Raw genomic sequence first — 255,518 nt, forward strand, 5'->3', positions numbered from 1 at the left:
TTTACAAAATTAGCAAGAATATGTCAATCCACATAATAGGGATTTTACACAGGTCTCCTAGCAATTAATAACTCAAGAAAAAAAATACTGGTAAAGATACAGAACAGCATAATTAACAAATTACGTCATATAAGAAGTTGCATCTTATAATTACAGAATGTGCATGAAATTTTAAAACTGGACAGACAATTTAGAATTCAAAGCATATTTAAGCAAAGAAAAATCATTGCCATAATGTAGAACATGATATTGAATTTAAAATTCATAACAAAAAATAATGTGAGAAAATGTAAAACATTTTGAAATTACAAAACATAATTACACAAATTTTGAGTTGAGGAGAGTCATAGTAGCATTTATAAAATACTTCATAATGAAAAAAGTGAAAGTATTCTCAACAAAATTTGTGGAATTTAGGTAACTCAGGTCTTAGAAATGTATAATAATAAGTTTTTATAAAAATACAGAAAATTATCAACAAAACAATTGAAGAGATTAGAAAAAGAAGAACATGGAAAACTTAAATAAGTGTAAGAGCATAATTTCTTAAAAAATACAGAAGGAAAATAAGATCAATTCAGTAAACATTCCCAAACACTGTTTGTTTGAAACAGCTATTTTAATAAATATACTTCTAACAAAACTTCCTAAGAAAACAAAAACAAAGACACAAATAAACAATGAGGACTAAAAATAAAACATTGAAAAAATAATACATTCAGCAATTTTATACTAATATATTGAAAATTTAAGTGAATTGTAATATTTCCTAAAAAATAAAACCTGTCAAATCTGGTTGATCACTTAAATAAATTATATCTTATCACTGTCAGCTTGAGTAGTAAGACAAGATGAAGAAATAATGATTAAATGAGAAAAAATCAAATCTCACAAAGATATGAATAGCTACATAGAAAAATATAAGACAAATAGAAAAATTGTTAGAAATAATAAGAATCAGTGAGTTTGCTGAAAATAAAAAATCTAACAAAAATTACTTGCCTCTCAGTTAATAACCAATACACATGAAAAAAATACTTCTCATATTTGTAACAAATAATATAAGTTTTCTGGGAATAAGTGTAACAAACTCTTGAGTAGAGCAATATAGAAAATACTACAAAATTTTATTGAAAACATTTTTAAAACCTTGTAGATTAAACGGAAACATACAGTTGTGGAAATAAGATGCAATATTGGATAAATTGAATACAGTTACAATAAATATTGTACAATTACTATTGTAATATAGTTACAATAAAAATTATAATAGGATTTTATATGATTTTTTAATCAGGTCAAATTTATACCATATGATACTGAAGAAATACTAATTTTGACTGGTCGAGAGGTGATTCCCTACTGAATAGCAAGGCTCACAGTGAAACTGTAGTTACTAGTATAGTATTGATATAATAATAAACAAATAGACTGATTGTACAAAATGAAAAAAATTGAGACTCACATAAATATTAATATTTAATGTAAGCCAGAGATGATATTAAAATGAGAAATGAAGAGGATGTAATGTGACCATTCAATATATGGTGTCTGGACAACAGATTATTGAAATGGAGCAAAATAAATTCCTATAATAGTTTACACAAATGCATGCATGGATATGCATGCTTCCCTAATGGCTCAGAAGGTAAAGAATCTGCCTGCAATGTGGCAGACCTGGGTTTGATCCCTGGGTGGGGAAGATCCCCTGGAGAAGGGAATGGCTACCCATTTCAGTATTCTTGCCTGAAGAATTCCATGGACAGAGGAGTCTGGCGGGCTGCCGTCCATGGGGTTGCAAAGAGTTGGACATAACTGAACAACTAACACACACATGCATGAATATTCACAATGCCCTTCCAGATGGATTAAGATTTAAAGTGAAAAACCAAGGTATGAAAATGTCTTAAAATATAAAAGAAGCCAAGATATGAGTGGATTATTTTTAAAAATGTGAAAAGACAAATTGTGAACTGTAAGGGATAAATTAGACTACATTAAAATTAAAATCTTCTATATATCAAAAGATGCCATTTAAAAAGCAAACCTGCAAGCCCACGACATATTTGCAATGCATATAAATGACAAAAGTATTTAAATATAGTGTATCAAAAATTGAAAAATTAGTAAGAAAAGTACAAACAACCCATCAGAAAAAAATAGCTAAGCATGTGAAAAGAATATTCTGAAGTATGTGCTTGAAATTACGCTTAATTTTACAAAACTTTGAAAAACAAATTTGAGCAAGATTGAGATAACATGTGTGCTGATCAGATAAGCAAACTTGAAAAAAGAAAAATAATTACAAATACCTTGTGAGCTCACTTACATGTAGAATCTAAAAATTTTAGAAAAAAGAAAAAAGCTCATTGATAGAATAGATTGGTGGTTGACAGAGACTGGTAGTAGGGTGTGGGTGAAATTGGTGAAGGTAATCAAAGTTAAATATTTCCAGTTATAAAATAAATAAGTTATGGAAATCTAGTATGCAGCATAGTAGCTGATAATAATACTAATACAATACTGTATTGAATCTTTGAAATTTGCTAAGAGAGCAAATTTAAAAATTCTCATCATAAGAAAAGAAGTTATGTAAGTACACAGATGATGGAAACTAACGACTTATTGTGGTAATCATTTTACAATACACACAAATATTGAATCATTATTTTTTACACCCCAAATTCATAAGCTGTTGTATGTCAATTATACCTTAATTTTTTAAATGTTAAAGAAAATAAAAAGAAAAAAAATGTAATCATTGCAGCTATGCCAGACTGTGGAGAAACTGGGATCCTCATACACTCTTGATGGGAGACCAAATAGCCTCAGACAGCTTGGCAAGCATTTTGGCAATATTTTATAATATGAAACATGTATATACCCTGCCCTATAGTCTAGCAATTCTACCTTAGGTTATATGACCTAGAGAAAGTGTGACACCTATGCATAAGGATTATGAAATTGTTCATTGTGTCACCGTTTCTAGCAAGCAAACAGAAACTAGAACTCAATATTTCACCAGCAGATAAATTAATAAATAGGATGTGTTCACACAATAAAATAAAGTAAAATAGCAATTAAAAACACATGAACTGTAATGATAACTACTGATGCAGGTCACTGTCAAAAGGTAATCACACCCTCCTAGGGAGAAGGCAATGGCACCCCACTCCAGTACTCTTGCCTGGAAAATCCCATGGACGGAGGAGCCTGGTAAGCCCCAGTCCATGGGGTCCCTAGGAGTCGGACACGACTGAGTGACTTCTCTTTCATGGATTGGAGAAGGAAATGGCAACCCACTCCAGTATTCTTGCCTGGAGAATCCCAGGGACGGAGGAGCCTGGTGGGCTGCCATCTATGGGGTCGCACAGAGTTGGACATGACTGAAGCGACTTAGCAGCAACAGCAGCAAAGTTAATAATCATTATTTCAAGGTTAGTATTTTGTGAGATATTATTTCACCACTTCTGAACCTAATAACAACGTGGGTTGGTATCAGCCAAATATATTGAACTGGTGATTTACCTCTAAGAATGAGGCAGAAAGGAAAATTCCACATGCATACGTTCTACTTTTCAATTTTATTTTGAAGTCTTAAATATCAAAGTCCCCTAACAGAGCATTACTAAAACTTTGGCATGCAGTTGAATGCTTACTGATAAAATTTTAACAGGAGATGATCTGAATTACTTCCATGTCATTAGCATTCTCTTTGCTTCTGTAATGATTCTGCATAATTTTATGTGCAGTAGCGCAATTGCATAGACTATAAATACAAATTGATAAGGAAATGCACTATAGAAAAAGTCTGCTATTTCCAATGAACAAGACTATGGTTATTTTTCAAGCTGAAAACACACTTATTAAAAATGTAGCATATAAAGTAATGATTTTTCTTTTCTGTTATACAATATCATATTCAGAAACAATGAAAAACTAAAATGATTATTTAAGATGGAAAAAGCAGGATAATTGGCACAGCGTCTTCCTTCTAGGGGTTTCTACTGCCAGATGTACTTTTAGCTTGGAGCTTTAACAAGCATGAAAGGTCATTAATCCAAGGTCATAATAGCAAACTTCCATGGGAGAATAATCAGTCATGTAGAAATTATTTAAATGACCACAGAAGCACACGCCAATTTAGCTTGGTGTTTTGCATGATCCCTGTTGACCACTTTTCTACACATGACAGCAATATTTTCAGAAAGTTCACCTTTGGAGGAAGGGAGAAATATTTTATTTTTCAAACTCTTGTTAGGTAAAAACAATAATGAGGGAATCACCAAGATTATCGCTAGCCACACACAACTCCTGAAAGTTGTGAGCCTCCCTTAGTTTAAAAAGCTTAAGCTTGAGATTGTTTTACTCCATTTAGTGTTATATTGTGGAGAATTTGGCTCTGTATATATTTTAAAATTGTCCCTTATTCAGTTCAGTTCAGTTGCTCAGTTGTGTCCAACTCTTTGCGACCCCATGAATTGCAGCATGCCAGGCCTCCCTGTCCATCACCAACTCCCGGAGTTCACTAAAACTCACGTCCATCAAGTCGGTGATGCTATCCAGCCATCTCATCCTCTGTCGTCCCCTTCTCCTCCTGCCCCCAATCCCTCCCAGCATCAGAGTCTTTTCCAATGAGTCAACTCTTCTCATGAGATGGCCAAAGTACTGGAGTTTCAGCTTTAGCATCATTCCTTCCAAAGAACACCCAGGACTGATTTCCTTTAGAATGGACTGGTTAGATCTCCTTGCAGTCCAAGGGACTCTCAAGAGTCTTCTCCAACACCACAGTTCAAAAGCATCAGTTAGCTTTCTTCACAGTCCAACTCTCACATCCATATATGACTACTGGAAAAACCATAGCCTTGACTAGATGGACCTTTGTTGGCAAAGTAATGTCTCTGCTTTTCAATATGCTATCTAGGTTGGTCATAACTTTCCTTCCAAGGAGTAAGCATCTTTTAATTTCATGGCTGCAGTCACCATCTGCAGTGATTTTGGATTCCCAAAAATAAACTCTGACACTGTTTGCACTGTTTCCCCATCTATTTCCCATGAAGTGATGGGACCAGATTCCGTGATCTTAGTTTTCTGAATGTTGAGCTTTAAGCCAACTTTTTCACTCTCTTCTTTCACTTTCATCAAGAGGCTCTTTAGTTCTTCATTTTCTGCCATAAGGGTGGTGTCATCTGCATATCTTAGGTTATTGATATTTCTCCCGGCAATCTTGATTCCAGCTTGTGCTTCATCCAGCCCACCATTTCTCATGATGTACTCTGCATATAAGTTAAATAAGTAGGGTTATTTAAACAATATACAGCTTTGACATACTCCTTTTCCTATTTGGAACCAGTCTGTTGTTCCACGTCCAGTTCTAACTGTTGCTTCCTGGCCTGCATACAGGTTTCTCAAGAGGCAGGTCAGGTGGTCTGGTATTCCCATCTTTTTCAGAATTTTCCACAGTTTATTGTGATCCACACAATCAAAGGCTTTGGCATAGTCAATAAAGCAGAAATAGATGTTTTTCTGGAACTCTCTTGCTTTTTCCACCATCCAGCAGATGATGGCAATTTGACCTCTGGTTCCTCTGCCTTTTCTAAAACCAGCTTGAACATTTGGAAGTTCACGGTTCATGTACTGTTGAAGCCTGGCTTGGAGAATTTTGAGCATTACTTACTAGTGTGTGAGATAAGTGCAACTGTGTGGTAGTTTGAACATTCTTTGGCACTGTCTTTCTTTGGGACTGGAATGAAAATTGACCTTTTCCAGTCCTGTGGCCACTGCTGCATTTTCCAAGTTTGTTGACATATTGAGTGTAGCACTTTCACAGTATCATCTCTTACAATTTGAAATAGCTCAACTGAAATTCCATCACCACCACTAACTTTGTTCCTAGTAATGCTTCCTAAGGCCTACTTGACTTCACATTCCAGGATGTCTGGCTCTAGGTAAGTGATCAAACCATCGTGATTTAAAAAAACAAACAAACAAACAAACATTGTGATTATCTGGGTTGTGAAGAACTTTTTTGTACTTTATCTAACAAAGTGATACATTGAAGATTTCAGAAAGTAATACTTTGCTGAGTATTGAGGGATAAATTAAAATACGCCAGATATTTTTTAAATTGAGAAAGATATTCCAGGCAGAGAAAACAGGTTGAACATACATGTTTGAGAAGTATAAATTCTTTTGTTGGGTAACAAGTGCAAATAGTAAAACCTCAGGTATAGATAAAGGGATCAAATCTGTTGAGATGGGCAAGGACCAGGTCAAAGTGACCTTACGTGATAGGGGTAGAAAAAGAACATTCTTAGAAAATAATTTTTAAAGGTCAGATTTATTTGGGAGAGCTTTTTCTGGTGGGTGGACAGATTTCAAAAAGCCCAATCCTGAAAAATGGGGGACCAGTCAAGGAGTTATCATGAAAGTTCAGGTGAGAGGGACAATGAGAGTTCCAAAGAGATGTTCAGGAAGAACAAGAGTTTAGAAATCTTTAGGAAGTCAAATTGGGAGGACTTGGATGAGTGGATTAAAAGAGAAAATAAATCTAAAATGACTCTCAGATTTCATGCTTGGTGGCTGGAGATTTCTTAAGCATAGATCTGGAGCGCAGATGAGAGAGAGAGAGATAAGGGGTTGATTTGGGCAGAGATGATGATGAAGTTTTAGGAGCCTGCAGAGAATCAGATGGCAGAGTCTGAAGAAAAACAAAGAAAGAAAAATGGATGCAGTACTTACAAAAAGAGCTCAGAGTTAGAAAAGAAACAATTTTGAACAGAACTCTCTGTCTGTGCTGAGAAGAGATAAAACATGAAAATGGATGAAGACAAAACAAGAAGTTCTCTTATAAATTCTGAGGAAGAAGAATTTTAAGAACGCAACAGCCGTATGTTAATTTCACCCTAAAGCAATTAACATCCACGCCCTACCACTGGGCTTCCCTGGTGGCTCAGACGGTAAAGAATCTACTGGCAGTGCGGGAGACCTGGGTTCCATCCCTGGGTTGGGGAGATCCCCAGGAGGACGGCATAGCAAACCACTCCACTATTTTAGCCTGGAGAATCTTCATGAACAGAGGAGCCTGGCGGGCGATAGTCCATGCCATCAAAAAGAGTCAGACATGACTGAGTGATTAAGTACAGCACTCCTACCATATACTTTTTCTTTAAGATTTTCTAAAGTCATTTTAATTTACCTGAAGACAAACTGTACTTAGTTGTCCTTTAATGCATCTCTCCCACCGCATATATAGTGCCATATTAAAAGTGTGAGGAGATCAAACTAGTTAATTCTGCAGGAAATCAACCCTGAATATGCATTGGAAGGACTGATGCTGAAGCTGAAGCTCCAATACTCTGGCCACCTGAGGAAGAGTGGACTCATTGGAAAAGATCCTGATGCTGGGAAAGATTGAAGGCAAAAGGAGAAAGGGGCAGCAGACAATAACATAGTTAGAGATGGGAAGGGCCTAGGTCACTGACTAGCATCACCGACTCAGTAGACGTAAATTTGAGCAAACTCCAGGAGATAATGGAAGAGAGTGAGCCTGGCGTGCTGCAGTCCAACGGGTTGCAAAGAGTCAGACATAACTTTGTGACTAAATGACAAAAATAAAAGTGTAAAGGATATTTTCTGTACTCCCAAGATAGCTTTTTGCTTTTGATTTCTTTTTACTAGCTTTAAATTTCTTACAGAAGTAAAACTTAAATGAAATGTTCTCTTTATTACCTTTCCAATCCCTGAAATATTGTAGGAATTATAGGCAGTCTCACTTGGCAGGTAAATTCATTCTGTAAATAAGGAAAGAAACTGGGAGTTCAAGGTGCACATTCAACTGAACACCAGAAACAAGCATTTTAAAAAGAGCTTTCAAAAAAATCAGAAAGTAAGAATTCACCGAATCTTCAGTACATGACTTGATTCATGTTCATCCAATAAAGACTGAGAGCCCCTACCCCCACCGTCCATTTTCCGGGTACTGTGCAAGTGTTCTGGGGACAGAAGGTCAGTGAGAACACAGGCCCAACATCTCACAGGAAGGAGGACACATAAATAAGGAAGCCAGTCATTACCATCATGGGCCAGTGGGCTAAGACGTGTACAAGACACTATGAGGGAGAAAATGCTCAGTGATATTTTTCTTTTGAAATATTTACTTATTTTCTTTATTTGGCTGCATCAGGTCTATTGTGGCACACAGTTGGGGCTGAGTTTCCCGCATTGCAAGGTGGATTCTTAACCACTGGACCACAGGGACATCCCTTGGTAATATTTTTATATTAATCAAAAGGGACAACATGGTAAAAGTTAACATTTCATAAATTAAAGTAGAATGCTGTATGAAAACAATCAAGGAAAGGTATTTTTCTCTCTCTCAAATTGGTCATCAGTGTCTTCATAATGGAAGAAAGAGGTTTCATTTGGGTAGGTTTGGTTCTGAGTTTTGATCTCATTTTCCTAAGTGATACAACCTGGGGTACAAAACAAAGAAAAGTTGGTGTTTGTTTATGGAAGCAAATAACAGGACATCTGTTATTGCTGTAAAATTTAAAGAAAAAAATGTTATTGAGAAAATTTAATTCAGTGTATGCTATAATTTTTGTAAACTAACATCAAATTAACATGTTTGAATATTATTTATGCAGTGTTTTCACATAAATGCTGTTAAAAAGCAGAAAAATAATTTTCAAACTTCTTATGCTTTTTCTCCTTTTACTTCATGTGCACAGCAAGCACGAAAAGTTATTTTTATGAATATTCTCCATTCAGTGTGTAAATACATTCTTTTCCTTGAAAATGCCGATGTCTTATCTCCATATTTCTACTTTGCTATGAAAAAAGATGACTGCCCTACAGATTTACATGCCTTGTTCTGCTGCCCTAGAGATGCATATTCAACAAGGAACAAAAAGGTTTAAAGAACAAGAAACAGCCTTAACTCATGGGCAGTCAGAACCAGAACGTAGCTAACATCAGTTTCATCGGGATGCATAAAGCCAGTCTCCATAGCAACATCAGTTTCACAAGGCGCAGAAATGCTGCATTTTATTTTATTTTTTAATGGAAAAGCCGAAGGTCAGATTATCATTTTTTTTTCATATCCCATTTATCCTCTACCCTCAAACAGGTACGGCTGCATTCAAAATGAGCTTTATGGACATAAAAGATGGCTCCATATATAAGTGGAATAATACGCCTAACAGAATTTCTTATAGAAATATAGTATTAGAGGATTGGGGATACATATGAAGGGAACTACTCCTGAAATTAAGAACATATTTCTTGACTCTGACTCTAAGAGCTTGGGAGCTGGTTATTTAAATCTGACTTTGTCAACCCGACAAAGGAACTGCTTTGAGTCAAATAAAATCCAACGCGTATGACTAAACAGCTTAGAGAAACATTTGGCTCTTTTTGTTGTTCCACTTACTTTGAGGATTAAGTTTAGAAGGAGAATGATTGTGGCTTTAATAATTTTCATTAATAAAAACGTATTTATATTATCCTTCCCAGTATTGTTGCTTTTAGAGTGCATATCTTTTTTTTTTTTTCTTCATGGAAGATAATGGAGGAAGAAAAAAATGGAGAGAATATTTGGCGAAATTCATTTGCAGGCTCTTTAAGGGATTATTTCTAGAAAAAAATACAATTCTTTATTAATTTAAGATGGTCTCTTTATAGTATTCAAACACTAAACAGCTAACATCTCTTTAGTTTCAATGCGAAACTGCATTATAAGATTACAACTGTATTACAATTTTACAAGTACATTTCAAAACTGTTTTTTGGACAATTCTAAAACAAACTTTCACTCAAGAGACAGGAATAACTCCATCATGAATAAATACCTATTTACTCAATAAACTAGAATGAGTCTCTTTGGAGCTTTCATGGTCCACTGACTAAATGCATAATTAGGTGAAAGTTTTCTGGTTTTTAAGCTATTCACGCCTTGCATCAGGCAAACCACAGTGATGCTCGTGAAAATATTTTACACTAGCATATTAACAACTAATTTGAGTGCTATCCTTATTTGAATATGGAGTATTCATATATAGCAACACTTGTTATGTTATTAAAGGATCAAAAGTAATCAACTATTATCTATCTTAATGTATCCATTGAATGAGTGTGATCTGTGTACTGCTTATATCATTGTAGTATAATTTTACCAGTGTAGCCTAAAAATTCTAATTTTTCTTATGCCTTTATACGTGTTTGCTATTTAAAACCCTCTAAGCACTTTCTTATCTTTCTTGGCAAGGAATCAAAGAAAAACCTTTTTTGTATCAAAGAGAAACTTTTTATTGCATTTACTTTTCTCTGCTGGTATTTCTCACCTTATCTGTCTGTTCCAACATCTATCATTTTCTAACCCCCAGACACCGTCAGTACCAGCCCAGTTTGCTGTGGGTCCTCTGCACACATTTCTCTGTCCTCCACTTATCAGCTTCTGTGTCCCTCTGAGCCCCATATGACTTGAAACAGTATTTTTCATCCTGTCATTAACATCCCTCTCTTCCTTTCAACAGTAATGTACATCTATGTCTTCTGAAAAACTTTTCCCAAATAACCTTACTCATTCTTAAATCTAGCAGCAGAGCATCCATCTATGGGACTCTTGTAATTTTTGTTCATCTGTATTTCTTAAGCCTTCATACACGCCTTCTCCTTCCTTTAATATTGCTAATTCTTGAGGACAGGGAGAATAAATCTATCTTGGACAGGATATGACCTCTGACAAATTTAATGTATTTAAATCACCATGGAAATTACTAATTTATAAAGTATTTCTAAATTTCCTGCAAAAGGCTGATTACTATGATTTATATTCTATATAATTTTATAAATCAATTTTACCTAGAGGTTATATTCAATGAACAATGTGAATAGGCAAAAATTATCACTGGTGAAAGCTCAAGCTTATGTTTGACTGGCACATGAATTATGAATCAAAATCTTTTGTTGCTTGTATATCCCAAAGATAAGTTCTCTTACCCATTTTTCCACACAGATGAAAAGGAGAAAAAATAAAAACAACTTTATTAGACTGGAAATGATGTAAAAAACAGGGACAAAAGAGAGAAAGAAAACTCTACTGATGTTGTATATAGCTGAAAAAAGGAAGTTCAGGAACAAAAAATTCTTAGGATAGCCCAAAATAGAAAGTATTTTTTGATGAAACAATGTAGATAAATAGTTAGATGCATGTCTAAAAGAAATATGAATATATCTTTCTTAAATTAGTGATATTAATCACTAAGTGATAAAACATTTAATATTTGCTATCATGGTAGTCCTCTTGTGAAGAATTGTCTTCAGATATCCAACTGAATCTTCAGAATTTATCTAGGATTACTTAACCGAGGGATTTGTGTATAGAATTCAGAGGTCATTGACTTTGGAAGGGTAAAAATAAATTTTTATTTTCACTAACTTCTAACTATACAAATTAGCATTCCTTTTGATTATGAATATAGTTAACAAACCACAATAGTTTTATCAATACTTATGCTTGTGTCACCAAGAAATTACTGATATTTTTTTATACTACAACTGTTTACAGTTGCTTAAAAGTAACTTCAGATTACAGCAAGCAACACACCGCTAGAACATATATTTTATGCGTTTGGAAGCACATTGGGCTTCCCTGAGAGTTCAGTTGATAAAGAATCCACGTGCAATGGGAGAGACCTGGGTTTGATCCCTGTTTGGGAAGATCCCCTGGAGAAGGGAACGGCTACCCACTCCAGCATTCTGGGCCTGGAGAATTCCATGGACTGTATGGTCCATGGGGTTACAAAGAGTCGGACATGACTGAGCGACTTTCACTTTCAGAAAGCACAAATATCACTATCTCAAAATACTAAAAGCTGATTATTTTGATAATTGCATTGTAAGTGGTTGATCCTCTTTGTGATTCTATTTATTTTTATTTTGTGAAGTTTGAAAAAATACTGAGCAGGGTTTCATAGGTTTCACCAGAGAGTCAAAGATGTTCATGGCCTACGAAAGGCCGAGGGCCCCTGAATTCAACCTAATATGCAGAAGCCTGCCTTATAGTCGGTTACATGAGCATGAAAGAATCAAACTGTGACATACACTCAGGGACATTCACTTCCCTGTGTTCTTTCCGAAGCCCACTCAATCTATTTAGGTGAAGTCTTTTTGTGATGAAGTGATTCTGATGCTTCCGTGAGAGTGAACAGGATACAATGAGAATATGCCCTACACTAGATGTGGTGTTCTGAGCAGAACACAGTGTACAGGAGACCAGGCAAAGAGCCTCCACAGTCTTGTCCAGGAGACACCAATGGTTATGTAGTTATAAAATGTAAATAGGTGATGCCTGGTCATCACAACACAACTTGTAGATAATGGAGCAGATGGCACTGGAGGCATAGTTAGAGATCATACTTGGAACCTGACTGCTAGAGCCCAGCAACCTGGCTTAGTAAATGCAGGTTTGCATCCATATTAAGCTAGTTATTTAAATGTGACTTGGTGAGGGTGATGAGCGGCTTGGTAGGCCCCAACTCAACCTCTGGCAATCTGGCAGAAATTCACTGTGGTCAGACAGAATGTTGTAACCAGCTCTTCTCAAATGAAGATCAGGGAAGGCTCAAGAGGCCCTGATCACCAAGCATCTCCAGCCCAACAGCCACTTTTATGCTTTGCTTCAAATCTGTCCTTTGAACTTATCAGCCAAGACTGTAAATGTGTCACAGTTATTATTGGCACCAAACCCAGTCATCTGCAAGATTGCTATTTTTCTCCAGCTCTGTCAGGATTCTATTCTGATATTTTCTATTTTTTAATTTTTATTTTTTTGCCACCCCAAGGGCTTCCCTGGTGGCTCAGAAGGTAAAGCATCTGCCTGCAAAGTGGGAGACCCGGGTTCAATTCCTGGGTCAGGAAGATCCCCTAGAGAAGGAAATGGCAATCCACTCCAGCACTCTTGCCTGGAAAATCCCATGGATGGAGGAGCCTGATAGGCTACAGTCCATGGGGTCTCAAAGAGTCAGACACATGAGCGACTTCACTTTCTTTGCTTTGTTAAGCAGCGTGCAGGATTTTAGTTCCCCAACCAGGGATTAAATTCGTGCACCCTGCAGTAGAAGCCTGGAGTCTTAACCACTCGACCACCAAGGAACTCCCTTTTCTCTTTTTATAAGGACACTATTTTCATCATGAAGGCTCCACTTCTGTGAACTAATTACCCCCAAAAAGCCTTACCACCAAACAAAATTACCTTAGTATTTCAACATTAAAGTTTGGAAGGGACATAAAGTCCATGAAAGTGAAAGTGTTAGCTGCTCAGTCATGTCCAACTCTGTGACTCCAGGTACTACAGCCCCCCAAGCTCCTCTCTGTCCATGGGATTCTCCAGGCAAGAATACTGGAGTGAGCTGCCATGTTCTCCTCCAGGGGATCTTCCCGACCCAGGGATCAAACCCAGGTCTTCTGCATTGCAGGAAGGCAGATTCTTTACCCCTCAGCCACCAGAGAAGCCTGGATCAATTAGTACCTGACTCCATATATGCCACTTCCATTTGATGGCACAGTGGTGCTGGGCAGGTCTTACTTTTTAGATATGTGGATCAGATAAAACCCAGCTCATGAAGAGCAAAATGGTCCTCTGGTATTAACCATCAGGGACCTTGTCACCACTTTCCGTTCCAGTACCAAGCCAAAAGCTGTTTCTTGAAACAAGTTATCTAACCAAGCAGGCATGACTTTGCTCAAATATTTAGAGAAGCAGCCTCCAAAAACTGTGGCCATATGATTCAGTAAGAAATGCATTTTAATTTGTAATCCAGTACAATGCACTCAAATTAAAAGACGCTTGCTCCTTGGAAGAAAAGCTATGACCAACCAAGCCAGCATATTAAAAAGCAGAGACATTACCAACAAAGGTCCATCTAGTCAAAGGTATGGTTTTTTCAGTAATCATGTATGGATGTGAGAGTTGGACTATAAAGAAAGCTAAGTGCCGAAGAATTGATGCTTTTGAACTGCGATGTTGGAGAAGACTCTTGAGAGTCCCTTGGACTGCAAGGTGATCCAGCCAGTCTATCCTAAAGGAAATCAGTCTTGAATATTAATTGGAAGGACTGATGTTGAAGCTGAAACTCCAGTCCTTTGGCCACCTGATGCGAAGAGCTGACTCATTTGAAGAGACCCGGATGCTGGGAAAGAAGATTGAAGGCATGAGGAGAAGGGGAGGACAGAGGATGAGATGGTTAGATGGCATCACTGACTCAATGGACATGAGTTTCAGCATGCTCTTGGAGTTGGTGATGGACAAGGAGGCCTGGCATGCTGCAGTCCATGGGGTTGCAAAGAGTCGGACATGACTGAGCAACTGAACTGAACTGAACAATGCACTCAGAAGACCCTGAACAAAAATAAAGAAGTTTCAATAAATGTTGCCTTACTATAGGCTATGTACTCTGATATTTTCCTTTCTATTCTACCCTCTTTCATATCTTTTCAAACGCTGCTCAAGACCTGTTGAACGGATCTTGCATAACTCACTAAAGGGTCACAACACACAGTGTGAAACATGCTGCCTTAGAGGGCTCAGTTATCCCCCTCCTGGGATCTGTTATAGGAACCACAGAACAAAGCAATCAGCTAAAAGAAGTTCAAATAAGATTGATTCTGCTGATTCAAAATGCCCAAACAGCAGAGTTGCTTGCCCTACTGAAGAAGCTTCCCTGGACCACAGGGAAGCCCAGTAGCCCACAGGGTCACCCAGTAAGTGGATCAGAGCAGTACCCCAGAGTGATATCCATTGCCATCAACACTAAAGGGGCCCATGAAGCATTTTTTCTTCTCCTTAATACAAGATGCAGCAACTGGTCTTTCCGTTTTGAGGGGATTTAACTTCATGCAGTGAGAATGATATGTTTGTTTTCAATACTACCTAAAGTACCATTCCTATTGGTAACCATCTTACCTCCAGGGCAGATGGGAAATGAATCCCACTTTGGATAGTTAGAGGACAGAACTGACACAAGAGAAGTTGCTACCAGACAAAAAAAGGAAGTGAGACAAACTTTCTAGGTCCCGGGAAGGGCCTAGGAAAGAGGAGGGGGGAAAAAATGTACAGAAGGTCAGACGTTCATGTTCAGGCTTATGTAATAGATTTGCTAAAATTTGCTAAAAGCATCCAGATAAGTTGAGGAACCCTAGAGCAGTGTGATTTTGCCCCCAGTGGGTCCCGGGATATTTTCAAGGTAACTTAAGATGAGGGCCATATATGTCAGTGTGCCTTCCAGGCTGAAAATGGCTGATTGGAATAATGAGCTGGAAGAAGATAAAAATCATCAAACTGATTCCTCTTAGATTTGAGATCAGAGTGGCAGAAATTGCTGGTGTTACATGGGCCTGGAGAAGGAGATGGCAGCCCACTCCAATGTTCTTGCCTGGAGAATCCCAGGGGCAGGAGAGCCTGGTGGGCTGACGTCTATGGGGTCACACAGAGTCGGACACGACTGAAGTGACTTAGCAGCAGAGAAGGAAGCAAGGGATTGCTCACAAAGAGGCTAACTCTCCGGACTCTCAAAAAAAATCCCCCAGGAAAGCCAAAGAATGCCACAGAGGGGCAATTTTTGATTCACTTTCAAATGATTGGGAAGAACAGGTAGAAATCACACTCCACTGCATCCTCAGCTTCAAGATGCTGCAGAGAAAAAGCCTGAAGACTGTCCTGAAGAAAAAGCCTGAAGTTACACCTCACAAGGGACCAGCGACCAGAAGTCATAGTGCAGAAACCAGAAGGATGGATGGAGCCCACAGAGAAACTTCCCCATGGCAGACATCAGCAGAGGAGAAAACACAGTTCACCACATAACCAGAGAAACCAGCTGGACTGTCGCAGACACAGAGTAGGTACCCAGCTAGACGAGAGACCCATGAGAGTTCTGACGACACACAGCAATCCACACGTGGGTCTGGGACCCGCCCCCTTCCTCATGGAAACATGTGAACTATCTTCTCACTCGCAACCTAAGATGGGGAACAGAGAAACAGTTCTGAAAGGGTATTTGAATTTTTCTCATACTCAGGGACAATGGAAGGTTGTTACGAATTTTTTATCAGTTATTAAAATAATGAAGCTATTGCATCTTTTATACCATAGGAGTTTATAGCTATAGATTGAACCTACTACAGCTTTGGATAGATTTGAGTTTAGAAAACCAAGTGAAAGTATGTTTGGAATTTAATTGTGCACCAAAATGATCTGTGGAACTAGAGCTATAGTGAATATGGCAAGATTCATTTTCTTTGAGAAAAAATTGAACATTGTGAATAGATAGAAAAATTCTGTCTATCCATTAAACGGACAGTGAAATGAGAGTGAGCAGTGTCATTAAAAACAATTGAATGGGTGGGAGAACAAGGCTTCAGAGGGAAGGGATATATATATATATATATATATATATATATATATAAGTAAATATTTATATATATATATAAAAAACTATGACTGAGTTGCACTGATGTGTGACAGAGACAGTTGAATGGGTGGGAGAACAAGGCTTAAGAGGGAAGGGATATATATATATATATAAATAAATATTTTTATATATATATATATATATATATAACCATGACTGAGTTGTACTGATGTGTGACAGAGACCACCACACATTGTAAAGTAATTACTCTGAGAAAATCGTAATTGAAAATGACATATCTACCTCAATCTTCACAGCAGACTGTTTACAATAGATAGGACATGGAAGCAACCTAGATGTCCATCGACAAAGGAGCGGATAAAGAAGATGTGCTACATATATACAATGGAATATTACTCAGCCATAAAATGAATGAATTTGACTCAGTTCTAGTGAGATGGATGAACCTAGAGTGTGTTATACTGAGTGAAGTAAGTCAGAAAGGGAAAAAAATATAGTATATTGACACATATATATGGAATCTAGAAAAATATTGATGAACCCACTTGCGATGGGGGGGTGCTGAAGAATGAGGATGCAGATTTAGATAATGGACTTGTGGACATGGTGGGGGAGGCAGAGAGTGGGACAGATGGAGAAGGTAGCATCAACATATGTACACTATCAGGGGTAAGTTGGATATTGGTGAGAAGTTGCTGTGTAATACAGGGAGCCCAGTCTGGAGCTCTATGATGACCTGGAGAGATGGGAAGCAGGGAGGGGAGGGAGTCTAGGGAGGGAGGGGATGTATGTATAATTATGGCTAAATTGCATTGTTGTATGGCAGAAACCAACACAGCACTGTAAAAAAATTTTAAATAGTTAAATAAAAGATAGAAAGAAACAAATAAAAGCAAAAAACAACGGAAAAAATAAATAAAAATAATGCAATCTGAAACTGTCCTTTGCAAATACTAAATGAGATCAAGAGAGATAAAACTGTGTGGATCACGTCCCACACATAGTTAATAGCAGAACAAACACCAGAATCCAATTTAGTTTATTGTTTATTTCAAAAATTAGCCAACTCCCTTAAACTCTCTTTTCTGTACACAAACCTAGATTTGCAATTGGGGCATAAAAGATGGGAAGAAACACCTGTATATTAAATCTCTACTCAATACACATCAGCTGCAAAAGTGATGGCAGGAGATAAGTGAAATACTTCAATAACCTAGTTCTGTATTATTCATGCATTATGCATGAGCAAAAAGGATGTATAATTGCCACATAACCTCCAAGAGGAGAATAGAGGGTAAAGAAAATTTTTCATTAAGAATCCGTGATACACAAATAAAACATGCCTTGGAAGTATAGATAATTATCATAATAATAGCTACAAGTATAAAAGCTGAAAGTTACATTAAAGTAATAGATTTTATATAAAATGGCATTTGTTTCAAAAACAGTGATAAGTTGTGTTCATAACATATATTGAACCACACAGGTGAAACAAAGATCTTAGACTAACACCACAATTTGAAATAAGGCCATGCATATGAACTCTCATTGGGGAAAACTTGTCAAACATAGAAATACAGTGCCAGATTCCAACCCACTTATGTTCTGTGAAAGAGCATACCTACCTACCTCTGCTTCATCTAATTTCCTATCTCACTTCCTGCATCCCTTTGATCCCCGGATAGGGCTTCCCAGGTGGCGCTAGTACTAAAGAACCCACCTGTCAATGGAGGAGACATAAGAGACTTGGGTTCAATTCCTGGGTAAGGAAGATCTGAAGGAGGGCATGGCAACCCACTCCAGTATTCTTGCTTGGAGAATCCCACTGACAGAGGAGCCTGGAGGGCTTTAGCCCGTAATGTCTCGCAGAGCCCGACATGACTGAAGAGACTTAGCACGCATGCACAGCCTGTCTTGACCTAACTGTCTCCCTCTAGTGGGCGCTCTGGTTTGGGTCATGGATCCCTCTCCTGGATTGATGTGCTCCTTTCCCAATACTGAGCTTTCCTTCCCCCATCCCTCTAGGTGATTACCCTCTACAGAAGAGAGCCACCTTGATGTAAGTCACAACCCCTTTAAGGGAGTGGCCTGTTTTGCCTCTTGAGTATCACTCGTAGATTTTTGCTTCAGTTGGATCCGACTGGACCCCATGGTAGTTTTGAGGGGCTGCTGCTGCTGCTAAGTCACTTCAGTCGTGTCCGACTCTGTGCGACCCCATGGACTGCAGCCCACCAGGCTTCTCCGTCCATGGGATTCTCCAGGTAAGAACACTGGAGTGGGTTGCCATTTCCTTCTCCAATACATGAAAGTGGAAAGTGAAAGTGAAGTCGCTGTCGTGTCTGACTCTTAGCGACCCCATGGACTGCAGCCTACCAGGCTCCTCCATCCATGGGATTTTCTGGGCAACAGTACTGGAGTGGGGTGCCATTGCCTTTTTTACTGCTTTCAATTTTGGTCATACCCCGTGTAATGTATACTCATATTAGGCCATTCATTAAAGGAAGAAGCATAAGAAATAACCATTTTGAATTGAAGATAATAGTGATAAAGAATGTCCCTTTCGATTTTGATGATGCAAGAGATGCAAGAGACCTGGATTTAATCTTTCGGCTAGGAAGATCTCCTGGTGTGGAAATGGCAATCCACTCGGTATTCTTGTCTGGAAATTTCTATGGACAGAGGAGCCTGGTGGGCTACAGTCCATGGGGCTGCAAAGAGTCCAACACACCTGAGCACCAAAGCACACAAGAGGCATACAAAGGATGAAGTCTAAGCTTTCACTTCAGGGTAATCTTTACTAGGTCAAAATTCTTAACTAACATCTTAAAGCGATTTTTTGAAGTTAAAAATCAACGCCCAAAGACAGAACACAGAAATGGAATCTCTCTATTTTGACTCTCAGTTGTTTGGAAATAGGTTCCTTAAACTAGCAAAGTGTATTGACCATGCATAATTCAATAATTTTAAATGGCAGCTCCTATGTGTTCATCTAAAAACAAACACAAAATTACAAAAAAAAAAAAAATTACAAATAGCAAGATTTCCCAGCAGCAGATAATAAAACCTGCTTTTATATGTTTTCAGTACCATAGTTCTTAATGCTCCACATGTATTTGACTTCAAATATAAATTACATCTCTTTTATTATTTATTTTTAAATCACATTTTTCCTATGTAATCAATTTAAAATAAATTAACCAGTGAATGTCACTTATCACTTGAAAAAAAAGCTAAAACTTTCTTCTGTGTCTTAAGAATAGTCATAAAAGTGTACTAAAATTTGACCTATTATGCCTGTGTGTCTCAGGAGACACTGTTAGCTGGTATATCTCAGCAAAGAGAAGAAATTTAGATGAAGCACCAGTGTGATATCGAAGAGAAATTGGAAGGCAATTTAAATTTTTATTGCTGCTTTGGGAAAACAAAGAGAGACTATATTTTGAACTCTGAGCAAAATGTGTTAAAATCTCTTTATCAAGAATCTCTTTCATTATCTTTCAAAATGTGGCAAGGTAGTTGCTCCCAGTCTCCTTCTCCTTCCAACCCACACCCTCAAATTTTTCTCCCTAAATCTCTGCAGTTGCTTCCATTGTCCTGATTAAGTTATAGATTTAAAATAATAATAAAACAAGAAGGCAACCCTGAATGCTGCTCAAGCAGCAAAGGAGTCTTTCTCTCAATGTGGAGATGGGGAAAAGGCTGTGAATTCTCAAAGTCAATATTTTTTCTTTTATCCTGAAACTTCTGTTTTCTTCCAGTATTCTTAAAAATGATGGACAATTTACATTCTATAAAATGTACATATCTTAAATGTACAGTTGGATGAATTTTGACAAATATATACACTTGTGTAACCAATACTCAATGCTCAAACTATATGGAACATCTCCATTAGCCCAGAAAGTTCCTTTGCACTCTTGTGAACAAATAATTTCCCTGTAATTAATAGAGCTATCCAATATGATAATTTCTATTTTTGTTTTGTGATTTATGCATATTTTTGATGTAGCTGTACTGCATTCCTTTTTATTGTTTTTTTATCCATTCTCTTTTTGAGGTATATTTGGTTATTCTGGTTTTTGTCTTTACTGCTATACTGTGTTTAGTAATATACAGATCTAATACGTATCTACTTAAAACCAGTTTGTTAACTTCCCATCCATCATACTAGCCAACATTGAAATCTAACAAGAACACATTTATGGGAGATTATGGAGTAGCTAGAACTCATATATTCTGCTGGATGAAATGTAAATTATTATAATTACTTTGGAGAGCAATTTGGCAATATTTAAGAAAGTTATAGAGATGCATTTTCCATTATCCAGTAATTCCACTTATACTTACATGTTCTAAAGAAACTCTCAAAAAAAAATTAAAAAATAAAAAATAAAGAAACTCTCAGATATGTGCATAAGTAGACACTGACAAAAATGTTCACAGCAGCATTTTTTATAAAACCCATAATGTCAAAACAGCATAGATGTGTTGTCAGCAGAATGGATAGATTTTAATTTATATATATACATATATATATATCCTTAAACCAAATACTATTGGCAATGAAAATAACTAAAATAACTTGGACAATTCTCACAAATATAATATTGAGCAAAAAAAGTTTCAAAGAATGTTATGATACCTTAAATATATATTTAAAACAATAAAATAGCACATATGTATAAAATTTATCAAGAAATATGTAAAAATGTTGATCATCATACAGACAATAGCAGTTACCTCTGCAGAAACTAGAGTGAGATAAGAGACAGGAAACTTCTTATTCTACAAAGGAATATTATATAGCAGTGCAAAAGAATGAACTATAGCCAAACAGAATAATACGCGGCATTTACAAACATAATGTAGAGTAAAAAAAGCAAATCCCAGAGTATTATATACAGTCTAATATTTGTATAAAGTTCAAAAAAGAAAAAACAATATACTGATTATGTATAAGAAAAAGACAGGAAGCTTCAACTAATTTCATTTAAGCTTGACTGTGGATACCTGGTCACTATAATATTCCTCGTATCTTCTATAAGGTTTAAAATATTTAAGTAATAACAGATTTTCTTTTATGATACTGAACCACTCAGAAGTGAACACATGATTCAACACATTCTTAAGAGGACCTTTCAGAAAGTATGTTAAAGAGTTTATGCAAGAATCTTTGGGAAACACTGAAGGGGCTGAACTTCCTTGGTACTGATTCTTCAAATCAGCATTGAAAACAGTCCAACATAAGGTGTTGGTAGCTACTGAAGACGATCTGGTATCTTCTCAGGATTTGAAGGGTGCTTTGAAAAGACATTTTCAGATGGATGCTTTTTGCTATCTATTCTAAAGCATAGCAGAATATATCTGCACATATAGATAATTTGGGAACAGTGGTATGCTGGTAAATGTTGAACCACCAGCTTAGAGAAAAGAGGGCTGATTTGTAGCAGTGGTTAGTCCCAAAGCTGTAAACATTCCCACCATTGTTGATTTACACTACCAACTTGCCTATGATGAATGCAAAGTTGGGAAGAGATATGCACATCAACTGGTATGAGCTAGCCCTGGCACTTCATGGTGGGAGACAGGTGTCAGAGAAGACTTCCTCTGAGATGGGAGAACTCATATATATTACTCTGGAGAGCAATTTGGCAATATTGACAATAACACATTGGGAGTTACCACCCCTGACTTAAATGACACTGGGATTTTCCCAATGATCAAACTAATGCTAAGTGATCCAAAAATACATTGAAGAAAGAGTAAAAGTGGAAAAGAGAACTTATTAGGAAAAGTAAACAGTATTTCTCACGTGAACCTAAAAGTAAAAATTTGCAACCTTTGCTACATTTCAGAGGCTAAGTCTTAATCTTCTGGAAAGCAGATCTATTTCTAATAAAATACTCCAATGTCTTGAATACTCTGAGTTGGTGGTAGTGCATTGATACCACAATGAAATGATGGTGTCTGAGTTTTGGAGAAGGCAACGGCACCCCACCCCAGTACTCTTGCCTGGAAAATCCCATGGACGGAGAAGCCTGGTAGGCTGCAGTCCATGGAGTCGCTAGAGTTGAACACGACTGAGTGACTTCACTTTCACTTTTCACTTTCATGCATTGGAGAAGGAAATGGCAACCCACTCCAGCGTTCTTGTCTGGAGAATCCCAGGGATGGGGGAGCCTGGTGGGCTGCCGTCTGTGGGGTCGCACAGAGTCAGACATGACTGAAGCAACTTAGCAGCAGCAACAGCAGTGATGGAAAAACTAGTCAACAAGAGCAAGTACAAGAGCTCAGCTGAGGAGAAAAGATATCAAAATGTGTGGACTTAGTTACATAAAGAGATTACACAGTTTGTCAATTCCCAGAACTATGGTGGAAGGAGGTAGTATGTACAGCTGTGTGTGATTCCATCCAGGAGGAGAAAGAATAAAAGCAGGCGAGAGAAGCTTCTGGTGTACTCACTGACTGATTTTAGGTCCTCGTGCCCTGCTTCTCACCACTAGACTGTGGTAAAGAATCCGACTACAACTGCACCTCCTTAACAGGTGTGTGAGTTACCTGCAAGGCAAGCCCCAGCATGTTCTAAACACTTTCTGAGAAGCAGAAGTCAGTTTTCCAGGCTATTCCCTAAGCCCATCCAGACGTCAGGCCTCCCAGAGGTTCACTCCTGGAGGCAGATTAAGAAGTACTTTGTGATAAAATTAAAATCTCAAATAATGCAGGAAATTCTGTGATTAAATCCTATGTTCTTTGGCCTTCAATACCTTCAGCTCAGCACATTAGACACCTTAAATGATTAAGTCATTAAATGATTCAATATGCAGTTTTTTCTTTAACCCTCGACTAAAACTAGAAAGATGATCGAATCTCAAAAGTTTCTTTTTTTAAAAATGAAACAGGATGAAAGCCTGAACAATGTGATTTTCCTAGAGGGACTGAAGAATATGACTATACCAGCTACTTGGTTAAAGATTTAACATCAGATAAAATTTCTAAAATTTTCAGTTGGGAATGTTCTGTAGGTGGAACTGACTTAAAGTAAATATTGTTACACATACGGATTTTTAAAAGCACTTCCATTATTTCCAGAGAGCCATAAAAATAAATTTTGCTCTTCTCACTGTTTAATAATAGATTTTTAATTACTGCTTGTTTTCCTTGGGAATTGGGAGGTTTGTTTCATTTTCTGTCTACTTTACAAAAAATAATATATTCAAGAATTTATTTTTTCAAGGATTTGTGAAAGCATTCAAGAACTTGTTTCTTGTGTTTACGGGAAGGTCTCTCCAGCTATCAAGGCTTTATTGAAGGAGTGCATAACACAAATAGTAATTCAAAAGAGATCTACTTTAGTCATTTTTCACAGTTGAGTGTTGGGTTATTTTCTTAATCTGTCTTAATGCCTTCAACTGAAATATGTTTAAGAATGCATTTTTTTTTTCATAAATTTGAACAGATGCCTAAAATTTTGGGAAAAAAAAGAGAAGCGTTCCCCCCATATCTTTTGGTGTGGAAACACTACTTGAAATGTCATCAAGACTAATCAACTAAAAAGTAGCCCCAGTGTAAAAATTACTGACTTAAAAAAAAAAAAAGCACTCCTTTAAATGATCCTTTTTTGATTCACTCAGTAGTTTATCTGCAATGGGAAATTTTGATTAATATCATAACAGCTACTTGAATCTCAAAGAGGACCAGTTGTCTGAATTGACCCAGGTTAATTAGACAGATGGAGATAGTTTCTCCCAAAGCAACTGGATCAGCCTAAACCTTCCATCAAGATTTATTTATTCTGCGGTAGTCTAAAGGGGGAGGTTTTGGTCTTTCAGACCCTCATTTAAAAGAAATTTTGTTCTTTGTATCCTTTTGTATTGTTTTTCTCAATGCAAAGAGAACATGTTGTTTCTGGAACAGGAAATATATATATAATGTTCCCACCTAGGCTAAACTTTAAGCTACTGTCAGCTAATATCTTGATGGTGGTAAATTTACAGCTGGTTGAGAACTTTATAGGTACCTTTCAAGGCATAAGTGAGATAGAAATAAAGGAGGAAGATTGTAGGGAGAAAGGCAGAGAGCACTTCACTCAAAACACTGTCTCAGGGACATCTATTTCAGATACATTTTCTCATGCTGCCTTCAAGAATCTAACCAAAATGACAGTAAAGAGAGAAAAAAGGTAAAAGTCATTATCCCATAAGGATAAAAAGAGTTGTAGAAGAAGAAAGAGTGAATAGGTCCAAAAAATCTTGAAAAAAATGGAAAAACGGACAGATGAGTGATAAAGGATTTAGCTGGTTGGGGACAGCTGAAAGTCACCTCCCTTCCCAAAAAGCAAATCTGTTGGCTCTACAAAACAAATAGGCTGATTCAATATCTTGTAATAATCTATAATGGAAAAGAATCTAAAAAAGAATACATACATTTTTGCTGTACACCTGAAGCTAACACAACATTGTAAATCAATTATAATTTTTAAAAAAAATGCTTGAGGAATTGAGTGTGATTGAAACAAAAGGGATAACTGACATTCCCTAGAAGAAGCTGTTCAATAATAGCTCCTTCTCCTACCCTGCAGCTAGACAAACCTAGACAGTGTATTAAAAAGCAAAGACATCACTTCATTGACAAAGGCCCATATAGTCAAAGCTATGGTTTTTCCAGTAGTCATGGGTGGATGTGAGAGCTGGACCATAAAGACGGCTGAGTGCTGAAGAACTAATGATTCTTTTGAATTGTGCTGCTGGAGAAGACTCTTGAGAGTCCCTTGGACAGCAAGGAGATCAAACCAGTCAATCCTAAAGGAAATCAAGCTTGAATATTCATTGCAAGACTGATGCTGAAGCTGAAGTTCCAATCCTTTGGCCACCCGATGTGAAGAATTGACTCACTGGAAAAGACCCTGATGCTGGGAAGGATTGAGGGCAAGAGGAGAAGGGGATGACAGAGGGTGAGATGGTTGGATGTCATCACTGACTCAATGGACATGAGTTTGAGCAAACTCCAGGACACAGTGGAGAACAGGGAAGCCTGGTGTACTGTAGTCCATGGGGTTACAAAGAGTCAGACATGACTGAGCAGCTGAATAACAAAAGTATTGGATTGAGAATGAATGTTGGATTGAGAATGAATGTTGGATTGAGAATTCTTACCATAACCCATCCCCAGTTCAGTTCAGTTCAGTCACTCAGTCGTGTCCGCTTCTTACCATAATCCATCCTCACACCCAGACAAGAAAGAAGGAAGGAGAGTAGGCAAAACAATTTTACTTCCTTTTACACCCACACAAGGTGTAATGATGAAGTACTGAGCCCTGCACTTGGATTGAAACAGACATCTCTCTTGGGAAGCAATGGCACATAACTCAGATGAGCCCATCATTAAAACATCATTTCTCTTTAGCTTTGAACTGCATTATGAGGATAGCAGCTTTTTAATTTTTTATACATTTTCTTAATTATGTTTGCTTTGTGCAATATTAAAATTAGTTTTAATTTCCTACTGATTTTCCAGCAGAGAGTGGGGAGATAAACAGTCTGAAAGTGGAATGGATGCTTAAAAATGTGCAGGCACAGAAATGGTTACCTGGTAAGCACATTTCCTTCCCAAAAAAGCCAGTTACTCTCAATTTATACTGGATATTGAAGACTAACTAATAAAATCCCAGCCATCTTAAGAATCAATAACAAACAGCAGTAGTTCTAGGAATCAAGATGGTCACTTAGGGTATATTTATTCCAAGTGAATAAAACCACTTGAATTGAGTCCACAGGAAAATAGTCACAGACAAACTTAAATGCAAGGAATGATGTCATCTAAACCAGCTTCTTTGCCTCGATTAGTGGCAAAACTCAGGAGTTTAATCAGCAATATATACAAAATGTACTAAATTCTTTATCCCTAGTCTCATCACTTGACAGATTAAAAGATGCACATCCCCACACATATGGCTCCATAGGTCTGATGTGATTTTTCATTATTAAAAAGCAAACAAACAAAAAAGCAGGCTGCCAAATTTTACAAAATTATCTGTAATGGTTATCTGTCCCAAGTGGATTTTCATCTGTTACTGTGAACTGCCAGATGTGGTTGGCCATTTGCATGTTTCCATGAGCTCTTTCTCACAAAGATTTCTAAAATGTATGATTTCAAAAATAATTTTATCCCAAACCAGCTTATTTCAAGAGAGAAATCATTTATCCCCCTCTCAAACACCTTTCTCTCTGTGTGTGTCTTAGATGTTCCTAGTGTGCATGCGTGCATTAGTCACTCAATCATGTCTGACTCTTTCCAATCCCATGGACTGTAGCCTGTCAGGCTCCTCTGTCCATACTGGATACTGGAATGGATTGTCATTCCCTTCTCCAGAGGCTCTTCCTGACCCAGGGACTGAACCCAGGTCTCCCGCATCGTGGGGAGATTCTTTACCATCTGAGCCACCACGGAATCCCCTTTAGATATAAGTAAAGAGCAATACTGCATAGAAACTTGGAATGTCAGGTCCATGAATCAAGGCAAATTGGAAGCGGTCAAACAGGAGATGGCAAGAGTGAATGTCGACATTCTAGGAATCAGCCAACTAACATGGACTGAAAGGGGTGAATTTAACTCAGATGACTATTATATCTACTACTGTGGGCAGCAATCCCTTAGGAGAAATGGAGTAGCCATCATGGTCAACAAAAGAGTCCGAAATGCAGTACTTGGATGCAATCTCAAAAACGACAGAATGATCTCTGTTCGTTTCCAAGGCAAACCATTCAATATCACAGTAATCCAAATCTATGCCCCAACTAGTAACAGTGAAGAAGCTGAAGTTGAACGGTTCTATGAAGACCTACAAGACCTTTTAAAACTAACATCCAAAATAGATGTCCGTTTCATTATATGGGACTGGAATGCAAAAGTAGGAAGTCAAGAAACACCTGGAGTAACAGGCAAATTTAGCCTTGGAGTACGGAATTAAGCAGGGCAAAGGCTAATAGAGTTTTGCCAAGAGAACACACTGGTCGTAGCAAACACCCTCTGCCAACAACACAAGAGAAGACTCTACATATGGACATCACCAGATGGTCAACACTGAAATCAGATTGATTATATTCTTTGCAACCAAAGATGGAGAAGCTCTATACAGTCAGCAAAAACAAGACCAGGAGCTGACTGTGACTCAGATCATGAACTCCTTATTGCCAAATTCAGGCTGAAATTGAAGAAAGTAGGGAAAACCACTAGACCATTCAGGTATGACCTAAATCAAATCCCTTATGATTATACAGTGGAAGTGAGAAATAGATTTAAGGGACTAGATCTGATACACAGAGTGCCTGATGAGCTATGGAATGAGGCTCGTGACATTATACAGGAGACAAGGATCAAGACCATCCGCATGGAAAAGAAATGCAAAGAAGCAAAATGGCTTTCTGGGGAGGCCTTACAAATAGCTGCAAAAAGGAAAGAAGTGAAAAGCAAAGGAGAAAAGGAAAGATATAAGCATCTGAATGCAGAGTTCCAAAGAATAACAAGGAGAGATAAGAAAGCCTTCCTCAGCGATCAATGCAAAGAAACAGAGGAAAACAACAGAATGGAAAGACTAGAGATCTCTTCAAGAAAATTAGAGATACCAAGGGAACATTTCATGCAAAGATTGGCTCAATAAAGGACAGAAATGGTATGGACCTAACAGAAGCAGAAGGTATCAAGAAGAGGTGGCAAGAATACACAGAAGAACTATACAAAAAAGAGCTTCACGACCAAGATAATCATGATGATGTGATCACTCACCTAGAGCCAGACAGCCTGGAATGTCAAGTCAAGTGGGCCTTAGAAACATCACTACAAAAAAGCTAGTGGAGGTGATGGAATTCCAGTGGAGCTATTTCAAATCCTGAAAGATGATGCTGTGAAAGTGCTGCACTCAATATGCCAGAAAATTTGGAAAACTCAACAGTGGCTGCAGGACTGGAAAAGGTCAGTTCTCATTCCAATCTCAAAGAAAGGCAATGCCAAAGAATGCTCAAACTACTACCCAATTGCACTCATCTCACATGCTAACAAAGTAATGCTCAAAATTCTCCAAAACAGGCTTCAGCAAGACATGAACCATGAACTTCCAGATATTCAAGCTGGTTTTAGAAAAGGCAGACGAACCAGAGATCAAATTGCCAACATCTGCTGGATCATCAAAGAAGCAAGAGAGTTCCAGAAAAACATCTATTTCTGCTTTATTGACTATGCCAAAGCCTTTGATTGTGTGGATCACAATAAACTATGGAAAATTCTGAAAGAAATGGGAATACCAGACTACCTGACCTGCCTCTTGAAAAATCTATATGCAGGTCAGGAAGCAACAGTTAGAACTGGACATGGAACAACAGACTAGTTCCAAATAGGAAAAGGAGTTCGTCAAGGCTGTCTATTGTCACCCTGCTTATTTAACTTATATGCAGAGTATATCATGAGAAATGCTGGGCTGGAAGAAGCACAAGCTGGAATCAAGATTGCCGGGAGAAATATCAATAACCTCAGATATGCAGATGACACCACCCTTATGGCAGAAAGTGAAGAGGAACTAAAAAGCCTCTTGATAAAAGTGAAAGAGAAGAGTGGAAAAGTTGGCTTAAAGCTCAACATTCAGAAAACGAAGATCATGGCATCCGGTCCCATCACTTCATGGGAAATAGATGGGGAAACAGTGGAAACAGTGTCAGACTTTATTTTGGGGGGCTCCAAAATCACTGCAGATGGCGACTGCAGCCATGAAATTAAAAGACGCTTACTCCTTGGAAGGAAAGTTATGACCGACCTAGATAGCATATTCAAAAGCAGAGACATTACTTTGCCAACAAAGGTTCATCTAGTCAAGATGGTTTTTCCTGTGGTCATGTATGGATGTGAGAGTTGGACTGTGAAGAAGGCTGAGCACCGAAAAATTGATGCTTTTGAACTGTGGTGTTAGAGAAGACTCTTGAGAGTCCAAGGGACTCTCCAACCCAGTCCAAGGAGATCCAACCAGTCCATTCTGACAGAAATCAGCCCTGGGATTTCTTTGGAAGGAATGATGCTAAAGCTGAAACTCCAGTACTTTGGCCACCTCATGCAAAGAATTGACTCATTGGAAAAGACCCTGATCCTGGGAGGGATTGGGGGCAGGAGGAGAAGGGGATGACAGAGGATGAGATGGCTGGATGGCATCACCGACTCAATGCACCTGAGTTTGAGTGAATTCTGATAGTTGATGATGTACAGGGAGGCCTGGCGTGCTGTGATTCATGGGGTCGCAAAGAGTTGGACACGACTGAGAGACTGAACTGAACTGAACTGTTAAGGAAGTCAGTTCTCTAAGAAGACCTAACAATCTTTATTGTGTATGTGCCTAACAACAGGGTGTCAAACTCCAAGAAGCTGAAATTGATAGAACTGCAAGGAGAAATAGATAGATGCATGTACTTTCACAGTTGGAAACTTCAAAACTCCTCTATTGGAAACAGACAGTAGCAGGCAGAAAATTAGGAATAACATAGTTGAATTAAGCAACAGCATCATCAATCAATTAAATACAATTGATATCTATAGGCTACTTTAAAACAGCAGAATACTCATTCCTCTCAAGCTCATGTGGAATATTCTCCAAGACAGACCACATGCCTGGCCATAAAACACACCTTCTTAAATTTAAAAATTAGAAAACATACGTATCTGCTTTCGGAGCACAGTGGAATTAAACCAGAAGTCAGTAACAGAAAGACAACTGCAAAATCCCAACATACATGGGCAATAAGCAGCACACTGCTGAATAACACGTGGGTCAAATAAGAATGCTCAGGGAAGTTTTAAAATATTTTAAACTAAGTGAACATAAAAATCCATGTATCAATAGTTGGAGAGTATAAATAGAGCAGTGCTTAGAGAGAAAATATAAAATTCAATGCAGAGAAGAGAAAAAAAGATGCAAAATCAATCATCTAAGTTTCCACCTTAGGAAATTAGAAAGGAAAAAAAGAGCTAATTAAGCCCAAAGTAAGCAGAAGGAAAGTAATAATGAGAATTAGAGCAGAAATCAATGAAACTGAATAGAAGAAATCAATAAAGAAAACCAATGAAATCAAAAGCTGGTCATTTGAAATACTGCAATTAAAAAAGTCAATAAGCCTCTAGTTAGGCTTAGAGATCTGAATCTGAATCTTACCACTGGAAAAAAAGAGACCCAAAGGGCACTAGTCCAGGCTTTCATGGAGATGGTTAGACCCATCCCTAAGTAGAAAAGGTGCCAAGGGACTTTCTCAGTTTATCTCAAAGGTGGTCCAGTGGTTAAGATTTCAAGCTTCCATTTAGTTCCCTGGTCAGGACTGGAACACTAAAACTCCTACCTGTCGTGTGGCCATAAAATGCATATTATGTGTGCTCAGTTGTTTTGACTCTTTGTGATCCCATGGACTGTAACCCGCCAGGCTCCTCTGTCCATGGGATTCTCCAGGCAAGAATACTGAAGTGGGTTTGCCGTTTCCTGTGCCAGGGAATCTTCCTGACACAGGGATTGAACCCATGTCTCCTGTATTGGCAGGTGAATTCTTTATCACTGTGCCACTTGGTAAGCCCTCTATTATGTATGTGTGTGTGTATGTGTGTGTACATATACATATCTATTATTGATTGTTGATATAGTTGGATTAATATTATGTATCTATATAGGGCTTCCCTCATAGCTCAGTGGGTAAAGAATCTACCTGCAATGCAGGAGAACTGGGTTCGATTCCTGGATCGGGAAGATCCCCTGGAGAAGGAAATGGCAACCCACTCCAGTGTTCTTGCGTGGAGAATCCCATGGACAGAGGAGCCTGGTGGGCTACAGTCCATGGAGTTGCAGGAGTCGGACACGACTGAGTGACTAAACCACCACCACCATATCTATATATCTCAGGGGAGAAGAAGAAAAAGAATAGAGCAGGATGAAGACACTCTTTCTGGGGGCATGGATCTGCTTCAACACACCTCTTTCTGCCACTGGGAACAAGGGGCAGATGAGAGAGCCGTATTCCTTTGTGTAGCCACTAAATGCAATTTCACCTGCCCACTCCAAAGAGTGTCTCAGTTATGGTCATATAATCTGACCAATCACATGAATAACCCATCTTCCTTGAGCAGGGAAGGAGAGTGTCTTTAAGAGCTTTCTTTCCATCCTATCCCCAACACCCTCAACTTCACCAAACCACTCACCCTCTCATCCTGAACCAGCAGCCAGCAGAGAACCATTTATGCTTTAAAGATAGAAAGGAATTTGGTCTTTGCTAATGTAACTCCTTCATTTTGCCACTGTGGATGCTGAGGGTCAAATAGACAAAGCAACCTCCCCAACCAGCAGTTTGCTGCCGATATCACCTTTGCTTATTAACACTGAGGTAGCTGTCTGTATTATTCTTTGTATCCCAATTAGAGAATCCCTTGAGGCTTCCCTGGTGGCTCAGTGGTAAAGAATCCACCTGCCAGTGCAGGAGACATGAGTTCGATCCCTGATCTGGGAAGGTACCACATGCTGTGGAGCAACTAAGCCCATGTACCACAACGACTGAGCCTGTACTCTAGAGCCCAGAGACCACGGCTACTGAGGCCCGTGTGCCTGGAGCCTGCGTGCCACAGTAAGAGAGATCCCCCACAATGAGAAGCCCATGTACAGCAAATGGATAGTAGCTCCTGCTTGCCACAATTAGAGAAAAGCTGCACAGCAAAGGACCCACTACAGCCAAAAATAAATCAATAAAATAATATTTTTACAAAAGAAAATTCCTTACATGACCTCTGTTTATATGGGTTCATATAAAATCTTGAACCTTGATAAAAATAAATGAGGCAATGTTTAATAATATGACTTATGGTTTTATTCTAGGTAATTAATCACAGTCCACACTTTTATATCTGGGATTGAAACACAGAGTATTTTTTATAAATCAATAATTTTCTGTAATTAAGCCACATCCAGAAAGAAAATAAATGAACCAGTTAACTAATCTTTTTATTGTCATTAGCCTGGACTGGGATTTTAATTTGCCACTATATACTGCTAATATACTTTAGATTTTGCTGATTTTCATTAGTTTTAGGAAAATGTCTTATGATAGTGTTGTGGTCTGAATTGTATACCCTCAAAGTTCAGATGTTGAAACCATATCCCACAACATGACTGTGTATGGAGATAAGGCCTTTATGGAGGTAATTAAGGTTCCCTGGGTCGGGAAGATCCCCTGGAGAAGGAAATGGCAACCCACTCCAGTGTTCTTGCCTGGAGAATCCCAGGAAGGGGGAGCTTGGTGGGTTGCCGTCTATGGGGTCACACAGAGTCGGACATAACTGAAGCGACTTAGCAGCAGCAGCAGCAAGGTTCTATGAGGTCATAAGGGTGGGGCCGTAATCCCAAAACAACTGGTGTCCTTGTAAGAAAAGGAAGAGTCACCAGAGATGTGTGTTCAGTGCAAAGGCCATGTGAGGACACTCACAGCAGGAAGGTGGCTGTCTGAAAGTCAAGGAGAAAGGCCACAGGAGAAACCAACTCTGCCAACACTTTGATCTTGGATTTCTGACATCCAGAAGAGTGAGAAAATAACATTTTGTTGTGTAAGCTGCCCAGTCTGTGGTATTTTGGTACAGCAGCCCAGGAAGACTAATACAAAGAACTATTTTTATGCACTTAAAAGCACTTCCTGGGCTTCCCAGGTGGCTCAGTGGTAAAGAATTCACTTGCCAATGCAGGAGTTGTGCGTTTGATCCCTGCTTCAGGAAGATCCCCTGGAGAAGGAAATGGCAACCCACTCCAGGATTCTTGCCTGCAGAATCCCATGGACAGAGGAGCCTGGTGGGCAGATTAGAGTCCGTAAACACACACACACACTTGCAAGAGTTCATCACATGGTACAAATAATAACTTAGGAGTGTATGTTTCTATGTCTTATATATGTCATTTTATTTTACTCCTACTATCGTATAAGTAATCAGAGAAGGTAAGAGTGCTCCTACTGCATTGTCCAGAAAATGAGAGCTCAGAGTGATAAAGGCTTAGCTACAAGGACTCACTGCAAGTGACATTATTCAGAATTAGAATACTGTTGCTGTTTTTGTATACTCTGCTGTTTTTCCTACCACAACCTACTGACTTTCATTTCACTCTGCTTTATTTCTAACAAAAATATTTACCTAAAATTATTTTCCAAATATAGTTAAGTATAGACATCCAATTTATAGTCTCTGGAGTTATTCATTAATTAAATGCTATATTTCTTCATCTTTTCTCTGGTAAATTCATCATTCCCCATGGGTCACTAAGAGCACAACCATTATGTTTCATTGCATATTCTCAGGATTAGAGGAAAGACATTTGTTTTTGCAGTGGAGGAGGGGAAGTGAAGAAATATGAAGATAATGTTTTATTATCTAGTCTTGAAGGTCACTTTTCCATGAATGCCCCCAAAGTGCCATGACTCTGAGCCTGTATATACTCTTCTAGATACTTAATCAGATTCACTGAGGGACTATCTTCTCCCTTAAAGAGAAACCCCCTCCCCACCCTCACAGAGATGTAGCCTTTTCCACTGATCCCCAGAGAAACATCTTATCTGAACACAGTAATTCTGTATCAAGTCATTTCTCAGCAGCCTTGTCATTCACTTAGACAACACCACTGATTAGAAATCAAAGACGTTTACACTCAGAAACAAATGTCTTTCCTTTTTCTAATTTCTTTCCAGTATGTCTAAAATTATGTCTGTGTCTTTCCTGAAATCCTTTACATCTGAGATCCTCATTCCAGAAAGCAGCTGCTCAAGCAGGAATATACACAATCTCAGGGAATAAATTACAGTATACAAGCAGACTACTTTATAAATATATTCATAAAGCAGAAGCACATCTCTCAAAGAAGCAGCAAAATCTGTAGAGACACGGGTTTGCCAAAAACTTATGCACGCCAGTTAAAATCACCAAAGAGACTACAGAGCTTCTCAGTTTATAACATCTGCAGTTATGTTTACACACTGAGGAAAAGAACTAGGAAGAAAGAAAGAGATGCTAAAATGCAGAATAAGAGACCCAAGCAGGAAAATATTCTCTTAGGACTATAACTAGGAGATGGAAGTCAGAACACAAGTCGATGGAATAACCTCAGATAGGAAGAGATGCTGGTTAAGCCTTGGGAATAGAGGTCTGGGGAAAGACTCGAAACCAAAAAATGAAGCCTCTAATATGATCTTGTGATGGATAGGCTAAAACACTAGATTTATTTAATTCATCTTTAGCTCTTAAGCAGTTAATAAAGAAACTTCTTTAGTTTCCTAAGTTTGAATTAACCTTATAAAAGAGAGATATTGTTGTACCCCTGCTTACTTCTCAAATTAAGAAACAAATAGAAAATCTGTGATCATAGAGAAAGGGAAAATGGCAGACCTTCAGTAAAGTATATAATATCTTGTTCATAATCAAGAGGGAATATATATAAGAAACCTGCTATGATAGCTGGATAATTATAGATCCTAATTATAAAAATATTGGGTCATTCATTCCAGTAGACAGAAGGTAGGACTTCCTCCTCATCAGGTTTAATGTCTCATCTGGTCTATGATATGGAACATTCAGATGTAGTGTAGGAGGGTCTGTGCATCCACTGAAGGAGAGCATCACCATGTCCATAATGTCAAGGCTGCCTGCTCTCAGGATTGAGATAACAGGTGATAATGAAAAGAGAATCAGTTCTGAAATCTTCGGAGCCTAGTATTCTGGATCCTTTGCTTATTAGCAGTGAATTCGACACATCCATAAACTCCTTTAACATATGGTAATAAATGTGGCACTTTACAAGGTTGCCAGCTTTTCTGTCTCTTGTCTTAGTAAGGCAGCACTGGTATGAGTCACTCTAAAAGACAGAACCACAAAATCAAGGGAAACCATGATCAAAATGTCTGGAGGGCCTAGATAGGATATCTTAAGCTTGTCTACGTGGGAGGAAGCACTTGGTTACCACTGGAATTAGAAATCAGTCAGAAACTGGGACGATGACATAGAACCTCTCACTTGGAGTGCCTCATGACTCAGTTCTTCGCCCTCTAGTCTATGTATTTTTTTCTCCCTGAATGTTTTTATTTAAGTCCTTGACTTAAAATTCCATCTTATTAGTTTCCTGGGGCTACAATAGCCAAGTACCACCAGCTAGGCAACTTAACAGCAGTTTGTTGTCTCACAGTTCTGGAGGCTAGAAGTTCAAAGTCAGGGTGTCAGCAGGGCCACGTTCCCCCTGAATCCTGTAGGGGAATGCTTCCCTGCCTCTCCCCAGCTTCTGATGGTTTGCTGGCCATTCTTGGCTTTCCTTGGTTTACAGCTGCATCACTCCAGTCTCTGCCTTTGTCCTCCCACGGTCCTCTCTTCTTGTGTGCCTGTATCTCTGAGTCTCTTGTTGGATTTAGGGCGCCACCCACTTCATTATGATCTCATCTTAACTTGACTAATTATACCTGCTGCTGCTGCTGCTGCTAAGTCTCTTCAGTCGTGTCCGACTGTGCGACCCCATAGATGGCAGCCCACCAGGCTTCCCCGTCCCTGGAATTCTCCAGGCAAGAACACTGGAGTGGGTTGCCATTTCCTTCTCCAATGACCATATTTCCAAAAAAAGTTTACATTCTAAGGTACTGAAGGTTAAAACATCAAATTATCTTTTTTAAAGGGCACAGTTCAACCTATAACACCACTAATGTACAAGTGATTCCCAAATTCATTGCTTTAATATTGACCCTGAGCAATCTCTCAGTTGCCTACTTGGTATTTCCATTTGGATATCTAAATAGGCATCTAACATAGGCGAACCTTATCAACTGTCCCAATGCCCCCTGTCCCAATGCCCCCTGTCCCAGCCCTAAACCTTTCCTTTCTCAGCCTTCTTCATCTCAGTGAATGGGGCTAACATCTACCTCATTGTTCAACATAAAAATCTAAAAGTCATCTCTTGTTCCTTCCTTATCCTTATCTCTTACATGTATTCTATCAACAGTTCTTTCTCACTCTTTAACCTCCATGGTGAAAGTAGGGTCATCCACTTCTCTAATCTATTCTGCTACCACACAGGTCCAAATCACCATGAAATACAAATCTATTCTCCAAAATTATTTCCTTATATCATTGTTTTTCTAGAAGCCATTTCCCATACTAGCAATCAGAGTAATTTTCTTAAAAGGTAAATCAAATCATGACAACTCTCGACTTGAAATTCTCCAAGTCTTCCTGCCATATTTAGAAATACTTTGAACTTGCTACGGTCTACCAGGACTAAAAAGACTTGAGTCCAACACCATATTCTCATACCACTACCCACTTGCTTGGGGGACATTGATTCCAGAAACTCTCTTGTTCAGATTGTCCAGGGTCCAAATATGGGTAGACAGGAATGAGGATGGGCACGGTGGTTGGAGGGAGTGAAGCAGAAGGGAGAGGAAAAGGAAAGTGTAGTAACTGGCATTTCATGGTTGCAGAAAAGACATGAAGTCTAACCAGTTTTAAACTTTAAACCAGTCCTTCTGGTCTCATTCTTCTCCCTACTGGTACTTTCCAAGTTACCTGATACTTCCAACTTCTGAGTATTGCAATTGGATTATCTGTTGCTGATACTAAAGCTGAGGTACCTTTTCCCTTTACTAGGCCAGGTACTTCTCCTCAACTGACTTTCTGGCTTCCAAAATTCATAGCCATCTCTTGCCCACGTGGGTCTTGTCTCTTATTCTCTTTGACCTTATCAACTGCTACACTTTTAATTCTTCTTTCGTGAAGTTTGAGAGAGAGGGTACATACATGTGTGTAATCGATCTACCTGGTTAATGGGAAGTATCCTTAATGGTGATTTCTCTATTTCAACTCTTCTATTAAGTGACAGAAAACTCTTCAATTTGGGACAAAGTAAACATGTAAACACTATATCATCTATATAAGATAAATGAATGGGATGATCATTTACAGCAATGTTTCTCAACCTCAGCACTGTTCTAGTTTGGGAATAGATAACTCTTACTTGTGGGGAGCTGTCCTGTGCATTGGTAGGATATTTACAGTATCCCTGGTGGCTACTGACCCTCCCAGTCATGACAACAAAATGTCTCCAGAGGTTATCAGATGTCTTCTGTGGTGGAAGGAAATAGGGGAGATTTCTCCTGGTTGAGGACCTCTTATTTAGAGATAAATTAAACTTCTATTACCAGGGTAAGGAAGAGGGGGTTAAGTACAAGAAAGATACCCTATTCTTTAATCTAAAACACAAAAAACTTGGAAAATGTTACAGAAAGACATATCCCAATATTTTGACCCTGCCAAAAATTACAAACTTTCAGCTATAAAATAAATAAGCCTTGCTGATGCCATATACAGGAGCTTCCCTGGTGGCTCATTGGTAAAGAACCCACCTGCCAGTACAGGAGACATGGGTTCAATCTCTGGGTTGGAAAGATCCCCTGGAGAAGGAAACAGCAAGCCATTCCAGTATTCCTGCCTGTGAAATCCCATGGACAGAGAAGCCTGCCAGGCTACAGTCTGTGGGGTTGCAAAGAGTCGGACATGACTTAGGGACTAAACAACAATGCCACCTAAAGAATGATGACTACAGTTAATAATACTTATTGCATATCTGAAAGTTGCTATTAAAGTGAATCTTAAAAGTTCCCATCACAAGCAAAACATGTTTGTATTTATGTAGGGTGACAGACATCACTTGATTTATTGTGGTGATCATTTTCCAATATACACAAACACTGAATTATTATGCTATACACCTGAAACTAACATGATGTTACGTGTCAATCACACCTCAATTTAAAAAATACTTTTCAGTACCATTTTTCTAGATTTGCAGGGCAGGAATAGAGACACAGACACAGAGAATGGACATGTGGACCCAGAGGTGGGGAAGGGAAGGGTAGAATGAATTGAGAGAGTAGCACTGACATATATACCATGTGTAAAATAGATAGCTAGTGGGAAGCTACTGCATAACACAGGGAGCTCAGCTCAGTGCTCTGTGCTGACCTAGGTGGGTGGGATGGGGGAGGGAGTGAGACTCAAAGGGTAGGGGACATACGTATACATGTAGCTGATTCATGCAATTATGCAGCAGAAACTAACATAACATTGTAAAGCAATTATACTCCAATTAAAAAAAATACTTCTGACCCTAAATTACACTATGGTCTCAGGAGAAACAAATCAGACTTCAGGAGAGGTGAGAAATGGAAGGAGCCAAGGAGGCTGTGAGGAACTCAGTGGTAAAAGCCCTTGATCTTCACACAAGTATTTCACTATTTACAGCATTCACTCTCTCTCCAGCAATCACATTATTATTACATGTTATTATCAATTTATACTTACTGCATTTTTTTGACAAATATCTATATCTCACCCACAACATGTGAGGAGTCACTGGGGACATGGTGCATACAATAGCGTATGTGATATTTAGGGTCTTTACCGTCATGGCATTTGTATTCACATGGAGTAGTTGACAGAAAACAGTAAACCAATCAATGAATAAGTTAACTTTGGTGGTGAAATGTGTTAGAAATGAATGGTGGGGTGGGGGGAAGAAGCACAGAAGGCAAGATTTCACTGGCAAGTCAGGGAAATTCCACTGTAGAGATGACCCTCACTCAAAACCCAAAAGATAATTAGACATTAAACCTAAGTTAAGGTTAACGGTTTCTCTTATGAAGTTCTGAAAGGATGACTCATGGAGAAGAAAAGAGCCAGCACCATATATATATATGTGTGTGTGTGTGTGTGTGTGTGTGGGTGTGTGTGCATGCTCAGTTGTGTCTGACTCTTTGCACTCCCATGAACTATATAGTTCACCAGGCTCCTCTGTCCCTGGGATTGCCCAGGTAAGAATACTGGAGTGGGTTGCCAACTCTTTCTCCAGGAGATTTTCCCACCTCAGGGATAAAGCCTGCATCTCTGGCATTCTCCTGCACCGGCAGGTGGAGTGACTCTTTACCACTGAGCCACCAGGAAAGGTCTGTGTTTCTCTGTGCTATGGTCTAAATGATTGTGTTCCCCCAAACTACCTATGTTGAAATCCTAATCCCTAAAAGAAATGGTATTAAGAGGTGGGGTCTCTTGGGGTGATTAGGTCATCTGGATGGAGCCTTCATGACTGGTATTAATGCCCTCATAAAAGAGACTCCATGTATAAGGAATGCCATATGATATTTATCCATGCCTTGGCTATTATAAATAGTCTCACCTTATATGCAGAATCTAAAAAGAAATGATACAAGTGAACTTTTTACAAAACAGAGACTCACAGACTTAGAGAACAAACTTATGGTTGCCAAGGTGAAGGATGAGGGGAGGGGATAGTTAGGGAGTTTGGGATGGGCATGTGCATACTGCTGTATTTAAAATGGATAACCAGCAACGACCTACTGTATAGCACATGGAACTCTGCTCAATGTTATGAGGCAGTCTGGATGGGAGGGGAGTTTGGGATAGAACGAATATATGTATATGTAGGGCTGTCTTTGACTTCCCAGCCTCCAGGACCCTGAGAAATAAATTTGTTTTTTTTAGAAACCACTCAGTATCATATTTTTGTTATAGCAATCTGCACAGACTAAGACATATGTACACACCTGTACAATTAAGTTCAGTTTTTCTCTACCTCCTTCCTCCTGTTGATTCATAATTATTTATTCATAATTGTTTCTTACTTAGGCCAGTAAATGGTTCATTCTGCTGCTGCTGCTGCTATCTCCTAGCATCACCCTCCTCCATTTTCAGCTCCCACTATTACCTGTCTCATTATTTTGGAATTTCCTAATTTGAATTCATCTAGTGGGCTAAAATTACCTTTTGGTTCCAAGTAATGCCATACACTGCTTGCTAATATAAGGACTCACTACTTTTGGTTTAGATGCCCTTTCTTAATCAATCAAAAAGTCTATGGTGGGAAAATGTCAGTGAGTACTAAAATACTTGCCTGCAGTTTCCCTTGAGCAGTATTGCAGTCAAGTCAGTTTCTCTTTAAAAAGTCTGTGGGCTGGCAAGCTTCCTGACGGACATATCTTCCCAAATCACCAGGTAAATCACTCTTTGGTGTGTACTCAAGGTCATTCTGCCCTTCAGCTCTGCTATCATCCATGTTCCATTTATAATTTATCATCTGGAGAAATCCCTGGAAGATATCAGAAAAATGATCCTAGCAGTAACAGAGGTTAAAAGCAAATACATAAGTATATATCTCCCTCACAAGAGTGTAACATTAAAACTGATTTTCCCCAGACACAGAAATGAACTTGTGTTTTACATTCCTTAATTGACATTTGCTGATATGAATCAAATGATTGAACAGCCATGTGAGCCAAATCGTGTTTAAAGCTTTGGATAAAATAGCCATGAATGGAATAGATGCTGCTCCTACCTTTGAGAGCTTACATTCTAGTGGGGCCATGCAGCGGCTATTTACCATACCTCTCTGACTGCCCAGCACCCTCTTAGTGCTTCTCCAGTGTTTGCAAATTTTCCACCTAAGCACACCTACCTCCTCAAGGAAGATCCCCCAAACTCAATATGCTAGTCTCTCTTGCAATGAAATCACAGGCCTATGACTATAGCTCTACTGATCACATACACAGTTGATATTAAATACAAAAGAAAATGCCATGAAGATAAAGTCAGACACAGAACTTACTTTTTCTGAGGGTGGCATATACATTGCAAAGTCATCCAGGCCAGAAAAGGATCATTAATATAATATTTGGTGCCCAAGGTGTAGAGTCAGTTAACCAGCCTCATGTTATCATTCAGGTATTTTCTACATTTGTGAGATCCAATATGGTAGCCAATAGCCATCTGTATCTATCGGATCTTTGTACTGTGGCTAGTGCAACTGATAAACTACCTTTTTAAATTAAAATTTCAAAACAGCTGTTTCATTCACTTATTGGAAAACTTTTAAGTACATTTGGAACAACTTTGTTACGTATATTTACTTTTTCAGCTGGAAATTTTATGAAGTCAAAAATCAGATCAGGTTTTCTGATGGAAATTTAGTACACAAATTGAGATGGATTGCTATATAAAATACGCACAAGATTTTGAAGACCTCAAATAAAAAGTAATGTAAAATATCTCATTAATGATATCTTCATTACATGTTCTAGTTATATTTTTGAGTGATCAAGGTAAATACAATATATCCTTAAATTAATTCCACTTCTTTCATTGTACTTTCTAAACGTGGCTATGGAAAATTTTACATATGTGGCTCATGTTATATTTTTTTGGACAGCAATTTTCTAGACCAGTGGTCCTCAAATTTTAATATACATACAAATTAACTCAAAGGCATGTTAATTAGTGTTTTAATTGACAGGAACAGAGGGTGAATCAAGGAAGGAGTCTGAAGAAATAACTTTTCAGGTGAGGTCTGAAGGTGAAGGTGTGGGGAGAAACCTGCTACAGAGTGAGGGACTAGCATGAGCTAGGATTCTGACTCAGGAAACTGACTGGTACTTCTGGGAAGATCCAAGAGGCTCTTCCGCAAATCACAGTGAGAAAGAATGAAAAGGTGGTAAGAAGTGAGAAAAACAGGTGTGTGGTTCTGCAGGTGTTGGTAAGGAATCTGAATTTTATTCAAAGTGCAAAGGAAACAGATGAAATACTTTCAGGGGGATCTGATACAATTTCTAAAAGATTACTCAGGCCAGTGTCCGAAAAACTGATTGTATATGAGTCAAGTGGAAATGAAGAGACCAGTACGAGGGCTATGAGAACAATACGGCGAGGTCTAAGTAAAATATGCTAAACTCAGCTAATGGAATTCTAAATGGTTACTGACAACAATGATGATGAAGACTGTACAAATACTAAAAAAAAGTTTAGGATACAATGTTAACTGAAAAGAGAAGAATATAACATTGAACAGATATTATGATTCACCTATGTGAGGTTTTGTATGCATACAAAGACTTAAATGAGATTACACCCCAACTACCTCAAAAAAGAAAAATAAACAGTGGAAATATGGATATTTTTTCTTTTTTATTGATATTTTCCTCCAAAATTTTAAAATAATGTAATATTATTTTACAACATAAATTGGGAAATTTTATTTAGTTAATTGAAAGATTTCTCTTGCTTTTTCTCTTAGTAGGGTGACATATTTTTATCAGCCCAGAAGATAAAATTGTTGACAATATAAGTCACATTTGCATTTGTGTTTATCACTGAAGAGTGAGTTTCAGTTTTTTTTTAATACAAAGAGGCATTCTATTAGTTTTCCTATATCATTCTTTGCATTGCAAGCACAAAAAAGATATCTGCTTGAAGAATTTCTAATTATGTTAAAATAAATGCATCAGATCTCCAACTGGAAAACAATGGTGGCTATCTGATTTCAAACCTCCCCATATAATATCTCAGCAACAACAACAAAAAACATATCTTCCAAATCGTTAAATGTTAACAATCGTTAAATAGTTAAATGCTTAATGATTTTTGCATGCTAAATCTATATCCTGTTACCTTTTATCCTACAAAACGAGCTCTAAATGTATAGAAACTATACAAGTATTATTATTAAAAGTGAATTTCTCTATAACCTTGGAATAGGAAAAAGGCTTTCTAATGATGACTCCCAAATCCGGATCTGAAATCTATCTGAAATCTATCATCTTCACTGATTTTTTTTGTCTCTCTCCCTCAACTAGAAGGTAAACTCCATAAGATCAGCTGGCCTCTCATTCGTTTTCTTCATTATTAACTATTGGTTTATAGTAGATGTTCAATAAATGTCTGATGAGGAAAGGGAAAAAAATCCAATTACCAAAAAATAAAATTTAAAAATCTGACTTCTGACAAATTAAAATCATTTGCACAGCATAAGCACATAGCAAAGTCAGAAGGGAAATGAAAAACTGGGAGAAAATAGTTGAAATATATAACACTTTTTTGAAAAAGCCAGCTTTAATCTCAACATTCAAAAAACCTATATCATGGCATCTGAGCCCATCATTTCATTGCAAATAGATGGGGAAAAAGTGGAAGCAGTGATATGTTTTTTCTTGGTCTTCAAAGTCACTGCAGATGATGACTGCAGCCATGAAATTAAAAGATGCTTGATCCTTGGAAGGAAAGCTATTACAAACCTAGACAGCATATTAGAAAGCAGAGACATCACTTTGCTGACAAAGGTCGTATAGTCAAAACTATGGTTTTTCCAGTGAAACGTGAAAGTGTAAGTTGCTCAGCAGTGTCCAACTTTTTGTGACCCCATCGATTGTAGCACACCAGGCTCCTCTGTTCATGGAATTCTCCAGGCAAGATTACTGGGGTGTAGCCATTCCCTTCTCCAGGGAATCTCCCTGACCCAGGGAATAAACCCAGGTCTCCTGCATTGCAGGAGAATTCTTTACTGTCTGAACCACCCAGTGTCTGAAGCCCAGTGTTTTTTCCAGGAGTCACGTATGGATGTGAGAGTTGGACCATAAATAAAGAAGACGGCTGAATGCCAAAGAATTGATGTTTTTGCATTGTGGTGCTGGAGAAGACTCTTGAGAGTCCTGTGGACTGCAAGGAGATCACACCAGTTAATCCCAAAGGAAATCAACCTCGAATACTCATTGGAAGGACTGATGCTGAAACTGAAGCTCCAAAACTTTGACCACCTAATGTGAAGAGCCGATTCACTGAAAAAGACCCTGATGCTGGGAAAGACTGAGGGCAGGAGGAGAAGGGGGCAACAGAGGATGAGATGGTTATATAGCATCACTGATTCAATGTACACGATTTTGAGCAAACTCTGGGAGACAGTGAAGGACAGAGTGTAAGATACATTTTGGGCTGAGGCAGAAAAGGAGAGACGACCTCCACAGAGGTAGGTTACCTTTGTTTAGCCAAGGAGAGGCGACAGTCAGCCTAACCAGGCTGAACGTAAGAGGGATCAGGGAGGCTTCATATTGAAAGGGAGGTTTGTGGAAGCGATAAGGAAACTTTAGTCAGGTGGAATGTTTTGGGTAATCTTTAGTTGAGACGGCATTTGTAGTTGAACAGTGGATGGGAGGTTTCTGGGCAGGGGGTGATAAGTCCCAGGTAGATGCAACTGGTCCAGAGCATCAGGACAGGACTTAAAGTTCGGTTTTGTTTTCCCTGAAGTTAGATGATTCAGTAAGGGCCTTTGAGACCATTGTTTTCTTTTCTAGGCCCCAGGACTCCTTCATTCCAGACCCTGAAATCATAAAAAATGGGGAAAAGGGCACCGTATCTCTCTGGCTACTTCCTGCTGGATAGGGGCAACATTCTGGGTCTGGAACAGAGGATCATCCTAGGGCCCAGGGTCTCCTTTTCCTGAGGTTGGGGTGAGGCTCTCAAGAATAATGGTCTTGACCTGGTCTCAAGAGATGGCCCAAATCCGTTCTTGGAGAAACCTTTAAAAGAGAGTGAAGAGACAGGGTCCAAATAAGAGAAATAAAGTGATAAGTACCAACGGTCCCAAGAAAGAGAGCAACCAAGGGAGGGCCTGTTGGAACAGGTTTTGGGGACTGTAAAGGTTTTGTAACTCTTTTTTTTTTTTTTGGTAACTCTTTTCTACGGAGTTCAATTCTGTCTCTAAGTTCTTTGACTCTGCCCTGGACTATGCCTGTTTCATTAACAAAAGAGCAGCAGTCCTCTCCTAGGAAAAGGCAGGTCCCTCCTTTTTCCACGGTGAGAAGGTCCAGGGCTCGCCTACTTTGTAGGGCTACAGAAGCTAATGAGTTACTTTGTCTTTGAACCGAAACGAAGGACTCCACTACCTGCTCCATATCCTCATGAAATTCTTGGGACAGCTTGTAGTAGAAATAAGCCGAGGTCGAGATGCCCCCAGTCCTGGTGCCTAGGGCTGCTGCTATGCTCGTCCCAATCAGGAGTGCAGCTACGACAGCTCGTTTTTTTTTTTTTTTTTTTTGGTGGGAAAGTTCCCTTTGTGGATAGACTATTTGTTCTATCTCTTCTTCTTTGAGGAATGTTAGACCTGGGGTCAGGAAGACCAAGATGCAAGGTCCAGGGGGGTCAAAGGGGAGACATGAATATGCGTAGGTCCTGCAGAGAATGAAGATTCCCAGGTTGGTGCAATTATTTGTGTTGTGAACAACACAAATAGAGTAGTTGATACAGGTTAGGTTTGAAAAGGCTGAGAGAAGGACACTGTCAGAGACTGGCCCAGTGAGTTGTGTCGGGGAGGGGAGGTTTTTGTAGGGGAGGGGAGGTATAGTTGCCCTGTGACAACCAGGTTGAGGGTAAGGGAATTGCTATGTGTGGTGAGGGAGACAGCGACACGCGTATCCAACACTGGGATGTGTTGCGTGTACTGGAAGAATTGGAAGGAGAGTTGAGAAGGCGGATAAGGTGTTGGTTGTCAGAGGGAGGTTTTAGGAGAGGCTGTAATTGGGAAAAGAGGTCTATAAGGCTCAAGGTTGCCTGTAACTGGGAAATTATGTTCTTTATGACTTGTTCTTGTTTCTTTTCCCTATATTGATCTAGTACCCACCGCCCCATCTGAGTACCCACAGTGAGTAATAGGATGGAAACATGTTTCTTCCATTTGGCTTATGGCAGATGCTCACAAAACTCCTTCTCTTTTGTACTTTAACAGAGTAGGGATTTAGACTCCACCACCCCCACCCCGCCCCAAGGTTCATGGTCCATGGTCTTGGAGCCGTGTTGTAACATGAGGAATGAACATAGGAATAAATGTCTGAGCAGGGGCAGGGACTAGCCAGAAGGCAGGGGAATTCAGCAAGGACTAGGAACAGGGGAGTCATGGATCTGTCCGTTAGTGCAGAGGAAATAGCACCCTAGGAGTAGAACACAGCTAACAGCGTAGGTGATACCGATGAAGAGACGAAGGAGAGGTGACCAGTCCTGAGGGGAGACAGTTACTAGCCCTATAGCAAGGACTAAGGTTAAGAGTACAGTTATAGTTAGAGAGATGGGCAGGTGCCAGTCAGGGAGAGGGGTGGAGGGCCCCAAGTTGGTGGTTGCTTGAATCTGAGGAGCAACAGTGTTCATTAGGATGTAGAATGATGTAGAGAATGAGAGTAAAGAAATCAATTTCGTCTGGACTTAGGTTATAGAGGAGCCACAGATGAGACACCAGCATGGTCAGATCTTTGAAGGAGGTTCCTACTGGGGCGCTGGTCCAGAGGTCTTGTAGTAGTTGGGGCAGGAAGAGTTGTAGGTTGAGGAGTGTCCAGGTCATTCAGTGTCCTCTCAGATGGTTGACAGGAGATGTCACCGGGTGATTTTTAAGGAGGTGGTCCTTGAGAGGGAGACCTGATCGGTGTCAGTTAAGGAGGGCAGCCCAGGATCCTAGGTGACCCGTTTTAGCCGAGAGAGGTGTACCCAGGAGGTGACCTTCTTGAGTTTAGGTGCAGTCGGGGTAAGGAGGATGATTTTGAATGGTCCCTGCCATTTAAGTTACCCTGGGGATTATCAGACAGGTAGAGCATGTACCAAATTTGTAAAGGGGGCAAGGGGGCTTGGGGGTCAGGGGTGGGCAAGTTGTGGTTGACGTGTTTCCAGAGGGCATTGTGGAGTTCCGTCAGCAGAGAGGCATGTAGGAAGCTTGGTATGGGAGGAGACTCACGGGGAGTCCAGGAGGGAGCATGGGCCTTCTGTACATCATGCCAAAGGGGCTCAGCCCCAGGATGAGGGATAAAAGAGTGAGTGTAGATAAGAGAGAATTTCTCTGGTGGTGGGAGGGTTGGATGGAGTCAGGGCTAAGATGACAGGGGACTGGAGGAAGGGAAGGGACAGGGCTATCTCCTTTGCCTTCTGGTCTGCAGCATTGTTATATAGGTTGGTATGAGACTTCCCTTTTGATGTCCCCTTCAGTGGAAGATGGTGGCTTTGTTTGGTAAGAGTGCTGCCTCTAGAAGTTTGTGGATCAGGTCTGAATTAATAATGGGGATCCCTTTTGGGTTAGGAAACCTCTTTCTCTCCATATTAGGGTGTTTGAGTGAAGTATGTTATAGGCATATATGGAGTCTGTGTGGATATTAACCCTTAGATTTTTAGCCAGAGTCAAAGCTCTAGTGAGAGCTATCAGTTCTGCCTGTTGGAAGGTGGTGTGAGGTGGCAAAGATGAAGCTTTTGATTGTGACGAAGGTCCCCCTGGATGATGGTATATCCTGCCATAAAGGGTGGGGATTTTTGAGAGCTGCCATTAGTGAACCAGTGTGGGCTGTCTGGGACTAGGATGGGCTGATCTGTTAAATGTTGGAAGGGGTTTGGGTAAGATCTACTGTTAGGCTGCAGCTATGTAAGAGGGGGTCTGTTGTAGAGGACATGGGTAATAAGCTGGCGGGGTTAAGAAGAGAGCAGGGGGAGAATGAGAGCAGAGGGTCGAGAAGAAAGGCATGTGGGACCTGTACCCTGGAAGGGGGACGAGAAAGGAAAGCCTGATGTGATAGTAAGTCTCGGAAGGTGTGTGGAGAACAGACTGTTAAAGGGGCACGCCTAGAGAGTTTATTTGCTTCAGGTATGAAGGCTGCGATCGCAGCCATGGCCTGTATGCAGGGAGGCCACCCTTTGGTCACCATGTCAAGCTGTTTTGACAGATAGGCTACAGGACCCCAGGTGTCCCCGGCCCGCTGACAGAGAAGTCCCAGGGCCTGTCCTTGGTTGGAATGGGCAAAGAGAAAGAATGGTCTGGTGTGATCTGTCAGGTAGGGAGTTGGCACTCGGAGGAGGCTCTGGGTGAGCTGGCAAAGAAGATTGGCCAGCGAGGAGGGGTTAAAAAGGAGCTCATCCAGACATCTTTTAGTTGCCTCATAGAGCGGCTTTGCATTAGGAATCCAGATACGGAAAAAGTTGAGGAGGCCAAGGATAGACAGGAGCTCCCTTTTCATTTTTGTAAGTGGACAGTTAATTAAGGCCTGGATTCTATCTGGGGCAATAGTTCTTTGTTGGTGGGATATGGAGAGCCCCAGGAAGGTGACATTTGTCTGGGCTATTTGGGCCTTAGATTGGGATGCTAGATAACCACAGGATCCCAGGGCCCTGGGGAGTTTGGCAGTATGTTGGAGGCAGAGTTTTTGGGTTGGGCTACAAAGGAGGAGGTCATCTATGTATTGGAGGAGATGACTCGAGGCTAGATTGAGTGTCTGTAGGTCCTTTTGTAAAGCCTGTCCAAAAAAGTGGGGGCTGTCTCTGAACCCCTGGGGGAGAACTGTCCATGTTAGTTGTTGGCAAACATGAGTCTCTGGGTCTTGCCAGGTGAAGGTGAAAAGGGGTTGGGAGAGGGGGTTGAGGGGGATGGTGAAAAAGGCGTCTTTGAGATCTAATATGGTGAAGTGGGTTGCAGTCACGGGTATGGCAGACAGAAGGGTGTAAGTGTTAGGGACTACTGGGAATGTCGACATGATGTCCTCATTGATTTTTCGCAGATCCTGGACCAGTCTCCAAGAGTTTGGTCCCTTCCTTACTGCCAGAATAGGCATGTTGTGTGGTGAATGGGTAGGAATTAAGATGGAGGCTTGAAGAAGATGGTCTATGATAGGCTTAAGTCCCTTGTGGGCCTCCGGGGTGAGAGAGTACTATTGTTGGGTGATTACAGTCGAGGGGTCTTTTAGGGTAATGTGGACTGGGGGATGATGTTTGGCTATGAATGGGTGATCAGTGTCCCAGACGTGGGAGTCTAAGGCAGGTAGATCCAAGGGAAGGCCAGGGGTGGAGGGAGAGGGACAGTCCAGGGGCCATCTGCATGCAGAATATAGAGAGTGTATTGAGAGAAGGTATGGTAATAAAGGCCCCCAAATTGGATAACAAATCTCTCCCTAGGAGTGCCATTGGGCACTGAGGGATTATGAGGAATGAGTGTATGAGGGTTGATTTTCCAAATTGACAGAGTAATGGAGGGCTGAATTTTGGCCTTAAGGGAACTCTAGAGACCCCCCTTGATTGTGAGTTCTGACTCTTGAGTTGGGCCAGAGCAGGAAGTTAAGAGAGAGAAAGTGTCTCCAGTGTCTACTATAAAGGAGGTCTTTTTCCCGGCCGCTACCCAGTCTACCCCTAAGTTCTGAGCTCATGTCCAGGACACGGGCCGGGGGGCTGGAACCCGGGTGCCATCATTAGAACAACTCTCATAGGGTTGGGCTGGGGTTCTGGGGAGAAGTGAGGATCTCTCCAAGAGTGCCAGGGCATCCCTGTGGACATTCCACTCTCCAGGTCTGGGAGGTGGGGACCTCCCCAGGGGTGCCAGGGCATCCCTGGGGACAGTCCATCTTCCGGTGTCCCCATTGACCATAGATTGGACATGCTTTTGTGGCGGGCTGTGGGTTCAGGGACTCCTTTGCCCAGTGTCCTGATTGGTTGCATTGGAAGCAGGGTCCAGGGGGTAGGGGAGCAGTCTTAAGCCCCGGTCTGGGATGACTTGGGCCGGGCTGATCTCTTCCCTTAATCGCTGCCACCAAAAAGGCATATTTAGCTTCCCTCTCACAGTCTTTTTCTCTCTTAGCCTCCTCCTCTCTATTATTGAACACTTTGAAGGCTACTTCTTGAAGGCCTCTTTGGGGGGTCTCAGGGCCTTTCTCTAGTTGTCGAAGCTTGCGTCTAATGTCAGGGGCAGACTGGCTGATGAACTGAACATGAAGGTAGAGTAACCCAGCAGGGGTGGTGATATCTAGGTTGGTCTACTTCTGGGCTGCCTCTGTGGGGCGTGCCAAGAATAAGGCTGGATTTTCATCCTCCCCTTGGGTGATTTCTCTGACTTTATCATAATTGACATGGATATGAGTATTTTTCTGCATTCCTTCTAGAATGCAGGTAATCATATGATTGAGTCTCCTGATACCTGGGTCACCAGGCTGGTATGTCCAGCGGGGATCTAACCGAGGCACCGCCTCATCAGTAAATGGGCTATCCCGCTCTTGGTTATGCAAGTGATCGGCGTGCGCTTTTGCCGCTTGCCAGATACGGTCTTCTTCATCTGGGATGAGAGTGGCATTTAGGATATACTATACGTGACTCCATGAGAGGTTACAGTCCTGGGAGAGTCTCAGGAATTCTTTTCTCTATCTGGTAGGATTTTCAGAAAATGATCCTAACTTTTCGTCTATCTGGCTCATGTCTGACAATGAAAATGGCACGTGGACTCGGGTGGGGCCCTCTGATCCTGCCACCTCTCTCAGGGGAAACATGTGTTGGGTAGATGATTGTGTGGCAGGGGTGGCGGGGGAGTCAAGAGAGGTTTCAGGGCCAGGAGGTGAGTTGGATGAGGGGGAAGGAGAGGGTTGGTGGGGTGGCGAGTAGGGTTGAACTTTAGGGATGTGGAAGGTCGCGGTCTGCGGTTAGTTGAACAAGAAGAGCCCTTTTGCTTGGGAGGCAAGGTACATAAAAGGACCTCGTGGGTGGAGCAGGCCTTGCATTGGGAGGGCCTGCTCCAAAGGGCCCCAAAGGCTTGGGCATATGGGACCTCCGACCATTTGCCATTCCATTTAAGGAAGTCAGTGAGATTTTGAAGAATGTTCAAGTCAAATGTGCTGAACTCAGGTCAGCGGTCTTGATTGTCCAATTGGTATTGAGGCCAGATCTGTACACACAGTTGTTTTAAGCAGTTAACTTTGAGTTCAGTGAGTAAGAGTGGGTTGAGATTTTTGAGATCACAGGCCAGAGGGGAATCCTTTGGGACAGATTGGCCAGACCCAATAATGAAAAGGCAACAGAGGCTCTTATTGGGAGTTCGAGTCATCACCCGTACTCACAATAGGGGTTATGAGAAGAGAGCTCTGTGTCGAGGTGAAGTGTCCCCCACCATCGCTTACAGGGTGGCCTTAGGCCGGGGGTTCCTGGGATCTGGAGAGGACTGTTTTAGGGCATCTCTAGAACACCGTCTGGATCTTACCTTAATCTAGGGGCCAGCTTGAGTGGAGTGTTGCACATAGAGTGGTCGAATGGCAAGAGTTCTCTATTCCGGAGGTCGTCAGAGAGAAAGAGGGAAAGGGGGTACAGCCGGAGGCCTGGGGGTACACAAAGCACCAATAAAGCCTTAGCACAAGGCTTGCACCGCTCACAAAGGCACTAGGCATGCCCAAGGGGAGCGTATGAGCCCTGGCAGAAAGGGAGCTCGGCGGGTGTTCAGGAGTTCACGTTCCCAGATTCCAGGCAAAGGGAAAATAATGAGAGGGAGAAAAAGCGAGAGCGAGAGCGAGAGACACGAGTGCCTCGCCCTCTCCCAGGTTTCAGCACCAAGAATGTAAGGTATAGTTCAGGCCTAGGCAGAAATGCAGGAGAGACGACCTCAACGGAGGTGGGTCACCTTTATTTAGGCAAGGAGTGGCGACAGTCAGCCTAACGGCCAGGCTGAGCTCTACAGGAGGCTTCATATTGAAAGGGAGGTTTGTGGAAGCGATAAGGGAAACGTTAGTCAGGCGGAACGTTTTGGGTAATCTTTAGTTGAGATGGCATTTGTCGTTGAACCCAGGGCGATAAGTCCTGGGCAGATGTAGGGGGTGAGAGGTTTCTGGGCAGGGGGTGATAAGTCCCAGGTAGATGCAACCGGCCCGGAGCATCAGGGCAGAACTTAAAGTTCGGTTTTATTTTCCCGAAGTTAGATGATTCAGCAAGGGCCTTTGACACCATTGTTTTCTTTTCTAGGCCCAAGAACTCCTTCACAGAGGAGCCTGGAGTGCTGCAGTCTGTGGGGTTGCAAAGAGACAGACATGACTTAGTGACTGAAAAACAGCAATATAACTTTAAAAGATCTCATATATTATACACAAAAACCTTTAATTTTAAAAACAAAACCACCAAAATCCTACAGATTTGAACATACAATTCACAGAAAGATGAAAAATTATAGCTTATGAGTAGATGCTCAATTTCATGATAAGAGAAATGCAAGAGATACTTCCTGTCCCATCAAATTTGACAGGGGCTTCCCTCGTAGCTGTTGGTAAAAAAATCTGCCTGCAATGCAAGAGACCTGGGTTCAATCCCTCGGTTGGGACGATCCCCTGGAGAAGGAAATGGCAACCCATTCCAGTATTCTTGTCTGAGAACCCCATGGACAGAGGAGCCTGGCAGGCTACAGTCCATGAGGTCTCAAGAGCTGACTCTCACGGCTTAGTAACTAAACTACCACCATCTAATTGACAAAACTGATAAAAATCAAATACTTGACAATATGTTTTGTTGGTAGAGATGTGGGAAACAGGCATTAACATGCACTTCTGGTGGGAGTACACAGTGGTATATTCCCTTTATAAGAGAATTTGACAGTATTTAACAACCTAGCAATTTCACTTCTTCTAATTTACCCTGAAAATACAGTGCCAACAATACATATTCTCAATCTATCACCCCAGATTTCTCCCTTTCCATATCCAATTCAACAGTCCTATAATACATTTAAAATTTCTTTGCCCACTACAAAAAAGAAACTGCTCCTCTTTGCAAACAAAAAGAAACACTCAAGAGACAACCTAGGGAAAAATGAAGCTGGTTCCATTCAAGACATGGGGAGACTGGGATGAAAGGCATATGGGAAGGATCAACCTTCTCTGAATATATCTTTCTGTTTGTTTTTGACTTCGAGAAGCTCTACATATTCAAAAAACAAAATTAAATCAACAAAGATGGGGGAGGGGAACCCAAAACAACAGGGACAACAGTAACAACCTCAAAAAACTAACACTGGAACAAGTGACAATAAATGAATCCAACTACACAATTAAAGTTGGGGCTGGAGAGGGAAAGTTTGACTAATTCAAGTATATTGCGTGCAAAGTCACTTCAGTTGTGTCCGATTCTGCTGAAAAGCAGGATGTTTGTGAGATTTGACATATTCCCACAGATTGCATATTTCTAGGGAAGGAAAAAACAGCAACTGTATAATAGAAATTTCCAATAAATGGACCTACACAATGAAGTCTTTAGGGAGAGAGAGATATGGTATGTGCAAATTTCAATGGTTCAGAAAAACAATAATGCACACACGTATATAGGAAAAGAGCAAATGATAAATGGGGCAAAATGTTAACAATGGGTGAATCTGGGTAAAGGGTACATGGATGTTTTTGTGCTACTCTTACAGATTTTCTGTTTGACATTATTTCCAAATAGAAAACAAAACAAAAACTAAATTGTACACAAATGTCACTTTTCCACCATCCTCTGAGTAAATGCAAGTGCCACAAATGATTAACAGAAAAATATCCAAACAGCAACGTTTCCATCTTTCTTTGAATTGGGGGCAGATTGTTGGGTATTTTACACAAACTTAAAGAAACGATGAAACATCTTATTTAAATAGTTAAATAAAATAGGTACATTATGTACTTAGTAGCAATACTAGTATATTTCCTCTAAAATGTGAATTTCTTACAATGCAGTCTTTTAAGAACCAAGCATTTAATGCCACACAAGATAGATTATAAGAATAAAATTACTTCCTAATGGATACACTTTTAAGACTAAATTGATATTTCAAAGCATATGGCTATTACATGAATTTCTCCCAAATTTCTTTTGAAAAGCTGGTATGGTCATATTGAGAGGGGAAAAATTCATCAAACTCAAATCTCACTTTTAATCAGAAATTCTTGTGAGGCAAGAAAATGAGAATGTTTAAAAGGTGATTTGTAGGGCTGCTAATAATCAACCATGGTGAAAAGGAGAAGATGAGAAAGAATAGTATCTTAAAATGGGCATGAGAGCTAGAAAACAGAAACCTGGATTTAAAGCCTGCTTCTTCCTCTTAGAAGTCATTAAGCTTTATTGATGCTAACTGAAATAAGTCCAGTTGAAAAAGGTCATTGGCAAGGGGCGAAATTCTCTAAGTTAGGATTTTCTAAATCAGTGGTTTGGTTCTCATTGTGGTACCTGACCAATACCATCCTCATTAACCAGGAACTTGTTATAAATGCAAATTCTCAGGTACCACCCACAGCCTATGGAGTTGAGGTATATCTACTGACCTGTGTTTTTAAAAGGCCCTGCAAGTTTTTCTGATACTAAACTTTTCAGAACCATAAGTGTAAACTACAATGAAATCATAGTAATAAAAAACCAACAATAGTAATAGAGTCCATCCTGGGATTATGATGATGATTAGATGACATATTACCCATGAGGAAGTGATTTCTAAACTGTTACAAAAACTCTCATCATTAATGGCAGATTATTACTGTGTGACATAAAATTGTGGGAGAAAAATCTTAAAACCAATAGTATTGGGGGCTTTTATCAAACTGCCCTTTTACAAAGCTTCAAAAAAGCTTAATCCCTAAAACTTCCTACACTTGGTGCTAGGTCTTGCACAGACGATTGCTCATTAAGCTTTATTGATGCTAACTGAAGTAAGTCCAGTTGAAAAAGGTCATTGGCAAGAATTTAATCTCTTGTTTTTGACATGGTCAAACTGGGAATTTTAAACTTAACCAAATCAACCAAGTTATTAATTTTGAAAAAATTTAGCTTCTGTGTTTAGAAGCACATGCTGTCTTTGGAGTTATGCTATTGGGTACCACTCAGTGCTGTGTGACTTTGGCAAAGCTATTTACTCACACCGGGCCTCCTGACTTTGCTCATAGGACAAGAGTGATAATAATAATATTCCTCTCATTGGGACTTTAAGAGTCTTAATTAAAATTTTAAAGAACTTAAAAATGGCCTAGTACACAACATTAAAGATTCTTCCTGTACCCTGAATGCCATACTTACTTCATTCCCTTTTTATTTCATTTTTTCTTTTTTCTTTTTTTTAATTTAATTTTATTTTTAAACTTTACATAATTGTATTAGTTTTGCCAAATATCAAAATGAATCCATCACAGGTATACATGTGCTCCCCATCCTGAACCCTCCTCCCTCCTCCCTCCCCATACCATCCCTCTGGGTCGTCCCAGTGCACTAGCCCCAAGCATCCAGTATCGTGCATTGAACCTGGACTGGCATCTCATTTCATACATGATATTTTACATGTTTCAATGCCATTCTCCCAAATCTTCCCACCCTCTCCCTCTCCCACAGAGTCCATAAGACTGTTCCATACATCAGTGTCTCTTTTGCTGTCTTGTATACAGGGTTATTGTTATCATCTTTCTAAATTCATTTTTTCCCAACTCGCTTTCTTCGGAGTTTTATGCCCCACTGCCTGAACACTTTCTCTTCTTGGTATCTGCACATTTTCTAATGAAGATGAAGACAGGCACATATATCAATAGACATCGTAAATGTTTTTTATTTATGAATGAGTAACTATTTGAGATTCATTATACTGTTCTGCTTGACCACATAGTGAAATAAATTATTTTAAGAAAGTGTGGATCAGGAGAACTCCAAGGTAATCATCCTCAAATTCAGGCCTACTCTACCATTTCAGGGCTTCCCTGGTGCCTCAGACAGTAAAGAATCTACCTGCAGTGCAGGAGACCCAGGTTCAATCCCTGGGTTAGGAAGATCCCCTGGAGAAGGAAAAAGCTACCCATTCCAGAATTCCATGGACAGAGAAGCCTAGTGGGCTACATACCATCCATGGAGTTGCAAAGAGTGGGACATGACTGAGAGACTAACACTTTCATTTTTTTCCTACCATATCAGAGCAAAATCTAACATGTGATCTCTCAGCATGGGAACCTACCTTGCCTCTAGCTGACTTGATAATTTGGCCTTAGCTTTCTCAGCTATGAAACTGGGAAGTTGATCTAGACAATCCATGAAGTCCTGTCCTATACTAACTCTTTGGTCCTAAATAAAACCAAAAGGTAAAATTACTCAACTGTCATATATCACCTATTGCTTTTTTTTTAAAAATCATCTTCAGGCGTTTAAAATGTAGGTGTCGGGACTTCCCTGGTAGTCCAGTGGTTAAGAATCTGCCTTCCAATGTAGAAGATGCAAGTTTGATTCCTAGTCTGGGAACTAGATTCCATCCCAGCAGGTCATCTAAGCCCATGCACCACCAATGAAAGATCCTGCATGCATCAGGATTACAACTAAAATTCGACACAGCCAAATAAATAAATGTTTTAAAAATAAAATGTAGATGTATACATGATCCTAAGTAGAACTATAAATACACACAACACCAAATTATACACAATGTACTCATTAATGCCCATTGATGAACATGTATCTTCAAATTTCAGAACTTAGGCTGAATTAATATACCTCCAAAAGTGAAACCATTCAATTTTCAAAATGCAATAGTATTTAAAAGTTTTCATATTAATTGTTGGCAAATGTCCACTCTAATTGGCATGATCAGACCAAAAGATTTTTTAAAAAAACATTATTCTAATTATAAAGCAATATGGCTTTTCTGAAAAATGTATAAACAAGCATAAAGAAGTACTGTGTATTTACTAAATTAGGATCTTAAATACAATTTTACTTCCTCTTAGAGAGAACAAGAGCATTTTCCTGTATTTTTAAATATTTTCCAGACATGAGTCAATGACAGAATGATACTGCAAATGATGGACTTACCGTTGCTTTAAAACTATCATTTATCATATTTTAAGAGCTATGTAGAGCAATATGTGAATGTTTGGGGAAATTATGAAATAATCAGTAGTTAAAATTTCAGTAGTCAAAAGGAGCTTTTTAAAAAGCATGTATATGCTCTTATCCCCCATTATGAAGTAGCAAAGCTTTTGAAAAACCAACTTCTCTGGGGTAAAATTTACATACACTAAAACATACACATTTTAAGTGTACCATTAAGTGTACACTTCCATGACTTCTGCACATGTGTACACCTGTAGAAGAGCAACCATTATCAAGATATAGAAGATGTCCATCACCCCCCAAAAGTTCCCTCTTAACCTTCTGCCACCAATTTCCTCTTCCTGCGCTGCTAAGTCACTTCAGTCGTGTCCGACTCTGTGCGACCCCATAGACGGCAGCCCACCAGGCTCCCCCGTCCCTGGGATTCTCCAGGCAAGAACACTGGAGTGGGTTGCCAGTGCCTTCTCCAATGCATGAAAGTGAAAAGTGAAAGTGAAGTCACTCAGTCGTGTCCGACTCTTCGCGACCCCATGGACTTCAGCCTACCAGGCTCCTCGGTCCATGGGATTCTCCAGGCAAGAGTACTGGAGTGGGGTGCCATTGCCTTCTCGGTTCCTCTTCCTACCCCAGGCAATCTTTGATCTGCCTTCTGTCACTAGGATTAATCATGCCTTTCTAGAATTTCCTATAAACAAAATAAAACAGTGATTTATTTGTGCCTGGCTTCTTTGCTCAGCATATTCTTAACAGACATTTATCCATGTTGTTGCATACACTTCAAACTTTCCTTTGTTGCTGAGGAATATTTCATTGTATGGATAGATACAGTACAATTTGTTTATCCATGGATTACTTCCAGTTTTCCTTTTCCAGTTTTCAACTACAAATCTTATGGATTTTTCCCATCATTTTAAAGTTTGGCTATAACGTGCACATATCCTAATTTATTTAAATATTCTACCTCTGTTGGACATGCAAGCACTTTACCATGTTTTAAAATAATAACAAACACTGTTATAAATATCTTCATAAATTCAAATATTAACAGAATCTGATCTGGGATAGGATTCTTTTAATCTTTTAATGGTTTGGAAATATTTTCACTTTTTTTTTAGATTTCAAGGGTACAAATAAGAAGTTTGATGTCTGCCTGCTTCTTTTTCTTTTAAAAGTAAAATCTTTTTAAAATTATATATAAAAATTTATATGATTTTAAATTAATGCAAGTTCAAATACATCTCTGGGATATGTATGGTACATGATTCTTTTTTTAAAAAAAGTTATTGGAACCTGCTCACCATTTAAAACTTTTTTTATTGGAGTATAATTGCTTTATAATGTTGTGTTACTTTTTGCTGTACAGTGAGGTGAATCAGCTATATGTAAACATGTAGCCCCTTCCTCTTGAACTTCCCTCCCTCCCCACCCTATTCATCTAGTCATCACGGAGCACACAGCTGAGCTCCCTGTGCTGTAGAGTAGGTTCCCACTAGCTACCTATTTTACACAGGATGGAAGTTCCTTAAAAAACCAAAAATAGAACTACCATATGACCCAGTAAACCCACCCTTGGCCATATAGCATGAGAAAATCATAATATAAAAAGACACGTACCCCAATGTTCATTGCAGCACTATCTACAATAGTCAGGACAAGACGGCAACTTAAACGCCCACCAACAGATGAATGGATAAAGAAGATGTACATATACATAATGGAATATTACTCAGCCGTGAAAGACAACAAAATTGGGTCATTTGTAGAGATGTGAATGGATGTAAAGTCTGTCTTTAGAGTAAAGTAAGTCAGAAAGAGAAAAACAAATACCATACATTAACACACATGCCAAATCTAGAAAAATGGTGCAGATGAACCAATTCACAGGGCAGGAATAGAGATGCAGACATAGAGAACAGATATGTGGACATAGGGTCAGGGAAGGGGAGCATGAGATGAACTGGGAGATTAGGACTACATATATACACTCTCCATTTAAATCTGAAAATTCAAATATTATAGCTCAGAATTTTTTTAAAAAAATCTCTTTACTGTTTGTTTCTTCTAAAACTGCTTCAAGCCTGCATATTATTCTCATATTGGACCTCCTCGATGTGCATTGATATTTTAAAATATTTTTATTCATGATTTCCATATCTTTGTATTCATTCTCTATACTATCAATATGTTCTCTATTGATTGAATGGTCTAAGCTGTTTTTGAAAGTGAGCATTTTATAATTTTTATGTGATTAAAAAAAAAATCTCAAGCCAAATTTCCAGGAACTCTTCTATGCCTTCCAACGCCATGCTCTTAAGGTTTCTTATTTCATATAAATTTGTGTATCCATGTGTGTGTGTATATATATATATACACACACACACACATATATATATCTACTTTTAAAGTTTTTCCTTCAAATCCTTTTTTTAAGCTACTATATTTCTTTAAATGGCTTGATATCACTCTGTATCTTTGAATGTCAATTGAGTAGAGCCTCCTAAGCACCTGAGTATTTTAAGGCAGAATTTCTTTTGCAGTAGTGAACCAGTTGCTGCTGCTGCTGCTGCTAAGTCACTTCAGTCTTGTCGGACTCTGTGTGACCCCATAGACGGCAACCCACCAGGCTCCCCCGTCCTTGGGATTCTCCAGGCAAGAACACTGGAGTGGGTTGCCATTTCCTTCTCCAATGCATGAAAGTGAAAAGTGAAAGTGAAGTCGCTCAGTCATGTCCGACTCTTCGTGATCCCATGGACTGCAGCCTACCAGGCTCCTCTGCCCATGGGATTTTGCAGGCAAGAGTACTGGAGTGGGGTGCCATAAGCATTATTTGGTCAGTTGGTTGAACTGTATGAGGAGAAAGCTCTTTCTTCTCAAAAGTAAGCTGGGAAAGGCTATTCTGACCTTCTGGCCGCAATGCAAAACCAGCCCCTTCCAGAGCTGTATGCAGCAACCAGGCAGGAGTAGGTGCATCTTCCATCACCAGCTGCCCATTCCCACTCCAGAGCTCTGGGTCAGCCTCATCTGCAGAATTAAGCATCTTTCAATTCCAAGAATCCTCATACCATCTCCAACTCTGCAAGCACTGACATACACCTGTATTTTCTTTTATTAGAACTCAACATCTTGTATATCTGGATTTCCTCTAGGCTCCAACCATTCACACAGTTATTTAAATATTGTGCTCTTTGGCAGAATGTGGAGACCATGTAGACCCCTACTGGACCAAGAGATGAAGTTTCTCAAAAACCAGGGACTAAATGTTTGAATTTTAACTTAAGAGCAAGAGGAATCCACTGAATTTTAAACAGGTGAATGAATGTGATTAAATCTGTAGTTTAAGAAGAAATAATCTATTCAGTCTGTTCATATCCCTGGGGGCAGGAAGAGTGGATATAATGGAGACTATAAGAGCCTAGATTAGGGCAGAAATGGAGGCTTAAATACAAATACAGCTGAGTGGGGATTTAGGTGTACAGTCAGTGGTACCTGGTTGTAGACTGGTTATTGGGGCTGACGGAAAAGAAGACGTTGACCAGGTTTTTTGGTGAAACTGGTGGATGATTTAACTCTGCAATGATGCATAAAACACAGCGGGCCATATTTATTTTGGAGATGATGTATCCTTGCATGCTCTAATACCCATGTAGCAGTATATTTATAAATTCCTAGAGGACTGACTAAAGAGTGTGTGCATTTGAATTTTGATACATATGGCTACAGTGATCTGCTTTTCATCCCTCTGGGTCATCCCAGTGCGCCAGCCCCAGGCATCCTGTGTCGTGCATCAAACCTGGACTGGCGATTCGATTCTTATATAATATTATACATGTTTCAATGGCAGATTCATGTTGACGTATGGCAAAACCAATACAATATTGTAAAGTAATTAACCTCCAATTAAAATAAATAAATTTAAATTAAAAAAATAAAAATAAAACAGAGATAATCACAAAATAAAAAAGATTTTAAACATTATTAAATTCTGATAGAGTAATCATACAACTAGATAAATTATTTATGTTTACATAAATCATTGTTGTTGGTTTTTAGTTGCTAAGTCAAAAAAAAACTGATTTGGGGGTGGAGGTTACCTAACACATGAAAAATGATGGCTTGCTGTCAGTTTGATTTTTACTTTTTAAAAAAATTTTTGAGAGTAAGAATGAACCTCTTCTAAATGTTTGGAAGACTAGAAGACAGTTATCCATTAATCTCCCTGCTCAATGTTCTATTGGTGGTTTTCTTTTCCTTATAATTTTTAAAGCTTTTCACCTAGTGAGGACATCAGGTCTCTGTGGCCTAAGCATTGCAAATATTTTTATCAGTTATCGACAGAATGTTTTGTTATCTACAGAATGTTTTAATTCTTATGTAATCAAATTGCTCAATTTTTTCTTCTGTGATTTCTGAGTTTTTAAATAATGTTTAGAAAATCTTTCTCTATTCCATAGTTATTTAAATGTCATCCTCTCATTCTTTTACCTAGTATTTTCATAATTGTATCTTTAAGCTTAAATATTTAATTCATATAGAACTGATTTTGATGAAAGGAGATAAGACTTCACACATTCCTACTCATGACCCTAAAACATTCACTGAATAGCCCATAATTTCCTCCTTTACTATTTTAAAATAATACTTTTTTTAAAGCCATGAATTAAATTTCTGCATGTATATCTCTATTTTTGAAATCTCCACTCTGATCCATTGAACCTATCTATTTTTGTGTTGATCGAAACTGTTTCAGTTATTGTGATGTTATATTTATTATCTTTTGAGGCTTATTCCATTCACCACTCTTGAGAAACCTATATGCAGGTCAGTAAGCAACAGTTAGAACTGGACATGGAACAACAGACTGGTGCCAAATAAGAAAAGGAGTTCGTCAAGGCTGTATATTGTCACCCTGCTTATTTAACTTATATGCAGAGTACATCATGAGAGACGCTGGGCTGGAAGAAGCACAAGCTGGAATCAAGATTGCCAGGAGAAATATCAATAACCTCAGATATGCAGATGACACCACCCTTATGGCAGAAAGTGAAGAGGAACTAAAAAGCCTCTTGATGAAAGTGAAAGAGGAGAGTGAGAAAGTTGGCTTAAAGCTCAACATTCAGAAAACGAAGATCATGGCATCCAGTCCCATCACTTCATGGGAAATATATGGGGAAAGAGTGGAAACAGTGTCAGACTTTATTTTGGGGGGGCTCCAAAATCACTGCAGATGGTGACTGCAGCCATGAAATTAAAAGACACTTACTCCTTGGAAGGAAAGTTATGACCAACCTAGATAGCAATATTGAAAAGCAGAGATATACTTTGCCATCAAAGGTTCGTCTAGCCAAGGCCATGGTTTTTCCAGTAGTCATGTATGGATGTGAGAGTTGGACTGTGAAGAAAGCTGAGCGTCGAAGAATTGATGCTTCTCAACTGTGGTGTTGGAGAAGACTCTTGAGAGTCCCTTGGACTGCAAGGAGATCCAACCAGTCCATTCTGAAGGAGATCAGTCCTGGGTGTTCACTGGAAGGACTGATGCTGAAGCTGAAACTCCAATACTTTGGCCACCTCATGTGAAGAGTTGACTCATTGGAAAAGACCCTGATGCTGGGAGGGATTGGGGGCAGGAGGAGAGGGGACGACAGAGGATGAAATGGTTGGATGGCATCACCGACTCTATGGATGTGAGTCTGAGTGAACTCCGGGAGTTGGTGATGGACAGGGAGGCCTGGCATGCTGCGGTTCATGGGGTCACAGAGTCGGACAGGACTGAGCGACTGAACTGAACTGAACTGAACTCTTTTTTTAACTGATAGTCTTACTTGGTTATTTTCTAAATAGACTATAATTAAACTGTTTTGAAAAAAAAATTTGATATTTATATTAAGTGAAAGTGAAAGTTGCTCAGTCCTGTCTGACTCCTTGGGATGCCCGACTCTTTGCGACCCCATGGTCTGCAGCTCACCAGGCTTCTGTGTCCATGAGATTTTCCAGTCAAGGATACTAGAGTGGGTTGCCATTTCCTTCTCCAACGGACTATATAGTCCATGGAATTTTCCAGGCCAGAATACTGGAGTGGGTAGCCAGTTTCCTTCTCCAGGGGATCTTCCCAACCCAGGGATCTGATCCAGATCTCCCACATTGTAAGCAGATTCTTTACCAGCTGAACCGCCAGTTTAATTTCCAGATTTATAGATTAATTTGGGAGGAAATTCTTACCTTTATTATGTTTAATTTTCTTAGTCAAAAGAATCTCTATTCACTTATTTGTGTCTTCTCCTTTGTGTATAAAATTGATAACTTTCTGATTTTTATTTGCATGAGAAAAAACTATTGATTGTTTAGTCACCTCTAGTTAAGAGCTTTATAGGTGACTGTCTTTGACTTTCCACATATAAAAGCATATCATTTGCAAATGATAATTTTCCTTCCAATTTTTATGATTTTTTCCCTCTTTGTCTTATCTAATTGCATAGGCCAGTAACTCCAGAACAGTATCAAATAACAGTGATGACAGTATGCAATCTTGTTTTGTTTTCTCTGACTTTACTGGAAATGTTTTAGGTGTTTAACAAATAAGAAAAGTTTTACCAGCTTTCGGCAGAAAAAAACCATACACTGTTTCTGTATTTTCCAGTTCTCCTAAGGTTTTTTCCTCGTTGGCTTTCGTCTAACATCTTCAAAGTTGGAAACTCCCTCCATTTGTGTAAAGATAAATTACAAAGTATTGGGAGCATCCATTACTCCAAAGGAAAAACTGTGGAGTGCGGACAGTCAGAACAAAAGGTTAGGAAAAGTTCCTTTAGGACAGGGCCAAGCTCTGAGAGTCACTTTATAGAAGGAAGAACTGGAGCGTGGGGAGGAGTCGGGGCCACCCCCGCCCCCAGCCTCGCGTAGGTGCCACCCGCGGAGATGAAATGTGAGCCCGGGTGGCCGAGGACGCTGGATCTGCTGCTCAGCCTGCCGCCAGACCGCCCCGGGGACAGACAAAGAGACCTCGGCCACAACGCAGCCCCGCGCGGCCGCCCGGGCTCCCCACGAAAGCTCCCAGCGCGATGGCCTGGTCACCGCGCCACCCCGCTTTCCAGAGCGCTACCCGCTCCATCTGATCGCCCTCCGGCGCCCCCATCCTCTCCCGGTGCTGGGGTCGCCTTTGGCTCCCAGCTTTCTCTACAGACCGGTTCTGCTTGTCCTTCTGTCCTGGCGCGCCACCTCCGGCCACCGGTTTGGATGGACGCGCGGAGGGTGCCCGGGTGTCCAGGGGTCTTGCTTCCGAAGTTGGTCCTACTCTTTGTCTGCGCAGGTCGGTGACCTAGGGCTGCGGGAGCGGGGGGACTAGGGCTCCGGGCGGCGCTGGGGTCACTGTCCGGGCAGCGCGGGTTGAGCGGGGCGCGGTGGGAGGTCAGAGGCCGGGTGGTCCCCGCCGGCAGGGGAGAACCCCGCGCGCGCCCGCCCGGGGCTCGACCTCCACGCGGTTCTGTTTTGTCCCTTTCCTTCCACGTGTCCTGTTCGCTCTCTCTCTCTCTCTTTTCCTTTCTCTCCGTGGAACAGATATTTATAACCCCAACCCCACATTTAAGGGATTTTCTTTTTATTTTCTGGATAGGGTGAGAGTGGAGACTGAGCAGTGGAAGGAAAGCTTTTTTTTTTCTTTAAGCACCTGAAGTTCAGAGATATCACTAAGATTTTCAGATAAACTGGCGACTTTTCAGTAAAGGCTACCGCTACCTTATTCCACCTTCACATGCTGAATATTCCAGGTTTTTCTTTTCAGAAACCAACCCCAAAAAAGCCATAGACTGGTGTTTTCATTCTTTAGAAGATGATTCTCACGTGTGGTGAACAGGGCAACTGGAAGCTTTGAGTTGAAATATACAGTTTTCAAGAGGCATATTTGTTTTTGTTGAGCTTGTTAAGCCCTTGTTTATAGATGAAGAGTATCTCATTTCCCTCATCCTAATTTTTCTTGGCTAGAATTGCTAGCTAATATTCGATGTAGCGAAGCGGTTTTCTTGTTTTGTGACTGATGTGAAGCCCAAAATGGTCTTTCCTTAGTTATTCAAGTATAAAGTTAATTGCACATGCAGTTTTCCATCTGCTTCATATTTTTAAAAAACAGGATAAAAGCAGAGTTTTTGTAAAATTTTTCATGTCTCTGACTTCCTGTAATAAAAGCCACAGGCTTACCTATGACCTTGCAATACTAAATTTATATATAGTACTGTGATTTACCTTTTGATATTTGCAAAAATAATGGCACCTGAAATGAAGATGGTCTTCACTATTCCTACCTGAACATCAACAGAATTGAATTTCTCATTCCACCTTGGGAGAAATGAGTCACAATGATAACTCCTATATAAATTTACAGTCTATTTTTAAAAATGTAAATTAGTGGCCGTCTGTGAGTTGTTTCAAAGATATTTTATTGTAGGGAAAATGCTGACCTTCGAATACAAAATGCATAAAATAGGGAAAGTACTTTCTATTTAATGAGAGTCCACGTCGTAATGTGTTTCCAGCACTTACTTCTTTTACTTAAGTCCTATAAAGTTTGCAGAATTTGAGAGTCTAACAGAATCAATTGCATTAATATCCATTTTATATTCAAATCTTTTCACTAAGTGATTCGGAGCGATGACAATTCACTTCCACTGTTTACCAAAAGAAAACAAGAATGAGAAAATAGAATATAGCAAGTGAAATTTTAATACCTTCACTCATCTTCAACCACATCATTGAATGACTTTTTCTTGTTCTTTTGTCTATTTTATTCTCTTTGGTGAGGTGAAGCTTCTGATTTTCCTTCCCTTCTTCCTGTTCCCCCAATGTTAACTGTACACCACCCCCGCCAACCCCCAGGATTCAGGGAACCCAAGCAGCTGGCCAGCAGGGAGCTTGATCAGTGTAGAAGTTTTTACTCCATTCATTCCTTCTCCATCTGCATCCCTCCTCAGTACATTACAAAGTCATAACTCACCAGTGCTAGGTCAGCTTATCACCTTTGATACATGATTAGCTAATGCATTTCTGATATTAATTCCTGAGCTCTTTATTTCAGAGGCTTCTTTATGCTTGCAGCATTTACTCAACTACTGTTTATTGAGTGAGGTATGCTGAGTGATGCCTAGGACAGAAGTCATACTTTGAGTCTTGTCTGGAAGATAAACTGTGCCCATTACTCGACGTTATAAAAAGCTGTATTATGGAAGAGAGACAACAGTGTACTTTAGGTATTCAAAGGAGGAGACTTTACTGCTGACTTAGGAGTATATGCTCCATAAAAATGATGTCTGTTTCATTTAGCATAATATTCTCAGAGACTAACAAAATGCCTGGCCCATAAGAGGAGCGCAATAAATATTTGCTCAGAGAATTTGAATTGAGGAGGGTTTTTAGGACCTAAACCTTTGAAGTATAGGGAAGCCTTGGACATAAGAAGATGAAGTAGGATAATGTGTAAACAAAGGCAGAAATCATGAGAAGTGTAAAAACAGACAATATAGTTGGGTTGGAACTAAGAGATAAGGCTGGAAGTGAGGATGGGGATGAGATGAGGGAACACTACAGAAACAGAATTAATCCAGAAGTGAAGTGAAGTCGCTCAGACGTGTCCGACTCTGGGACCCCATGGACGGTAACCTACCAGGCTCCTCTGTCCATGGCATTTTCCAGGCAAGAATACTGGAATGGGTTGCTATTTCCTTCTCCAGGAGATCTTCCCGACCCAGGGATTGAACCAATGTCTCCTGTATTGTAGGCAGACACTTTACCGTCTGAGCCACCAGGGAAGTCCGGAATTAATCCAGACACCCTGTTAAATGGATTGCCAGCTTTAACGGGACAAAAACTTGTCGATGCACTGTGTGTGTGTGTGTGTGTGTGTGTGTGTGTGTGTGTGCGTGTGCGTGCATGCGCACACATACTCAGTTATGTCCACCTCTTTGCGACTCCATGGACTGTAGCCCACCAGTCTCCACTGTCCAAAGAGTTTTCTAGATAAGAAAACTGGAATGGGTTGCCATTTCCTTCTCCAGGGGATTTTCCCAACCCAGGAATCAGACCCATGTCTCTTAAGTCTCTGACACTGGCACACAGATTCTTTACTGCTGAGCCACCTGGGAAGCAGTCCATAACCTGAATTATTTTCCCCAAAGAAAATATATTAATACAAGATCCATTTGTTAGCGAAATAAAAGCAAGGTTTCTATACCTGAAGCATTGTGTTTGACTTTGGAGTCACTTTTGGAAAGAAATCCAACGGAGTGTTTATATTATTATCTAACTCCCACTGCAGGCTACAAAGACAGGATTTGGCCAAGGTTTTAACCTTCCTGGCCTGTGCCAGTGATTTCTGTCCCCTCCCTTTCCTTCCTTTCTGATCCTTAGCTGTGGATTACAAGAGCCAATTCTGAGCAAGTGCTTGGAGCCAGATGCTTTCCTGTTCTACACATTCCTTGAGAAGGGAGTGGGGAGGCTTCTTCCAGATCCTGCCTTAAAGTCACTGAAGAAAATTGGAGCTGGCTAATTTTCAGGAATATTAACTTGAGTATCAGTAGTAATATTATTTATCTTCTGAGGGCCATTGGGATGTTCCATGCTTTCGCAAGTGAGAAGTTATCTCCGTATTGTCCAAACTGTGATATTTATAGGAGTATTTTCAAATGAACCGGAGAAAGCAACTAACCTCTCAAGAGAAGTTTGAGGTGTGATTGACATCCACATTTGGAAATGTTGTGATAGTGAGTGTATTTGTCATGCTAGTAAAACTTCCCTTTTTAGTTATTTTAGATCCCTGGGTCAGGAGGATCCCCTGGAGAAGGAAATGGCATCCCCCTCCAGTATTCTTGCCTGGAGAATTCCATGGACAGGGGAGCCTGGCGGGCTACAGTCCATGGGGTCGCAAAGAGTCAGACACAACTGAGCGATTAACACACACTTTCAGTTGTTTAATTCTGGGAAGCAGACAAAAGTGCTGGAAAATGCCATAAAGATAATAAACAGTGTGTGACAGGATCTAGATATTTGCTGCAGGTATAATCCGGCTTCTTGGCGACAAGACTTGGGGTTTGGTTTCCTGAAACGTTGGTTCAAAATATTTTGATAACACTGTGACCTTATAATAATAGTAATTGAATCTTTGATAATCTTGGAGAGCTTAATAAGATGTCACTGTCTTGGGTGTTGTTCAAAAAGGATCCCGTGAAGCTACTGAAACATTACTTGTCGTGCTCCACCAGAGTAAGGCGGGGTGTCAGCTCTCCCACTATCTGAATGGCTTTTAAGTGCACAAAGCAGAACATCCCAGCTAAGTGCTTGAGATAACTGAGCAGTCTAAATATTTGAATTAAACAGTACTAAAAATGAGAGCTATGGAAATTCCCTGGGAAAATGGTAAAATAAATTGCAAAAAGCATACACAGAATATTAATGCAAAAAGCATTAATGTCAATAAATCATTAAATCACGTTTCTGTCTTCAGAATTTTAAAGTGGATTTAAGTAGAGTTACTGAATCTTACAAAAGTAATTATTTTCCCTTTTCATGCCTTCTTACCACATCCTTGAAGAAAACATTAACATTTTTTCATTTATGAAGTAGAAATAAAATTGAGGGAAAGAAAACATGAACTTTTCACTTGTTCCACAAAGGTCATGCATTATTGATAGAGGTGAATGAACTTTGCTAGTTTTGTGATCACATCAATTTGTAAAGAATTATTTTGTCAGGGAGGTGATTTAAAAGCCAAATCTATATTTTCCTCTCTAGACAAATCAATTACATGGACTTGCAGGCATAAATATAACATTTACACTTTTATATTATGACTTTGACAGGAAAACAAAAGTCTTGTATAATTTTGATAAGAATTATTGCCTTCAGAGATTGAGTTGGAAATGACCTATTTTGTGATTCTTCAATGTGTAACTCAAATTATCAGACTATATGTACACGTTTTCTTACATGTACCTGAAACTCACATATCCATTATAATTTATACCACTGATTATAACTGATTGTAACTAAAAGATGGGGCTTCCCAGGTGGTGCTAGTGGTCAAAAACCCACTTGCCAATGCAGGAGACATAAGAGACTCAGTTTTGATCCCTTGGTCGGGAAATCCCCTGGAGAAGGAAATGGCAACCCACTCCAGTATTCTTGGCTGGAGAATCCCATGGGCAGAAAAGCCTGGTGGGCTACAGTCCATGGAGTTGCAAAGAGTTGGACATGACTGAAGTGACTTAGCACACACATAACTAAAAGATAGCCTTCACTTGTTAAACATAAATCATTTAGATGAAATAAAGAATTTTTTTGACAGGTAGGGTAACTTTTATTCAACATTTGGTATATTTTTCCTTGCCAAAAACATGGAAAAAAGAATAATTTGGTTTTGTCAGCTCTGGTATGTCTTTTTTAATCAGAAAATACTTTCTCCCTTCACATAGTGCTGTTTCATATCTTATTGATTCTTAAATCTGACATTAAATAAACTCTTAATTATTCACCCATTAATTATCTATAGGAACTTTTTCCCACAGCTGACTCCAAATGGATTGACAGGATGCGCAGACTCGTATGTGTTACCTTATGTATGCACGCTGTAGTTATGAAGACAAAAATGGTAGAGAAAAGCCTATAATGCAGTCATGAAAAACATTCATTATTTTAAAATGATTTCCAGTTGTTATTATTCATGTCAACACTTTCCGTCAAATATATTTAGGATTAACACTCTGAAGTCAAAAGACTTTATCATTTAAAATTTATCATAAGAACTCTGTTGACAAATTGAATGTCTGATTGTTTGGATCACTCATTCCTCCCTTCTTTGTCTCTTTCAACTCACTCTGACTACCCATTATGGTGCTTGATGCAGGAGGTTCCAAGAATGGTCTTTGCCTTTTCTAGATTTATGTTTGATAAAGAGTAAGAGAGCTTCCCAGGTGACTCCGTGGTAAAAAAATCTACCCACCAGTACAGGAGACTTAGGTTCGATCCCTGAGTCAGGAAGATCCTCTGGAGAAGGAAATGGCAACCTCCTCCAGTATTCTTGCCTGGGGAATCCCATGGACAGAGGAGCCTGGCAGGCTATAGTCCATGGGGTCACAAAAGACTCAGACATGACTTAGCAACTACAGAACAACAAGGAAGCAAGACTAGTTTAAATGTTTACAAATGTTTTAGAATTCTGAGCACTTTGAAAATCTAAAAGCACTAAAGAGTGGTCATTGATCAATTAAGATGTAAAATAATTTTTTTGTAAAGCTGCGATTTTAGAATAGTAACTATGTGGATGTGGTTTTTATTTTGTAGAGGATTGCCTTGCTCAGTGTGGCAAAGACTGCAAATCTTACTGCTGTGATGGAACCACACCTTACTGTTGCTCCTACTATGCCTATATTGGGAATATTCTTTCGTGAGTATTAATCACATTTGGCAATATTGGTACTCTTTCCTTTGCCCAGTTATGTTTTGAAAAAGTGCTAAGTTATCTTTTGAATAGAAGATTTTTAAGATTGGCTGTTGATATAAAATCCTTACTGGAGATTCTAAACACTCATGACAGTCTAATGTGTCATATTTTTTTCACTAAATGTGTAAATTAATATACAACATAAATTGCTTTTATTAGAAGTTTAAAAGATATTCTTTTATTGCTTAGTTTGTATCTATGATAATAGTAATAATAATGTCCTAAGTAGATCATATTCATAGTATCAATCCATTTTTTAACATTGTAAATGATATATTTTTGTCTGCTTTGTTAAAAGATTAAAGTTTGTCATTTAATGATAGCCAGTTTATTTTGCCACCCATGTATTTGTCAGACTCATCCAGTAGATACCAGGGGAAAGAAACTTTATAAATAAAAAACAATTGAGACATGAAAGGTCAGTTTTTACCTAAGCAACTTCAGGCAACAAGATTAGAGCCTAAGAAAAGCTAGGTGGCAACAATGTAACCTGATAACCAACTACAAAATCAGTGAAACATAACACAGAGAATATGTTAAGCATTTGTCTATAACTAATTAATTTATTTTAGAAATGCTTCTGGGCAAGGGAAATGGACAAGCAGAAGCTGCCTGCAGGGTTATATGTCTGAGAACTGTGCAACTCTGTCCTTCTACACACACCTTCAAGTTGAGAAATAGAAGTCAGAGAATTAAGAACATATGAATTTCACCCATGGGTGACCATCACTCAAGGCTTTCAGGAGTCTGCTTCTGTCCTCTTTACTTTGTATTTTTCAAGTGACAATCAGGATGATTTGAAAACTGTTCTGTTGTGACTTAGTCTGTGTTCTATGAAGACTTAAGTAGAGCCAGGAAAGATTCCTCACCGAGTGATACATGCCTGTCCATTTTAGGCAGCTGTCCAGTGAGAAGGTCTGTAAATCATCCTCTGTTTCCTGAGAACAGAAAACCTGGCGTAGCATACACTTTCTAGACACAAAGTGGGGTTGATCTTAGAGGTTATGTCTCGCTGAATAAGGCCAGAAAGAATGAATCAGAGTTCAGGATATTTTTGAAGATTGTCATGGAGATGGAAGAAATGTCAGGTTGTCATAAATACTGATGAATAGAATCTAAACATTCTTTGAGATACGTATAAATTCTAAATAAAATGTTTGAATTTTTCCTCATTGAAGACTTGGTAGAAAAACGTTAAGTCCCCTTACATTTAGAGAAAGGTAAGAATCAGTTCAGAATACCTTAAGTAAAAAGACAAATAATGATGTTTCGCATTTGTATATCATTTCGTGCTTTTTAAGTAAATTAAAGTTCTTGATTACTAAATTCAAATTTTATTTTTGGGTGGTCTTCACAGTCCAGAGGCTGCTTGTTCCAGGCAGATGTGTGAGTGGGCCTCATAGGTGGTATAGGTTGGAGCAGCCTGGGGTCAGATTGCCTCTGTGACTCTTTGGTCCTCTGGCACCTGTTCCAGGTCTCTGCCCACTAACTGCATCATAGCATGCACTGTACTACCGTTTCTCACCTCGTAGATACCTCCACCCTGATCAATACATATAGAAGACATGAATACTTATTAATCAAAGTACTTAAATATTTTTAAATTTACCATTGGGCTTTACATGCTTTATATCTACCATCAGATTGTTCTCTCTCTCTTTTTTTTAATGGTACCTGTCCTTTGAACTAATTTCATCACTTGGTAAAGAATTCATTGAGTTATATATTTATCTAGGTTTTTAGGGCCATGTACTTGTTATGTTTGAAAAACAGAATTGTGTTCTGTGGATAGCGGAAATAAACACAGATGGCATAATATTTCAGGCAGTTAAACTGAATTTTCTCTTCAAAATAGAAGCCACCAAGTAATTCCCTTGCTAAACAATTCTTAGAGAAAAAAAGAGCTTTAAAGTGTTTTCCCCACTGGATAAAGAATACATTTTCAGGATTTCCAGTTATTGTTTAAGATTTGAAAAGAGTTAACTCCACCCAAAGCTTTCCTTTTTTTTTTTTTTAATTAAGGTGGGGGGAATAGAAAAAGAGCAAATAATTCCGAGAATGCTTACAGAAGTTCTTTCATGCGCATGTTTTCAAATATTACTATTTTGGAACTCATAAACTCTGCTTCCTCTCTTGCAAACATCTAGGCACACTCTTAGTAAAATCAGTTTTTTCATCCTAACAAAAAATTTAATCTTCGTGGTCATCAGTAAGGTAATAGGGAAGAAAGCAGTAAACATACTGGAATGTTATATATCCTAAATGAATAATTTTATAAATTGGTTTTAATTTGGTTTCTAGTCTTATTTATTTTTAAAATAGAAAATGTCTTGGCTTAGCTTAAAATGAGCTAAAGAGAATATAAACTACAATTTGGGCCATTGAAGACTGTGTATAAATTGGTAAGGTAAGGCACACTTGATCCTTCTTGCTGAGTCCTCTCTCCAAAATAATCAGAGTAGAAATATTTAGCCCTTAATTCTGCTTATTTCAGCTACCCTTTCTAAACTTTTTAAAATTAACCATTAAGAATTGTTTTCAAATACATCCCAAAAGCTAGCATTCAATTTACCTTTTAGTTTGAAAGTATTATTTGACTTAGATCTCTCCCTTTTACATATTTTATATTCTAAATGAGTTAATTTTGACAAATAAATTCAGATCTACCCCCTTTTTCAGTTAGAAAATTTTAAATTCATATCTTGTGAGAACAATTTAAAAATTAAACTTTAAAAATACTTTTAACAATCAAAATATAATTGATATGTAACATTATATTGATTTCAGACATACAACATAATGATTTAATATTTGTATATACTGCAAAATGATCACTACAATAAGTCTATTTGACATAAATCTATTTAAAATGTCATGCCTGCTTTTGCTCATTATGGTCACAGATATTCACTTCCATATAGAAAAGTAACAATATTAGTTTTTAGAATTTAAGGATAATTTTTGCAAAAGTCAACATATACTGTAAATCAATTATTTACAGATATATATTGCATGTCTGTTACCATAGCAGCATAGGATCCAAAGATGAATAAATGATGTTCCCTGACCTTTATGATCTCTCAATCTAATAAGAGAAAAAGATGTACACAAATAATTCTAATTCAGTGAATTAACTTATGAAGTGTTATTGAAGGGCCGAGAAGAGAGAAAGCAATTAAGTGTGTGTATGTGTGTGTGTGTCTAGAAAGAGATGTTTAGAAAAAGCCTCATAAATGTGAAATTTGAACAGTTTTAAAGAAAGTAGATTTTTACATAAGTTAACAGTGAAGAAAAGGAAGTGTATTCCAGACAGAGTCTCTGCTATAAATGCAGAGATTTAATAAAGGAAATGGTCAGTTTGGGAAAACCCATGTTGATCAGTGTTGCTAGAAAAGGAAGGTTAAACTTTAGGTAAGACAAAAGGTAGATACTTACTTTTATAGACTTTTATTGGTAGATTACATAATCTTATTGGTCATGTTTAACAAAACTAAAATAAAATAATTCGGTGTTTTTCTGGAAATAAGATAGCTGGTTTCATGTAGAAAGGACACATTCTTAGATCCCACTAAGTGAAACTGTTAGTTGCTCAGTTGTGTCTGACTCTTTGTGACCCCATGGACTGCAGCCCACAGGGCTCCTCTGTCCACAGAGTTTTCCAGGCAAGAATACCAAAGTGGGTTGCCATTGCCTTCTCCAGGGGATCTTCATGACCCAGGGATTGAACTGGGTTTCCAGCATCACAGGCAAATTCTTTACCATATGAGCCACAGGGAAGCCCCTTAGATATCACTAACATGAGGGACAAAGGTGAGAAGCCACCAAATGAAGATTATTATTTATTCCATAGAGAACAAACTTAGAATGAACACTTTGAGATATTACACTTTTTAGTACCATTTATGATAGAAAGTATGACTTGGGAACTATTGGTCCATTTTTTACATTTTTAAAAAATTTATTTACTTTTTATTGAAGGATGCTTTACAGAATTTTGTTGTTTCATGTCAGACCTCAACATGAATCAGCCATAGGTATATAGATATCCCCTCCCTTTTGAACCTCCCTCCCGAATCCCTCCCCAACCCCATCCCTCTAGGTTGATACAGAGCCCCTGTTTGAGTTTCCTGAGCCATACAGCAAATTCCCATTGGCTACCTGTTTTACATATGGTAATGTAAGTTTCCGTGTTACTCTTTCCACACATCTCACCCTCTCCTCCCCTCTCCCCATCCATAAGTCTGTTCTCTATGTCTGTTTCTCCACTGTTGCCCTGCAAATAAATTCTTCAGTACCATTTTTCTATATTCTGTATATGTGGGTTATAATATGTTTATCTTTCTCTTTCTAATTTACTTCACTCTATATAATAAGTTCTGGGTTCATCCACCTCATTAGAACTGACTCAAATGTGTTCTTTTTTATGGCTGAGTAATATTCCATTGTGTATATGTACCACAACTTCTTCATCCTTTCCTCTGTTGATGGACATCTAGGTTGCTTCCATGTTCCAGCTATTGTAAATAGTACTGCAATGAACAATGGGATACATGTGTCTCTTTCAATTTTGGTTTCCTCACAGGATATGCATAGGAGTCAGATTGCTGGGTCATATGGTGGTTTTATTCCTAGTTTTTTAAGGAATTGCCATTTCAGCCATGAAATTAAAAGATGCTTACTCCTTGGAAGAAAAGTTATGACCAACCTAGATAGTATATTCAAAAGCAGAGACATTACTTTGCCAACAAAGGTCCGTCTAGTCAAGGCTATGGTTTTTCCAGTGGTCATGTATGGATGTGAGAGTTGGACTGTGAAGAAAGCTGAGCGCCGAAGAATTGATGCTTTTGAACTGTGGTGTTGGAGAAGACTCTTGAGTGTCCCTTGGACTGCAAAGAGATCCAACCAGTCTATTCTGAAGGAGATCAGCCCTGGGTGTTCTTTGGAAGGAATCATGCTAAAGCTGAAACTCCAATACTTTGGCCACCTCAAGCGAAGAGTTGACTCATTGGAAAAGACTCTGATGCTGGGAGGGATTGGGGGCAGGGGGAAAAGGGGACGACAGAGGATGAGATGGCTGGATGGCATCACCGACTCGATGGACATGAGTTTGCATGATCTCCGGGAGTTGGTGATGGACAGGGAGGCCTGGTATGCTGCGATTCATGGGGTCGCAAAGAGTTGGACATGACTGAGCGACTGAACTGAACTGAACTGATAACCATCTTCCATAGTGGCTGTGTCAATTTACATTCCCACAAACAGTGCAAAAGCATTCCTTTTTCTCCATAACCTCTCCAGCATGTATTGTTTGTAGAGTTTTTGATGATGGCCTTTCTGACCACTGTGAGGTGATATCCCATTGTAGATTTGATTTACATTTCTCTGATAATGAGTGATGTTGAGCATCTTTTCATGTGTTTGTTAGCCATCTGTATGTCTTCTTTGGAGAAATGTCTGTTTAGGTCTTTTTCCCACTTTTTGATTGGGTTGTTTGTTTTTCTGGTATTCAGTTGTATGAGCTGCTTGTATATTTTGGAAATTAATCTTTTGTCAGTTGTTTCATTTGCTATTATTTTCTCCCATTCTGAGGATTGTCTTTTCACCTTGCTTATAGTGTCCTTTGCTGTGCAAAAGCCTTTAAGTTTAATCAGGTCCCACTTGTTTACTTTTGTTTTTATTTCCATTACTTTAGGAGGTAGGTCATAGAGGATCTTCTTTGATTTATGTCATTGAGTATTCTGCCTATGCTTTCCTCTAAGAGTTTTATAGTTTCCGGTCTTACATTTAGGTCTTTAATTCATTTTGAGTTTATCTTTGTGTATGGTGTTAGGAAGTGTTCTAATTTCATCCTTTTAGTGTAGCTGTCCAGTTTTCCCAGCACCATTTATTGAAGAGGCTGTCTTTGCCGCATTGTATATTCTTTCCTCCTTTGTCAAAAATAAGGTAACCTATAGGGGCATGGGTTTATTTCTGGGATTTCTATCTTGTTCCATTAGTCTTTATTTCTGTTTTTGTGCCAGTACGATACTGTTGATGACTGTAGCTTTGTAGCATAGTCTGAAGTCAGGAAGGTTGATTCTTCCAGTTCCATTCTTCTTTCTCAAGACTGCTTTGGCTATTCAGGGTCTTTTGTGTTTCCCATATGAATTGTGAGTTTTTTGTTCTGGTTCTGTGAAAAATGCCATTGGTAATTTGATAGGGATCGCAATGAATCTGTAGATTGCATTTGGTAGTATAGTCATTTTCACAATATTGATTCTCCCTACCCAGGAACATGGAGCATCTCTCCATCTGTTTATATCATATTTGATTTCTTTCATTAGTGTCTTATAATTTTCTATGTACAGTTCTTTTGCCTCCTTAGGTAAGTTTATTCCTAGATATTTAATTCTTTTTGTTGCAATGGTAAATGGGATTGATTCCTTAATTTCTCTTTCTGATTTTTCATTGTTAATACATAGAAATTCAAGTGATTTCTGTGTATTGATTTTGTATGCTGCAACTTTGCTAAATTCACTGATTAGCTCTAGTAACTTTCTGATACTATCTTTAGGGTTTTCTATGTACAGTATCATGTCATCTGCAAACAGTGAGAGCTTTACTTCTTTTCTAATCTGGATTTATTTTATTTCTTTTTTTTCTCTGATTGCAGTAGCTAGGACTTCCAGAACTATGTTGAATAATAGTGGTAAGAGTGGACATCCTTGTCTTGTTCCTGATCTTAGGGGGAATGCTTTCAGTTTTTCACCATTGAGAGTAATGTTTGCTGTAGGCCATGTCGAGGCAGATTCCTTTGATATCCATTTTAATCATAAATGGGTGCTGAATTTTGTCAAAGGCTTTTTCTGCATCTATTGAGATTATCATATGGTTTTTATCTTTCAATTTGTTAATATGGTGTATCACATTGATTTGTGTATATTGAAGAATTCTTGCATCCCTGGAATAAACCCAACTTGATCATGGTGTATGAGCCTTTTGATGTGTTGCTGAATTCTGTTTGCTAAAATTTTGTTGAGGATTTTTGCATCCATGTTCATCAGTGATGTTGGCCTATAGTTTTCTTTTTTGTGTGTTGTCTTTCTCTGGTTTTGGTATCAGGGTTACGGTGGCTTTATAGAATGAGTTTGAAAGTGTTCCTTCCTCTGCAATTTTTTGAAAGAGTTTTAGAAGGATAGGCATTAGCTCTTCTCTAAATGTTCGATAGAATTCTCCTGTGATGCCATCTGGTCCTGGGTTTTGTTTTTGGGGAGATTTTTGATCACAGCTTCAATTTCAGTGCTTGTAATTGGGTTGTTTATGATTTCTAGTTCTTCCTGGTTCAGTCTTGGAAGATTGAACTTTTCTAAGAATCTGTCCATTTCTTTCAGACTATCTATTTTATTGCCATATAGTTGTTCATAATAGTCTCCTATAATCCTTTGTATTTATGCATTGTCTATTATAACCTCTCCTTTTTCATTTCTGATTTTGGTGATTGGTTTCTTCTGTCTTTTTTCCTTGATGAGTCTGGCTAAATGTCAATTTTGTTTGTCTTCTCAAAGAACAAGCTTTTAGTTTTATTCATCTTTACTATTGTTTATTTCATTTCTTTTCCATTTATTTCTGCTCGGATCTTTATAATTTATTTCCTTCTAATAATTTTGTGGGCTTTTTTTTCCTTTTTCCTGTTGTTTTAGGTGTAAAGTTAGGTTGTCTATTCGATGTTTTTCTTGTTTCTTGATAAATGATTGTATTGCTACAAACTTCCCTCTTAGGAGTCCTTTTGCTGTATCCCATAGGCTCTGAGTTATTGTGTTTTCATTGTTATTTGTTTCTAGAATTTTTTTGATTTTTCTTTTGACTTCTTCAGTAACCTGTTGGTTATTTGGAAAGGTGTTGTTTAATCTCCATGTGTTTGTGTTTCTTACAGTTTTTTTTCTTGTAATTGCTATCTAGTCTCATAACATTGTGATCGGAGAAGACGCTTGAAACAATTGCAATTTTCTTAAATTTACTGAGGTTTGATTTGTGACCCAAGATGTGGTTTGTCCTGGAGAATGTTCCATGTGCACTCTAGAAGAAAGTGTATTATTCTTCATTTGGATGGAATGTCCTGAAGATATCAATGAGATCCATCTCATCTAATGTATCATTTAAGACCTGTGTTTCCGTATTAATTTTCTGTTTTGATGATCTGTCCATTGGTGTGAGTGGGATGTTAAAGTCTCCTACTATTACTGTGTTACTGTCAATTTCTCCTTTTATGTCTGTTAGTATTTGTCTCATGTATTGAGGTGCTCCTATGTTGGGTGTCTAGATATTTATAATGTTATGTCTTCCTCTTGGTAATCCGTTGATCTTTATGTATTGTGCTTCTTTATGTCTTGCAATCTTCTTTATTTTAAGATCTGTTTTGTCTGATACTAGGATTGCTACTACAGTTTTCTTTTGCTTCCTATTTGTATGGAATATATTTTCCCATCCTCTCAATTTCAGTCTATATGTGTCTTTAGGTCTGAAGTGGGTTTCTTGTAGACAACATATATATGGGTCTTCTTTTTGTATCCATTCAGCCAATCTGTGTCTTTTGGTTGGAGCATTTAATCCATTTACATTTAAAGTAATTATTGATATATATATATATATATATATAACTTCCCTTTGCCATTTTCTTAATTGTTTGGGGTTGATTTTGTAGATCCTTCTTCTCTTGTATTTCTTGACTATATAAGTCCCTTTAACATTTGTTGTAAAGCTGGTTTTGTGGTACTAAATTCTCTTAACTTTTGCTTGTCTGAAAAGCTTTTTATTTCTCCAACAATTTTGAATGAGATCCTTGCTGGGTACAGTAATCTTGGTTGTAGATTTTTCCCTTTCAGTACTTTAAATATATCCTGCCATTCCCTTCTGGCCTGCAGAGTTTCTGCTGAAAGATCAGCTGTTAAGCATATGGGATTTCCCTTGTATTTGTGTTTAGTCTTTGTTAGTTTGATTAGTATGTGTCTTGGTGTGTCTCTTCTTGGCTTTATCCTGAATGGGACTCTCTGTGCCTCTTGGACTTGATTGACTATTTCCTTTTCCATGTTGGGGAAAGTTTCAACTATAATCTCTTCAAAAATTTTCTCATACCCTTTCTTTTTCTCTTCTTTTTCTGGGACCCCTATAATTCAAATATTCGTGTGTTTGATATTGTCCCAGAGGTCTCTGAGACTGTCCTCAGTTCTTTTAATTCTTTTTACTTTATTCTGCTCTTCAGAAGTTATTTCTACTATTTTATCTTCCAGCCCACTGATTCATTCTTCTGCTTCAGATATTCTGCTACTGATTCCTTCTAGATTTTTAATCTCAGTAATTGTGTTGTTTGTCTCTGTATGTTTATTCTTTCATTCTTCTAAGTCATTGTTAGTTGATTCTTGCATTTTCTCCATTTTGTTTTCAAGGCTTTTGATCATCTTTACTATCATTATTCTGAATTCTGTTTTAAATAGTTTGCCTGTTTCCTCTTCATTTATTTGGACTTCTGTGTTTCTAGTTTGTTCCTTCATTTGTGTAATATTTCTCTGCTTTTTCTTTTTTTTTTTTTTTTTGACTTACTGTGTTTGAGGTCTCCCTTTCCCAGGCTTCAAGGAAGGTTGAATTCTTTCCTTGAAGAAGGTTGAATTCTTTCTTCCTTTTGGTTTCTGCCCTCATAAGGTTGGTCCAGTGGTTTGTGTAAGCTTTTTATAGGGTGAGATTTATGCTGAGTTTTGTTTGTTTGTTTGTTTTTCCTCTAATGGGCAAAGCCAAGTGAGGTGGTAATCCTGTCTGTTGATGATTGGGCTTGTATTTTTGTTTTGTTTGTTGTTTAGATGAGGCATCCTGCACAGGCTGCTACTGGTGGTTGGGTGATGCCAGGTCTTGTATTCAGGTGGTTTCCTTTGTGTGAGTTCTCACTATTTGATACTCTCTAGGGTTAGTTCTTTGGTAGTCTAGGGTCTTGGAGTCAGTGCTCCCACTCCAAAGGCTCGGGGCTTGATCTCCTGGACAGGAACGCTGGTCCACTGGAAAGTACATGGCTGGGAGCTGGAGTTTAGGGATTGTGGAGCAATCCCAGAGCAAGGACTGCTGTTGATGATTTTTGCATGGTTCTATATATTCTTTTCCACTGGTCAGGTACTCCTGTCCACTCTCAGCTGGTGTTCTGCATGCACTTCTGTACCTGAGGTGAATGCCTGATGTGTCCATGGAGAGAGATGTACTCCACATGCACCTACTGCTCCAACATCTTGTTCTCCCATTCCTACCTCCATTTGTGACATTTTTGATCAGGGAGTTAAGTACTTGACAGTTAGAAACCTCACTATGTTTCAAAATGAGAACTGGGCCAATTTTCAAAGTAAACAATTTCTCATCATACTTGACTCTCAAACATTTCATCCAGCCACTTTTCTCCATGGAAAATAAACATTCTGTGATGAATATGGAAAGCAGTGTTTCAATTTTGCTGCTGGTGAAATTGGACTGACATTTCCTGGAGGTAGAATCCAACATAAAGATGTGGTTTATTGAGTGTTACTTAAAATTAGTAGAATTTGAAGGATCAGAGGATGCAAGTGAGTAGCTAATTACTGTTAATAATGAGGCAGACTAAAAGCAGGACTGTATTGAAAATAAAGGAAAACTGCTATGTGAGTAAGAGGATAACTGTATGATATTGAACATAAACCAAATGACTGGGTTAGACAATGGGTTGGACATAGTGAACCAGGTGGTAGAAGATGGAGGAAGAACTAATAATGGAGATCTTGGTGGGATTCAGTTTCTTTTCTTCTCAATAAAATGTGAAAGATATATTGCCCCAAGTTTTGCAAAGACAGCTAATAAATATCAAAGCTGTGGTTTTAGAAAAGGCAGAGGAACCAGAGATCAAATTGCCAACATCCGCTGGATCATGGAAAAAGCAAGAGAGTTCTAGAAAAACATCTATTTCTGCTTTATTGACTATGCCAAAGCCTTTGACTGTGTGGATCACAATAAACTGTGGAAAATTCTGAAAGAGATGGGAATACCAGACCACCTGATCTGCCTCTTGAGAAATCTGTATGCAGGTCAGGAAGCAACAGTTAGAACTGGACATGGAACAACAGACTGGTTCCAAATAGGAAAAGGAGTATGTCAAGGCTGTATATTGTCACCCTGTTTATTTAACTTATATGCAGAGTACATCATGAGAAATGCTGGATTGGAAGAAACACAAGCTAGAATCAAGATTGTCGAGAGAAATATCAATAACCTCAGATATGCAGATGACAACACCCTTATGGCAGAAAGTGAAGAGGAACTCAAAAGCCTCTTGATGAAGGTGAAAGTGGAGAGTGAAAAAGTTGGCTTAAAGCTCAACATTCAGAAAACGAAGATCATGGCATCTGGTCCCATCACTTCATGGGAAATAGATGGGGAAAAAGTGGAAACAGTGTCAGACTTTATTTTTCTGGGCTCCAAAATCACTGCAGATGGTGACTGCAGCCATGAAATTAAAAGACGCTTACTCCTTGGAAGGAAGGTCATGACCAACCTAGATAGCATATTCAAAAGCAGAGACATTACTTTGCCAACAAAGGTTCGTCTAGTCAAGACTTTGGTTTTTCCTGTGGTCATGTATGGATGTGAGAGTTGGACCTTGAAGAAGGCTGAGCGCCGAAGAATTGATGCTTTTGAACTGTGGTGTTGGAGAAAACTCTTGAGAGTCCCTTGGACTGCAAGGAGATCCAACCAGTCCATTGTATACCTGTGGCGGATTCATTTTGATATTTGGCAAAACTAATACAATTATGTAAAGTTTAAAAATAAAATAAAATTAGAAAAAAAATTTTTAAAAATAAAATCAAATCAATCAATAAATAAATAAATAAAGGAAATCAGCCCTGGGATTTCTTTGGAAGGAATGATGCTAAAGCTGAAACTCCAGTACTTTGGCCACCTGATGCGAAGAGTTGACTCATTGGAAAAGACTCTGATGCTGGGAGGGATTGGGGGCAGGAGGAGAAGGGGACGACAGAGGATGAGATGGTGGGTGGCATCACCAACTCGATGGATGTGAGTCTGAGTGGACTTCGGGAGTTGGTGATGGACAGGGAGGCCTGGCATGCTGCAATTCATGGGGTCACAAAGAGTCAGACACGACTGAGCAATTGATCTGATCTGATCTGTGGTGTTATAGCCATGTTATGCATGAAAGCAAAACTGAGTTAAAAGATAGAGGTTTCACATTTCCAAATGGCATTTGAGGTCCTGTACTCATGGAGTAGCTGAGCATTCTGAATAAAACTTGAGGCTGTTCAAATAAGGACAGAAACATAATACAGCTTGAAACCCCTTTGTCATTGGCAAGAACATCATTTGAATTAAATGAATCAAAATGTTCTGAGCACTTAGATATGAAAGGAAAAAACCACCTATGAAAGGTACATACTGAGCAAATCAAAGTCCCTAGGAGTCTTGTTTTTGTTTTAATGATGATAGAAAGCTAAATAACTAATATAATGTTAAAATAAATATAAACTTGATTTTCATGTTAACAAGGTGACTTTTGGAAAGCACTTGAGGGTGGGGGCTGGTTGTCAGGGAAACCAACCCTATGATTAGGGAGGTGGAACTTTCATTCCCAAACCCTGAACCTGTGAGGAGGAAAGAGGGAATGGAGACTGAGCTCAGTATCATTGACCAGTGATTTAATCAATCATGCCTTTCTAATGAAACGTCCATGAAAATGCAAAAGAACAGGCTTTGGAGAGCTCCCAGGTCAGTGAACAAGTGGAGATTTGCAGAGAATGTCATGCTCAGAGAACTTTTTTTTTTTAGTTTAAGTAATTGAATTTTTTTTTTTTTAATGTAGTAACAAATTATGTTTGGCCTTCCCAGGTCACACAGAATCTGCCTGCCAATGCAGGAAAACCAGGTTCAATCTCTTGGTCATGAAGATCCCCCAGGGGAGGAAATGGCAACCCACTCCATCGTTCTTGCCTGGAAAATCCCTTGATTTTCTGATCAAGAGCCTGGCAAGCTACAGTCCACAGGATCTCAAAGAATCAGTCAAGACTGAGTACACACACAGAAAATAATGTTTGCTGTAAGAAGGTAGCCATTGTTTCTCAGAAGACCTGTGTTATATGTTTTACGTAAGCACATTTTATGTATTATTAAGAGCAAATATAAATATGTAGATATCTAAAACTTCTTTGAGTCAACTCTATTCAATCATAATTGCCTATGTAAATTAAGCTTCATTGTAAAAAACATTGTTTTTATGAAGGGCTACATGAAGTTTTTAGAACATGTTCCCAGCAATTTATTTTTATAATATGTACAGAGATATTCTGTCTTCTATACCAGGTATTAGAGGACATAGCTGTGAATCAAACACAGTTCCTGCTCCTGAATGGCTTATAAGCTACTGGAAAATGCATTTTTTACGTTTGTGCATGCTTACGTCTGACTCTTTGAGACCCCATGGACTGTAGTCCATCAGGCTCCTCTGTCCATAGGACTCTCCAGGCAGGAATACTGGAGTGGGTTGCCATTTCCTCCTCCAGGGGATCTTCGCGACCAATTGATCAAACTCCTGTCTCCTGAAGCTCCTGCACTGGCAGGCAGGTTCTTTATCTCTGAGCTACTGGGAAAGCCCAAGCTGGCATCTAACACCTCTCTTTTCAGCATCCTGCTGTCTTCGTCAACAAGACAAATGAAAAAGAGATGATACAAATTGGAAAGGAAGGAACTAAACTGTTATTATTTACAAGTGATGTGATTACCTATATTCCTCAGACTATAAAAGTGAATGAGAAAGTTCATTAAGATGGCAGGACGTAAGATCAATATATGAAACTTAGTGCATCCCTGTACATCAACAACACTCAGAAAATGTGATAAGCGTGTGTGTGTACACAAATCTCATTTACAACACCAAAGACTGAGTACCTACTAAGAAATCCAATAATTTATGCATGGCACTTATGGAGTAATATAAATATATAAAAGTTTCAAGAGATGAAAGGGAGACCTATAGAAATTGAGATATACCAAATTGCAGATGGGAGTACAAGGATGTCAATGATCGGATATGTCAGTTCTTCCTGAACTATGTATAAATTTGGTGAAATTCTAATCAAAACCCACAAGACAATTTTTTTTGTTGAGTTTGACCGTTCACAGATAAACTGATAAGGATATAGAGCTTAGAAATTGACTAATGTGTCTGTGGGACTTGTTAGGTGACAGAGATGGCATTACAAACCAGTAGAGGTGGATATATTATTTAATAAATGCTTCCCTGGTGGCTCAGAGGTTAAAGCCTCTGCTTGCAATGTGGGAGACCTGGGTTCAGTCCCTGGGTCAGGAAGATCCCCTGGAGAAGAAAATGGCAACCCACTCCAGTGTTCTTGCCTGGAGAATCCCAGGGACGGAGGAGCCTGGTGGGCTACAGTCCACAGGGTCACAAAGAGTCGGACACAACTGAGTGACTTCACTTAATGCTGAGAAAGTAACTAGGTGGATAAACATCAAACTAGCCCATCACACTTCACCCAAAATGGACTAATTACAGAAAGACAAGAAGCAAACATTAACAACATTTAAAAAAGAGGTAGAATGTCACAATCATATCAGGACAGGAAAGATTTCTAAAATAAAAGATGAAATGCACAAATAGTGAAAGAAGAGATATACAAAATCACTGAACTCTGTACTTTAAAATGATGAATTTTATGGTATACGAATTATATTTCAATCTTTAAAAATGTCCTTTTGAATATGTGCGTACACGCTCAGTTGCTCAGTCATGTCCGACTCTTTGAACCCCATGAACTGTATGTAGTCCACCAGATTCCTCTGCCTATGGAATTTTCCCAGTAAGAATACTGGAGTGGGTTGCCATTTCCTACTACAGAGGATCTTCTTGACCCAGGGATCGAATCTGCATCCCTTGTGTCTTCTGCATTGGCAGATGGAGTCTTTACCACTAGTGCCACCTGGGTATCTGTTTTTTAATTATGCAAGGCAATAATTCCATAGGCAAATTTCCCACTTGTAGAATTGCAATTCATATGATTCACAAAAGATTAGTGTCCAGAATGCCTCACAAGGAAAATGGACAATGTTCGCTCAAAAGGAATAATAGCGCAGAAAACCTGAAGGGCAATACACATATCGGAGATGCTGCCCCTAGCTAGCCAAAGCAGGGAAGTGCAGTTTAAAACAGCGCAAGACAGTCCAGAGCTGTCAGGCTGTCAACACTCTGTAATTCTGATAGCACTGAGCATTGACAGAGTGAAAGGGAACTCACACTGCTGGTGGGGAAACACAAACCATTATCAACACTTGAGGAACAATCTGACCACATGCAGAAAAGATGAAGGTGGGCATCCTTTATGACGCAGCAATACCCCTCCTACCTATCTCCCCTAGAAAACTCCCAAATACACCCAAATACATACCAGGAGACATTTTAACACTGGTTGGCATATTAATTAAAATAACAAAACATTGAGAGCAACATAAATTCCTTTCAGAGGAGAATGGATAAGTAAACTGGAGTATATTCATACAGTAGAATGGTATATAGCAATTAAATCCATGCATGTTAGTGTATCATTATAGTAAATCTCAAAATGGTAATGCTGTGTGAAAAACAGTGAACAGAAAAAGAATGTGTCAAACATGGTACTGTTTGTGTAAAGTTAAATGCAGGGAATACTTCTGTTTATTAAGAAACATGCATATGTGGTAAATGTGTAAATATGGGTGAAGCCCAACAGCACTGGAGTAGGTAGCCTATCCCTTCTCCAGGGGATCTTCCCTATCCAGGAATCGAACTGGGGTCTCCTGCATTGCAGGCAGATTCTTTACCAACTGAGCTATCAGGGAAGCCCCTGCAGAGGGGTGTTACGAAAAGTATTAAAAGATGCTTCCTCTTGCTCCTTGGAAGAAAAGTTATGACCAACCTAGACAGCATATTAAAAAGCAGAGACATTACTTTGCTGACAAAGGTCCGTCTAGTCAGAGTTTTTCCAGTAGTCGTGTATGGATGTGAGAGTTGGACCATAAAGAAAGCTGAGCACCAAAGAATTGATGCTTTTGAACTGTGGTGTTGGAGAAGACTCTTGAGAGTTCCTTGGACTGCAAGATCAAACCAGTCAGTCCTAAAGGAATTAAGTCCTGAATGTTCAATGGAAGGACTGATGCTGAGGCTGAAGCTCCAATCCTTTGGCCACTTGATATGAAGAACTGACTCATTTGAAAAGACCCTGATGCTGGGAGGGATTGGGGGCAGGAGGAAAAGGGGACAACAGAGGATGAGATGGCTGGATGGCATCACTGACTTGATGGACATGAGTTTGAGCAAGCTCCGGGATTTGGTGATGGACCATGCCAGGGAAGCCTGGCATGCTGCAGTCCGTGGGGTCACAAAGAGTCAGACATGACTGAGCAACTGAACTGAACTTAACTGAGACAAGTACAGATGATTTTGGGGATTGCCCAGAACGGAGGGGTTTCCTGGGTGTAAGACTTTCAGTGCTACAGTTGGGAAAGTCCTGGGACAAGTTGGTCACCTTAGGCAGAAGAGTAGGATGGCCTTCAACTCTAATATTTTATCACTCTAATAAAGTATGCAATTTATTAAAAATTACAAATCTGAAATTTATTATAAATTATTAACATGGAATAAGTGTATATAGAGAGTATGTAGGTTTTTTATATTAGTATCTGTAATTCTTTTATTTTTAAAAACCTTTATGATTAAAAGAAGGAAAGCAAAGACAAAGTTTGATGAGAACAGTAAGAGATTGCCTGTGCTTAGTTGTTCAGTCGTGTCCAACTCTTTGCAATCCCATGGACTAGCACACCAGGCTCCTCTGTCCATGGGGATTCTCCAGAATCCTGGAAGAAAACTGAGGGGGTTGCCATGCCCTCCTCCAGAGGATCATCCCAACCCAGAAATCAAACCCAGTCTCCCACATTGCAGGCGGATTCTTTACCACCTGAGCCACCAGGGAAGCCCAAGAATTCTGGAATGAGTAGCTGCCTGCAATTTCAAGACCAATTCCATGGTGTGGATTTTCCAACACCACAAGCAGTTAACTCAGTTCTGACACTGTGGACCTTGGGACAGCATCAGATCCACAGGTTAAGTGTCCAGTCCTACATGACTGTTCCCCCATTCCCCAATTTTAGCCACCAGTTGCAAGTCCAGGTTGTCACCTAAGGCTCTGAACTGTAGATTAGAGGTTCCAAAGACCCTTGGGTTTGATTAATTTTCTGGAGTACTCACAGAACTCAGAGAAACATTTTACTTACTGGAATTAAACAATGTAACTCCTGGGAAATGAGCTTCCCAGGTGGTTTAGTAGTAAAGAATCTGCTGCAATGCAGGAGACTCTGGTTTGATCCATGTGTTAGGAAGATCCCTTGGAGAAGGAAATGGCAACCCAACCCTCTCCAGTGTTTTTGCCTGGAAAATCTCATGGGCAGAGGAGCCTGGGGGCTATAGTTCATGGAGTTGCAAAGAGTCGAACATGACAACACAACTGAACACACACAGCACAACTCAGGAACAGTCAGATGAAAGAGCTACATAGGACAAGGTGCAGAGAAAGGGACAGAAGCTTCCATACCCTCTTCAGGTGTGTCCCTCTTCCCAAATCTTCAACCCAGGTAGCTCTCGGAACCCTATCCTTTTGGAGTTTCATGAAGGCTTCATTAGACAGACATGATTGATTATATCACTGAACATAGATGATTGAACTCAACCTCCAGCTCCTCTCCCCTCCCTGGAGAAAGAGAACAGCAAACCAACCCATGAAAATTCAGGAATACACTGCATTTCTCCCCTTTTACATTGCATTAGCCTCCTGAAAAGCATTCTGCATCTATTTCAGGTTCCCTAAAAGTGTTTGTTCTTCATCCCTTCAGAACTCCTTCACTACCAAAATTGATCTGTCCTTTGTCAACCTGAATTCACCTTCCATGGTAGTGGGACAGTGAATACCTTAATTTTCTTTTATGTTCTTTTTGTGTTTTATATTATGTAAAAGATAGGATTTGTGATATCTCAGTTCATCCTGAATTGAATATATTGCCATCACAAAGCAGTTTATGTGAGGATGCATCTTTATTTTTTCGTCCATGGGAATGTGCCAAAAACAAATCATAGCCGGTCATAAATTCCAAGTAGGGGCCACTTTCACTAGATAGAAATCAAAGTTGTATTTTATAAGAGAAAGAGTCTTTTGTGGTGGGAGAAATTACTAGAGTGAAAGGAACTATCATTTATTTAATGCAATCTCTGTCCCAGAAGCTTAAAATATATTAGTTGATTAATCTTCAGAATAGCCCTCATGACCTGGGTTCCTGTCTATACAGATGAAGGCGTTGAGACTCAGAGTTAAGTAGTTTATCTAATTTCACACAGCTAGCTGGCATTTAAAACTACCTGTGAGAGCATTTAAGTCTTTAATCCATTTTGAGTTTATTTTTGTGTATGATGTTAGGAAGTGTTCTAGTTTCATTCTTTTACATGTAGTTGTCCAGTTTTCACAGCATGACTTGTTGAAGAGTCTCTCTTTTCTTCATTGTATATTCTTGCCTCCTCTAAGTTCCTATAGGTGTATGTTTATCATTGGACTGTCTATCTTGTTCCATTGGTCTCTATTTATGTTTGTGTACCAGTACCATCTTGTCTTGATGACTGTAGCTTTGAAGTATAGTCTGAAGTCAGGAAGGTTGATTCCTCCAGCTCCAATGATATATTAATATGTATATGTGGAATCTAGAAAAGTGGTACTGATGAACCTATTTGAAGGGAAGGAATGGAGAAGAAAATGTAGAGAGCAGACTTGGGGATACAGTAGGGGAAATAGAGGGTGCAGTGAATGGAGAAAGTAGCATTGACATGTATTCACTACCATGTGCAAACTAGATAGCTGATGGGAAGTCGCCGCATAACGCAGGGAACCCAACCTGGCGCTCTGTGATGACCTAGAGGGCTGAAATGGGGACAGGGAAAGGAGGCTCAGGAGGGAGGGCATTTGTACATATAAATATGACTGATTCACAAATCCCTTATGATTATGCAGTGGAAGTGACAAATAGATTAAGGGATTAGATCTGATAGAGTGCCTGAAGAACTATGGACAGAGGTTCATGACATTCTACAGGAGGCAGTTATGGGGACCATTCTCAAGAAAAAGAAATGCAAAAAGACAAAATGATTGTCTGAGGAGGCTTTACAAATAGCTGAGTAAAGAAGAGAAGCTAAAGGCAAAAGAGAAAAGGAAAGATATACCCATCTGAATGCACAGTTCCAAAGAATAGCAAGAGAGGTAAGAATGCCTTCCTCAGATCAATGCAAAGAAATAGAGGAAAACAATAGAATGGGAAAGACTAGAGATCTCTTCAAGAAAATTAGAGATACCAAGGGAAAATTTCATGCAAATATGACCACAATAAAGGACAGAAATGGTATGGACCTAAAAGAGGCGGCAAGAATGCACAGAAGAACTATACAATAAAGATCTTCATGACCCAGATAACCACACTCACCTAGAGGCAGACATCCTGGAATGTGAAGTCAAGTGGGCCTTAGGAAGCATCACTGTGAACAAAGCTAGTGGAGGTGATAGAATTCCAGATGAGCTATTTCAAGTAATAAAAGATGCTGTTGAAGTGCTGCACTCAATATGCCAGCAAATTTGGAAAACTCAGCAGTGGCCACAGGACTGGAAAAGGTCAGTTTTCATTCCAACCCCAAAGAAAGGCAATGCTAAAGAATGTTCAAACTACCACACAATTGACTCATCTCACACGCTAGCAAAGTAATGCTCAAAATTCTCCAAGCTGGGCTTCAAAAGTATGTGAACTGAGAACTTCCTGATGTTCAAACTGGATTTAGAAAAGGCAGAGAAACCAGAGATCAAATTGCCAACATCCGTTGGATCGTAGAAAAAGCAAGAGAGTTTCAGAAAAACATCTATTTCTGCTTTATTGACTATGCCAAAGCCTTTGACTTTGGGGATCACAACAGACTGGAAAATTTCTTAAAGAGATTGGAATACCAGACCACCTGACCTTCCTCCTGAGAAATCTGTGTGCAGGTCAAGAAGCAACAGTTAGAACCGAACATGGAACAATGCACTGGTTCCAAATTGGGAAAGGAGCACTTCAAGGCTGTATATTGTCACCCTGCTTATTTAACTTATATGCAGAGTACATCATGCAAAATGCCAGGCTGGATGAAGCACAAGCTGGAATCAAAATCACCAGGAGAAATATCAATAACCTCAGATACACAGATGAGACCACCTTCATGGCAGAAAGCAAAGAGAAACTGAAGAGCTTCTTGATGAAGGTGAAAGAGGAGAGTGAAAAAGCTGGCTTAAAACTCAACATTCAAAAAAACAAAGATCATGGCATCTGGTCCCATCACTTCATGGCAAATAGATGGGGAAACAATGGATACAGTGAGAGACTTTATTTCCTTGGGCTCCAAAACCACTGCAGATGGTGACTGCAGCCATGAAATTAACAGATGCTTGCTCCTTGGAAGAAAAGCTATGACAAACCTCGAGAGCATATTAAAAAGCAGAGACATTATTTTACAGACAAAGGTCCATCTAGTTAAAGCTATGGTTTTTCCAATAGTCATGTATAGATGTGAGAGTTGGACCATAAAGGAAGCTGAGCACTGAAAAATTGATGCTTTTGAACTGTGGTGTTGGAGAAGACTCTTGAAAGTCCCTTGGACTGCAAGGACATCAAGCCAATCAAAGCTGAAGGAAATCAATCCTGAATATTCATTGGAAGGACTGATGCTGAAGCTGAAACTGCAATACTTTGGCCACCTGATATGAAGAACTGACTTGTTGGAAAACACCCTGATGCTGGGAAAGATTGAAGGCGGGAGGAGAAGGGAACAACAGAGGATGAGATGGTTGGACAGCATCACCGACTTGATGGAAATGAGTTTGAGTAAGCTCCCGGAATTGATGATGGACAGGGAGGCCTGGCATGCTGCAGTCCATGGGGTCGCAAAGAATCAGACACAACTGAGCGACTGAACTGAACTGATGGAAGAAACCATCACAGCATTGTAAAGCAATTTTCCTCCAAATAAAAATATATAAAAAGAACTACCTGTACCTGACATTTTTCAACTACTTCCCATTGGTTGGTGCAGAATTGAGGATTTCAAGATGGAATAAATGAAAATTACTTATTACTATGAGACCTAATGAAAATCTAAATATCATATTTTGGTGGGAGTCTTTTCCTACCCTCAATCTGGATTAAATTCCCTCCAATATGCTGCCATAATTGTGTCCTTTCTTTACCTTGCTATTATTTATCACTGCATTCAAGTTCCTAAATGAACTGTTTGCTCTTCCACACTCTAGACTCCAAGAGGACAGGAAGTTGGCCAATTAGCCACTGAAGGTACAGGGCCTGACCAACTAATGATCTGGAGTGGATCATTGTGGACACAAGTTATCCTCCACTGAAGCATGAAAAAGCTGATATTATGTGAATTCTAAATAAATATGTTTAGATAAATATTTTCTTAGAAGAATCAGATCATAATCCAAATATGTTATTGATTTCATAGAATTTCTTTCATGGAGAACAAATCAGCTATCAGTACAAAATAAAAGGAGTGATTCTAGGGAGTTGGCCATTACCCTTATCACACTGTTTATGATAAATTATAATCAGATGATAGGAATTAGAACTCAAAAGCCAATTTGATTAGAGTGATTTAACTTCTTGTCATGTTTCATTGTTCAGTTCAGTCGCTCAGTCGTGTCCAACTCTGTGACCCCATGAGCCGCAGCACGCCAGGCCTCCCTGTTCATCACCAACTCCCGGAGTTTACCCAAACCCATGTCCATCGAGTCAGTGATGCCATCCAACCATCTCATCCTCTGTCATCCCTTTCTTCTCCTGCCCTCAATCTTTCCTGGCATCAGGGTCTTTTCAAATGAGTCAGTTCTTCGCATCAGGTAGTCAAAGTATTGCAGTTTCAGCTTTAACATCAGTCCTTCCAATGAACACCCAGGACTGATCTCCTTTAGGATGGACTGGTTGGATCTCCTTGCAGTCCAAGGGACTCTCAAGAGTCTTCTCCAACACCACAGTTCAAAAGCATCAATTCTTCAGCACTCAGCTTTCTTTATAGTCCGGCTCTCACATCCATACATGACCACTGGGTTTCATTGTAGAGCACATATTTTAATGTGCTCTATCAATGCTCAGTGCTTCGATGGAAAAAATTGAAAAATGACTCCACTGCAAAATGTCTGGAACCCAAAGGTAGAAGGTGCTTTGCTCTAAATGCTGACTCAAGCATATAATAAGAGGTCTAGCTTTGGTCCTACCTACCTCCCGTCCAGATCTGCTTTTGCACAATTCACATATTTGAATGTGTTCTATCTATCCATGAGACAGTATGATCTGTCAGTCTGTGACTTTAAAGGCAACAGGCTCCTGTACAACTCTTCACTTGCATAATTGTTGGAGACAGAATGTTTAATGATAAAATTGAGGAGGCAAGAATTATGCATACACAGTGATTTTTATTCCCTTATATTGGAAGAATTCTGGCAGGCAGCTGCTGGCCTGAGCACACTATCTTTCAGCTGTCTCTCCATTGCCAAATGTTAGGATGAACACACCCATAACTAATGAAAATTTCAGAGGCAGATGATAACCTCATAAAATGTAATAGGATTCCAGCAGAAGGTGCCATGGGTGAAAGCCTTGGGTATTTAACCCCCAGTAACTCAGGGATAAATAGAATTTGTAGTTTAGATATTCATTCTTAAGGAAAGAGAAAAAAGAAAGTCTTACAGGTAACAAGAAAAATGCTTTTCTATCTATGCCTTTGCACAAATCTGACTGAAATAGAGAAAAACATGACAAATTACTTCAAACATACTCAGTAGGAATTCATACTGTCAAAAAGGTAAACAGACTATCTTTTTGTGCTTCATTTTGCAAAAAAATAAGTGCTACCATGGTTGCAAAGGAGCAACCATACATGTGAAACAAGACTTCCTTTAAAAACACCAGGAATAATACAAGGTCAAGTTCCAACATATTGCATGTAGGGAAATATTTGAATTTATATTATCAAATACATGGTGAGGACTCTTCTTTCCAGTTTCAATCTCAAGCTGTACCCAGCCTATATTAAGTAAATTGACTTTCTTGCCCTCTGTCAGGTGAAATTAAACAGGAAACAACTCTCCATGATTCTGTTCTTAATTAATAGTAGTTTTAAAAATAAGGGGTGTAGAAGAACAGCTGAGAAAGTTTGGATTCACCAAATTGGGTTGGAGCTCCTCTTCTTTCATGCTGTGTAAATTTTATTCTTCTAATATCATTGAACCTCTGTTAATTTGTAAAGAGGGAATAATAGTAGCAACTTGCCTATCTCACAGAATTAGATGGAAGGACATATTTGCACATAAAAGTACTTAGAAGAGCTTTGAATTATGCTCCTGTCATTAATGAAAACACTGTGGTTTGAAAACATTTGGTGTGTGGGGAAAGAGGGAGAAGATGGGAAACAAAACGACTTCTCCAAGGTCATTCAGTAAGCCCATGGCTGAGTTGCAGAGGGACCCTTCACGTGTGAGGCTATCTTCCTGGTCCTCTCGGCTAAAACATGGGCGTCTCTCCTCAGGAGAGCTTTCTCAGCTTTGAGTGAAATAAACAGCCTTCTTAATCAAATGTGATTGCAGTCTGATAACTGCAAAGGCAGCTAATTAAGTACTCTCTTCTGCTGCCCAGCAGTTGCAGTAAGCAACAGACAGCCCCAAAGTCATGTGCATTAAGTAGCGAATATGCCATGCTACCCCAGGCTGACCTGAGAATTAGAGAAGCTGACCCAAAACAGGGTAATCAGGTTTAAATAAAAATATATAAATCAGGTTTATGAAAATACCATATATGTAATGTCAAAATCAGAGGGCAATGATTTTGCTCTACAAAAGGATTCGTTACAGAGTTCCAGTTAATTTCCTTTGCATAATTTACTTTATTGGGGTGAGTGAAAAGTGTTAGTCACTCAGTCCTGTCCAACTCTTTGCGACCGCATGGACTGTAGCCCACCCGATTCCTTTGCCCATGGGATTTCTCAGGTAAGACTACGAGAGTGGGTAGCCATTTCCTTCTCCAGGGGATCTTCCTGACCCAGGAATCGAACCTGAGTACCCTGCATTGCAGGCAGATTCTTTATTATCTGAACCACCAGGGAAGCCCCATTTTATTCATAACTTTTCAGGAATATATATTGCACATGTGGCTGTCTCATCTCTATTGTTGTTCAGTCTAAGTCACGTTCAACTCTGCAATCTCATGCACTGCAGCACGCCAAGATTCCCTGTCCTTCACTGTCTCCCTGAGTTTGCTCAAACTCATGTCCATTGAGTCAGTGATGCCACCCAACCATCTCATCCTCTGTCATCCCTGTCTCTTTCCCTCAATCTTTCTCAACATCAGGGTCTTTCCCCATCATCTCTATTGATAACATGTCAATAATTAATGCACAAAACAGTATCCTAACTGACAGCCATTTCAGTGGACTGGTCACAGTAGTCTCTAGATTTGAGAATGCCTTTGCATGTAAAATGGAGAAGGAAATGGCAACCTGCTCCAGTAATCTTGCCTGGGAAATTTCATCGACAGAGGAGCCTGGTGGGCTACAGTCCATAGTGTCACAAAGAGCCGGATATGACTGAGCAACTAACAACAATATCTCATGCAAAAATTTACACTTGCCCTGATTAGACATTTTTTTAAATTGTTAATCAGCAATTCTGTCAATATGTCAGTGCTTATAAAACATATAAGAATGAAAAGGGCAAAAACTTATCTCTGATGGTATTGTACATAACCTACATTTTGTAACAATTGCCAGACTGAAAGTATTTTCAGTGCTAGCAAATAAATGCCAGATGGCATGCTGAATACAAAGTCATTGATCATAGCAAGGATCAGCTGAGGTCTATCAGTTCTAAAATGAGTTTCCTTTTATTCAGCTTGTTGGTTTTAAACAACTTAAGCTTATTATACATTTGCTCTGTGTTCATGGTAAAATTGTTTTTGTCTCATTACCTTTCACTGGGAACAATGGTTACAGTTCTGGTCCACACAGAGAGCACACTCCACTCTCTGCCTCCCACTGAATGCAGCTCTAGAACTTGGATATAATGTAGGGAAAAGGTATTTCAGGTAGATGAAGAACCATAGCATATGAAGATTAAGGAACAAAACCAAAGTTCAAAGTGATACCAAACTAGCTATGAGTTTACCAGGTTGTTCCCCCGCTCCCCTCATTTAGTCTGGCTTCCCTGGTGGCTTAGCAGTAAAGAATCCACCTGCCAATGCAGGGGACACAGGTTTGTCCCCTGGGTCAGGAAGATCCCCTGGAGAAGGAAATGGTAACCCACTCCAATATTCTTGCCTGGGAAATCCCATAGACAGAGGGGCCTGGAGGGCTACCATCTATGGGGTTGCAAAGAGTCGGACACGACTGAACAACTAAAGAACAGCCACAAACATAGCCCAGAGTACATAAGTAGGCTGCAAGACATGGACAGAGAGAGATACAAGGAATCTCTCTAGTTCTAGTGAAAGAAGCTAGGTCTCTTTATGGTCACAGACGGTGGTGGAAGTCTCCCAGTGTTTTTCTTTGTTCTCTTGAGCAGTTTCTAAGTGATCTTCTGGTTGCTGGAGCAATGGCAGCAATAGGACCTGACAGGAGCCTGCAAGTCTAAGAATAGAAGGCTTCCTTCCTGATCAGAATGATGTAATACCAGGAGGATAGAGTGAATCCCTATTGCTTTTTTTTTTCTTTCCCTTTCTACTGTTCAACCCTGGAAATGAGCCCATTTGTGTAAGTATGCAAAAAAGCAGAGTAAATAAAGTCCATCTTTCTGACCAGAAGACGGCAAAATATGGCCCCAGGGAACCAGATAGTACTAGGGAGACCATCAAGATAGAAGAACTCAAGGACATGACCCCTAAAGTTGCCTGTGAACCCCTGGGCTCATCTCAGATTGCACATGAATGGAGCTGATCCTAAACAGTACACCACTGACCTTAAGAATCGAATACAGGATATACAGCCACCCAAGACCTAGATTGATAGTTGAGTGGTGTCCACATGGGACAGGTCCAGACATCCCCACAGAGGCTTTGGAAATGAAATTCGCATTGAAACCACAGCCCACAGAAGGCATAAAAATCAAAAGGAGAGATTAAAATTTTGATATTTGGCTTTTATAAGTAGCAATAAAAAAAAACTAATTTTCTTTGTTGAAACTAACCTCCAAAGGGAAGAATAACAATATGTGTACATTGATTTACATGGATGGTTAAGTGAAATTATTTACGTTTTCTTTTTCTTCATTTTTCATTATGAGTCATGTCAGTGAATTACAGACAATAGCTTGGAAGCTTATATTTACTCTATTCTAATTTTAAACCAATCTGGAACTTGACAGTCTGTGGCATTTTTATGTGTAAACACCTCAACTAGGAAATGAGATCTTTAAGGAAATGGCCCACACAAATGGCACCAAAAAGCCACTGCAGTGATGGTAGAAATATTAATTTAATTTGCAGGAAGGAGAGTGTGCCCTGTAGGTGACAGAGAATAAAGACAAAGTTAGGAGCAACAGAAAACTTGTAGATAATTAAATATTGTGATGAAAATTACTAAAATAATTAATCTTAACTTAGATTTACTAAGACAAATATATTGTCTCTTGAAATGTGGAAGAGAATTTGGAAAGGGAAAGGAATGTAATATTAAATTTGAGACCCTTTAATCACTGGCAGGCTTTTCCAACTATGTTTATACATTTTTAAAAATTCATTGAGGTTTTTAAAAGAATGATCCTGGTTTTTTTCTTCTAATCTAAAAATTTATGAGAAGGGAGAGCTTAGTCAGAATGCAAGACCCCAAAATTCACTCCTTTCTGGGTGCAGACAGGAAGTCGTTCACAAGGGAAAAGAGCTTACCCTGAAACGATTAATCCAAAGCCAGTAAAATCTGTTCTGCTTTTCAGATTATGTTATTAAGAAGACTAACCTCCCAGGTGTTTCAATTAATCGATGATCTGATTTAAAGATCTGCCAAATCTTGTAGTTTTTTTTTCTTCCTGCACTGCATCATTTATTTCAAATACCGCTTTTAAGCCTACATTAGCATACAAGAAACAAAAACATTTATTCATTTCTTAAATCACATTCAAACTTTTAAATATCTTGCGATTATAAGTATCAGACATTAGTTATGTTTGATCACTGGAAAGTAGAGATTTCACAGCATTTAAATTAGTTTAAATTAGGGGTTTCGAAACTTTGTACGCATTATAATCACCCAGGAGTGCTTGCCAAAAATCCATTCTCTCAGAATGTAATCTATAAATTCAGGTACAGTTGGTCCAAATAGGGGCAGTAAACATATTTTTTTAACCACCTCCCACTAGGAAATTCTAGAACAAATGGCCCACGGACCACACTAGTCTAAATAAACCATGCCCCCCCAAATTTTCCCTTTTTGAACTCTTATTATTCTATTTTTGCGTGTGCTAAGTTGCTTCAGTCATGTCCAACACTTTGCAACCCTATGGACTGTAGCCCGCCAGGCTCCTCTGTCCATGAGATTCTCCAGGCAAGAATACTGGAGTGGGTTGCCATGACCTTCTCCAGGGAATTTTTCTGACCCACTGATCGAACCCGCCTCTGCTATGTCTCCTTTATTGGCAGGCAGGTTCTTTACTGCTAGTGCCACCTGGAAAGCCTCACCTATTATCCTGTTTAGTAATCAAATTAAGAGATATAACTGTAATTTCATAAACTATAAATTTTTCACACATGCATAGACATATAAAGGGTTATTTCATGTGACTGTGGTGAATATATTCAGGAGTCTTAAAGTCCTATAAAATTTATGTTTGATCAAAGTAATTGAATATGGGGGGAGATCAATGAGTTCTCAGTGAGCCATGGACAGTCAAATTACAAAGCTTTTAGCATAACCAAAAATAGAGTGGTAAAAGGATGAGACCATTAGAATCTGTCCCGTAAGTGGCTACAGAAAATAAATTAGTTAATACTTAGGAACCATTTTAGAACAATAGCTGGTGCTCAGTAGTTACTGCATGTGTGCATGCGAGCTCAGTCACTAACTTGCGTCTGACTCTTTGCGACCCTATGTAACCCACCAGGCTCCTCTGGCCATGGGATTTTCCAGGCAAGAATACTGGAGTGGGTTGCCATGCCCTCCTCCAGGGGAATCTTCCCCACCCAGGGATTAAACTGGCATCTCCTGCTAGGGGGGCAGTTTCTTTTCCACTGAGCCAAAGGGAAGCCCCAGTAGTTATCGGCTACCATCTACTCTTCTCCAGTGTGTGCTTCCATCACATCAGTTATCTCATATGTGATAGGCAAATCAGGCATGGTATTAGTGCAACAGGGAAGCTCTGTTGGTTGACACATGATTTTTTCATTGGCAGAGGGAGTCCAAAAAAAGTCAGAATAGAATTACAGTCTTCAGCCGGAAAGGATAAGACCCTTAGTTTAGATGCTGCACAGGCTGGGTCCTTTCTGTGCTATTTTAAGAAAAATAAAAATGAGTGCTCACACTTGAGGCTCCTTAACCCCCAAAGTTGCACCCTCAGCCTTACTCAGCTTTTGACACCTGCAGGTTCCCCTACCGTCTGCCTTGTCTTCACACTGGGAAGCTGGTATTTCCACCAGATTGTGTTTGTGCCTTTTTAATATCCTCTGAGGCAGCCTCAGGCCACAATGAGCTTCCTCCTGGAGCTGAACAAGTTATTTTCTGAGTACTCATCCATAATTGTTGCTGGACTACTCTACACACAGTAGAATCTATTGTGATGTTAATGAAGCTTTCTCCTCTGGACTCTTATCTTGCAGGGCCCCTACGTTGTATCTAAGAGGTGCACTCACATGGTCCTGCATGTTTGTAACACAAAGTATGATATTTTGACTGCCTCTTTTAAAACCACAATCTCTTTCCCCTTCAGTTTCTTCACCATCAGGGACTTTGGAATAGCTGTACCATTTGGGGGTTCCAGATTGGAGACATGGAACTGAGGATGCATTTAGTCTAAGTTTAGTGTATATTTTAGGTGATTCCTAGTCATGTCCATGTGTAGCTAAATTAATGCAAGCCAATGCCTTTCTCTCACTTATTTCTCTAAGCAGAATACCCTCTAGGTCCATCCATGTTGTTGCAAATGGCAGAATTCATTTTTATGGCTGAGTAATATTCCAGGATTTATAGTAGAGAAATTTTGTTATTTAACATGTTCTGGGACATTTAATCTGTCCTGAAACGATTTTGGTGTTTAAACTACTTTTTATGCAATTTTTAAAGTGTAGTTTATCTTATTCTCTAAGTATTCAAACTCAAGAGCATTCACATCTCTGTAAAGTAAAAAAATATAGATAGAATTTTGTGTTTTAATTATAAATGTATCCTTTAAATTTATTTAAATAATGTTAAACAATTTTAATAAAATTATCTTTCTGATATTATCATTAATCAGTGTGTCCTAAGCATCACCAGCATAACTCAAAATGTCTACTCACCAAAACTGTCATTAGAGAAGGACCACGGGCTTCCCTGGTGGCTCAGATGGTAAAGAATCCACCTGCAATGTGGGGAACCTGGGTTCGATCCCTGGCTTGGGAAGATTCCCTGGAAAAGGGAACGGCTTTCCAGTATTCTGGCCTGGAGAATTCCATGGACAGAGGAGCCTGGCAGGCTACAGTCCAGGGAATCACAAAGAGTCGGACATGGCTGAGCAACTTTCACTTTGATGAGTTTATAAAATTTAGTTTTGTAAGTCGGGAAAGAGATTTATAAACATGGCATTCTTACGATAGACATTTTGCTAATAAATCCTAAATAAGTCTTGATTTATAAATTCTTTTATTGCCGTTAGGATTCAAGTGACTGATTTATGAGTCCGTATGCTAAAATCTACTGTTTGATCAGGCACAAATCTTATTTCTGTTTTGACATGTAATTCATAAATCCTGGTCAGTGTAGGTTTTTAGTTTTCTAAGTGCTCTGCATTTAGCAGTGGGTCTTGTAAGTATATATTTTTGGATGTCAATTAATGATTGATAATTTGTACATAACTCAGTTAAAAACTGCAGCTAAGGAGAACTTTGTTTGAACTCTAGCCGGTGCATTGGTAGACGTGAGCGCTACACTTATTGGTGATTTCAAACTTTAAGAACAGTAAAAAGTTTTCCTCTGGTTTCTTGGACTAAAAGCAGCCTCTGAAGGAGGAATCACTCTTTTCTCAATTTGAAGCAACATCAAGTGTATAAAAAGTGTACTCCCTGGCCAGATCAAGAGGGCATCTCCCAAGCTGGTTCTGTGAACATCAGGAACTTTCAAACATGATACAGGGACCTCTGCTGGCCGGGAGACTATACCAGCTGTGGGAGAACAGAAGCAGTGGACGGCAGCTTGACTAGCTGGGGCCAGTGGCAAGAGACTTGAGTGGGTGTGCTTTCATCAAGAAAGAGCAGAGGGAACAGAAATAGTTCAGAAGTCGAGCAAAGGGAACATCATGTGGTTCTTAAGACACCCTGGGTGGGGGTGGGGTCTTCCCTGGTGGCCCAGTGGTAAAGAATCCACCTGCCAATGCAGGGAACATAGGTTCAATCCCTGGCCGGGGAAGACCCCCCACCATACCCTCTGCAACTAATCCTGTGCGCCATAGCTATTGTGCCGCCTGTGCTAGAGCCCCGGGAACCCCGGGAACCGCAACCAAGTGCTACAGCCTGCACTCCGCAACAAGAGACGTCACCGCAATGGGAAGCCCACGTACCACAGGGAGGGGTAGCCCCCGCTCCCCGCGGGTGGAGAAAGCCTGTGCCCAGCAACGAAGACCCAGTGCAACCAAATACATACATAAGTAAATAAATTTTTTTTTAAAGGAAAAAGACATCCTGGGAACCAACAAATGAGCTGGTTATAAATCTAATGCAGAGTGAAGCAAGTCAGAAAGAGAAAAGCAAATATCGCGTATTAACACATACATGTGGAATCTGAAAAAAATGCCATGGACCACGATCTTATTTAGAAGGCAGAAACAGAGACACGGACTTAGAGAGACAAATGTATGAATACCAAGGTGGAAAGGGGTTGATAATGGGATGAATGGGGAGCCTGGGGTTGACATATATACACTACTGATACTGTATATAAAAAAGGTTTCAAATAGATAACTAGTGAGAAGTGACTGTATAGCACAGGGAACTCTATTCAGTGCTCTGTGGGGACCTAAATGGGAAGGCAATACAAAAAGAGAGAATATATGTATCTGTAAAGTTGATTCACTTTGCTGTACAGTAGAAACTAACACAACATTGTAAAGCAATTCTACTCCAATAAAAGTTTTAAAAATATATACTAATGCTTCTCTTTTTAATAAAAGTTTAATCTGTCTTGAAAAAAAGAAGAGTAAAATATTGTAATTGCAATGATTATTGACGATTGCTGCCAGCTTGGGACTGGGTGCATCAAAACCCACTAGCTGTCTTCTAATATTCAATCTGTCTTTTGCTATAAAAATAAAAATTATTATTTAATTTTCATGGAGCACCATGTCTGCCCAAGATAAACGCTACGTTTGGCAGCCTGCCTTGCAGCTGTGTGACCACGTGACTAACACAGCTCATGGTGTGTGAGCACAGGCTAGAAGCATGACCTCAGTACATATGCTCTGGCTGCGATGCATAAGTAGCTTAGTTCCAGAGGGGGAAGGAAGGAGTGTGACCTTTGACATGAGGGTACCATCCTTTGATCTCTGATCAACTTATACCATGACAGATAGATGAGGGAGAAAAGAACTTCTCATATTTAATATGTCAGTTTAAATCTCTGTTATAGCAGACAAACGTTCTTTCATTTTTCAACAAATTTTATTAAATGTGTTCCTTGGCAGGAACTCTGCTAGTTGCTGTGGAAACAGAGGTAAACGTGATTCAGTTCTTGCCTTTGTTAAATGCATTCTTAAGTAGTCATTTGTTTCTTAACGCTTGAATACATAAGAATTGTTTTTAATTTTGTTTTCTGTTTGCAGCTAGTATATAAATATAATTGGTATTGTGTATACATCCTTGTGCAATCTTGCTAATTCACTTAGTACTCCTATTAATTATTTCATAAATTAGTATTTTCTGGGTAAAACAACGTCATCTTCTAATAGAGTTATACTTCTTCCTTTCTGATCTGTGTGCCTTTTATTTCTTTTTCTTACTTTATTTCCCTGTAAATATTGAATATGAGTAATTAAAGTAGACATCTTTCTTCATTCTGGAACTTAGGAGTAAAAATATTCCATTAAGTTATCATAAACATGATTTTTTTGGTTGACACTGTTTGTCAGAATGAGAAAGTTCTGCACTGTTCCTAATCATTGGGGATTGAATTTCATCAAACACCCTTTTTTTAACATCTATTAAAATGATCATATGTTTAATTCTCTTGTAACATGAATTATATTGACTGATTTTCCAATTTTATGCTACCCTTGAAGTCCTGGAAGAATTCATATTTAGTAAATGATGTTTTAATTTCTAAAATATATTTCTGAATTTAATTTGGTAAGATTTTATTATGGATTTTTACATTTATGTTTGTGAGCGATCTTGGTCTATAATTTTACTTCCTTGTAAATGTTTTCAATTTTGTTCTCTGTTACATGAACTTCATACAACAGCCAATGAAGTGCTCTTTTTCCCTCTCTTTTCTGAAAGAAAATGTGAAATTGATTTATTTCTTCCTTAAATGCTGGTTGGAATTCATCAATGAAGTCTTCTGGGTTTGGAGTCCTTTTGAGGGAAATATTTTTGATAATGATTTCAATTTTAAATAGGTATGAAACTATTTAGATTTTCTATTCCCACTTCTATATTTTTCAAAAAATTTTTTCATTCCACCTATGTCTTCAAACTTAATTTTACCAAGTTCGCAACATTCCCTTATTATTCTTTAATATCTTAGGATCTATAGTGATAAATCCTCTCTTATTCGCAATATTGCTTATTTGTATTCTTGTTCATTCATCCTCTCTTTCTTTTTTAATGTTTACCTTATCTAGAGGTTTCTTGATTTTATAAATAGTTTCAAAGAAGCAACTTTGGGCTTTGTTGATGTTATCTATTGTTTGTTTTCTAAGTCACTGATACCTATCTGTTCTTTGTTATTTCCTCCTATTTATTTTATATTTGCACTATTCTTCTTTTCTTCTTCTTAAAATAGGAGCTTAGATCATTTAACTTCAGCTCTTCTCTAATATAATCATTTAAAGGTGTAAGTTTTCCTGTAAGCCGTGTATATAGTTACATCCCACAAATACTGCTATGAACTTTTATAATCATTCATGTGAAAATCTGTTCTGATTTCCTTTATGATTCCTTTTTTGATTCATCATTTCATTTATTTAGAAGTATGTTTCTTAAATTTCAACTATTTGGAGTTTTACTCAGTATCTTATTATTATTGATTTCTAATTTAGTTCTGTTTTGGTAGAAGAACATGCTCCAGAATATTTCAAATTTTGGACTGTAATGAGATTTGTGTTTGGCCTAACATATGGCCTGTTTGGTGAATATATGGGTGCACTTGAAAAGAACATGCCTTCTGTGTTCCTTAGGTGTAGTGTTCGATATATGTCAGGTGGACGAGGTGGTTGACAGTGTTGTTCAGATGGTCTTTATCCTGACTTTATATGTAGTTGCTATATTAATTGCCAAGAGAGGTTGTTAAAATTCCAACCATAACTGTGGATTTGTTACTTCATCTCTTTAATTCTACCAATTTTTGTCTCTTGGATTTTGAAACCCTTTTTGTTCCTAAGTACAAACGCATTTGTGAATGTTAAGTCTTCCTGTTGAATTGACCTTTAACATTATGGAAATAACTTACGTATTTTCTTTACAGCCTTTCAGTGAGTCTTTGAATTCGGAATGAATCTACCTGAATTTTTGTATTTAAAGTATCTCCCATGTAGACAGCATATATTTCATGCCTTTTAAGCTCTTCTAACCGTCCCTGCCTTTTTATTGGAGTGTTTACTCTCCATTTGACTTTAAGTATTGATGGAGTTGAATTTAGGTTTATCAGCTCTCTTTGTTTTCTATTTGTCCATCATTTTTGTCTGTGTTCCTCTATCCTCTTCTCCTTCATTTTGAATTAATTGAAATTATTTTTAGAATTTGATTACATTGTTATCTTTTTATTATTATTTTAGTGGTGTTCTAAAGATTACAATGTACATCTTTGATTTTCAGTCTGCTGGGAGTTAATGTCATTAAATATAATAACTTTGCAATATTTTAGGGTTTTTTTAAGTGGAATCTTACAGGTTTTTTACTGTCTATAATTTGTGCTATAGATTTCGTGTTTGTTACATAAGATGCAATGCATGCATCATTTCACTTTAAAAGATCATAAATAGTTTAGAGAAGTTAAAATCTGAATTTTTACCTGGAATCATTTCCCTCTGACTTAATGAACTTCCTTTAGCTTTTCTTTTAAGGAAGGTCTGCTGGAGAATTATCTTTGTTTTATTCATTTGAAAGTGGCTTTATTCCACCTTTACCCCTCAAAGTTGTTTTTGCTACAAAGTGAATTCTGGGTTGACAATTTGTTTCATTTGGCACTTTAAAGATGCTATATCATTATATTCTGGCCTCCAAACTTTCTGCTGAGATGTCACCGGTAACTTGTATTTTGTTTCTGTGTATATAGTATGCTTTTCTCCTCTGGATGGTTTTAAGATTGTTTTTCACCTTTCTAAGGTGGATTTTTTTTTTCTAGCTATCCTATGTAGAATTCCCTGAATTTTTTTAATCTGTAAAATTTTGCCCATTCTCTCTTCAGATGTTGGGTTTACTCAGTTCTGTCTCTCATTTTCTAAAACTCTGTCTATATTTGACCTTTTGATATAGCCTTGCAGATCACTGAGAATCTATTTTTTCCCTGACTTTCTTTTTCTCAATTCCCCACACTGTATAGTTTTGACCGAGTTATCTTAAAGTCACTGACTTTTCTTTCACTTGCAATACGCTATTAAGCTCATCCAGTGAATTTTTTGTTTTGGATATTGTAGTTTTCTGTTTGTTTCTAGAATTTCTATTTGGTTCTTTTTTTATATATAAAAAAATCTCTCTCTGCTGAGATTTTCTGTTTATTCATTCATTACAAATATATTTTCCTTTGTATCCTCCTTGGTCATAGTTAACATTAAAATCCTTTTTAGCTGATTCTACCATCTGGGTCATCTGAGGATTAATGTCTTGAATTGTCTTTCTTCTTGACTTATGTATCTAGTAATCTGAGGTGTATCTGGAACATTGTGAAAAATACATGGTGGAAATTGGATTCTGTTATTCCCTTGTGCGGATTTCTGTTTGTTTGTTTTGTTTATTTGTTTTATCAGATAGTTAACGTGGCAAGACTTAAGTCCCAGTTTTTGTCACCAATGCGCTGGGTAGCCGCTACCATCTCTGCTCAGTTCTTTTAGCGGTGGCTGGGCTGCTGTTAGTTTGAACCATGCGTGTGTGATTCAGATACGATCCTGAGATTTTCTCACAACTTATGTGCAAAATTTAATGTCTTTGTTACCTGCATAGTTTCTCCTTTCCCTGATTTCTCCCTCACTTTCCATCTACTTTGATCGTACTAAACTCTGTCTTCTGGTTCTTCAAATCGGTACACTACAAGGGTTTCTATCTAAAAATTAGCTCGTTTGCTTAATCTGATTGGGGCATGCCCTTGAACAAAAGGTCTTATCCTCAGGAAACACCCAACCCCATTTCCTTCTTGCAAGTTTTGACTGTCTTCCAACTTATGCCTGTGTTTAGTTTCTCTCTAATGACTTCAGGAAGTTGCTTTTTATATTCTGTTAAGCATTCATAGCTGTTATCTGTGGTAAGGTTGGACCCATAGGAAATACTCCAGTTGACCGTTCTACTGGAAGTAGAAACTCTCCACTCCCTGGTTGTTGACTTTGAGGAGCTCATATTCTAGTGTCTTAAGCAGAAAGGCTAAGAGCATCTGGAGAGAGTCTAAGAAAATGTCTTTAAAGAAATGATTTTCTTAAAACACGGAGGAGATACCTTCTTAAAGTGGCATTGCATATCAACCTTGTTTTCTCACTTACTTTTATATTAAATCAGAAAGAAGGAGATACGCTCTTATGAGAGGAGAAAAAAAAAAGATGTGGATCCCAGACATAATAAAATGCTATTTATGAATGCATCAAAGATCCTGATAATACAGCATTGAATGCAAATGTCTATTTCCTCCCGAAGCCTCACAAAGCAATGACAGTAAAGAAATTAAGAAGGGAAAAAAAACCTCACAAGGACAAAAAGAAGACAGCAGACAACAAAGTAACATTTTTGAAATCTGGGGAATTGTCTAACCACTGATAACTGCTTAGACTAGAGAAAGCAATGACCTGAATCTGTTGAGGCAGAAAGCCAAAAGCCAGTCATTTCCACACAAAACTACAGAAATCCTCAGGGATTGGAAACAACTAGTGCTTGAAAGGCAGGTGTGCAAAAAAGAGAGAGACACAAAACTGGGGAGTAGACTGAATATCTTTAAAAGAGAAGGTTGATCCCCATATCCCCTCTCCACCCCTGCTTCAACAGGAGAAAACCTGGGGTCAGTTTTTGGAGAGGTTTCATCTGCAGCCTCTGGGTTTGGAGACAGCCAGTATAGTTGAGATTGGAGGATGAGTTACTGTGCTGCAACAGAAGGATTATGGGAAAATCTTCCCACTGCAGAGACCTGTTCTTCACCTGGCTCCTGAAAAGCATACTACCAGGTCTGCATACTTGAGGTTAGAGATTTGTAAACTGTCTTCTTCTTCTTCAAAAAAAGTGATACCAAAATAAAAACCTCTTGTAAGAATTTTTAACCAGAGGGTCTATGAACATGAATGAGAACAGTAATTTATTTTTGGTTTCCCCAACCTCTGAGAGTTAGCATTTCTGTCATTTCTGAGTGTGACCAAGAAACCCTTGGAGTATTAGCAGCACCTGTGACTTCATCACAAACAGGAATCACAGTTATTTTCTTATCACATAACTCACTGCATATATCTTGAAAGAGTATTTACACCCATCATTATTTCAACAGTTATTAGACATAACTCTAAAGCTTTTTGCATGATGCATTAATAAAGAAGCACATAGTACTATATCAAGTACATGCCATTTTATCTGATGAACTCTCCCTAGACCTTTTCCTGTACTCCTCCCTTAACTAATTAACTGTGTTCACCCATTCCAATTCTCTCCAACATCACTTCCCAAATCCAGATACCATGTAAGGTCCCCAAGCTTTATGCTCCTACACATTGTATTTTTGCCTCACAATATTTACAATGAACCTGAGCTTACGGTTACTTTTTTTTTTTTTTTCTTTTTTGTAATTTTGCCACGCTGGGTGTTAGTTGCAGCATGTGGGATCTTCATTGCACCCTGTGGGATCTTTGGTTGCATCATGTGGAATCTAGTTCCCTACCCAGGAAACTAACCCAGGCCCCCTGCCTTGGGAGTGCAGAGTCTTAACCATTAGACCCTCAGGGAAGTCCCTGCTCTTACAAATTCTTGGCTCTTTTGCTTGACTTCATGAGTGCAGTGTCTCTGTCTGGGTCTAGCACATAATAGGTGCTCAGCAGAATGAGGAAGCACATTTAAGTAGCATCCAGAAATCTGGGAATAAGTCTGTAGAATACAGAAATGATGTGGTGTGGGGAAAATGCAGAAATAAAGATCGAGGCGCAGATGAAAATAGAACCAGTTCAAGGCCTGCAATTTAGTGGTGCCCTGGTGACATCAAGAAGAAGATCCATTTCCATTCTGGTGTCTCAGGGCTGCTAGTGTTATAAAAATAGTGGCAAAAAATCAAAGGGAAAAAGTTATCATTTTCTTTCTACCTAAGTATTGAATTTTAAAAGCAAAGCTTCAGGCCCTTTCTAGTCACATTAGAGTGACTCCTGCCATGCTTTTCTGAAATGAGAATCTCTGAAGTATGGAGAAAATGGTGCTTAAAATGTACTAAGGTGACTTACACTTCCCAAAAAAAGTCTTAAGTTCCTGTCATACCCAATTTCGAAATGTTATAATTTGACATTCCCTCCTTTTGATAATGTACATAATTTCTTAATTCACAAAGACTATACATATACCCATTTGTTAAAAGCATAATAGCCAAGCAGGGCTTAACACCCACAGTGCTTTCAAGAATATATCACTTCTGCCTTTTTCTTCATGTTTCTCTGGTAACTGAAGTCTTGTGTGGCAAAGGAGATATACCAACCCACCAGTGGTGTATTGGATAAACAAGTTACAAACAAGTTCCTCAGTGAAGGTGCCTCAGAGTTCACTTGACTCTTAAGCCTGATGGAGAAACTGAGGCAGCCCTTGGAGGGCAGGATCTGAGAGTGGCTACTGACTCATCATGGCAGCACATGCAGAGAAAAGAACCCTCACAACACAGCCACTGTGGACAAAACAAATGAAATTATTAGCATCTCCTGGATTTTAGAGATGGCTGTAACAAAACCTAGTTGGAAACTCACTGACCTCACTCCACAGCCATCAAGTGAGGTACTGTAGAAGTTTCATGAGTCTGTTCCCTCTCCATCCAAATGAATAGAAGAAACAAAACTTCAACAGAACTGATCTTTATTAGAGCAAAATTATTCTGACCTGAAATGCCTCCTTTCCTCTCATAGCTTCCCTCCTCCCTCTTTTTGTCCCCACTCAGCAAAGAGCCCCTTTCAACTTTCTTATTCTTTTATCCAGCAGAGACAGCGCCTCTGGGCCAGGCTGTCTCTGGTCTCCGCTGCTCTGACAGGCGCCACACCTCAGCAGTTGCATTGTCAGCAGACAAACTTCCCATAATTTATTGGGCAACAAAAAAGGAATGGATGAAAGTAATAAAAGTTACAGGTAGGATGTGTTTCTATTACAGCTATTTTGTAAAATGGGAATAGTCTCAGTTTCTTTGCAAGTGTGTGGAATAAAATTAATTACATAAGACCTATATGGTTTTTCCAGTAATCATGTATGGATATGAGAGTTGGACTATAAAGAAAGCTGAGCACTGAAGAACTGATGATTTTGAACTGTGGTGTTGGAGAAGACTCTTGAGAGTCCCTTGGACTGCAAGGAGATCCAACCAGTCTGTCCTAAAGGAAATCAGTCCTGAATAGTCATTGGAAGGACTGATGCTGAAGATGAAACTCCAATACTTTGACCACCTGATGCGAAGAACTGACTCATTGGAAAAGACCCTGATGCTGGGAAAGGTTGAAGGCAGGAGGAGAAGGGGACGACAGAGGATGAGATGGCTGGATGGCATCACCGACTCAAAGGACAAGAATCTGAGTAAGCTCTCGGAGTTGGTGATGGACAGTGAGGCCTGGCATGCTGCAGTCCATGGGGTTGCAAAGAGTCGGACATGACTGAGTGACTGAACTGAACTGATGCAAGCATCTGGTACCAGACAAGTCCCCAGAAGAAGACAAACAGCACATGCAAACTGGAAACTGAAGAGAGTTTAATAAAAATATCTTCTATAAAGGTGCAGCCAGGGACTGGAAAAACCAAGAAAAGTTGGTTCAGGATTCTGGACTGTCAACAGCAGAGAGCCTGTACCATCCCTAAGCAGAAAGGGGCAGAGGAGGGAGCAGTTACCAAAATCCAGAGAAGGTAGCTCCCACCAGAGCTATGGCTGTCTATGGAAGGCAACCAACTGGTAACTGACTGGATGAGAAGCCAGAACATCGTGGCTCTTATCCTCACTCTCCTCTCAGCCTCCAGGCTCCTGCATCAGGCTTCCGTTGGCCAAACCCAAACAGAAGGCAGAGGGCGCATTGATCACCTAGGCAGTCACTGTGGGTCCGCCTTCCTGATTACTGAGCAGGGTGGAAGAGGGTGGCGAGATGGCTCACAGACACATGAAGATAGTATCTGGCACACTGACACGTGGTAAAGACTCAGTGTATGGCCACTGATGCTGAGGCTGAGAAGTGAGAATTGATTCACGCATATCACATTAACCCTTTATGAAGACCTCATGTAAAGGAATGCCTCTAATTCCTGTGAATACAAGGAAGTAGCACTTCCGCCTTGAAAGAGTGTAATGGAGAGATCAGATACGTAAACGGGCAAATGACAGTACATCATGGTGATATTGGTGAAATTATTTGCAAAGTCTTCTTCAAAGTCATTATTCTGAGATTCTGGTTGACTAGTTGGTTAAACTGATTTGAAATAAACACTGACACAGTGCCAGAAATACTGGTGAAGGGCATGCCATGTGTGCCTGTATGGCAGTTAGAAGTTGGTCCTGAATTTTATATCATTAGAATCGACCTTAAAGCAAATACATCTTAACAAAAGCTTCTAGGCCTTTTGCCATGAAAGAATAAGTGGTCTTGGCTGGCTATGTTACGTACAGCAGGGTTTCCTGACATTCACTTTTACAAGTCTTTTCACTCTCAGAACCACAACCAAGCACTGAACACAAGCACATACACACACACAACACACACACCCCACCACCACAAACAACAATAATGGTAATAGCAACAGCCTAGTCAATACTTTGTGATGAATGTGCTGCCTATAGTGTGGCCAAAATAAGAGGCTATCATCTTTTGTGTGTCCAGTCCGTGCTCAATCACTCAGTTGTATCTGACTCTTTGTGATCCCATGGACTCCAGTCTGCCAGGAATATGATATTGTATTATTGTATATGTATCATATATGTATAATATATATATTATATATCTATTTTATAGCATTATTTTATAATGTTTTATTATATATTTATTTCTATTATCCATTTTAAGCTATTCTGTAAAATGAGAATAGTCTTACTTTCTTTGCAAGTATGTGGAATAAAATTAATTACATAAGACCTATGCAAGCAGCTGGTACCTGATAAGTTCCCAGAAGGAGACAGACACCACTTTCAAATTGGAAATTGGAGAGAGTTTAATAGAAGGACCTCCTTCTGTCCATGGAATTTTCTAGGCAAGAATACTGGAGTGGGTAGCTATTCCATTCTCCAGGGGATCTTCTCAATCCAGGGATCAGACCCATGTTTCTTGTATTGGCAGCTGTATTCTTTACCACTGTGCAACCCGGGAAGCCCACTCAACTTTTAGACACCAGGAAAATTTCTCCATTAAGAAAACACAATTTTTATGAAATAAGCATGCAGGCTGTTTTGACCTGCTGGATTCCAAAAGCAGTTTTCCAACTTCAGTGACTTCCATAACACACATATAGAAGCAAAGTGACTAACACATCTGAGCATCACAGCCCATCCCAAATCCTAGAGTTTGGGTTTGCTCTAGTCTCTGATGGAAGAACTGATAATTTACTTACCACAGCTATGGCCTTGCTCACTGACATTAACAAGTCAGCATTCCTATTGATAAATATTAGTGTTGCTTGAAAATGTGACATGATAATATAAAATTGTTAGCAAGCTATCAAAGATCCTTTGTTTCCTTCATTTTAATGATCTGCTGCTACCAAATGTCTAACAGCTAACTCCTAAGCTACTCCAGATACAACTTTGCCCCTCACCCATTCGAGCAAACAAATTTAAGTGCTTAGTAAGATAAAATCCAATACTGTTGAACCACAGTGACATCTATCAAAAACAAGCCAGCTGCTGCTGCTACTGCTAAGTCTCTTCAGTCATATCCGACTCTGTGCGACCCCATAGAAGGCAGCCCACCAGGCTTCCCCGTCCCTAGGATTCTCCAGGCAAGAACACTGGAGTGGGTTGCCATTTCCTTCTCCAATGCACGAAAGTGAAAAGTGAAAGTGAAGTCGCTCAGTCGTATCTGACTCCTAGCGACCCCATGGACTGCAGCCTACCAGGCTTCTCAGCCCATGGGATTTTCCAGGCAAGAGTACTGGAGTGGGGTGCCATTGCCTTCTCCCAAGCCAGCTACAGTTGAGAATTTTAAATTCAGTGAAACAGAGACTAATGATATTGTTCATGACTGTGCAGCTCACATTCCCCCGTGCCTTCAGGATCTGTGTGTGTATGTGCAGGACTACTGTTCTTTCCATCCTCCAAGTCTGCAATCCTGTGCCCTTATTTCCTAATCATGCTAACAGCTGCTGTTAGCTCCAGCAAAACCATGTTTTATATAAATTTAGTCCATTTTAGGCAAACCCAAGAGGGACTATTTGTATTTAAAACATACGTTTTGCTGTGATTTTGTTCAGCCTCACACTTGTGTCATGTCCATTTGCGATCCAATGGACTGAAGCACACGGCAGCCTTCCCTGTCTTTTACCATCTCCTGGAGCTTGCTCAAACTCATGTCCATTGAGTCAGTGATGCCATACAACCATCTCATCCTTTGTCGTCCCCTTCTCCTCCTGTCTTCACTATTTCCCAACATCAGGGTCTTTTCCAGTGAGTTGGTTCGTCACAGCAGGTGGCCAAAGGATTGGAGCTTCAGCTTCAGCATGAGTCCTTCCAATGAATATTCAAGGTTGATTTCCTTTGGTTTGATCTCCTTGCAGTCCAAGGGACTCTCAGGAATCTTCTCCAACACCACAGTTCAAAAGCATCAATTCTTCGGCGCTTAGCTTTCTTTACAGTCCAACTCTCACATCCATACATGACCACTGAAAAAACCATAGCCTTAACTAGACAGACCTTTGTTGGCAAAGTAACGTCTCTGCTTTTTAATATCTATCTAGGTTGGTCATAACTTTCCTTCCAAGGTGTAAGCGTCTTTTAATTTCATGGCTGCAATCACCATCTGCAGTGATTTTGGAGCCCTCCAAAATAAAGTCAGCCACTGTTTCCACTGTTTCCCCCATCTATTTGCCATGAAGTGATGGGACCAGATGCCATGATCTTCGTTTTCTGAATGTTGAGGTTTAAGCCAAATTTTTCACTCTCCCCTTTCACTTTCACCAAGAGGCTCTTTAGTTCTTCTTCACTTTCTGCTGTAAGGGTTGTGTCATCTGCATATCTGAGGTTATTGACATTTCTCCCAGCAATCTTAATTCCAGCCTGTGCTTCATCCAGCCCAGCATTTTGCATGTTGTATTCTGCATATAAGTTAAATACGCTGGGTGGCAATATATACAGCCTTGATGTACTCCTTCCCCAATTTGGAACCAGTCCATTGTTCCATGTCCAATTCTAACTGTTGCTTCTTGACCTGCAGACAGATTTTTCAGGACGCAGGTAAAGTGGTCTGGTACTCCCATCCTTTGAAGAAATTTTCCACAATTTGTTGTGATCCACACAGTCAAAGGCTTTGGCATAGTCAGTGAAGCAGAAGTAGATGTTTTGTTTGGAACTCTCTTCCTTTTTTCAATGATCCAACAGATGCTGGCAGTTTGATCTCTGCCTTTTCTAAATCCAGCTGGAACATCTGGGAGTTCTCAGTTCATGTACTGTTGAAGCCTAGCTTGGAGAATTGTTAAATACACATTTTAAACACAAAGAATATTTAACCTATATAAGTTATTATATGGGTTTCCCCAGTGACTCAGCAGGTAAAGAGTCCACCTGTAATGTAGGAGACACAGGAGATGCAGGTTCAGCCCTGGGGTCAAAAAGATCCCCTGGAGAAGGAAATGGCAACCCACTCCTGTTTTATTACCTGGGAAATTCCATAACAGAGGAGCCTGGTTGGCCACAGTCCATGGGATCACAAGAGAGTCAGACATGACTGAGCACACACACACCCTTGTTAACATATGGCTCAATTTATATAGGTAGTTTACATTCAGTTTATTAGAAACTCAATTAGTTCATCAAACTCAGTATATCTTGTTAAAAATATGCAAAGGTAAACATATGTAAGAAAATCTGATATGATAGACACATGATCGGTTTTGGATTAAGCCAATAGAATTTGAATATTTCCATTCAAATTGGCAAAAAGAGTATTGCCACCTCTGCCACTTATTAGCTAGATGACTTTGGGCAAGTTAATAAGTCCCTCTGAGCCCTACTTTTAGGTTAAGTGACAATCACAATACACATCTATTGGATTGTTGTGAGTAATATATGTGAAATGTCTTTGTAAGGTGTCTTTGAGAAAGACTTGATAATTTCACCTATGCGCCTGTGTTTGCTCTTGATGATGAACAAGGTGTGTGTGCAATAGATACTAAACCAGTGAAACTCTAGTGTTATCCTGCCTGCTCCAGAAATCCTTTGTTGAAAAAGATCATCAGAGACTCATTTGAATGTTCCTTTTTCTCTTGCACATTTCCTCCTCCGATGGCCATATGTAATCAGTAACCAAGCGCCTCAATAACCGTAGGTCAAATTGGTTTCCGATCAGGAAATTACTTCTCTCTGAGTATATGAATAATGATACCATCCCAACAGATTGAACTGAATCTTAAGATTTTACTTTCACTTTTTCCCTCATTTTAAGTTCTTTCCAAAACTGCATCAACAAACTTTTGGAAAATATTATTTAATAAGAATGTCTGGAAAAAAAAAAGGTTTTTAAATGTCAACCTTTTACTCTAAAAGCAGAAATTTAGCTATTAATCAAAATGATAGTATTTTGGCATAAAATATTCCTATTTATATTATATCAAAATGTTTTTTCTGTAATGATATTTGTTTCTTTTTGATTGACAGTTGACTGTATTTCTAACATGGCATTTCTAGATTTTTACTCACTTTAAGTCTTGCTGAATTTTTCCTTTATCCTTTCTTTACAAAATTGCTAGCATTTATTTCTTGAACATTCTATGTGCTGTTTTTATAAAACAGTTCACTCTTTAATTTGAGCTTTATTTTTTTAAAAAAAGATAATAATGCCTTAACCTTCATTACTTCTGATTTATAGTATCATATTTCTGGAGGCCCAGCAGGTGAACAGAACTTCTGATCACTGGGCTATTATATTATTTGAACAAAATATTCTCCTGGGACCTATAAAAGATTCTGATACCTCAAACCTGAATTTAGCTTTGAAGTTGGCAGCAGAACTCTTTGTAAAATAGCAGTGTTCTGAAGGAGCTGAGCTTTCTTTGTATATGATTCATCTGGCCATATTCATGCAAAATAAAAGAGATGTACAGAATCAGTAATCAAACAGAGTATACTCATTCCAGCATAGGCCATTTTTACTGGATGATGAAAACAGATCTATTCAACAATCCAGTGATTATTATAGAATGAAAGATTCCTAAATTTAGGGAGAATATAAAAAGCTACTTATTAGATCTTCTTTTGCAGTTGGCTTTCTAAACTTCGAGGTTTATACACCATTCACTGAGAAAAAGTAAAATGATTTGACTTTATGTGGTTGTGTAAGTTGGATTATTTTACATAATTAAAATATATGCTGAGTTTACAGAATTTCATGCCTGCAAAATCAAACAGAGAAAGTCATAATATTTCAGAAATTTGCTTAATTCTAAATTCTAAACTGTGGTTTGATGACAGGACTAGCATGGTAGCATTTTGGCCTATGGAGAAGGAAAAGAGAAAAACCAGCAGTGTTTCTGGCCTTTACTTTGGCTCTAATTTGCTCCAGATGTCCACATGTCCTATGGTACATCTCCTGGACAGAAGAGAGTTCAGAGCAGCCATGCCCTGACACTGATTCTTCATGTTATGAACACCCTGGTATATTTGCAAGGAAAAAACTAGAAGAGTCCAAAGCCTCTTCACCATTAGGATCAACTTAGTTTATTGTCTAATTCATTCTGAGTGATTGACCTGAACCCTTGGTTTCTTTTATTCAGGGATAAGAATGCTTTATCTCAGGCAGATTTTGAGAATTAGCAAAGCTATAGTGTTTGGAGAACACATGATATATTCTTAAGTGGGGTTCCTGGATTTTAAAATGTGTTCACCTTTCTTGTTTCCTTTAATACCTAGAACTTTGAAGTAAGAACTGGAAGTATTCTACTACATCAAATATAAAAACAAATAAAAACCAAGAATTGAAGAGGTAAAGAGCCTTATGTAGGATTTACATAGTCCCTTAGCTAATAGAAAGTTATGAAAGTGAAAGTTGCTCAGTCATGTCTGACTTTTTGTGACCTCATAGAATATACAGTCCATGGAATTCTCCAGACCAGAATACTGGAGTGGGTAGCCATTCCCTTCTCCAGGGGAATCTTCCCAACCCAGGGATCAAACTCAGGTCTCCTGCATTGAAGGCGGATTCTTTACCAGCTGAGCCAAAAGGGAAGCCCAAGAATACTGGAGTGGGTAGCCTATCCCTTCTCCAGCAGATCTTCCTGACCCAGGAACTGAACTCGGATCTCCTGCATTGCAGGCAGATTCTTTACTAGGGGAGCTACATGGGAAGCCCAATAGGAGATTATAGTAGTGTTCAAAAATAAGATAAATATCTCCGTGCACAAAAAAAGGGATACATGCTCATAGGTATTAGTCAGGACTAAAGCTGCTGGAAAGGGAGCAGGCAAGGATAGCTAGATTGCTGATCTGAGATGGAAACTTAGTTTTCTGAACCTTACACTAGGAATCTAAGGTGGAATGTATGTTTATGGAATCCTGAAGTTGGAACTGGAATTTTTTTTTAATTTGAGATATTTGTATTGAGATATAAAAATTATATTATTTCAAATATAATCAGAATTATCATATTCATCAAATAAATTATTAATTAAAAATGACTGTCCTGATCTTAACATGAAGGCAATGGCAACCCATTCCAGTACTCTTGCCTGGAAAATCCCATGGACGGAGGAGCCTGGTAGGCTGCAGTCCATGGGGTAGTGAAGAGTCAGACACAACTGAGCGACTTCACTTTCACTTTTCACTTTCATGCATTGGAGAAGGAAATGGCAACCCACTCCAGGGTTCTTGCCTAGAGAATCCTTGGAGACAGGGGAGCCTGGTGGGCTGCTGTCTATGGGGTCACACAGAGTCTGACACGACTGAAGCAACACAGCAGCAGCAGCAGCAGCAGCTTCTACATTACAATAAGAGGTTCAAATATAACTTTTGTAAAAGAGTTTACCAGTAAACTAGCTACTGCCTATAATTAACTTTCATCAAGCTAAAAAATACCTATAAAATTAGCAGAGTAAAGTGGTTTTAAACTATAGGCAATGATTATAGAGATTAATGGGGCTCAGACAGCCTAGAATAGCTTTAATGAATAAGTAGATCTCTTTAAGAAAAAAATGTTTCCACTTAATATATTGCTATAAATTCTCTCATTAAATGGTTCATATACACATTAGAATAACATTTTTTTAAAAATTTAAATGTTATAGGGCTCAGAAACAGAATAAACAGCTCTATGGATGAAAAATGAATAGAAACACATAGATGTTAGTCAGGGCTGGAAACTTTCAGAAGAGAAGCAGGCAAGGATGTCTGGGAATTTCTTTTCCTAAAATTCTGCTCTCATTGTGGCGGTTATAGGACTGGGATCTGAAACCACTCTCTGCTTAAACCTGCGGGGGCTTATGGGGTTGAAATAGGCTTACCCACCTTTCAGAGAGGCTAAAATAGTTGCAGTAAAATAACATGACAGAGCCATTGAAAATAGTTCAGAATAAATGTTTCTTAGAGTCTCAATCATATAAAGGAAGAAGGCTGTTTACAATTTTGGAAGGGCAACAAAGAAAAATAAACAAAGAGAAAAAAATGTGAGGAAGGTGAAAAGGGAGGAGAAAGAGGAAGAGACCCTGGTGGGTAGGGGAAAGAAGAAATAATTGAAATCCTGCAAGTTAAAAATGTGGCATGGAGATTAAAGGAAAATTTCACAGAATAAGATCTGTGTATGGTTGAAGAGAGATTTAGTTAACTGGAAGATTATTTTGAGAAAGTTATAAGGGACACCAGAAAGGAGATGACAGATGGAATATTCTAAAATGTTCCCATGTCAGTTATCAATTTATTGCCTCTCAGCTCCAGATTCACCCTTCAGCATATTCCCTGAGAAGACAGATGGAATTCCATTAAACTTTGCTCTTTCATAATGAGCATGATGCTAAGCTTTCTCGGTAGAGGGCACTGAAGCACAGGAAGTACCAGGAAGTGGGAGAAGGTAAGAGTGTGGATGTGAAGACACCAGGTGGAGCTCTGCTCCAGCCACCCACCCAGAACACAAGATCTCAGGAACTTTGCAGCTTTGGCCTGATAATAACCTTTCTCTGGGACCTTTTAACCATGGAATCCAGAGCCCTGAGAGCTTTCTGCCTCACCAAGGGAAACCCCAACTTGAAAATGGAGTACAAATGTGTATGCTTTTACTTGTCTTCCTGTCAAATCTGGACCTTAGACCTAAGATACTAACAGAAGAAGTTTTCGCCAACATTCACTGCTTTGAGTCCCTGCTAACCAAAACGACAAGTGGAAATGAAAACTTTGTGTGTTGGTATCTTAATCAGCTTGAGCTTTGATAACAAAATATCATAGCTCAGTCACTTAAACAACAAACATTATTTCTCACAGTTCTGAAGGTTGGAAATCCAGCATCAAGGTGCTAAGCAGATTTGGTTCTTGGTGAGGACACTCTTTCTGTTTTGCAGAGAGCTACCTTCCCACTGTATCCTCACAACAGAGAGAGCAGCTCTGTTGTCTCTTCCTCTTCTTATATGAGCACTAATTCCATCATGAAGACCCCACCCTCCAGACCTCATCTAAACCTAATTACTTCCCAAAGGTCCTTCCTCCAAATACCATTGCACTGGGGGTTAGGGTTTCAACATATAAATTTTGGAACATGAGCATTCAGTCCCTAATGATTGGATATTTTTGTGTGAAAGGTGATTATACTCGAATCTTAGAGAGTTTTTCTTTTTATTTGAGTAAGATACAGGGTTTTAATTGGTTTTTGTAAAATGAGTGGCCACTTACAATGAAGTCTAGTTGAGGAGGTGGTAGTGCTTTGCATTTCCCATTCAAAAGTATGTTAGTTCCACAAATATTTACCAGCTCTTTTTGCAATGGTGGAAATGTTCTCTCTCTGCTCTGTCCAATATGATAACCACATGTGGCTCTTGAGCACTTGAAATGCTGCTGGTGCAAATGAGGGACGGAATTTTTAATTGTGTCTAATTTTAATTAATTTAAACTCATAGTTGAACCGCCACAGGTAGCTGATGATTACTGGATTGGACAGCACCGTGCTAGACGTGCAGCCAGAAACAGAACATGAAACAATTCAGTCAAGATACCCTGCTTGTTATGGAGCATGCATGAGTGGGGGCAAGAGGGGGAGAAAGGTAGAGATATCAAACATGCAAACAATATGTCATTGTTTCCTTGTTGCGTGGGTGTGTGCTCAGTCCTGTCAGAGTCTTTGCAACACCATGGACTGTAGCCTGCCAGGCGCCTCTGTCCATGGAATTTCCCAGACAGTGATCCTGGAGTGGGTTGCCGTTTCCTACTCCAGGGGGTCTTCCCGGACCCAGGGATCAAACCCACATCTCCTGCATTGGCAGGCAGATTCTTTTCCAATTGCGCCACCTGGGAAGCCCCGAACGGGCTGCACAATGCATCTATTTAAGGCAGAATACAATGACGAGACTGGCAGCTTCCTTAGAATGAGGAGTCAGCCAGGCTTTTCTGACAAGAGAATGTTTGGTCTGGAACGTGGAAAGTGAGCCATGGGGGAAAGGAGCAGAGCATTTCGGGGAGAGGACAGGCAGAGAAGAATGTGGAGTGGTCCTGGAATGGGAAGAACATGGCTGTGGCTGCAGCATCCTTACCCAATGCAGGTCCTGGGGACTGAGAAGGAGATGCAGAGCCCAGGGACCCAATCACACAGGGCCTGGAAGATCACAGTCAGACGTTTAGATGGGACTCCTGAGCATGGTGGGCGTTTTCAACAAGGGCATTAAATGATTTGGTCTGTATTTTATTTTAAAGGTCATTTGCTGCCGTGTGGAGAATTGTGAAGGACAAGAGAGAGCAGAAACATAAACTTGGAGCTATCTCAGGGGCTCAGGAGAGAGAGAATGGGGGCTTCTCCTCAGCTGATGACGTGGGAATAAAGAGAAGGGGGCAGATTCTGAATGTGTTTTAGAGGTAGAATCAATGTACTTGGAGGAAGTTAGAAAAAGAAAACTTCTAAACAACAGGTTTACTGGACTTCTGAGAGAAAGAGGAACAACTGTATTTTTTTATTAATGTAACAAATGACTTTTTTTTTGGAAGCTTCCTATTTTCTTTTCACTTTTATTTATTAAACTATAATTGATTTACAATAGTTAGTTTCAGATCTACAGTTTCAGATTCTTTTCCATTATAGGTTATTATAAGATACTAAGAATAGTTCCAAAACCACTACAATATTGTAAAGTAATAGCCTCCAGTTAAAATAAAGTTTTTTAAAAAAAGAATAGTTCCACATGCTATATAGTAAATTCTTGTTGTTTATCTATTTTATATATAGTGCTGTGTATCTATTCATCTCATATTCCTAATTTAACCCTTTCCCACACTTTTGTTTTCTTTGTCTGTGAGTCTGTTCTAGGGCCCTTTCTCTTTCTTGAATTAGTCGATTGGTGAGGAAGTACATTGAACCATTGGTTTATGTATTGGTAGGCCAAGCTTTAGGCCTACCAACGATCCCTCTGGGAGCATTGTGAAGTGTGGAGTTACAAGGAATAAAGTAGCATAATCTCTGCAGAGATGATAGCAGTAGGTTCAGGAAGTTAGTGTCCTGGACAATTGTGTCAGGGGTCTAAGTTTGGATCTCAGGTGGTTGCAGGCACTTAGGTGCTGATTTCTGCTTTCATGACCCACAGCCTGTCTTGGCATTGCCCTCCCAACATTTGAGGTCAACCCTTCCCTTTTAAGGATCAGTGTCTTCATCATGGCTATGTAGTTACTGAGACACAAAGATTCGGTGATATTGTTGGCCCAAACCTCAAAGCCATGTGAGAGGAACACTGATACACCTTCAAGTCATGGTCTGTTCAGGCTGCTATAGCAGCCATAGACTGGGCGGCTAAAGCAACCATTTATTTCACACATTTCTAGAAACTGGGAAGTCAAAGACCAGTCAGCGTGGTTGGGCACTTAGTGAGGACTCTCTTCCTGGCTTACAGTCAGCTGCTTTCTTGCTGGCATGATGAAGGGGGAGGCAGAGAGCAAACCAGCTCTCTGGTCTCTTTTTGAAAAGGGTACTAATCCCATCTTCACCCTCCTGACCTCATCTAGACCTGATTACTTACCAAAGGGCCCAACTCCGAATAGCATCACATTGGGATTAGGGGTTCAACGTCTGAATCTTAAGGGGACACAAATATTTGTCCACACTCAGTCCCCAAGGAATACCTGTGTGTACTGTTTGGAAATCTGCGGTCTCTTAGATGCTTAATGAAGAATTGCCTGGACTCCCCCTGCCCCACACCCCCGACCTTCTGCCTTTGCCAATATGCCCTGTTCCTCATCTGAATCTTCTTATTTAAGACAAAAGTATAAAGAGAAAAATATTTTATATAAACTAAATATACTTCATGGGTGAATACATTTTCTGCTACATTTTTCTTCCAGTTACAAGCCACTTCTGGAAAATAATTAGTTTTATCTGACAGCAGTACTTGAAAGATTAGAACTAATACCATATTAAAGCTGCATATAATAACATGAAAAGTAAAAAAAAAAAAAAAAGATTCTAGAAGAAATAGGTTCAGATAATCCTAGTACAGGGTATTCTATTTCTTCCTTGTAATTCGCTTTATTGATAGGTACATATTTTTAGCCTTGATCATGGTCAAAATTATAATTGGATAGATTATCCTAGTGAATTCTTAAATCTTGGCTAAACATTTCTTTTATTATTCCCTAAAATTCTTTCATTACTTACTTGTTGAATAATTTTAACAGTAAGTTAAGCAAAACATTTTGAAGCAAATATTCCCTTGAATATATAACATATTCTAGAGGCCAGTAAGTGGCTTTATAGTTAACCATTATCATATATGATATACATAGCTCCTATTGTCTATTTGCAGAGATAATTAAAACTAATTATACTTAAGGAAGCCTCTGTAAACCTATGAAAGACTAGAGAACTTATCATCTAGCTGTATATTAGTTTGGTATTCTACCATCAATATTTTTAAGGTGCAGTTTTCAGAAGAATGTATTACATACTCTTGGCCTCAATAATGGTGAATTTTCTTGTAGTTGCTGTAAATTCAAGATTATTTCTTAATAATTTAGCACCCTTTTGGTTATCCATTAATAAATGCACTGTGCGTGCTTAGTCGCTCAGTTGTCTCTGACTCTTTGCAACCCCTTGGACTGTAGCCTGCCAGGCTCCTCTGTCCATGGGATTTTTTCAGCAAGAATGCTGGAGTGGGTTGCCGTTTCATCCTCCAGGGGATCTTCCCGACCCAAGGATCGAAGTCAGAGTCTCTTGCATTGCAGGCAGATTCTTTACCACTGAGTCATTGGGGAAGCCCTAAAATAAATGCACTAATATTTATCAAATGAGATGAATATGTCCTAAGTATAAGTTTTGCCCTCTAATCAAATTGGCTGTCAAAAGGCCCTTGTGAGCTATGAGTATGTCACAATGATGTAAATTATGTAATAAAAGAAATTACACAGTTATTTATGTAGAACTTCTTGGAAGAATATGTGATTGTAAGATACAATCAATCTATTTCATTAAAGACTTTGAAAAACAGATTGTATACCAATAAGCCTGCACATACTATTGGTAGTAGAAAGTATTTTTAGACTCATATCCTCACATTGACTTTGCAAGTGGTATAAAACAAAGTCTACTATAAAGCCATAGTTTACTTTCAATACTAACTTTTATGTCCATTTCATACAACTGCTCATTGTACAGAATTCCAGTGACCAGAAAGATTGTACTAGCTGGAAGGAACCAAGTCAAAAATAAGGGGGCAAAGGAAAGTTCTGAGAGGAATATCGCTGACACAGAGGAGCCTAAGAATGTGAAATTTCAATTACACATTATTCTTTAGTACTTATATATTTTTAAATCACCACTTTTGTATAACTAACACTATCAGACAATGTGGGGGATAAAAAGATTTTATCAACTCTGAAGTTCATAGAATTTATAGTAGACACACAAGTATTACTTCAGATCAAATATAGAACAATGTAAATGGTATGGATGGAAATGCTTTAAGAGTAGGGGAGAGAGTGTGAGAGACCATTTCTGAATAAAGAGATCAAGGCAGGTTTTATTGGGGAGATAACATTTAACATAGAGGGCACATGGTGTGCAATGGTTGATTGGAAGGCAGTAGGTCGCCCAGGAAGATTGAGCAAAATATAATAATCCTGGAAAGGAAATTTATACTAGTCTGTGAAAGTCAGAAGGCCAGAAATCCAGAGCAACCAGAAACCTAGAGCAATCAATATGTTCTTAAATTCGTTTATGTGCCTGTTGGTAGGTGGGACACCGAATCCATGAGCTGTGAGTTCAATGGGCTAGCAATAAAAGAGACAAAACCTGCCTAACCGACAAGGAAAAAAAAAAAAAAAACGAGAAAAAATGGGGGAAAAGATTAGTACTATCACACTTACGTACTACATTGAATTGTAAAAAAGACTGTCCTTTCATAATTTTTCTATCTTTACTGTATATTTAGTAAATATTTATTTGAGAGGCATGATGTAGTGGTGGGGACCAAGGGGAACTGATTTGGTTTCATTTAGACCAGCCTTCAGATCTCAGGAGCACTACTTGCTTATTGACTTTCTGAACCACAGTTTCCTCATCTGTAAAATGGGGATAATGCTGCTTCCTTGCAGAGCTCCAGTGTATGTCAAATGAGGTATTATAAGTAAAAGACTTACTGTCACAGGGTCAGGGGTGGACTTACTGCTCAAGAGACATTCTCTCCAACTGGGTCTTTTCCAGGGCTCTGATCCTTCTCTTTCTGTGTCTCTTGTCTTCCGCCATAGCTAGGGCCACTTAATCCTTCTGTATAGGCTTTTCTGCCCTCTAAACCTAAGCAAGAATCATGAAAGAACCCCTGCCGAATATCTGGGACTCCTACCATCCTCTTGGTAGGAGTTCAGCTGTGATCTTGAGTGTTTTTATGTCTTTGACCTTTGGCCCCGTCTCCTCTTCAGAACTTCAGTCTTTGTAAGACCCGGTCTCTATTTTCTTGCCAAATTCCACAGCCTCCACTGTATCCCCTTTTCTCTTGGCTCTGTTGCCCTGGGCCCTGTTCTGATTAACTGAATCTTGCTGCTTATAACGTTTGCCAACCATGTTTGGGGCCTGACAGGTCTTCAGCTTGAGATCATCTGGTTCTGCATTGAGTCCTAGGGTTGTGACCTTCAAAGCGCTTGTTTGTTTTTTATGGAACTGAGACACCTCTCCCCACAGAAGCTTTATTAGAGCACTGATCTGGGTCTTTCGCCACACCACTGGAATTCCCTGGGCCCCTGCCACCGTGAGGAAGTACGTGATTGCATGTGCACTCAGTCCTGGTGTGGTTCCTGGCACTAGTCCCTCGGTCTACAGGGATCTATCTGTACCAGGCCTGTTAACATCCGCACTGTTCTTCAGGGTACAAGGATGAGTACAACAAGTCCTGTACTTAAGGATCACATAACAAAGCAGAGGAAATGAGGCAGGTGCATGACTAAGCACATGATACTTAGAACATGGTAAGCGTGTCAGAGAAGCAAGAATTCTTAGAAGAAATCACATTAGGCTGACCCATTTCTGAACTGCCTTGTTGAAAATGACATTTGAGGTGGGCTCTGAGTGTTGGGCTTCCCAGGTGGCTCAGCACTAAAGACCCTGCCTGCCAATGCAGGAGATGTGGATTTGAAGGCTGGGATCAGAAAAGTCCCCTGGAGAAGGAAATGGCAACCTACTCCAATATTCTTGCTTGTGGAATCCCGTGGACAGAGGAGGCTGGTGGGCTAGAGTCAGTGAGGTCGCAAAGAGTCAGACAAGACTTATTGACTGAAAAACAAAACAAAAAAATTGAGTGTTAGATATCAGTTGACAAAGAGGAGCACACAGCTAGAAGCAACATAGACAGAAACAGGGTACCAAGGAAAGAATAAGTAGTGATGTGAATGTGAGAGAGAATCTGGTTTAGGCTACATTATGGAAACGCTTGAGTGCCTAGTCAGGGAAAAAGCATTTAATATGATGAGTAGTAGAAATCAGGGCTGAAGTATAGAGGCGCATCAGCTATTCACTGCTTAACTCCACGAGATCCAATTCTTATGTGTGGCGAGTTGACAAACGTTTTCTGTTTTATCTGGCCAGATAGGAAAGATTTTAGGCTTTGCAGGCCATGGACTCTTTGCTGTAACTGCTCAACTCTGCCTTCATAACTCAAGAAGTCACAGACGATATGCAAACAAATGAGCATGGATGTGTTTTTATAAAAGTTTATTGATGGACATTGAAATTTGAATTTCACAAGATTATTCTTTTTATTTTTTTCAACCATTTCAAAATGTGAAAAAAAAAAATTCTTAGTTAATAGCTATACAAAAATAGACAGCAGACCAGATTTGGCCCTCAGCATATAGATTGCCAACTCTGAGATTCAATGTGAAGGATACTCCTGGGACAGTAAAACAAATATTTTTCTAGATTCCATGTGTATGTTTTAATATACCATATTTATTTTTCTCTGTCTGACTTACTTTGCTCTGTATGACAGGCTCTAAGTCCGTCTACATCACTACAGATGATCCAATTCCATTTCTTTTTATGGCTGAGTAATTAATATTCCATTATATATATATATATATATGTATGTATATATTCACTCACATCTTCTCTATCCATTCATCTATCAGTGGACATTAACATGCTTCTGTTTGCAGATAGTTGTCAATAGTTCTAGAAAGGCGGTACAGAAAACCTATTTGCAGGTCAAGAATAGAGACAGACTTAGAGAACAGACATGTGACCCAGAGGGGAAGAGGGAGTGAGATGAATTGAGAAAGTAGAATTTACATATATACACTGCTGCTCCTGCTAAGTCGTTTCAGTCATGTCCGACTTTGTGCGACCGCGTAGACAGCAGCCCACCAAGCTCCCCTGTCCCTGGGATTCTCCAGGCAAGAATACTGGAGTGGGTTGCCATTTCCTTCTCCAATGCATGAAAGAGAAAAGTGAAGTGAAATCACTCAGTTGTGTCCGACTCTTAGCGACCTCATGAACTGCAGCCTACCAGGCTCCTCCATCCATGGGATTTTCCAGGCAAGAGTACTGGAGTGGGGTGCCATCGCCTTCTCCGACATATATACACTACCATGTGTAAAATACATAACTGGTGGGAAGCTGCAGTATAACACAGGGAGCTTATCTTGGTGCTCTGTGACAATTTGGAAGCGTGGAATATGAAGTGGGAGGGACTCTGTAGGGGGAGGGGATATATGTATACATATGGAAAACAGAAGGGGGAAAGCAATGACAGATTTTATTTCCTTGTGCTCCAAAATCATTGCAGACCGTGACTGCTGCCATGAAATTAAAAGACACTTGTTCCTTGGAAGGAAAGCTATGACAAACCTAGAGAGCATATTAAAATGAAGAGACATCACTTTGCCAACATAGCTACAGTCAAAGCTAAGGTTTTTCCAACAGTAGTGTACAAATGTGAGAATTGGACCATAAAGAAGGCTGAGCACCAAAGAATTGAGGCTTTTGAACTGTGATGCTGGAGAAGACTGTGGAGAGTCACTTGGACTTCAAGGTGATCAAGCCAGTCACTCTTAAAGGAAATCAACCCTGAATATTCAATGGAAGGACTGATGCTGAAGCTGAAGCCTCAATACTTTGGCCACCTGATGCAGAGTTAACTCATTGGAAAAGACCCTGTTGCTGAGAAAGACTGAAGGCAAGAGGAATAGGGGATGACAGGGGATGACAGAGGATGAGGTGGTTAGATAGCATCACTGACTCAATAGACATGAATTTGAGCAAACTCCAGGAGATAGTGGAAGACAGAGGAGGCTTGTGTGCTACAGTCCATGGGGTCTCAAAGAGTCAGACATGACATAGTGACTGAGCAACAACAACAATAGCTGATTCACTTTGTTGTACAGCAGAAACTAATACAACACGGTAAAGCAGTTATCAGTTCAGTTCAGTTCAGTCGCTCAGTCGTGTCCGACTCTTTGCGACCCCATGAATCGCAGCACACCAGGCCTACCTGTCCATCACAAACTCCCAGAGTTTACCCAAACTCAGGTCCATCGAGTCAGTGATGCCATCCAACCATCTCATCCTCTGTCGTCCCCTTCTCCTCCTGCCTTCAATCCCTCCTATCATCAGGGTCTTTTCCAATGAGTCAACTCTTCACATGAGGTGGCCCAAAGTATTGGAGTTTCAGCTTCAACATCAGTCCTTCCAATGAACACCCAGGACTGATCTTCTTTAGGATAAACTGGTTGGATCTCCTTGCAGTTCAAAGGACTCTCAAGAGTCTTCTCCAACACCACAGTTCAAAAGCATCAATTCTTCAGCATTCAGCTTTCTTTACAGTCCAACTCTCACATCCATACATGATCACAGGAAAAACCATAGCCTTGACTAGATGGACCTTTGTTGGCAAAGTAATGTCTCTGCTTTTGAATATGCTGTCTAGGTTGGTCATAACTTTCCTTCCAAGGAGTAAGCATCTTTTAATTTCATGGCTGCAGTCACCATCTGCAGTGATTTTGGAGCCCCCAAAATAAAGTCTGACACTGTTTCCACTGTTTCCCCATCTATTTCCCATGAAGTGAAGGGACCAGATGCCATGATCTTAGTTTTTTGAATGTTGGGCTTTAAGCCAACTTTTTCACTCTCCTCTTTCAGTTTCATCAAGAGGCTTTTTAGTTCCTCTTCACTTTCTGCCATAAGGGTGGTGTCATCTGCATATCTGAGGTTATTGATATTTCTCCTGGCAATCTTCATTCCAGCTTGTGCTTCTTCCAGCCCAGTGTTTCTCATGATGTACTCTGCATATAAGTTAAATAAGCAATTATACTCCACCCCTAAAAAAAGACATGGATGATATTGTCAAAGCTAGATAAGAAATAGAATTGTGGCAAAAAGATGTGAGATAGGAGGCCAATTCTTTCTTTTCTTCCTGTTTTTTTTTTTTTTTTGAGAAGGCCAGTTCTGAGGTTCCTGTCATAATTCCAGCTGTGTGTATGTGTGTGCACGCACGTGCACTATTTTTGACACATTTTTTGAACTGCCATGTAGAAAGCGACATTTGACCTAGACTTTCTTTTTCTTCACTCTCTATTCCAAAATGACTATACAGTGTGTGACCATCAACCTGACACTGTGATAAGCTCCCTGAATGTCTTTTATAAAAGAAAATAGCAGAAGTGTCTAAAGAGAATAAGAAAAGCAGTCATTCTCAAGGTTGTAACAGTAGGGGAGGAGGGCACCCAAACCCTTGAGTCAAAGCAGTTGTATAAGCTGTCAGCCAGGAGAAACAAAGGAGCATTCAACTTTAACGATAACCTGGTTCTGTTTTATCACGACATCACAAAAACCATGTTACAAAATTCACTGCTTTCTGTTGCTCTCCATTTGAAAAGCCAGCACTTGGGCAGGTGTCGGAAATCTTGGTTCAGTGACCTTCTGCTTCAGAAAGCTTTATCTCATTGTGGATGTGCTGTCGGCATTCTAGCACGTGGCTGTGGATATCTATTTGTGGCTGGCCTATTGGATCTGTCTTCTGTTGTTTATCACAGCAGAGTTATGTGGGCCAGTCACTAGGGCAGAAAAGCTCCATGATGAGGTTCAATTAGAAATTGTCCTAGCGATGGTTTTTAATGTTAGTTACAAAAATCACTGCAGATGGTGATTGCAGCCATGAAATTAAAAGACACTTACACTCCTTGGAAGGAAAGGTATGACCAACCTAGACAGCATATCCAAAAGCAGAGACATTACTTTGCCAACAAAGGTCCATCTAGTCAAGGCTATGGTTTTTCCAGCAGCCATGTATGGATGTGAGTTGGACTATAAAGAAAGCTGAGTGCAGAAGAATTGATGCTTTTGAACTGTGGTGTTGGAGAAGACTCTTGAGAGTCCCTTGAACTGCAAGGAGATCCAACCAGTCCATCCTAAAGGAGATCAGTCCTGGGTGTTCATTGGAAGGACTGATGCTGCAGCTGAAACTCCAATACTTTGGCCATCTGATGTAGAGAGCTGACTTATTTGAAAAGACCCTGATGCTGGGTAAGATTGAGGGAAGGAGGAGAAGGGGACGACAGAGGATGAGATGGTTGGATGGCATCATCGACTTGATGGACACAAGCTTGGGTAAACTCCAGGAGTTGGTGATGGGCAGGGAGGCCTGGCTACTGCGGTTCATGGGGTCACAAAGAGTCAGACACAACTGAACGACTGAACTGAACTGAACTGAACCCTAATACTGACTGGTTTATGGTCTTTAATATTTCAGACTAGCAGTCTATGATAATCAAAAAATAGTAAAGATATTCCTAATGTTTAGTATCTGTGTGTACAGTCCTGTTACTAACAGCAGTAATGGATGGAGGTCAAATCTAAGCAAATATTTGATTAATATGGGACATAGTTTTCTATCAGAGATATATACAAATGGAATGAACCTTCTTATAGAAAGTGAATAAGATGCTAAGTTAATAAGAAATTCTCCTTACAGACAATTTGGTAGGATACTGAAATACTTGACTTGAACTGTTCCTATCCTAATGTTGTAGGATTCCACTAAGTTTTCCAGAGAACCCAAAGCATATTTTAATAGTAGAACCCACATCTTTGAGTATTTTGCATTTAATGTGTTTAAAAGATGACAGTTGCTATTTTCAACATTTCTTTGAATATAAGAAATGGACAAATAGAATATCATGATTAACATTACGAACATTTTATCATCAACAACAATCTTGAGGTACTAGCAAAATAATTGTGTATAAATTCAGTATCTTTTTGAAGTCTGAGAATACATGTACTCATTAAGTACCCAAATCTATAAAAATCTACTAAAAGATTTTGATAAATCCTTAAGTACATTCCAGGGAGATTTTTCAAATAGCTAATAGTCAGTCAGTATTTCACCTTCTCCTAAATATGCATCAACCCTTTCAGCCTAGACTTGATGTTGTCACCCTGTAACTGAACCAAGAGAACACCCTCTGGGAACAGAGCATAAGACACCACACAAGCTGCCAATTTGGATTAATTCACTCTTGATGACACAAAAGTGATAACACAAAGGCATCTTCAGGCTCCAATAACTCATGCTTTTGTAATCTTTAATATTTGATATATATCTGAATTTCCTTGGCATTTTCTTCATACCCCCTCAGTGCTAATATACAAACAGCTCCTTACTTTACTGCTTAGATGTCACAGCTGTTAAACCAGAAGGTCTGGAAATGATACCATTCTCTATGGCTTTAACAGTGGGATAACTTTATCAATGTTGATGTGAAATAGCATAATTCATTTTATCTCACCCAGGCAGGTTTTCTGAGTTTCATACTGCATTATTTATGTACACTACTTGCATTTGAATGGTATCCTAAATTTGGCAAGTCTCTTTGCAGACGTTTATGTTAGTGAGTCACAAACCCCTCTGAAATAAGCAGGATATGTATTATTTACCTCCTTTTTGTGGATCTGAAAACAGAGTCCCAAGAGATGACATCTGACTTAGTCCAAATGGTTCAACCGTGGCTTCTGCTCAGCCCTGATGAATCCTACCCCCACGTTGTCTCCGTCACATCACCCTGCATCTTAAGCTCATTCCAAAATCAGCTACGGTGGCAACTCTAAGGAGTGCCCAACAATATCCTGCTTATCTGTCCTCCCAAAGCCCTTAGAAGACTACACTCCCCTGACAGCCCTCTTGTAGTCAGTGGACTTCGGAACGGCTCTGTTCACTGGACCATGAATAGAAATGTGTGTCGTTTTTGTATGGCTTTATTAAAGCTTCGATAGGACCTTCCAACTGTCTCTCCTCCCCTTTGGCGGCAAGTATGGAGGCCACACGTGGAGCCAGTGGTGCCATAAGATACTGAGAGCCTGAATTACTTAGTCACTCACTGCATTGAGGAGAGCTGTCCTGCTGAGTCATCTGACTTAAGCAGATTTCCACTGAGGAACAGATAAACTTTGCCATTTAAGCCACTGAAATTGGGGGCTTGTTTGTCACAATAGCATAAGCTCAGCATATCCTAACATAACTCATCTAGATCTTTTCTGCAGCTCCTAGCAACACTTTACCATTCCATCCCCATGTGCCATGATCTCCAATTAAGATGTTTAAAGAAGGTACAAAAACTCCTCTTGGTTGCTATGGAGACAATAAGGCAAGAGAAGGTGACAGGGATTGGTTCAGGCCCCAGTGCCTTTAGATGTTACACTGAGTTGTCACAGAAAGACTCACTTAAGAGATAAAATTTGACCAATGATTTGAAGCCATGTAGAAATCTTCTGAAAATTGCACTCTCAGCAAAAAGAGAATATTCAGTCATCTGATGTTTTAAGACAACAGTCCCCAACCTATCTGGCATCAGGGACTGGTTTCATAGACTACAGTTTTTCCCTGGGCTGGGCAAAGATGGGGTTTGTAATGGTGCAGATGGTAATGCAAGCAGTGGGAAGCGATGTGAGGCAGCAGAGAAGCTTCACTCACTCACCCTCTACTCATCTCCTGCTGATCTGCAGCCCCAGGGGTTGGGGACCCCTGTTTTAGAAGCAAAGAGGCCAATGTAGCTGAAATACAGTGACCAGAGGAGGAGAGTAATGAGAAATGAAATTAGAGGGGAAAAGAGAGAAAAACACATTATACAGGACATCGTGGGCTGTTATAAAGACTTTGGTTCTTACTCTTAGTGAAACTGGAAGCCACTGGAAACTGTGGTGCAGTGTAGTGACATGATTTGGTTTATATTTATCAAGAATTATCTTCTAAAAGCATGTTTATGACACTAGAAAGTTATTTACAATGGATGCTGTTGTTGCAATATAATCCCGGCTTCACTCGTGGGCCATTATGATCCTGGAATAATTCTCACCAATCCAATAATAATCATGTTCACATACAGTGCAAACTGTATCGATGACGATCAGACTTCCCTCTTAGGGTCCCAATAATATACTAGGCTGCAGCACCCCGATTTGAATCACTGCCATAAAGCTATCCAAGAAATCTTTGCAAGAGTCTTTAATCTCCTGAATCTCCACTGCAAATTGTCAAAAAGAGTTGGATATCATTTCATAACATATGAAACCAGCACTTGGAGTATCCTAGATAGTGAATATGTTGACCCCACAAACTATTTTGTCAATTCCACCTGGATCTCCAAAAGGAATCGTTGGCTCAAAAAAACAAACAAACCCAAAAAACAAAAACCTACTGCCACATAGCTCAAGTTAGAAACCTAAAGATTGATAACCATTTCTAAAACTTCTTTCTCCCATACATCTTTCAAATCCACCCTTTTACCTTTCTTCCTCAGTTCAGTTCAGTTCAGTTGCTCAGTCATGTCCGACTCTTTGCCACCCCATGGACTGCAGCACGCCAGGCTTCCCTGTCCATCACCAGCTCCTGGAGCTTGCTCAAACTCATGTCCATCGAGTCAGTGATGCCATCCAACCATCTCATTCTTTGTTGTCCCCTTCTCCTGCCTTCAGTCTTTCCCAGAATCAGGGTCTTTTCCAGTGAGTCAGTTCTTCGCATCAGGTGGCCAAGGTATTCTTCCTCAGACACACATCTAGCCCTCAGTCCTTCTCATGTGAACTGCTGAATCAGCCCCTAATGCATCTCTCAGGCTCCATCCTCTCATTGCACACTGCTAAGCATCTGCATCTTTCTAAAACACAAATCCGGTTGTGACACCGTTCTCCGTGTAAAGAATGAACTAAACTGGGATTTCCCTGACAGTCCAGTGGTTGGGATTTTACCTTCCAATTCAGGAGGTGCAGGTTCCATCCCTGGTTAGGGAGTTGAGATTCCACATGTCTTGAGGCCAAAAAGCAAAACATAAAATAGAAGCAATATTCTAACAAATTCAGTTAAAGACTTAAAATGGTCCACATCAAAAAAAAAAAAAAAAAGAATGAGCTAAACCCCTTTGGACTTAAAAGATTCCTGACCATCAAGTTTCTGCCTGCATTTTTAGCTACATCTCTTGTCACAGTTTTTGCAGCAGCCACACACATCTGCTTATTGTTTTCCAGACATCTGTGACTTTGCATATGCCCTCTGCTGGAATATTTCTTCACCTTGTCTAACTGCAAAATTGCTCCTGCTTTCAGCCTCTGCTTACATGCTATACCATTTGTGAAATCTTCCCTGATCTCCCTTCCAGGGCCTCGCATATGTAACTATCTCAGTGGTGACTTTGAGCTTACCTCTGTTGCGCCTACAAGACAACTCTGTGCCTGCCAAGCCCCTAAGACAGAGGCAGAGTAGATATATAGTAGGTGCTCAGTCCAAGCTGAGTGAATTAATACTCCAAAATGCCAGTCCAGCTCTACTGCCTGGCATCAACATAATGAAGAGGATGTCATGTCTTTATCCCAATATCCTATAATGTTCAGTGGGTAGAAGGGCTTCCCTGGTGGCTCAGATGGTAAAGAATCCACCTGCAATGCAAGAGACCCAGGTTCCATCCCTGCGTCAGGAAGATCCCCTGGAGAAGGAAATGGGCTACCCACTCCAAAATTCTTGCCTGGAGAATTCCATGGACAGAGGAGGTTGGTGGGCTGCAGTCCATGGGTCACAGAGTCAGACACTTTTTAAATGGGTAGAAAGTGGCATTATGTTGTTACATTCTTTGAGGAAAATATGGTAATTTCTTTCAGCAGTTTGTTGGGTAAGTTGAACACAAACATTTTAAATTTGAACCTGTCCTTACTTAGGGCTTTTTTTCCCCCTAGCATTTTATTGTTTCAGACTAATTTGTCTTTGTAAATTTTGGCTTGCAGCTGCTGTTATTAAATGATTACCATTCTTCTTGGGGCTGACCTCATTTTCTTGTTCACTGGATACTTTGGCTATGAAAGGGAAACCTGTTGAGAAAAATCAGCCTCTGGTTTCTTGGTTCATATGCAGATCTGAATTCTGAAATTTGTGTAAAAATAGATTTTATTTAAGAGCAACTATTCTAAAATTAATCAAATAATGGAAATTTTAAAGATGCCTGATTCTTAAAGAAAGTACGTTTCAGTGATACAGCATTGTTTAGTATTTGTATTTGGCTCTTATTTTTTCTTATTTATTACAGAACAGCATATGTTCTGAGTTGGGACATTGTTGTTTTTTTGCTTCATCAACTTGAAGCCCCTCTCTAGTCAGCCTAAGGCATGTTTGGTTGAATACCACAATAATATGCCGTTATAACTGATAGCTGAGTCATCGGTTTTTATAGGATTGGTACTGTAAAAAGCTGAGTCATATGTCTTGTGTCAAAATTGAGTGTGAGTTTTAAAGCTAAAAGTAAAATGAACCCTTGAACATACTCAAGTGAAAAATCACAGCAACCTGTGGGCCAAAGGCTTTCATAGCTACTATTTGATATTTTTTTCCAAGCTGCATCATTATACTCTGTATTTTCATGCAGCAAGTGGAAAAATCCAAGCTCAGAGCTCACTATTCCTGTTATGAAAAGGATGATATTGGAAATGATGCTAGTTTCTCTGTGATCAGCTCTAAGTCTTGACCATTGGCTTATCACGAGCTTCATTTGCTTGAAGTTTCCAGTGGCCAAGTGCTCAAATGAGAAACCAGGGTCATTTTAGCACATAGGCAACCACTGAGTTTGGGTAGCGAGCCCTAGAGATCTCAGAACTTTTTTTTTCACATAAATATCCAGAAGTGGAATTTCTGGGTAATAGGTAGTTCTAGGGCTTCCCAGGTGATCTTGTGATAAAGAATCCATCTGCCAGTGCAGGAGACATAAGAGACATGGATTCAATCCCTAGGTTGGGAAGATCCCCTGGAGGAGGACATGGCAACCCACTCCAGTATTCTTGCCTGGAGAATCTCACCGACAGAGGAGCCTGGCTATAGTCCATAGGGGTTGCAGAGAGTCGGACATGACTGAAGTGACTTAACACACACACACACACACACACACACACACACATGCAGTAGTTCTATTTTTAATTTTTTGAGATGCCTCATACTGTTTTCCATAGTGGCTGCACCAATTTATAATCCTACCAATCACACACAAGTGTTCCCCTTCCTCTACATTTTCATCAGCTTTTATTATCTCCTCTTTTTGATGCCAGCCATTCTAACAGACATAAGGTGATATGTCATTAGAGTTTTGATTTGTGTTTCCTTGATGATTTGGAATGTTGCACACCTTTTCTTGTGGTGGTGGTGGTGGTTTAGTCATTAAGTCCTGTTCGGACTCTTGTGACTCCATGGACTATAGCCCACCAGGCTCTTGTGTCCGTGGGCTTTGGAGAAGCCTGTATATATATATGCTTATATATATATATATATATGCTGTGCTATGCTTAGCCTCTCAGTCGTGTTTGATTTTTTGCGACCCCATGGAATGCAGCCTGCCAGGCTCCTCGGTCCATGGTGATTCTCCAGGCAAGAGTACTGGAGTGGGTTGCCACGCCCTTCTCCAGGGGATCTTCCCAACCCAGGTATCAAAACCAGGTCTCCCGCATTGCAGGTGGGTTCTTTATAAACTGAGCCACCAGGGAAGTCCAAGAACACTGGAGTGGGTGGCCTATCTCTTCTCCAGGGGATCTTCCCATTCCAGGAATTGAATCAGGGTCTCCTGCATTGCAGGCAGATTCTTTACCAGCTGAGTTCCCAGGGAAGCCCATATATATGTACATATATATAGCTATTGAGTTGTTTGAGTACTTTATATATTTTGGACATTAATCTGTTGTCAGATAGATGATTTGCAAATATTTTTGTCTGATTCATAGGTTTTCTTTGCATTTTGTTGATTTTTTTGTTGATATGGAATTCTTATAGCTGCATTTAGTGTTTCTGTTATATTGTTAACTTTTTTCGCAGTTGTCCTTATGCCATTTCATTGAACTTGCTATTTTTTTTAAATAGCAATAAAAGGACTTTTGTCCTTTGGGCTAAAAAGAATGTTACTAGACAAACAAAACTTAAAATACACATATTAGAGCCTTTTAGAATAATTTTGAAAATTAAAATGGATAAGCAATGATGGGGGGCCCTGAAAGGCTCTCTTAAAAAAAAGAAAATTGAAGATTTACTTTTTTTGTCCCAGCTGCCTTTGGCATGGATTTGTAAAATTTAGAATTTTCTCAAGGTTTTTTGTTTGTTTGTTTCCCCCACTTTGCACCCTATATTTTATGACCACATGAATGGGTAGTACCCAGACAAATGTTTATTGTGACCTTAAAAAAAATGTCAGTTGATGGGGAGCAAGCTAAAGATTTCTGTCCGCTCCTCATTAGAAGTCTTAAATCTCCAAGAGGCCAGGGCAGTGAATGTTCTTCAAGAGCGGTCTCCAGGCAACAGGATTCCAGGCAGATACTTCAGAGGACACAAAAGTGAACAGAAACAAGATGAGACACTGAGTTTGGAAAAAGGAAGAATTCACAAAAAATGTAGATGCATTTGAGAGATACATGTCAGAACATTCTAGTGTCTTGGAGAGAGGAGTTAAAAGGTGGCATTTTAACCCATAATTAATTTCTTAGAATATGAGATTTTTAAATTATTTATTCAGGACTTTAATAACATTTGAATTTTTGTCAATAGAATGGAAAGCTTATTGCTGTTGTTGTTCAGCTGCTCAGTCATGTCTGACTCTTTGTGACCCCATGGACTGCAGCATGCCAGGCTTCCTTGTCCTTCACTATCTCTCAGAATTTGCTCAAACTCATGTCCATTGAGTAGGTGATGCCATCCAACCATCTCATCCTCTGTCACCTCCTTCTCCTCCTACCCTCAATCTTTGCCAGCATCAGGGCCTATTCCAAAGTCAGTTCTTTGCATCAGGTGGCCAAAGTGAAAGGTTAACATACCCTTAAATAATTTTGGCTCAATTTTGATCACAGACCTCAAATTACTATTTTCTTTTTTAAAGAATGAAATCGGTGATTAGGAAAGCAGGACTTAAATATTTAAAGTGTATCTCACCACTCAGGAAGATACTCTAAATTATCTCACTAATCTCCTAAATAAATGAGGCCCCTGATTATTCTTTTCATTATAATAGTACCTCCCAGTACTTTTAATGGTGATGAAATTACCCTACTGAAATTAGAATTAAAATCATAGAGACTTTTTTGTGGACTCTGGTGCAGCTCTAAAATTGAACTTTGTGAAAAAAGTAAAGACTATTATGTGTTCCACCTACTCTTATTTTCCTTGTCCCACCTGCCTCCAGAATCAAGTATAAAATAGACGCTGTTGACTGCAGCATATACACTCAGACCATATCACTAGGGAAGAACATCAACATTTGGGCAAAAATAAACAAGCACATGGGAATAAGGAATAAAAAGAAAAAAGTCATCGTCAAAAATACTCATCTACAGGAACAGAGCACCACCTGTTTCACACATGTTTTTAAAGACAAGAAATTAAATAAAACGTCTTAGCTTTACCATTAACAACAGCTCACTGGTGTATTACAACGTAACAATATGAAATAGAAAATATATTTGAAGTTAAATATATTATAAATAGACTTAGACACCTGTTTTATGTATACAAGGAATCAAAAGAGCCTTCTAAAAGGAAAAAAAGAGACACTAATATAATACGTTGTCCTTGTAGATACAAAGACCAAGAGAAAGTGAAAGGCCTGAGATAATGTAACTATTCTCTATATGCTGGAAGGGTTACAGCCTGAAATAATTAGTATACAGGAAGGAAACAGTGACTTTAACTTTCTTTTAAAATGTTTAATTTCATAAATAACTTGTTCTCTTATTGCCTTACAAATGTTTCTTACCTTTCTTGTCAAACTTGCTATGCATTTTCATCGGCTCCCTGAATATCCTCCAAAGCAAGCCACATTCATATATCCTTTTCATCTCTTTTAGCAAGACTGGAAAAACAATGCAGTTATCAAATTTATACACAGCGAATGAATTCTTCCCATGCTGCATTTTGAATTGGGGAGGAACGTGTTCTTGATCGCATTGCCTTGGCTTGATTTCTGAACATTTCTGTCCTTTGTCCTTTGACTCTCTATACAGACTATTCTAAATTTCCAAGACATGTTGCTTGATTTCATTATATCCTGGATGCATACATACATATTTTAAAAATCCAGCTGGATTTCTTAGGTTGCAAAGCACATTTTATTGTGAATGTGTTTATGGTCTTGGAATGTCAGGTTTTGTTATTGCTTTTACTTTTCTACTCAGAAGTTATGTATATTCCTTTCTACCCTAAGGCATTGAAGTATTAGGGCTGGTAAGCCAAGATCCTTTGATGGGTGGGGTTTTTTCCCCACATTCATTAAAATATACTTATTGGTTGACACTTTTAATAGTACTCATCAGCTTTCTCTCAGGATGTGCTGTTCGTCTTCAATACGTTTTCCCAGCCATCATTAATTCTTACAACACTTCAGAGAGGCACATAGGTGAGCATCACTCGTCAGATTTTCATGCAGTCTAACTGTGGGAAACCTTCCATCAAGATAACAAAATGACATTGGGACCCATTATCTCCACTGTACAGATGAAGAAAATGAGCACAGAAGATGAAGTGGTGGAGCAAGGGAACAGAAAGAGAGGCTGTGTGAACAGAGTGCAAACACTTTTCCAATCCCAGCTCTCAAACCCTGGCTCGTTTGTATTTGATCTTCTTACAGATCTCTCTCTTGACTGCGGAAAAAGAGACCGAACTGGATGGCATGCTTTAGAAACTTCTGAATAAAACTTTCCCTAAGAATTATTAAGTGATATCTTTAAAGAAAGGCTTTCCAGGTGGCGCTAACGTAAAGAACCCACCTGCCAATGCAGTTAGATGTAAGAGACACAGGTTCAATCCCTGAGCAGGGAAGATCCCCTGCAAGAGGGCATGGCAAACCCACTCCAGTATTCTTGCCTGGAGAATCCCTTGGACAGAGGAACCTGGCCAGCTGCAGTCCATAGGATCACAAAGAGTCAGACACGACTGAAGTGACTTAGCATGTACTCATGCAGCACATAATTAAAGAAAAACCAGTAATCACCCCATGGTTTGTGATCCTCAGTTGAGCACTAGGCATTGGGTAGCATCTGTTCAGAATGGGGCTTTGCCACCTGACTGATTTGGTTCTCAGGGAAAAATCATTTACTAGGATTTCTCTGGGGTTTCCCAGGTGGCTCGGTGGTAAAGGATCCACCTGCCTAGCAGGATACTTGGGTTTGATCCCTGGGTCAGAAAGACCCCCTGGAGGAGGGCGTGGTGACCCACTCCAGTATTCTTGCCTGGGAAATCCCATGGACGGAGGACTTGGTGGGCTGCCGTCCATCGGGTTGCAAAGAGTCAGACACGACTTAGCGACAAGAACCAGAGGTATAGTCACTAGAGCTTTCTCTCTCTGCTGTGTGAAAGGTAGTCATCTGGAAGACAGGAAGAGGGCACCTTGGTCTTGGACTTCCCAGCCTCCAGAGTTGTTTGCTGTGCTGTTTAAGTCCCCAGTCTATGGTATTTCTTAAAGCAGCCTGAGCTAAGACACTGCCTTGTGTTTGGCTGGGATATAAGTTCCCCAGACCCATCCCTTTAACCCTCCTTCCCTGTATTGCCATAGACCTCTCCTCTGGCCAGAAAATATTGCTTTCTGTTCATTTTTCCTCCCTTTCCAGTTTTCCTTCAAATTACTCAAGACCATAATTCCTTCCCTTCAGCCAGTCTGGTACATTTACTGATATTTGGCATTCTGTGTGCATCCAGACCCAGCAGTTTTTCACTAATACAACCTCCTGCCTGTCTGCCCAACTTCATTTCCAGTTTCACTCATGATTGCCCTTAGTTTCTGCTCCCAAACGCCCTGTGTTCTCTCCCTTCTCCTGTATCTGTTGCTTGCTTTGCTATATTCATTTTTAGTAGCTGCCATAACAAATTACCAAAAACTGTAGTTTAAACAATAGAAATTTGTTCCATAGTTCTGGCAGTCAGAAGTCCCAAATCGAGGTGTCAGCAGGGCTATGTTCCCTCTGGAGGCCCTAGAGAAGAAATTTTTCTCACCTTGTCCAGTGTCCAGTGTTTGCTGACATTCCTTGGCTTGTGCTCAAACTTCTGCCTCCATTGCATTGCATCTGCTCTTCTGTCAAACTCTCCAGTGTGCCCTTCATAAGATACTTGACACTGCAGTTAGAGTCTACCCAGGTAATCTAAGCCAGTTAGAGTCCACCAGGGGCTTCCTTGGGGGCTCAGATGGTAACGACTACGCCTGGAATGCAGAAGACCCAGGCTTGATCCCTGGGTCAGAAAGATCCCCTGGAGAAGGGAGTGGCAACCCACTCCAATATTCTTGCCTGGAGAATCCCCGGGACAGACAAAGCTAGCGGGCTACTGTCCATGGGGTTGGGAAGATTCAGACATGACTGAGCAACTAACACTTTCACTTTCACACTTTCCCGGGTAATCTAGGATGATCTCTTGATCTCAAGATCAAAGAGATCTTTTGAGACCATTTCATTTACAAAGGAAACATAAATTTCATTACATCTGCAAAGGTCCTTTCCAAATAAGGTAATGTCCACAGGATCCGGGAATTAGAACATGGAGATGTCTGTTGGAGGAATACCATTGAACCCACTATGCTTGGCAGTGCCTTTTCTTACCTCCCAGTTGGTATCCCTGTCTACACTCTTGTCTCAGGCAATCTCTTTTGTCATTATATCCATATCCCCCTGAAACACAATTGTCTTCTTGTTACTTACACCCTTACTTCATGCTCTCCCTTTTACCAGGGTTTTCAGGGCATGAAAACCTTTCATTTATTTCATTCATTTCAACCTTATTGCTAGTTAGCTCCTCAAGCCCACCTGCAACTATTAGTCAAATACCTTTCTGCCATCAAAGCTGTATACAGCGCTTGCTTTACTGATCTTTCTCTTTTAAAATATTCCTTCTCTCTTCCGATTTCCCATAGGTTGTTTTCTCTTCCTGAATCCTTTGTTTCCTTCCTTGACTACTTCACCTTTCAAGTCTCATTTTAATCACCACTTCTTAATATTTCTAAATATTATCTATTATGTTCTAACTTATTATCCATCTTTCTTCCATGGTAGAGGCCCATGGACAGACGAGCCTGGTAGGCTGCAGTCCATGGGGTAGCGAAGAGTCGGACACGACTGAGTGACTTCCCTTTCACTTTCATGCATTGGAGAAGGTAATGGCAACCCACTCCAGTGTTCTCGCCTGGAGAATCCCAGGGACAGGAGGAGCCTGGTGGACTGCCGTCTATGGGGTCGCACAGAGTCGGACACGACTGAAGCGACTGAGCAGCAGCAGCAGAGGCCAAGGCAGATGCTTTCTGGATCGCTGTTGTGTCCTCAGCTCTTAAGCAAACACCTGAATAGGTATTTCATCACAACTGATGAATATATGAAGACATGTGTTCTTCACTCTCTTTTCAATATCTTATCAAGTATAAGAAATGGAAATTGTCTCAAACTGATGCCAAATTTGGCTGCTTGGAGCTTAAAACCAAATGAAAATATGTGATATGGATGAAGTGGGAACTCAACTTGAGATCCAGTTTGTGTGTGTGTGTGTGCTTAGTCACTCAGTTGTGTCTGACTCTTTGTGACCCCATGGACTGTAGGCCACCAGGCTCCTCTGTCCATGGGTATTCTCCAGGCAAGAAGGCTGGAATGGGTTGCCATGCCCTCCTCCAGGGGATCTTCCCAACCCAGGGATCAAACCCAGGTCTCCCACATTGCAGGGGGATTCTTTACCGATTGAGCCATCAGGGAAGCCCAAGATCCAGTTTAGATATTATAATTTGGGTGTGTGTGCTCCATCACTCAGTCATGTCTGACTCTTTGTGACCCTTTGGACAGAGCCTGAAAGGCTCTTCTGTCCATGGGATTTTTCAGGCAAGAATACTGGAGTGGGTTGCCATTTCCTCCTCCCAGGGATCTTCCTGACCCAAGAATCTAACCCACGTCTCTTATATCTCCTGAATTACAGGTGGATTCTTTACCACTGAGCTATCAGAGAAGCCCTTTTAATTCAGTGGACAGCATAAAATCAGTATTTACATGTGGGTTTCCTAAAAGACTCATGTTTTGTCTTTCAGTGTAGGAAAAAAAAAATGTGTGTTTCTAAGGTATTTTGAAGCATAACATTTAGGAGCCTTGATTTTAAATTGATTTCCAGAAAAGCAATTAGTTTCACATTATCGCAGTATTATCAGAGACAGGATATATGATGCTTTCTGAGGTTGGACACTTCACTGAGTTCATGGCATTTTAATAACTTGAGCTTAAAATAGTAAAAGACCAAATTGTATTTCTTAGCCCCATGTGATGCTAGAACTTCCTTTAGGGAATATTATAAGAAGCAAATTAGTAGCAGAAGGGAAAAATAAAAGTCAAGATTTATAGAATAGACCCCAAAGGTTCTGCAACCATTTTTCTTTATAGGTATGCTTCTCATAGCCCTCTTGCTAGCTGATTTTGTTTTAAAAAATGACCTTGTCTTTCCTATAAAATCAAATCCAAATTCTTGCTAAAGGGTCTATTTTATGTTCTTTGACCTGAGTAATACAAGATTGATGAAACAGCCTTTGAAATCATGAGCTGCTGAATTGATTGACATAATCCCAAACTGTGTACATAAAATGTTATTTGTGTTGTTCACTGGAATTTTTATGATTTAGATTTCCTGATAAGGGTAGATTGGTGGGAAAGGGCTCATTGGCAAAATGTGGTTGATATTGTTCAGTTGCTAAGTCACATCTGACTCTTTTGGATCCCATGGACTGCAGCACACCAGGCTCCCCTGTCCTCCACTGTCTCCCAGATTTATGCCCAAATTCATGTTCACTGAGTCAGTGATGCTACCTAACCATCTTATCTGCTGCCACCCCCTTCTCCTTTTGCTTTCAATCTTTCATGATTCGCAAATTAAATCTGAGCCAATGTGAGAATGTTTTAAGGACCAGTCAAAATGATTAAGATTGTTGGCTTTGATTTCAAATAAAGAATAAAAATTAAAAAAACCTTGATGCCAGTGACACTTACCGAACCTAAATTGAGTACTTTTAGCAACCTTCTTACATCATCAAAACCAAGTAATTAATATGTTAGTGTCCAGTAAGTGCCTTTCATTACTAGTAGATGCTTTCAAGTTTGTCATCCCACTGGACCTTAACAGTGCAAAAACAGTTAGGAGAAATTTGAGGAATAGTTAAGAATGACTAAAGGAAATGAACATACACATTTCCATTAAGAGTCCCTTACATCCACTAGGTAATTGATCTTTCTTGCTGAACGTGGGTTAGGTCAGCAATAGAACAGTACGTTGGATGAATAGGGATCTGTACAAATTGGCAGTTTCTGAACGAATAGTTGCTGAACTAAATTTCCTCCCTATTTCAGAAATACTAATATGCCTATTTCCATGGAGCCAAACATATCAGTTATTCAGTTTCTTTATGTCTGTAACATTTTGTTAATGTTTGCTAGTTTTTTATATTACGCCTCAGAAACATTTTTCTATGTTGAATATTCACAGCTGAATATTCACTGTGTAAACCATGGTATCTTCCCATATCTTAAATGCATTTAGTAGTTTAAGAATATGAAATAGAATGAGGACTGAACAGAAAATAACAGTAATATTCATAATAATATTTATCCATTTCTATAATTTCTGTAAATAGAAATGTTTTGACTTAAATCATTATTTTTTTTGTTGTTGAGCAATTGTTTCCACATATCTGAGTCCACTTGGTATTTCTTTTCTCTGAGCCCCATCCTTTACCTCCTGAACCAATTTCAACTGAGACTGAAAGCTTCTAGGCAGCTTTAGATCTCTTTGTTACTCCAACTCACTGATTCGTAACTCTCACTCTATATTAGCACCATCAAGGGAATTTTAAAAATATAATAATATCTGCATATCATCCCCAGAGGTTCTGGCTTCACTGAGTTGTGTTTGGACCCAGGTATCAATATTTGTAACCACAGTTAGTCCAACTTGAGTGAAATGCCTGTCCTCAGATCTGTTCCATGTAACACACGGGGGAAATATCACTGTTCTTGTTCAGTTGCTTAGTCATGTCCGACTCTTTGCAACCCCATGGACTATAGCTTGCCAGGCTCCTCTGTCCCCTGGATTCTCCAAACAAGAATACTGGAATGGGTTGCCATTTCCCCCTCCAGGGAATCTTCCCAATCCAGGGATCAACTTGAGTCTCCTGCATTGGCAGGTGGATTCTTTCCCACTGCCACCTGGGTGTGACTGAATTTAAATCTAACAAGACAGATCTGAGGACCAGTCTTCACTCTGAGGCAAAATGGGATTGGGTCTCATATTCTTTACCAAATCAGGCACCCCATGGGGCCTGATAGAAGTTTCATCTTGGAAGCTTCATCAAGTTTTAGGATATAATATTTCCAGGAGCCCACACTAGCTGGGCTTAAATTCTGTTTCCTGAGTTGAAACCACTTATGACATCTCATTCTGATAACAGAATTCTTGCCCCAAACTGAAACTCAGAGACGTAAGTGGTGCGAACCAGATTTACACACTGGTGTGTTGAACCCACATCCTGTGCTCTGAGTCATGGCACTGATGCATTAGACAGGACAGCTAGGCTGTGCTGCAGAAACAGATAAACCCTGAAATCTCAGTGGCTCAACCCAATGCCATATTACTTCTTGATCATATCAGCAGCTCACTTGTGTGGCTCTCCTTGAAGCCATGATCAGGGACTCTGCCTCCTTCCATATTGTGGGCTCACCATTCCAGAATCCTTTGCTTCCATCCACCTAGGCTGGGCTAGTGTTAACAAAGTTCATGTTCACGGGCACAGGGAGGCCAAACAAACTGAAACTTCATGGAGTTTGGAGCAAAGGAAGGTTTATGGCAAGGCCTTGCAAGGAAACAAAGTGACTCAAGCCCTAAAATGTCTTGAGCTACCTTAAGTTTCAGCATTTTTAAAATCCAGGTGAGGGAAGGAGGTGTCATAGGTACCTGATCAGACCTGCACAATTTTTGTATTAATAGGAGGAACAGGTTGGTGTCTGAGAGGTTAACACGATCTGTCCTTAGGCCCCAAGATGCCCAGGGCTATGTGCTTATTGTCATCAAGTTCTTATATTGCATTTGGTGGGGGGTTTTCATGTCTGCAAAACAACTCAGGCAATTTCCATCCAATACTGTTATTGGTCCGTCTAGTCAAAGCTATGGTTTTTCTAGTAGTCATGTGTGGATTTGAGAGTTGGACTGTAAAGAAGGCTGAGCACCGAAGAATTGATGCTTTTGAACTGTGGTGTTGGAGAAGACTCCTTGAAGAGCAAGCCGACCAGCCCATCCTAAAGGAAATCAGTCCTGAATATTCATTGGAAGGACTGATGCTGAAGCTGAAACTCCAATACTCTGGCCAGCTGATGTGAAGAACTGACTCATTTGAAAAGACCCTGATGCTGGGAATGACTGAAGGCGGGAGGAGAAGAGGATGACAGAGGATGAGATGGTTGGGTGGCATCACCAGCTCAATGGACATGAGTTTGAGTAAACTCCGGGAGTTGGTGATGGACAGGGAGGCCTGTTGTGCTGTAGGTCATGGGGTCACAAAGAGTCAGACATGATTGAGCGACTGAACTGACCAACTATTATCTAGGTGCTTCAGAGAGAAGCTAAAGCAGAGGATATGGAGGAAGGCCTGACCCCAGAAGGCCCCATAGGGTCCAGCTTGGTTACATTAATGAAAGGTGGTAAGGAAGGAACACCAGCTATCAGCTGATCTTGACAGGAAGCAATGCATCTTTTCCTTTAATATTCTGTTGGGGAGAATCAGTCACATAGCCCCTCCCTTCCCAGATGCAAGGAAAGCTGGGAAATATAGAGGAGGAGCAGGTAACTCTTACTATTGCCATAGCAACCTGCTGCCAGCTCTCATCTGCCCTAGATGGATCTGCAGAACTAAAGATTGGTTTAGTGGGTTAGTCGCTAAGTCCTGTCTGGCTCTTGAGACCCCCATGGACTGTAGCCCTCTAGGCTTCTCTGTCCATGGAATTTTCCAGGCAAGAATTCTGGAGCAGGTTGCTGTTTCCTCCTCCAGAGGATCTTCCCAACCCAGGGATGGAACCAATGCCTCCTGCATTGTAGGCAACCTCTGCATTGGCAGGTGGATTCTTTACTGCTGAGCCACCAGGGGTTCTCTATTGCTGTGTTTCTTCTTGTTGGACCCACCTCTCTGCTCAACCTGCATTGAAGTGATCAGAAGAATCTTTGTGTTTTGCTGATGACTCATTACTTGCTGTTCTGCCCATCCACACAGGCAATATAAGTTACTTAAATAACCTACTGTTTGCCTCATCTTGCTAGACTACACAGCTTATGTTGGCTAACAGCTTTTTCCCCAGTAAGAGAGCTGTTATTTTTTTGGGCTACTCTTCCAATTTGACTGTGCTACTAGATAGAAAAGGATGAAATCTGCCTAGTTTAAGAGACATACAAATAAGAGACAAAACTGATGTTATACCACTCTGGTGGTTCAAATCAGGCAAAATTCTCTCCCTGTATATTGCATGGCTGTCAGAGTAGAATCCTAGCCCATTGGAATGCCAGAGAATACAGTGAGACATCCAAGCACATTATAATAGCTGCTCCTAAAATTGCACTGAATCCATCTGATTTTTAAATCTTTTATTCTCTCTATTTTTAAAAAAAGTCATATAAAATATCTTCCACACCAACTGTTGTATTATAGTATGGCTATTTTTGACAAGATCTTTGAGGTAAAATCATGACTTTCCAAAGTACAAATAATAAAGAGCTGTCTTGATACTATGCATGAGTACATACAGTTATAATTACTTATGTAAAATACTGAATACTACCTTGATGATTTTTACATCTTCACAGACTTGAGGCTATTGCTCATATTGACGATAAATGAGATAAGATTACTGAGAAGAGATAGTCTCTTTCCACCTTAGAAATGGAGATGATGTTTGGAAGAGATTTGTGTGCCTAAATAGAGCGTAAATTACAATGAGCCAATATTCATTTTCTTGGACTGTAATTAATTATCACACTGAAGTTTAACTCTCTTCTAATCTTTCTTCTGTGTTCATTAGGTTGCGATTTCCACCTCTGTTCTGCTTTCCTTTCTTGACCTGCAGCAGCTGTATAATTAAAGTGGAATTTCTGCTAATTAGTTGTGGTACTGGGGAGCTAGAGGGGACCTGGGGCATCATCTGATCCAATTAGATTCTAACTGCACATAGACTTGGATCAGAAGATCAGACTGCAGAAACAATCTAAGAATAACTCAAAGGCTACTGTTTTTAATTTATGTTTTACAGAGGTTTAAGAACATTGGTTTCAGAGAAGGGCAATTAAGAGTTCACTGATTATACAAATAAAGCAAGCTTCTTATCTATGTATGCTCATTATGCTAAAAGTTTATGTAATACAATATTAAAGGGTACATATGCTTTTCCATAAACATACGCATCTCTGGAAAACACACTTGGTTGATATGAGACCAGCATGCAGCAAGGGTGAGCAGTTTATCTCCTGATCTCTGACATCTTCTGATTCTGACACTTCTCTTCTTTCCTATGAAAACTCTGAGCTTTCTGTCTGCAGAGGTCCCTTCTGCAGAGAGAAAGAGATAAGAGATCTGGTGAACTAAATCTACTGAAGTGTCATATACTTACAAGGAATTATTCACTAATGAAAAAGATGCCTCTGGATATTGTGACTTTCAAGGGCTGGGAGTGTCCAAAGGCTTTGGGGGCCTAGGGATAGCACAAAGTTAAACAGTCCTCTAGGAGTTAGAATTTGATGACCTGAAGACGCTGTTAACTTCACTTTCTATGTTCTATTGTCTGTGTTTTTGAACTCCCTCCTCCCCACCTCTGCCCCATTTTCATGGTCAAGTTCAGTCTTTCACCATGTTTTGCCCAGAGAATGACAATGGCCTTTCATTAGGACTACTTGGGTACAGCCTGGTACCCATCAAATCCACTCTTCACATTACTCTTAGATTAATCCATGCTATAGCTTTTCACCTGTTTTTCCATTATCCTCAATACAAAAGGTCAAGTTCTTTACAGTGTTATTGAAGACCCTCCTAATATCCCCCCCAAACCCCTGCTTATTCTTCTGTCTCATCTCCCTCTTTTCTGTTTCAGCAGCTCTCAACTTTTCATGGTCCTTTAACCACATCACAGTCCTTCATCCCTATGACTTTTATATTTTGCTCTTCTGATCTCAAATGTGCTTCTGCTCTAATCCCCTCAATCCACTTTGATTAATTCCTCATCTTCCTTTAAGATTCAGGAGGGGTTACCTCCTTCGGGAATCTATCCATCCACAAGGACTGCCCTCCGAAAGCATGCATATACACCTCCATCTTCTTTCAACGATAAACCTTCTCTCACACACTCCATGTCCACTCAGCCACACACACTCACACATTTGTCCTCTGCTGTCATAGAACCTTCTCCATGCTTATCCTATGTGCATTCAGTGCTGTGTGTTGTAATTACATACGTGTGAACGTGTCTTCCTCAGGCTCTGTCTTCCTTGAAACTCCCAACATATTTTGGGAATGTGCAAATATGATTAGAGTTATATAGTTTAAGATTCTTTAGGGACCTCCCTGGTGACCCAGTGGCTAAGACTCCATGCTCCCAATGCAGGACCCCTGGGTTCGATCCTTGATTGGGGAACTAGTCCCACATGCCACCAAAAAAAAAGATCCTATGTGCTGCAACGAAGACCCAATGCAGACAAATAAATAAATAAATAGCTTTAAAAATATTCTTTGAAGTATGGTCTTTCAAAACAGATGGCCACTAGAAAGCCTTGTAGTCTCACACCTCTGTATTTGTCTGAGGTTATTATTCTGATTTTGTGGTACCACATATATATTTAGATGAAGGATGAACAGAACTGAGATTTGGAGGCATTTGCCTCTGTCTGTCCTTCAATTTTTTTTCAATCCTAGCTTACCTCCTTGAACTTGCGCTTGGAATCCTAATGTCAACTATATAAAGTTATTGTGCCTGTGAATTGTCTCTGTTATTGTTTGCCAAACTCCTGTCACTGCTTTGGAATTAATCACCTCTGGAAAGAATCTGCCTGCAATGCATTCATTCCCTGGGTCAGAAAGATCCCCTGGGGAAGGAAATGGCAACCCACTCCAGTATTCTTGCCTGGAGAACCCCGTGGACAGAGGAGCCTCATGGGCTACAGTCCATGGGGTTGCAAAGAGTTGGACATGACTGACTGACTAAACAAGAGCAGTGATGTTTCCCCAGTGTGTTTCTGCATTGGTTACATGGAACAGATCTGACGTGGACAGAGGAGCCTCATGGGCTACAGTCCATGGGGTTGCAAAGAGTTGGACATGACTGACTGACTAAACAAGAGCAGTGATGTTTCCCCAGTGTGTTTCTGCATTGGTTACATGGAACAGATCTGAGGACAGGCATTTCCCTCAAGTTGGCCTAACTGTGGTATTCCAGGCCTTGGACCACCTGAGCCAATCACATTCCACCTCTGGGACTGAATCTACTGTACAATACGTCCCCCACATGTGAATGCGTTCCATTTTGAGAGTGCATTCGTAAGTTCAGTTTGTAAGTCCAACAAAGTTAGCCTGGGTATCTAATTAACACAACCGGCTATGAAGCACTATACTAAGTTTATAATACTTTTCACACAAATAATATGTAAAAACAAACACACAAAATAAAGAAAACAGTATAATCTTGCACTGCAGTTCCTTGAAAATTACAGTAGAACAGTACAACAGGGCTTCCAATGCGGGAGATGCAGGTTCAATCCCTAGGTCGGGAAGATCCCCTGGAGAAAGTAATGGCAAGCCACTCCAGTATTCTTGCCTGGAAAGTCCCATGGACAGAGGAGCCTGGTGGGCTACAGACCATGGGGTTGCAAAGAGTCAGACACGAGTGAGCAACTAACAAACGATACAACAGCTCGCATACAGGGGCTGGCATTGAATGAACAAGGCAGGAAGAGTTACATGTCTAGGCATCTCATCGCCCATCTGCATCTTTGAAAGTTCACAACTTGAAGGTTCTTATGTAATGGATTTACCATAATGAGACGTGGTTGAAATCAGTTTTCCTCTCATGGCATAAGACTCAAACTGTATGGAGCTACGTAGAGGCAGCCATCTACATTGAGAGAGAATGGCACTGATGCTGTGATGAGGATGTATTGTTTGTGCATGATCTTAAGAATCATTTAAGTGAGTATGAGGCTACATCCTATAAAGACACAAAGTGGGACAGCTCTGGTCTACCACGTTAGGCTGGTGCAGGTGAGATTGAGAACAAGACTTCCAGAGAGGTGAGAGCAGGCAGCCTGTCTTGGGGCCTGGGCAGCCCTGAGCTGCGGGAGCTGTGTGCAGATAATAAATGTCAGAACCGAGCAAATCCCTGGTGAGCCTAGAACGGAGACCACCCCAGCAGATGGTGCTCAGTCACAGGTTTGTCTCAACAGAGGATGGGGACTTACTAGGGTCCGCAAAGAGGACCACAGGTGTTTGGGTGGGCTGGGTGCCTTGTAATGTGTATAGTCTAGCAGTTGACAGAGCCACCTGTGAAAATACTGCATTTGGTGGCACATGGGCTCATGGCCCAGTGGTCCATTACATTATCAAGGTCTGTTAGGTTTAGAAGGCAGAAGGCAAGGAAACCTGTGTGCAGTGGTTGTGTCTGCTTAAATCTGGTTCATGACTGCATGTCTTATATATTCTTCACTTTAACACATCTTTATGAACTGTATATGGTATAGCAAGAGGCAGTCATCCGCATGGGAAGTGCTCCACACTCTTGTCTCTCATGTATCACCCGATTCAATCCATCATCAGGCTTCCCCGGGTGGCTCAGATGGTAAAGAATCTGCCTGCAATGCAGGAGACCCAGGTTCGATCCAGGTTCGATCCAGGAAGATCTCCTGGAAAAGGAAATGGCAACCCACTCCAGTATTCTTGCCTGAGGACAGAGGAGCCTGGCGGGTCACAAAGGGTCGCAAAGAGTCGGACATGACTGAGTGACTAATGCTCAATCAGTCGTCAGGTCTCAGGGCTTCCATTTCCCGGATATTCCAGGAATCTCTTCTCCCCTCTTCTTTGCTTCCTAAGGAGACTTTGTTCCTCTTTATCTGTTCATGCGAGTATCTGGCATAGCAGGAAGACTCCATACACATGTGGGGAGTGGTTGAAAGAATAAGAGCAAGGCAGTCCACTGCCATATAAAGAGCTCTGGGATGAAAATTAGGACTGCTTGGCTTTGTTCCTTATAGCAAAACTAGCTGCTGCTGCTGCTAAGTCACTTCAGTCGTGTCCGACTCTTAGCGACCCCATGGACTGCAGGCCACCAGGCTCCTCTGTCCATGGGATTTTCCAGGCAAAAGTACTGGAGTGGGGTGCCATTGCCTTCTCCAAAACTAGCTAGAAGATAGTTATTTTTGACTCTCAAAGATTTGATTTTTTTCATCTGCAAAAAGCGAGTTGGCTTTTATTTCACAAAAACATCCTCTAGGTCAAAAAACTCTTATATGCATCTAAGAAGTAGTAAAAAATCATTACTATTCTCTTGAATTGATTGTATTCATTAAAAAAAAAAAAGAACGGTTCTTTTTTGCTGAGTACGATCAAATTCTTTGATTATTTTATTGTCTTTAATCTTCTATGCCTGGAGACAGTTGACCTTCAAAATCTCGCTCTTTTTTTAATTAATTTTGATTGGAGTATCATTGATTTACAATGTTGTGTGAGTTTCTGCTATATAGCAAAGTGAATCAGCTATATGTGTACATACATCCCCTCTTTTTTTTATTTCCTTTTCATTTAGATCACCACAGAGCACTGAGTAGAGTTCCCTTAGCCATACAGTAGGTTTTCATCAAAATCTCTTTTTGTTTATTATCCCATACATGCCTCTAAAATCCTTGGAGGCAGATACCACGTATCCCTCAATTTTGCATTCTCACACCCAGAATAGTCCAGCACATGGTGATAACCTATATATATATTTCCTGAATAAAGCAATGACTGTTCATTATGTAGCAATTGCACTTCAAAATTACATAGGGACTTACCTGGTGCCAAAGTGGATAATAATCGCTTGCCAATGCAGGGGACAGGGGCTTGATCCCTGGTCTGGGAAGATTCCACATGCCAGGGGAGCAACTAAGCCCTTGTGCTACAGCTACTGAGCTCTAGAGCCTAAAAGCCACAAGTACTGAAACCTGCACACCTAGAGCCTGTGCTCTGCAGCAGGAGAAGCCACCAAAATGAGAAACCTGTGCCCTGCCACAAGGAGTAGCCCCCATCCACTGCAGCTAGAGAAAGCCCAGGCAAACCAGTTAAGATCCTTGCAGCCACAATACATAAATAAACATTTTAAAGTAATACATCAATTGATTTGAGAGAATAGCATTGGAACATGTATATTACCATATGTGAAACAGATCACTAGTCCAAGTTCGATGCATGAAGCAGGGCACTCAAAGTGGGTGCACTGGGACAGAGGGAGGGGATGCCGAGGGAGATGGGAGGGGGTTCAGGATGGGGACACATGTACACCCATGGCTGATTCATGTCAATGAATGGCAAAAACCACTACAATATGGTAAAGTAATTAGCCTCCAATTAAAATAAATTGATCATTTTTTAAGTAATACATTAAAGAAAACATTTCATGTCTATAAATAAAATTAAATTGTAGGCATAATGACTGAGGAATAAATCAAGCATTTCAAGACCATGACTGGAAATTTCAACCAACTTGAAATTCTATTTTTTTCAATTCTATTTTTCCAAATATTATTGCTAAATAAACAATGAAATGAATGACATTTGTGAATATTGCACAAAAGTGTTCTGGTAACTTCTGTAATTATGAATGACTGTGTTTAAATTTTGACTTACAGTGTGTTATGCTGTGCTGTCTCGGAGCTAGACTGACAATGAGTCAGATCATGGCATTGGGAATGTACACGGTATACAGAATATGTCAAGTAATGTAGTTCTTCACTCAGATTCCTATTTCTCTAAATTAAAGTTAAATATGTTCATGTGTTCACATGCTCAGTCATGGACTCTAGCCCACCAGTCTCCTCTGTCCTTTGGATTCTCCTGGCGAGAATACTGGAGTGGTTTGCCATTTCCTCCTCCAGGAATCTTTCCAACCTAGGGATCGAACCTGAGTCTCCTGCATTGGCAGGCGGATTCTTTACCACTAGCGCCACCTGGGAAGCCCAATACGTTCATATATGATCATATATATGTGGTCAAACAATTAATTGATATTATTAATATTTATTATATGGATTTTGTCTTCACTGAACTCACTTTTTCATACTGTTCATACTGTTCAGATGGCTGGATGGCATCACTGACTCGATGGACGTGAGTCTGAGTGAACTCCAGGAGTTGGTGATGGACAGAGAGGCCTGGCATGCTGCGATTCATGGGGTCGCAAAGAGTCTTACACGACTGAGCGACTGAACTGAACTGAACTGAACTAAACTCACTTATAAATCTAACATAGGAATTGGGCACTTGTTCAGAAAATTTGATAAGTGGAGATAAACGCAAACCAAACAATTCTCAAAGGGTACTTTTTGACTTGAGTTATTCTTGGTTTCCTCATCAATCAAATCAAGATATCATGCAGGTCACCCTACCATTCACAACACATCCAAGACCATTTTTTATTCTCATTTTGTATATATCTTTGACGTGTAGTCAATGAAGGGATTCTTTCAAAGGTCTCGCACTGAATCATAAAAGTTTAATTCTACATAACACAGAAGATGAATAATCTCACTTTAGTAGAAGGGAATGCAGGCTCATGCATTCTTGGTTCTGGTATGGTTTTATGAAACATTTTCCCAGCGGTCTCAGAGTGCCTGTATGCTCCTAGGAACTGCTATTTGCTCATTATGTATTTCTTTTTGTTTACCCAGTTAGCTTATTGTGGCAAAAGAGTAGTATTAGGTAAGATTTGGAGAAGGCAATGGCACCCCACTCCAATACTCTTGCCTGGCAAATCCCATGGACAGAGGAGCCTGGTAGGCTGCAATCCATGGAGTCGCTAAGAGCCGGACACGACTGAGCGACTTCACTTTCACTTTTCACTTTCATGCATTGGAGAAGGAATGGCAACCCACTCCAGTGTTCTTGCCTGGAGAATCCCAGGGACGGGGGAGCCTGGGGGGCTGCCGTCTACGGGGTCGCACAGAGTCAGTCATGACTGAAGTGACTTAGCAGCAGCAGCAGCAGGTAAGATTAGGTCAAATAGTATATTTCTCTCTCACACACACACACTTTAAAATAAGAGATTTTAATAATTTTTTTTTAAATAGTTTGCTTCTGTCTCATGTAAAGGAAATCTAGAGATAGGCAAGTGGGAGTGATATAACATCTTCATGTAGTTACTAGAGATGCCTACTTCATCAAATTCATACCTCCCCCATCTCTAGGTGAACTAGCCTCATGGTCCTACATGGAGACTAGAACTCAGCCGTCACACCCACATTACAGAAAACAAGATGGCGAGTAAGATAAGGAAGAAGGGGCAAAAACCCCAACCTAGCCGTCTTTAAGGATCACTTAAGGAAATCTTATGTGATTTCACAAAACATTTTACTTACAACGCTTTTCCAGAACTTTACCACATAAAAAGAGAACTTTCAAGAGTATCTAGAAAAAAAAGTATTTATTTCAGCATGTACCCAGTTAACTTACATCAAGAGTTCTTTTACCAAGGAAAATGTAGAGAATAGATAATGAGGTAGACAATTGTCTACCACAGGGACTGAGACATAAATGAAGTGAATTTAAACATTTAGGGGAAAAAATTAGTTTCTAATTTTATTATTCTGAGGACAACAGAGAAATTACCTGTAAAATCCCAAGAAAGAGGATAGGTTGAATGATGTTATTAGAGAGAGGGACTAAATGGGAAAAAAAAGGCAACATAAATATCTTTGTCATGTCTGAATTTTACAGGAATTTTTTTTGCAAGTTATATGGACTTATTGGGAAAATCATATGGATTGATGTTTCTGCTCTTCATAAGCATTTTATACGTTGAATTGTAATAATATTTAGCAATAACTTACTGAAATTATAGTCATCTTATTTTACATATTTTGTATATGTAGATAAATAGATACAGATGTAGATATATTTAGTTCTGGAGTCCTATTGTTTTTAATAAAAGGGACAGAACTAAATACTCTCCATATTGAAAACCATACTCAACTGAGCATGGTTTTCAATTCTTACTCTTCTATATTGATTTATCAAAGCAACAAGGAGGAAAATGTACATTTTTAAATTAAGCAAGTTTTGCTGAAGTTATATGCCTTACAAACTGCAGATAGGAGTAAAATAAAATATGAGTTTTGAAGATTTTGAGCATGAAAATGTTGTATTACATATTTTAATGCACTGGCCAAAAGAGTAATTATCGAGCAAATAAATGAGTCAGGAGAAACATTTTACCAAGTTTTATCCTTCTCATGTGTGCTTTTTACTCTCAGCCCAGGAGTTGGAATGATTTTCTTTTTTCATAATTTAATTAATCACTTTGTGCATTAGTTCCCTGGTGGCTCAGTGGTAAAGAATTTGCCTGCCATTGCAGGAGATGCTGGTTTGACCCCTGGGTCAGGAAGATCCCCCCAGAGAAGGGAATGGCAACCTGCTCCAATATTCTTGCCTGGGAAATCCCACGGACAGGGAAGCCTTGTGGGCTATATAGTCCATATGGTTGCAAAGAGTCAAACACAACTTAGTAACTAAAAAAAACAAAAAGCAAATTAATCACTATGGATTATTATAAATAAATAAGATTATTTAATATTTCCTTCAACAGAAAGATAAAATGATTTTGCTGCATTTATGACTTATTTTTCATTATAATAGGAAATTAACTCATCTTAAGTTTATTCTTTTGAAGTTGTAGTTATTCCAGAAAAATCTCTTCTAAAAGTTTTCTCTCTCACTTAACGTACTTCTTAAAATCTCTTATGTTCATCTGAAAAGTTTCTCCTAATAGAAATATTTTAAAATTCTGCCTGCATCTTTTACAGGCATCAAATATCTCTGTGGCTTTTTTTTTTTTTTTTCTATTTAATAGGACATGACACGAGTTAGTTGGTGTCCCTGGTGGCTCAGACAATGAAGAATCTGCCTGCAATGCAGGAAACCCGGATTTGATCCCTAGTTTGGGAAGACCTGTGGAGACGGGAATGGCAACCCACGCCAGTAATCCTTGCCTGGAGAATTCCATGGTCAGAGGAGTCTGGTGGGCTATAGTCAATAGGATCCCAAAGAGTGGACACAGTTGAGAGACTGGTCGCTCAGTCATGTCCTGTAGCCTGCATTGCGTGGAACCCGGGTCTCCAGCTCTGCAAGCAGATTCTTTACCGTCTGAGCCACCAGGGAAGTGAAAGTGAAGGTGAAAGTCGCTCGGTACTGTCCGACTTTTTGTGACCCCATGGACTACAGTCCATGGAATTCTCCAGGCCAGAATACTGGAGTGGGTAGCCTTTCCCTTCTCCAGGGGATCTGCCCAATCCAGGGATGGAACCCAGGTCTCCCTCATTGAAGGTGGATTCTTTACCAGCTGAGCCATCAGGCAAGCCCAAGAATACTAGAATGGGTAGCCTATCGCTTCTCCAGCAGATCTTCCCGACCCAGGAATTGAACCAGGGTCTCTTGCATTGCAGGCCGATTCTTTATCAACTGAGCTATCAGGAAAGCCCCAAGTCACCAGGGAAGCCCCTATTTAATGGGGACTGATGTAATTAAATTATCACGTGGTATATTCATAAGTCTTTTATATTATGCTATTTTATAAAATGAATTTGTATGTCAGAGAAAGAAGAGAAATAACCTAATGGCATTCTTTTCATATTTACTATTTACTGTAAACATTAATTAATAGTAAAACTACATCAAGATATATGTATTTTTAAGTTGGTGTATAGCAGTACTGAGGTTTAAATGTGTTGTAAATATTATTGTAACAATCGCAACATTATCAGTATCCTTTTTACTTATGAAAACTACTTGTGGAATAAAATATATTAACTCTGAGCCTTGTTATAAACCCCCGTCTCCCAGTACATCAGAGCCACTACAAGTACATTTAATATCTTGATTATAAAGTCTCATTTTGGTACACATTTCAATCTATAATTTTCTTCAAAAATTTTCCATTGTCAGCAAAGGATCAAAAATCATCCACGGAGCTAAACAATACACACTGATATTTATATGCATCTGCAAAGATTTTTGGAGAACAGAGAAGAAAGCTTGTGGGATGTGTTTCCTCTTGACACCAACCAATTCTCATATTAACTGGGGAGGTCCTATAATTCTATTTAATTCTGACACACATCACCCAGCAGTCTCATCAGATTGCCCTCCTTGCAGATGTCAATCAAAAGTATTGAGTCCCCAAGTTTACTCACACTTCCACCCAACTTGACTACAAAGTCAGGGATCCCCACAGCCTCCTCCTTCAGGTCTGACTGTTAGAACAACTCATAGGACTTAGGAAAATGCTTTCAGTTCAGTTCAATTCAGTCACTCAGTCATGTCTGACTCTTTGGGACCCCATGAATCGCAGCATACCAGGCCTCCCTGTCCATCACTAACTCCAGGAATTCACTCAAACTCAGGTCCATCGAGTCAGTGATGCCATCCAGCCATCTCATCCTCTGTCGTCCCCTTCTCCTCCTGCCCCCAATCCCTCCCAGCATCAGAGTCTTTTCCAATGAGTCAACTCTTTGCATCAGGTGGCCAAAGTACTGGAGTTTCAGCTTTAGCATCATTCCTTCCAAAGAACACCCAGGACTGATCTCCTTTAGAATGGACTGGTTGGATCTCCTTGCAGTCCAAGGGACTCTCAAGAGTCTTCTCCAACATCACAGTTCAAAAGCATCAATTCTTCGGCGCTCAGCTTTCTTCACAGTCCAACTCTCACATCCATACATGACCACTGGAAAAACTGTAGCCTTGACTAGACAGACCTTTGTTGGCAAAGTAATGTCTCTGCTTTTGAATATGCTATCTAGGTTGGTCATAATTTTCCTTCCAAGGAGTAAGCATCTTTTAATTTCATGGCTGCAATCACCATCTGCAGTGATTTTGGAGCCCCAAGAAAGAAAGTCTGACACTGTTTCCACTGTTTCCCTATCTATTTGCCATGAAGTGATGGAACCAGATGCCATGATCTTAGTTTTCTGAATGTTGAGCTTTAAGCCAACTTTTTCACTCTCCTCTTTCACTTTCATCAAGAGGCTTTTTAGTTCCTCTTCACTTTTGGCCATAAGGGTGGTGTCATCTGCATATCTGAGGTTGTTGATATTTCTCCCAGTAATCTTGATTCCAGCTTGTGCTTCTTCCAGCCCAGCATTTCTCATGATGTACTCTGCATATAAGTTAAATAAGCAGGGTGACAGTATCCAGCCTTGGCGTACTCCTTTTCCTATTTGGAAAATGCTTTACTTGCCATTTATTACCAGTTGATTATAAAGGATACAACTCATGAACAGTCAGAGGGGAGGAATGTGATGCATAGAGCAAAGCATTGGGTGAGGGGAAGTGGAGTTGCAGAGCTGCTGTGCCCTCTTCAGGCCCACCACCATCCCAGCACCATGATGTGTTCACCAACATGGAAGCTCTCTGAACCCCCATAAAAAAGGGGATTTTAATGGAGGTTTCCTTTGTGGGCACGATTGATGACGTTGTTGTTGTTCAGTCACTCAGTCATGTCGGACTCTGCAATCCCATGGACTGCATGCAGCACGCCAGGCTTCCCTGTCCTTCACTATCTCCTGGAGTTTGCTCAAACTCATTTCCATTGAGTGGATGATGCCACCAACTGTCTCATCCTCTGTCCCCTTCTCCTCTGGCCCTCAGTCTTTCACAGCATCAGGGTCTTTTCAATGTGTCGGCTCTTCGAATCAGGTGGCCAAAGTATTAGAGCTTCAGCTTCAGCATCAGTCCGTCCAATGAATATTGAGGGCTGCTTTCCTTTAGGATGGACTGAAGTTTGATCTCCTTGAAGTTCAAGGACCCTCAAAGGTCTTCTCCAGTCATTCGTAGAGATGTGGATGGACCTAGAGAATGTCATACAGAGTGAAGTAAGTCAGAAAAACAAACGTTGGGTACTAATGCATATGTGTGGAATCTACGAAATGGTATAGATGATCCTATTTGCAAAGGAGAAATTAAAGACACAGACCTGGAGAACAAGCATATAGGTACCAAGAGGGAAAGGGAGGGTGGGAGGAATTGAGAGACTGGGATCAACACATACACACTATTGATACTATATTAAAAATAGACCACTGATGAGAACATACTGTGTAGCACAGGGAACTCGACTTAGTTCACTGTGGTGACCTGGGCTGTAAGTCCAAAAGGCAAGGGATATATGTATATGTATAACTGACCAATTTTGCTTTACAGAAGAAATTAACACAACATTGTAAAGAAGCTATGCTCCAATAAAAATTAATTCAAAAAGAAAAAAAACAGTATTTACCACTGATGGTTAACTCAGTCTCTAGCCTCTCATCCCTTCTCTGGAGGTCAGAATTGGGACTGAACGTTCCAACCCTCTAATTATGCTTTGGTCTTTCTGGACACCAGACCCCCTGTTTAAGGTTTCTAGGGGCCACCAGGGATCTCTTTAGCATACAAAAGACACTTCAGTCACTTCGGAGATTCTGAAGGTTTTAAAAACTGTGTGTCAAGAGCCTGGGACAAAGCCCAAATGTTTACTTTTTATTTATTACACCACAGTGTTAGCCGTCACCACTCATGCTCTGTGGTGAAATGAGGCTTCCCTGGTGGCTCAGACAGTAAAGAATCCGCCTGTAGCGGGAAAGACTTGGGTTCAGTCCCTGGGTTGGGAAGATCCCCTGGAGAAGGGAATGGCAACCCACTCCAATATTCTTGCCTGGAGAATTCCATGGACAGACGAGCCTGGAGGGCTACAGTACTTGGGGTTGCACAGAGTCTAACACTTTCACTTTTCAGTACAAATTGTCTTGCCTATGCTGCTGCTGCTGCTGCTAAGTCACTTCAGTCGTGTCCGAGTCTGTGCGACCCCATAGACAGCAGACCACCAGGCTCCGCCGTCCCTGGGATATGCTAGTGCTTGCTTTGCTACCATTCTGTTACTGCCATGTTTCACAAAACATCATCTACGGAAAGGCAGCATTAATTTATTCACAAGTGAATTAAATCAGAACTCAGTACACTTATTCTATAAAGCACAGGATGGTAAATATTTTAGGGTTTATGCCCACGTGGTCTCTGTCACAACTGCTCTGCTTTGCCATTCTAGCATCAAAACAGTCAAACAACCGGTAAACAAATGATTTGGCTTTGTTCCAATCAAACTTTATTTTCTGAAACAACCAGTGGGCCCCATTTGGTTCATGGCCATAGTTCACCTTCCCTTAGACTAAATTGAGTAAAAAAGTCATTCGCTATAATAAATAACTATAATGGATGTTTAAAAGAAGAATTTGTTCACAAACCTTTGATATTTTGCCTGGTGAACTAAATGCTTTTGTTTAGTACCGAGCTCGTGTGAAATTATGAAAAGCACGAAAGCATAATTACTTGTGAAACTGTAGAATTCATAAAAGGTGTTGCAGTAGTCCCCTGAAAATAGAAATTTCTCTTTGCATATATAAATATTTACATGAATTATGCTTTATAATCCAAAAAGTCATCAATTAAAAAGAACAACACCAAAAAGAAGTTATATTTCTTTCTTTTCTCAAGAAAAATGCCCTTTCAGGTTTGATCTGAATAAGGGATTAACAGGTGCCTTTAGGAAATACTTTCATTACAGAGAAAGAATTTTGTGGATTAGTCCCTAATAGTTTAATAACTGTGGGTAAGGTTAGGGGCTTCCCTTATGGCTTAGCAGGTAAAGAATCTGCCTGCAATGCAAGAGACACAGGAGACAAGGGTTTGATCCCTGGGTCAGGAAGATCCCCTGGAGGAGGAAATGGCTACCCATTCCAGTATTCTTGCGTGGAGAATCCCATGGACAGAGGAGACTTGGAATGCTTCAATCAAAGGGTCGAAAAGAGTCAAACATGACTGAGTGACCAAGTGCAAAAGTTTAGCTTAATATGTGTATTAAAAATTTTGGACCAGTTTTAATATGTATATCTTCCCTGGTGGCTCAGACGGTAAAGCGTCTGCCTACAGTGCGGGACACCTGGGTTTGATCCCTGGGTCAGGAAGATCCTCTGAAGAAGGAAATGGCAACCCACTCCAGTACTCTTGCCTGGAAAATCCCATGGACGGAGGAGCGTAGTAGGCTACAGTCCATGGGGTCACAAAGAGTCGGACACGACTGAGCGACTTCATTTCACTTCACTTTAATATGTATAAGAAAAGCTCAAAATCACAGGAGATATATATATATATATATATATATATAGTATATAAATGACACAGTTTTTCCCTAAAAACACAAGTAATATTGAAAACTATGTTTTTAAGGTTATTCATCCATTTTTAATCTCTTCCATAAGGATGTTTTTATATTGTACTTTAAAAAATCACTTTACAGTTTAAACAATACCATATATTGCAATATTTTGGGTTTTTTAGAGTAGATGCACATTTCCTTATTCCTCCCTCTGAGTACTTTAAAACTCTTGATATTACATATAAAACAAACAAGAAAATTCTGAAAGGTGAAGAAAAGAAGGCAGAGCAGCCAGGAACCCAATGGGCTGAAGACCAACACAATAGTGAGCTCCCTGGGTTTTCTTTTCGCCTCATTTCTCCCAGGTTTATAGGTAAAGAAACTGACAACCCATAGATACCAATGGAAGCAGATAATAAAAACCCCAACAAAAACCTGATCTCTTCAGTCAAAGGACCCAGAAAGAAACAGTCTAGCAAAACAGAAAATTCTTAGACAGTAACAACTCAGCTAATTTAACTATAGCCAAACACCATAAGGGAAAAAAAAACAAACCACTCCACCCAAGTGCCTGTCAAGAAAGGTCAAGTGTGAAGTCTAGACAGAACAGAAAAGCTGCAAAATGTATGGAGCAAAACACATAAAAGAGAAACACAGAAACCCAAAATTATAGTTGGAAACTTCAACATCCTTCACCAACAATTAGTAGAACCAGACAGAAACAAGGATATAGAATTGATTAACAAGGATATAGAAGAACTGAACAATATCATCAACCAACAAAAGCTAATCAACATTTATAAAACACCCTATCCAGCAACAAGAAAATATACAGAGCCCAAAAACACACCCACAGAGCAAGCCAACTGATTTTTGACAAAGGTGCAAAAGCAGGGCAATGGAAGAAGGATAGTGTCTTCAATAAATGGTGCCAGAGTAGTTGGATATCAATGGGCAAAATAAATGAAGCTCAATCTAAATCTGACACCATGTACAAAATTAAGTCAAAATGGATCATAGATTTAAACATCAAACATAAAACTATAATGAAACGTAAGAGAATCTTCAGAAACTAGGGCTTGGAGAAGAGTTCTTAGACATGACAATAAAAGCACAGTTCATAAAAGAAAAAAATTGATAAATTGGACTTCATTAAAATGAAAAACTTTCACTTTTGCCAAAGACTCTATAAAGAGGATGAAAAGGCAAGCTGCAAGCTGGGAGAAAATACTTACAATTTACTTATCTGAGAAGGGACTCATATCCAGGATATCCAAAGAACTCTCAAAAATTCAACAGAAAAAACACAAACAATCCAATAAGAACGTGAGCAAAAGATAGGAAACATTTCACTGAAGAAGATATAGAAATGGCAAATCTGTTCATTAAAAAATGTTCAGCTTCTCTAACTAAAGGGAAATGTAAATTAAGGTCACAATGAGATATCACTGCACACCTACTAAAATAGCTAAAATAAAAAATAATGGCAATGTCAAATGTTGGCAAGGATGTATAGAAACTGGATCTCCCCTACACTGCTAGTGGGAATGTAAAATAGTACTGTCAGTCTGGAAAATAGTTGGCAGTTTCTTTTAAAATAGAATATATGCTTGTATATCCTAGCAGTCCTACTTGTGAGCATTTATTCTGGAGAACTGAATACTTATGTCCACATAAAAAACCAGTATGTAATTGTTCATAGCAGTTTTACAAATGGAAAAGGCAAAACTAGAAATAACCAAAATGTCCTATAATAAGTAACGGCTTAATAAACTAGGTTATAGCCATACTATTCTCAGTGAACTCCAGGAGTTGGTGCTGGACAGGGAGGCCTGGCGTGCTGCGATTCATGGGGTCACAAGGAGTCGGACACGACTGGGCAACTGATCTGATCTGATCTAATGGAATATTACACAGTAATAAAAAGGAATATATTGCTATACATGAAAGTCAAGATGGCTTCTAAGGACATCATGCTGAGTGAAGAAAAGACTGTTTTAGAAAGTCACATGCTATGTGATTCCATTTGTATAACACTCTTGAAATGGCAAAATTATAGAAATAGAGGACAGATTAGTGGTAGGGTTTATTGATAGTGGTAGGTGTGTGTATGACTATAAAGAAGGGGCACAAGGAAATATTTTGTGGTAATTGAAGAGTACCTTGCTTACTGAAATGGTTGCATAAATCTATGCATGTGTTAAAATGACATAGAACCAATCATGAAAGTGAAAGTCACTCAGTTGTGTTCAACTCTTTGTGACCCCATGGATTACACAGTCCATGGAATTCTCCAGGCCAGAATACTGGAGTGGATAGCTGTTCCCTTCTCCAGGGGATCTTTCCAACCCAGGGATCTAATCCAGGTCTCCTGCATTGCAGGCAGATTCTTTACCAGCTGAGCTACTGGGGAAGCCCAAGAGTACTGGAGTGGGTAGCCTATCCCTTCTCTAGGGGATCTTCCCAAGCCAGGAATTGAACCGGGATCTCCTGTATTGCAGGCAGATTCTTTACCAGCTGAGCTACCAAGGAAGCCCTACACACACTTTATACCAATTGCAAGTTTCTAGTTTTAATGTTGTACTTGGCTATCTAGGGCTTCCCTGGTGGCTCAGAGGGTAAAGAATCCACCTCCAATGCCAGAGACTTGGGTTCGATCCCTGGGTTGGGAAGATCCCCTGGAGAAAGGAATGGTGACCCACTCCAGTATTCTGTCCTGGTGAATTCCATGGATAGAAAAGCCTGGCAGGCTACATGATTAAGCGACTTGCACTTTTCACTTTGACTACCTAAGATGTAACCTTTGGGGAAAACTTGGTGAAGGATACACATGACCTCTCTGCACGACTTTTGCAACTTCCTGGGAATCTAAAATTATTTCAAATTAGAAGTTTAGAAAAGAAAAAATATGCAAACCTTGTAATGCTTTCTTTCAAAAAAAATACATTCCCTAAATTTTTTCAAGGATTTTATGATGTCAAATTTCTCAACTTAATAGACTGTCTTTCCAACAGATGACTAAACCAAATACTTTATATACTGGAAGGTTACTGTTTATTTTTTAATTTAATAACTGAGTAAATAATGCTATAAATTTTATACTTGCCATGTTTTAAATAACTAACTTATAATTGCTAAGGGGTATCAAAGTATCAAGGACATGAAAATCATGATTTAATCAAAAAACCTCTTAACACATTAATTGCAACCTCATTATTGACCTCAAGAGCAGACACTTTTGCTAGAGCTGATGACAAGAAAATAAAATGTGACTGATTTTCTACTTTTTTATATTTAAAGAGGAATTAATGAATATAAATATGCCTCAATTTGATGTCTTAGCTTCCGTAGCACACACTTTGGAAACTCTACGCCTAAATAATTGGGCCATTGATTATTTCTGGGACATGAATTAAGCCCTCCAATTTAATCTTATTTAGACCTAAAAATTACAATGAAAAAGAGGTTTCCAGATCACTTTTTTTTTAATTTCACATTATCTCCTTTGATAAATCTTTTTCCTTGAAAGGATTTATTTACTGAACTGCTAGACTCTGTCATTCTTTAATTGCTAATAGCCCATCCAAATATCTCATGTTCTACTTTCATAATTTACTAACAAAGTTAAAATTGTGTAGGAATACTTTAAAGGAGTCTATTGGAATGCATAATGGAGTATTCTGTTTGTTTTTTTTTAAGTGAGTGGGTGAAAGTCATAAAGAGAAGATTTCTACTGCAAAGCGTATATACAGATAGGTCCACAGTTCCTTATCTGCAATTCTGAAATCCTTAAGGAAAAAAAAAAAAAAAGAACCTGAAAAGTAAAGGTTTTATACAGTACAATTGGTGGCAAGCCTGGACCTGAATGAACCTGGGATTTTTTATAGCTTCCATGTAATCCAAGTGTTAATATTCAGAAATGTTCATGTGTTATGCCCCAGATGCTGGCTGTGGGAATATCATACAATATACAGTATATGTATATTCCCTTTCCAAAATCTGAACACTCCTGGCTTATGAACACACTTAGACCCAAGGACTTGGGATGGGAGATCATGGACCTGTCTTATAAAAGTACAGGATAGCTGTTTATATAACACTTGAGAATAGGACCTTATTGACATGACCAATGAATCCAGGAACACAGTTATTTCATGACATTGAATTCGAGAGGAGAGTCAGAAAAGCACCAAGCTGACCTTTATTTCATTAATAACCAAACTGGGGCATTGAGCAGCTTGCCCAAGGTTACCCAAGGCTACAGTTGGAATCATGGCAGTCTGGCTTTAGAAGTCATGCTTTTAAAGCACAGATTTTGTTACTAAAGACTTATCCTGAAAGCCTCCCCCATCACAGCAGAATGAGACTGAATCTCTGAGATGAAAGCCCAAGGATTTTTTTAAAGTTCATACTCTTATGGATAAAACTCTAGGCTCCAGAAAACTGGCAGCCAGCCCAGCTCATGTTCCCCAAGTATGAAACTGGAGGATCCTTTTAAAGAGTAAAATCTACAATCCAAAAGAAAAACAAAACATGAGAACTAACCTCAGTTGATCCCCTACTGTGGGGTTCATCTGTCCAGTACTGACTTTGCACGCTGAAATACCAACCCACAAATTTTAACATAGGATTAGATTCAGGAATCATTGAGCAAGCTCTGGCAGATATTGGAGGACAGAAGAGCCTGGAGCGCTGCAGTCCATGGGGTTCCAAAAAGTCAGACACAACTTAGTGACTGAACAACAACCACAGTAGACATTTAAGGAAAATGTCAAACAGATCAAAGTAAACAATCAACAAAAAGGAGCCTAGGCAGGACAGAGGAAATAGGAAAAAATAGTCTCAAAAAATATATTATCATGAGTACGTTAGAGATTAAATAGAAGAAATTGCATCCATAAAAGCAAAAAAGGACACTATGAAAAAAAGGAAGTGACATAAAGGATAAGATAGAGCACCTGGAAGCAAAAAATATGATTGCTGAAATTCTAGAATTCAGTAAAATTTTAGAAGATAAAGTCAATGAAATTCCCCACAAAGTAATTCAAGAAAATAGGGATAAGAAAAATCAGAGAAGTTATCCAGGAGAATAAGAGGCTTATTTCAGAATAGGTTTCCAGAAAGAGAAGCAGAGAAAATGCTAGAAAGGAAATTATTAACTGAAAAACTTGAGTTTTGGGTTTTTTTTTAACATTATTCTTAAGAACTTTCCTAAAAGGGCACTTTTCATATATTCATGGAACTGTATTTGAAAGGCTGAGGAATCCCTATGAGTCTTTTAAATAAATGTAATTTTGCTTTTCTCTTTTAGGGGCACAGCAATTGCTGGCATAGTATTTGGAATCGTGTTCATCATGGGGGTCATTGCTGGAATTGCCATATGTATCTGCATGTGCATGAAAAACAACCGTGGGACCCGGGTGGGTGTCATCAGGACCACCCACATCAATGCCATCTCCTCTTACCCTGGTACGCAATACTGCTTACTAATTCTGAAGGAGGAGTCAGATGTGTTAGTTGTGCTCTGGTTCTGGGAGAGAAGAATCATTAAAGATTCTCACTGGAATAATCCCCAAGTATGTAGGATGCTTCTTAGTTAATGTAGATTGAAGCTCTAACTTTCAGTGGAGGTTACTTAGATCTGCATTATAATATCTACCTCCTATTTGAGGATATTCATATGTTCAATGGTTGTATTATTGACTACAATTGCCAACCTGCCGTAGTTAAGAGAAATAGACAATTCACACCTACTGTGTCTATCTGCCAGTGAGTTTTGACAAATAATTATCCAGAAAGAACAAGTTACATGTCTGACTAAACTGGCATCTGATTCAACAGGTATGTGTGTCTAGAAAAAAAGTATTGAAGAGAGTTTTTATGTGTCCTCTTTATGCAAGAAAATGGTTTTAACATAACACTAAAATTATCAGCAAAGAGAAACCATAATTTTTAGTAATTTGACAAGTATTTGTTGAGAATCTTCCAGAAATTCCACATATAAATATATTGTACACATATGAATTCACAAACAAAGTGCTGTTTCGCTTTCAATATAGTATTTTTAAGTCTATATGTAGATAGCTCAGCTGGTAAAGAATCTGCCTGCAATGTAGGAGACCCCAGTTCGATCCCTGAGTCGGGAAGATCCCCTGGAGAAGGGATAGGCTACCCACTCCAGTATTCTTGCCTGGAGAATTCCATTGACAGAGGAGACTGACGGGCCCCAATCCATGGGGCCGCAAAGAGTAGAACATAACTGAGTGACTTTCACTTATATATACATATATATGTTTAGACATATATATATATTTAGACATATATATATATACACACATATATATGTATACACACACACACAAACACACACACATACATATAGGGATTCCCTGGTGGCTTAGACGGTAAAGAGTCTGCCCTCAATGTGGGAGACCTGGATTCAATCCCTGGGTCAGGAAGATTCCCTGGAGAAGGAAATGGCAACCCACTCCAGTATTCTTGCCTGGAAAATCCCATGGATGGAGGCGCCAGGTGGGCTACAGTCCATGAGGTCCGAAAGAGTCTGACATGACTGAGTGACTTCACTTTCACTTTTCATACACTCATGTCCTCTCTCTCACCCCTTACAGCAAAGGAAGAAGGTAGTTTCTACATCTGGTCTGCCCTGTGTATCAATTCCCTAACAACGTCTCTCCTTTCTTAATCTTTTACCTATCACAGTCGCCTTGAGGGAGCAAATTTCAGATGAACATCAGCATGATCGTTTCCTCTGAAATCTTTTGTTAGTTCTCCCCCTTCTCCAGTATCTCCGTGTTAGAGTGCCTCAAGTCTCACTCTTGTGTCTTCTATCCTGTATCCAGACTTACTTCTTTAGGTGTATCAATTGGCCTCATGATATTAAGGACCATGTATATGATAAATACCTCCCAGAGTTATGTATCTCCAGTCTAAACCTCCTTCCTGAATTTCACACTCATTTGACCCCACTGCCTGTTGAACTATCCACTTGGATGTCTAACAGATAGATCTCAAACGTAACATGTCTGAATCTGTATTTCTGATCATCCGGCTAGACACTCCTCCACTCATCCTTTACCATCTTAACTGATGGCATTGCCAGCTGTCCAGCAGCTCAGGCCAAAAACCTTGGCGTCATCCTGGACTCCTCTCTTTCCCTGACATCTGCATGCAGTCTACCAGGAAAACTTCTCAGCTCCACCTTCAGAATGTAAACAGTATTTATGACTACTTCTCACCATTCCTTCTCTGGTGGGAGCCACCATCAACTCTCATTTCCATGACTGTGATATCCTAGCTGCTCCGCCAGCATCCACTTGTGCCCCCTAGGGGTCTATTCTAAACACAGTAGCAGACTGAACCCATTTAAGATGATTAAATGTCAGATCATATCACTTCTCTGCTCAGAATCTTTCAGTGGCTCCCCATGTCCCCAGAGGAAGAGTCAAAGCCAGTGGTTTCTCATTTTATCCAAAAAGTTGATTCTTTACCAGGGCCCTCAAGCCAGTGCTTGAATTGGCTCCTGTTTTTTACTTCTCTGACTTCACTTCTTTCTCCCTCTCACCACCTGGCTCCACTCACACTTTTTCTTGCTGTTCTATGAACACACGGGGCACGCTCTTATCTTAGGGTTTGCCTAGAACACTGAATCTCTTACTTAGTTCAGTTCAGTTCCTCAGTCATGTCCGATCTGCGATCCCATGGACCACAGCACGCCAGGCCTCCCTGTCCGTCACCAACTCCCAGAGTTTACTCAAGCTCATGTCTGTTGAGTCGGTGATGCCATCTAACTATCTCATCCTCTGTCGTCCCCTTCTCCTCCCGCCTTCAATCTTTCCCAGCATCAGGTCGTTTCAAATGAGTCAGTTCTTCGCATCAGGTGGCCAAAATATTGGACCTTCAGCATCAGTCCTTCCAATGAATATTCAGGACTGATTTCCTTTAGGATGGACTGGTTGGATCTCCTTACTGTCCCAGGGACTCTTAAGAGTCTTCTCCAACACCACAGTTCAAAAGCATCAATGCTTTACTTAATTCAAGTCTTTGTTAAAGGTCATTTTATGAATGAGGCCTTCCTCAGTCACCCTCAAGATTGTAAGGCGTCTCACCTCCCACATGAACCCATCCTTTTGCTCTACTCCTTGTCCAGCATGCTTCATTTAACCTTCTAAGATATCATATAGTTCACCTAATGGTTATGTTTATTATTTATTGTTCTTCCCCTCTTTCTAGAACATTAGCTCCATGAGGCAGGCATTGTCAATTTTATTTACGTCTCAATCCCAAGCGTACAAGACCAGAACTGGCATGTAACAGGCACTCAGTAGATATGGCTGAATGAATGAATGTCATGACAAAATCTGATTTAATTGTATTAATACCTAGACAATTAACCTTAAATTCCACCCTGGAATATACTATACTTTTTACTCACTACAAACTGCTACTGCTAAGTCACTTCAGTCGTGTCCAACTCTGTGTGACCCCATAGACAGCAACCCACCAGGCTCCCCGTCCCTGGGATTCTCCAGGCAAGAACACGAGTGGGTTACCATTTCCTTCTCCAATGCATGAAAGTGAAAAGTGAAAGTGAAGTCTCCCAGTTGTGTCCGACTCTTAGCGACCCCATGGACTGCAGCCTACCAGGCTCCTCCACCCATGGGATTTTCCAGGCAAGAGTACTGGAGTGGGGTGCCATTGCCTTCTCCAACTCACTACAAAAGCAATTCGTAATTCTGAAACTTCCCATTTACTAAGATTATGGTTAGGGTTAATATGACCATGTTAAAACTACAGTATAAGAAAAAAATAGGGGGGATTTTCTTTTTAATTTTTCAAATCTCCCCATTTTTACTGATCAACCCATAACCCAAGAGAAGAGGAGAGTCTGACAGAGACATTAAACCAAAGAAGATGAGGAGAAACACCTTGTAGATAATATTCCAGATTCACTTTCCTTGATAAAAAAAAAAAGGATCATTAAAATTAATTTTTAAAACATTTAAAAATATTCTTTATAAAATTAAACTAGAAAAAGTAAAATGTTTTAATGTGATGTTTTGCCTTCTTGGGTCTGAGATTTCTCTTCCACCCATGGAAATGTGTTTTAAACACTTTATTCTACCGGCATTATTTATACTGGCAGATCACAGCGCCATGTTGCCTTTTCAGTAAATGCGTTGTTCTGGGAACTGAATAATGCAGAAAACATAATAAGCCTTATGGTGGACGCATTTTCACTGTAAAAAGACTAGGCCCTCAAAAACATAATTTGCTTGATTACTTCTCATTTCCTTCATAAAGTCACTAATTAAGCTTTCACTTAAAGGATCAGGAAACAACACAGAGTAATATTGAATGCTTTTCAAAAATCTCTCATTCAGTGGATGTATACAATGATTTCACCCACAGTAATTAACTAACCCTGTGATAATTGAATAACCCCTCAAGTTATGACATAGTCCTACAGCTGGGAGGCCCCATAAATGAGTAGAAAATAGTTTAGTCAAGGTTAGTGTATCTCTTGTTGAAAGTACTTAGTGGGGAACCCTGCAGTGAACATTATTATTCTGCACTGGGAGGAGATTACCAAGGAAAAGTGATCTGCCACATCCAACCCTTTGTTGCACAGTGACCTTTTGAAATAGTTTTGTATTCCTGCCACCTTGCATGTCCTGAGCCTTGTTTAATTACAACTATTTTAAAAACCATCAGTGTGAAAATAAGAATTATTTATCAAGTCTTAAATTTCCATGACTTTTCCAAACCTCAGTATAAACAAAAGAAAGTGATTATGTTAACCTCCTTTTAAAAAATGGGTTTGGATAATGCATATATGAAAGGAAATAATATGGATAAAACATAAGAAAAAGGCTTGTCAAAGATATAAAAATTAAATGCCAATGAAAGGAAAACTAGGGATTATAATGCTATCAAGAAAATGGAGATTTGAAGTATCAATACATTTTAGAGTCCTTAATGGTAGTTAGGTAGGTAGATTATTGATTCACTGATTGATTGATACATAGCAGATAGACAGATGGATGATAATGCTAATGATGAAGTTAGATAGGTAGATAGATTATTAAACAATTTTTTTCACTGTGACTCATGTACTCAACAAAGGATTTGGTGATAGAGGATGGTCTCTTCCAATTGTATCTATTGTATCTTCCAGTTGTATCTATCTAGTGAAATAAAAAGTAAGTTTTATGCTGAAAGTGATTTTGAGGAGTTTGTAATTAAGGAGAAAGAAAAAAAAAAATCATGAAAGAGTAGTCTCGGAGAATGGAGGGGTGGTGAGATGCCTAATGCACAATTTCAGAGCAATGCCAAGGGCCTCCACACTTAAGAATATAGTCATGCATTTAAAGTGAGATCAGTTGGCACAATTGTGCATTTTTCTCTAAGCATATTAAGCTCCTAGATACAGATGTAGGATAGCCAAAATGTTGGGTTGGAGTTTTGTCAAGCAGCAGGGAAAGAAGGAGATAAATTTGATGATAGATGCACAGAGATAATTTTATTGATGGACCATAAATCTAAGCTGAATGAAGAAAGACATGAAGACAGGAAGGTAGTGATGTCAGTTTAAATTAATCTGCTTAAGGCCGTCAGTAAATCAGAAATCCAGGTGAAAGTGAAAGTCGCTCAGTCGTGTCCGACTCCTTGCAATCTCATGGACTGTACAGTCCATGGAATTCTCCAGGCCAGAATACTGGAGTGGGTAGCCTTTCCCTTCTCCAAGTGATCTTCCCAACCCAAGGATTGAACCCAGGTCTCCCGCATTGCAGGTAGATTCTTTACTAGCTGAGCCACAAGGGAAGTCCAAGATATATTGGGATGTATATTCTAGAAAGATAAGAAGTGTTGGTTAGATTACAATATGGTTCCATCATTGATTACAATAAAAGTGAGAAAAAGACCTTTGAAGACAAAAGACCCAAAGGACTGAGAGGCAGGATTGTTGTTGTTCAGTGGCCAAGTCATGTCAGACTCTTTATGACCCCATAGACTGCAGTACACCAGGCTTCCCTGTTCCTCAGCATTTCCCAGAGTTTGCCCGAGTTCATGTCCATTGAATTGGTGATTCCATCCTTATATTAAAAACTGATTAAAGAAGATAATCTAGGTGATAACTTTATTTAACACTTTATAAATTGGAAGGTTTTCATGAGGAGAACAATAAAATGGAAGAAAGGTAAGAAGCTTTTGTAGGATGAAGAATAAGAACAAAGAAAAGTAGAAACAGTCTGATTGGTTGGGGCCACACAGTCAACCTTGTTTGGATGAAGAGGAACCAGGAATGTTGAGTATAGAGTCCAGAGTGGGCTTGGTGTTTGGGGATTTTATGACTGGATATACTGAGTTTCTGATACACCGATGTATACTAGGACATGGATGTAAGTTTGCTGATACGGGAGCTCGAGTAGGAGTGGTTAGAAACCCAGTGTTTTCTGGGGCTAGAAATTTATTTCAACAAAGGGGTGTTGAAATCACTGAGAGAATGATACTATTAATAGAAGCTGTGATGCAAAGAAAGGCAATGAGCCTGATACTAAATCTTCAGTAGATGAGATTGTGGAGCAGAGAGGACCACAGATACGGATAACAAGGAGGAGTAGAAAGGAGTATAATCTCTTAGAATGTGCTACAAAAGAGCTCAGGTTTTTAAAGACAGTTGTTTAAAAATGGCTCTGAGAGGAATGGATTAAGATGCGGTATATATTTAAATGAAATAATTACTCAGCCATATAAAGGAATGAAATAGTGCCATTTGCAGAGACCTGGATGGACCTAGAGGCTGTCATATGGAGTGAAGTAACCCAGAAAAAGAAAAAGAAATGTAATATTGCTTATATGTGGAGTCTGGAAAAATGGTACAGATGAACTTATTTACAAAGCAGAAATAGAGTCCCAGACATAGTGAACAAATGTATGGTTAGCAACGGGGGAAGGTGGGTGGGATGAACTGGGAGGTTGGGATTGACATATATATACTGCACATGTGCATGTTCAGTCGCTCAGTTGTGTCCAACTCTGTGATCCCATGGACTGTGATCCCACCAGGCTCCTCTGTTCACGAAATTCTGCAGGCAAGAATACTGTAGTGGGTTGCCACACCCTCCTCCAGGGGATCTTCCCAAACCAGGGATTGAACCCAAGTCTTCTGCATTGGCAGGCAGTTTCTTTGCCACTGAGCCACCAGGGAAGCCCGTATCAATCTTTTTAACAACCTTCTTTTTAAATTAATTTAACAGGTGATAATCATGTTGCAATATATAAAAATAAGCAATGAAACTTCATCTATCCTACCAGATATTAATACCATTTAGAATCAATAATAACTAAAATTGGGTATTTGTGATTAAAAAATGATATGCCTTGGTCATTGAGACAGAATAAGTAGATTAAAATGTCTATGTGAAATTGCTATTAAAATTTCTACGTGAAAGTCTCTCAGTCGGATAGATGAAGTTTCGTTGCTTATTTTTAAAAAATTAATATTTTCAATTGAGATATAATTGACTTAACATTGTGTAAGTTCAAGGTATACAATGTGTTGATTTGATAAATTTATATATTGCAACATGATTGTCACCTGTTAAATTAATTTAAAAAGAAGGTTGTTAAAAAGATTGATACGGGCTTCCCTGGTGGCTCAGTGGTAAAGAATCTGCCTGCCAATGCAAAAGACTTGGGTTCAATCCCTGGCTTGGGAAGATCCCCTGGAGGAGGGTGTGGCAACCCACTCCAGTATTCTTGTCCATTGCAACTCCATGGACTGTACCCCACCAGGCTCCTTTGCCCATAGGATTTTGCAGGCAAGAATACTGGAGTGGGTTGACATTTCCTTCTCCAGGGGATCTTCCCAACCCAGGGATCAAACCTGTGTCTCCTGCATCTTTTGCATTGGCAATGGATTGTTTATTAAATTTTGGTGACAAAATCATGGATGATTTTACTCTGTTTCCAATTTTCTAAAATAATGTACAATTTTGATAACACCATGCATCTTTCATTACATTTGCTTTAGGGATGTTGTCCTGGGTGGATTAAAAAAAAATGATTAACTTTCTGCTATGAATTTCTTAGCATCCCCTGAATTTTGTAAAATTCTAGACAACTATACTGACATACATGGTAATGGCGTATTTTCACTGTTTAAAGAATTGGAATGATTGATTATGAAAGAATTTCAAAAGTGCATTTCCAGCTACATCCATGTATCTTTTAAAGATGATTTGACTTTAAGAGAAAGAAAAAAAAACCCATTAGAGTTAATCAGAAATTCTAAAATTGATACCCTGAAAAGTTTATTTCCTGGTGAAACCTTTTTATCTGTAAGAAGGAAAGATAGCACAGTTCACAGTTACACCGGGATTATTTCACAATGGCTTCCCATAGGTGGTACTGTAAAAGATGTGCCATACTTATTTCATGATGGATATGGTCTTCAAATTCCTCAAAATACCATTCTTCAGCATTGTATTATCACTTTACCAAATTCAAAACCTATATGAATGGCTTCATATCTTAAATTCAAAACCTATATGAATGAAAGAACATGGCTTCGTATCTTAGATTTTCATGTTCAACATGAAGCTGTATAAACCAGAGGGAGTCTCACTGAAATGTCCTCCAGCAGTGTTTATGCAGATGGCAAAATATAAATGCTTTGTTACCGAAGCATAAAGGCACACCATGGCTTAATGACCAAGAAAGATGCAGAGTCAATCTGTAGATTCACCTGGTGTGTGCCCCTCAAGTGGGAGGCAGGGAAAAGCTTCAACATATAAACAACTTAGAACCACGTACTTACATGAAACAGTTCAATGGGAATCCAGCTGCAACTTTCTGTTTTACGTGGAGGGTGCATTGCTTGGCTTGGAGGAATTTTATTATACATCTCTCTGTCTCAGTCCTCCTGCATATAATGAAGCAAAGGAGTGGGTGTATGCAGAGGGAAGGTGTGTGTAGATTCAATGGGAGTTACTCTGTTTGCTTGTAGAAAACAAAGCTTGAAATAGCCCAGCCTCTGAGGGCCTAAAGCAGCCTTCTCCACAGAACTGTGTCCTTTGCTGTGAACTCTGGCCTGCTCAGCCCACAGGAGAGTTTCAGAGTCTTTCCTCACCAGGGTGTCTCTCAGAGGACAGCCCACTCAGTTCTGCACCTCCATCTTTTTCTGTGTCCGGTGACTCAATTCTTTCCTAAGCATAGATAGATCAGTAAATGGTTCGAATCACCAAGCTCCTGGTAAAGCGAGCCAAGTTAAAGAGATGTAGATGGGAAAAGAATCGTTAAAAGAAGTGAGTATATGGATAACTGGGGCTTACCCAGATGGCTCAGTGGTAAAGAATCTGCCTGCCAATGCAGGAGACTCAAGAGACGCAGGTTCAATCCTTGGATCAGGAAGATCCCCTGGAAGAGGAATGGCAACCCACTCCAGGCTTCTTGCATGGAAAACCTTATGGACAGAGGAGTCTGGTGGGCTAAAGTTCATTCAGAAGCAAAGGATTGGACATGACTGAGCCACTGAACACAAGATGTGTATAACTGATTCACTTTGCTGTACAGCAGAAACTAACACAGCATTGTAAATCAACTATACTCCAATAGAAGCTAATTTAAAAAATTTTAAACACAAATACAAAATAAAGAGATGCTGAAGAAACAGTTTGTGTTTGCGTATAGGGTGAAGTCCTATGTTTATTAATACATGCATATTGATCCCAATACTATCATAGTCTCATCAGTAAGAGTACAATTGAGAAGACATGTTGAGGTTTGTTGAAATGTTGCTTGTTCTTCTCTGCCATTCTAAAAGTGAAAGCTTGGCTGTTTATTCACGTTATTATAGCACTAGTCTGTGGTTGGAGAAGGCAATGGCACCCCACTCCAGTACTCTTGCCTGGAAAATCCCATGGGTGGAGGAGCCTGGTAGGCTGCAGTCCATGGGGTCGCGAAGAGTCGGACACAACTGAGCGACTTCACTTTGACTTTTCACTTTCATGTATTGGAGAAGGAAATGGCAACCCACTCCAGTGTTCTTGCCTGGAGAATCCCAGGGACGAGGGAGCCTGGTGGGCTACCATCTATGGGGTCCCACAGAGTCGGACACGACTGAAGTGACTTAGCTTAGCTTAGCTTAGTCTGTGGTTTAGGTCACATTCACAGGAAGCAATTAAGACGTGTCAATTTCCAACTAGAATCGTGATCTTGATGATAAATCAAAACTACTGGCAAATCACCAAAAGGGTTGCTCAGATGTTTGCAAGTGATTCGGTTCTTGAGGACATGGAGTGCTCAAGGAGTACCTCTTTTCCAACCCTGTAGTTGGGATGGAGAACACTACAAAATAGATGTCCATACATAATCATAAACAAATATGATTTTGTTATAGTAAATGTGATTTTAAAACACACTGACATATTACAGTAAGTAAATTAAAGAAACTTTGTCTATGAGATTTGAAAAAGTTTCTCCATCCTCATTTGCAAACCTGTTTGTCTTCCCTTTTGTTTGTTTCTTATTTCTATAATGACTCCATGACCCTCCAAGTTACAGAAGCCCAGTACCAGGCACCCAATACCTCCATATCTTCTTGCTCTCTACCTCTTTTCCAAACACCCAGTCATCACTGAAGCTCTCAAATGCTCAAGAGCTCCTAATAATCCCCACCACCAACTTCCACGAGTCCTTTAGAATCCCTCACATATGCTACTACATCATCTCACCTTTTCTTTGGTCCACCTGAATGCGTATTGCTGACAGTCATCTCCCTAAAGCATACTCACTAGCATATTCAAAAAATCTCTAAAAACCACATATCACACACCTTTTGTGATAGTCTAAGCCCACCTTGATGGTGATACAATTAGATTCCTCAGTATCCTTTCCCGTTTCTCTTTTCCATGTAGTTTTTGCTTTGAATCAAAGTTTTCTCCTCTTTCAGAACTTTTGCTCATCTTGAATTACCCTTTACTCCTTTCTGTCACTTCAACATCATCTTTCCAAGAAATTTGCCTTAAGCCACCAATTCTAAATACTTTGGCCGATAGCAGCATTTTTTATAACACTTGACTTTTCATACTGTGTATCCTCAGCCTGATAAAACTGATTATTGAAGGCAAAAATTATGTTGTTGTTGTTGTTCAGTCCTAAGTCGTGTCTGACTCTTTGTGACCTCATGGACTGCAGCACACCAGGCTCTCCTGTCCTTCACTGTGTCCCAGAGTTTGCTCAAATTCATGTCTGTTGACTTGGTGATGCTATCTAACCATCATATCCTCTGCTGCCCTCTTCTCCTTCATCCTTAGTCTTTCCCAGGATCAGGGTCTTTTCCAGTGAGTCAATTCTTTGAGTCAGGCCAAAGTATTGGAGCTTCAGCTTCAGCCTCAGTCCTTCCAATGAATATTCAAGGTTGAGTTCCTTTAGAATTGATTGTTTTGATCTCCTTGCTGTCCAAGAGACTCTCAAGAATCTTCTCTAGCACCACATTCAAAAGTATCAATCCTTCGGCTCCCAGCCTTCTTTATAGCCCAACCCTCACCTCTGTACATGACTACTGAAAAAAAAAAAAACATAGTTTTGACTATAGGAACCTTTGTAAAAATTATGTCCTCCCCCGAAGTACCCTCTGAGTGTCTCAAATATAATGGACACTCTATCATTGCTAAATACCTGATGCCCTTCTCGTTTTGTTTTGTTTTGTTTTTTTTTCCAGTGGCACCACCCCCCTATAATTATGACCATGAGATGGAATACTGTGCAGACTTGCCTCCTCCATACTCCCCGACGCCAGCACAGCGTTCTCCACCCCCTCCATATCCTGGGAATTCGAGGAAGTAATCCTTCTCCTGGAACAGAGTATGTGCCAATCAGCAATCTTGCCTAGAATAAAATGCCTGTACTCAGAAACAGACAAGAAAGGATTGCCCTAAGGAACACCCTTTCAAGTTGGACAATATGTCAAGTGGAATGTCCAGGCTAAGAAAAGAGACATAGGATTTCTTCCCTACTCAGAGATGATCCCATCTGGGGTATTATGTTGGGTTCACAGGGACCACATTTGAAGAGGTTGACTGATACAGAAGTACACTCAGAAAAGAGTAGTTCAGTTCAGTTCAGTCGCTCAGCCGTGTCTGACTCTTTGTGACCCCATGAACCTCAGTACGCCAGGCCTCCCTTTCCATCACCAACTCTCGGAGTTCACCCAAACCCACGTCCATCCAGCCATCTTATCCTCTGTCGTCCCCTTCTCCTCCTGCCCTCAATCTTTCCCAGCATCAGGATCTTTTCCAATGAGTCAGTTCTTCGCATCAGAAAAGAGTAACGTGTAGACAAAACATCAGAAATTCGTGTCGCTTAAGGAACAGATGAAGGAAATTGCAGTATTCACCCTGAAAAAGAGAAGATTTATGTGCGATTCAAGGCTACCCTGGACTCCATAAGGAAACGACTATCTTCTGCAGCTTTACGAGTCAGAACGAGAACTCTTCAGTCTCTTTGTTCATCCATAAATGCAGATCAAGTGCCTGAAAGCCTACTCTGTGCCTTACACTGTTGGAAACACTGGATGGAAGTTGCAGGAAGAGAACTCAGGTTTCAGTATAAGAAAGGGCTGTTGGGGTTTTCTTATTGACTAGATTGCTTTGTGAAGCTCCCTGTCTCCAAGACTCCTAACAGACCCTGGCTGACTACCCTGTAGAGACATGCTTGTGAAGGGAGAATGAAGTCAAATGGTAGATAAGTTCAGTGGGGCCCCAAAGCTCTGCTCATGTTTTAGATAGAAGTGAGGCGAATTTCTACATCACCAAGAATGAAAACAACAGGGGTAGTTGAATCTATATAATTTGAGACTTAAAACATAATCCAAAGGACTCAACAGCCGCTTAAAGCCAAGCACTCTTCACTGCTAGCTATCGCCACCTAAAAATCATCTGACTTTTTGTAGTATATGATCATAATGGTAATTCCAGCTGTGAAAAGAAATTCATAACAAGTTCCACAAGCAACAAATACTTCACTTCAGATTAAAAGATGAGAAGCCAGAATCCTATGGGATTTTATATCAGGGAGTAAAATTTAGAACTTGACCAGGAAGCTATATAGCAGTTTACAAAAAGAAGAGAAAATGAAGCTTGGATTCTGTTTTGTGTAATTCCACTCATATGCAACTTGAACAAATTTCTATGTCTCTTATAATGTTTTAATAATCTAGTCTCTTGAAAAGTTATACAGTTAATGGAAAAGTAAGATATTGGTGTCAAACTGTTGCCTTTTGCCAAAACCCACATTTTATAAAGTGCCTACCTTTAGGTGTAAAAGTTTTTAATAAATAATTCTAATATGCCATATTCATTGCTGCAGGTGATCTTAACATTTCTATTGTCATGTATTTAAAGTTGTACATTGAGAAAATATTGAGAATAATGAAATTTCTGTCACTTTGCAATTAAATCTAAAATGTTTAAGCCAACATTATCAGCATAATTCAAAATCCCAAAATGATGCTAAGAGTTTTGCTTAATAAAACAATCAAAAGAAATGTCTTAAAGTAAAAATCATAGTTAGGAAACTCAGTAACTCATATAAGTAGCATATTTTACTTTCAAAGACATTGACTGAACTGAAATACAGTCTAACTGCCAGTGAGATCTGAAAGCTAGATTTGTTTTGAATGACTAGCTTGATTTTCAGGCACTGTGATTTTCTTGCTTATGAAGATGGAAACCATTCAAGCATTCCAGCCTGTCCTACCTAGTAACTGAGATTTTAGCACAATTTTAACAGTACATATGCTTTAATTTATCTCTCTTCTGCAAGTGTGATCAGACCCAATTACACAGTAGCTACACAATTCAAAGTGTCAGAGCCTCTGAGACATTCAGAGTGATATTTCCCAATGCACCATATATTCCTTAAGAAAAAATAGAGAGGGCAAGTCCAGCAGTAATTGAATTCTCATCATCTTTGCTGTCAATAAATGTTTACTGCATACCTCGTATGTTCTGCCAACATTACTCGCATAGGAGCTATTACAATCCACACCATCTCTCTTCTCTGAGATGTGTTAAGACCTCCCTTAAGGCATATCACAAACCCATAGACCTCCAATAGATGAGTATTTTTACTATTTGTATTTAGTGTCACAATAGCATAAATGTGCACAATGTCAGTATAGACTTTTGGAGTTCACTGATTATTTTCATAGATGACACATCTTGGGGGAAAATAGTATATGATGTGAAAGCTTTGAATTACAGTTATTTAAAAACTAATGTATTTGCTGTGGCCAAAGTGTTTACAATAAGCAATAAAATGAAATAACCCATTATAACAAGAGTTATATTTTAAATCATCTTGTGTTTATTCTGCTTCAGCCTCCATTTCTGCAGATTTAGCCTCATTCATCTATACAGGAGACACAGGACTGGAGCCAGATAAACTTTATGTTGAATTCTGTCTCTTGCCTGAATGATTTGAGGTGTGCGTGTGTGCTAAGTTGCTTCAACCACGTCCATAGCGACGCTATGGACTGTAGCCAGCCAGGCTCTTCTGTCCCTGGGATTCTCCAGGCAAGAATACCAGAGTGGGTTGCCAATCCCTTCTCCAGGGGATCTTCCAGATCCAGGGATCAACCCATGTCTCTTATGTCTCCTGCACTGGCAGGCAGGTTCTTCACCAGTAGCGGCACCTGGGCAGGCCACTTTATCTCTCTAAAATTCCAGTTTCTGCTCTGGAAAATGTATAATAGAATTGACTTCATCAGGTTTTGTGAAAATTGGATGAATGCACGCAACATTCTATATATTGTGCCTGGCACAAAGAAAATGTTTTAGAAATATTACCCAAAAATAAATTAACAAAAGAATGACATAAGGACAACAGCTTCTAGAGCTGTGCGTCCAACACATTAGCCACCAGCTACATGTGATTATTTCAGTTTAAATGAATGTTTACATTAAACTAAATGGGGGTCTTCCTAGATGGCCCAGTGGTTAGGATTCACCTTCCAGTGCAGGGGGTGTAGCTTTGATCCCTTGTCGAGGAGCTAGGACCTCACATGCCTCCCAGCCAATGAGTGAAAACATAAAACAGAAGCAATATTGTAACACATTCAGTAAAGACTTAAATCCTAAATGAAAAATGGAATCCCTCAGTCTCACCAGCCACATTTCAAATGCTACAGAGTCTCATGTGCCCAACAGCTGCCTTACTGGGCAGTGCTGCTCTAGAAAATCCTTTTTGCAAAATGCAAAGAGGCAGCAGGAAGGAGCTGAAGTAAGAAAAAGCTACTACAGTCATCTTATCCAGGAGAAACTGTAGTCTTTGTCAGGTAATTATACTGTCCTTCACAATTGTGTCAGGCCGTTGCTATGGAAGCAAGGCTGTGATCTACAGGAGACCCATGAACAATGAGAGTCCCAGTGATGCTCTCATCAGGACCAGGGCTGATGGTAGAGGAGAGCCCCTGGACCTGGTCCAGGAGTTGATGACTCAGGGCCATGGCCTGTTGGAGTCCAATCCATTCTGCAGCTGCCTTGCTCAGCTCTAGAAGCCATTACAGGGATCTCCAGGGCCACACACGTGCAGATGCAGCACTGAAGTGGGTTCCTTCATTACTACATCATCTTCTTCTCACCACCGAATAAAAGCTGCACTCACCATGCAGCCACTTCTTCCCAACTTGTCATTGTTTAGCCAAACCCATTTTGCCAATTTGGGGCTGTAGGTGAGAGAGGATCTGCCATATCAGACAAGCTTGAGACCATCAAATAATGGAATTTCGGGTGCTATTCTTTTATTTTTTAACTTAACCTTAACTACCCAATACCAGCATGCTAAAACTGCGTGATCACCTTACTTATCACCGCAGAGGCGTCTAAGGACTACTGGATCCTCGATCAGAACCTACCTGAAATGTACAAGTTTTATTTTCTACTTATTAGTCCAAGTTACAAAGAATGAGGCTGCACTTGTATAAGTTCAGTGCCCTTATGGTGCAGCCCCGCAGTGTGGTGTAGTCTGGCCCAAACTGTGTGGGAAAGGAAACTAACATAACTAGCTTGAAAAAAAAACTAGAGGTGATTCTGATTTCTACCCTAATCCCAACCCTACCACTGCCTCTTATGACTGGCTAATTTGAAAGAACTAAGACTCCAGAGTAAGATTTTAGTTTCTCTCATCTCTGTTACCTTCTAAGCTATGTGTCTGAGCCAAATAATTGAGTTTCCACAACCTAAGTTTTGTCCAAAACATGCCCATGCCACCCTTGCCAGGATGTTGTTTTTATATACCCTCTACATAAAAACAGTATATAAATTATGTCACAAATATTCGATCTGGTTGGTGACTCAGAAAGACACAAATATATGTACCTATTCTCTTTCCAATCTTTGTCCCCACTGCCAAACCTTACCACTTCTGTGTGTACGTGTTAAGTCACTTCAGTTTTGTCCAGTCTTCGCAGTTCCAAGGACTGTAGCCTGCCAGGCTCCTCTGTCCATGGGATTCTCCAGGCAAGGATACTGGAGCAAGTTGCCATCCCCTCCTCCAGGGGATTTTCCCATACCAGGGATCAAATCCACACTGCTAATGTCTCCATTGTCAAGCAGGTTATTTACTACTGGTGCTACTTCCTATAAGCAGGTGAAATAGTTATCCATCTCTGTGTAACAAATTACTTCAAAATTTGGTACCTTGAAACAGCATCAATTATTATCTCAGTTTCTATAGGTCCAGAATCTGGGTGTAGTTTAGCTGGTCCTCCAGCTTAGAGATTCTCGCAGGCTACAGTCATCTTAATGTGCAACAGACAAAAAGATCTGCCTCCAAGCTCAGTCACTCACATGGTCACTGACAGGAGTCTGTTCCCTGCAGGCTTTTGGACTGAGGGCTTCATTCACTCACTGGATGTTGGTTATCCCAGTTCCTTACCATGTGGGCCTCTCCACGGGGCAACTCAAAATATGTCAGCTTTCTTCCCCAGTGCAAGCCAGCAAGAAAAGCCATGGAGTGAAAGAACCTGCTAGCAAATCATAGTGCTAGCCAGAGGGAAGTCACACACTTAAAACCTAATCTCAGAAGTGACATCTCATCCCTTTTGAAATGTCCTATTCCTTAGAATCCATGCTCTGGGTTCACTCTGCACAAAAGAGGAGGAGGGGATTACAAGAAGATAAGAGAAGGGATATTTCAGCTCATTCCCTTTAAGTGCATTATTTGCAGTTTAGGCAATATTCCCTCTAACAGGAACGTGCCAACTCAACAGGCAAAAGAATACCAGGGCCATGCTTGGCTGTGATCAAGTTGCTTTTAGGGGCCCGGCAGGGGTAGAATCGAGCCAGCAGCATTCAGAGGCCCAGGCTAACTGGATAAGTGCTGCATTCCTGAGGAATACTGAAAGGAGACACCACGTTTGTGTTTCCATGGACTTCGTTTACGAGTTGCGCTAAAGCCCATCACATCTGACAGGGAATGAAATAAACGCATACCTTGTACCTTATGAACAAGTCTTAACATGGTCCCAGCTCTAACCTCTGTTTTAACTTTGTTCCAAAATAGTTCATCTTCATCAAGAAAACACTTCCAAGACAAGTTTCCAGATGAATGTACAGTGGATCAAGTTGCTACCTAACCTAATCCTGAATACCTTCACTAAAAATGGAAAACAAACCCAAAGAATGTTTGGAACTGTAGAAACATGTGTTGGGAATGTTTGCCTTCTCTGGGTACATTCAGGAAGCACTGGCTTAAAACCATCAACAATGAAGCACAGACTCTTTTTCAACTCTTATTTCAGCTCTGCACCCCCTCTTTTTTTTTTGGCCACACTGTGCAGCTTGTGGGGTCTTTGTTCTCCGCCCATATGCACTCAGTCACTTCAGTCATGTCCAACTCTTTGCAACCCCATGGACTGTAGCCCACCAGGCTCCTTTGTCCATGGGATTCTCCAGGCAAGAACACTGGAGTGGGTTGCCATTTCCTCTTCCAGGAGATCTTCCTGGGATCAAACCTGCATCTCCTACATTGCAGGCAGATTCTTTACCCACTGAGCCACCTGGGAGGCCCGCTTTGTTCCACCGCCAAGCCTCAACCCGGGGCCACGGCAGTAAAAGTGTGGAGTCCTAAGCACTGAACCACCAGGGAATTCCCTCTGCTCGCCCTCCGCTGCCCAAGTCATGAGCAGCTTTTCAGTATGTACCACCAGCCACTCCTTAGTGAAGAAGAGACAGAGGAGTAACTTTCTGAATGAAATCTGGTAGCAAGTAGTAGGTGAAGAGGAGATCTCATACTGTTTCCATGGAGTGAAAGATGGATAATTTATTTTTTTCTGATTAAAGTCCACAGAGAACCAAGTGATCTGATTTTCCTATTTTTACATCTTGTAAGTCAGTGTCTTCATTTTCACACATCTTGTGTATTATTTTCTCTGTTGACTGGGAACAGCTTGAAAGCAGTTCAGTTGAAATATTTGAACTTGAAATAGTTGAAATTCAATTCCTTGTGTTTTACATGTGAAAACACATTTGGGGACCCATCACCTGAGCATGCAAACTCTCACACCTCCTTGCCTGGTAAAACCCCTGCTCATCTGTCCAGATGTAACCAAAGGGCATATATTTTGAGGTGAGGTCGGCTCTTTACTCCAAATCAGGATTAATTGATCCCCACCTCTGCCTCATTTTATACCTGTCTTCATACTCCAAGAACTGTTTCTTGGACATCTGTGGTCCCCTGGTGATTACTCTATATTTGAAATAAATGACTGAAGTATTATTAAGTCAGCAAATAACACATGGCAACAAAGAAAGTTGAGATAATGTTAAGAATGAAGGACAAGAGTTTATATTGAGCAACATGTTCTAAGGGGCTTCCCAGGTGGCACTGGTGGTAAAGAACCTGCCTGCCAGTGCAGGAGACATAAGAGATGTGGGTTCAATCCCTAGGTCAGGAAGATCCCCTGGACAAGGAAATGGCAACCCACTCTAGTATTCCTGCCTGGAGAATCTCATGGACAGAGGAGCCTGGGGGGCTACAGCCCATAAGATTTCACAGAGTCGGACACAACTGAAGCAACTTTAGCAGAGCATATTCTAAAAGGGGTCCATAACTCCAGATATGGCTCAGGAACTGGACAAAAGGCTACAGTTCTGTGGTTTTTAATTGATGGTTCAAGTCAGTCCAGAAACAGCTGGATTGTGTTTTTAAGCACAAGTGAACACATGTTGGCTCAAGTAATTGCACAGGCTCATCTTCACTGACTCAAAACAAGACAACACGCCGACATGGGAGAGGCACTTTCATAATTCTTCACACTAAAATTGAGCTTCTCATTTTGTTACCTAAAAAGAATACCAATCAAATATCAGAAAAGAATGGTCTCATAAATCACATTTTTATAGAATGCATCCTAATTATAATGTTGACTTCAGAAGCAGTGTCCCAAGGATTCACTGAAGGCAAGATGCCATAGTTTTGACATTACCATTCCTTCAAGGTATGCTGAAAAACCACTGAATATTCTGAAATGAAATGAAAAAGGCCAAAACTGCTGCAAATGGGTAATACAATGGCTATCAGCTTTTGTGCTATTACTATTTAATATATAGAGAGAGCAATAGAGTGTTTATCCAGATAATACCATTATGATAAAAGACTGTTTCTCAAAGGAATCTTTCCTAGAAATACCTTAAGTTAAATCATAATAATAATGATAGTTTGGGGTGAGTATAGGTGCCAAGTACTGTGGTAAGCACTTTATATTTAATTACATTTAATCTTCCAGTCCCACAATGTAAGTATTATTATTATCCCCATTTTGCATAAACTGTAGATAGAGCAATTCATAATATCTTTTAGTGAGGATAAACTTTTAATGCTGCAACAAAATATATCCATATCTATTCTTTGCTTGTAAGAACTACCCACGGCTATCTTGGAGCTGATGGTAGAAACTGCCTTTTCATGAGTTCCAAGTGGATGACTGTACATGTGTGAGCAATATTGATGACTCATATCCTTCACGTTGTCCTTCTCTTGCAATTCATCACTTAGTCTCCATCAGTTCCAGCCCTTACAGTACACCATGGCTGAGACAGAGAGAGACAGGATTCTTTGGTTTCTGATAAGGCACCTGGTCTCAGCAGACATCTTCACTCATTTCTCTCATAAGTCATGACTCTTCACCTGTACAGAAACCACTATGAATTTTCTGGGGATGCTCTGTATTTTCTTTTGACCAGAACAAAGGAATGAATCAATGAGGCATTGAGGGAGGTTGTTATTATTGCTGTTGTTTAGTCACTAAGTCATGTCCAACTCTTTTGAGACCCCATGGACTGTGACCCACCAGGCTCCATTGTTTATGGAAATTCCCAGGCAAGAATACTGGAGTGGGTTGCCATTTCCTACTTCAGAGGAGATTTCAGACCCAGAGATCAAATTCACATCTACTGCATTGGTTGGTGGGTTCTTTACCACTGAAACCCCAGGGAAACCCATTAAGGGAGGGGACACCTGCAAACTGATGTGAACCTTTAATTAATTTTGAAGGATAGTCATAAATATTGGTAACAATGAACAAAAACTGTAAAAGTTGGTGTCTACATTGTATAGATCTAATGTTCTATGGAATTGCTTCTTGATTTCCTGTTGTACACTATTTTTTTTTTTTCAGAAACTCAAGATCTCTGTAGAATTTTAAGAGAAAAAATACATATAAGCAAGAAAATATTGAATGACATTAATAATATGTTAGCATAGTTAGGAAAGGATTTTTAAATGAGAAAAAAGCAATAATAATAACCTTCCAGATAATTTTGCATAAACAGAGTTCTATATTAATCAAGAAATAAAATAAGTTTTGCCCAGCACACTGCTATCTATGCCTGAATGTCAAAATTAAAATATTTATGAAGTCTGTGTTTCTCCAGGCCATAGTAATCTAATAAACTATATTTTTGCATCTTGGATCTCATTTGCTACTGTAGGACTTTCATACTCCTACAAAGTACAGCCTATAATTATATTTGGGAGTCCCCAGAGGATATGCCTTACGGCCTTTAAGTTACTAAGCTGTATCTTCCAGTTTCTTTTCCTCTAGGTTCCCTTTACTGCTGTTATTAGCTAGACATTTGCCAACCACTAGAGTTCATGAGGTCACGTGGCACTACCATGCTGTTCAAGACCCCTGTTAAGATCTGTGCATTGGTTTGCTATGCCCAGACCCCAGGATTCCTATTATTTCAGGAGCTGCCAGGTGACAGTGTCACTGCCCACTAATGCAGTGACTGAGCTATCATGAAGAGTAACCCATGGGCTGTGTCTGCCTCCAGACTCTGTTGAAGGCTGTTGGCTCCAAACTCTCCATTAGAGTTTAGACAGACACACACCTTGAGGCCTGAGCCACTGAAAGGACTGATGCTGAAGCTGAAGCTCCAATACTTTGGCCACCTGATGCAAAGGAAAAGACCCTGATGCTGGGAAGGATTGAAGACAGGAGGAGAAGGGGATGACAGAGAATGAGATGGTTGGATGGCTTCATCAACTCAATGGACATGAGTTTGAGCAAGCTCCGGGAGTTGGTGATGAACAGGGAAGCCTAGTGTGCTGCAGTCCATGGGGTCGGACATGACTGAGTGACTGAACTGAACTGAATAGGAGACTAATGTGTCTTATAAGGGACTGATAAATTGCTATGTGGCAGCTTTTAAGATGAACAAGCTAATAAAAAGAATTGCATAGACTCAGAGCTATAAGCCACCATAAGATTTTTATGTAATATCTTTATTTCTAAAGTGAGGAAATAGACATAGAAAAGAGAAGGGAAAAAAAAGAAAAGAGAAGAGACCTGTTCAAAATCACTGGTGATGAGCCAACTTGGTGGTGGCAACTCATAGGATCCCAAAGTCTTTGCCCTTACCCAGTGTACCATGCCACTTCTCTACACAGTTGTTGGTTCTGGTTGTTATTACCATTCTCTTTCCAACCTCAGGGCCTTTGCACCTGCTGATCCTATTTTTCTCATTGTTCAGATCTCAGTTTAAATATCAAACCATAATCCAAGGCTTCCCTGACAACCTGATCTGAGTAAGTCTCCAACTATCCCTTACCATTACTCTGAGTCACTAATTCCTGTGTGTCACCTGCTCTACTCTCTTTCCATACTCCCTGCCTTCACGGGCATGATCAACAATGAGGGGCAGTGGAAGAGGAAGCGGCAGGCCTGAGGCTTACACCAGTTAACACATATGAAGTAGATGAGATCTTCATCAAGGCATATCACAGGACCACTAAAGGGTAAAACATAGCTGTGTTTGCACTTTATCTAAGGTCAGGCTCACCACCCAGGACCAGAGGTCTGTGGAACAACATGCAGATGCAATGCCTGCAATTGCATCAGTTGGTGCAATGCCTACAGAGATGCTACTGGCATTTAGTGTGGCACAAAAGACAGTCCTGAAAGGAACTAAACTGGGTCATTTGTAAAGAAGTGGATGGACCAAGAGACTGTCATACAGAGTGAAGTAAGTCAGAAAGACAAATCCTGTATATTAACGCATGTATGTGGACTTTGAAAAAATTGGTATGGACAATCTTATTTACAAAGCAGAAAAAAAGACACAGACATAGAGAACAAATATATTGATACCAAAGGGGAAAGAGGGATGGGATGTATTGGGAGACTAGAATTAACCTATTTACATTATTGATACTACATATCCCAGAGGAGGACATGGCAACTTACTCCAGTGTTCTTGCCTGGGGAAGCCCCTGGACGAGGGAGCCTGGTGGGCTGCAAGTCAATGGGGTCACAGGGACTCAGACACAACTGAAGCGACTTAGCACCCAGGCATGATACTATGTATAAAATAGATAGGGAGCTTCTTCGGTAGCTCAGCTGTAAAAAGTCTGCCTGCCAATTCAGGAGTCCCAGGTTCAATCCCTTGGATGGGAAGATCCCCTGGAAGAGGGCATGGCAACCCACTCCAGTATTCTTGCTGGGATAATCCCATGGACAGAGCAGCCTTGTGGGCTATGGTTCTTGAGGTCGCAGACTCAAAGTGATGGATGTGACTCTGCATGCATGCATAAAATAGGTAACTAGTGAGGACCTACTGTGTACCACAAGAAACACTACTTAATGCTCTGTGGTAGCCTAAATGGGGAGGAAATCCAAAAAGGGGGATATATGTATACATATAGCTGATTCATTTTGCTGTACACTAGAAACTAACATCACAAACTAACATCACATTGGAAAGCAAAACAAAGAATTGACCCACCCCAACAGCAACAGGTGCCAATGTTTTACCCCAGATTTTCTTTCCTCGAGCACCTCAGAGTCAACCCAAAAGGTAAAAATCCACAATTAAATATTGCATCATTAATTTTGAAATGTTTCCAAGAATTAATGACCTCAAGACATGCCATTAGCAGTGAATTGCTCCACTGACTGTGCTGGTCTGAGGAACAAGGGAGTATTAATAAATCTTCTACCTCCATTGTCTACTTCAAACTTCAAAGGCACGTGGTAAACACCAAGAATATTTCAAGGAGCTTTCTGGCCTCTCTGAGTGCAGTTTTGTCTTGACAGCTGTGTTTCACTCAGGTCACCGACACATGTTGCTGCCTCTCAGCAATGCATGCAAATATCCACTGTTCAAAGCAGGATATATTTCTACCTGACAGCAAACTGCATTCTATTCAGAGGGAAGCTGCTGTGTTTTATTGTTGAAGAGGCAAGTGGGAACTTGTGGAAGTATAAGTTGTTGGAGTATGAATAATTGATGTGGGAAATAAGTCCTTTATATGAACTCCATTCATTAAGGGAAATTCAATCAAGAAGCCCTGTTTTTATGATACCAGGCTTAAGGTAATGTCTTTGGATGCAAAAACATTGGCTTCTTACATACCCTGGGCTCAGGTTTAAGTAAATCAGGTCCTGTAACCATGAGATATGATGAAAATCAAAATGTTAGAGGCCACTTTTCTACTTATATAAGGAGAAAAAACAAAATTACTAAAATGGGTCCACTGATCTAATGATATCTCCAGGTCTAGGTTTAAAATAAAACAAAGTCAGTAGATTTCACAGGATGGAGTGATACTTTTCCAGAAAGTTACCAAAAATCATGGAACTGTGGTGCTGGAGAAGACTCTTGAGAGTCCCTTGGACAGCAAGGAGATCAAACCAGACAATCCTAAAGGAAATCAACCCTGAATATTCATTGGAAGGACTGATGCTGAAGCTCCAGTACTTTGGCCACCTGATACAAAGAGCCTGGAAAAGAGCTTGGAAAAGACCCTGATGCTGGGAAAGATTGAAGACTGGGGGGAGAAGGGGATGACAGAGGATGAGATGGTTGGATGGCATCACCAACTCAGTGAACATGAGTTTGAGCAAACCCAGGGAGATCGTGAAAGACAGGGAAGCCTGGCGTGCTGCAGTCCTTGGGGTGGTAAAGAGTTGAACACAACTTGGCGACTGAAGAACAGCAAAAGCCTGGAACATTTGTGGACACCTTTAAAAATCACTTTCATTCACTCATTCATTCATGAATTTGGGTATTTTTCTCTTTCTTTTTTTAATAATCACTTATTTATTTGGCTGGCTGGGTCTTAGTTGCAGCATGTGAGATCTTTAGTTGTGGCATGTGAACTGCTAGTTGCCACATGTGGGATCTAGTTCCCTGACCCAGGATTGAACCCAGGCTCACTGCATTTGGCAGCATGGAGTCTTAACCACTGGACAACCAAGGAAGTCCCTTTGGGCATTTTTTTTTCAATCAATAGGATTATTTTTTTTATAGCAAACCTATTTTATGTCAGGCACTAAATTCTGGGTTGATAGCAATAAAGAAAATGGACAAGGTCTCTTGACTCACAGAGATTACAGCAGTCTCTATTTGCCCTACAGGAAAAATACCAGTCATGACAAAATGCATTTGTCCACTCCAAATATAGGAAGTTCTGTGAAGACAAATCAGTCCAAGATGCAACCTTAGAAGTCATTAACCTTGACTCCATTATCTCAAAGATGGGAAGGATGAAGTGGAAGGGGAAGTGGCTTAGGTGAGCCTAGACAAAGGAAGAAGCATGCCTGAGGATCACACCAATTAACATAGAAGAAGTAGAAGTGATTTTCATCTATGTAGAAGGCCAACAAGACCACCAATAGGCAAAATATAGCTGTATATGCACTTTAGCTCTAGTCAGGCTCATAACTCATGTCATCTAAAGTCTTCCTTAAGACCATTTGTCTTCTAAACCTGAGTTCTTTTTTTTTTTTAATTTATTGTTTTAATATGACCAACACTTACTGCTTTTATTTAGTTTTGCTTAATATACCTAGATTTGTTTGTCAGTTGATTGGTTGGTTGGCTAGCTTTAGCAAGGCCTAACAACTTCACAGGTGTAAACAGCTTTTTGTATCTTCCTTGGGAATTTGGGGCTTCCCTCGTGGCTCAGCAGTAAAGAATTTGCCTGCCAATGCAGGAGATGTGAGTTTGATCCCCTGGAGAAGGAAATGACAACCTATTCCAGTGTTCTTGCCTGGGAAATCCCATGGACAGAGGAACCTGGTGGGCTACAGTCCATGGAGTCACAAAGAGTCAGACATGACTTAATGACTAAACAACAACAAGATAAATACAATTTTGAGAATTGGGTCACTGCTTTGGATCTTGAGGGGGCAGGGAGCAGAGTTGGGTTGTTGGGTAAAGCAGTTGGGAGTAGCTCACAGAGAGATGGTACTGGAATAAAATTAGGATCACTTCAAAGTGCAGAGCAATGGTTCCCTGAAGTTTTTTTGATCCCTAAAATGTCCCCTTATGCTTGGAGAATACTGGTCGAGCTCTACTCAGCCCTTCCTAGCCTGCCCACCCGAGGCACATCCAGAATTAAAACTTTCAAGTACAAGATTAAGTGTCAAAGTTTCATTTTCATTTGAAGAAGCCCTTAGGTCTTCAGTCTGAGATGTTCTATCACCCAATTTACAGTTTCCTGGACTGGAAAATCTGGTTGTTTGTGTGGTTCTGTCTATGCTTCTGACTGTTCACCATCTCTATGATACTACACTAAAATACACAGCCAATTTCATTCTTTTTATGGGCCGTGAATATGTACAAGAAAGGTTGTGTCAGATAATTAGAAATACAAGAAGCAGTAAGCCCTTGAATCTTTATAAAGTCTCACTTACTTACTGGCTGTGCTGGGTCTTTGTAGGCTTTGCTCTGGCTGCAACGAGCGGGGGCTACTCCCTAGTTGCAGTGTGCGGGTTTCACATTGCGGTGGCTTCTCTTGTTGCTGACCACTGGGCTCTAGGGCACATGGGCTTCAGTCGTTGAGGTGTGAGGGCTCAGTAGTTGTGGCTCTAGAGCACAGGCTCAATAGTTGTGGCCCTTGGGCTTAGTTGTTCCACGGCATGTGGCATCTTCCCAGACCAGGGATCGAACTTGTGTCTCCTGCATTGGCAGGCAGATTCTTTACCACTGAGCCACCAGGGAGGCCCAGTCCTTGGTTCTTATGAATGTTCTTTTGCCTTACCATTTTTTTTTGCCAGAACTGCCATGTAACATGGGGTCTTTTACTTCCTAAAGGTATTGTAATTTATAAATACATTTAAAATCTTTTGTGCATGTTTTGGGCAGATAGGAAGCAAAAATGAGAAATATGGTTTGACCATAAGTTCCCTCTAAAATGAATTTAAGGAGGCTGTACACTTCTGAAAGTAAACTTTTAGTTTATTGCTATGAATATTTAATAGTCTTTACATTTTCAATGATGAGTAATTTAGTGTGTGTCTCATGTTCACTTAAGCATTCATCATACCAGATAGATATGGAGGTGATGTCCAGAGAATCCATCATATATTTATGAATATGAATCATTTTTCATCCCCAAATTAGTCCATTACAAAATAAAATTTACAAACCATTCAAATGTTTCCTATATCAATTACCAGATTTTAACCCCTTACCTACATAAAACATTCAAAGGACAACTTCAAATTTGAAAATAACCACAGTGGTTCTCAATGTAAGATTAGCATTTCCCTTGAGTCAATAATTCATGGCATTTTCCAGTTTTCTCTGAAAGCTATCCTTATAACATGAGTCAAATGAAAGAACATAAATATGGACACTTACAGAAAACTGCTGTCTCTGCCATCAAAACTCTTTTTTTTTCTGAAACAATGATGCTGCTTCCTAACTCAGAGCCAAAACATGACGATTTAGAGGTTGAATGATTATATTCTAATGAAGTAATGCCATTTGATTTCTGACTTAATTTCCCATTTTATATTTCTGAGTGGGCATGAAGGAATGCACAAGCTTCTCGGTACATACAGAATAAAAATGAATCGACCTGCATATTGAAATTGCCAAAGCACTCAATGTTTTAAGAGGTAGCCAATCAAAAGCAGAATATTCTAGTTTCCTTGAAAAGAGGGAAGAGGATGAGGAATTTATAAAGCTCTAAAATGCTTTAATATGTGTGTATGTATCCTTTATGTATATGTGTATACCTGTATACATATATATATATATGTATATAGTGGCTTCCCTGGTGGCTCAGTGGTAAAGAATCCGCCTGCCAATGCAGGAGACATGGGTTCAATCCCTGTGTTGGGAAGACCCCCTGAAGAAGGGAATGACAACCCATTGCAGTATTCTTGCCTGGGAAGTCCCATGGACAGAGGAGCCTGGATGGCTACAGTCCATGGCATCACAAAAGAATCAGACTCAACTTATTGACTAAACAACAATAGTGAAATATACATACATGTATATCCTATGGTTCTGTTTTCTGGAGAACAGGGACCAATGTACTACCTCACAGTGTTGTTATAAAGATGAAAGGAGAAGTTCCATATGGTGCCAGAATACTGTAGGTGTTTAATACATCTTGGTTTCTGGCCCCACTACTCCCCCACCCCTCCCCTCAAAAAAGTTTCAGCAAGTCCACACATAAGTTCGAAAGCAACTTGGCTTTGTCCTCTGGGCTTTATAGGCGAATTGGGGAAGGGGGCAGAGGGAGAGAGTCAAGAAGGATGGCCTTTCCCACAAGGGATGGAACTGCCCAGGACCCAGAAATTCAAGTCCAGTGTGTCATTAGCTGTCTCCTGGCCCAGATCCCAGTTCCAGCCCCGGACTGGGTGTCATTCCGCCGGAGGAGAATGTTCTATGCCCAGCTGGAGTCACTTTAAATGAGAGCTGTGGGCCTCATTTCTGGAAACCCTCTCACTTCAAACCCAGAACCAAACTGTGCTTCACCTGGGCTCTGGCATCTCAAAAGCAGATGGAGAAAAAGAATTCAAAAATAACTCCATCAGAAGAAGCACTATGAAATGAGGCTATGTTTTCTCTGTCACCGAATGTGATAAAAATAATATAATACCTTAAATACCATCACTGCTCTTTATCAGAATTTATAAGGCAGAAGCTTAAACCAAAGTCAAGTAAGTTATAAAGTTGGTACTAGTCTCATAAGGTAAATTCATAGAGTCATATCTCTCAACAACCACACATGATTCACTTTCGTCTCTCTCTGGACTCCCAGACTAACTTCTACATTGGACTGAACTGATTTCTTCTGGGAAGATGTTGAATATTATGGTTGTTGTTCAAGTAGACAGAATCACAAACTTTCACAGTCAAGCTAAGCCAGTTCAAGACTTTAAACTCTGAGTGGTCTTCAAAATGCATTGAAAAAAACTGTTTCCAAAGATATGTGTCAAATAAAGATGTAGGGTACAGGTAAACTCGTACCCTATTAGAATGTAAATTGGACAGATCTTCCCGGAAAGCAGTCTGGCAACATACACCAAAAAGCAAAATGTACATATGGTTTGATTTTATGTTTTCACTCTGAGGAAATAATCTAAAAGAAATAATAAGATAAACACGCAAAGATGTATACATGAAAACTATAATTACAACGTTGATTATAAAGATAACATAATATCAATATAATTATGATCCAAGAAGGTTAAATACATAATGATCATTCATACGGAAATATTCCACAAATACCACAAGTGAGTCATGCAGAGCTAATTTATATCTACATTATATTGGCAGTAAAAGGAAGACTTAGAGTGTGCTGCCATGTTGCTTTTAACAAAAATACTATCTGTATATAAAGTCTAAAATATTATATACAAAAAACTAAAAATTGTCTCTGGATTGCTGGGTGAAAGGGTAGTACTATTTTTCTTTCTTTCCTTTTACTTTCAAGAGGAAAAGCCCAATGAGTTTTATAATAAAAAAAGATAGTTATTTAAAATTTTAACTATTGAAGGTGGGAGGAGAAGGGGACAACAGAGGATGAGATGGTTGGATGGCATCACCAACTCAACGGACATGAGTTTGAGTAAGCTCCGAGAGTTGGGTGATGGACAGGGAGGCCTGGCTTGCTTCAGTCCATCGGGTCGCACAGAGTCAGACATGACTGAGCCACTGAACTGAACTGAACTGAACTGATAGATAGTACAAAATTTTGCTTTCACATATTTTAAGGAAGGTTTTTAATTTTTGAAGTTTCAGAAAACTGGTCAATAATTTTTAATGTAAGGCAGAAGCAGAAGTGAATTTTTTCAGATTCAAACAAAACAATTCTTTGAAAGCCAAGGAAAACACAAGAAAATATTTAAATGCTCAGTAATCCTGCAAGTAAGAATGTAGGCTGAGATCCATGGTAATTATTGAAAAAATACGTTTGTCATTGTCTCTAAATTTGCAGAGAAGCAAAAGCAGCTTGTCAATAAATGACTCAGGTATCATGAGGGTGAATTCCAAGAACTGTCTATCATTGATTCTATTAAGAGCAAGTTGACAAAGCTTTTGTTATCTTCTCAGTTGGAGCGAGTTTTACATTGGAAGTTTACGTAGCAATTTCCCTCTGGGTATCTCTCCATTGATTCTCAAAACAAGTTCATCTTAAAACAAAACTCTAGCCAGAATAAGGTTTAACACATGTTCAGTGATAAAGGGAGATCAATCATTTTTGAGGAAGGATGATGTGCATTTGTCTATCAAAACAAGAAAATAAAGGGAGTAAACTGACCTTCTGTCCAAGGACTCTGTGAAAGATGCCAGACTCCTCAGTCCTTCATTATCTTCTAGACTTTGCTTAAATTCGTATCCACTGAGTCAGTGCATGCATGCATGCCTGCTAAGTCACTTTAGTCATGTCCAACTCTTTGCAACCCTATGGACTGTAGTCTGCCAGGCTCCATCTGTCCATGGGATTCTCCAGGCAATAATACTGGAATGAACTGCCATGCTCTTCTCCAGGAGATCTTCCTGACCCAGGGATCGAACCTGTGTCTCTTAAGTCTCCTGCAATGGCAGGCAGATTCTTTACTACAAGGGCCACCTGGGAAGACCCATTGAGTTGGTGATGCCATCTAACTGTCTCATCCTCTGCCACCCCCTTCTCCATTTGCCTTCAATCTTTTCCAGCATCATGGTCTTTTCCTATGAGTCAGCTCTCTGCATCAGGTGGCCAAAGTATTGGAGCTTTAGCCTCAGTCCTTCAAATGAATTTTCAGGGTTGTTTTCTTTTAGGATTGACTGGTTTGATCTCTTTGCAATCCAAGAGACTCTCAAGAATCTTCTCCAGCACCACGATCCAAAAGCTTCAATTCTTCTGCACCCAGCCTTCTTTATGGTCCAACTCTCACATCCGTGCATGACTACTGGAAAAACCATAGCTTTGACTATACAGACCTTTGTGGGGAAAGTGATGTCTTTGTTTTTTAATATGCTGTACAGATTTGTCATAGCTTTCTTTTCAAGGAGCAAGGGTAGGGGCTTTTCTGATAGCTGAGGAAAGAAGAAAAGCCAAGGCAAGGGAGAAAAAGAAAGATACATGCCTATTTAGCAACTAGTATAAAATTATTTCCATATTTCAATCATGCTGCATCCCCCTCTAATCTTTGGAAGCAGCTTACATTGGGATTAGTTCTAGACATGATGCACTAAATCAGGGTTTCTCTACATGCACTCTCTTAAGCTAGCTGTTTTAAAAGATGGGCATTTTTGCTGCCCGCTCCGAGGACATTTGGCTACTTATGGGGACATTTTTAATTGTCATAACTTGGGGAAGGAGCTACCCACATTTAGCAGGTAGAGACTAGGAACAGTGCTAACCATTCTACAGCCCCATGATAAACAATTATCTGACCTGAAATGTCAGTAGCACCAAAGTCAAGAAACACTGCCTTAAGCATTGTATACAGAAGCTGTAATAAAGTTTTCTAATAATATTCCTTGAATGGGTTGATTTGATACTTCCAAAATTTGGCACCTCTCAAAATGATGAGTAAAATGATGGCCATTTCAAATTATTTTTGCTCCTGGAAATTTTCAGCCATTTCTGGAATTCTATAATTCCAGACATGACATCATCTTTTAGTGATTTTCATTCTCTAGATCTGCAGAAGGCAAATTCATGGAAAGACGTCAAAGTCTTTTAATACAGCAGGGGTCTAAATGAAAAATAAGGCATGAAATGGCAACTTTCAACATGAGCAAAAATTTGAAACTTCCTACCATGCATTTCTTCTACAAAAGCTTACAAGGTCGCACAACAATGTGAATGTACTTAATGCTATTGAATTGTACACTTAAAAATGGTGAAAGTGGTAAATAGAAATCATAGAAAACAAACGTATGGTTACCAAAGGGGAAAAAGGAGGATAAATTCGGTGTTTGGGATTAACATATTCATACTACTATATATATAATAGATAACCAACAAGGACTAAGCTATACACCTGAAATGGTAACACAGCCTTGTTAATCAGCTATACTTAATTTTTTTTTTTCAGAAAGGGCTCTTTCTCTCACCTTCTGAGATAGCCCTCACTCTATCTGTAAAGTGTGTTTCTCTCTAAGTAAATCCAATTCTTACCTATCAAAAAAGAAAGAAAGAATAAGAACCTACATTCCTTTTCTTCTTCTTTCTCAGGAATTCTTATTCCTGGGATTTTTTGTATTACCACCCCTATTACTGGTCCACAGAAATATCTCTTCTGAATTTCTGAAACATATTTATACAAATTATTCACTAATCATCTGTGATTATACGTGTGTATGTGTGTCTCTTCAATTTTTAATTTTTTTTTTAATTTCAGAGAATTCCCTAGAAGTCCAGTGGTTAAGATTCTGTGCTTTCAATGCAGCGGGCACAAGTTTGACCCCTAGTCTAGGAACTGTGGTCTTCCCAGAAAGCTCTGTTGATAAAGAATCTGCCTGCAGTGCAGGAGACTCGGGTTCAGTCCCTGGGTCTGGAAGACCCCCTGGAGAAGGAAACGGCAACCCACTCTAGTATTCTTGCCTGGAAAATCCCATGGACTGAGGAACCTGCTGACCTACAGTCCACGGGGTCACACAATTAGCAACTAAACCACCACCATCTGGGAACTAAGATCCCACAAGATGCACAGTATGGCCAAAAAAGAAAAAAATACAACACAAAACAAAAAAAGTTAAATTGTAAGTTGTGTATATTTTGCCACACACAAACACAAACGCCTACAAGGAAAGTCTAGTAGGACAATAAGTCCATGGAATGAAAATTCTCAAGATGCGTCTCTTTCCAGAATTATGCGAATGTATTAAAATCTGAATCCATGCAGGAATCTCAGTACCACCACCTCTCCTTAAGCCTGATGGACTGTGCATACTCATGCCAAAATGGTCAATGTGTTGGACATCTCTAGAGCCTTTTTTCCTGTCCTCTTGGCTCCACTGTTTTACTGTGATTTATTGCTCAGGAACCACTCTGTGTAGCCCCTCAGCCCCTCTCCGTAGCCATGCCACCACTTGTCACTTGCTGCCCTAGGGCTTCTCTGCTGCTACTGTACTGCCTGGGACACCATTCTGCCCCAGCCATTCTGACGCACGCACGATGTGCAAGTATGAGGGCATTAACATCACCTGGGAAATCAGGTAACTTTAAGGCGCATTCTACGTGACTGATTAGAAGGTCCCCAGCATACAGTCTATTTATATCTACGTTGTTGTTTAGTCACTAAGTCATGTCCAACTCTTTTGCGACCTCATAAACGGTAGCCCACCAGGCTTTTCTGTCCATGGGATTTTCCAGGCAAGAATACTGGAGTGGGTTGTCATTTCCTTCTCCAGGGGATCTTCCCTGCCCAGGAATCGAACCCATGACTCCTGCATTGGTAAGTGTATTCTTTACCACTGAGCAACCTTGTACATGCAGCATAAAGTCTCTCTGGAAGAATCCCCAAAGAACTACTGACAGGGATTTTCCTACAGCGGTTAGGACTTCCCGCCGTCACTGCTGAGGGCTTGGGTTTGATCCCTGGTCAGGCAACTAAGATCTCACAAGCCACATGGTACAACCAAAAATAAAAGAACGAGTGGCATTGCTGTTTTCAGGAAATGAAACTGGGTGGCTGAAGAAGGATGGGGTGAAGAGAGAGTTTTCAGTGAACATTCTTTTATGCCTTTTGAATTTTGAATCATGCAAACAGAGTGGCTATTTAAGAATAAAACAGAATCTAAATTTAAATAAGATCATTAATGTGAGAACATCTTATTTGATGTAAGAATAAGAAGACCTAAATATCCAGATTGATTCCAGTCCTATAGATTGGGGGAAAAAATACATTAGTTGTGGCAAGGTTGTCACATTAAGAAATAACCTTAAAAAGTCAAGCCTGTCTTAGATTATCTGCTCATAAACGGGGCTTTTATAGAAGAAATAGCACTTTTACTTCAGAAAGCAATCATCATATTATGTTGGTCACGTTTTAGACAGTACATGTCAGAAATGTTGGGATGAAACTTCTGGTTAGAAGATACTTCTGGTGACTTTAAATTGATTATATATCAAAAGTAAAGGAAAGGTGTGTACCATACATCAGACTACTAAACTAACTGACAAAGGCATTTTACTTTTCTGTGATATTTTAGCAATAACCTTGGTCTAGAAGCACATTCAGGTGAATCCAGACAAATTCTGTGAGATCATTTCAGAGGAAGAATTCCTTGATTTTGTCAGATTTCTCAAAATGGCCCCACCTGCTTCTAGTTATATCAAACTTAGGCTACAAAACAGATTTTCATATCAAAAAATCCGGAAACCTTGTGTACCCTCACTAAGTCTATTATAAACACAGTGACTTCCTTTAGTGATGGTTTTTGCTACATTTGAAACAAGCATGAGAGATAAAAAACCTGTTTTATAGGAAGATTAATCCATGACATTTCCTATAATCAGTTCACCTAGTGAATTTAATTTTCTGTTCACATATTCTGGATTTACAATGAAAACTTTCAGGAATATTTTTGTGCATAATACATAGTTATGATACCAACCAGGGTTCTTGGTCTTCCCCAAGCAAGAGACATTGACTACAGGCCAGACAAGAAATTCAGGTAAGACATTATCGGGGCTGCTGCACCGGCTTCAGGAGGGAGCAGAAACAACCAATAGGGTCCCTTCTCACTCCCCCTTGTTGTTTAATCGCTAAGCTGTATTCAACTTTTTCTGACCCCGTGGACTGCAGCACACAAGGCTTCCCTGTCCTTCCCTGTCTCCCAGAGATTGCTCAAATTCATGTCCACTGAGTCGGTGATGCTATCTAATCATCTCATCCTCTGTCTCCCTATTCTTTTGCTGTCAATCTTTCCAGCATCAGGGTCTTTCCCAATGAGTCAGCTCTCCGTATCAGGTGGCCAAAGTATTGGAGATTCAGCTTCAGCATCAGTCCTTCCAATGAATATTCAGGGTTGATTTCCTTTAGGATGGACTGGTTGGATCTCCTTGCAGTCCAGGGGACTCTCAAGAGTCTTCTCCAGCACCACAGTTTGAAAGCACCACATCTTCGGCACTCAGCCTTCTTTACGGTCTAACTCTCACATGGGTACCTGACTACTTCCCCTCTTGGTGTTTCTTATGTGAGGTGAGGAGAGGGGTGTATCCAGAAGATCAGGCTGGAGGGGTGGTTAGGTAGCTTGCCCACACCTTTGTGGTACTGAGTGCAGGGGTCAAGCACAGTACCCTGTTTTTGCTCCTATATTCAGTTTTTGTTCCTGGCTCTTCAGAAATGGCAGCTGGATTTTTTTTTTATTATCTTCTGGTCCAGAATCTGCCCCAACTATGCTTGTTATTTTTAGTCCCATACAGCTTCTCTGTATTTTGTTGCTGTGTTTTGTTGTCCAGATGCAAGCATTGCAGCACTGCAGTGAAGCGTCCCAGGTCCCAGCCTGTCTCACTTATAGTGTTTTATGTTACTTTAGATAATCTTGCTAACTCCAATTCTTCCATTTTCACACATGGGAAAACTGAGGCTAGAAGATGGATTTGGCTTGCCTTCCTCCCACAGTATGACAGCACAAGAAAATACATACAGGTCCTCAATCTCTATTCTGTCTATGCAGAAACGGTGCTTCTCATTTGCACAGGGAATATCTATGAGCTGTGTTCTCCCTACTTTCTTTCTGTGCTTCATTGACTACATAGGGATTTATTCTTGATAAGATTACAAAATCAAATATGAGTTGGATCAAACTAAGGAAAATGATAAAACTAGGTATTTTTAAGCATAACAGCAAAGCAAAGGAACTACTATGCAATGTGACTACTTTAAAAATTATTCTGTTGGTTGCCATCCCAATGTTTACTCACAATAATTCATGGGAATTACTATCACATATTAGGAGAAAGTATAATTAAGGTTGCCTGCTAGCATTGCACTACATAATAATAATCTGTTTATTCAGAAGCTCCACTTTGTCTTCCAAAGGTTGATTCAGGAGCTTCTTAATCTGACAAGATATGTTTTATTATGCTTTCCTTTGTAATGAATATTGGAATAGTTAATACAGCGACTGATTCTTTATTGAAAACAATATATTACAGAGAAAAACTTTTACTCCTTCTGAGAAAGCAATCTCCCAGTTCCAGTGTGGGCATATTAACCATCTAAATTTGATCTTCTCTTGAAACTAACTTTTAATTGTCTTTAACAATACATGCTAGGTTTTATACTAGAGAAAAAAATAAGGTGACTATTTTAAGCTAAATACTTATTAAGTAGCAAAAGCAATGAACTTCACTTAGTTTGTATTTAATAGGCCTTGTATTTACTGAAGCCTGAAACTCTGGTTATTACTACTTATATAACAGTGAACTTGGGGCTTGATAGAGGTGACATTAACCAAATTAAATAGAGAAAACTTCTCATGAGAGATTATCTATTCATCATCAAGGGATATTTTAGAACTCCCTAGAGATTTTTAATATTAAGATTAGCTTCTGGGGTAATTCAGAAAAACTTCCCTAGAATTTTGAAGATGAACCATTCAATTTTGAAACATCAATTTCCCTTCCTGTAACTGAGGTTATTATGGAAGAAGACATTTTTAGTCCCACATATGTAGCTTCTGGACCCTGTAACAAATGTTTTCTTTCTTTACCACTCAAAACATCCACAGTTTTCCTGGGAACAGTAACTGATTTTTTTGTTTTTGTTTTTTATAAAAAAATAATATATATTTTTAAATTCCAAAGTAGTCAAGGCATTGTTTGGGCAAAGAAATCAACCAGTTCAACCCAAATTAAATCAATGATAACATGTAAACAAAAACAGAATCCTTGGTGATGGTATTTAATTATTTAACCCATCATTTAATAACTTCACTGGTTTGAGTGCCAAAATACGAATCTATATTTTCAACTTGAACCCAGATCTAACTTATTCTCAATCCAACGTTGAACAGGGCCAGATTAAATACCAAAGGGCTATTTCAAGGCTAGTCCACTAGTGTCCATTTTAAGGAGTGAAGAATCTGGACTGTTTTTTCTCCCAAACTCACCTGAAGCATTTTTAAAGTATACACACATCTTATCCATGAACGTGTTCAAAACATCCTTCTGCTTGTGCTTCTCAGCAGCAGACAATTCCCCCTGGAGCTACTCTGAACATGTTCAACACGATGGACCTGCCAATACATGGAATGAAAAATGTCAGACTGACCCTCCAGTTGGAATCGATTTGTTCTTTTCAACTTTGAAGTTTGACGAGTTCTTTGTCATTTTCACTCACTCTGCAGGTATGGAATTCTCTCGTAACAGTTTATGGGGTCGAAGCTTTGGTGGATGTGCAGTATTCGATTTCTCTTCCTACTTGCAGGAATGCAAGGCCTGAATATGACTTACAGCCCAGGCAGTGACCAAAATGACAACATGTAGCAAAGAGTAAATTGACTGACCCCGAAGCTAAGTATCTGTCTCAGAGATTTACAGTACGACTTTAAAGAGATACCCAGGAGCCAAGAAGAACTGCTGGACTTCTTGAACTCATGGCGTTCTTCCTTTCAACCCACCTAAGAAACTAGAATTAAACCACTGCCTCATATCCTCTTCTACTACAGAAGTGGTGGCAATGGTATTCATGCCATTAGTTCTCCACATTAATAATTGTCAAAGAAACATTACACCGATATCCTTAGATTTCTATGGTACATTTTACCAGAAACTTGTGAAGAAGGTTGAAGAAATCTAACTAAAAGAAGAACCGCTAGCCTACGTGTGATAAAAGCTCACTTTTTTAAATCCATTTTATTGTGATATAATTGACACACAGCACTGTGTAAGTTTAAGGTGTATAGCATAAAGATTTGACCTTCATATATTGTGAAATGATGTCCACAAGAAATGTAGTTCACATCCATCATTTCATACAGACAAAAAAAGAGGCAAAAAATGTTATTTTGATCATAATGAGAGCCCTTTGGATTTTTTCTAAAGGCCCTTGACAAGAGGAAAAGGGAAGAATCTTTCGGTGATGCAGAAAAAAATTGATGAGGCCAAGCAAAGAATTTGGGCTCAAAAAAATTGCATGCCCTTTGGGAGCTATACAAACTTGAGTTATTCAAGTCTTTCTGGCTCTCAGTTTTATCATTTACACAATGAAAAATTAAATGACATCTAATTTCCATCTCAATTTTAAAACTCAGATTCTATGATGAGATATGTCAGTAAAAAGTGAATATTAGTTACTTCCCAAAATTATTTTTAAAATTACCACATTTCAGAAAGTACTACATTAAACATTTTGCATAAGGATTTTTTTTTTCATATTTAACCCTAAGCAACACTTGAGGAGGCATTTGACCAAGACTATCAAACACATTTTTTCATAGGATGACCAGCAGTTAAAACAGGACTCTCAGTTTTGCAACTCAGAGGCCCGTGTCCCAGGAATCCCCTCGGGCACAGTTAAGCCAGATCACCCTATGTCATGATCAACCTATATTAGTCCTTGTCTTCCAACCCCTCTGCAGCTCCTTCCTCCTACAAGAATCAGTCTCTTCAATTGTCAGATTCAGTCCCAACCAGTTACTGATTCAGTCCCAACCAAGAAAACCTTCTATAAGGAACTGTAATTGAGAATTGTCTTGGTTCTGTTTCTCAGGCCCCATTTAATACGCCTGGAAGAGCCTTGGCCAGCTGCTTGCCTACTGAGAACTTATTCTTGTATTGGTGGGAAATCCTGCTATAGTAATCTGACCCCTCATCCACAGCCTTGACAATTTGCCATGCCCTTCTCCTACTCCCATGTGGGAGCAGTACCTGCTCCCTTGATGCAGGGATACAGTACCTGTGTGCCTTGATGAAGGTCTGAGTCCTTTTTTTGAAGTGATTTAACTTTCCACCTAAGAGCTTTCCTGATGGCTCAGTGGTAAAGAACCTACCTGCAGTGCAGGAGACTCAGGTTTGACCCCTGCAAGATCCCCTGGAGAAGGAAATGGAAACCTACTCCACCCATTCCAGTATCCAGTATGGATGTGAGAGTTGGACTGTAAAGAAAGCTGAGCACTGAAGAATTGATGTCCTTGAACTGTGGTGTTGGAGAAGACTATTGAGAGTCCCTTGGGCTGCAAGGAGATCCAACCAATCAATCCAAAAAGGAAATCAGTCCTGAATATTCATTGGAAGGACTGATGCTAAAGCTGAAACTCCAATACTTTGGCCACCTGATGTGAAGAACTGACTCATTGAAAAGACCCTGATGCTGGGAAAGATTGAAGGTGGGAGGAGAAGGGGATGACAGAGGATGAAATGTTTGGATGGCATTACCAACTCAATGGACATGAGTTTGATCAAGCACTGGGAGTTGGTGATGGACAGGGAAGCCTGGCATGCTGCAGTCCATGGGGTCTCAAAGAGTCAGACATGACAGAGGAACTGAACTGAACTGACCAGTATTCTTGCATGGAAAATCCCATAGAAAATCCTACTTTGGGGCAGTTGCTTGGCCTGTGGAGGCATCACTGCAAACTTCATGTGCCATTCTCCCTGCGTGCATGGGACCAAATCCCCCCGTTTCATAAGGTCACCAATTATATTAGATTATGGGCTGCCTTAATGACTTCATTTTAACTTATTACCTCTTTAAAGACCTTGTCTTCAAATAAGGTCACATTCTGAAAGACTACTAGGGTTAAAATTTCAACATATCTTTTTAGGGGGTACAATTTAATCCACAGCACATGGCTTGTACATTTGTCACAAGTCATAGAACTGTGCACTCAAAATGTGTGCCGTATACTATAAAGTCAATTGTAGAAAAGCTTGACATCAATGAAAATTTTTGTTGTTGTCATTGAGAGTTATGTTTTATTCAGTGGGAATTTGTAGGGCCTCAAACCCGGGAGGCAGCATCTCATGTAACCCTGAGAGACTGCTTCAAGGAGGCGAAGGGAACAGGAGTTTTGCAACAAAAGGCAGAGAGTCTGAACATCAAAAGATTATTGTTAATTAAAGAAGATCAGATATGTCAGGCTAAGAAATTTAGCACTTTTCTATACATGGGAAGATGCAGAAGTCTGGGCTCACTGAAATCATTCCTTTGATAAGCACCTCAGCTATCTGAAGTCAGTATCCTGTGTTTTCACATTGTGAGCATCCTCAGGGGAAATCTGACATGTAAAATGCATATTAGAGAAGAGAAATCGCCCTCTGTCTCTGAATACAATAGTGCAGTATAAGGTGAACCTTGATTTTGTCCTGCATTTTCCCCAACTATATTAAACCCAGCATATTAAACTCAGCAAATAGATAACTCTTGTCACATTCTTCCTCATACAAGAAATTAACCAGCTCCTACTGAATGTTGCTTATACCTTACATAATTCAAGTGAGTTCTTAATGAAGAACTGACTTTTTAAATACAAGGATATGAATACAGAGTGGCAAAAATTTAGGATTCCAAGTGATTTTAAAACTTGTTACTTTGGTCTCATCAGTGGAGTGCAGTGTTGAAGAGTATATTATTTCAATGGGAGGAAATCTCACACTGTAATAAATTGATATCAACTTTATAAACCAAAGACTTATAAAGTGAAAAACTATCATAAAGGTCAAAAAGAATACCCTCTTTTTTGGAGACATGGAGAGGTTTGTGCTGTGCCCAAGATCACACAGCTAGAGACTAGAAACCACATTTCCTGAAACTCAACTCAGAACCTTTCCAAGCTCCGGCTCTGTCTACGCTCAGTTCTTGCTATTTTCCGTGTGAAATGCAAAACAGAGAAAGAAGAGTCTAACACAGCTACCACAGGAAAGGGAGGACAAACTTTCATGTCCAAGAAAGTAAAGCTCTAATTGCTTTGTTCATGGCAAATAGATGGGGAAACAGTGGCTGACTTTATTTTTGGGGGCTCCAAAATCACTGCAGACGGTGATTGCAGCCATGAAATTAAAAGGGGCTTCCTCCTTGGAAGGATAGTTATGACCAACCTAGACAGCATATTAAAAAGGAGACACTACTTTGTCAACAAAGGTCTGTCTAGTCAAGGCTGTGGTTTTTCCAGTGGTCATGTATGGATGTGAGAGTTGGACTATAAAGAAAGCTGAGTGCTAAAGAATTGATGCTTTTGAACTGTGGTGTTGGAGAAGACTGTTGAGAGTCCCTTGGACTGCAAGGAGATCCAACCAGTCCATCCTAAAGGAGATCAGTCATTGAAAGGACTGATGCTGAAGCTGAAGTTCCAATATTTTGGCCACCTGATGTGAAGAGCTGACTCATTTGAAAAGACCCTGATGTTGGGAAAGACTGAAGGCAGGAGGAGAAGGGGACGACAGAGAATGAGATGGTTGGATGGAATCATTGACTCAAAGGACGTGAGTTTGGGTAAACTCCAGGAGTAAACAGGGAGGCCTGGAGTGCTGTGGTTCATGGGGTCACAAAGAGTCGACACGACTGAGCAACTGAACTGAACTAAATTGCTTTGTATGTTAAAAATGCAAGAATAAAAAAAAACAAAATTCACTCCAAAATTCAATAAATTGTCTTATTATGTTTTTATTGTGGATATGCAGTTTTTCCCAAAATTTCTGTCATGAGGAGTTGATGTGTAAAGGTTTGGAAAACACAGATAATTCTGTCTTAAATGGTTCTACATCTACAATTTAAGTATATTTGTAAGAGTTCATACATGTACATGCATGTATGCCCAGTTGTGTGGGACTCTTTGTGACCCCATGGACTGTAGTCTGCCAGGCTTCTCTGTCCACAAAATTTTCCAGGCAAGAATACTGGAGTGGTTGCCATTTCCTCCTCCAGGGAATCTTCCTGACCCAGGGATTGAACCCCTGTCTCCTGTGAGTCTCCTGCATTTCAGACAGATTCTTTACTGGACTGGTTAATTAAAATACACTCATTTTTCTTAGACTGATAGAAAGTTTTTTGCTTTAAACCTAGTGAAGACATAGAGAAAGAATGTCATAATCATTTACTACTTAAAGCAAAGTGAAATTATTTTGCTTCATTAAATAATATTTTTAACCAAAGAGGCATAGTTACTGCAAAATAAATTATCTGAAGATCTAGTAATTTGAGATGTGATCTCTATGTAATTCATATATCACACACACACACAGATATTTGTATTCATTCTTTCATTTCTTAATTCATTTATTCAACAAAAATTTGTTGAGCACTTATTATGGGCCTGTCTCTCTACCACTTGGTTTAAAACATAAAAATACAAAATGTTCTTTCTGTTTCCTTATCAGAAATTGTTACTTAGACAGTAACAACTGTTAGAACAAGATAACTCCAGGCCATCTGTCAAATGTCTACCATTATCAAAAGTCTTCCTGGAGGGAGTTGCTACTTTGGCTTACCTTACCAGCAGTAATTTAATTTTTCCAAGTTTCAAAGTGTTCTAAATGCCTCAGACACAGCAGAGGAATAAAATAAGATCCCTGACTCTGGTAAGTTTACATGCCATTGGAAGAAACAAAAATAAATAAATATATAACATAACATCAAGTAGTACAGAGTTCAAGAAGAACAATGAGTGTAGTAGAAAGACAGGGAGAATGTGGTGTGCTGGGGTGGTGGGTGGGGGGCGATTTGTGGGAGGGTACTGCTATTCAAATAAGATGGTCCAGAAAGTCCTTTCTGAATAGATGACATTTGTACAGAGACCTGAATAAAATAAAAGCAAGGCTGTGTATATCTTGGGGGAAAGCTGTTTAGTCAAAGGAAACAGCAAAGGCAAAAATGTGATAGAAACATATTTAGTATATTAAAGCAAGGAGATGAGTTACAGCAAGGAGACCAGTGTGGCCAGCTTTCATGGAAAGGGGGAACGTGAGAGAAAATGACTAAGAAATGTAGACCTTTGTCTTTGCATTTTAGAGTCACTGTGATGTGAGTGTTCTGGAGTGTTCTGGAGGGTTCTGGAATAAGAAAGGGCACAATCTGATTGGCTTGCTTTGTTTTCTGTATGCAAATTAGGCTCTAGGCGAACAAGAGTAGGAGATGAGTTGTAAGGCTTTTTGGTGGCTGTCCAGGTGAAAGCTTGGACAAGGTTGATAATGATGAAGCATGGCTGAATTTTTGACATATTTTGGAAGTAGAGCCAAAGGATTTACTAGAGTATTCTGGGTATAAGGAGAAGAAATGTGACAGTTGGTGTTGAGTAACCGAGTAAATGGTGGTATCTGTCACTGAAATGGGCAAAACTGGAAAGAGGAAGACATCAGGGTCCAGCCTCAAGGGCATTGGTAAGTTTGAGATGTCCACTAGACATCTAAATGGAGATGTCAAATAGATCCACACTTGAGTCTGGAGTTCAGGGAGAACTCACAGCTAGAAATAAAGATTCAGGAACCACCATCCTATTGACAATTTTTAAAACCACAGGATTGCATGAGAGCAACTAAGAAAGGAGTGTCAATTGGAAAGAGGAGGGCCAAAGACTGAATCCTCAACATTTTATGGACCTGAAAGAGGAGGAGTCTGACAAGGAATGGCCAAAGGAGAATCAGGAAACCTGGAGAATGTGGGATTCAGGAAAACAGCAGAAGAAAATGTATCAAGATGGAAAAAATGATCAACTGAGTCAAAAGTGGTGAGAGAACAAGGTAAGGAATAAATGCTGATCACATGGAGATGAAGATGGGGCTAAGACCTTGACAACTCAGCCGGTATTAGTGATCTCCATGAATACTAGCAGTGACTCCTGAATGAAGTAAGTGGGAGAGGGAATGGAAGGTAATGGTAATGTAGCCAACACATAGTAGAAATATTTGCCAAGAGTTGCTCAGGGGGGCGCCAGTAGTAAAGAACTGTCTGCCAATACAAGAGACATAAGAGATGTGGGTTCGACCCCTGGTCAGGAAGATCTCCTGGAGGAGGGGATGGCAAACCACTTCAGTACTCTTGCCTGGAGAATCTCATGGAGAGAGGAGCCTGGCGAGCTACTGTCCATTGCGTTGCAAAGAGTTGGACATGACTGAAGCAACTATGCATGCATGTACGTGCAATAAACCAGGGGTCCCCAACCTCCACGATCTAATGCCTGATGATCTGAGGTTGAGCTGATGTAATTAGTAATAGAAATAGAGTGCATAGTAAATGTAATGCTCTTGAATCATCCCCAAACCATACCCAGGCCCATGGAAAAATTATCTTCCATGAAACCAGCCCTGGTACCAAAAATGTTGGGGACCACTGCAAGAACAGAGATCGGTGGTAGGAACTAGAGGAGAAACCCTTTCATATAGTCAGATTTTCTAGTTATACCTGTAAAATAGTTTCTGCCCTATAAACAATTTCATGTTGTTTCTACATACACAGGGCTTTTCTTAAACTATAAATTTTAATTTTCTTATTGGTCATGGTAAAATAAATTTGAGTTCAGGATGCACTTTTGATATCTGCAAATGTTCAGCAGGAAAAACTGCTGAGAAATGTAAAGCAATATTTAGTTTCATTTAAGCCACCCAGACAACTCCAGGAGTTGGTGATGGACAGGGAAGCCTGGTGTGCTGCAGTCCATGGGGTCACAAAGAGTTGGACACGACTGAGCAACTGAACTGAACTGAAAGCCACCCAGCATCTGAGAGTTCTTCTGAATTTCCCAGAGGATATAACCATGCACATGCACACCAAAACTCAATAAATACTAGTTAGATTGAATTTGACACCACCAAATCCAGAGAAATTAAGGGTTAAAGAAATACCAAAACAAAATAACTGAGTTTGCCTGCAGATGAAGATTCTGCCAAGAAATCTTAAAGACCACTTTCATAAAATGTGGTACAAAGTTGAAGCAATTATGTGGGCAATTTTGATAAGATACATCAAAATAAAATTTGGGAAAGCTAGATAAAGCTGGACAAATTAACCAAATCACCCAACTGAAAGAGTGATGGATGGGGGCAATTTCTCATATTCTTATTTTATCCCTTGTGTTTTATATAACAGAAATAAGGACTGAGCTCTTTCCAAAATGTTATATTAATTCTCCCTGTAATCATTAGAGATTTTTTCCCCCCTGAGTTGGGCAGTATTCACAAAATCATTCCCTTTAATTAGAATGATTTTGACTGTATGCTCTGGGTCAAACATCTCCTCACTGTGCACTCAAGACTCCATCCTCAGGAGAGGAGAGACAGCCTCATGTCTCCAGAGCTCCAGAGTGAGACCACCCCTCCCTGGCCTTCATACATGATTCAGGAGCCCTGAATTATGGGCTAATTATATGGGTCAACTCAAGAAGCTCTAACTCCTAAGTGACCTTCATTGCCTCTAACCACCCCCATCTTGTCATATCCCTGGCTCTGTTCCAGTCCCTGACTCTGTCCTGAAACTCTTCTGCTGTGCCTTCTGGGACTTGAGCCAGACATCGTCAAAACATCCAATCACTTCAACTCTCCTCTAGGGCTTTACCGCCCTTCCTAAAGAAAGAGAAAGAAAGAAAGAGAAGTCGCTCAGTCTTGTCTGACTCTTTGCTACCCCATGGACTGTAGCTGACCAGGTTCCTCCACCCCTGGGATTTTCCAGACAAGAACACTGGAGTGGGTTGCCATTTCCTTCTCCAGGACTGCCTTTTCTAGTCCAACAGATAACTGGATCTCCCCAAGGGCAAGCTGCCCCTCAAATCCCCTAAAGAGGTGGTGACTTTCTCCCCCCACCTCATACCCTGAGCAGGGAGCTTAGGAAAAGTCTTCCTGGGTTTTCACTTCTACGCCAGTCTATTCTTCCTAAAGACCTAGCTTTGCATTCCTTTTGTATCTCAAAAACCTTAGCATCCAGCTCACTGCCTTTCCCTCTCCATTTCTCTTTTTTTAAATATTTACTCATTTGTCTGAGTTGGTCTTAGTTACAGCATGTGGGATCTTTAGTTTCGGCATATAGGATCTAGTCCCCTGACCAGGGATCAAACCCAGGCCCCCAAGCTTTAGGAGTGTGTAGTCTTAGCCACTGGACCAGCAGGGAAGTCCTGGTCCCAGTGATATCTTTATTCATATTAATGATGTTCCCAGTAGCCCAACTCTTCGCTCATGAAATGCCTCTCCGCCATAATCTTCATCTGAACAGTTGCTCAATCACAGACTCCCCTGGTCATAACACAGGTCCTGTCAAAATGAATAAATGCAACTCCTCCTTAACCTCAATTTCAAAAATTCTATTCTCTAACAAACAACTATCCTGCTGCTCCAATAAAAAAAAAAAAAAAAAACTTCATTCCTTTAACTCCGCCCCCTTTCCATTCACATTTCTCAGGTCTTCCTTTCCCCTTTGACCCAAACTTAAACACCGTGTCAATCATTGTAAACCCTCCGCTGTGAACACTCTCAGTCTCCTGCTCCTCTATCACTTTGTAACCCATCTTTTGCAAAACTTGAACCCTAGTCAAGCTCATCTCTCTACCTTCTCTACACTTGATCTCTGCAACTAAATGGGGCAAGAGTAAAATGCAGGGCGGGGGGAGGACATGCTGGTTGGTCTCATTTTAAATTCATGGCTTCCGATTTCAAGTGGTCTCTGTTCCTGCCCCCGAATTATGCTACATTCCCTTAGAACACCTACTCCGTCACTTACTAAATGACCATAAGATACCTTCTCCTCTATCCTGGACTTCCCTGGTCATTCAGATGGTAAAGAAGCTGCCAGAAATACAGGAAATGGGGGTTCGATCCCTGGGTTGGGAAGATCCCCTGGAGAAGGAAATGGCAACCTACTCTGGTATTCTTGCCTGGAGAATTCCATGGACAGAGGGCTACAGTCCATGCGGTCACAAAGAGTCGGACATGACTAAAGCACCTAACACTTTCTTTCCTCTATCCGGAATCTTTGATGACATCGTTCCAACCTTTCATCACACTCTCAAATAATAAGCTTTATTTTCACTTCACTAAGAGTATTCAGATCATCAGATGAGAACTTCCTCAAGTTGACCCACCTACCTTCATTGGCCCCCACACACTATAATTTTCTCCTGTTACTATGATCAGTGATCCTGAGAGAGTGGTCCCCAATGCAGTAGCATCAGTATCACCTGGGATATTAGAACTGTAAATTCTCAGATGGACTCAGACCTATTGAATCAGAAACTCTGGAGGCGGAGCCTAGCAATCTGTATTCTACCAAGTCCTTGGAGTGACTTTGGCACATGCTAAAGCTTAAGAGCCATCTGGGAAACATTTTGCTTAAAAGTCCTCCCCCAGAAACTGTTTTTAAATTTTAGGGGATAAGAGATGGACGGCAGAAGGTGTAAAAACTCCTCTAAGTGATTCTAATGGGAAGTTTTGAAAATCACTGCTATGACTCAATGGTCAACACACATATCTAAGGACAACCTTTCAATATGATCAATAGCTTCCTCCACCCTTGCCTCCTCAAAGACTTTTCTCCAGCAATTTCTTCTTCTTTCTCTCTCTCTCTCTTGCATCTTTGATTTTTTTCCTCTGCTAGAGCATTCTTATCTCCCTAAAACACTCTATTCTACCTCTTGCTAAAAAAAAAAAAAATTCTCTTGACTCTATCTCCAGTTACTGCCCTATTTTTCTATTTATCTTTATAGCAAAACATTTTTTAGAATGGGATCTTTTTGATGCCTTTTGATACAAAGCACTATTGAGAGACACCTATACTAATTATTTCCAATGCATATCTTTCCATTCCCATTCTCATTAAACTCAGTATGATCAGCTTGTTTCCCCACTATCCTGGGAAATCTGGACTGGCCAAAGACAATAATTACCTCCATGTTACTCAAGCCAGTGGTAAAGTCTCAGTCCTCATTGCACTTGATTTATCAGCAGAAGCTGACACTGTTGAGCCTTCTCTCCCACTGGAAACACTTCCTTCATTTTGTTTTCAGGAAACCATCTCCTCTTCTTTTATCTTTTTTCTCCCTGTCGTGCTGGCAACTCCTTCTCTGTCTCCTTTGTTGATTTCTCCTTAGTGTTAGAGTCTCCAGACCCATCTTTGGTCCCCCTCTCCTGTCTCTCCACACTCATCCCTTGGTGATCGCATCTCATTTAATAAATTTAAAGACCATCCAACACTAACATCTACAAAATTGCTATCTCCCAGTAAGACCTTGCTTCTAAACTCAAGACTGATAAAGCCATCTATCTATTTACCATGACACCTCAGACTCAAGTGAATTCAACCTCAGACTCAACTGAACTGAACAGACACCTCAGACTCAACATGTCCTAAACTGATTGCTAAGCTTTCCTCCAAACGTGCTGCTCCTTCCACAGTTTTCCCCATCTCAACCAATGGCCACTTTGTCCTTCCAGCTAGGAGTCATCCTTGGTCCTTGCCTTCTCTCTTTGGTTCACACACACATACCCTATTCAGTCTGCCAGCAAATCCTGTTTGCTCTACTTTTCAAATTTATTTGGAAATTCAGCGTTTTTTATCACCTTCCCTGCATCCATCTATAAACTATCATCTTTCTTGCCTGAATTAGGCAACAGCATCCTCACTGGTCTCACGAGTCCATCCTTGTCTCACCACAGTCTATTATTAATTAGCCCAGCATCCAGAGAGGTGCCTTTAGGATATCTCAGCCCTGGTCACCTTTTCACACAGAGCTCTCCAACAGTAAGAGCGAAGGACTTGACATGTCCCAATAGTACCATCCAGTTCGCCTCTGATGTTTCTGGGTTCAGAGCAGGGAGAGAGGGTCTGGGGTGGGAGTGGACTGAAGACATTTGGCGTGCGCTACAAGGCCAGATCCTGGCTGACATGAAGAGGAATAACAAGGATGTCCCAGTGATTACGGAGGAGTGATTTTGAATACAAGGTTAGCAGAACTTGAAAATCTTGCCCAGTGTTAGTAATGCAATCTGTTTAGCTTTATCCAAACCCAAGTGAATCTTTAGAGATTTAACTGAGTTTCACCGCTGATGACTTAACATTCCTATTCAAACAGGTAAAGTCTAGCAAGACAGAATTGCCTTCACATCGCACATCTAAAGTGAATGTTATAAATGTTATAAAGTCTATAAATCATTTCAGTTGCTTAATTAGACACAAAGCCAGATCTCAGAAATGTATAGCAGAAACAGCTTTAGTCTGAGATATGTGATTAGTCAGTGTTTTCTATCTGCTGGCAGTATACTGATCCTCCATTTTGTGAGTTTGTAGGCGAAAGTAATTTTAACTCAAGTAATTTTTCATGGATGAATTCTCAGCACGTCAGTGCCCTTATTCTTGGCATGTGGAAAAACCCAAAGTCCTGCATTTCTCTCAGCCTTTGGATCTGTAATTTGCTCTATAATTTTCTTGCTCCTTTAGTTCATCTTCCCCTCATTGAAATTAGAAAATTTTATTCTTTTGTGAATGAAGCCCTCTTGACACCAACCTACCCCAAATGCAGGTAGATAACCCATAAATAATTTAAAGTTAAAAGAGCTGTCACTCTGAGGATTTCACTTGAATCTTGTTCTTAGAAGCTTCCTTTCATGTGAGGATCTGAACACTTTTTTACCAACATTATTGGATGATGATACCTGACAGTCTTCCTGCAGGTACCTAGGCCTGCTTTGAAAGTCTCTACCTCTGCCTTAAGCCTGCCAGGAGGACTCCATTGTTTCCAGAGAAATAAAACGAAGCTTTGTAAAGTTTTTCCATGGTGGTGGTTGATATCATTCCATTGACCCGCTGGAATGTCTTTTATACTCTGGTAGAAATGTAGGACACAATTAAAGTAGGCAGTATCTAAAGTCGATGCCCATTTCACATACCCATATCAAGTTTACACATATAAACTGATGTGGCAGAACAATTATTTTCTTTCAATTCACAGGAGGATCCATAACTCCTCAATTTATTATAATGGGATGTGTTTACTTGGTAGAGATCTGAATGTGACAATCTGAAATGGATATTTAATATGGACCTAATTGCTCCACAGGTAAAATTAGGTGCCATTCCCTTCTCCAGGGGGCCTTCCCAACTCAAGGATCGAACCCAGGTCCCCTGAATTGCAGGCAGATTCTTTACCATCTGAACCATGAGGGAAGCCCTCCTAATAACTTATATTTCTTTTCTGATTAAGAAGTCACTTTTAAAAATAACTTTTATTTTTGGCTGCACTGGATCTTCATTACTGCATGGGCTTTTCTCTATTTGCAGTGAGCAGAAGCCACTCTCTAGTTGCAGTGCCCGGGCTTTGCATTGCAAAAGCTTCTCTCGTTAACAGCACGGGCTCCAGGGCACTTGAGTTTCAGGAGTTGCAATGTGTGGGCTCTGCAGTTTCGGCTCAATAGTCATGGTGCACGGGCTTAGTTGTTCTGTGGCATGTGGAATCTTCCCAGATCAGGGCTCAAACCCATGTCTCTTGCATTGGCAGGCAGATTCTTTATCACTGAGCCACCAGGGAATCCCAGTCACTTTTATTTATTGTTAGAAATGTGGAATACATATAAATGCAAAGGAGTCCCACGTGGCAGTCATGGAGATGTGTCACTCAGATGCCTGTTCGAAGAAGGAATCATTGCCCAGACTCCAGGAATGTGCCTGGCTGACCACCTCCAAATGTTATCTCCTTCGGTAGGCATCCATCTCAGGTTCCCAAATGAAGTCCTGCTTATCTCAGGGCAGCCCCCAAACAGGAACCAAGTAAGGCCATGGTGGCCAAATTTATGGCAATCAAAGTCAAGGAAATGGTTGACACTCTGCCTTCCAATACAGGGGGCATGGATTTGATACCTGATCAGGGAACTAGATTTCACATGCTGTAACTGAAAACCCCATGAGCCACAACTAAATAAATATTTTAAAAATAATACCTGTGATGGATTCATTTTGATATTTGGCAAAACTAATACAAGTATGTAAAGTTTAAAAATAAAATAAAATTTAAAAAAAATAAAATAAAAAATAATATGATTTTAAGGACTAGCCATGGATTAGCCATTTCTGCCCAAAGCACCCTCTTCTAATGGGCTGTCTTTGCTCCTGAACTCCTGCTGGCCTGGGATAGACCATCTACAACACAATCTGACAGTTCCCTTGCTTAATATTCCTTCCTCCTTTTTTTTTCCCCACCAGTGTTAACCCCAATAATTCATTTTTTATTTTGATTGAGGTCAAATAATACACATAACATAAAATTTACCTTATTAGCCCTTTTAAAGTATACAGTTCAGTATCACTCACATTGTTGAGACTGAAATTCTGTACCCCTTTAACAACTTCCCATCCGACCCTCCCCTGACCCTGGCAAGCACCCTTCTGCTTTGTGTTTCTATGAATTTGACAACTTTACAACAGTGTCCCCAACTTTTTGGTGCCAGGGATTGGTTTCGTGGAAGACAATTTTTCTATGGACTGGGGTAGGGGGATGCAATGGTTTCGGGATGATTCATGCATGTTACATTTTTATGCATTTTATTTCTGTTATGATTACATCATCTCCACCTCAAATCATTAGGCATTAGATTCTGGAAATTGGAGACCCATGCTCTAGATGACTTCATGTAAACAGAATCACACGATATTTGTCTTTTTGACAAATACAGAGTATAACGTCCTCAAGGTTCAAGAATGTGTCAGAATTTCAATCCTTTCTTAAGGCTGAATACTATTACATTGTATGTATTACCTGTATTTTGTTCATCCCTTCATTTGTTCATCCAACTCGGGTTGCTTCCACCTTTTGCCTATTATAAATAAGATTGCTATAAGGGACTTCCCCCCGTGGTCCAGTGGCTAACACTCCGCCTTCCAATACAGGGGGCATGGGTTTGATACCTGATCAGGGAACTAGATTTCACATGCTGCACCTAAAGATTCCATGAGCCACTACTAAATAAATATTTTAAAAATAATATAATTTTAAAAATAAATAAATAACACTGCTATGGATATGGGTGTGTAAATACATCTTTGAGACATTGCTTTCAATTCTTTTGGACATATACCCAGAAATGGAATAGCTAGGTCACGTGGTAAAGATATTTGTAGGTTTCTGAGGAAATACCATATTGTTTTGCATTCCCCATGGCAAATGTTAAAGATTGTACTTCCTCCACATCCTCATCAACATTTGTTATCTTTTAATTTTATTTTTTGATAGCAGCCATCCTAATGGATTCAAGATAGTATCATGCTGTGATTTTGATTTGCACTTCCTTAATGATTAGTGATGTTGAGTACCTTTTCACATGCTTATTGACCATTTGTACATCTTCTTTGGAGAAGTGTCTATTTAAGTCCTTTGTCCATTTTTTTTTAGTTGGATTATTTGGGGGGTTTTGTGGTTGAGTTGTAGTTGTTTATATATTCTAGATATAAACCTCTTTTCAAATATAGAGTTGGGAAATACTTCCTCCCACTTCATCGGTTATCTTTTCGCTCTGTTGACTGTGTCCTTTGATGCACACATGTTTTTAATTTTGATACAATCCAATTAATCTATTTTCATTTTTGTTGGCTGTGCTTTTGGTGTTGTATCCAGGAAATCATTGTCAAATCTGACATTATCAAGCTTTTCCTCTTTTGTATTCTAAGAGTTTCATAGTTTTAAGTCTTATATTCAGGTCTTTGATCGTTTTGAGTTTAACCTTTTAGTGTATGGTATGAGATAGGGGTCTAACTTCATTCTTTTGCATGTGGATATAAAGTATTCCTAACACCATTTGTTAAATCCTAATAGTCCTTCTGCACTCCCAACTTTGTCAGTGTCTGCTTCCCAGATAACCCAGTTAGCACATCCCTGAATCAGAGGTAGTGACTGCTAAGGTTCTGTATCTATCCTCCCAGTCCTTCACTCTCTCTCTTTCTTTCTCCCTACCACACACACACACACACACCCCCTCTTCATACTGCTGTATATACTGCTCTTTAAACACAATGATATGTATATGTTTCTGTTTTCATTAGATATTTTCAGCACCATTAAGTTTAAAAACTCTGTAGTGACTCATTGTGTGGAGGCACTATTATATGCTTAAAGAAAGTGAAGTCGCTCAGTCGTGTCCGACTCTTTGCGACCCCATGGACTGTAGCTTACCAGGCTCCTCCTTCCATGGGATTTTCCAGGCAAGAGTACTGGAGTGTGTTGCCATTTCCTTTTCCAGGGAGTCTTCCTGACCCAGGAATTGAACTCGGGTCTCCCGCACTGTAGGCAGACGCTTTACCATCTGAGCCACCAGGGGAAGTCCTTATATGCTTAAGCAATACATTATTTTAATGACCATATTTTAAAAGATTGCTTCTTTTTTTTTTGAAAACATGTTTCCTTTAAAAGATTGACCTGTGAAAAAGTATATGCTTGAATTCTAGAAAGAAAACTGTTCAAAACGTATGACTATTGTTTCAATTATTATTTTCTTTCTTCCTTTACAGACTTTTGTGTAAAATCCGTAAAAATGAATATCTAGGCTTCCATACCTTAACTAAAAATAAAATTCACTACAACCTTCCTATCATAAACCAGGAGATCTAAAAGTGAACTTCATCCAGTCTGGTTGGAACTGATGGGATTTTAATTCCTTGAGGCACAAGATGCCCTGGGATGGCCAAGCTACTTAGTGCTTCTTTTATTGCATTTGACCTCAAGTCTGACCAATGCTAAGATACCCATTCTCCAGCAATCTCCAAGCTCTCTTTGTCTTGAATCTCTTTGGTCTAACTCCAAGAGTCTACTGACTTCACTGGGGGCTAAAACTCTGAAAGGTTCCTATTAATAACAGCAGGGCAGGACTAACTACAGGCAGAGCAATGCCATGGAAGACAGGAAACCAAGTTGCCTCCTGGCCTTGCACTGATTCTGTAACTCTAGTTACATCACTAACACATTCTCAGCTGTGTTTTCCCCTTCTCTAAGTTAGCAATTGTAATCACCTTCTCCTCAAAATTGTTATGAGCTGCAAATAAGGTAATAAGGGAAGTAACTTATAGAGGATATGATAAATTTTTTCATTGTTTTTCTTAATAATTAACGAGTGTGGAGCAAGTGTGTAAGTAACCAGCAAGTTCAGTTCCCTGGGCTTCTTGAGGAAACGAGGGCAGGCAAATCTCAGTGTTCACAGGTAACAAGCAACTTCACTCATCACAGCTTGCTACATGTTCGTCAAGCTGAGTCAAGGCTTCCAAACACTACTCACTGATGGGCTGATCTGCAGGTTTCAGTCAACCGCAGCTTTCTAACCACCACTGAGTATCTGCAACAACCAGCAATGAAGATTTTGTTGAGTCCTCAGACATTCAGCAGTGCCCTGCAGGTCTAAGTCCTTCTCACGGAAATAAATAGAGGTTCCAGGGAGGGTCGGCAATCCCCTGGAGGAACAAGAAAATTCCATTTTTTCCAGGCCCTTTGATACTGTCTAAGAGTGATGTCACTAAAACTCAGAAGTGAAGGAAGTGCAGACTGCCTTCCTGACTCTCGGGAAAAGTTAGCTCCACCGTAAAATACCAAAGGGCAGAGCCAACCTGGAATTCTACATCCTCCAGCATCTTCAGTCTCTGAGGTATAAGAAACAACTCCATCTGAGGACGTTTCCACATCCATTTGACTCCTCTTCACTCCCTCCCCCACCCACCCCCATTGCAATCAAATGCTTCTGAAATTAATGGACTCCAACGGATTTTGAATACAGAGACAAAGAGAACGTTCACCGTGGTCCCTCTTTGTGATTATAAGTGCCCATGACTCTACTTTAGTCAAGAAAGGAAGAAGCTGTTTTCTGCTTCCTGTATTGAAACACCTGAAATATGACCCTGTTTAATCGTTCAATCAAAAGGAACTAAAACTGGAATCAAGGATTCAGTCTGCTTCTGAGGGAAGGATCAAGACTTCAGCAAATAGAAAAATTGGTTTGACATTGTTGAGAATTCAGGATACATCCCTGTGTTAAGCAGGCACCCTAATTCAGTTCAGAATCTTCCCCTGTCAGCATGGTGGCAGGGACTGTTCACACAGGCTCACTGAAAGAAAAACATTTACCAGTGGTGAATTAAAATCAGAATTTCTGTTCCCTAAGCTCCTGTGCTTCAGTAGGTAGAAAGAGGCAAAGAGGGAATAAAAAGAGAAAAAATATTTTATACTTAAAAGAGTTAATAGTATCCATGTAGGTTGCATGTCTGAATAAGGCTAGAAGGGGATATACAAATAGCATCTCTCCTCACACGTATATTTGAAAGAAGTCAAAAGTCTACTTCTTAAGTCGCTCAGAATAATTCTTAAAGAATAATCATTCCACTATCATATGTAAAGTAGGTAGGTAGTGGGAAGCTCCTGTATACCACAGGGAGCTCAGATCGGTGCTCTGTGATGATCTAGAGGGGTGGGATGGGATGGGTGGAAAGCAGGCTCAAGAGGAAGGAGAATATATGTATTCAGTTCCGTTCAGTCGCTCAGTCATGTCTGACTCTTTGCAACCCCATGAACCACAGCACTCCAGGCCTCCTTGTCCATCACCAACTCCCAGAGTCCACCCAAACCCATGTCCATTGAGTTGGTGATGCCATCCAACTATCTCATCCTCTGTCATCCCCTTCTCCTCCCACCTTCAACCTTTCCCAGCATCAGGGTCTTTTCAAATGAGTCAGCTCTTCACATCAGGCAGCCAAAGTATTGGAGTTTCAGTTTCAGCATCAGTCCTTCCAATGAACACCCAGGACTGATCTCCTTTAGAATGGACTGGTTGGATCTCCTTGCAGTCCAAGGGACTCTCAAGAGTCTTCTCCAACACCACAGTTCAAAAACATCAATTCTTCAGTGCTCAGCTTTCTTTATAGTCCAACTCTCACATCCATACATAACTACTGGAAAAACCATAGCCTTGACTAGATGGACCTTTGTTGACAAAGTAATGTCTCTGCTTTTTAATATGCTATCTAGGTTGGTCATAACTTTCCTTCCAAGGAGTAAGCATCTTAATTTCACAGCTGCATCACCATCTGCAGTGATTTTGGAGCCCAAAAAATAGCTTATTCACACTGTTGCACAGCAGAAGCCAACACAATATTGTAAAGCTACCAGGGAAGTTGTAAAGCTATTACCTCCAAATTAAAAATGTATTTTAATTAAAAAAAAAGTTCCATCATTTCCATGGAGTCAGTCCCCTCTCCCAAGTCCTTCCCATCTAGCTCTAACCACCATCCCATACCTCCTTCAGTCTCTACCTTGGCTGTTCCAATCCTATGAAAAAGTTCTCTAAATTCCCATTCCCTCAACTCTAAGATGAGGCTAATTATACTTTTATTGGAGGCTTGTGCAGAGAATTGAGTGAAATACTATGTAAGTAGCTCTTGAACAATGCTTGGCACATAAAATGTCCTCAGTTAAATAAACCATTAATGTTCATTTATCATTAAAAATTCTGATTATTTTATTTTCCTGTTTATAATCCTAAAATTACATTCCAGAGCACCCAGAATAAGTTCAGACTTCTAAGTTTAGTTTCTATGAACTTTATAATCTGCCTACTTTTAGCCTCATCTCCTTAACCATCTCAAATGCCACATCTTCCCTAGACATGTGGGACAACTGTGGTTTTCAGCACATACCATACTAGGCCCTCAGCATATCCACATGGCTGTCATCTCTCTTGAATTCCTTTATTCTTTTTATGAGCTAGAAGATTCTTATGCATCTTTTAAAACACAGATCTCATCTCAGAATTGGATGGAAAATGTCCTCTTTCCCCACAATTGTACCTACATCTTTGAGTCAGGACATCAAAGCTTTTGTCATCTTGTTCTATTTGTGCTTCTTAACTTGATTCTCTATACCTACCCCATCAATCCAGTACCATAACTTCTATCAGGACAAGGGTCTTGTCTATGTCTTCATGTCTTCCTATGCCTGGCACACAGCCAGTGTTCAATGCAGATAGATGAAGGAAGGATAGAAGGAAAGAAAGGAGGGAGGGGTAAGAGAGGAGCAAACAGGAAGATAAAAGTTAATGGATGAAAAAGGGAAAACCAACTCTATTTCTTACTATGTTAGCGTTCCCTGGTATTAGTTGTTCAGCTCCCAAAAGCTCACAGACCTTCATTTTCCTGCATCAGGAGATGTTACAATCCCCTATATGGACAGTTCTGGTCTTCGTCTTCCTGCAGACAGTCTCCCAGGCGGCTTTCATTCTGTACTCTCTATTCAACCAAATCCTTGTCACCAGCCTTTTTTTTTTTTTTTTTAACCCACTGTGATCTGCTGATCTTCATCATAACAAATGATCTTTTATTAATTCTGGAGAGATTTACCCCTTTGACTTTTTACAGTGCTCTTTCAGTGATGGGAACAAACGGACAGCCTGTGACAAGAGCTGGAGGGAGAAGTTTGTGCTTTCCTAGTATTACTTCCCAGTAACTCAGGGATACACTGAACAAAGATAATTGAGCGCCTGCTCTTTGTCTGATAGTGCATGATGCACAAGAAATACAAAAGCTGATAAGTGATGGTCCTAGTTTGGGAAGAGCTCCCAGATGAATGAATTCTTTCAGCTGACATTGTTTTGAGTCCCTCCTGTGTATCAGGCACTGTACTTGCTGCTGGGGAAACAACAGTGAACAACAGAAAAAGTCCCCCTTTTCAAGGCAGTGACACCCTAGAAAGGAAAGCAGACAATAAACATTCAGGATGCTCTGAGGATAAATGAATGAAGTGGAACAAAGGTGAGCACTGGGAGATCAATTATCCACTCAAAGTTGACCAATCAAGAGTGACTGTACACTTCTTAGAGTAGGGTGGTAATGGTGGTTAAAAACAAACAAAAACTACTAAATTCTATAGAGTCAACTGAATCTGCTGACAGATTGTTTTATTTCTTTTTATTTTAAAAAATTCTGGCTGTGCTGGGTCTTCGTTGTGGCACATGGGTTCTAAAACTTGTGAGCTCAGTAATTGCCGTGCGAGGGCTTGGTTGCCCCACAGCATGCAGATCTCAGTTCCTTGACCAGGGATCAAACTCGTGTCCCACTGGACCACCAGGGACGTTCCCATGCTGACAGATTAAACGCAAGTTATTAAAGAGAAACATGAGTCTCCCTAACGTAGGTATTTTGGATTATGTATCTGAGAGAAAAAGAGCTGTCTTTACTTGAGTTGGAAAAGTCAGCAAGATGAGTAGGTTTTTTTCAGTGAATCAGGAAGCAAGATTATGATCAGAGAGTAAAGAATAGAGAGGAAATGTGGAGAAGAGAGGCGAACTGGTTGTCTGGGAGAGTATTTAATTGCCTATTCCCTCTGAGGTTTGAAGTTTAGAGGAAGATGAATGATAAAATGTTTAACATTATGCAGTATGCTTGAGATGCCTAGAAAGAATAACAGCATTTATATATAATCACTGTGAGATGTAATCACGAAAAGACATACGGTGTACATTTCAATAAGGATGTGTTGTGTTGGTGGAACTGTAATAGTGATATAACTTATCACAATAGGGCTTCAGGCCATCATTCTCCTGTATTAGAGTTAAGACGGGAACATTTTGTATTTTAGGAAAGAACTGTTTTATTCTTCGTGAATTAAGATAAAGGACCACCAATCCTTTAAGAATATGATGCTTCTTTACAGCAGGAGAACTTATAGATCATGAGTAATGGCTTATGTTATAGAAATAAATGAATATTCACCAACAGCAGAGAAGAGCATGGTTAACTCCTCTCTGCAAGGACATTTACTTCTTGCATGTCCAGCTTTATTAAATATTTAGCTGCAGTTGAAAACCTGTGAAAAGCAAAACCTTCAGTCCATACATTAGAAGAGTTAGAATGCATTTCAAAGTTTATCATCTGTATTTTGACCAAGGAACACTGGGTGTATTTTTCTAGCGCTTTATGTAGGATGTATTGAGTTCTTATATTTCAATAAATAGAATTTATCCCCTGTTTACATGATAAAAAAGTGTTTTAAGATGGAATAAATGATGAACGGTGGCAAATTTTACTGTTGGTCAAAATAAAATAAAGGCTGAGGTTTACCTTTAAAGTTGACCATTTTAGAGTCATTGGTGACCATGACAAGAGCAGATTTTGAGAAGTAGGGGGGAAGACAGCCTGATAAGAGGAGGTTTCAGAGAGGATAAAAGGAGAATAACTGGAAATATGAATATAAATAAGCCCCTCCTCTAAAGGGTTCTCTCCAAGAAGAACAGAAAGATAGAGTCATAGCTGCAAGAGCATATAGGACAAGGGTGGGTTGTTTAAATGGAAGATCCCATGGTTCCTTTGAAAGCTAACAGAAATGACACTGTGTGAGTAGAAGGGATAGTGCAGGAAGAGAGAAGTCATTGAGAAGTAGAGGGAAAATGGAAACTAATGATGAAATAGAGGAATTGGCTCTAGATAAAAGGAGGGAGAACAGATCAACCATGGTCACTGGACATTAAGGCAAAGAAAAGATGTATTAGATTTACTAAGGGAACATATCAAGTTCTTTTTTGGATTTTTTTTTTTTTTTCAGGGAAATACAAAGCAAAGTTGAGACTGAGAAATGGGGAGATAGTGGAGGTTTGGGAGAAAGCAGAGGCATAAACTAGTTAGTCTCCTGGGACAATTTTTAATTGTCTGTCCTCTCTGTAAACAAAATAAAAAACAAAATATTTTATTTTGTTTAAAATGCTGGTTTTGACCGACTAAATTGATTTTCTAACACATCGCTGGATCACTATTCACAGTGTCAAAATTCCACCCTGAGGCAACTCTGCCCTATAGAAAAGTGGGCAAAACATCAGTATGACATATTCGGAGCTACTGGGAGGTTTTAAACATTTGCGATGACTGGAAAGATTGTTGCATTGGTAGTGTACAGAATGGATTAGAACTGTGAGGCTGGAGGTGAAGAGTGCTAGAAGATCATCACCATAGTCTTAACAAGAGATTATGAGTACAGGAACTGGGCATTAAATTTGTGGATTGGCAGCAGGAAAGATTTAAGAGATAAGTAAATAGAATTAGTGGGATTTGCTCACGATTCTATCTGGATGTTTGGTGTTGATGAAAGAGGTGAAATGACTGAGAGAAAAGATTCAAGAATATTTTCCAAGTTGTCCATTTTATTTGCATATAGTTGCTGATAGTAGTCTCTTATGATCCTTTTATTTCTGTGTTGTCTGTTGTGATCTATCCATTTTCATTTCTGATCCTGTTGATTTGATTTTTCTCCTTTTGTTTCTTGATGAGTCTGGCTAATGGTTTGTCAATTTTATTTATCTTCTCAAAGAACAAGCTTTTGGCTTTGTTGATTTTTGCTATGGTCTCTTTTGTTTCTTTTGCATTTATTTCTGCCCTAATTTTTAAGATTTATTTCCTTCTACTAACCCTGGGGTTCTTCATTTCTTCCTTTTCTAGTTGCTTTAGGTGTAGAGTTAGGTTATTTATTTGACTTTTTTCTTGTTTCTTGAGGTAAGCCTGTATTGGTATGAACCTTCCCCTTAGCACTGCTTTTACAGTGTCCCGTAGGTTTTGGGTTGTTGTGTTTTCATTTTCATTTGTTTCTATGCAATTTTAATTTCTTTTTTTTATTTCTTCTGTGATTTGTTGGTTACTAAGCAGCCTGTTGTTCAGCCTCCATATGTTGGAATTTTTAATAGTTTTTCTCCTGTAATTGACATCTAATCTTATTGCATTGTGGTCAGAAAAAATGCTTGGAATGATTTCAATTTTTTTGAATTTACCAAGGCTAGATTTATGGCCCAGGATGTGATCTATCCTGGAAAAGGTTCCATGTGCACTTCAGAAAAAGTTGAAATTCATTGTTTTGGGGTGAAATGTCCTATAGATATCAATTAGGTCTAACTGGTCTATTGTATCACTTAAAGATTGTGTTTCCTTGTTAATTTTCTGTTTAGTTGATCTATCCATAGGTGTGAGTGGGGTATTAAAGTATCCCACTATTATTGTGTTATTGTTAATTTCCCCTTTCATATTTGTTAGCATTTGTCTCACATATTGCAGTGCTCCTATGTTGGGTACGTATATATTTATAATTGTTATATCTTCTTCTTAGGTTGATCCTTTGATCGTTACATAGTGCCCATCTTTGTCTCTTTTCACAGCCTTTGTTTTAAAGTCTATTTTATCTGATATAAGTATTGCTACTCCTGATTTCTTTTGGTCTCTATTTGCATGGAATATCTTTTTCCAGCCCTTCACTTTTAGTCTGTATGTGTCCCTTATTTCGAGGTGGGTCTCTTGTAGACAACATATATAGGGATCTTGTTTTTGTATCCATTCAGCCACTCTTTGTCTTTTGATTGGGGCATTCAACCCATTTATATTTAAGGTAATTATTGATAAGTATGATCCCATTGCCATTTACTTTATTGTTTTGGGTTTGAGTTTATACACCCTTTCTGTGTTTCCCATTTAGAGAAGATCCTTTAGCATTTGTTGGAGAGCTGGTTTGGTGGTGCTGAATTCTCTCAGCTTTTGCTTGTCTGTAAAGCTTTTGATTTCTCCTTCATATTTGAATGAGATCCTTGGAAGGAATGGATACATTCTTAGAAAAGTACAACTTTCCAAAACTGAACCAGGAAGAAATAGAAAATCTTAACAGGCCCATCACAAGCACGGAAATTGAAACTGTAATCAGAAAACTTCCAACAAACAAAAGCCCAGGAACAAACAGCTTCACAGCTGAATTCTACCAAAAATTTAGAGAAGAGCTAACACTTATTCTACTCAAACTCTTCCAGAAAATTGCAGAGGAAGGTAAACTTCCAAACTCATTCTTTGAGGCCACCATCACCCTAATACTAAAACCTGACAAAGATGCCACAAAAAAAGAAAACCACAGGCCAATATCACTGATGAGCACAGATGCAAAAATCCTTAACAAAATTCTAGCAAACAGAATCCAACAGCATATTAAAAAGATCATACATCATGACTAAGTAGACTTTATCCCAGGGATGCAAGGATTCTTCAATACCCACAAATCAATCAATGTAATACACCACATTAACAAATTGAAATATAAAAACCATATGATTATCTCAATAGATACAGAGGAAGCCTTTGACAAAATTCAACATCCATTTATGATAAAAACCCTCCAGAAAGCAGGAATAGAAGGAACATACCTCAACATAATAAAAGCTATATATGACAAACCCTCAGCAAACATTATCTTCAATGGTAAAAAATTGAAAGCATTTCCCCTAAAGTCAGGAACAAGACAAGGGTGCCTACTCTCACCACTACTATTTGACATAGTTTTGGCCACATCAATCAGAGCAGAAAAATAAAAGGAATCCAGATTGGAAAAGAAGTAAAACTCTCATTGTTTGCAGATGACATGATCCTCTACATAGAAAACCCTAAAGATTCCACCAGAAAATTACTAGAGCTAATCAATGAATATAATAAAGTTGCAGGATACAAAATCAACACACAGAAATCCCTTGCACTCCTTTACACTAACAATGAGAAAACAGAAAGAGAAATTAAGGAAACAATTCCATTCACCATTGCAACGAAAAGAATAAAATACTTAGGAATATATCTACCATGAGGTGGATGAAACTGGAGCCTATTATACAGAGTGAAGTAAGCCAGAAAGAAAAACGCCAATACAGTATACTAACGCATATATATGGGATTTAGAAAGATGGTAACAATAACCCTGTATACGAGACAGCAAAAGAGACACTGATGTATAGAACAGTCTTTTGGACTCTGTGGGAGAGGGAGAGGGTGGGATGATTTGGAAGAATGGCATTGAAACATGTATAATATCATGTATGAAACAAGTCGCCAGTCGAGGTTCAATGCACAATACTGAATGCTTGGGGCTGGTGCAATGGGACGACCCAGAGGGATGGTATGGGGAGGGAGGAGGGAGGAGGGTTCAGGATGGGGAAAACATGTATACCTGTGGAGGATTCATTTCGATATTTGGCAAAACCAATACAATATTGTAAAGTTTAAAAATAACATAAAAAAGAAAGAAACAAAATACCTATATATAGAAAACTATATAATACTGGTGAAGGAATCAAAGAGGACACAAATAGATGGAGAAATATACTGTGTTCATGGATCAGAAGAATCAATATAGTGAAAATGAGTATATGCCAGCAAATTTGGAAAACTCAGCAGTGCCCACAGGACTGGAAAAGGTCAGTTTTCATTCCAATCCTAAAGAAAGGCAATGCCAAAGAATGCTCAAACTACTGCACAATTGCACTCATCTCACACGCTAGTGAAGTAATGCTCAAAATTCTCCAAGCCAGGCTTCAGCAATACATGAACCATGAACTTCCAGATGTTCAAGCTGGTTTTAGAAAAGGCAGAGGAACCAGAGATCAAATTGCCAACATCTGCTGGATCATCAAAGAAGCAAGAGAGTTGCAGAAAAAACATCTATTTCTGCTTTATTGACTATGCCAAAGCCTTTGATTGTGTGGATCACAATAAACTGTGGAAAACTGTGAAAGAGATGGGAATACCAGACCACCTGACCTGCATCTTGAGAAATCTATATGCAGGTCAGGAAGCAACAGTTAGAACTGGACATGGAACAACAGACTGGTTCCAAATAGGAAAAGGAGTACATCAAGGCTGTATATTGTCATCCTGCTTATTTAACTTCTATGCAGAGTATGTCATGAGAAATGCTGGGCTGGAAGAAGCACAAGCTGGAATCAAGATTGCTGGGAGAAATATCAATAACCTCAGATATGCAGATGACACCATCCTTATGGCAGAAAGTGAAGAGGAACTAAAAAGCCTCTTGATGAAAGTGAAAGTTGAAAGTGAAAAAGTTGGCTTAAAGCTCAACATTCAGAAAACGAAGATCATGGCATCTGGTCCCATCACTTCATGGCAAATAGATAGGGAAACAGTGGAAACAGTGTCAGACTTTCTTTTGGGGGGCTCCAAAATCACTGCAGATGGTGATTGCAGCCACGAAATTAAAAGACGCTTACTCCTTGGAAGGAAAGTTATGACCAACCTAGATAGCATATTAAAAAGCAGAGACATTACTTTGCCAACAAAGGTCCGTCTAGTCAAGGCTAAGGTTTTTCCAGTGGTCATGTATGGATGTGAGAGTTGGACTGTGAAGAAAGCTGAGCGCCAAAGAATTGATGCTTTTGAACTGTGGTGTTGGAGAAGACTCTTCAGAGTCCCTTGGACTGCAAGGAGATCCAACCAGTCCCTTCTAAAGGAGATCAGTCCTGGGTGTTCATTGGAAAGACTGATGCTAAAGCTGAAACTTCAATACTTTGGCCACCTCATGCGAAGAGTTGACTCTTTGGAAAAGACTCTGATGCTGGGAGGCATTGGGGGCAGGAGGAGAAGGGGACGACAGAGGATGAGATGGCTGGATGGCGTCACTGACTCGATGGACATGGATTTGAGTGGACTCCAGGAGCTGGTGATGAACAGAGAGGCCTGGCATGCTGCGATTCATGGGGTCGCAAAGAGTCGGATACGACTGAGCGACTGAACCGAACTGTCCTCTCTGTGGAATGTTTCCTGTAGAACACCACCCCCACCCCACCGCCATCAAATCCATGAAAGCCTTTATCATGGCTACAGATGGTGATGGAGAGGGGAGCTCTCAATCTAAATCTGGTTAATTCCATCTTCTCTAAGACCTCAACCTTCTGGATAAGCCTAGGAATGAGGACCTCACACAAGACAGATGAATACTGATTCCTTCCATGGGAGTTTTGGCCCTGGAGATGAATGAGTCCATATCCTTCTAGAAAGTCTTGATTTGTGGAAATGCAAATCCTATTTCATGTCATGGGAAAATGAGAAGCACATCTGTGGGGGTGAGGCTGGGGAAAAATAAAACATATGTGCATAAATCACAAAGCGAGAGAATCCTCAGTGCCTTGTTAACCCTAATTCTAGGCATTCCTGAATCCTAGTCCTTCGATTGCAAGAGAATCCTTAATAGCTCTTGTTATTGTTCAGTTACTAAGTTGAGTCCGATTCTTTTGACACCCTATGGACTATAGCCCTCCAGACTCCTCTATCCATGGGATTTCCCAGGCAAGAATAATGGAGTGGGTTGCCATTTTCTTTTCCAGGGGATTTTCCCAACCCAAGGATAGAACCTGAGTCTCCTGCTTTGGCAGGTCGATTCTTTACCACTAAGCCACAGGGAAGCCCCCTTAATAGTTTATCATACCCCTTTTGGCTTGACATACTTTGACTTTGGTTTCTATCACATGCAACTGGGAGATTCCAAAGTAAGCCATGCTCCATCATGGCCAATATTGTGAATAAGCAGAATAGGCACTAAGGGTATATAATGTGATAGATTCAGGAATGTGAAACTTCTTGAGCAAAGCATCTTCCCCCAACTCACCAATTGTGATTTATGAAATTCCACGATAAGGGTGAAAGGGAGTTACCATTTACAGAGCATTTCAGGAGTCTAACCCTAAGCCAGGTGTCTTAAAAATATTATCTCATTAAGATATTAATATTATCTCATTAAGTCCTTTGGCACTGGAGAAAAGCTTATTCTTCCAGAGCCCATGGAAGAAATATCTCTTCCTAAAATGCATACATATGTGTCTAAAATATTATTGCATATGCTATTATTCTAACTTAAGGTGAGAGTACATTAATTGTGATATTTATAAATATTGTTTTTGTTGTTCAGTCACTAAATCATGTCCAATTCTTTGTGACCCCATGGACTGCAATATGCCAGGCTTCCCTGTCCTTCACCATCTCCCAGAGTTTGCTCAAACTCATGTCCATTGAGTTAACCATCTCATCCTTTGTACCCCACCCCCTTCTCCTCCTGCCTTCAATCTTTCCTAGCATCAGAGTCCTTGCATCAGAGTATTGGAGGACTTTAGCATCAGTCCTTCCAATGAGTATTCAGTGTTGATTTTCTTTAGGATTGCCTGGTTTGATCTCCTTGCAGTCCAAGGCACTTTCAATAGCCTTCTCCAGCACCGCAATTCAAAAGAATCAATTATTTGGCACTCAGCCTTCTTTACAGTCCAACTCTCACATCTGTACATGACTACTGGAAAAAAACACAGCTTTGACTATACGGACCTTTGTTGGCAAAGTGATATCTCTGCTTTTTAATATGCTGTCCAGGTTTGTCATAGTAAATTATGATTAAATGATAAGAATCAGAGAGGTAAAATGTGAATTCTTGAGCTAGAGACCAAGACATTGAAAATAAGATTACAGTAGACAGAGGGCTGGAAGTGTAGTGGCAGCCATAAAGAACACAAGAGCAGACAGAGGTAAATCAAGCATAAAATGAAAAGCTGTAGGCAGTTGCTGAAAGAAACACGTCCAGACATATAAAAAAGTATCTGGGAAGGAGAGAGACTGGTGTGTGGCAATGCCTATTACTGGAATCAGTTATTGCTGAGTATGTCAGGTGAGCATTCTCCACTGGATTATAAGGTTGGAAGGGATTACACAAAAAGGAATGTCCTTAGTTATCAGAAGTTCAAAAGAGAAACATCTGCCTGGATTCAGACTGAAAGCCAGCCGTGGAAGAAATATGTGGTACAAAGAATAAATGTCCATAAAAGCCAACTCTATCTCATGGAAAGCTTTTTATTTTCAGTTAGAATAAATAACAGGATGTTGTACTTACTGAAATTCAGCCACCAAACAGAAAGATATCCAATGTATATACATTTATACAATATATACATGAGATAGATATTGGATATCTCTTTGATTTGATAGTGAAATTAAAATGTAAAAATATGAATATAAATAAATACGTGTATTTATGTGTGATACTTTATAAATATTATTATTATTATTAAGGAAGAATTCCTGGGAAGGATTCAATGTCAAAGGGGCAAGGCTGTCATTTGAAATGCATAAATTCTTTAACAATGAGTTCCCTGCAGAGAAAAAGGTCAATAGTAAAATCCTTACACTCACCCCAGGTTTGGAACTAGGAAATCTACCCATTTAAACTACTTATTGGATAGTTTAAATCTTTGTTCTAGAATTTTGCTTTTCCCAGCATTCAGGCCGTGCTGAAGGAGAGCTGTTTATAATCTGAGAATGTGTGTGCTAAGTCACTTCAGTCCTGTCTGACTGTTTGTGATCCTATGGACTGTAGCCCACCAGGCTCCTCTGTCCATGGGATTCTCCAGGTAAGAATATTGGAGTGGGTTGCCATGTCCTCCTTCAGGGGATCTTGCCAACCTAGATATTGAACCTGTGACTACATCTCCTGCATTGGCAGGCAGGTGCTTTCCCACTAGCACCACCTGGGGAGCCACAGTCTTGGAAGGGTTCATCCAGCTATTCGAGGCTCAGTTCTCCCTTCCCAATTTTCTTTTCCCATCTGAGTCTCATTTGAGAGACTTGTCCTTAAGCTGTTCTCTAATCAAGGGGTAGGAAAAATATTTCTGAACAAAAGGAATTATAATGCTTTTCAAAATGGCATATTCAAATGTGATTTGAAAGGAATAATCTGAAAAGTTAACATTTTGCCCATTATCACAGAGACAGAGAATGCTAGATTTGAAAAGGAATTTAGGAGCCACTTCATACAAAATGCTTATTTCGTTCATAGGTAAACTAAGGCCCAGATAGCCAAAAAGACAGGACCACTGTTCACAGTGACCTGACCAAACAGTTAGAAGGAGATCAGAGATGTTCCACTCACAGCACCAATTTCTTCTGAAACACACCTTCTAAGACTTTTTAAGAACTTTCATAAACTCCTGATATCATTTGAATCTACATATTAATAGCCAACATAAAAAAGATCACTAAAAGATGATTAACTAATTAAAAAATCTCAACAGTACATACCCTTTGTGAATGAAGCTAAACAGTTCGTTAAAATTGGAAGTGGGCAAACTGTATATCATAAAAGTAATGCTCTATTGTTAAATTTATCCATGTACTACATAGATGATTACCATAAAGTTACCCCCCGAATCCTATTTATTATAGAGTGACCAAAAATGGCTCTGGAAAAAAAAAAAATAGCAGTACCCTAGAAGGAGTGGTTACTAACAAAGAATATCCAACTGATGGTCTTTTTTCCATCAAGAGCGCTGGCAGCAGAGCACAACAACAGATCTTCACCCAAGAAGATAGCTGACAAAATATAGACTAGCTGGACAGGGACAGCAGAACCAGGAATTTGATTAAATTCAGGAACTGTTCTGACAGAAAATGTTTGTTAAACCATAAGAATGAAGGCACAGATTAAATAGTCAAATAGGCTAGATTTTGCTGAAGTGTTCCCTTCCCTGAGATGGGGTGGGATGCAGAGACAGAAGATGTCAACCAACTAGACAGGAGTCCAGAAACTCAGACAAGGTCTTTTTCAGGGCAGTTAAGGAAGGATGGAAAGAGAGGAACCTCAGGAAGAAAGGTAAGAGATGAACTCTGCAGAAATGTGAGGAATGCAGGAATAAAGTTGAGGCAGGCACCAACAGAGAGTTCATCAAGAACACAGATTGGGTGACTATGTTACTGGGTCATGATCAGACCTACCCAGTGGACAAGAGGTGCTGTCAGGTTCAGCTGGCCAGCTCATTCTGTCTTAACAGACCCTCTGATGAGACAACCTGGGGCCTTAGCCTAGCCCAGTGACCATGAATCATGTGCTTCAGCACTAAGCCATTTTAACATAATGCCAAATGGAGGTGAAGAAAATAGGGTGCCTGCCCAAAGGAGCAGAAATAATGGGCCGGCTCTCCCTTTGGTGCATTAACCTTCGGGGGAGAAAAGAGCTTTAAGGACAGAGGATGCAGCAGCTTCTCAGGCGTTAAGAAGATTAAGGGAAATCGTATTGGACTGAAGCAGAGAGGAAATGGCTTGCCCGTCTCAGAGAGGACATTTCTGTTGCTATTGCCCCTATAAAGCACCTTCACCCTCGGTTCCAAATCGGGCAGGGCCAATGGGATTTGTTAGGCCAATATATCAAATTAGTCCTGCTGAGGAGACTCTGGAGGAAGGCCTGCAGCCAAAGAGTGCTGTGAAATTTATCTAAGTGACAGGACACTTACAGGTGAAAATGGAGTTTCTAGCTGCCACTGTAGACAACAAAGCTAAAATGATGCTAATTAGAAAGCCTGCACCTTTAGCTCCAGGAAGAAAGAAAGATTCAGAGAGCAGTCCAATGTCCACCTAAAGTCTTTATTACCAGGCTGGAACTTGGGTGAAGATGTCTTGAACACAATCAGAAATTCAGAGATTTCCAGCACCATTAGGAGGACATGAGGGCTACAATGATGCACTCCTTTCACATTCACTGGATTAAGAATGATCAAGGTCACACAAATATTGCAAAAGCAAATAAATTGTCTACTTAGCTTTAAGGCAAGAGGATGTGGGAAGATATTCAGCAGCTGAGTAAACCCTGAGAGGCCCTGAGGGGCCCCCTTCAGCATGGAAAGCTTCCCTTCCATCATCCTCAGGATGTAGGAGGCATAAATTGTGCTTAGCAAAGCCATAGGAATCATCCAAACTTCTCACTGTAATGTGGTCACCTTCAACAGACCACAGCCAAACACATTCTACTGATTTATGCTCTTGAGGGTTCACAGCAAGTTCATCATCTTCATGTGGACCAGCTAAGCCCTCCCTCTCCCCAGCCAAACTTCTCTGTCTCAAGTACGCTTTCTCAGGAAGCAGGCTGTAAGAGTTTAATGTGCAGAATGTTTACCTAGGAGAGGCTTAAGTTTCAACACTGGGGCAAAGACGGAAAAGAAGCAAGATCGGCCAAAGTTGAGTCATGACACAGATCTATGACAGCCTCAGTCAATGTCATGGCAGTTCTGATGTAAGATGTGTCTTCAGAGTTGTCCTGAGCTGGGCCAAGATGGCCAGAACTTTAAACCCTCCCTGATTAGTCACTGGAATATGGGCTACTCCAGGAACGGGTACAATCAACAGGCAGAGCAGCTTATTGTGGCTCAGCAGTCTCTGAGGAGCTGACAGCTGAAGGCTGGTATTGACAGCATCCCAGCAGCTAGAGCAGTAGATTGTTCCTTAAAGGCAGATCTGGATATGGCACATCACATTGTCCATCACATGCTGTCCACATGTTTCCTAAATTCCCACACAACTCCAGGAAGCAAACATGAATTGAAGTTTGAACCTCCCCAACCTTTTTCAAAGCAGAAACCATAGGAGGAAAAGAAAAAATGCCAAGCACGAAAAATGTTTTGATGCCAAGCACCTTGAAGAATTAAAGTAACAGCCTCTGGTGTTGCAATTATGAGACAAAGATTGAAAGGTGGCTTTGCTTTAAATCAATGATGGCATCACCGATGAGAGGGACATGAGTTTGAGTAGGCTCCAAGAGTTGGTGATGGACAGGGAAGCTGGTCCCATTGCTGTCGTCCATGGGGTCTCAAAGAGTCAGACAAGACTGAGTGACTGGACTGAACTGAACTGAATGTCTTCCCATTGTCCCCCTTCTGTGAAATGTTCACAAGTTTCACTCAATCAGTGACTTCCTGTTAAGGGTCTGCTATGTGATCAGCATTGCACTAGATCCAGCTGTGGGAGATGCCAGAGAAACACTCAAAAGGATCTCTAACTTTGAGGACGTTTTGGTCTATATGGGAAGAGAGCATAAACACACAAGGGCATAGAGAACATCTTTTTGCTCAACTACAAGCTCTTTGCAGGTTGAGAGAGCATAGTATAACGTGGTACAGCAAATTTTTACTTAATTACAGTATGAACTTGGTCACATTATTGAAGTGACATTGATCAAGGCAGTTACATCTCTAAGGACCAGTTTCCTTTTTTATATTGAAGTATTGTTGATCATAATGTACAAATTACAGGTGTACAATGTAATGATTCACATTTTTTAAAGGTTATACTCCATTATAGTTATTTTAGAATATTGGCTATATTCCCTAATATTATACAGTATATCCTTGTAGATTATTTTATACCTAATAGCTTGTACCTCTTTTCCTCTTACCACTAGACTGCCGCCCCCAACCCCCATCTAGCGTACTTAGCTTACCAGTGTGTTGTGAAAATTAAATAATTCAAAGGTTTGTAAGCATGCTTTGTAAGTTATGAGAGGCAATGCAGACATTTGCTGCTCCTTTCATGCCCCACTCTTAGTGTATCAGAGAAGGAAGAGAAAAACCGCTGAGCTGGAAGAGTTAAGAGATTTCAGAGGAGAGTCAAACATTCGAGCAAGGGCTGCGAACTGGCTGCTTCTGTGATGTATTCTTGGTGACGTTAGTCCTGTCTCTTCTGAACACCTTTAGAAGGGGCGAATCATTCTAAACATGTTCCAGGTTCAAGCCAGGCACATCCTTCCCACTGTCTGTAAAGCCCACTGATGAACAAGCACTGGGAACAGAGCGGGGTCAAAGAGTTTGTTACGGAAATTATTGCAGCAGAACGGAGCGCATGTGGGAAGAACTTCCTACCTATTGAAGTGGCCTGTGTGGGCGGAGTCAGAGAAGGCTGGAACCAGGAAGCCAGGATCGGCTGGAGGCTGTCGGGTGGTCGTATTTTCATGACTAATTAGCTTATTACGCTTTATCGAGGAGGCGGGAGGGTTAAATTGAGGTTTAGAGTTGTCATGGGTAAACAGTGGAGTGGGGAGGGGAGGAGGCTGAGTCACTCTTGTATGGGTAGCGTGACCCTGTCTTGTCCCAAATGTGGTCACAGTGCAGCTCTGTCTGAACACTGTATCTGTTATGTGAACAGGTTTATGATCCTCCAGAAAGGTCACAGCCTTGCTGGCAACAAAGTCATTTTCTTTATTTCTCATATCTTCCATACCACCACATGTACACATCTGTATAACTCTGGGTTTCTTCAGATACCTGAATTTGCTACTCTTATGGGCAGAATTGTGTCCCCCCAAAATGCATATGCTGAAACCCTAATCAAAGTATGTTAGACTGTGACTGTATTTGGAGATGGGGCCTTTAGAGAGGTGATCATGTTAAATGAGGCCATTAGGATGGACTCTAATCCATCCTGACCGCATCCTTATAAGAAGAGGAGAGAAGAACACACAGAGAGACATCACTGATGGACCACACAGAGGAAGGACTTCGTGAGGACACAGGAAGAAGATAGTCATCTGCACTCCAAGCAGAGAGGCCTCAGAAGAAACCAAGCCTGCCAACACTTTGATCTTGAACTTCCAGCCTCCAGAACTGTGAGAAAAAAATTTCTGTTGTTTAAGCCCTTCAGTCTGTGGTACTTTATTATGGAAGCCCTAGAAAACAAATACAGTTACCCTCCCTTCATTGAAATAAGACATCTTGTGAGTGACAATCCAGGCTGAGCGAAGACTAACTCTGCCAGGAGAAGGCTTTAGAGGAACTGGTATGAAGAATGGTCTTGCTCCTTGGAAGAAAAGCTATGATAAATCTAGACAGGATATCAAAAAGCAGAGATACCACTTTGCTAGCAAAGGTCCTTATAGTCAAAGCTATGGTGTTTCCAGTAGTCAGATACGGATGTGAAAGTTGGACCATTAAGAATACTAAGCACCAAAGAATTGATGCTTTCATATTGTGCTAGGGAAGACTCTCAAGAGTTCATTGGACTGCAAGGGGATCAAACCAGTGAATCCTAAAAGAAATTAACCCTGAATATTCATTGGAAGGACTGATGCTGAAGCTGAAGTTTCAATACTTTGGCTACTTGATGCGGAGAGCTGACTCATTGGAAAAGACCCTAATGCTGGGAAAGATTGAGGCCAGGAGGAGAAGGAGATGGCAGAGGATGAGATGGTTAGATAACACAACTGACTCAAAGGATATGAATTGAGCAAACTCCAGGAGATAGTAAAGGATAGGGAAGCCAGGCATGCTGCAGTCCATGGGGTCACAAAGAGTTGGACACGACTTAGTGACAGGAAAACAACAACTTGAAACATGAATTAGAATGTGGCCAGCAGAGAAGGAGGCAAGAGCATGCCTATGGCAGAGACTCTGGAAGTGTGGTCCCCACACCAGTAGCATCAGCCTCATGTGGGAACTTGTTAAAAATGCAAATTCTCACCCCCCCCCTTCTTACACAGACTAAATCAGAATCTCTGGGGTAGGGCTCAGCCATCTGTATTCAACAAGCGCTCCAAGTGATGCTGTTGCTGGCCAGGGTTTAAAAACCACAGCCCTACGGTAGACGAGAAGGTTCCCAAGTGCAATCATGAGTAATTCAGTGTAGCTAATAAATACTAGCATGACTCAGAAAGGTTTAAAGAGAGAAGTGAGCATGGATTGAGGCCTTGAAAGAGGTAGAAGGTGGGTGGTATGAGGAAGAGGAGAGGCAGTCGGGGATACAGAAATAAGGAGTGGAAGCTCCTGCCTCTGGGTTAATCCTTAGCTTAGGACTTGAGGTCTAAACACTGCAGTGCCCTAAGGTGAACATGACCCTAAAATCAAGATGCTTAGGACCAAGGGCACATTATTCTAGATTTTCTTCCATGACAAAGACTTAATGAAGAAGTTCTTCAACATTCATTTGAAGTGGTGAAAAACACTTAAAACAGTCTATCCAAAAAAGTTAAAAGTTCTCAGGCTGAGAATTATGGTCATTGGAAGAGATATTTTAAAGCCAAATTGAAGAGGATGTAAAAGTTGCATTAATCGTCCAGAAAGCATCCTTTGTGTGGAATGCAACCTCGGCTTATAGGCTTTTAGTGAAATTAAATCTCTTCACACCTCGCCAAACTTGTGACTTTCCCGTATGAGGGAATCGGAGCCCACCTTCCGGAAAAGGGTTGCCGCAGTGCTCATCTGCCAACGTTTTACTGGCGAGGGGTGGGGAGGGGGTAATTGATGCAGCAGCCGAAGAACAAAAACCATGAGCCCAGTGGGGAAAGACAATCTCCATCATGATACTTTGGACTTAATGAAATTTGCTGTTAGCAAATTGAGTCCTTCAAATCTAAGATTGGAAAGTTGTAATCAGTCTTTCATTCAGGCTGGGTTGTTTCTGTTCTTTTGTGTTTACAGAATCGATCTCAGTTGCTTTTGCTTTCCCATGCCACACGAATGCCTCTGACCAATTATTCATCCTTTCTGCCCTCCTGACGGGGATGAGTTTGTGTGCTGTAAATCATTGTCCCATTCAGTGTATTTGCTTGGAACTTGAACTTCTGTGTTGACAGTGAGTGACTAATTTGCATGCTTCTGTCTCCTCCCTTGCTCCATACCTTGCACAGATGTGATCATTTACGCTTTAGCTTTTTTGCATCCCTTTATAGCATGAACTCGTTTCTTCATGTTCATTTAACTGCACCCTGAGAGATTATCTATCCACATACTTGGTGGCAAAAGGCAAGAGCAGATGGCTCCAAAACTGAAATGGGAGTTCTTCTGAAAACTCAAAGGGAAAGATTGTGTTCAGGGACTGGGTTATGTGTATTTTGCATTTTTTAGTTCCCATAAAAAAGTTGACTTCCTCAAATCAGATATAGATTTGATGAAACCATTTATTCAGCAATGGCTTTTTTGCCCTTCTTTAACAGTGACATAAAATATTTGAGCATTTTCTTTCCTCACTGATAACAAAACTATTCAAATGCACTGCCATAATATTTATTTAATTAGTTTCCTGAAATCTTTCTATGGAGAAATAAATTCAACTTTACTTTTTCTTTTTTAGACATAAAATGAAGCTGACTTCTAGTGCTACAATATTTTACTGTAATCTGAGCCTCCCAAAGATGAAACCTGGAAAATACAAATTTAAAAGGCGCCTCATATAAACTGGACTGTTATTTTAATCAGCACTTCTATTCACTTTCTTTTTCTTTTTTTATTTACCAGCTTTCCTTCTGATTGTATCATAATAACTGTCTAGACACTGTTCCTAACTGTGATGGATTTTAAGAGACTGTACAAATGAGGCCAGAAAAAAATAAATTAGCAGTACTGTGCACTAAAGTGCCTCAGTTTAAAGCATTATGAATAGAAAAAGCACTGACCACTTACATATCAGCTAAGATAGCCTACTATCTATTCATTTTCTTCAAGGTTGTGATTAGAAAGTTCTTATCCAACCTGCTGGCCAAAGGTAGAATAAATAATGACTTACAACTGTATGTCTCTAGGTTCTCATTTAACTTTTTGTTTTATACTAGATGCCTGGGAATCTAGATTTGAAGGTTAAGTTACAACTTCAGTTATAATGGTCTTAGAGATTGGTCTTAGGAGTTTCTGACTTCTTCAGTCACTTGCAGGACTGTCATCAGATTCAAAGCTACAGTTACTAAGGTTTTACTTGAAGCAACATAACAATAACAGTGACAATAAATAATATCAGAAACAATCCTCCCAGTCAATACTTAATCAGTAGGAACTGGTATAATCATAATGAAAGGTTTTTCAGCAGGTTGAAAACCATCTTATACCTTAAGCATCCCCTAATCCAAGGTCTTACCACTCCTCTTCTGCAGCCTCAGTCCCTTCTCTTAATGACCCGACACCTAAAGTTTAACACCTGGCCAAGTAGGGCAACTCCATTCATGGTACATTCTGGTTGGCTATTACTGATTGAGAAGCAAATATGCAATAAGTATTTTTCATGTCATTCCTGATTAAACTTTATCATTTACCATCTCAGCTATCATTAGTATCCAGTACAATCAGATGAAAAGGGGTCTCAGAACAATTCCAATGTGTGTGAAACAAAAAGGAGCTAGAGGAAGTCATGAAGGGGGAATAAAAGAGGATGCATTGGGAAAGGATTTCTGATGTAAAACTTGAAAAAGACTTCTGTATTTGCAAGCAAATCTCTATTTTAGCATTCTCTTTCAGGTCAACTTATCTTTGCCAATTGCCTAATTGCTCTGTAGGATTTTCTCAGAGATAGGATGACTTGCTGTGTTCTGCAGTATGTCACAAGATATATTCAGTCCCCAAGGTTAGAAATTGGGAATATTTGTAGGTGGGCAAGATTCTACCTACAAGCTTATATGGATTCAGTAGATGGTCCCCCAACCGGACCTCCTTTACTGAGCCAGGGCACCCATCCCCCAGCAGCTGGTGTTAGTTTCTTCTAGTGGTTCACAGATGCCCCCTCTTATAGGTAATGTGTCCGCCATGGAGAACACCCACGCCTGGAGATGCCTAGAACATGTTTTTCCACCACCACCAGAATATCTTGCTCCCAAGGACAGATTCTGGGCATGCCAGGTGGCTCAACAGGTAAAAATATTCACCTGCAATGCAGGAGATGCAAGTTTGAACTCCAGGTTGGGAAAATTCCCTGGAAGAGGGCATGGCAACCCATTCCAGTATGCTTGCCTGGAGAATTCCATGGACAGAGGAGCTTGGTGGGCTATAGTCCAGAGGGTTGCAAAGAGTTGGACACGACTGAAGTGACTGAACACACACAAGGATACATTCTCCCCTTGCAGGACAATTCTCTGATGCCATTATGCTCCAGAGCCCATCATGGAATCAGGCTGAGCTAGATACCACACTTTCGTTTAGCTTCTTCTCCTGCACTACCCTGCTGTCTTTGTGTGCTTGAAGACTTGTCCTAAATCATTCTCTGAAAGAATCCCTGTGTCAGTCTCTACTTTAAGACAACCCAATACGACTCTTTTTCTTGGAGGCAGAATTAAAGACTTTTTTCCTAAATATAAATGACAAAAATATATATATTTTTAGACTTTTATCAAATTTGAGGGACATTAATAATGTTTAATATTGATTTTCTACCAATTATACTATGACAAATTTAAAATAGAACATAGTTCTGGGTTTTATTCTGTTGCAATACTTTGTTTTCTTTTTGTGGGACTTTCATATCTGAAACTCATGTTTTCCCTGTTTCTGATTACCCTGCATATACAGACATAAAGTGTCAATACTTTGTAGGTTACAGTTAGCACCTCAGCTAGTAGAAAAGGCATCTAGGTAGTTTTGGCTTGCACCCCGCATCCACTCTCCACCCTTCTCCATCCTGCTGTGAGCCCCAAGACTTTAACTTCTGACGACTTCACTATCATTCTTTTTTGCCCTCCAACTTTCAGTTCAGCCAATGGAAGACATTCATCAAGAAATCGAAGGATTAGTGAAAAATGAAAAAAAGCATCTTTATTCCAACAGCCACCTTCCTGTCAGGTCATTACAGGCAGACTCTGACCCTCTACCCAAGGCCCCACTTTCTACAAGGGCAGCCCTTTTCACTGAGCTATTGTATGTTCCAGTAACTTAACTGCTCCCCACCCAGACCCCTCAAAACCCCTGCTTTTGCTGTCCCTAAGGATTGCCCCTATCCTTTCTTGCTTAACCCTGCCCACTTCATTGTACATGCTCTCATTAAACTCCCTTCAGTGGTCCCTTTGAGAGTGTGATATTATGCCTGGGCACTGGGTGAAGCAATAGGATAGCCTAACTTGGCTAACAACGGAATGGAAAATATTTCTTACTAGGAAAAAAAAAAAAAACAAATCTGGTAAAAATATCTAAGTCATTCCTAGGGTATCTGATTACTCAGGAACTCCGATACTCATTGTTACCGATTGATGTTTTGGGTTATAGTCATTCAATCATTCCTGTTTTCATTTATTCCATAACCAGATATTGATCACCAACTAAGATTGATGCTCTGTGAGCTATGGTAACCGTGCAAGGCACAGAACCATAGTGTCATGCACAACATCATAAATTTCTCCCTGTGAATGATGCCCAGGTTACCTTTGAACAGTGACTGTAGGTGAAAGAAAATGCTAAAGAATGGAAGCAAACATTCTGACCCCTGTTTGGTACTGAAATGAGAAAGCCCAGGGATTAAAGGAATGAAAGTGATTTGTAAGACAATTGCTTTTAGAATAAGCAGCTGGAGTACCGCTCTGGAGAGGTTTCAACAGATGAAGAGGTGATCAACCTTTTGTACGGAAAAGTCGGCACCCTAGAAGATGCCTGGTAGCTAAGTGAATAATCTTCAAGCTGAGCTGAAAATTAGGGTGAAAAAAAGCTGTGAGTCCCAAATGCTTTGGAAACGATTTCCCAGGCTGTCTTACCTAAGGGGCATGTCGTTCAACAGGGACTAAACAGTCAATTTGGTGAAAGTCAGTCAAATAAACTGTTTGATATTCTCAGGACTAAAAAACCAATTGTGTGAGGTTTTCATTTTTCAAGGCAGTCATTGTAGAAAGGATGTAAATTTTTCAGATGATTGCTTTTAGAATAACACTGATGTTTAATCTCTGAGTTCTTTCCACTACAGACATCTTGAAACAGAGGAAATAAATGCTGCAGAGTCAAAAACAAGTCTTCAGGGCAAAAACCTGGCTTAGGGTATCACTTATAAAACATCTCTGCATTTTGCTGCATGTTCTATATTGCTGAATCATAGCTAAATATTTCTCCCTCAAAATGTATTTCTTTAAATGAAAAGAGCTAGAGAAATGCTGATATAATCAAGAAAAGGTATTGAATTTAACAAAAGCATGGAGGGTGGCCTTCATTCTTAACCCCTACCATTTGATCAGGTTTCTGGCACTTTTGATCATGCCAAGCAGATTGTTGTATGACTAAAAACAACAGAAGTTACTTGTAGATGGCAATAATTCCATCTATGTATAAGAAGATGAAGAGGTATCTGACAAAGATATTGACCAGTGTAGCAAATATTTGAGAGCTGGCCAATCCATGTCATGTAAATTTACTTGAAATTACATTACATGTAGATATGTAAGTCCATGTTGAAATATAAAGATTTGCTGATATTTTTGTGAAATACAGTCGTTTCTAGTCTACACTCATATTCATCACACATGCTATATATATTCTGAAGACATTGATGGCAAATGGAAAGCATTACATGCCCAGATACAAACTGAACTTCAAGAGTGGGACTAATTAATCAACACTCTTTTGGCTAAAACAGTCAACTATGGCACACCGTTGGTTGGCTGATCACTGTCAAATACAAGGGTTCCCTCATATGATAAGAAATTTGGGAGTGAAGCAGGTTGTCAACACAGGGTTTCTGAGTGCCTTGGGAGTTGAACTGTATGCCATTTATCTTGATAGTTCAAAACCTAGGTCAGTGTTTGGTATACACTAGACCCAGTATATAAACACTGGTTATAAACATTTGTGGGGTGAGTCAGTGTGTTTTGAGTTTTAGCAAAGAGTAACATTCACTGCACCTCTCCAGGGCATGAAAGTGTCAAAACAATAAATGACCTCGTTTGGCAGGATAGGAAACAGATAGGCCCACAATTTGACATGGAGTAACTTCGTGAGAAATAAACATAGCAGGCATGATGTATTTGTCTTCCTAGAAAACCAATGGCTTCCCTTTATATCCAACCCAAAGGGTTCCATTCTTTATACATAGTCCTCAGTGGCCATCTGTGGTAGAGATGAATTTGGTCCACACTAAGTGAGAGAAATATCACATTTTTGTTTTCTTAAATCAACTTAGTTCAACTGTGACCCATCTTTGAATTCCCACCCATGCTTGACCCCAGCCTCCAGTGCCCACTCCCCCAAGTGTGCATGAACATGTGTGCACATGTGCATACACACACACACACACAGATGAGGCTCTGATGAGGCAAAAATAAGAATAAAACCAAGTTCTCACCTTTGGAAAGGTCCTTCTAAGATCCTTCAATTTACTGTCCACTTTCAAGGATGCTTAATATGGCCCTTTGTGTCTTGTAACCTGCGCTGGGTCACACTTAGGGTGTACGGATTTGGGTGGGCCTGCGGAAACAGAGCCCCTCATTTCTGAGGACACTTCACTCTGCTGGTGCTGTCAGACTGAAGGGCTTGAGTCCTTAACACCAGCAGCCTGTGGTCCTTTCTCCCCTTCTCATTCTGACTTAGCTGTTTCCCTGCTTCCAATCCTCTCCCTCGTTCCTCACCGGCTCTGGCACTCCATTATTTCTATAGGCTGAGATTTTTTATATAAAACAAAAAAGAAGCTTTGGGTTTACTATGGCTTGTGTTTTCTGCCAGGCTAACATCATCCATGCAGCAACAAATTTCAAAGCCTGGATTCTGCCTTGAAACACAGCAAAGAAAAGGCAGAAGTACAACAAATATGATTGACTGTCTTAAATGTTGTGTGCTGTAAAACAAAGCCAAAGTGTTTTTGGTGAAGTTTTAGGGAATGGTAGACGGATATTTGCAATAACTAAAGTTGGCTAAAAATATAGGTTCATGAAAGATGAATTTTTAAACTGTATTTTAATTAGTCTTTATGATTTTGAAAGAGTCACTTTAAGTCGACATTTTTTACTCATCTCACCTGAAATTCTAGTGGATGATCTAGTGGTAGGCTTGTGGTGGAATTGAACTCAGTGTGATTTGTGAGGTGTGCATCTGTGTGCTTTTCCTTATAAACTCTTACCTGGCAGTATAATTTTTCTCCCCTAGCAGCCTAGCTGCTTTGAGAAATAAATTTAGAACTCAGGTGAGATATCTGCTAAATACAACCACAGAAGGCTTGAAAAACAATTTTTTCTAATACTGGAATATATCTACAGTTGGCAGGATTTATCATCATTCTATTTTTAACATGACCCAACCTCTCTATACATCTATACATATTTTTCATATGTGGCATGCTTTAACAAATATTTTAAACACAAAGAAAGTTTCTTTATAAAAAAAACACATATATTAAATCTTTTTCCTAACTGAGATGTTGGTCTAAAGCAATGTTTAAAATTTATGTCTAATTTTTATTATTTTTACAAGATCACTAAGACTTCTCCTTGCCTTGCAATAAAAAAGGACCATTTATAGTAAGTAGGAAAGTGGATGGATAGATGTATTTTAATTAGGAAAGAACAATAAATATTTAAGACCCATAGCCACATCACTGTACTAGGCTAAGTAGTTTGTGTGGAGGACATTTTCCTTAAAATTTGACTACTTTTTTTTCTTGAGGAAAAAAAAAAAAAATGCCCAGGTAATGTAGTCACTAAGCAATCAACTGGATACCTGTTTTCAAGGACAGTCACCCATATACACATACACTATGTTTGCAAGGATTTACCAAGTGTTTCCAAAACACTTTGAAACCCAAACACACTCTAGGAATTAGCACTGCTCTCAAATGCATCAAGCACTCTGCAGTTCCCAGTAAGAATCTGGATCACAGGCCATTGCGCATCCCCAGCTGGGCTCAACATCTGCTCTGAATATGTATTTAAGAATTCAGAGGCTAATCTAGAAGGACTAGATCAATTTGACCTCTGTTTTAATGTTCCTGTGTTTAATGTGATTTGTATTTGAACTCTTTGCTGACTCTGCACTTTTTCTTGAAGTTCCTGTCTAGTATTGAAGAGAAAAACTGTGTGGGAATCTCTTTTTAATTATTTGTCTCATTTGGTTAACAAATGCAGTTTGAGAAAGAGTAACAAGTCTTCACCGGTGAGAAGGATCTCCACTGTGGGCTCTTTTCCTGACTCTATAAACTTCATTGCTGTTTCTAAAATGGACTCCCAAACTATTCTAGACAAATCTACTTCACTGCATGACTGATGGAAATGTTGGCTGTCTTTGGGGCATGTATTTGGCTAATTTGGTTATTAAAATAGAAACCCTGGGTACCCTTAGAATTATTCTAAACCCCCCTCCCCCACCATCCCTTTCACCACCTCCCATCTACTCCAACTCTGTGACTGTGTCTGCTTTGGTTGTTTTATGGCCATCCTGTCTTGCTGTTGGGCTTCTCTGGTGGCTCAGATGGTCAAAGACTCTGCCTGCAATGCAGGAGACCTGGGTTCGATCCCTGGGTTGGGAAGATCCCCTGGAGAAGGGAATGGCTTCCCACTCCAGTATTCTGGCCTGGAGAATTTCATGGACTGTATAGTCCATGGGGTTGCAAAGAGTCAGACATGACTGAGTGACTTTCACTTATCTTGCTGGTAAATATTTTTCACATTATCTAAGTTCTCAATTATATTTGTTCTTATGTGCTTAGATATCATGAGCCAGATTGATGGTAGGGTTACCAGAGGGTAATCTCACTCTTTGTTGAGTGAGCTGCTTTCCATGATGAAGTGAATCTTTAATCCAAGAAGTGCATTACTTTGAAGACCCTGGTAATGTTATCATCAGGACAGAGAGGAAGTGGAAATTAGATCATTTACCTAATACTCTTCCACCCCCAGATTCTCATGATGAGCCATGGAGCCAGCACTGTCTGTTCTGGTGGGAAACGTGTATGTCTTCTTTCCATCCCACCTTCATATTCCTCACCTTCAAATTGGTTTTCTTCATTCATCTTGCCCTACCTAGGACACCCCATATGTTCACCTTCATAAATCCCTCCCACCCTTTTATACAGTTCCTCCATCCATATGGCTCTGTGCTCATCCTTAGGACTCTGCCTTGGGCATACAAAGGAATTTATTAGCTAAAATCTCACTGCTGTTATGATATTTACTACTATCATGAGAAGAAAAGGCTGGTACCTAGTAAGCTGTCTTTTGACTGTGACATTCTGGGGTCCTCACCCATCTTTATTAGCCAACCCAAAAGACAATCTCCAATGGTGAGTCCTACAGGCCTGGGAGGGATGCTGACTCATAAGAAGCTGGCTGAACCTTGTGGAGCCACCATTACTCATGTCTCCTTCCCATCTGTGCAGTCTTTTTCCAGGAGAAGGAGCATTTTCCAAAATTGTACTGATATAGCCTGAATGCAGCAGAAGTTTTTACACCATTAGTCAGTGAGTTTAGGAGGCTGCTCACATTGCCTGCTTGCATGGGGCAAGCAAGGAAGAATGAATCAGCCTGCTTTGGTTTTTCAGAATGGTTGGATTGGGTCTCAGATCATCAAGTTGTTACAGCACCTTCATTTTGCTTTGGCTCTGCAGTTACTGCTGGGGAACAGTCTGTAACCCAATTACCCTTCTCTCCAGTCCTCTTAAGTCCAATAAGGATAAACATTACTCAATGGCATATTACTTTTAAAAATGGGTTCAAACAGCACAAACTTTAGACTCCATTTCTACTAGCACGACCCATTAGTCACATCTCACTGCTTAGTACTTTGCGTGTGTGCGTGCGTGTGCATGCTGTCACTTTAGTCGTGTCCGACTCTTTGCAACCCTATGGACCATAACCCACCAGGCTTCTCTTTCCGTGGGATTCTCCAGCAAGAATATTGGAGTGGGTTGCTGTGCCCTCCTCTAGGGGATCTTCCCGACCCAGGGATCAAACTTTCATCTCTTACATCTCCTGCATTGGCAGGCAGATTCTTTACCACTAGCACCACCCGGGAAGTCCCAGTACTTCATACCTCAAATAATTAAAATCTACTCACTATTTGCTCATCTTAATTCATTTAGGAACCCATCATCCCAAACAAAATTTATCTCAGCTTATGGGTTTTCCCATGAGAGAGCCCTGTATTCTGCCTCTGTCTGTATTCTAGACAGGTAGTTATACAGTGCAGGGTTCCTGTTCTGAAATTTAAATCATCAGAATATACAGGTTTTCTAAAAATGACCCAAACCACTTGAAGAGGAAACAGTAGCCAAGAGCGTGGGGGTGGAAATGGCAAAGATGTTGCTGGTTTGCAGAAATATCAAGACCATCTGCTATGTCAACAACGTTTCTGCCACAGTCAAAACCAGCTGCTAAGAATAAAGGCTGGACAGGATGGCAGACCCCAGGGTGAGAGAAGTTGGCCCTCCTGACAGGGGAAAGCCTGCTTCAGAAGGAGCTTGACGGTTAGGGGAGACAGCCAGTGGGAAGCGGCAGGCCCCAACAAGGTCTGCGTTTGCAAACAAAGCGTAGCTCATACCACACTGATGAGGGCCACTCTGTTTTGGACTTGTCTCAAGAATGCCTTAGTCACACATACGGCATCTATAGAAGTGAGGCGCCAAGTTACTCACTGGAACGCCTCGTCCACACCTTAACTGGAGACGTTATGGCGCATCAGTAAACGTGCTTCTCTACTCTTCTTGCAGTTGTCCTGGGAGAATACAAGAAAGCAGGAAAAGAAGGCTGGCCATTGTAGGGTGAAAGGCTGTCTTACGGTTATTTTGAGCCATGGTGCATTTGCCTATATGAAGAAGTAGCAGTTCAGGTGACTCACTAGGGGAAGTGAAGAATGCTCTCCACGAAAACATTCCCTAAACTATGTCTGCACAGAAAACATTCTTATCATTTATTTCCTCCTGGTCCCAAATATCCATCCACTTGTCGTCAGAAGCTTGTGATTTGGGTTTAATCTACTGGCTTCATAAAGAATGCCAATCATCAGTTCAAGGTAGACAGAATGTAATGTGATAGAAGTTAAAACAAACATCTGCATTAGATCAGGTGTATTATTGGTGGTGGTTGCTGATTTACAATCTGATAAAGTGGAAAAGACGTGATTCATATGTACTTTGGTTTTGACTCTGTAGAATGCTAGAATTGTTATGATCTTGCCATTTATGGGTCTAATCTTTTACATTATAATAGTAGTTACCCTTACCTTCTTTCAAATCTGGATAAAGACAATAATTAAGAATATACTGTACAGCCTTTATGTGTGTGTGTATGTGTTCGCAAACACTCCTCTGGCTTTCAAGCAAACTATTGACAAAAGCTGTTTTGTTGTATTGTCCTACGTCAATGATTTCTCAAGAAAATTAAGCAAGTGATAATCTCCATTTAGTACATTTTAGATAATCTCCTAAAAACTGACGTGGCTTTTCCTATGTAAACACACAATGGCCTACCCTCCCAATTTGACTTTATTTATACAGGGAATTCTCAGAATCACCACACCAGCTGGTCCCTAAAAAGCTCCCTCAAATAATCTATATGATCACTTTTACTGCAGCCACATTTACTGTAGTCCAAATGTGAATCTTGCAAAGATATTTTTTTCATGGCAGTTCATAAATATTCTATTTCCCTTTTAGCTAGACTTGTCACTAACAAAGCATTTACAGTCAACATTTGCAAGGTGGCTATCAAAACTGAATTCTGTTCCTCTGTACTAAGGCCATTTATGTACTTATAAAAAAAACAACTACTCAGATTCATTAAGTACCACTATAAATCTTTCTCCTGAAATGATGATTCTGCTGTCTTCAAGTCTCTGCGGTAGCACAGTGCTCACTTTGCTACAAGAAGACTTTAGCCTGCAGGTAGACTGCTACTGAGATGGCACCGCCTGGTAGATAGAGGGTGAAAAGAATCCACCCACCTCATTCTGCCCCGAGGTCCCAGGCAACCTTGAGCAAGTCATTTGGGCTTTTCTTTGCATTTCAGAGTTTCTTTTCACAATGATGGAAAAATCTTCACATCTTCTGTCTTTGCAGGGACCATTCTAACATGGCCTTCATTTCTTCCCATTATATACATTTTTATTACTGTTTTCCTGTTTAAAATCCCTTATGATATGACCATCCAACATTCCTGGGTATCTATGTGATTATATCAGAGAATCAACTACACCCCAGGGAGTGCTCGTGGTAAAGAATCTGCCTGCCAATGCACGAGACGCAGGAGACATGGGTTTGATCCCTGGGTCGGGAAGATCCCCTGGAGGAGGGCGTGACAATCAACTCCAGTATTCTTGCCTGAAGAATCCCATGGACAGAGAAGCCTGGCAGGCTATAGTTAATGGGGTCACAAAGCGTTGGACACGACTGAAGTGACTTAGCATGCATGCATGCCCTCCTCCAGGGGATCTTCCCAATCCAGAGATTAAAACAGTGTCTCTTATGTCTCCTGCATTGGCAGGCAGATTCTGGGCCAATGATTCTCCAGGGAAACCCAAAATGTTATGTTTCAGTTTCAGTTCAGTTGCTCAGTCATGTCTGACTCTTTGTGACCCCATGGACTGCAGTACACCAGGCTTCCCTGTCCATAACCAACTCCTGGAGTTTGCTCAAACTTGTGTCCATTGAGCTGGTGATGCCACCCAACCATCTCACCCTCTGTCGTCCCCTTCTCCTCCTGCCTTCAATCTTTCTCAGCATCAGGGTCTTTTCCAATGAGTCAGTTGTTTGCATCAGGTGGCCAAAGTACTGGAGTTTCAGCTTCAGTCCTTCCAATGAACACCCAGGACTGATTTCCTTTAGGATGGACTGGTTGGATCTCCTTGCAGTCCAAGGGACTCTCAAGAGTCTTCTCCAACACCACAGTTCACAAGCATCAATTCTTCAGCACTCAGATTTCTTTATAGTTCAACTCTCACCTCCATACATAACTACTGGAAAAACCATAGCTTTGACTAGACGGACCTTTGTTGGCAAAGTAATGTCTCTGCTGTTTAATGTGCTGTCTAGGTTGGTCATAGCTTTTCTCCCAAGGAGCAAGTGTCTTTTAATTTGGTGGCTGCAGTCACCCTCTGCAGTGATTTTGGAGCCCCCCAAAATAAATTCTGTCACTGTTTCCATTGTTTCTCCATCTATTTGCCATGAAGTGATGGGACCGGATGCCATGATCTTCGTTTTCTGAATGTTGAGTTTTAAGACAACTTTTTCACTCTCCTCTTTCACTTTCATCAAGAGGCTCTTTATTTCTTCTTTGCTTTCTGCCATAAGGGTGGTGTCATCTGCATAATCTGAAGTAATTGATATTTCTCCTGGCAGTCTTGATTCCAGCTTATGCTTTGTCCAGTCCAGTGTTTCTTATGATGTACTCTGCATAGAAATTAAATAAGCAGGGTAATAATATGCAGCCTTGACATACTCCTTTCCCGATTCAGAACCAGTCTGTTGTTCCATGTCCAGTTCTAACTGTTGCTTCTTGATCTGCACACAGATTTCTCACGGGGGTGCTCCCATGGAAATGTTATGTACCACAGACTATATTCTCTTCATGGACTTCTTTTTTTCATATCTGCTCCATGCCCTTTCCCCAGTCTTTGATACAGTCCAAATTTGTTTTTAATATTTCAAAGTTCCTAAACAAAAGAAAGGGCTACCTATTGCTGAGTTCTGGCATATGGGAGATGATTTATTCATTTAGCAAGCATGCAATCCATAACAGAGTTGAAGGACTGTTGGACAAATACAGGACAAAGGAGAGTTTCAATGAGACAAATTTTGATTCAGCATCAGTGTTTTTCTTCCCATGGAGACTTGCTTACATGTGAGATGTGTAGGATACAGAGCACTGCATTGCTAGAAGAAGGCTATGTGCTGAAAAGGAAAGGTATTCTGGGTACAAATACAAGCTACATACAGCTACCCTAGATGCACAGGCTGAGCCAGCTCCAATACAATTGTCAGAACAGGAATGATAGGATCAAGAGGTGATACCAGTGGGCCCTGTTCAGCTATTAGGAAGGAGGTTCCCGGGCTATGATGTGAAGTCAGATTTCAAAGTCTCAGAATATTAGCCCATCCTCAGCAGCACCCTAAGCAGTGGTTAGAGAACCACACCGCCACCATTGCCCTCAGTCTCAGTAAAACAGAGGGCTTCCCCGGTGGCCCTAGGTAAGGAATCTACCTGCCAATGCAGGAGATGCAAGAGGTGCAGGTTCAATCCCTGGGTCAGGAAGATACCCTGGAGTAGGAAATGGCAACACATTCCAGTATTCTTTCCTGGAAAATTCCATGGGCAGAGAATGGGCTACAGTCCAGTTCAACTCAGTTCAGTCACTCAGTCGTGTCCAACTCTTTGTAACCCCATGGACTGCAGCCCGCCAGGCTTCCCTGTCCATCACCAACTCCTGGAGCTTGCTCAAACTTATGTCCATCGAGTCGGTGATGCCATCCAACCATCTCATCCTCTGTTGTCCCCTTCTCCTCCCACCTTCAATCTTTCCCAGCATCAGGATCTTTTCCAATGAGTCAGTTCTTTGCATCAGGTGGCCAAAGTATTGGAGCTTCAGCTTCAGCATCAGTCTTTGCAATGAATATTTAGGACTGATTTCCTTTAGGATTGACTGGTTTGATCTTCTTGCAATCCAAGGGACTCTCAGAGTCTTCTCCAACAGTTCAAAAGCATCAGTTCTTCAGTGCTCAGCTTTCTTTGTGGTCCAACTCTCACATCCATACATGACCACTGGAAAAACCATAGCCTTGACTAGACGGACCTTTGTTGACAAAGTAATGTCTCTGCTTTTTAATATACTGTCTAGGTTGGTCATAACTTTCCTTCCAAGGACCAAGCATCTTTTGATTTCATGGTTGCAGTCACCATCTGCAGTGACCATCTGCAGTGGTTCAGTCCATGGGGTCACAAAAAGTCAGACATGACTGAGCACGCACAAGATCTGTAAAAAGTGTGCCTAGAATGAGGATAGTATTTGCCCTAACATAGCTGGGTTTTGGTCCTGTCCTGGGTTTAAAAAGAAACTGAGATTCTGGGCAGAATAACTGTGCAGACTACTGAGAAAATAAAAAGAAATAAGAAGCAGAGCCTAACATCCAGAGGGTGACCTTGCACACATAGTCAGATCATGTTATTTTCCTTCTGGACATCAACAATCTCACAGAATACCAATTTCAGACAAAGTTACTCTGAGACCAAGACAAGTGAGACAAAACAAACCTACTTCATAATCTTGTCTAAGCACAGATATAATTGAGGTTACTCTATCACCCATAAGATACCAAACACCTTCTTTCTTTGCCAAAATGAATGACTGCCATTTCTTTACTATTCTGCCATCTCTATGGATAAGAGTTCTTGATAACTGATTATAAAATTCGCCCTGCTTTTTGACAGCATCCAATCTAGAGTGAACTCTTACTTTCTTAAATCCTCCTTCAGATCACTC

The 255,518-nt window shown here is 39.8% G+C and overlaps 1 protein-coding gene and 1 long non-coding RNA gene across 8 annotated transcripts; both read left to right on the forward strand.

Annotated features, from left to right (window-relative positions):
• The first annotated feature begins 63,660 nt into the window (after positions 1-63,660).
• Positions 63,661-205,390, forward strand: CYYR1 (cysteine and tyrosine rich 1). 2 transcript variants are annotated; one of them, XM_061423768.1, is made up of 5 exons: positions 63,703-64,221; positions 70,236-70,338; positions 167,404-167,561; positions 204,056-204,217; positions 205,310-205,390. In XM_061423768.1, exons 1-5 carry the CDS (start codon positions 63,831-63,833, stop codon positions 205,312-205,314), a joined length of 819 nt encoding a protein of 272 aa, XP_061279752.1. In that variant the 5' UTR covers positions 63,703-63,830; the 3' UTR covers positions 205,315-205,390. The 2 variants fall into 2 exon arrangements, with proteins under 2 accessions (XP_061279837.1, XP_061279752.1); XM_061423853.1 differs by lacking the exons at positions 204,056-204,217; positions 205,310-205,390 and adding an exon at positions 178,837-181,457 and having other exon boundaries at positions 63,661-64,221.
• A 3,892-nt stretch (positions 205,391-209,282) lies between these two features.
• Positions 209,283-243,459, forward strand: LOC133251453 (uncharacterized). 6 transcript variants are annotated; one of them, XR_009737679.1, is made up of 4 exons: positions 209,283-209,387; positions 210,325-210,545; positions 240,810-240,963; positions 241,462-243,458. It is a non-coding gene; the product is annotated as an uncharacterized LOC133251453 (long non-coding RNA). The 6 variants fall into 6 exon arrangements; XR_009737663.1 differs by lacking the exon at positions 209,283-209,387 and adding an exon at positions 209,437-210,185; XR_009737674.1 differs by lacking the exon at positions 209,283-209,387 and having other exon boundaries at positions 209,457-210,545; positions 241,462-243,459.
• The last annotated feature ends 12,059 nt before the right edge of the window (positions 243,460-255,518 follow it).

Source organism: Bos javanicus, chromosome 1 (assembly GCF_032452875.1).
Source record: "Bos javanicus breed banteng chromosome 1, ARS-OSU_banteng_1.0, whole genome shotgun sequence".
Classification (NCBI taxonomy): domain Eukaryota; kingdom Metazoa; phylum Chordata; class Mammalia; order Artiodactyla; family Bovidae; genus Bos; species Bos javanicus.

Excerpts from the sequence above, each read along its gene's own strand:
- CYYR1 (XM_061423768.1), top strand. The coding sequence starts at position 63,831 with ATGAAATGTGAGCCCGGGTGGCCGAGGACGCTGGATCTGCTGCTCAGC. Across the intron at positions 70,339-167,403 it reads TATATTGGGAATATTCTTTC|GGGCACAGCAATTGCTGGCA; the intron begins GTGAGTATTAAT and ends TTTCTCTTTTAG. Across the intron at positions 167,562-204,055 it reads TGCCATCTCCTCTTACCCTG|CAGCAGACAATTCCCCCTGG; the intron begins GTACGCAATACT and ends TGTGCTTCTCAG.